The sequence below is a fragment of the Desmodus rotundus genome, chromosome 3, assembly GCF_022682495.2.
Source record: "Desmodus rotundus isolate HL8 chromosome 3, HLdesRot8A.1, whole genome shotgun sequence".
Taxonomy (NCBI): domain Eukaryota; kingdom Metazoa; phylum Chordata; class Mammalia; order Chiroptera; family Phyllostomidae; genus Desmodus; species Desmodus rotundus.
In genome coordinates, this window is record NC_071389.1 from 70,162,562 (window position 1) to 70,450,919 (window position 288,358).

Here is a 288,358-nt window from a genome sequence, read left to right on the forward strand (position 1 = left end):
CCCACTTCACTACCACCTTGTGACCTCAGGCAATCCATTTATTCTCTCTGAGCCTCAATTTCCTCCATCATAAAATGGGGCTAAGAATCCATAGTGCACAAAGTTGGAAGAATGAATGAGATGTGGCATGTAAAGCTGCTATGACTTAATTAGCACTCACAACATACCCATTGCTGATATTGATGAAGTCAAGAAATCATAAGGTCATTGTGTCTTGTAGTCCAATGAGGTAAGCTGTGTGTTTAAGGATTGTTGTCCATTATGGAGTCATTAGAACTTTTGAAGAGAAAGCAAATAAATTAAAAAAATAATGACTCTAGATAATAATTATCGGTGCCAATTCAGACAATTTGAAATAAATGAAGCTAAAAAAGACAGTTGTTTGTACACATACCCTCAGGCACACATACATCGTGCCCATTCACACTGTAGCCATTCCTACAAACATTGCATGTTTAATGTGTTCCAGACAGATGATCCCCGTTTTGTAACCTCCTCTGATTTATAGTCACGCCGTCAATAATGAGGTATCCTGGCTGGGTGAACCCGACATTCACGAATGTAATCAAGGCTGCTTTTTAAGTAAAATACCAAAACACCAAGCCTCCTTTTAGATTCCACCCTCCTATCTTCCAGTATTCACAACGTAGCAGAGAAATTCAGCAGAGCCTCACTGTGGTAAAAATTCACTGAATATTCAGTACCCAGGGGAAGTCAGAGAGAGCGCTACAGTTTAAACAGGCACCTCTGATTGAGGTAAACAATACACAGAACATCTCACAGAAAGGCTCATTTCCGGCTAATGCCAAGTTCTTTGGGATGGTTTAATAGGGAGTGGTGAGACAAATCCAAGATTCCAGCTCGAGCATTTTTTAAAACTCGGAAAGACTGATCTGCAAGTTTATGAATACAAATGGACCAGACAGTCATCTCACAAGCTGTGCAGATGGCCTTGGCTGCCACTAAGTGGGTGGGAAGGGAATGGGAGAGAGAGAGAGGGGGCCGCTTTGCTTGTGTGGTACACAGTATTAGACCCAGGAAAAATGCTGGCAAGGTGCCATATTTGGAGAGACTTGCAAGAATCTCCTGCCTGTGTTTTATCTTTGGGTGTTGCCATGGCTACTGATGGAAAGAAATGAGACTCAAAAGGTGGAGGGAGGCAGACAGATTAGGGGGTGGAAGAAATGGGGAAAACAATCTCAACAGCCAAGCATCTGGGAAGATTTATTGTTGAAGATTTTGATTGCCTATCCCACTGCGTATACTGTATATTCAAACATCCACTCTGAAGCCAATTACCTTTTGGAATAAAGCTCCATAAAGGACCGCACTGGAGATCAATCTACCTGCCCTTGGGCAATTTTCCTTATATTTCTATCAGGGAGGGTACAAAAATTAGGGAGCTTACCTCTGAATCTCAGCTTTGCACTTTCCAGGTATTTGTCTTTGACCAAGTTATTTACATTCTTGTTGTTCCAGTTTATCCATCTCTAAAGTGGGATAATCCACTACTTTGGGCTGGAGAGGAAGCGCATGTGTGAAAGTACTTAGCACGATATTATGAATAGTAATGCACGTGTTGGTCAGTTTTTATTCTTTTCCTTATAAAGTAAGAAATGAGTTGGCTGTGACAAGACAATCCATGTGTCGGCTTTCCCAGTCTTCCTTCAGAGCTATGCACATATGGAGTTGTTTTCATTAAAGTGATGTATTATGGCTAGTGATAGCTGGTGAGCCAACACGCCCTGCCCTTGACTTATTCATAGGCAAGTCTTCCCCTCTGGTCAGGCCTCACTGAGGAACAAAGCACACTCCATAACTGCTGGCTGCCCTACCCCTACCTTATCCTGGTACTTTTAAAAAGTTGGGTATAAATAAAAATTTTAGAAATGGAGGCATTTTTCCTTGGAACATCTTTTCTGTTACAATGCTCTTATCTTCATTTCTGATCAAAAGGAAATTGGCAGTGGTATTTAACCTAGTGTCCCTTTAGCTGGTTCTGTCAAGTGGTTAATTTTATTAGCAACTTAAATGTAGTAAGATAATTATTTATATTTAAAAAATCCTTTCATAGAGTGAGGGTTGCCTTTGAAATGTGAATGCTTATCTTCCCTGATTTCAGTTTATTAGGTTGTAAATAAGGGTTTTCATGTGGAGTACTAAGCTTTCGTAATGTACACAGGTGAACGGTGTCCAGTACTGTGAGCATCTTATTAAATGAGACACACAGAACGTACTACCTTTCTCTTACCCAAGGTAAGTCCATTATTTTAACGTTTGCTGTTATAGGTATCTTAGACTTCAAAGAAGTCACCTAAAATATTCTGGAGAGGCCCTGGCTGGTGTGGCTCAGTGGATTGAATCCCAGCCTGCGAACCAAAGGGTCGCCCGTTTGATTCCCAGTCAGGGCACATGCCTGGGTTGCAGGCCAGGTCCCAGTAGGGGGTGCATAAGAGCCAACCACACATTGATGTTTCTCTCCCTCTCTTTCTCCCTCCCTTCCCCTCTGTCTAAAATTAAATAAAGAAAATCTTTTAAAAAATAAAAATAAAAAATAAAATATTCTGAGGAGTAAGAATGATGCATTGTTTCCACATATGTTTTCCCTTTACGTCTGATAAAATGTTTTCCCCCTTTCTCTACTGTTAACATAACTGCTCAATCTTATTGCTTAGGACAGTGTTTTCCATACTCTGGGATACAACCTGTTTGTGAGCCGTGAAATCAATGTGGCAGTTGCAATGAGTTTTTTGGAAAAGTGAAATGGACTAGAATAGAAAATATCAGCGTCCATTATACATGGAAGGTTAAGTAGTGCTTCTTGACATTGTGCTTCAGTCACACATATACTCTCTCACATATGTAGGTTAAGAAAAAATTTTTTGATAGTCTTGACTTCAGGGATGTAGTCCAAGGCAAATAGAGCTAAATAATGGAGTCAGGCAAGGTTAGGATTTTACAACAAAGTGTTCATCTCCCTCACGGAGTGAGAATTTGTGATACCTATTAAGTAAGGACTTCTTTTAGTACTGGAATATTTCTTAGAACTTTCCACATTCTTGTTGGACATGCTATCATTCGGCCAGTTACTAAGGTTCAAAACACCAGGGTTTCTTTGTCTCCTTTTTCTCTCTTTCTTATTCTTGCCTCAAATCTGCTGCTGGGTAATGCTGACTCTACCCTACCTGCCCCGTCACAGCTCCCCCATCTCTCTCCTCATCGCCCCACCTGGCATCTGGTTTTTTCCTTAGTCCTGGGCTATGATCGTAGCTTTCTTACAACCTCCAAATTTTCTGCCACCCAATAAATTATCCTGAAATACAGTTCCAAATTATCACTCCTATGCTTAGGAACTGATATCTAGTCAATTTCAAACTTTTCCCTGCTATTTAAAGACCTCATGGTCCAACGCTAGCTTACCTTTCCAGTCTTGCCCGTTGTGCTCGTGGCCTGCACTCCAGTCATCTGGGACTTATACTCTGCTTTGTATGTCCTGCTTCACCTGCGTAACTCCTTTTCCACAGGGTTCCTTTTTCCTGGACACATTTTCTTCTGTCCTCTCCCTCTTTTACTGACTGTGGTCTAGTCCATGACTTTATCTCTTGTTCAAGTTGATGACCAAATACCACTTTTTTCCTTGACTTGTTTCCTTGACAGGTAGAAGCATCCTTCCCACCTTTAAATTCTCATTACATCTTACCTACAACACTCTGAGGAAACATTTAGGCTATTTTGATTGTAGTTCTTCATGTAATGACTTGTCCGCCTTTAGATCTAGTCATTCCCCCTCATCTGCTTATCACAGAGTCTTGCAATGAGTAGCACTGGTTATATATTTGCTGAGTAAAGTGTAAAATGACCTTTTCCAAATAGTATGTTTGTGGTCTAAAAATGTTAACTATTCCAGTATTACCTTGGATAGTTCCAGAAATTGTTTATCATATTGTAAGGATGAGAATCATACAAATCTGGGGAGAACTATTGATCTTTTTACCTATTTTCAGAAACCTCAAACCTGCTGCCTGACAGATTGGTCTTTCCCAGCCTATTCACACATATAATTAGCCTTCAGTCATTATGCAGCATCCTCTGCATCATGCTAACGTGCCACCTACCAGGGCCAGTAGCAGTGCCTCCTGCAAGATTGAAGTGCTGTCTCTGGCTTGAACCTTTGGTGTTTTGAGTAATGGTTTTCAAAGTGCTGTCCCTGGGTTAGCAGCATCAACATTACTGGGGCATTTATTGGAAATGCAAATTCTCTGTCCCCAGTCTCAGACAAATTGATTGGACGGCATGGCACATGTCCTTCCACATTCCGATGCATGCTGAACTTTGAGAACTTCTGATTTAGGCCTCCTTCTCTCTCTCCTCTCCACTCTCTCTATCCCAGTGCATGAGTTCTTCTTTTTATTATTTAAGATTTTATTTATGTATTTTTAGAGAGAGGGGAAAAGCAGGAGAAAGAGAGGGCGAGAAATATCAACATCAATGTGTTGTTACCTCTCATGCGCCCCCTACTGGGGACCTGGCCTGCAACCCAGGCCTGTGCCCCGACCAGGAACTGAACCTGTGACCCTTTGGTTCATAGGCCGGCACTCAATCCACTGAGCCACACCAGCCAGGGTAGTGCATGAGTTCTTAACACCATTGCAGCCTGGACAAGGCCCCAGGTCAACCATCTCTACTTATAGATGATCATGCATGAGAAATAAAAAACACTACTGCAAATGTACTTACAACAAGGACAGCCAAAGTTTGTGAAGCAAAATTAGATATAACTAATCAACCCATTCCATCATCCACTGAAATTTTAAAATTTGCCAGAAATCTTCTTCAAAATCCTCTTTCCAAACCCTCCTTCTTTAACCTGGCCTTCTTTATGCAACGCCACTCAAGATAAATTACTTCTCACCAAATATTTTTTCCCACTTACTCCCTAGTTGTGTGACCAAATTCTGCTATCCATCGCTAATTTGTATACTATTAGAAACACTATGAGTTGGGCAGGCTTTTATAGACTTGCTTAGGGCTATAATTTATAATTGATATCATAGTTACTACAGAGAAATGTAGTCTCAGTTCCAAAAATCCAACCCACAAAGCACAAAGCATTGAGGTGGCAAATTGGTGCGTTGGGAACTTGCTTTGCTGGCAAAAGATGTGATGCCCTATCAAGTTCTTCATTTTCTACTTTATATATGAAAAATTGACATCAAAGTGTATCTTTCACTGAGAGTACGGAGGAGGCATGGGTCGAGCAAGGTGGGCAATAGCCTATGTCAAAATTTTTTTTAGGTGCAGAAAAATGCTGACTACCTCTTCCTTTGGAGCTTTCCTCATTACGTTTAATCCTTTCATCCTGGTAAATTATAAGAATCTCTGAGGGAGTGACATTTTCAAATCCTTTTAGTTGCTTTCACCTGATGTTTTTTTGTTTTGTTTTGTTTTGTTTTAGGATATTTCCATTTAAAATAATTGTTGCTAGGTATGCACTGAGAGCCATTTGTTAATTGTTTTTTGGTTGCTTTTGTACTTATTCTTTATTCCTTTCTTCTTCTCATGCTTTCTTTCCGTGTGGTTTGCTGGTTTTCTTTAGTGTTTTGTTTTCATTTCCTCTGAGGTTTTTAAAGGAGGGAGTAAATGTGAAGGAACTGGGCATCTGAAGCAGAGGACACCTTGCCTCAGGGTCTTTTCCCCTGTTGCTCCCTCTGCTGGGACCATTTCCCTTTAAGTCTTTACTTGGTTGGGTCCTATTTCATCATTTTAGACTCATATTAAAGATCTTGAGAAAGATCTTCCCTAACTACTTTATTTCAATTAGCTCTCACTTCCCATTTTGTTTTCTTCATAACATTTATCTCTATCAAAATAATTGTATTTGTTTACTTGATTATCTTTCTTCTCTGCTATCATTTAAGTTTTATGAGCACAAGAACTTGGCTGGTTACATTTTCCGCAGCTTTCCCAATGCTTTAGGATATGCCAAACTCACTGGAGATGATCAATAAGTATTTTTTTAAATTAATGAATTAAAAAGTTGAGAAGAAAGGGGAGGTTATATCCTGGAAGAGGCACTTTCTGACCTCACAGGCCTTAGACAGGCATCACAGAGAAGTGACTTTGAGAACTGACTCCAATTCTGCCTTGACTTTGCTTTGAACTTTTGAACCTTAGTTTTCTTATCTGCGGATGATGATAAAATACTTCGCCTGGTTGTTTTCAGGCTAGAGAAAGCATATATAAAATGCTTAGTACGGTGCTAATATCAGATATTGCTATAAATGTTTATTCCTTATTTCTTCTAGGACACGAACTAGTGGGACTAAGATGTCATTGTCTGTGAATTTTTATGTCCAGGGTTGTAGGTAACTGATTTATTTGTTATTTTGATATTTTTTTTAAAAAAGAAATACGTCTAGAAGTTGATGATAGGATGTCAAGATATTTCTTGCCCTCTTCCCTTTACTATAGTCACACCGGGTTGGCTGTTCCAGAAGACTTGCAGAAGTTTTTTTTTTTTTTCTTCCTTATTCAAAAGCTATATTTGGGCAGATACAAATCTCATGACAGGACACATCTTCTCTGAATGCATGTACTATACACGGACAAAAGAAATGTTCCCCCATAGAACTCATAGTAGTCATGCTCTAGAATTTCAGTTATTTTTATTTTTATTTATTTATTAGAATTTTTTTATTGTTCAATTACAGTTGTCCCCATTTTGTCCCATTACTCTCTCCTGCCCCACTCACCTCCTGCATATTCAGTCCCCGCTTCCCCATTGTCTTTGTCCATGGGTCCTTTATACATGTTCCTTCACGTGACCCTTCTAGAGTTTCATTTTGAAGAGGGTTTTTAAACAATAATATGGTTGAAATTGAGGGCTAGAGGACTTTTTTGAAGTTACATTTGCATAAGAAGCACATCATCTTTGTACTAAGGTCTTCTCTTAGTACAAGTGGATAACTGAGGGGACAAGTGGAGACCTGATCAATATCACGAGGGTAGACTGACGTTACTGGCCAAGCAACCCTTTGTCTCCACTCCTGGGAATTGTTAGATCAACTTACGGGTTGCCTGTAAGAGAGCACATGTTCTAACTATACAAACAGAGTAAGATATACAAGATTCTAAGTTCTCTGTAATACAGCTTAAATGCTAAAGGCAGCAAGCACATAAAATGCTCTTAACAAAAGAATAAACGGAACGTTGGAATGCAGAACCATTGAGAGTTACCTTCTTACATAGGCAGTTTTTACAATCTAGCCTGAAGAATAAGGGGTACCCCCAAAGGTCTAATCTTTCTTTGTATTGACTTTAAAGATATCATTCAAGTGATCATATAATTCAGCTTAGAATAATGCTAAACTTGGAAAAACAAAACTTTTAATTTAAGAGTATAAATCATATGTGTATGTAAATAACTTTTTAATTTTAAGTTGTTTTAATCAGTGAAGGTTAATAATGTTAGCTGGCATAGACCAGGTAAATCAGAACAATGCTTTTATTGACAACAATTAGGAAGTCTGAGTAATATGTAAAAACTTATCTCCTAAATTGGCACTAGGGGATTACCAGTGAGATAAAAAGATTTCAAGGCAATATCTTGGTGAAGACAGAAATTCAGAGAAGTAAGTCTAACATCTGGCATTCTTTTGAGTTCTGGGATATTGGTTATTTTGAAAACTCAACTGAAAGTCAAACACTTTTTTAAAGTTACAACGGGTTAAGAGAATGTAAATGATAGTCACAGGCTTACGGAGATCACTCTGGTAAACTGCCTGTGGTTTGGAGGGGAAGCCTGATGGATCCGCCCTTAGAACTGACAGGAAATCAGAAGTCAAGCAGCCTTTGCAAGTGGTGTAATCCAACTCAGAGTCATCTAGGCGCTCCAAGAAAAATCAAAGTCTTTAAAAACGGGATAAAGGTGATTCCAGCTTGCTAACACCCCCCAGGAATCTGGTAAGAGGAAATTAAAAACTTTGGGAGGAACTTTATATTATCCTAATTAGCCAAGAAAGAGTTATTTCTACTTTTAAATTTAAAATCACATTGACCAGCACTCAGTAAAAAATAAGTAGCCACACAAGGAAAAGATGACTTAATACAACAGAAACAATGGACTATAGACACAGACCCAGAGGTGTTGCAGATATCCGCATTATCAGACTCAATTTGAAGAAAACTAAATATCAAACTTGTGAGATGGATATATTTAGCATAAATTCACACAGTAAAGAAGAGAAGAGGCTTAAAATTAGTGAGCTAAGCATCTCTTCCCAAAAGTTAGAAAATAAAGAAAAATAAGCCGAATTAAAGTTGAGGGAAGGGAATAAGATTGTAATGGTAAAAATTAATGAAAATAAGGACAATATCATACAGGAGGTCAACAAAGTCAAAATCTGGTTCTTTGGTGGGATTAATAAAATTGATAAACTCCTGGTGAGGCTGAGTTTAAAAAGGAGAGAAAGCACAAACTAGAATTAAGGAAACATTACAGAAATCATACAGAAATTATAATGTAAAGATATTATGAACATCACATTATTTGTGCCAATAAATTAAAAAAAAAGATTACATCATATGTGCAAAAACCTGGGTAATTTCAGCTTTATAAAGTATACAAGAAGATATAGAAAATATAAATCATCTTCTAACTATTAAAATATTGAGTCTGTAATCAAAAATGGTCCTACAAGGACTATTCTAGGTACCCATGGCTGTGAAGGCGAATTTTATCAAAGGTTAACAGAAAATAGTTCAGAAAATAAGAATAAGAGAAGTGCTGTCCACCCCATTTAGTGAAACCAACATAACTTTAATACTGAAACCTAATCAGGGGATTACAAGACAGGAAGAATTACTGGAGAAATCTTCAAATATGGATGAAAATATCTTGAAGAAACATGGAGAACACATATTCAGAAATAAAAATATAAATATAATAATATACCAAATAATATAAAAATGATAATATATTTGGTTGTTTTATTGTAAGAATACACATTTTATTCAATATTAGTAGCTCAAGCAATGGAACTCACCATACAAATAGAATAAAAGGAAAATATATGGTCTATTAAATAGATACTGAGTACTTTATGATTAAATCCAATATCTAGTCATGATTAATCTGAATAAAGGAGAATCCTCTTAATCTGATGAAGCATGCCTAAAAACACCTGCAGCGAACATCATAATGGCAAGCTGTCGAAACATTCCTTTGGATATTGAGCCTAAGAAACATGCCAGCCATCACCACTTCCATTCAATATTTCACTAGAAATCCTAGTGCAATAAATCAAGAAAATGAACTAAATGTTGTACAGATTATAAAGAAATAAATAAAACTGTATTTGTGAATGATACAACTGTGAATAGACAATGCTCAACGCTGTACAGATAAATTGAGTTAATAATTAGCAAATTTTTGGATATACAATAAAAATCAACTGCACGCCTATATTGCAAGGATATCAAACAGCATAGTCCAATGAGGTCTGGGAGTAAGAGAGGTTGGGATCTCTTCTTTACAAATGGCTTTGGGTTGCAGGCATCTTCCACCATAGGGTTCTACCACCTATAAGGCTTGTCTTCCTCTGCTTGCAGATGGGAAAGAGACAGAAAGATTATGGGTGGGAGGTTTCTACGGCCAGCCTTGGAATTGACCACATTCCATTAATTATAAGATCATGACATCTTACCATAAGAGAGGCGGTAAATTTTGCCTAGTTGTTTGGCCAGGAGGGAAAGGAATTGGGTTTTTGATCTACACATAACAGTTTTTATTGTAACTACTATTTACAACTTCTTTATTAGATAGATTACCTGTGGATATCAGGGAGAAAAAAAATACACTGTTCCTATAAGCTTAGAAGAAATAGAAACTTTACGCTAGATGACTAATTTCTAAATCAAGTCTTCCGTAAGACTCTGGTGCCAGTTCTAATAGTTTTCACGAAGACGTGACTGAATTTGTGGACTAAGTTGTCTATTTAAGAAAGAAGTGAAAGCTACTTCTGTGTGGCAGTTACTGTGCATAGATTTTGTTTGTTGGACATTTATTCCACAGTGGCAAAAACATCAGTGGATGTGTTACTGTGTGTTTTTTGTTTGTTTGTTTGTTTTTAATGGATTGAGAACACATTTGCAGAATAAAGCCATATGCTAGCTATTCTTTGCCTCCACCACTGAATGAATTAGCTTGTGAGAGTGTTTCCTGAGCTAATGAGGCAAACATTTTCTGGGACTCAGCTGGAGAAGAAATCCTTATTATTATCCCTTCAAGAATGGGGAAAGCAGTGAGAATCACATTATCAAAAATTGCTAAAGCAACCACCATAGTTATGGAGATAAATTTCTCAACAATTACCAGGAGAACAGTGAGAATGTAAAATTGTCACTTTGTGATAGTAACTAGAAAAATTCATGAGCAATTAGAAAACCTCATTAAAATAAGAATGAGATAAGAAAGGTTAGATGTAGCACAATGAAAGAGAGTCCAAATAAAGTTTGGAAGTAGGAGATTATTTGTTTAATAAGATATTAGAGATTTTAGACCCATTATTTACTTTCTGGGTGTAGTTTATTTTTCTCAATTGAAATAAAGGTGTTAGAATGGGAAAAATCTATACAATCCTTTCTAATTTTATCATTGCATGATTCTAGGTCAACGTTCCAGTGAATAAAGTGACTGGCAGAACAAAAATGACGTAGAATGTCGGTATGACTTAAGAATACTCTGGTTTATTAAGGCTGGAGGATTCGGGGGATGGTAACTCACTACACCTGCAAACCCTCTATTTGGAAATGAATTAGAATGTAACAGTTTTGAGAGGTCAGAGTTCAGGGCCACAGAACTGTTGGACAATATACTATAGAGTGGGGGAAAAATCTCACCAAGGAGGGAACTATGCAGAAGGAGCCCCAAAATCTGTGTACAACTTCCCCTTAAGTTCTGAACCAACTTCTAAGCTGCACATGTACAGGGAGAGTCTCAAAGAAACCCAGCAGAAAATAGCTGCTGGGAATCAAAAGAGCTGACTAGAGATTTCAGCAATAATTAGGTACAGGGAAGCAATAGATTCAAGTTTATGTCTCCCCAGACAAACACCTTGGTAAATCCCTCAGACCTAATATTAGGACCACAGAGGCTCTAGGAGTAATGGCCACACACAGCAAAAGTAAAGCATATGCTTTAGGAGTGAGTGTTACATTCCCACCAGCCCTAATAAAACCTAAAACACAAAGGCGTGGAAGGATCAAATAATCTGCTGTTAGGCTACCTGCCTGTGAAACAAAATGAAATATCAACTAAAAGGAAGCAACAACAAACAGATGAATAAACAAAAAAACACCACACAAAAATATTAACCCTTTTGGGGGGAGTGTGCAACATTATCCAGATCCTGAATAATATTTTACTATAATGTCAAGCAGCTGATGCAAATTTATGAGTCATGCTAGAGGAACATGGGAAAAAAACAAGTAAAAAACAGGTAACAGAAAAAAACCATCATGGTACAATTATTGTAGGTATCAGATATAGTTAAAGTAACTATGAGTAATATGTTTAAGAATATAGAGAAAAATGTGGACAAATAGATTAAAAATGGAACATTTCAACAGAGATTTGGAATCCACAAAACAGAATCAAATGAAAAAACAAACTAAATAGAAATAGACTCATAGATACAGACAAAAGACTGACAGCTGTCAGGGGGAGGGGAGTTGGGGGGCTGGGTGAAAAAGGTGAAGGGATTAAGAGAAAACCCCTCATATACACGGACAACAGTATGGTGATCACCAGAAGGAAAGAGGGGTGGAGGGAGGCGTAAAAAAGGGTAAAGGGGGGATAGTGGTAAAGGAAGGAGACTTGACTTTGGGTGATGAACACACAATACAATATACAGATGATGTGTGATAGACTCATATGCCTGAAACTTACATAATTTTATTAACCAATGTCACCCCAGTAAATTCAATTAAAAAAGAGGTGAGAGATGAGTCGATGAAGGAATCATTAAGCAAAAAGGGACTCGAACTTCAATAGTTGGAAAATTCTCAGCCTATCCGTAGTGCAAAAAATGATGAAGGTGTCCTGAAGGAATACTAATGATGTGGCTGAACAACCCTTTGATAGGGAGATTAATATGCGTGTAAACGTAGATCTAATCAGCCATCTCATCAGAAGACGGAAACAGAGATGGGATTTCACTCTGAGAAATACTGCCTGCTTAAAAAAAAAAAGGAATGAAATGAAGGGAGGCTGCTAACATGGGTTATCCTTCAAGAAAAGGGCAAAATGTGATTCTGAGATCTAGAGCTGCCACTCCTACCACAGGTCCAGGGGGAAAGGTTGTTCCTTCTTGGCTTCAGAGGGCAGGGTCTTTGAACGGAGTCGGGGTGGGGGCCCTCAGCAGAGAGCTGAAGGGGTGGGGCGACCCACAGTGGCCCTGCAAGCAAGTGCATCCAAACAAAGAAGACGGTTCTTAAGCCCTACGATCTAACGAAACTCCTTGCAGGTTTTTGACCTGCTTGGCCCTGTCACCCTGTCCTTTCTCCTTGTTTCTTCCTTTTGGAATGACAATGTTCTATTCCTTCCCACCATTGTATTTTGGAAGCACACGACTTGTCTGGTTTCACAGGCTTCCAGCAGCAGAGGCGTTGTGCCTTACCCAGAGTCTCACCTGTATCTGATGTAGATGATACTTAGATGAGACTTTGGACTGTAGACTTTCGTTTGATGTCACAATGAGTTAAGACTTTTGGGACTGTTGGGGTGGAGTACATGTATTTGTATGTGATAAGGACATGGATTTTAGGGGGCTAGGGGTGAAGTGTTATGGACTGAATATGTGTGTCCCCTGCCCGAAATTTATATGTTGAAGCCTTAACTCCCTGTGTGACTATAACTTGAGACAAGGCCTGTGAGGAGATGACAACAGTTAAATGAGGTCATAAGAGTGAGGCCCTAATCCACAGGTGGCAAACACAAGGCCCGTGGACTGAAGCCAGCCCTCCACCTTGTTTCTACCGGGAGGCAGTGCCGAGCTCCTTGCCGCTAGTTAAGGAGTAGTTACACTTATACAGTCCTAACTTACATTCAGCCCTTTGAAGGCAACTGGGAGGCTGATGTGGCCCCCGGTGAAAATGAGTTTGACACCCTTCCCTAATCTAATAGGGCCGGTGGCCTTGTAAGACAGGGAAAGACGTGAGCTCTGTCTGCCTCACGTGAGAACAAAGAGAGAAGGCAGCCAGCCATCAGTGAGCCTAGAGCTCTCACCAGAAACCAGATTGACCAGAACCGTGATCTTGGGCTTCCCAGCTTCCAGAACTATGACAAAATAAATTTCTTTTGTTTAATAAAAAAGGATCAGATTATCTTTTTCCTAGAAGTGAAAAATATGGTATTTACAATCAGGAATTCATCTGATGGGTATAACAACCGACTGAGAAGATCAGGAGACCAGGTCAGTGGACCCAACCTAAGTGCACTCATTTGTCCCCTTGTCCCCACACCAGCCTGTTTTCATAATACTCTTCACTGTGACCAAAAAAATTTGGTCTAAACCCAAGTAGAATTTTTTTTTGTAGAAATTCACAAGCTAGTTCTAAAATATTTATGGGAATGGAAAAGACCACAGATAGGACAATCTTGGAAGTCACTTCTGCTAGACACTATAACTTATTATTGCAGGCTACAGTGGTTGTTATCATATGGTGTTGGCACAAAGAGGTCCACATACCTAGTAAACACTTGATTTATTACAAAAGCAACACTTGAGAGGAGCGGCTAGAGGATGAGCTCTCCATGGATGATCCTAGGCCAATTTGAAACTCATGTGGAAAACAATAAAACTTGATCCTCACTGTTGTCATAGCAAATTTGATGCTACGTGGGAGGCATATCTTAATGTGAAATATAAAATACAAAATTATTTAGAAGAAACTGTAGGAAATTATCAGTTTGGGGTAGACAAACATCCTTAAATAAGACACAGATTCACTAAAGAGAAAGACATTAAAATTAAGAACTGTTCACCAAAAGACCATTAAATGAATGAAAGGCAAGCTACAGACTGAGAAAAGATATTTATGATATAAGCAGGTGCAAAGGGCTTAATCAGAATTCATGAAGAACTCCTACAATCCATAAGGGAAGGTAACCTAAGGGAGAAAATTGTTTAGACGTGAACCAACACTTTTCTTTATTTTCAGTCCTTACCTGAGGACATTTTTTCATTGCTTTTATGGAGAGAGGGAGGGTGGGGGAGAGAGAGAGAAACAGCCCAGTGACCTAGGCATGTGCTCTGACTAGGTATGAGGGATCGAACCCTCAACCTTTCGGTTTATGGGACAATACTCCAACCAACTGAGCCACACTGGCCAGGGAGAACCAACAGTCTTCAAAGAGGCCATCGAAAGGGCTAGCAAGCATTTATGCTCAACCACATTTTTTTCTTTTAAGTAGGGAAATGTGAATTAAAGCCATGGCACAATACCATTATGTATCCACCAGAATGGTTAAAAGTTAAGACCAAAACTTCCAAATATTGACAATAATGTATAGCAAATGGAAGGTTCAGCACTGCAGGTGGAAGAATAAATTGATAAATTCACATTGTATGAGTTTTCGGTTTTATACATATCAAACAAAATATGATCTATGATCTAGGCATTTCTCTCCTAGGCTCGCTAAGGATAATGGCAGTGTAGCACTATATAAGCACCAAGATATAAGATTGGGAAGAAGACCACAGTATGAGGATAAATCGATCACTGTCAGCGACATTTGAAACCCCCTCACTGTGCATTCAGATCTTGAGTTGCTGTATGCCTAACCAAGAGAGTAAGCCTCTAGGTTCAGTTTGCTCAACCAAAGTGCCTGCTCAGTTGATGAGTTAATTATTCCATTATTTCTAAGGTGTCTCTCCAGGGCTCAGTTTTCCAAACTCCACCTTACTTGGTGACTACATAGTCAAAGGCAATTTTATTGTCTAGAAATATTCTACCTCATGAATCTGTGTTGATTCTTTGTTTTTTTGCCTCTAAATTTGAACTGTTTTGTTATTTGGGACATAGTCAGAGATTTAGTGCAGATAATCTATTTTAATGTGTGGTGGAAATCCTTATAGGAACAGATGTAATTTGATGTCTTGAATCCTTCATGGTGATTGTTTTGAATACTCAGGCCAGTAACCACATCAAAGTCTAGGCCACATGCTGATGTGTGTAAGCGTGGGAAGGCCCTCTGATCACATTAGAATAATCTTAAGGATGCACATTAAGCAGATACTAAGGTTGTTAGGAATTGCTATTAAATTTTAATGGGTTTCACCTTGGGGGTAATTAAACAACTAATGTAATGGTTTTTGTGTATATAAATTTATAAGAAAATAATTGGACAATTTGTATTGGTAGGCCTGTGTCCCTTTTTATACCTGACATTTTCTGAGTTTTTTAAAGACTTTGAAAAATACATAGAAGCAGCTAAATTGTTGAGACTTAAGTCCAGTTAAGTCATGTTGATGTATTTAGGTTAATTTTAATATTAAGATCTAGGGTCAGCCGACAAACTCAAGAGTTGGAAAAATGGTCCAACATTACAATTGTTTGGTAATGGCAAATTAAGGACTTTAAAAAGCTTAAAGAAAGGAAGTCTGTGTAGAGAAGGGCAAAAATGATTGGCCATTTTAATAGTCTAGTACTCAAATCCAGCAGAAAGAACAGGGCAATCACTCAGAAAAGGAGACAAGTAATAAAATGTAAATTTAGGGGGCCAGTTTGCTTTCCTATCATGGATCTTAATCTAAAAGTCTTAGAAGGAAGTAATGTACACACCATATCATCTTTATCATTTCTAAGGTTTTGGGTTAAATGTTTACTTCCAGAGGTCATTTTCTTTGCTGGCCTTTTAGTGAGCTCCAGTGTTAGTCCTTAAGTCCACTTGTATTTCTGGTTGCAGGGTTCCTGAGAAACTTAAACAGAAAAACATGATTCCATGGGTGTATACCCTGGAATTCAGGAGCAGTATTTACATTTATAAATGCTCAGTATGGTTCTTTCCCAAATGATTTTAAGTCTGTCCTTTATTGGTGTCTTTTCCAATAAATTCAGTCTCCTGGATATATACCATGCAAGTATATATCTAGTGGTATCTTTTTTTGAAACGTAACTTGTACTTTCCAAACATATGTCAGTATATACAATATTAATTTTAGTAATACTTGATATATTCATAATGTGAGAATGTAGAGTCTGTCAGTGAAGGACACATCCAAGACTCATACATTTTCTTTTTTAAATTTTAATATATTTATTGATTATGCTATTACAGTTGTCCCATTTTTTTCTCCCCTTTATTCCCCTCTGCCCTATACCCACCCTCCCACAATTATTCCCCCACCTTAGTTCATGTCCATGGGTCATACATATAAGTTCTTTGGCTTCTCCATTTCCCATACTATTCTCAATCTCCCCCTGTCTATTTTGTACCTACCATTTAGCTTCTTTTTCCCTGTACCTCTTCATCCATTCTCTCCTCCTTCCCCCTCCCCACTGATAACCCTCCATGTGATCTCTATTTCTGTGATTCTGTTCCTGTTCTAGTTGTCTGCTTAGTTCTTTTTTTTTGGGGGGGGGGGGTTGGTTGCTGATAGTTGTGAGTTTGTTGTCATTTTACTGTTCGTATTTTGATCTTTTTCTTAGGTAAGTCCCTTTAACATTTCACATAATAAGGGCTTGGTGATGTTGAATTCCTTTAACTTGAACTTATCTGGGAAGCACTTTATCTGCCCTTCCATTCTAAATGATAGCTTTGCTGGATAGAGTAATCTTGGATGTAGGTCCTTGCCTTTCATGACTTTGAATATGTCTTTCCAGCCCCTTCTTGCCTGCAAGGTTTCTTTTGAGAAATCAGCAGATAGTGTTATGGGAACTCCTTTGTAGGTAACTGTCTCCTTTTCTCTTGCTGCTTTTAAGATTCTCTCCTTATATTTAATCTTGGGTAATGTCATTATGATGTGCCTTGGTATGTGCTTCCTTGGGTCCAAATTTTTTTGAACACTCTGAGCTTCCTGGACTTCCTGGAAGTGTATTTCCTTTGCCAAATTAGGGAAGTTCTCCTTCATTATGTTTTCAAATAAGTTTTCAATTTCTTGCTCTTCCTTTTCTCCTTCTGGCACCCCTATGATTTGGATGTTGGAACATCTAAAGTTGCCCCAGAGGTTCCTGAACTTCTCCTCATTTTTTTGAATTCTTGTTTCTTCGTTCTATTCTGGTTGAATGTTTATTTCTTCCTTCTGGTCCAAACTGTTTATTTGAGTCCCAGTTTCCTTCCCTTCATTGTTAGTTGTTGGTACATTTTCCTTTATTTTACTTTTCGTAGCCTTCACTTTTTCCTCTCTTTTGTGACCATACTCAACCATTTCTATGAGCAGCATGATTACCAGGGTTTTGAACTCTGCATCTGATAGGCTGGCTATCTCTTTATAGCTTAGTTCTATTTTTGGGGCTTTGATCTGTTCTTTCAATTGGGCCATATCTTTTTTTGTCTTGGCACACCTGTTATGTAGTAAGGGGCAGAGCCTTAAGTATTCACCAGGGTGGGGCAACCCTTGTCGCAGTGTTGTGGTGCTGTATGTGGGGGAGGGGTCCGAGAGAGAACAGTGCTGCTTGTTCAGCTCTCCACAGGCTTTCAGTCACTTCCTTTGCTACCCAGAAGCAAATCGGGCCCCTTTGGTGCTAATTCCTGGGTGGGTGGGTTTGTGTATGTTCTAGGACCCTGTGGGTCTCTCCGACAAACTTTCCTGTGAGGCTGAGAGTTTCTCCCACTGCCGCTTCAACCCCCACAGGTGTTTTTAGTTAGAGGCTTTGAGCCTTTATTTCCTGGTGCTGGATCCCTGAGCTGTGCGGTCTGTCTTGCTCCCCAGTTGTTCCTCACAGTTTATCTGCATGCGAATGTGGTACCGCCCAGTCCATCAGCCGCCGCCTCACCACCCTGGTCCTCTAGGTGTCACCTTGCTGTGAGTCCTCGCCACCTCAGTTGCCCTTCTCTGCCCCTCCTATACCGGTCTGGATGAATGTTTCTTCTTTATCTCCTTGGTTGTCGGATTTCCATACAGTTTTATTTTCTGTCAGTTCTAGTTATCTTTTGTTTTTAAATTTGTTGTTGTCCTTCTTTTGGTTGTATGAGGAGGCAAAGTGTATCAACCTATGCCTCCATCTTGGCCGGAAGTCCCAGACTTATACGTTTTCTTGCAACAAATTTATGAGAAATCATACAAAAATTTATGAGAATTTTAAAATGTAGGTTGCATATTATTAGGACTATGGGTAGAATTTAGGCCAAGTAGATTAAACTTATCTGTAAATTTGGATTGTTTTGATTTAAAATATTATTATTCTTTCCTTTCAGAGCTTTGGGGCTGTTATTCTGTTCAAACTGCTTAAATATTTTACTTGTAAAGTAGATTTCTCTGTCAGTAGGGGGTTTTCCCAGGTGATGAAAACAGAATTCATAATCTTTTTGTCACAGAATATTAGCCGATCTTATCAGGCTTTTTAAAGCTATTACCAAACAGATTTAAAGTTTTGTGATTTTGGCAAGTGAATGAAATCTATTTGTGAATGTTCACGTAGCCCTAGCGGTCACATAGTCCTAGAGGTCAGGGCTCTGACTCTTGTCCTATCTTCATAGTTTTTCTTGGGTTATATTACTAGTGAGTAAGGCTTCTCTCCAGCCAGTGTTCAGTTGGTTATTCAGGATGATTTCTCTACAATTTAGCTGTAATTCCAGATTGGTCCTGGGAGGAGATTAATGTAGCTTCTACTTACTCCTCCGCCACCTTGGATCACTTATTAGCTTTTTAAATCAGGAATTTGATTCACTTATTTTCATTCTTCATTTGTTACAAAAGTATTCTTTAGAAATCCTATACCTTTAATTTTCATTTCCACTTTTAATCAAGAGTCATTCAATGAAAAAGAATCCAGGCGACAGGTGTTTAAAAATTTTTGTTAATAATTTCTAATTTTATTTCATTGTAGTCCAGTTGCAGCCTTCTCATAATACTTATACTTTATAAACTTAGTGGTGCTTTATTTTAATGTAATATATGACAATTTTTATGAATGTCCTATGTACACTTGAGGTAAAGTTGTATTCTTTGTTATCATAGTATGAAGTTCAAATATATAAATGAGATTGGTTACATTTAGGTTTTCTACACACCTATTTATTTGTTTTTGTGTGTTTGACTTATCTTGTACTGAAAATAATGTGATAGTCTTCTGTTATTTTTGTTTCTTTACGCATCTACTGACATCTCTTACAGCTCCTGTTTTACAAAAGTGGTTGCTTTAAAAGGTGTAAATATATAAACTTATCACTATTCCTAAATGTATTATCTCCAAGATGACTTGCAGCTTTTAGCATTAAAAAGTGTCCTTCTAGATCATAGTAATGCTTTTTCATAGAATTCTACTTTATCTGATATAAGGATTGCAGCTTGTGCTTTCTCATTGTTTCTACTTGCCTGGTGTACCTTTGTCCATTCCTTCAAGTTTTTCCGTATTGAATTTGCCTGGATGTGTCTTTTGTAACCAATATGCATATATAGTTGGGGTTTTCTTTATAAGCCAAGTGGAAAATTGTTTTTTTAATAGGTGAGTTGAAATCATTAAATTTTACTGTCTCATTTTTTGTTCATTTTCTAAAATTTCTTTTGTAAGTTAGAAAATCTTATATATCTAGTTATTTTTGTACTTTTTTAAATTAAAAGAAATCCCCCTGATTCCTTATTTCATTTAACCTTTAATGTGTGGTTTGTCAGTTTTAAATGGTATTCTTTGACTCCTGCTTATTGATATAATCAATGACTTTATTCACTTTTCTTCCTATACTTTTATACTTCCAGTACTTCCTATCTCCCTATACTTTTACTTCATAAAAGTATTAACTGCAAAATTAAGCTGTGTAAAGACATATTTATATTATTCTGCAACCCTTGTTTCTTTCTTTATTATTGGATCTACTATTAAATCTATATGGTCCCTTTAACCAATGTAATCATTTATATCCATTGTTTAACTCTTATTTGTAGAAGTATTTTAAGCTGTGAATTTAGCTCTGATCATTGCTTTAAATGCAATCAGAATCTGATATTCAGTATATTCATTTTTCTTATTCTTTAGACACTTGGAGTGTTTGGGCTAAATTTCTTTGGTCATTTTTCGGTTGTATAAAACCCATCTTTAAGTAGGGCTCATGGATATAGCATTCTCTGAGTTCTTGTGACTGTAGCCTTGACACTGAAAAAATAATAACGTGGTTGAATAAAATATTATCAGTGCACACTTCCTTTTCATGATATTTGTACAAGTGCCACTTCATTTTTGCCTGCTTTGCATACCGATTTTGATACACGTGCTGCCAGTTTAATTCTCTTGCCCTTGTAAACTATATTTTCTGGAGCTCTGACAATTATTTTTTTAATTCCTAAATTTGAATAGTTTTTGTAGAATAAATTTTAGAATTGATCTTCCTAGATCAATTTTCCTAGTACTTAGTTGGCTCTCATGTAGATTTGAGTCTTCTTTTATTTTTGCAAAGTGTTTTGAATGATAGTCTAAAATAATAGTCCTGTTTCACTGCATTGTTTTTCTTCCTTAGAATCTCCACTTATACATATGTTGACTTTTCATTGCCTATTTTTCATTTCGACCCATTTCTCTTGGACTTCTTTTCAAAAAAAAAAGTTTTTATTTTATTTTGTCTTTTCCTGTTTTCCTTCAACGCTCCTCATTAAATTTTCATTCGAATCTATTTTGAATATTATACGGGACATATAATTGAGCTTATTTTATGTTAGGGTATTACCTTCTTCTACTTATTTCCTGAAATCAACCAACTCTTGTTTCATTTCTTTTTGTTTTAGCCCCCATTTTGGTTCTTAGATTTTAAAGTTTTAATTTTATGTCTTTTTGTATTGGCAATAATTTAAGCATAATAATTAAGCTTTGTTGTGTTAGTTTACTTCAAATTTATTATTCTTTATTTGAGAAAAGTTTCTCAGATGAAAATTTTAATTTAATTTTTTATGGTAGCTTTGTATAGAAGAAGACTGCGTATAACTATACATTCATCTGATTGGCTTGGCAGGTTGGAGTGGTTTCCCAGATTTCTTGGCCAAGGTTGCCATCTTCTGTCGGAGTAGAAGACTGCAGTTCCTTCAGTAGGAGGCAAGGGGCGTGGCAGGGAGGGGCCGGCAGAAGGAAGGTTGTGTGTGCTTTTCACATTTTCCTTCAAAAATGTTGTCTGGGAGGACCTTAACATAACTTTTATTTTTTCTTCCACCAGTCTTTTTCTTTTCTTTTTATTCTCTCTTTCCTCAAAAACATTTCAAGACTGTTTCCTCCTTAAGCACTGCCTCCGGTTCCAAGTGCCTCCGCTGGAGTCAGCACTCCGATCCTTCTATCAGCACTGAGGCCCTGAGCCTGCCAGTAGCCTCAGTAATCCCTCTTTCCCTCTTCCGAGTGCATGGTGTGAGAACTCTTCCTTCTCCCTTTCTACTTCCCCCCAGCCTGCTCTCTGAAAAGGCTATGGTGGGGGTTTCAGAGAAAGCTTTGCAGGTCATTGGTATTTATTTCTCTAAATACAGATACTTTGAAATTGTGTGGTTTTTATCATCTGTGTATGATGAAAGTATACCATTTGTGTGGATTTATTTGTATTTGTTGATCTGTACAGTTTTTTTGGAGGATGTGTGTAGTGAGATTCAGATGTAGGTAGCTGCAATTATCTTGGATTGCCAGAATCAGCCCTCTTAAGCATACAGCCCCCATTCATGTTGTTCCTTTAGATTTTGCCTGCAGTTTCTCTTTTGATAGGCTCTGGCATAATTTCTGTGAGCTCTGCTTATGAAAATGGAGAAATTATTCATTTTGCATATGCTCTTCCTATTGGATATGCACAAACTTGCTTTCTTTATAAGCTTCGGATAAAACACTGCACCAAAATATACATCAAAACAGAGCTAAACAGACAAGGGGATCCCTTCAGTTCCAAAGCCATATGCACACCTCACCCACCCAGGTACTGCTGTGTGACCATTTAGGCTAAGGCTGGGCCAGAGGTGTGGAGTCATGTGCCTCCTCCTGACTGTGGGGCAGGCTCTGCTAGAATGTGTGTGTATGTGGGGAATGGGGGTCAGAGAAAGTCTCAAAGAAAAGATGACATTTGACTTCAAATTTAAAGGGCAAGCTGGATTTTTTCAAAGTGAACAGGAAAGGGACAGGAAAGGCTCTTTAAAGCAGAGGTTTTACGGGATCAAAATCATGAAGGTATTAAATGCTTGAGCTGTTTGCACAGCTAATCTTAAGTGGCTTTAACACTGTGGGTGAGAGTGGGGTGGCAATGTGGGAGGCCGGGGCAGGGTGCAGGGGAAGTGATGGGAACTGATGCTGGAACAGTGCGAGAGGTATCTCTAGCTTGCACCTCACTCACAAAGAATGATGTGATCCAGGATTGCCTTTCTAACTAAGAAAAATGAAGAAAATGAAACTGCTGCTGATAAAGCTGATAGGTTGTTAGGATGACAAATTTGTAACCTCTAACACAAACTGTTTTCCAGGGGAAAACCAAAAATGTATCACATGAGTTTATTTTCAGAACTAAGTGAACAATTTTTTTTTTAAGCAAGAGGATATCAGTTCTTCATTTTCAAAAGCTGGTTGATAAAGTTTAATAGTCTATTTTAAACATCAGTTTGGGGGTATCAGAATGGCCTGGCATTTGAATAGAGGATCTCCCTCACTTAAACAAAAGTTCCCCAGTGAGTGATTCCATGAGTCCTGTAGTGTTGACCGTCCCCTTTAACCTTGTATCTTCAATGCCCAGTATGGCATACACGCTAAAAGAATAATAGATATGAGTTGTAAAAAAGAGAAAGAAAAGAAGGAAGGCCTTTTCTTTTCCTGGGAGACTAAGGTAAGTTAATTGTTCAGCCGTGGCTCTCAGATTTTGGCTCAAGAGCTCGTCAGTGCTTTTGAACACTTGAGGACATACTTTGGGTGGTTTATGTGGGTGAGGCAACAATGTTCCTCCGCCTCCAACTAAAGTATAAACTCTTGTGAGAGCTGTGAAACCTTATCAACCAATGTAATTTAGAGATAATTTATACAGAGATAGTAACAAACAAGGAAAGGGAGAGGTGCCAAAGGCCAAATCCCATTTCCTACCTTAAGATGGGACATTTGATTCCATAGGGCGCAGATGAGGGGCCATAAGAAACCAAGGAAAAACATCTCCTCTGTGTTTTGCTTAACATTTGTCCATACTGGGCACAGATAGAATAATGTCCCATTGTTTAAGTTCTAATATGATCTGAAAAACAATTTAAAAAATATGAAAGTCATGTGATCTTCCAAGAAACACTCTGGGGAAAGTTAGAAATAAAGGAGAGTTTGTTAATTTTTTCAGGATACATAGAGTTAAATGATGATCTTATTCAAAGAGGGAAATAAATAATTTTTGGTGCTTACTGGGTACCATGGATATAAAACTTGGGGTTTATATTTGAAATAGAGCAAGTCAGACTCTACCAAGGAGATGGAAATAGTTAACTTTGTACTTGAGATGGTTTCTCAGATGTAGTCCATATAAATCACCTGTTTCAATTTTATTAGAGTTAAAAATGCAAAATTCAATTTTTCTAAAATAGGATAATATCTGATTTTTAAATAACTGGACCATATGGGATTTTGTCCAGTTAACTGTGTGTGTCTGAGGCCTTCCAGAGTCCTTCTGCTCTGAAGGGATTTTACCCAGACATGGTAGACAAAGAAGTAACTCAAACTGCGGCATGACCGTCAGAACACATGTGAGTACGTTGTGGAGGTCACTGGTAGTGGTGGTCCTCCACTGCCAGCAATTTTTCCAGAATTGCAGAAGTACTACTGCCAGGCCACCAGTTGAGGAGAACCCCCAATATGTCCTCTCATTTAGTTGTTGATTGGGAGAGCCCACAACTCATCTCTACCTCACTTCCCCACCATCACTTCAGGTCCCCCTTCCTAAGGTCGGGAAGTGTGATGTAGCCTGGTGATGTTCCGTCCGGATTCACTGTATTGTTTACTAGGTATGCGAAGATAGTGAGTAGGAACTGTCCCTTTAATTCTTGACTACAGCAAATAGATTTAGGGACTGAAGGAAACCCCGGGCACTAAAAGGATACGGGATAGTGTTTGTCACCTTCCAAATTGCTATTTCATTGTCGATAATGAGTGCTAAAAACAATGTTTTAAATGGATTTTTTACATAATTTTGAATATTGTGAAGCAATCAAAATAATAACCAAATAACTCTGGATGTTGGCTCTAGATGTAGCACCATTTCTTGTGTGTGTGTGTGTGTGTGAGAGAGAGAGAGAGCGGGGGAGAGAGAGAGAGAGAGAGAGAGAGAGAGAAGGAGAGAGCGGGAGAGAGAGAGAGATACATCTGTGCTATAACAATAAGGCTTGCTGTTCAGAAAATGCAGGACGGGCTTACATTGTCTGCATTGCAGAAGTTGGCACTTACTGTTCCAACACTCTTTGGCTGTTTGTAGCTGTACATCCACTTCAGAGATAAAATTCTATCAGGTTCAATACCTATTTACCTCTTTGACCACTGTGGAGGAGCTTTTTAGCTTCTTCCTAGGCTGTATTATTGCTTGGATAGTCTCTTTAATGGGATATAACCCAGTTTTGTGACATTACTTTTGTTCAGTTTACTCAGAAAATCATGGTATGATTTGTTCTCTCTCTTCTTCTTCTTTTTTTTAACTTCCCCCAAATACAGGGAAAAGAAGAAAAAATCATGAAATTACAGAATTAATGGGCACTGAAAAAAAGAGTCTGAGGACATGAGTTACTAAACCAATTTTCCTGCCTAGGGGGTATAATTCAGTGATATTTTTATAAATGTGATTCAAGCTGTGGCTTTTGTAAAAGATTAGGAGCCGCATTTTTAAAAATGGAAGGGAGGCTCGTAACTCCTCACCAGCAAGATAGCCCGGGTCTCATTGGTCAGATTGACGTAATTTCAGTGACTTGTGCTTGATACTCATTTATAAACTACTTACCTAGAAAATGAAACTCAAGACGAAACCAGGACAATAGAACAAATGGGAGCATTTATCTGCCTCTGTCTTTGAAAGCCAAGAGCGATAGGAAATCTCTGTACCACCTGTGTGAGGTCTGAGCGGAATACTGGGCTTTGTCTTAGAAGTCCTGATTTGCTTGTGGGAACTTTAACGTGTGGTTTATCATCTTTTGACTTTAAATTGACCTTACGTTAATCTGGTCAACAGTTAACCATGTTAGGGTAGAAAAACCCAACTTCTAAAATGATAAATGACAAATTTATATTATATTTTTGAAGCAAGGTAAGCATTGGTTGTTTGACCGCGCAAGGTGGTCTTATAACTTGGCGGGGGGTGAGGAGGGAGGGGAGTCTTGCTAACATCCCAGACCAGAATATATCCATGTTACTAATGACCTAAGATTAAATACGGACTTTGTAATTTTTAATGAACCACCCAATTTCTTTGAATCTCTGTACTGTTACCTGTAAAAAGATGCTCCCCCCCCCCCCCCCCGTGACCATGCAATTAAAATTGTGAGAGGTAGAAGCCTTACCTGAAATTGTGCCTCCCCGCAAGCCCTGCAAATAGCTCAGTTACTTAAGGACATCAGCCCAAGTAAGTCTTTAATATTGCTACTCCAATGAACAAATTTAACCAACAGTAATATATAGTTGGCTCAAGTTCAAAACTGGAGAAGACAAGCACATTATATGCTCTGACACATCTTTTTTACCCACTTACCCCTGGAACATGTAAAGGTACCTTGGCTAATTCTCCGGTGATGCTGGAGTACTTATAACTCTGTGGGGGTGCTGCACAACAGTTCTGTGCTCAAACTCTGGACTCAGATTTACCTGGATTCTACTTCTGGCTCTACCGCCTATAAACCATGGAAACTTCAAACCACTTCTCCAAGCCTCTGCATTCTGATTTGTCAACCATTTATAATAATGGAATATACCTCACAGAGTTTTTAAGAAGATGATAATGCATGTAAACATTTAAGGAAGAAATTGGCACCCAATAAGCATCCAATAAGCACTGGCTTTGCTACCACTTCTATTGATGTCATTGGTACCCTCCCTCCCTAGGCTGCGTGCTGCTTTGCATGTATCAGCAGTTCTGTCTCTGTCCATGCAGAGGCTTCCCCTCTTATTTCTTTGTTTCTCTAGCTTTGGTGAAATATAATTAACTATTGAAAATTGTAATATTTATGTTATAATTGTATATATTTAAAGGATTTGGTATCCATGTACAGTGTGAAATAATCATCAAATTAAGGAAATTACGATACCCATCATCATCAATAGCTTCTTTCTCTCTCTCTCTTTCCCTCTCTGTGTGAGAATACTAATGACTCACCCTCTTAGCAAATCTAACTGTAGAATGCAGTATTATTGTAGTCACATTGTTGTACATTGGATCTTCAGAACTTTTTTCATATTGCAAAACCGAAGCTCTATGACCATTACACAAAAACTCCCCGTTTCTCCTTCCCTCAGCCCCACTGTTTTACTGTCTGCTTCTCTGAGTTTGACCATTTTAGTTTCTATATACTGGAGAGAGTGGACAGTGGTTGTCTTTCAGCATCTTATTCTTTGAAATGTATCCTTTATCTGCATCTTTGTTGAAGTCTTGGTGTTTTCTCCATTCCTGAGCTGTTTTACACTGTTAATGTCTCAGGGAAAATTGTCACTTTCTTAATTTGAAAAATGGGAATAACAATAATATTTGTTAATTTGTACAAAGTAAGCACCCAACAACAAATGTTAGCAAATAAAAGTATAAAGTATAAGCCAATATACATTTGTGCTTGTATTTCTAACAAATATTGTCAACTTTCTTTCAAAAGGTGTATCACATGATACTCACACCAAATGTTACAAAACATTTTAATTGCTGACAGTATAATGATGGAAAATGGTATAGCAGAACTTTTTATTTGCATTTCCATTAATGTGGCTCATATTCAGTGTCGCTCCACATGATCAGGACATTTGTTTTTCTTTTGCATGAATGTTGGCTCAAATCCTTTGCATAAAGATTTTTTAGGAGATCTTTATATATTAAGGAAATTGGTCCTCTGCGCTGTATTTGTTTGAAATTAAAAAATTTGGGCTTCCCCTTTCTTTCTTGCTCCTCCCCCACCCCATCTTATTTCTTTTGATTTCAATTATAATACTTACGTTTTAGTAAAAAAATGTGTATTTTTATGAAATCAAATTTATTCTTCCTTTATGACTTTGGGATTGTATAATACTCAGAAACATCTTTGTCATTCTTCTATGCTTGTGTAGTTTTATTTCTTACCAAATCTTTGATTCATCACAAAAATTCCCAATAAATATAAAACAAGAGGAATAAGCTCTTTCAAAATTTTTCAAATCAGACCAATAAGGTTTTATTGTACTTTTTGTCCACAATAATGGCAAGTTTTTATAAGATCCATACCGTACAGTAGTGTGGGGATGTGGGCAGATTACTGTAGTCCTCCCATGCACAGTTTTGCTTTCTGTGGTTTCAGTTACACGTGGTCAACTATGGTCCAAAAATATGAAATGGAAAAAAATCTTTGAGCCATTACAAAATTTTTAAAAGATTTTTATTTATTTAGTTTCAGAGAGAGAGGAAGTGAGAGAGAAGAAGAGGGAGAGAAACATTGATTGCACGCCCCTAGCTGGGGACCTGGCCTGTAACCCAGGCATGTGCCCTGACTGGGAATCAAACCGGTGACCTTTCAGTTCACAGGCTGGCGCTCAATCCACTGAGCCACACCAGCCAGGGCTGTTACAATTTTTTGTATGTGTAGGGTAGAGAATTTGCCACATTTTCCAAGCGTTTACCCATTTGTCAAGATACCATTTACAGAATAATTAATCTTTACCCAATAATATTTCATATGTTATATACTACTTTCCTATTTGTACCTACCTATGACCTCTGGGTTCTGTTCCCTTCTCTCCATGTATGTAGCAGTACTTCCAAAAGAGTGTGCATATATTCAGGTAAAATACCATAGTTTTAATTTCTATAGTTTAAAAATATATTTTAATATTCAATTATTCTTATCTTCTACATTTTTCTCAAAAAATATCCTTGATAGGCTTATACTTTTTTCGAAATTGAACTTAAGAATCAACTTAGTAGTGGTGACAGTGAAATCCTTGCTTTGCTCTTGGTGGCGTTGATGGTGGCGGCATTGGTGGTGGTGGTGGTGGCGGGTGTGTGAGTGTGTGTGTCCTTTTCAGCATCAATGGAGATAACTGTGTGACTCCTCTTCAAACTTGTTATGTAAAATTTTTATTAATACGTTTTCTAATAGTGAATCATTTCCACATCTCCTATATGAACTCTCTTATCATAGTGAGTTCATATTTGTAATGTGCTGTTTCATTCTATTCTCTAATATTTTCTTAAGTATTTTTGCATCAACATTAATAATTGATAATTGCCTATAATTTTCATTACTTTTGATATCTCTTGTTATAGCAATGCTATGCTAGATTCATAAAAGAAATTTTGAAGATTTCATTTTTCTGTTTTCTAGAAAAGTTTTAAAGTTGGAACTACCATTTCTTGAGAGTTTGGTGGAAGTCCCCTGTGAAACAGGCTATGTCTGCTGGAGTTTATGGGAACAGTTTCTTGATAATTTTCTCTTTTGGTTTCCCTGGTAATTGATATGTTTGGATTTCTAACTCACTAAAAGGGATATTTGATAAGTAATATTCTTTTAGGAAATTCTCCATTCCATCTAAATTTTAAGGCCATGTCTTAGATGTTTGTGGTTTGTTTTTTTGTTTGTACATCTAGATTTGTTTTAGTTATCTTGATCTTTATTTAATATGCTCATTCCATCTGAGGATTCATACCCTTCTTAAATTTTGGAAAGTTATATCACTTTATCCTCAAATATTGCCTCTAAGTGTAAAAGATTATTTGAGTTTTTTCTTGTTTCTTGAGATAAGCCTGTGCTGCTATAGTCAAGTCTCTGTGTCCGTTTACAAACTTCTTCTATGTTTGCCTTATATCTTTCCCTGATTTTATACCTTTGAACATTTTAAACATGCTTCTTGAAATTCTCTATGAGAATATCCTATGCTTTTTAGTTTTTGAGGTGTAGTTTGTTGTGCTGGTTGAGTCTCCTCATGATTGTCACATGTGATGTGGACAGATCTGCAGCGGTGACTGCTTGCAGTAGGAATTCAAATTCTCTGGGAGGATTCCTATAGCAACGGCAGCACATTTGCCTTCCGTAGGAAGACTTCAAGGAATTTACAGGAACCTGATTAGTTTTCATGTTAAATTCTGAAGTTGGAAGCATACCAGAAACATGGTACATATTTGAAACTCACAGAAATATATGGTAAAGGTTATTGCTGAAAATATTTATGCAATTGACTATGTTCTTAGCTTCAAGCTATAGGAAATGTCCCTGCCTGATGTTGGACCCTGTTCCAGAGACTGTGATTACTGCTGGTATTTAGTCACAAGTTGCCAGAGTTCCAGAATTTGCAACCGAGATATCCAGGCCCTCCTGGGGGGACATTAGGCTTTGTACCTCACTTGATGCTCCTGAGAGTCGTCTGTGCATTAGTTCCCCATTTATACTTTGAATTGCATTCCTTCCTCATTTTTGGAGCTCGAGGATTTCATGTTTCTCATTTTGAGTTTTAAAGTATATCATAAGGTTTTTTATTTTTAAATAATTTTTTCGGTATTCTGGAATTCTGGGAGTAAGAAGGTGGTTTCTTCCTTATCAACTCCAAAATACATATTGACCAGAATTAGATTTGCAATTGGACGATTGGACTCGGCATAAAATGTGTTTCTGGTTTTGAACATATCTCTATATGTTTATATATTTAAGTCTCAGTGTCCTTAGGTGCAAAATGAAGTATTAGGTGTTTGGTGCTGAAGGCCACTTTAGCATAAACATGTGTGCTATTAGACCTCTTGTGCATATTTTTATAGCCCTTTTTTCAGTGAGCTCTTTTTAGTGAGCCTTTCCTTCTGATGAATGCTTCCAGTGCCAGAGCAGGCATCTGTAAGAAAAAAAGCAGGCCACACACTCTGTTATTATTCACACTTCAGGGAATGCTGAGAAGAGCTCAATGAAAGAAATGGCAGCCTAAAATTAACGATCCATTTGGTGTGCATGGTGTTTTTAACATGTTTCTTCCTCCGGCTACCAGTAAACTCAGTGACTAATATGTTATCCAATGTTACAAATATAGAAAGAAGAATTGGAATCAGTATAAGACAAGATGGTAAAAACCATTCATAAATCCAGGGATCCAATAAATGATGAAGACGCTGTTAACAGTTGGTGAAGCAGTTCACTCTGATGTTTCCAGCTACCATCTTCAGTGCTACCATTGGGCTTACTGATGCTCTATACCACTGTCAGAATCGTCCCCTATAGCTCTTCAGACTCGGATTTTAGCTTCTTGATTCATCTTGTTATGTGAGTCGTCAGGGTTTGAGTTGAATGAACAAACAATGAAGGAAGATCCTGAACAGCTATATTTACAGTTTACTAGCACTTATAAATGTCAGTCTTTCTGTATGACACAGTAACAGATTTATTTTTCTTTTCATGGACGACAAAATAGAAATATGGGATAAGTTGGATGACTTGTTTAAGATTCTATTAAAAAAATAAGAATAGTGCTATAATAATAGTAGTACTAACAATACATTAACTGTTAATATACACATTAACTGTTAACGTACACATTAACAATACATTAAGTGTCTGTGCGTCAGACATTTTTTTTAAGTGCCGAATTCTCACGGCACTTCCTCCTGCCGACGATCCGGAGCAGCGTTTATCGGAACGAGTGGGTGGGAACTTGGGCTCTCCGAGGCACGGTGTGCACACTCCTGCTGCACAACTGGGCAGGTGCTGAGAATAAAAGTAGTGCCGAAAGGGTAGGGCGGAGAGATGAGAAGCAGGGCCGGATCCGGGAAGGCCTCATGCGTTTGCCGAGGAGTTTGAATTTGGCCTTCTAAAACAGGCACAGACAAACATTTTCTTTAAAGAGCCGGACAGTATATATTTTAGGTTTTGTGGGCCATGTAGCCTTGGTTACAGCTACTAAGCTCTGCTGCTGCAGCATAAAAGTAGTCAAGACAGTACATAAACAGTGGGCATGGCTGTGTTCTAATAAAGCTTTATTTAAAAAGAATAGGTTGGAAGTGAACAGAATTAGACCAATGACCTATTATTTGCCGACCCTTATTCTGGAAAACAGTGACCACTAAACTTCAAAAGGGAATAAAGCATGAGGCATGCATTGCTCCTTCAAAGAGATGGTGTTTCTCACCTGATGTTAAATACAACAGTTAAATTGAGGTGAATATAAATTACTTTTTCCTGCCTGTCAAGGGTGAAGGACTCCATAGGAGTAATGGTTAGGGTCTTTCTGTAGGTAGAGTGACCATAGAGGTCCATGGTTTGCCTGGCACTCAGGATCATAACTTGTAGCACTTTCTTTACCTCCAAAGTTTCCCTGTTGGGAGGAGTTATATATGGTCACTTTATTTTAAATCTAATGGGGTTTATTTTAGATCTTCCACATAGGGATAGGCATTGGACCTCAACTTTTGTAGCTGGTGTGATGGGTAAGAACACTAGTCAAGAAACACATTATTTGGAGCATAGTCCTGGTCTATTCTGCTCCTTTTTAGCTGTGTGGTCTTGGGCTAATTGCTACTGTCTATATGAGACTCCAGATTGAAAGATATATGGAGACTGAAAATAAAGGGATGGAAAAGATATTTCATGAAAATGGCAATGAAAACAAAAAAAGAGAAGCTTGGATGGCAATACTTATGTCAGGAAAAAAAAGACTTTAAAACAAAGACTGTATAACAAGAGGCAAAGAGGACCCAGCAATTCCACTTCTGGGAGCTTATCAGAAGAAAATGAACCAATTCAAAAAGATATATGCACCTCTATGTTTACTGCAGCATTATTTACAACAGCCAAGTTATCAGAGCAACCTAGGTGTCCCTCACTAGTTGAATGGGTAAAGAAGAAGTGGATGTGCACATGCGAGCACACACACACACACACACACACACACACACTGGAATATTACTCAGTCACGAAAAAGAAATAGATCTTGCCTTTTGTTACAACATGGATAGACCTAGAGCACAGGTGGCAAACACAAGGCCCGCGGGCCGAATCCAGCCCTCCACCTTGCTTTATCCAGCCTGATACCTTGTTTCTACCTGGCGACGGTGCAGAGCTCTCACTTAACTGTTATGGAGTAGTTACATTTATACAGTCCTAAAATTACATCTGGCCCTTTGAAAGCGACTGCGAGGCTGATATGGCCCCCGATGAAAATGAGTTTGACACCCCTGACCTAGATGATATTATGCTAAGTGAAACTGAGTCAGAGAAAGACAAATGCAGTATCATTTCACTGAGTTGTGGAATCTAAAAAACTAAAGAAATGAACAAAACAAACTAACCCATAGATACAGTAAAACTGATAATTACCAGAGGGTTGGGCAGTGGCAGAATGGGTAAAAGGTTAAGGAGATTAAGAGGGACAAACTTCTAAATAAGTCACGAGGATATAAAGGACAACGTAGGGATTATTAATAATATCACAATAACTTTGGACAGTGACAGATGGATAGTGGACTTTTTGTGGTGATCACTTTGTGAGGGATATAAATGTGAAATCTCACTCTGTTCTACACCTGAGACTAATATAATATTCTATGTCAACTGTACTTTAACTCCAAAGAGATTTACATTTCAGAATAAAAATTGGACATTAAAGAAAAAAAAGAAAACTGGGAGCAATATGTCCTTCCTATATTATAGGGCTATGTGACTATAATAGAAAGATGTTTGTGAAAGTTCACAGGGGAAATTATTAATAAAGTGCAATCCAAGTGGAAGAGAGGTAGAATCGTAGTGTGGGAAAGGCTTTGGGCCCAGACTGGGAGGGCTTAACCCAGTCTCTACCACTTACAATCCGTGAGAGCTTGGAGAAATCATGGCCTCTCTCTCAGCCACAGAGCCTCACTGGGGCTAAAAGTCCCACTGCTCAGAACCATTGGAATCGTTACAGATAATGTGTGTGCACTGTCAAGCACGGGGGCTGGCACATAGTTAGCACTTAGTCAAATGCAGTTAGTATTTTTCAAACAATTACATGCCATATTCCATGAAGCTACTATTTATCTTTATTTTGACTCGTACCTCAAATTGTTTACCCCCATTCACCTCCTGTAATATCAAAAAACTTTTTATTAACTGTTCTTTAAACCACATCCACTCATTACGGTGCCACAATTATGATGATGATGATGGTGATGATGGTAATAGTTACTTAGGGAGCAATTTTAGGTCACAGGCATTTCTAGATGGAGCATATACTGTGTGTGGTCAAATGTGACTATTGCGTACTTCAGCTGACTTTTGAGGCTTTGATAAGCACTTTGGAACCCTTGATTTCTGGGCCATTCTTGGGTGATGATGGAGCTCCCTGTGGTTTTCCTTCAGTAGGGAAGGCCGGATGGGATCACAGACGGCGGAAGCACGGCTGCGAACACCATGCTATTTCTCTCCTAATGCTTTGCTTGTGCCTTTCTATCATGTTTGCTTGAAGACCTGAAAATAATTGGTTGAAACTGTTACTCACTTTTAGCCTTTTATTCAGGTTTGACAAGAATGTGGCTCCAAATAACATGCACTATAAATGGTTTGAACCTAATAAGTAGTCTTGTTGGACATGCAATCTGCTGTCCTTCCTTCCTTGAGAGGGAAATTGCAATCTTCCGAGATCCTCCTTCTATTTCTATAGAATGTGGGTGCTAATTTGAAAGCAGTCTCATAAAATGGAAGCAAATAGGCTAATTAGAAATATTTATGGACCTGTTAGTGAATACATGTCTAATGGAAATAACAAGACTGTCCCAGAAGGGAAAAACTTTACTTTGGTTGCAGGAATAATTAGCTTGTGCTGTTACATTGAAATAGGATAAAACCCTTCTTATCCAGATCAAATCCGTTTTTCCTTGATCAGGCCAAAGTTTCTTCAGAAAGACTCATTAGTATTTTTATTATTTATTTTTTATTACTTTATCAAAGCTAGACTTACACATTCCTTATTCCTCTGAGATACTCATTTCTAAATTTTTCCAGTTGATTATTTGGATACTTACTTCCATGTCTCTAAGTAATGAGTTTATATTACCCTTTTTTAAACATAAATTCATATTTTAATCAAAGTTACGTACTTGCATATAGTTAAAAGAGTCAAATGTTTATACATTGAATAAAACCAGCACATCTATGCTGCAACCGTCCCTCTCCCACTTTCTTGGGGGAAACCCTGTTTTGTTTCACTTCCATAATTCTATTTGACATATTATTGCTACTTCCTGACTTTTTAAACATTGCCTATTGACTTTGCACTCTGGAAGATGAGAATGTACTTTTCTTTTATACGTATGTCAGTAATCCCGTCCTGTAAACACACCTTTTCTGTTTCCCCTGCCTATAGTTTTATCCTAATATTGGATAGATTAATATTCTGTAGTTACATAATCAGGATTATGCTAAAACTATTCATAGCTGAATGTAATGTAATATATTTTGATTATTTTGGCACCCCTGCCCATTTGTTTTTTCCTTTTAAAGATTTTATTTATTCATTTATTTTCAGAGAGAGGGGAAGGGAGGGAGAAAGAGAGGGAGAGAAACATCAATGAGTGAGAGAAACGCTGATTGGTTGCCTCTTGCATGACCCCAGGTGGGGACCTGGCCCGCAGCCCTGGCATGTGTCTTTACCAGGAACTGAACCATCGAACTGGGAACCTTTTGGTTCTCAGGCCAGTGCTCAGTCCACTGAGCCACACAAGCCAGGGCAACTTTTGCTTTTTTAAAAGATAGCTTTAGATTATTTTAAATGTACATTTGCTTAATTTTCTTTGGATTTAGCACTAATCCCATTCCAGGCTCTTTCATAGCAATAAGTAAATCTGTGCTAGATGTGTTGTTTCACACCTGGTAATCCTTCAGTTTGTCTTCTGGAAGAAACATTTTTCCAGAGCCCACTAACACATCCTCACCTGGATTAATTTCTCTCTGTTTCTGGTGTCACCCAGAGATTTTACTTCACCTCCCTCATTTTCACCTGTGCCCTTCTCATGTATCAAACCCTGTTTCCTGGATCCACGGTCTTCCTCTGTGTTGACTTACCACCTCATTTTGACTGAGTATATCCTCCAGTAGCTTCCTGGAAAAGGTAGAAAACTGTATAAAAATGGGTTGTTTGATATTTTGCATGCTTGAAAATGTATTTATTTTATTGTTGTACTAATTCAAATATTGGCCAGGTCAGAATTCTCAGTTAGAAAAGAATTTCTTCAGAATTTTATAATATATTTTATTATGAAATATCTGAATATATAAAAAGCAGATTTCATAGAAATTCTTCTATATGCTCATTAAAATCTACCAGCTTCAACAACTATTAACATTTTGCCTCTGGTTTCATTTATCCCTACCTTTTTGTTTGTTTTGCTGGAGTATTTTAAAACAAATCCTAGATATCATCTCATTTCACCTCTAATTGATTCAGGATGAATCTTCAAAATAAAATAAAATGTATTGTCTTGTATAAGCACAATGTCATTGTCACACTTAACAAAATTAACATTAATTCCTTTATATCACCCACAAACCAGTCTCTACTTAATCTTCTCCGATTGTGTGGGAGTCAAAAAATACTTTTCCTCTCAACTTTCTAAGTTCTTCTGGCTGGGCTAATAATCAAATTAACATGAGCGAGATTAACAGAAGAAAATGTCAAAAATTCATTATGGACATGGATGCTGGGCTGAGGACACATCAGAGAGTTGAGGCTTGTGAGTCACTCTGGAGTGAAGGAGAAAGGGGAGGGACTTCAAAGGGCAGGGAGGCAAGTCCTGTGGCGATGAAAACAAATTTGGTGAGTAAATATTTGCCGGCCCATCCTGACCAATGGGACTGCCAGAGAACGAACCAATGGGCCTTACTAGGCTTCTTTCTGTCCGTCACACACTAGTTTACACTGACCTACGGTGATCTGTGCCGGCATCTCCTCTCCCAGAGCAAGTCCTCTATCTAAGTTTCTCTTAGGTAGTTAGGGGAAATGTCAAAGATTCTTCCTAAATCTTCTGTTTCTCCAAAATAACCAGCTTAAAAGAGTCAGTATCCTAAGGAGGCATATTTTGGGGTGGCAAGCTGCTCCCCTTCAATAAATGTCTATAAATGTCTTTTATAGATGCTTTATTTGAATCCAAATCTCCCCAAATTTCTACTCATTATATTTGGATGTTATATTTTCAAAGTCTTTTAATCTCCAAAGCCTCCTCTTCTCCCATATTCTTAACCCCCCACCCCCGAACAACTGGCAGAGTCAGACAAATTGCGTTTCTCACATTTATGTTCGGAAGGCATGGAATCCCAAGCACCAGCTGACAAGCGCTGCCCTCAGTCCTGCCACACAGCTGCAAGTCAGAGCGGACTTCTGCCAAACTGGGTCCTTCCACTTACACCTTCTGCCCCCTTGTGACTTTTTTCCTGCTAATATTGCTAGCTCCAAGCTTTCGTATACCTGAATCTTATCCTGTTCTTATATATTTTTTAATCTTGTTTTTATATTTTAAGCTCTCTGATTACAGCCACTGCAGCTGCTTGGTGAGGTTAGGCAGATTTCATTGCGTCTGGATTGGTTTTCGAATGAGGTTGGATAAATTAAATTATGGTAATCTGCAAAGGAGCGGATGAGAAATAACAATCTGAATGCATGTCATAATGTCGCAGCAGCACAGCGCCTTCTGGACTTTTTTCTTTCATACTCTCTCTTTTTTTCCCAGATGAAAGAACTCTTTCTCTTCTCACCCAAGCCAATCAAGCCAATGTCCAGGATATTACAGGAAAGGGTTACTTTTATAAACCAGGGCGTGCTGTAAAAGGCATCCGAGGGGCTCATCTAGATGGTTTTTCAATTTATTTATTTTTTTGACAGCTTTAAAGGGCCTTTTAAAATTGCCAGGAGAGTAGATTCATATTTTTATCATTCCACCTGCATAGCATTTTAGACACATTTATATTCCTGAAAGCATAATAATACATAACATTTAGCATTTAATTTATGACTCCTGCCACATCTGGTATAAAACTCCTTCTGAAGCAATAAATCAACTTCTTCATGTCAAATTGCCATTCATTCTTTGACCTCCTCCATAATTTATGGTTTGTGAGTGCAAAATGGGAGAAGCAGCTTAAATCAAGTGGATTTTAATTAACAATCTTAAAAAATTCAGAAGAATATCTGCAATTTATTCACAGGGGGAAAGAACTTTGTTGCTAGAAAGAAGGGGGGAAAAGCAGCTCATTTCCATGGGTATAAATTGACATCTATTCTGGGTGCTTCAAAGCCACAACATGATTTTTCTCTACTTTGCGTTAGAAAGACAAAGCGATTCTGATAGGAAAACTGTCCAAGCTCCTAGGACAGAATCCATTTCCTAGGAGAGATTTTGAGGGAAAAGAGTAGGGGAGGCATGTAACCACCCTGCTTAGAGCAGTCTTGCTCAGAGTTGCCTGGCTGCTGACATGGTGCCTTTCATGTCAAACAATTTTATTTCTAAGCTTTTCACAGTTTGTCCTAAGTAGCTTCTATTAGCATTGTCCTGTCTGTTTCCTTGGCAACAGAGCTGGTCAATTTAGACACCATTTAAGAGCTGTGGAAAAAGCCACAGCTAGCAGTGTGATGGGCAAAATTACAGAGAACAAGCTGAATACAATCCTCGCCTGAGGAGATGCATTTTCTTCCAGGGCTCATTTTATTTTAATTAAAATCGAAAAGCTCTTTTAAACAAGACCCTAGATTAAGCACAGGCCAGAGTAATCTATTGTACAACCATTGCAGTTACATTCCTTAATGTTATCTCTTTAACCTAATGGATTGCTTGCACTTTTTCAAATAAACAAGGAGAGAAAACCTAGGAGCAACATGGTGGTGTCTTGTTATCCATCTGTAAAGTAAATATATAGAAAGGAGAGAGACAACTCTCTTCATGCCTCGAGCCGTATTTAAATGGAGCACCAGAGAACCTACAGCTATACATACAATGATTACAGTTTATCTTGCATGAGAAAATGAACTCTTATTTCAAAAATTATAGGTGGTCTCCTTTACCATTTTCCTCATTTCATTGGTTGTGACTTTGTGAGGTGACTTTGTGTAGCTATTTTCCCCCCTCAGTGAGTGGATATGGATCATTTTGAACATGGAACCAACTAGAACTCTGAAATTTTCAGGACTGGGTTTTATGTCGGTAGTTAGCTTTGCACCTGCCATTGCGTTCTCAGCTTTTTGTGGGTAGGACAAGATAGAACATAATCTAGGGTAGGGGACACTTTTCTCCCAGTAGGGAATATGTTAAAAATTCCTTGCCCTCTGGGATGAAAAACACTTATTTTAATATATATATATGTATATATATATATTTGCAAATACAACAAGAAGAATTATTACTTCTTTTGGGGCTTGAAGGTAGCTTCAATATCATTTTCACTTTGAGAAATTTGGACAAGGGAGTTTGTATTTATGGGTAGGGAGGTTTTGCTAATACTGTCTATGCTATGTCTATGCCCAGCGATATATCAGGGCTTGTATCTTTTATGCTTTTAAATTAGCCTCATCTAAATGGAACCCTGTAAAGCAGTGGGTACTTCTTCATTGAAAGTATTAAAACAGAGATGTAAATCTTGTTATTGGAGATATATTAAGTAGGATTCACACCCTAGTAGAATGCTAAATTTGATGACTTCTACACTCCACTCTGACACTGACATTTCATAATCCCGTCCCTGAGGTTGGACAAATTCATGTTCCCCAAAGTAGCCCAGGAATTAGGGAAGGAAATGACCCCTGTGCTTCATCTTCCACAGTTATTAGGGATTACCCTTTACCTCTTTCTACAGGGTTCCTTTGTTTTTCTAGGAAAAATACAGAAATGTTCATCCCTAAGCTTTTTGGATTCTTCTCTTACCTTATAACAAGTAAAATCAATGACTCTGTGTTTATGAAAGTTCTTGATCAAATGTAACTAGGATCATAGAATTTTGTGATTTGTCTGCATTTTTCTTTTCATTCAGTAAGAATCAGCCCAAATCACGTTTTCTGTTGAAAGGGTTACTGGGGCCTTAAAACCATTCCAATGAGGATCTCCATGGCTAGATAACAAAGAGGCCAATTAATGTTGGTTGTAAAGGGAACAGTAGGGCTCACCAGTCATTTTCCCATATGGTACACTAGAACAATTAGAAACATAGGCTGACATTTCGTCTGTGGTATTTTCATAATATACACTATGGTGATTGACAGGAAGGAGATACATAGATGTGACAGACTGACAAAGGATAAGGGCAGATGTTGTCCATCTTTTTCATTATGATGACTATTTTAACGAACAGACCAGCTCATGTCTGCAGTCCATTAAATCATTTGACAGTCTAAACATCTGGAGAGTAGCCCTGGGAATTAAGTTTGTCAGGTGAGGACTCCTTGGCTGACAGGGAGGAGGTGTGGGGCTCTTCTGGGGCAGCTGACTCTGGGGAGAACCACAAGCTGCCCATCACAGGAGACCCTGCTTTTCTTGACACCAAGGGCTCAGATGTGGAAAAGATTTCTGCCGCCAAGATGGTATCCAGCTGAGAGCAGTTGTCTGTTCTTTTACATTTTTTCAGAATTCTTCTCTCCAGTGTCTGGCCTGTCGTGGTTTTCTCAGCTCTGAACCACATTCACTGAATAACCTTGAGCAAATGACAACCTTCCTAGCCTCCTGTTTTCTCATCTGTGAAATGAGGATCCCTCCAACTCCCAGTTCCCTCTCCAGTGGAATAACTCTTTCTGAAAAGCATTTTCATCTCCATAGGGAAAGGTGATATATAGCAACACAGAATTATATTTGATTCTGTGCCACCCACAAGTTTAATTTGTTGGTCCCAGCTTCCCCCAGAAACAATCCAAGTGTTTCTCGGCGTGTGCAAGCAGTAACACCTGAAAGAGAAAACTTTAAATTTCAAAGTTAGGAGCATTCAGTGCCCTTTTTCTCATGCTCTAGTCCCTCTATAATGGAGTTTCTCAGCTTTGGCATTGTTAACCTTTGGGGATGGATAATTCCTTGTTTTGAGGAGCTGTCCTGTGCATTATGGACTGTTTGTTAGCTGTCAGCATCACTCTTCCCTTCTTTCCCAAGTTGTGACAAGCGCAAACATGTCCAGACATTGCCACATGTCCCATGGGGGGCAAAATTCTCCCAGTTGAGGAACTGCTTCAAAATGCACTTGGGTAGTCATCCCAGCAACTTGGGATGGGGCTTGTGTTTGAATGTGACCTAGGCTGGTGCTCATATAAACTAGCTGGTAAGAAGAAGAAGAAGAAGAACAACAACAACAACAACAAAAACTAAACCCTAGCTGGTAGTCTCCAAGGTTTGAAACAAACCCAAGAAAGCAAAGCAAACAAACAAACAAAAACTCATTTCTATATTTCAGTACAGCTAGTTATATGATCATATCCTGGCATTTTTCCCCCATTAGATTGCTGCTTTCTTTCATAATGATGAGGACAAGCAAGGGATGCTGCCCTTTGCACCATGAGCTTCTCTTACAAGAGACTAAAGGAACTGTTAGGTCTACTTGAAATCTATGGATTGAAAAGCAGACATCAGTCTAGCTGTATGAAATCAGTCTCCTGCACTGATGTTGGTATACATTTTCTTGGAAAGGCTTTCTGCTTCACAGTTGCAGCCCATTATCTGGCTTTGTTTCCAACAAGCATACCCATCGATTCTTCTCATATTCAGGGTGTGATAGAAAAGCTTGCACTGTGCTGGGCCTGCAGAGTCTATAAACATGATGCGATCTTTGTAATTAAGTCATAAAACAATCAGGAAGGACCCTGGTGAAATAAGTAAGAGACGAAATATTGCATCTACCACGGGAGGCCAAAGAACTGAAAGGTATTTGAAGATTTGGTTAATGATTCTGTCTACTAATCGAAAATGCTGGGCATAGGTTTGGAAAGCAAAATTAAATGTTATTGGAAGAGGATCCCTTTTATGAAAGGAGCCATATGTTTAAGAATTTAACATCCTTTTTTTTTTCCCCTCAAAGAAAGTGCCACTGTCACAAATCCATATTCACGGGAAGTTACTTTCTGTAATATAACCTATCAGACACCTTACCTAACTGAGATTTAACTGACAGCTTCACCTTTCCAGGAAAGATGCTACATCAGAAGTTTAAAAAAAATTCTCTTGACAATCAGAAGAGATTCCAAAAAACCTATGCACTAAGGTTTGTGTGCTAATCAACCAATTAAATATTTAATTCCAACACATCCATTCGATGACTATCAGCTCCCAGGGAGGCGGAGATGCAGGTCTAGGAAGCAGGCGCCATGTTGTCTAGGCAGACTCTAGTCTCAGTACCGGGAACAGGATCTAGAGGGGCAGTGTGGGCTCCAGGTCGGCATATTCTCTTGACCTGTTGGATTCCGTAGCCCACTGGGAGAAGCATAGCTGGAAGAAGAACAAACTAAGGCCCTTTAAAGGCTGGAGCCCAGAAAAAGGATCCTTTTACCTATTTTTCTTGACAATCAACCCATCACCTGAATCTGACTGAAATAAAGCAGATGTACAGTAAACCTTCTGCAGCTTTAAGAAAAATGACACATAATGAAACCAATTTTACCATAAGCCAATTGATATAAACAAGTCAAGTTTCTACAGCATCTCATCTACGTGAAAAGACATTGAATGAAACAAACAACTTTGTTTGAGGACCTGATGTAGTTGGGTTGAGTTAAATGAGTTACTTACTATACACTAATGATGAACAAGAGTAGCTGGCACATGTAGGCATTCGTAGGTATTAAATATATTCTGTTACTAGGGTTGAGAAAATCAACCCAGGTTTTGGCTCACGGTATATTTTGGATACACTTCAAAAGACAAAACAAAACAAAACAAAAACCCAACCCAGAAACAAAACAAAACAAAGCAGAGATTGCTTGAAAAATAAAAAAGTTTTCTTTAAAAAATTTTTCAGCACTGTTATCTTCAGATGGTTGTTCCATTGTCATAATATAGCATGTAAATAGTTCTGTGAACTTTGAGGGGTGGGCTTACAGCTTTGATGGCATACAAGTAAACCCTGAGGCTGGCACCCACCCCTTCGGTCTGTCATACCATAGTCCCGAACCAGTGCTTATTTCCCTCTGTTCATGATGACCAACACCCTACATGGGGCGTTGTTACACCATCTTAGAAATATGTAGCTCGGTCAGATGAAGACACTGGTGACCATGTGGACACACGAGTCTTTATCCAACAGCACTGCTGGAAAAGCTACTCAAAGTATATGTGTTAAGTGGTTGATCAGTTGTTTACCTTTCAAAGATTGTCTAAGACTTTGGTCTTATCACTCAGTTGTTTGGTCAGGTGTTTATTGTTCTGTTATTCAGACTTTACTTCCAAAGGAGGTGTTAGTTTGCTTGATAATGAGGATGATGATGATGATGATGATTATTATAATTTTTATCTTCACCCAAGGGTATGTTTATTAATTTTACAGAGAGAGGAATGGAGAGAGAGAGAGAGAGAGAAATATCTATGTGAGAAAGAAACATCGATCAGTTGTCTCCCATATGGGATCAGACCAGGGATCCAACCTGTGACCTGAGTCTGTGTCCTGACCAGGAATCGAACCCACAATCCTATGGGATGGATGGCACTCCAACCAACCCTGCCACCTGGCCAGGGCTGATTATTATTATTCTTTTTAATATTTTAAAAATAAAAAAATTTTCTGCCCATGTGAGTTACTGATTCTATCATTTTTAGTAATATGCTTTGGGTATCCTTTAAGAGTAATGCTGGGCTATGTCAAAAAGCAGATGATAAATTGGCTTCCAAATTTAAAAGTGTTGTGACAACATTTTCTCTCTTAATCACCTTTGCACCATTAAACTCCATATGCACCCAGTGTGGGACTGACTGTGAATCTCTCTGTGTTAACAAATCAAGGTGTCAAGTCCGGCTCCTTTACTGCTTTCGAATGCCAGCAGTGCTGTCCAAATGCCCTAAAATAACGAGGCCTTCCAGGATGAATCATCTCCATTTATTTTAGGCTTTTGGTTTCCACTGAGTAATTTTTATAATTCACTTCATCTAGTGGAGGAGAAGTTTAGCCAGGATGGCTGTGACGAATCAGGGTCAGAAACTTGATAATGAAAAGAAGGACTTGGTAAAAGCAAACTTTTTAATTTTAGAAACAAGGTCAGCCTTCATTGTTTGGCCAGACTTGTCGCCATTCATGCGGTGAGAGGCTGAAAGCTTGTCCAAGAGCGAGTGATCCATAGTCCAAAGCTGCTGGATTTATTTTATGCCGTGTCGATCCATTTAATGTTATCAGAATTAGTTCTCCAGAAAGGTACTTGTAGAGCAGCACAAAATGCGTTCAAAACATGAACCTATTTTTCTTTTAGAATAATAAGGTCATTCGGTAGGGAAACACTTGTTCCCCCGCCCCCCCCTCCTTGACTCATTCCTCTTTAAACTGGTACTGCTTTTCTCCTTCCTCATTAATAAATCTCTTTGTTTCCTACGGAGGAGAATAAATAAACCCTTCCTTTCTCCTAATGGAAAAGTCTACTATTTATATGTATGTTTTCTACTGACTCTCATTTGTGAGGATTACAAAGAACCCCCCATTGCCCTGTTCAGTCAATCAGCTGACAGGAAGCTAGGTGTTCACTCATGCAAGCATGGGAAAACATGGTTGCATATTTTAATATCTCCATTTTGTAGGAATATTGATAAAATGATCACTCACAGTTGTTCCTCTGGAAAATAATTACCATATTTTTTGGACTATAAGATGCACTTTTCCCCCCCACATTTGGGAGGAAAATGGGGGTGTGCCTTATAGTCCGAATGTAGCTTACCTGCCTTGCAGGGGAGGGGATGGGGGAGCGGCAGTGGAGAGGGTTTTTTTCCTATTTTCCTCCTCTAAAACCTAGGTGCGTCTTATGGTCCGATGTGTCTTATAGTCTGAAAAATACAGTACTTTAAAAACCTCACATAACAGAGTGGTCTCTTGAGACTAGAATTTAAATTGACACTCTTGACTCAGAAAAAAAATTGTGAAGTGAAGAGAGTTTTTCTTGGGGGAGATGCTCTCCTTGTGTGGCACGTGGTAGTGTCTCCTTTGCTTGTGCTCACCAGGATCCTTACATCCCAGGCCCCCGGGTTTTCCCTTTTCCCTCCCGCCCCACTGGAGCACACAGCCACCTTATTACCCGTTCCCTCAGCCCTGCTCTTTGCTTTACAAAGTGCCTTCCGTCTAAACTGAGAAACACACTGTGCTGATAGAACTTAGATCTGGGAAGACCGATGAGGAATTCTTCATCCACCCCTCCATTTTATAGAAAAGAGAATCTTTAACAAAAGAAGTTAAAGACTGTGCACAAGACTTCGTGACTCCTAGAGAAAATCCTGACACTGGAGCCTGGCTGTAGGTCTGTCCCCCTTCACGACCACTTCAGCATTTCTGACGTGCCTGTGGCTGTTAGTCCCCTTCCCAGACATTTATGCCTCATAAGGGTGAATTCCAGAGGACACATTCATAGAAGGTGAAGAAACGACTCCAATGGCAAGAACCTGAGAGACAGTGGCAGGCTGATTTGGGTGCTCTATTAGCACAGACAGATGTTTTGGAGAACAGGATTTTGGAGGCCTTCACACCCACACTGCGTGGCAACTGTAAGATCTGCCTGCCACCAAGTTTGGGACAAGGTGATTCTTGCTCCTTGCTGTGTTTCTGTAATAAGCTTTGTGGAAACTGTCCATGAAGATTTCCTCTGTTAAATCATTACTATCTTTTACCTTAATTTCCAGGTAATCAAAATTGCATAAGGCAACACTCTTCCTTAAATTTCCTTTGTTCCTCAAAGTATTTATTAATTAAAAACACCATTCTTTGTAGAAAATACAGAAGAATGGAAAGAAAATAAAAGGCATCACTCGCTTTCCTGTTGAAGCCAATAACTGCTAACACTTTGGTATTTTTTCTTTCTGTTTTATTTCTATTTCTTTTCAAGTTAAAAACTAATGGCAATATTTTTCTCTTTCTTTTCTTTTTCTGAGTTTTTCTCTGGGTATAAAAGTAATACATGCCTGTTAAAGAAAAATTGGACAATATAGATAAGCATAAAGAAGAAAATACATCATTAATAAGCTTTATACCTAGAGCTATCCTGAATGACATGTTTCTTTCTAGCCTCTTGACAAAAAAAAATCCCTATTTCCCCATTTCAGTTCTTAACCATAAATTAACCAGTAGAAAGCTAAACACAGTTACTGATTTTTTCTACTTCATTAAGATGAAGACCTTTCAGTTCGTCGCTAAAATTTGTTTCAGTTTGTGGCAAAGTTGGATATAGGTGAGCTCTCATTTCAAAAGAAGAATTCAGTCTAGATTTTATACTAGTTCACATTTTAGAGCCTATGATGAAACATTTTGAACAAGCAGAAGTGCATTATAAAATGTCAAGAATAATTGTAGCTTCTTTCAGCAAGTTTTTTTTTCCTTTTCAGAATGCTTAGAGATGGGGGCAACAGAGTCTGTGGTTACAGGTGGGACTCACCATAACGCACAACATGGAGGGGTCGCTTATAGACGTGCCGCTCAGAGCACGAGTGCACTCGAGAGACTCAGCCCACGATGCTAGCTGTCTGAGTGAGCACACTCTGCTGTCAGTCTCAGAACACCGATGCCTCATGTGTCCCCTCACTTCTCCTCTCACGTCTCTCTTCCTTCCTACTAAGGGCACAAAGTACGTTCAAACACTGCCTCTCAAATGGGGCCAGGCTCTTTTCTAAATGTACCTCTTGTTCAGCTTGCACTCTCATACTGGGGTGCACTTATCTATGTAATGGGATCTTATCAGCATTGAAGACAATGCAAAACATTTCCTGCTTATGCACTTAACAGGGCAGCTCTCTGATTTCCAGGGCAAATTCTATATCTATTACTTCTTTGGCACTGATTTTTACTGTGGAAAATAAAGTTTAGGACACACGTGGGCATTGTGCCTATACCTGTCCCTTCTCCATAGAAAATCATAGATCCTATACATACTTACCCCACTTCCCTCAATTCCCAAAGAGTGTGTTGTAGTGGAGAAGAAACCGTACCGTGCTCTCTCCCTTCTCAATGCCACGGGAGTACTGCAAAATTTAACCCAACCCAATGACAATCAAAACTTCCATTCTCCTTCTTCTACAGATGGTTTTGTAGTTGCATCTTTGGCCAAATGAAGGATGCTTTTCCAGATATCAGTGAGACTCCTGGGGTGGGAATAGCCTGGATGGGGTATCATGGACTTTCAACTTGTTTCCAAGTTAGTGGGAAGAGTGAGTCGTCTCTAACTCTTGCTAGGATAATAATAACCTGTCCCAAGTGTTCTGAATAGGGAATATATGGACTCAATGGGGGCAATCCATCATTCTAAAAATGTGTCTCTTTCCCCATCATTCCCCTGACAGCCCCATCTCCTTGACTAAGCTGACTTTCTCTTTCCTCTGGTGAAGAAAGAAAAACACTCTGGTCAAGTGTCAGTGACAGGTAAAGTGAAGGGCAACATTTTCTGACATTTGCTGTTAGGATCACCAGCCAGCTGACTTAGTCTAAGTCAACAGTGAGTATTTCCTTATTGCTAAGAAAAGATTGATGGGTCTCCGTTTATTTGACATGTACTATCTTTGACACATATCTCTTCTTCACAAGAGTCAGTGACATGAGCAGCCTGGCTTTGGAGGCTGACTTTCAACTGATCTTGCATTTCACCCTTAATATGCTTTTTTTCAAGAATCTATCTATCTATCTATCTATCAATCATCTATCTGTCATCTATCCAATTTCATCATCATCATCATCTCTCTTCCTAGCTATTTATATGTGTCATCTATCTCTTCATTTATTTTTAAAATCACCTTTGTATTTATATAAATTCAGTAAAAAAATTAAAGAATCAAACAGATGATGCCTGAAGAATTTGTCCAGAGGAATGAAATGGACTCCTGTGAGTTATTCCCTGTTACCTGTGGCTTAGGTTGGATGGTAGACCAGCTCTGTTCATAGTGCTTTATTTAATTCTGTTTTATATTTTCTAGACACAATTATTGGTCATAAGTGAAAGATCAGTTATTTTCAGTCCCTTAGGTTTATTTCAGTTGTGTGTTGAATTGTGAATATTTGTTTTTATAAATGCAATGAGATGGCCAGAGGAGCATCCATACAACACACAGTGGGATGTGTGGTTAATATATTGCCAAGTGTCTATAGACAGACTGATATTTAAGATCACAGAAAGCTAGAGAGACAGGACCAGCTTCTCAGCAGTTCTGATCAATCCAAAATGGACAATTTGATCAAGTGGATAATCTGCTTAAAGCAGATGCTGAGTAGCTCTTCCACCAGTAGCAGCAGATCCATAGCTCTTTTCAATAAATTAAAAAAGGTGTTTTCCCTGATGATTTAGATAATTATTTCCACTGTTCACTTTTCTTGGGACGGTGCATGTCCCAACATGTTCACCTCCTCCTTAAAAAATAAATTTTAAATGTTAGAATTGTGGTTTCTGTGATTAATCTTGATGACCACAGACTTTGAATAAAGACCCAAGTTATTTGGGTCTACTGCCTTCCTGGTCTACCTGACACTTTTGGAAAAGTATGATGTCATATTCAACAGTGCAATTAAATGACTATAGATGATAAGTAACCAACATACCAATGCTGATAGTTTATGAGAACAAATTCAATCTATTATTCTTAGCTGCATTCACTTTTATCTGTGTCCTTCCAAGAACCTGCTGACACAATGAATAGATAGAACTTTCTAGAAGGGAATAAAGGCTCTCTAACCAGAGCCATACCTAACCACAGCTAAACCTAAAATTAGATCTGTGGTGACAAGCCAATTAAAAGGCAAATCATAGAAACAAATTCTGACTGTAAAGCCAGGTGATCACAAAAGGGGCTTTCTTTGAGATTATTACAGATATAGAACTCTAATTTAAATAAGAACCCAAGATATTAGGACCAGTTCTTTATTTAAACCAAAATTTTATTGTTGTTCAATTACATTTGTCCCCATTTTTCCCCATTGCTCTCCCCTGCCCTGCCCACCTCCACCTCCCACATTCAAACCTCCCCCCACCCCTGGTTGTCCTTGTCCATGGGTTCTTTATACATGTTCCTTGGCTTGACCCTTCCCCTTCTTACATTAGCATTGGAGAAGTAATTGATAGGAATATATGCACACTGAGCAAGTTATCTTGTATGTAGTGATTTGCAGGACCATTTAATTCATGGTGAGCCAGAGTTCATGGAACCAGAGAAGGCTAAATTGTATTGCTTGGTATAAAATCTAATTGGGCAGTTTTAAGTTTTATGACCTCTGGCACGATATACTTCTAGGAAATGAAAATGGAGTGTTCTGTTACTCAGAGATCATTTTTATAGGATACCCAGTATATCCGTCATATATTAATAGTGACTTTTTTTCCCTGTGTTATCCTTCTTTTCCCTCAATACAGAATACAGAGAGAATAAATGGATTTTTGAGCTCTATACTGAACAGGTTTAGTATAGAATAAGAAGTATAAAATGAACAAATCACACTTTTGGTAGGAAATATCAAAGTGTCAATTGTATTTATTTTGGAGAAAGGACTTACACAATGAATGGTATTTTTTCATAATGATATTATACCAAAGACTTTTGATATTAATTAAGATATGCAGATTTTGTTTATTGTCTTCCAGTTAATAGTCTACATTCAAGAAAAGTGACATAATTGAAATCTTGAACTGAAGAGGGATGCTGATGGAGCGTTTGGTTTTAGTATATGCTTTAGTTTGTGATACGTCAGTAACCTTTGCAAAAAATCCTCCTGTCAGTAACAACATTAAATCTCAAGCAGCACGCGATGCAGTTTGTGTCACTGCCTCACCTAGATGCTGTGCTAAGACAACACTGCCCTAAGTGCTTTGAGCAATCATCCTTAACTGCAAAGGCTATGCTAACCACACTGTAAAATGAGTTGGTTCAAAGTGAGCAGGCTGGAATAAGAGATGATTTAACTCCACGATCCACTTGCAACTGTGGTATATTCCAAATCAGCTATGGACTGCCGGATGCTATTAGAAGCATGCGGCTCACTAGCTTAAACTTAAAGTCATATTTTTACAAATAAGCCTGCTGGGAGTGGGCTGCCATTCATGGCTCAGTGATGCTACAAATGGCTTTTCACTGGGAGTCACTTCCTGTGCTGTTTCCAAAATACTGTGAAAAGGTATAAAGAGCATGAATAGGGGCGACTTTTATCTCTTTCAAAAGGTATTACCATGTGAGACAGAGTTTTGGGAGTTTGCTTTGAAGTATCTCCAGTCTGAGGCCTCCTGAGAGGACAGGGGCTACCTTTCTCCTCTCATCAAAACTGCAAGTACAGCCTTCCAGAATTCACTAGTGACTGAACACACATTTGGTTCCTGTTCTTTTTAAAAAGACTTATAAGTCTGACTCCCCCATGTATTTTTGAGTGTTCTTTCTTTACCTATATTATATTACATGCTAATGGAGTGGGGAGAGAAATTTTAAAAAATAAAAGCCATGGTCGTTGTCTTCAGGAGGCTTATGAGGCAGTTCTCTTGGTCAAAAAACAATGAGGTCCGACATCTCCAAACTATACCAGGTCTTTTCTCACTTGGCGTACAGTTGTTTACTCAACTATAGTCTGTGGAGAGAGAAGGCAGACTGGGAGTGCAGCGTTTGCCATCAAGGTGGGATAAAGGGCAGAACCTGCCTCCTCGCTTTATGGCGCCTGCTGCCATAAGTTCTGGTTGGTTCCATGAAAATAATGATTATTGTCGCAGTGCCTACAAAGTGACATGTGAACAAATTAATCAGTACACCTTTAAAGTTGTGAAGATTGACCTTTTTTTGTGTGTAATCAGTAAACAAGATTTGTCAAAGTTTTCAAGGTTTCTACCAAATATTTGGTGGTGAGGGGAGCATAAGTATGTAGCTTGGATGCCAGTTAGAGATTTACCCTTTTTACTAAAATTGATGAAATATATCTTCCCTTTAACTTGTTTACTCATGCATGTTTATTGTGCAGCTTATTAGCTGTTGGGTTGCCTGATGAACTAAAATGATGAAATAGTCTCTTATCTTGGAGCTTATGGTCTGCAAATGAGAATGCAATCGATGACAAAGAACAAGGACATACAATTAGAGGGAAACCACTTCTAGCTGAAAGTACAATGGCAGGTAGCCTACTTTGCAGAGCATGTGGGAAAGGATCATCTCTATACACATGAATCGATGTATTTTTGGTACATAAGAGGAAGGCTGTCTCATCAAAAATTCATGTCATACATTATAAAAAGTTAAAATCTCAACCAACAAAGAGATCATCAATGCTGTACTCTGGTGGGCAAACATGGTGGCTTCTTTACATATGGTCTACTCCTCCAGTGGTTTACTCCTCGAGATAACACCATGGCACCTTTGTAGATCCATACCACGCATTAGATATACGATATAGCCACTTGTAGATGTGTGCTGTCAGAAGTCCTTTCAAGTAGTCTTTATGGATTGTTCCTAGGACCACACAATCTCATTACTCAGGCTGACCTCAAAGCAACTTTTAGAGGGGCTTGGGTTATACTTATATATGTAGGAAAGCTTGCAATGTTGATATTGTCAAGGGACCAGGATATAGTGGCCCCCAGCCTCTGGCTAGTAAGCCCTCGGCTCCTTCCTACCCACGATGCAGTTCTTATGCATGGAAAAGCCTTATTTTAAAATCCCAGGTCTGTGGTGAATCTGTTTTCCCAAAGTGAGCTCTAAGCTATTGCATTAAAAAATAGGACAAGTTGTCAACCAAGGAAGGGCCAGATACAGGGACAGAAACGTGAGGTAAGCCTGATGTAGGATATCGAAGAGGTCCTGGAAGAAAGAGAATGAAAAAATGGGCCAGATCAGAGGCCATTTCTTTAAGGAAATGGGTTGTGGGCATCCACTGAATTCAACCATAAGGATAGCAGTCTATACTTCTGCTTGAGGCATTTCTATAGTAAAATGCATATAAAAGAGTTTTTTTCTTAATGCACACTTTATCTTATTCATGAAATCTCTAGTGAAGAATGTATCCATGTATGGTAGATACTCTGACTTATGGTCAGTGTATCTAGTCTGGTCCCATAGTGGGTCCAGCACGTGAACCACATCAGTTATGGAACTATATTAGTCTGGGTTCTCCAGAGAAATAGAACCAATAGAATAGAGTAGAATGAAATAGAATAAATATTTATTATGAGGAATTGGCTCGTGAATTGTGGAGACTGAGGAGTCCTACAATCTGCTATCTGTAAACTGGAGGCTTGGGAAAGCCGGTAGTATAGTTCCAGACCAAACCTGACAGACTGAGACCCAGGGGAACTAATGGTGTAAGTCCCAGTCTGAGTCAGAAGGCCCAAGAATCAGGACCCTGATCTCTGAGGGCAGGGGACCCAAATGAGCCACAGACAACTCAGGGCCTGCCTCCCTACTGGCACACACAGCTGACACAAATGTCTTAGAAATTACATGGACTCTTACATTACATAATTCACTCACACATTTTTAATTTTATTCTTTTCAAATTTAAAATGCTAGTTGGTGACACACTGGATTGATTTTACCATCTACTAAAAAGTGGTGATCTGCAGCATGAAAAATACTGCACATAGCCACGAATGAGACAGATTCTGCTCTGCGTGATAGTTTGGATGGACTGCAGGGACCTCCAACCAGAAGGGACATTTACCAAAATAATGGTTGCAAAAGCTATTATGGTTAATTTTTATTCTTTTTCTTTGTGCCTTCCAGTATTTTCTACACCTTCTAACAGACATTATGTCATTTCAATAAGTGTAAATTTTATTCCTGATTCTTTTCTCTTGAAAATTTGTCAAATGTTGGCTCATTCTTAGAAAATTATTTTTTCTCATTAAATACTTGAATATCTATTTGCTATTTCTTTCATTCCAATATGAAAACATAATTTACAGGGGAAATTACCTTTCGGCAACAAAATTGGACTTAACTGACCAGAGGCCAAATGTAGCTGGTGGTCATGATACCCATTCTCCTGGAGGGTGTTCCAGTGAAAGGCAGAATGGAAGAAATTAAATCCACATTCCATTAAAAGTAGAAAGCTATTGTTTTTATGGACTAAACAAAGGATCCATTTGGAGACGATTATCATAAGTCTGCAGAGAATCGTGCCCAGTATGCTGTCCTCACGGAGAGTGCTTGCTACATAGGACCTCGTAATTAATGAAGTGTGTGTGCCATTCCTCAACATTGAAAAAAAGAAGGTACTCCACGTCAGGTTGACCACTTTTTCCCTTTTGCTTTCTCATTTTGGAAATGCTATATTTAAATTTCTGTGGGCAATAATCATAATATCTTTTGAAACAAGATAATGATGACACAAAAGATCTATGAGATAATTGCAATTTTGAAAAAACTTCTAATAGAAAAATGACCAGGAGGTCACTTACCAAAATAATGCCTGCATAGGAGTTATGGGTAATTCTTACCCTTTTTCTTTGGGCTTTTCAGTATTTTCCACACCTTCTACCATAAGATTTAGTTATTTGTTTATCAGAAGACTAAGAGTAATTTGTCCTCTTGCTGAGCTTTTGACAATAATTTACTTATTCTTTTGACAAAATCTAATAAAATCACTACAAAATATAAGATAAAACCTTATAAATGATTCTAGAAATGTTTAAAAACACTTTATTTCTTTACCTGTAAGCTGGATTTAATAAAATACTTTGAGACCAAAGATGTGTGCTTATATCTAATAGTTTCCAACGGTGTAAACTAATACCACAGATTTATCTCTTCATAGTAATTGGGCCAATACTGTTAAACATAAAGTAAGGATTTTATTAACTTCTACTTTTTCCAAATCATGAATTCTTTAGTTGACCAATAAATATGAAGTTTAGATTGAAAGAAGCTTGATTAATTTTTAAACATACTTACCACAATATATGCATCGGCGAGAGCTTTATACTCTAAGTAATTATTTGTAGTGTTATTGTTCAAATCTGTAAATTCTTAGATGCTCCCCAAGAGCAAGTTTATGACTGATACTTAAACTTAGATATCTTAATCAAGATTTTATCTATGATATTATCTATCAGACTTAGCTTTGAAAGATCTCTGACAAGTTCTAAAACAAGTAAAATCATCTTTTCTCAAAGGATGAAAATTAGCTTCAGCCACTTGCCTCTTCTCAAGTACACCGCACGTACTTGAGAATACACCTCCTTCCCAGATTTGTGCCTTTGGGTAGGCTGTTGTCGTGTCGGAAAGGCCTCTCCCATTCTCTCTCTGTAAAGTCCTCCTGGTCCTTGGCCTAGAACCTCCTGGTGAAAACAGACTGTGATCTTCTTTGTGCTGCAATAGCAAGAGATGTGCTGAGTAAGAAGAGACTTAGTCATGCATAGTTTCATTCTTCATACAGTTTATACGTTTTTTGATGTTTGGTGACTTATTCTATTTGGGGTCTTCAGTGTCTATCAAAACTTTTTGTTCATGGTAACTTATGACAATTATTTTTTTGAGTAAATTAAAATAATATGAGAATAATATACAGTTATTATGCATGTATTGAATAATAGAGATATATTTGAATAAGTATGTAACATTCAAGTTTACCAACTTGAAGGGATATGATATTCATAAGAGTGTTTACATTTTAAAATGATAGTTAAAAATATGTTTTTTTGTTTACATTTCATGAATGCCTGCTCTGGGCAAATCACTGTCCTGGGTATCATGGAAAAAAAATTTAGTTTCTATTCCCAATATAGTTTAAGAAATTAATAATTATTCATATGAAAATAATATTGTATATGTTAAGTACCAATGAGCATAGATAATAAATACTGTAATTTGTTTAGAGAATAGAAAGTCCAACTTAGAGATACGTAAGTCAGAGAAACTTTGTCCGAACAGAGAGACACAATTTGATTCCTAAAGCTTAAAGAATGGGTAAGATTCAGGGTGTGTGTGTGTGTGTGTGTGTGTGTAAGAAGATGAGTCTTTCTTTTAGGCATAGAGAGGGTGAGATATTTGTCCAGGCCACAGTTCTGGTGGCTGTCCTATTGTCGTTCATGCCTCACAAGGAGTGAGGAGGTGAGGGCCTTTGCTGACACATGCATGTTCTTCCTAGTAGTTCTGGCTAAAGCATTATAAGCCCTAGTGGTTAAAAGGGGAATTCCTAGTAAGTTATGAGAGAAATGTAGAGATTTACCATCTTCCGTAGTGAAAGCCTCATTTTCTGAAGGTGCATTGTGAAAAGAAAGTCAGATACACAAGACATACAAACTTGAAATGCTGTGCAGAGCAGTTCTCTTTGAGATAGACTTGTGACTAAGAACAAGGCCATGTCAGGAGAAAAAATACTCAGGGTAGTACAGTCTTCCCCTCCTGCCTCCCTAGAGTAGTGATCCTCAAAAAGATTCCATGCTCTGAAGACATACCTACTTCAAAGGAAGTTGGGCTTCAGAGGAGCTAAGGGAGTGTGAATGACAAAGAAAGGCAACTAGTAGAAGGTAGCTCTTTATTCTGCCTTTAAAATGAACAGTGTGAATGTTTTAAGACACAGATGGAGGGTGAGGGATGAGATGCAGAAGAGCAACCCTTGCTCTTTGCAGAGTGACTCTGAGTGAGCAGGGATGATGTTCATTGTGGAAAGCTGAGAGATTGTACGACCCACTGATACCATTTGTAGATCTCAGGTATGTTTGGTGCTACCTTAGTTTGTTAGTGATTTTGTAAATAATTCCATTCTAAGTGTTTACAAGAAGGCTTATAGTATAAGGAGTCAAATGACCTGCGTTCCTGTCTGTCTATACTAGGTAATGATGGCAGGTCACTTAATCTTTCTGAGCCTCAGTTTCTCCTCACGTAAAAAGTAGAGATTACATTTACCTCCTCGGGTTGTTGTGACAGTTAGAGAAAATGTATGCAAAATGCCTCCTGTTGTTGTTGGCACTTAGAGGAACACAATAAATGGTAGAGAAAATGACAGTGAAGATGACAATAATAATAATGCTATCAAGTAATTTCAGGCTGTCCATGATGGTCCAGTTTTCTAGGGCTGCAGACTTTGCGTTAGTGAAATGTGATCTCCCACAGGGAATTGGGGGTCCTGGGAGTCAGTGTCAGAGTCCTGTCACACCCTCTTCCTTCTGGGGCACGTGGCATGCCTGTGGCCTCTGAATGGCAGGACTGTGGTGGGCGTTCAGGGGTGGCTCAGTGGTACTCCCCTGCCTGCTTCTCTGCTTTGGCTCTGGGTCAGCTGTTTGGCTGAGAGCATCTGCCCGTGTCTGGAGGAAATATGAGGATGTCCTCTCACTGGTCAAACTTCCACGAGTCGTTTCCCACATAAAGGAAGAAATGAAAGAGTCATCTATGGCTGCTCTGCAGGTGGCTGCCTCCCACAGACAGAGTTCAGGGCTGAAGGCGGAGGTTCTGCCCCACCTTTCACTGAAGTGGAGTCATTTATTTGCACATGCAAATTCGGAGCTTCTTCAGGCTTTGCCAATTATTTCCCTTCCCTTCAAGATCAATTTGAATTTCAGATATATTAAAAGTTCAGCTCTTAACTAAGACAATGCTTTACTGTTGACAGAAGAACTCATTCCTTCACCAGTTCATGCTCTTTGCAAACGTTGAAGGCATCTGGGAAGGCAATGAGTTGAAATACTTCTTAAAAAATACCGAAGCCAAAGTAAAAATGGAGTAGGCTGTGTAGGTATGACATACATATAGATGAAAGGTTCGATGAAATTGCTGACATTTGTGGACTAAGGAAATTATGCGATTTGTGTATTTGTAAAAATTGAGCTGTCAGATACACACCAGGCAATGCTTGGGGAGAGGACTGAGCAGCTGGGAAGTGCGGGTGTGACACCTCCAGCTACTTTGGAACCTCAGCCGGCCGGAGTAGAGGTCTTTTTAGATAGTCACTACCCCTTTGTTTATTTGTTTTTCAGCTACATTTATATTTTGAACAAGGAAAACAGTCATAAAGTTTAATATTCAAACCTTATAAGAGTTTTACGGTGGACATATTTTACAACCCCTTTTCTCAGCCTCCCATGGTTCTTTTCTTGTGTATTTTTCAGCTATGCTTTATGTGTGCACCTGTGTAAGAAAATGTGGTTGCTTGTGTGTGTAAAATTCTCAGACAGTGCCAAAGTGCTCTCCATAGAGGCTGCGCCAATTTATAATATCCCCAGCATGAAAGTTCTATTTCTCTACATCCTTGCAAAATTTATATGACTCCTCAGCGGACCAGCATAGAATTCTGCCTTTGTCATTCCTGCGCTAATAGGTTCCCACTTAACCCTACAAAGTTTATGCTGGTCTTCCCTCTGGAAGTCCTGTCTTTCCCGATATTTTCATCCCTTGAGGATATTTTTATGTAATAGAAAAGGAGTGGTTTTTGAAATCAGAGTTATTTAAATATTCAAAAACGGTACAGCACATTTAAGAGCCTGGGCTCTGAGGGCAGGTTGTGTGGATTTGAATCCAAGTGCCAGTATGTACTAGCTGTGTGGGCTTAGAACAGTTATTTTGCCTCTTTGAACCACAGTCCCTCAGTAAAATGGGACAAATAACTTTCCTTACTGACATGTGTTAGGAATGAATGAGATAATGCATATGAAGTGTCTGGAACTTGGGAGATGCATGAAAGATGGTTGGTGGTATAAGAGCTGTTATTGATAAAATCTGCACCATGTGTCATTCAGTAAAGTATATGCTATATATACATAGACTTCAGTTAAATGTTAATGGTAACCAATGAGGCTTACATTTTCAAGAGAAACTTTTATCCTTGAGTATAAGGACCATATGATGAAGAATCAAGGTAGTAGAGAAAACAAACACTGACTTTGGGGTCACTCTGTGCTTGTTGACTATGGAAAAGCCACCAGAAAAACCTGTTGAAGCAAAGCTAAATTTAATAGATTTACTGCAATAAAGGGGGGATGTTATGTAAAACTTTATTAGTAATGTTTCAGTAGCTCTCAAGTTAGGGAAGGACATTTATAGGGATTTGGGGGCCCGGCTGGGGACTTTCACCAGTGGGATTGGACTGAATTTATGACATAGACTTTGGATTTGTGAGCACAGTGAGGTAAGGATCTTGAAGTAAACGTTATAACGTGTGGGCTGCTAGTTTTGGTAAGTTAGCTATTTTATCAATTTTTATTGTTTCTTTTAAATATTTTGTTGTTTATGCTATTACAGTTGTCCTAATTTTCCCTCCTTTGCACCCCTCCACCCATACCACCCCCCTATTCCCAGAGTTAGTCCCCACACCATGGTCCGTGTCCATGCGTCATGCACAGGTATTCTTTGACTAATCCTTTCACCTCCTTTCATCCAGTCCCCGCCTCCTCTTCCCCTCTGACAGCTGTCAGTCTGTTCTCAGTTTCTGTGCCTCTGATTCTGTTTTGTTCATTAGTTTATTGTTCATTAGATTCCACTTATAAGTGAGATCATATGGTACTTGTCTTTCATTGACTAGCTTATTTCACGTAACATAATAGTCTCCAGTTTCATCTATGCTGTCACAAAAGGCAAGAATTATTTCTTTTCTAAGGCTGTGTAGTATTCCATTGTGTAAATGTACCAGAGCTTTTTGAACCCACTCATGTACTGATGGGCACTTAGGCTGTATCCAAATCTTCGCTATTGTAAATAAGTATTTTAGTTGGTCTATAGCCTTACTACCCAGGAGTAAGTATTTGCTAGAACAAACAGCTATTATTTTTGCCTGTTCACAGTTACTGTTTAGAAAATTGGCCATGGAAATTAAGAGATTAAGACATTTTGGAAAATGAAAAAAAATTTTGGTCCATGAACTATTTTACACGGGGACAAGAAAGTATGCATTGTCTCAAAACTGGTTAGCACAGAAAACTATGTTGGTTTCAATTCTCAATCCCAACTTTGTTACAAATAAGACATGCAACTTTGGACAAGATACTCAATATGCCACACACTGTGTCCTCTTCAATGTCTGAAAGGCCTAGCAGAAGCTCTGTCTTTAGAGGAAGATGATGTGGGGGTAGCTGGTCAAATGCAGAGCATTCTGAGCCCTAGAGGAAATGAGAAGTGTAAAGAAGGCCCCATAATTTGAGTGGAGTTCCAGAAATAGTGCTGCTCAATTAAACTGAAATTTTGAAGAGGATAAAAATGAAGAAGTCAGGAGCTTGTTGTCAAGCAAAGTGTGGAAAATAGGGTGGAATCATGTGAGAGAAACTGTTGGGGAGAGTAGTCCAGAGCCAAAGACTGAAGGCAGAGTTTGTGCTGGGCCAAATTTTCATGCTACTGTTACGATATTTTGGAGGTTGGTTTGGTAGTGAAAGGAGCCATTCAGCTTGGGTGCACCCTCACCTCAAGTCTCATTTCATTCATCTGAACAATGGGTACAGTACAACTTGACCTACCTAACTAGCAATGGGTGAAGAGATCACATAAGAAATGGAACGCACTTTATATGTTATAACATTCTTTAACCTAAGATGTGGATACTAACATTTTAATTTTGCGTCCCCAATATAAAGGAGAGGCTTCAGAATTAGAGAATTTTTGTATACCCTGGGCAATATCACATAGGCAGCTTGCTCTCCTAATCATGTGTAAGACCGAGCTGTGTTGTAGGATAGAGTACAAAAATGGGGAAAGATAAAAGTCTTTGGTGCACCTCAAACAGTGCATGGCTGAGAGAACCAGGCAGCTGGCTAAAATTTTTCCTGAAATAGATACTACTTAAAAACCTATATCAGGGATAATGGCACATTTAAAAAAATTGTGATTTAAATAATGCTTATTAAAAATCTACTGAACATGATACAGCACTGCACTCTTTAAATCCATTATCTCATTACATTTTTAACACCTGTATGTGAGGTGGGCCTGATTGTCGTTTTTCTGAAACAGCATCTTGAAGTGTTTGCTTGGACAGGGAGATGTCAATTGTTAAGATTCACTGCCAGGAACTGTACGTGATGTTTTATTCTGTCTCAAAACATTTTCTCATGTTATGTAGTCACAGGCTGAAAATGTCGTGCCCTGGACTTGGTTCACAGAGCAGCAAATGGCAGAGCTGAACAGAGACCGCTGTGGAGCATTTGACAATTTACTTTAAAATGATGATCTCAGACTCTAAAGGGAAATGGCCTCAGAGATAAACAATTTTGCTTGGTGAAGCCAAGGACAAGATTATGTTTATTCAGTTACTTTCAGTCCTGTGGAGTATAAAGACAGACGATCAAGAGAAAGAAAAGAGACATTTGGACAGGTCAGCATTCCCTAGATCCTGGACGGAGAGTGGTTTTTCCTTTGTTCTCCTATCTCCAGCAGCACTAAGTGAATAAAAGTCTATTTAGTTAGTATTCTAAATCAATTCGATAAAAAAAGGATAGTCATGCGGAGAGGGCCGAATGCAGGAATTCGGTTGTATTAATGGGTACTCAAATATGGCTGGTGTTGGGGATGGCTTCATACTATCGCCAGCGGTAGTTTGAATGATGTTATATTCTGGCACTCCACCCCAAAGACAGACAGAGAGAGAGAGAGAGAGAGAGAGAGAGAGAGAGAGATAGGGAGAGAGAAGCTTGTATGATTCTTTTCTTACACGGACAGGGCATTAGCCACACTATTTTTGGAGAGCAGCATTTTGTGTGTGCAAACAAGACTTTTAACTTTGTATTTTTTTTATGAGATTCCTGCTAATTTGGCTGCTATTAATGGCTAGTGCTTTGCAATTTGGTTATGTACTATGTATGAACTGTGAAGCTATCTGTAAGTTATCACCTCAGTTTGTAGTTTCTATGTTCTCTGCTAAAATTCCACTCTTATTAAACGCTATCACAGCAGTGTTTCCCAGAGCATAGTCCTTGACCCAAAATAGAAGCTGCATGGAAAAATGGTGTCTGCGATTAAATACTATTGCAAAATTGGGTTAAATAAAGTTTACCAGATTTTCTTACTGCAAAATTACTCAAAGTGTACTTTATGTTTATTTGCATTTGGACCAAGACAAGAGAATTATGTGCAGTCTTTTATTTTTTTAAAATACTTATGACCCAAGAACTATGTCCTCTGTTCCTCTAACACATTTTGTTCTTTTTTTAGGAATTATTATAAACCACCTCTTCAGGAAATGTTGTTGTAAAACAGAAGTTAGCTGAGTAATTCCAATTTTGGGTGCTCTGTTTAATTTTGTAGTAAAACGTGGCTTGTTTATGTAGCATTTACAAAAGATATTGGTGGCTTTCATATGCACTGTGCTATAGGCTTAGGTTTTAGATATTTCATCCCAAAGGCTGTTGTTCCCTGTGTTCCGGAGTTATCACAAGCTTCCTCCTGATGGAGATGGTGCCTTGATTATTTTTTCATGACTGATGTTATTGGGAGATATAAGAAAGTGCCATGTTTTTACCTAATGGTTATTTTTCCTATGATTATATTGGAAGAATTATATTGGAAGAATTTCCTATATAATTATAGGAAAAAATGCTTGATCAAAATATGTTTCCTCTTTCATTTTTAAAGATTTTGTTTATTTATTTTTAGATAGGAAGGGAGAGAGGAAGAGAGGGAGAAAAACATTAATCTGTGGTTGCCTCTCACGAACCCCCTACTGGGGACCTGGCCTGCAACCCAGGCATGTGCCCTGACTGGGAATCGAACTAGAGACCCTTTGGTTTGCAGGCTAGTGCTCAATCCACTGAGCCACACCAGCCAGGGCAAGATATGTTTCCTCTTAAAAGTTTAGAATAATGTAAGTATTATGCAAACAAATAATAGATAGGAATATAGCTAATGACTAATAACTATAAAAGATAATTTTTTTTAAATTAAAAACTTAAACTAACTCTGATTTTGATTCCTGGTCTTAGGGGTTTGTATTTGCCCTTCCACATCAATTCATATTTGATGAATTTATGATTGACTGTAGGGGAATGCTGACTTCATAATAAAATATAGCCCACATATGTCTCTCCTGGTTGAAAAGAGAACAATTAGATTAGAAATGATAATATACAAGTCATAAAAGTATATTATGAATACATAATTTACGAATAATTGTGAAAACTTGGATGAATAGGCATTTATAAGTCATATATTTACCAAAAGAAATGAGAAGAAATAGAAAAATATGAATAGAACAATACATGGCAAAAATTAATTTATTAGTTAAAAATCTCTCTCATAAAATTGTTCTGGTTGTGGAAGGTTTTTTTTTTACTTTTTTTATTTCTCAGTTAAAGTTGACATGTAATATTTTATATTAGTTTCAAGTGTACAGCATAGTGGTTAGACATTTATATAATTTATTAAGTGACCCTCTCAATAAGTCTAGCACCACACATAGTTTTTACAATATTACTGACTGTATTCCCTATGCTGTACTTTACTTCACAATGACTGTTCTGTAACTACTAATTTGAGCTTCCTCATCCCTTCAACTTTTTCACCCAGCCCCTCAAAGCCCTCCCATCTGGCAACCATCAGTTTATTCTCTGAATCGATGAGTCTGTTTCTGTTTTTTCTTGTTATTGTTGTTCATTTACTTTGTTCTTTAGATTCCACATATAAGTGAAATCATATGGTATTTGCTTTTCTCTTTCTGATTTATTTTGTTCATCATAAAAACTTCTAGGTCCATCCATGTTGTTACAGATTTTAAGATTTCATCCTTTTTTATGTCTGAATAATACTCCATTGAAGGTATATACCACTTCTTTATCCATCATCTGTTGGGCACTTAGGTTACTTTCAGGTCTTGGCTATTGTAAATAATGCTGCAGTGAACACAGGGGTGCATATCTCTTTTGGAATTAGCATTTTATGTTCCCTTGGATAAAATCCTAGAAGTGGAGTTTCTGGGTCACGTGGTAGTTCTATTTTTAATTTTTTGAGGAAACTCCATACTGTTTTCCACAGTGGCTGCACTGACTTGCAATCCCACCAACAGTGCATGAGGGTTCCTTTTTCTCCACATCCTGGCCAACACTTGTTCGCTGATTTACTAATGATAGCCATTCTGACAGGTGTCAGGTGATATCTCATTTTGGTTTTATTTGAATTTCGCTGATGATTAGTGGTTAGCATCTTTTCATACATCTGTTGGCCATCTGTATGTCCTCTTTGGAGAAATGTCTATTCAGGGTCTCTGCTTATGTTTTAATCAGATTTTGTTTTTGGTGTTAACTTCTATGAATTTCTCTTTATATTTGGATATTAACTCATTATCAGATATATCATTGATAAGTATCTTCTCCCATTCAGTAGTTTTTTTCCCTTGTTGATGGTTTCTATTGTTGTGCAGAAACTATTTAGCTTTATGTTGTCCCATTTGTTTATTATTATTTTTTGTTTCCCTTGCCTGAAGAGATATATCAGAAAAAATATTACTAAGAGCAATGTCAGAGAGTTTACTGTCTGTTTTCTTCTAAGAGTTTTATGGTTTCAAGTTTTACACTTAAGTCTTTAATCTATTTTGAGTTTATTTTTGCCTATGGTGTAAAAAGGTGGTTTAGTTTCACTTTTACATAAATATGTCCAGTTTTCCCAAAAATATTAATTGAAAAGACTATCTTTATCCATTGTATATTCTTTGACTCCTTTGTCATAGATTAATTGACCATACAGGTATGAGTTTACTGCTAGGCTCCCTACTCTGTCCCATTGGTCAACGTGTCTGTTTTTATGCCAGTGCCGTCCTGTTTTATACCAGGACCAGCCTTGTAGTATAGTTTGGTATCATGTAGTGGGATCCCTCCAACTTTATTCTTCCTTCTCAGGATTGCTGCGGCTATTCCTTTGTGGTTTGACACAGATTTTAGGATTGTTTGTTCCAGATCTGTGAAAACTGCCACTGGTATTTTGATAGAAATTGCATTGAATCTATAGATTGCTTAGGGTGGCATGGCCATTTTAAGCATGTTAATGCTTCCTATCCATGAGCATGATATATGCTTTCATTTATTTGTATCCTGAATTTCTTTTTGCAATGTCTTATAAATTTCTGAGTACATGCCTTTCACCTCCTTGGTTAAATTTACTTCTAGGTATTTTCTTTTTTGATCAAATTGTAAATGGGTTTTCTTAATTTCTCTTCCTGGTAGTTTGTTATTGATGTGTAAAAATTCAACTGATCTCTGAATATTAGTTTGGTACCCTGGTACTTTACTTGAATTACCTTAGCAGTTTCAATTGTTTGGGGGTGAATTTTTTAGTTCTATATATAGTATCATGCCATCCACAAATAATGAGTTTTACTTCTTTCCAATATGGATGCATTTTATTTCCTTTTCTTATATGATTGCTGCGGCTAGGACTCTTGATACTACACTGAACAAGAGTGGTGAAAGTGAACATCCTTGTCATGTTCCTGACCTTATGGAAAACACTTTAAAATTTCCCCATTGAATATGATGTTACCTGTGGGTTTGTCATATATGGCCTTTATTATGTCAAGGTATGTTTCCTCTATTCCAACTTTGCTGAGAGTTTTTACTGTAAATGAATGCTGGATTTTGTCAAATGCTTTTTCTGCATCTATTGGTATGACCATGTGATTTAATCCTTCACTTGGTTTATGTGATGTATCACATTAATTTAGTTGTGCATATTGAATTAATCTTGGATCCCAGGAATAAATCCCACTTGTCACGGTGTATGATGTTTTTAATGTATTTCTAAATTTGGTTTGCTAATATTTTGTTGAAGATTTTTGCATCTATGCTTATTAGGAGTATTGGTCTATAATTTCCTTTCTTCTTAATGTCTTTGTATGGTTTTGTAATTAGTATATTCTAAATGTGATTGGGAGTCTTTCTCCTCTTGAATTTTTTGGATAGTTTGACAAAGGTAGATATAAATTATTTTTTGAACTTCTGGAAAAATTTACCTCTGAAGCCATTTGGTCCAGGATTTTTGCTTCTTGGGAGTATTTTGATTACTGCTTTGATTACATTGGTAGTAATAGTACTATTCAGATTTTCCTGTTTTTTTTCCCTTGATTCCATCTCAGAAAATTCTGTTTCTAGGAGTTTATCACTTTTTTCCAGATTGTTCAATTTAATAACTTTAATTGTCCATTGTACTTTCTTATTTTTCAATTATATTTTATTGATTATGCTATTACAGTTGTCCTGATTTTTCCCCTTTGTCCCTTCCCACTCAGCAACCCACACTCCCTCGTGTAATCCCCACCCCATTGTTCATGTCTATGGGTCAGACATATAAGTTCTTTGGCTACTCCATTTCCTATGCGATACTTTACATCCCCATGGCTGTTTTGTGACTTATTTGTATTTCTTAATCCTCTCACCTCTTCACCCATTCCCCCACAACCCTCTCCCATCTGGCAAACATCAAATTGCTCTCTGTATGCATGATTCTGTCTCTCTTCTTCTTGTTTAGTTTGTTTTTTTAGATTCAATTGTTGATAGGTATTTTTTGCCATTTTATTGTTCATAGTTTCAATCTTCTTTTTCTTAAATAAGTCCCTTTAACATTTCATAAAATAATGGTTTGGTAAGGATGAACTCCTTTAGTTTTTTCTTGTCTGGTAAGCACTGTATCTGCCCTTCAATTCTAGATGATAGCTTTGCTGGGTAGAGCAATTTTGGCTGTAGATCCTGCTTTTCCTGACCTCAAATATTTCTTGCCAATCCCTTCTAGCCTGCAAAATTTCTTTTGAGAAATCAGCTGGCAGTCTTAGGGGAACTCCCCTGTAGGTAACTAACCTCTTTTCTCTTGTGGCTTTTAGGATTCTCTCTTTATCTTTAATCTTTGGCATTTTAATTATGATGTGTCTTGGAGTGGGCCTCTTTGTGTCCATCTTGTTTGGGATCCTCTGTGCTTCCTGGACTTGCATGTATATTTCTTTCACCAAATTAGGGAAGTTATCTTTCATTATTTTGTCAGATTTCTAATTTCTTGCTCTTTCTTTTCTTCTGGCACCCCTAGGATGTGAATGTTGGACCTCTTGAAGTTGTCTCAGAGGCTACTTATATGATCCTCATTTTTTGGCCTCTTTATTCTTTTTGTTATTCTGATTGGTTATTTTTTGCTTACTTATGTTTCAAATTATTGGTTTGATTCTCAGCTTCATCCACTCTACTGTTGTTTCCCTGTAAATTGTTCTTTATTTCAATAGTGTATCCATCATTTCTGACTGGATATTTTTTTTGCTGTTGAGGTCCTCACTAAGTTCCTTGAGCATCCTTATAACCAGTTTTTCGAACTCTGCATCAGATTGATTGCTTATCTCTATTTTATTTAGATTTATTTCTGGAGTTTTGATCTGTTATTTCATTTGTGCCATGTTTCTTTATCTCCTCATTTTGACAGCTTCCCTGTGTTTGTTTCTATGTATTTAGTGGAGCTGCTATGACTCCCTGTTCTTGGTAGTGTGGCCTAATGTAGTAAGTATCCTGTAGATTCCAATGGCACAGCATCCCCTATCACCCAAGGTGGGTACTTCAGGTGTGCTCTTCATGTGCACTGAGAACACCACCCTGTTGTAGTTGAGTCTTGGTTGCTGTTGGTAGGTCAATGGGAGGGATTTGCTCAGGCCAATCAGCTGCAAGGAATGGCTGTGGCCACTGACCACCAACCTCTACCCTTCGTGGAAGATCAGCTATGCAGGGGCAGGTGATGGCGCTCTAACATGGTCTGTAGCTGTCTACTGGGTATGCAGGCTCTGGCGTTTCCCAGGTGGTACAGGCCAAATTCAGCCCCCACCTGCATTTTGCCCAGCACCACTCTTCATGAGCTATAAAGCAGTCTGAGATGGCTGCTATTTGTGCTGGTCTTGGAGATTCCCAGGGGAAGCCAAGCTGTGAATCTAGTCTTACTGCTGCTAGTGATGGGCCTGGGGCCACTTAGCCAGAAGTACAGAGGCTGGGGGCTTACTAAGGCCTGCTATTGCTTGTTTGATAAGATTTAGGAAGTTGTGAATCATGAGCCAAACCAGTCATTCATATAGAAAAGTCACTGTTAACAGCTGCAAACTGGGTGGAATAGAGCCTCAGGGGATCTCCAGAGCAGGGCAAACAGTGTTAGTCACATTAATGGAGTGTTAGATTTGGCACTGACCTGCCAGCTCTGTGGTTCTGTGGGGGGAAGGTTCAGGAATGGCCCATGGCCTCTGTTTCCTTTTGTGTCTGGGATAAAGTTGTCCACCAGTTCGCTCTTTGATTCCGGACACTTCAGTTCCTCCCTGTATTCCATTGGTGTCTTTCAAGCTGTTACACTTATTCTGGAGCTCAGAGGGAGTGACAGTGAGTAAGTTCGTGTGTGGGTTCTTTAAGAGGAATTGCTTAGGACTCCAGAAGTTTCTTTCACTGACTCAATCTGTCCTGGTTTTTGCAGCCAGAAGTCATGGGGACTTATATTCCTGGCACTGGAACCCTGGGACAGGGGGCCTGGTGTGTGGCTGGAACTCCTCTCTCCTGAGATATCCCTCCTGAATTTTTATCCACCATACGTAGATGTGGGACCAGCCTGTTCTGTGTGTCTGACCATTCTACCAGTCTGGATGGTTATGGTTTCTTTATTTCCATAGTTGTTAGACTTCAATTCAACTTGATTTTTGATGGTTCTGGGTGATGGTGGTTCTATATTGTAGTTGTAATGTTGATGTGGTTGTGGTTGTGGTTGAGCTGTGTTTACCTGTGGTGACATCTTGAATGGAAGTTCAGTATCTTATAATCATTTGTACTTATGTGGTGTCAGTTGTTACTTCTTTTTCATTTCTGGTTTTACCTGGGTCTTCTCTTTTTTTTTCTTGCTCAGCCTATTAAAGATTTATTGTTTGTTTATCTTTTCAAAAAATCAGCTCTTGGTTTCATTGATCTTTTGTGTTGTTTTTTATGACTATTATGTTTATTTTTGCTCTTATCTTTATTATTTTCTTTCTTCTACTTATTTTGGGCTTGGTTGTTCTTTTTCTAGGTCCTTTGAGTGTATGTTAGGTTGTTTTTTTTAGATTTTCTTGTTTTATGAGGTAGGCCTGTACTTCTTGAATTTTTGGTGTTTCCCATAAATTTTGGGTTATTGTGTTTTTGTTTTCTTTTGTCTGTTTAGACTTCTTCCTTGATGTTATTGTTAACGCATTTATTGTAGTCTCTATGTGGTTGTGTGTTTTTCAGTTGTTTTCTTATAATTGATTTCTAGTTTTATACCATTGTGTTTGGAGAAGATGCTTGATATGATTTCAATGTTCTTAAATTTATTGAGACTTGTTTTCTGTTTTTAACATGTGGTCTACCCTGAAATATGTTTTACTTGCACTTGAAAAGAATGTATATTCTGTTGCTTTGGGGTGAAATGCTCTAAAAATGTCAATTATATTTATCTGATCTAATGGGTCTGTCATTTAAGGTTTCTGTTTCCTTGTTGATATTCTGTCTGGATGATCTATCCACTGATTTCAATGGGTATGAAAGTCCTCTACTATGATTGTGTTACTATCAATTTCTCCCTTTATGTCCATACACATTTGCTTTATATATTTAGGTGCTCCAATGTTGGGTGCATGAAAGTTCATAAGGATTATATCCCCTTCTCCTGTTGAATCCCTTTATTATTATGTAATGTCCTTTGTCTCTTATATCCTTTTTTGTAAAGTCTTCTTTGTTTAATGTCAGTATTGTTATCCCAGCTGTTTCTGTTTTCCATTTCATGAAATATCTTTTTCCATCCCTTCACTCTCAGTCTCTGTGTGTCTTTCAATCTGACATGGATCTCTTGTAGACAGCATATACATGGGTCTTGTTTTCTTATCCATCCATCTATCCTATGTCTTTTGATTAGACCACTTAATTCATTTACATTTGAAATGATTATTTGATAAGTATGTAGTTATTGCCATTTTATTATATGTATTTATGTTTCTTTCCTTTTTCTTCTGAAAAAAGTCCTCTTAACATTTTTTATAATACTGGTTTGGTGGTGATAAACTATTTTAGCTATTTCTTGTCTGAGAAGCTTTTTATCTCTCCTTTAATTGTAAATGATAGCTTTGCTGAGTAGAGTAGTCTTGATTGTAGGTCCTTGCTTTTTACCACTTCAAATGTTTTGTTCCAATCACTTCTGGCATGCACAGTTGCTGTTGAGAAATTAGCTGACAGGCTTATGGGAGTTGCCCTGTTGGTAACTTTCTCTTGCTGCTTTTGAAATTTTCTCTTTGTCTTGAAATTTTGCTTTTAATTGTGATATTTCTTGGTATGGGCCTTTTTGGGTTCATCTTGTTTGGGACTCTCTGAGCTTCCTGGACTTGTATGTCTATTTCCTTCACCAGGTAAGTGAAGATTTCACTCATTATTTCTTCAAATCGGTTTTCAATTTCTGGCTCTTTCTCTTCCCTTTCTGCTACCCAGATGGTGTAAATATTGTTATGCTTTGTGTTGTTTCAGAGGTGCCTTAAACTATCCTCATTTTAAATATCTTTTTGTTTGTTTTTGCATTCTGATTGTGTTTTCTGCTACCTGTCTTCCAAATCGCTGATTTTATCCTCTGCTTCATCTAATCTACTATTGATTTCTTTTAGTGTATTCTTCTTTACAGTTATTGTATTCTTCATTTCTGACTTTTAAAAAGTGATTTCTATGCCTTTTTTTATTCTTACTAAATCTTTGTCAAAGTTTTCACTAAGTTTCTTGAGCATCATTATAATCAGTGTTTTGAACTTTGTATCTGGCGGCTTGCTTCACTCCATTTCATTTAGTTCTGTGTCTGGAATTTCCTTCTCTTCTTCCATTTGGGACATGTTTCTCTCCCCATTTGGCTACCTTTCTGTGCCTGTTTATATATATTAAGTAGATATTTTATGTCTCTGTCTTGTCAAGTAGTCTTATGTAGTAGGTGTCCTGGGGGTTTCAGTGGCAGTCTTTCTGATCATCTGAACCAGATGCTCCAGGGATGTCCCTTATGTGGGTTCTGTGTGCCCTCCAGTAGTAGTTGAGCCTTGATTGCTGTTGGAAAATCAATTGGTGGCATTAACCCTCAGGCTGACTGGCTGTGAGTATAGGCCGTTACCACAGAGTGTGAATTGTTGTGTGAGGCCTGACCTCACAGAGCAGAATTCTCCCCAGCAGGCTCTGGTGCCTGACAAGATTACCCTTTGGTTGTTCCACTTGCGGAGCTAATCAGATGGTATTCTGATGTGTTCTGAAGCAGGCTACCAGGTTTGTTGGTTCTGGGACTTCTTGGGATGGGCGCCAGTGCAGACCAAAGGCAGCTGCTGCCTGTGACCAGCCCAGTGCTGTCTGGTAAGAGCTAAAAAGTGATTCATGTTTAGTAGTGTGCTAGGGCTGGAGGGCTGTGTAAGAGGCCATGCTGTGAACTGGGGCTTGCTGCCACCCATACTGCTCTTGAGGCCACTCAGCAAGAGGCTCAGGGTACCCTGAGGCCTGCTACTGCCTGCCATCTGCCAGGCTTAGCCACTGAAAAAGCTTTTGGTGGTATGCAAGTTGAGTGAGGTGGGGTCTTAGGGAGTCACCAGGGTTGAGTGGGTGGTATTCAGCAGGTTAATGCAGATATGATTTGGTTGTGTGTGGGGGGAGAGCTCAACATAAGAACAATAATGGTTTTCCCTCTAGGTCTCATCCTGATGCCCCATGACTCAGTTTCTTCCTGTACGTCTCTGGTGCCCATGAGCTGCTGTCTCTCTGCTGGAGCCTGGGGAGAGTCTTTGTGAGAAAGTGAATCTATTCATGAGCCCTTTAAAGGACACCTGTTTCCAGCAGGCTTCTCTCTCACCTGGATGGACAAAGTCCCTGTTGATTTTTATAGCCAGATATTGTTGGGGCTCCTTTTCCTGGCACTAGTGCTGCAGCCTGGGGAGCCTGGGTGGGGCTGTGATGCCTTGCTCCAGAGGGGGTACTTCGGAGATATCCACCCAGTTCTAAACCACCACACATGGGTGTGGGGCCAGAGTGTTTTGCATCTTTGCCCCTCCTACCAATTTCCATGTGGCTTCCTTACAGCCTTAGTTATAGGACATCTGTTCAGCTTTTCTTTAGATGGTTCTCCAGGTTGATTCTTCTGTAATTTAGTTGTAATTTTGATGTGCTCATGGGAGGAAGTAAGCAGTGTTTACCTACTTTGCCTTCTTGACAAGAACTCCTGGTTTGGGAAACTTTATAGGTGAATTTTGCTAGAGTTTTAAGAAGTAGATAATTCCTGTCCTTGGAAAATAAAAAACAATAGGTAAAGAGATGTCTAGCTTATTTTATTAGGTTAGGATAAATTTGATAACAAAATTGATTAGGGACAATACATGAAAATAAAATTATAGTACAATATTATTTATAAACATAGATTCAGAATCTTTAATAAAATTTTAACAACAAAATATAGAAGTTTAAAAGAAGTGGACAAAAAGAAAAATAAGATTTATATAAGGAATGGAAGGTTAGTTCACATTCACAAAAATTTATTAATCTAATCCACACAATTTAAAGATTAAAGAAAAAATTATACAGTAATTTTCTGCAGTTACAAAGTAAGCAGCAGTCAATAAAACAGCATGTATTTATGTTAAAAATAGGTTGTAAATTAAGACAAGAAGGGGATGTTCAGAACAGAACTGTGGCATAGTACTTAGTGGTAAGACTACAGCATTCCTATTAAATACAGGAACACAATAAGTAATTTTGCCCTAATATTGTGTTAGAGAAAGATTATTAATAAATCTATATTAACATTTTAGTTTTATAATAGATAAAACAAAGCAAAATAGAAGGATCAGAGTAGAATAGGTAAAGCAAAGTGAAGGACTGAGATTTAATTTAAACCCAATCAAAACAACAAATTAGGATCTACAGAACATTTGGGGAATGGGAATTCTCACACAATGCCAGTGATAGTGTTAATTGTAGAGCACCGTGGCATTATCTATTATGGTTGAAAACTCATGTACACTGATTCAAGTATCCTATTTCTGGATATATGTCCTAGAAAATTCTAGGTTACATAACTGTACAAATGACAACATTATTTGTAAAAGGAACAGACTCCCCTCAAATTCTCATCATTAGAGAAATGGATAAATAAATTGTTCATTCAGGATACAATATAGCAAAGTAAATGAAACATATAAATGTATATGGATGGATTTCAAAATACCTCAAGTGGAGTCAAAACAAAAGCAAATGTAAAAAGTTACATAGAATAAAATAACATTTGTGTAAATCTAAAAAACACTATGTACCAGAGGCATTGTAACAAGGAAAAGTCTGGCAGCGACCAGAGTGGAGATTGGAGAGGGATAAGGAGGGAAAGAAGGGGAAGGGGCTAGTCAAGGAACTAGTCCCTTGTACATGGACAACAGGATGGGGACTGACTGTGGGAGCTGTGGTGGAGGGGGCAAAGGGGAAAAAATTGGGACAGCTATAATAGAACAATGGTAAAATATTTTTAAAAATACTATGTATGTATTTATTGTCTTCAAATATATATTAGTTAAAAATACATAAAAATATGGATTGCATACTTAACACATATTGGCTAGTGATCAATGCTGTGGATAGAGGGGACAGCATAGGACTGGGAAGGGGTTCAGAGAAGAGTTCACTTTTGTCTGTAGTATTTTTGATCTTTTACAAAAACAGATCTGAATCAAATATGATAGAATGTTAATATTAACTCTGAGTGGTGGGTACACATATATTTGTTGTGTTAGCTTTGGTAATATTTTGGAAACTTTTTGCAAAGAATTACAAAGAATTACACTTGGTCAAGCCCTTAAAAAATATATCATTTTCTACTAGTCTACTTCCCATCAGTTTCAGTACACGTTAGCATCTGGGTCTTTAAAAGCCAGAACTGCAGCTCTAAGTCATTTAGAAACAATGATTAGATTTACACATTTAACATTCTTGTACTGGTTTCCCCAAACCAGTACCCTGTTATCTTCACTGGAATATGGCTCCAGTTATCTTCTAAATGCCGTCTCTTTCCTAGCCTGCCTGCATGTACCTCAGCATGCTTTTTCCAATAATCCTATAATCCAGGATTATCAGAACAAAGTTGTTTCTTTATAGAAGTACATATCAAAGAAACTGTAAAAAGCTTACTCTGAGTGACTCAAAACAAAGTTAGAAAATATCACTTGGGTGTTGTGAAAAGGAAAATAATTTTTATTGATTGCTCAGTGCAGTTGTTCAAATTTCCTTGGAGGCCAAAGAATGACATATCATAACACTAAGAAATTTAGCACGGATGAGGTGGCTTGAAAGTATGCAGCAGCTTTGAAGTGAAATAGATCAGTGTTGTCTTATTTTATATAATTTTTTCTTGGCTATAATTTATAAAATTCCAGAGTCTGAACAATTCTTCCTTTCCGTTCTAAAGATAGCCCTGTGTGACAGAGTTTCATAAGAGAAAGGGCCATTCCTGCACCAAGAGCTAGAACTCTCCCAATGCAGAAGAAAGGATGGGACTTCTTTTTGTCAATTTTATTTCAATATGTGATCAGTTACTTTCTGAAGGGTGGTTTCAATCTCTGTCTTATTTTATTTCAACTAATTTTTTATGGCTTGTTTAGAATGTGCAAAGCACTGCACGTTAGTATAGAGGTTAAAACCTCTTTATCTGCATTTCAGATATAAAAATTATTACTGCATATTGGGCTAACGCAGGTTTACAGTTGTGAGTACATTAAATACAGAGTGTATTCTTGTGTTAATAATTATTTATTAATTGTTATATTATTTATTACAAACAACTGTAATCCTACTTTCACCCACCCCGTATTTTGTAAAGAATTAGTTTTGGGGATTTTGGTAATAAAGAGAAAGTAGGAAAGCAACAGAACTTCAAAGTCCTGACTCTTCAATAGTGAATACACTCTTTAATCCACCTTAATGAAATGGTTCAAAAAAATGTACCAAATAAAGTTAACATTTACTTTTTTCATATCTACTTTATTGGAATCTTTCCCAAATTTCCTTGTGCTTAAAACCATAGCATTAGATGGGAAGAAGGTTTGCAGAGTCCCATCAGATTCCTAAATGCAATCTGGGCACTTTTAGTATCATTTATCATTTCATTCTCCCATAAAGCTTTATAAAGGAAGCTTCCATCCCGTTGTAAGGAACAAAGGGAATAATGGAGCATCAGGGATTGTTGCGTGAGAAAGGCAGAATTTGACCTTGTTTTTTTTAAGCTAACACTTAACCTTCACTGATATTTTATAACAGTAAAGCCCTAAGTTTTATGTTAGGAAAAGACCTTCGGGTCTGTGCCACCTGGGGCTCCATCTGTTCACTTCCCATTATGATGAGACACCATGGCCCTTCTTCCTGTGCTAAGCTAAACAAAAAGTATTTCTCTAATCACCAACTATAGAAAAAACTGAGTCACATTAAAAAAGAAAAGTCCACCTAACTGAAAGCTGCAATAAGTGTTTATGATTTCCACTATTGTAAGCCAACGGTTATGTCCATTCACATGCAGTCCATTGGTGCTGGGCCTCTTTTTCTGGAAGGCCAGAAGCCTTGTGAATGGTGAGGGCACAAACCCCGGGCTGTATTCTTGTTTTGGAACCTTTGTGGATTTCATTCAACCTGATAGTGCTTTTGGAAATTTCTTTATGGTTTAAGTTTCCTGAGGTTTTGATAAAGATAACTATATGAAGAGCTATATTCATGCAGGAGATTTTCTTTCGAAGAAGCATTTCAAAGCCATTATCCAGGAGAAGGAAAGAGAAATGTCTGCATAGACTCAGTTAACCATACAGGAGAATGTGTTACACTATCATTCTAGACCCAAACACATCACTCTCTGATGCCTCTTGGAGCCTAGAGAAACTTTGCCCTTGTAAAGCATGGAGCAAGAATGGCATCCTCAGTGGGCTGAATTGTGTTCTCCCGAAATTCATGACTACACAGAAACTCAGAATGTGACCATTTTTGGAAATATATCTTTGGCAGATATAGTTAGTTAAGGATATTGAGATGAAATTATTCTTATTTTTCTTTATCCTTATGGTATGTTTCCATTACCATTCAACCCACTTATACCCTCACCCAGCAATCACCACACTGTTGTCCATGTCTATGAGTCTTTTTTAATTTTTACTTGACTTCTCCACTCCCTACTCTTCCCTGCCCCTACTAGCTGTCATCCTGCTCTCTATCTATAAGTCTGTCTCTATTTCGATTGTCATTTCAGTTGTTTTATTAGATTCCACATATGAGAAATCATATGATACACGTCTTTCTCTGACTGGCTAATTTCAATTAGCATAATGTTCTCCAGGTCCATCCATGCTATTGCAAAAGGTAAAATTTCCTTCTTCTTTTATGGCTGAGTAGAATTTCATTGTGAAAATGTCCCATAGTTGTTTTATCCACTCGTCCACTGATGGGCACTTGGGCTGCTTCCATATGTTGGCCATTGTAAATAACACTTCAATGAACATGGGGTGCTCATGTTCTTTTGAATTAGTGTTTTGGGTTTCTTTGGATATGTTCCCAGAAGTGGGATCACTGGGTCAAAATGCACATCTATTTTTAATTTTTTGAGATATAGCCATACTGCTTTCCACAGTGGTTGCACCAGTCTGCATTCCCACGAAAGGGGAATGCAGTCTGCAGAAGGGCTCCCCTTTCTCCACATCCTCAGCAGCACTTGCTGCTTGTTGATTTATTGATGACAGCCATTCTGACTGGTGTGACGTGATATCTCATTGTGGTTTTAATTTGCATTTCTCTGATGGTTAGTGATGCTGAGCATCTTTTCACATGTTTATTGACATCTGTATCTCCTCTTTGGAAAAGTGTCTATTCAGGTTCTTCGCCCATTTTTTAGTTGGGTTGTCCCATTGACAATTTCTTCAAAAAGAATATAGTACCCAGGAATAAATATAACCCAGGATGTAAAGGACCTATAGTCAGAAAATTATAAGACATTGAAGAAAGGAATTGAAGAAGATGCAAATAAATAGAAGCATATACCATGTTCATGGACAGGGAGAATTAACATAATTAAAATGTCCATGCTACCCAAAGTAATCTATAGACTCAATGCAATTACCATCAAGATTCCAATGACATATTTCATAGAACTAGAACAAATATTTCAAAAATGTATATGGAACCACAAAAGGCCCTGACAGTAACAGCAATCCTGAGAAAGTACTAAGGACAAAATGCTGCCTAATATCAGACTATACTGTAAGGCCATAATAGTCCAACAGCATGATGCTGGCACGGAAGCATATGCATAGATCAATGGGAACAGAATAGAGAGCCCAGAAATAAACCAACTCCTTTATAGTCAATTAGTATTTGACAGAGGAAGCAAGCACATACAATGGGTTAAAGAGAGGTTATTCAACAAATGGTGTTGGGAAAATTGGACAGTTATGTGAAGAAAAATGAAACTAGACCACATTTTTATACCACACACAAGAATAAATTCAAAATAGATTAAAGACTAAAATGTTAGAACCAAAACTATAAAAATCATAGAAGAAAACATAGGTAGCAATATCTTGGACATTGCTCATAGGAATATTTTATCAGATATATCTCCCTAGGCAAGGGAAACAAAGGAAAAAATAAACAAATAGGAATATATCAAACTAAAAAGTTTCTGCACAGTACAGGAAAACATCAACAAAATAAAAGACAACCCACAGAGTAGGAGAACATATTTGCTGATATGGAGTTAATATCCAAAATGTATTAAAGAACTTACATAACTCAACACCAAAAAAATGACCCATTAAAAAAAGAAATTATTCTGAATTCGAAAGAAGGCACGGTGAGACACAGAGAAGACCATAGGAAGATGGAGGCAGAGATTGCAGCGATGCTTCCACAAGCCGAGGAACACCAAGGACTGGTGCAACCATCTGAAACTGAGAGTAAGAGGCATGGGACAGTTTCTCCCCCAGAGACTCCACAAGGAAACAGCCTCTTGATTTTGGACTTCTGGCCTCCTGAAATGAGAAAGAAAAAAAAATTTCTTTTTTAAAGCCACCGAATCTGTGGCAATGTATTGTGGTAGCCCCAGGGGGAAAAATAACAGCTCACAGATCTGGTCTTCTGAGGAAACATCCCAACTCCACCATCCCTTTTTGGGGGATATAGTATTTCTCTGTTATGTGATGTATTAGGTTAGCATATAACAGTACAGAAAACCTTTACTTAATCTTAATTCTTTAAAGATACAGTTACAAAATGTAAAGGGTAGTGGGAAGATGCTATTTGGGCCCTTTTTTTCATTGATACATCAACCATTTAGTGCCACAGGATCGAGAAAGCTCTTTCCAGTGCTGCCCATCAGTAAAATTGGGCAATGGTTGTACTGCTCTCTCTCTCTCACACACACACAGGGTAAAATAGAGAGTGATCATAAAGAACTACATGGAGTATAGACCACACTCAATAAAATAACTTATTATTGGTGTTGGTGTTGCTATTGTCCATTAGCCATTCAATCACCTAATAAATATTGAATATCTACTCTGTGCCAGTTGTTGCAGACAGAATAGTGCTCTTGATGAACTGACTTTCTAGAGAGGAAATATAACAGCCAGAATAGTGGTCCCCCAAACATATGCATGCCCTAATCCCTCTCACCTGTGCCTGTATTAGATTGCATGACAAAGGGGAATTAACGTTGCTGATGGAATTAAGATTGCCAGTTAGCTGACCTTCAGCAAGGGAGATTATCCTGGACTATTCAATTGGCCCAATGTATTCCTTAAAAGTGAAGGAGGGACCAATCAATGAAAGATAAATACCATATAAACAAACTTGTAAGTGGAATCTGATGAACAAAACAAACTAATGAGCAAAATAGAATCAGAGGCATGGAAAAATGAAATAGACTGAGAACTGTAGGAGGGGAGTTGGGGAATGGGGACTGGTTGAAAGAAAGTGAAGGGATTAGTCAAAGAACATATGTGCATTACCCATGGATGTGAACAATGGTGTGGGGATTGACTATGGGAATGGGGAGTGGACTAGGGGGCGGGGGCAAAGGGAGAAAAATTGGGACAGCTGTAATAGCATAACCAATAAAAAAATGAAAACAAAAAGTGGAGGAGGGAAGCAAAGGAGGTGAATCAGTGAGAAAAACCTTTGGTTTCTGGTTCTGGATGACACAGGTATTCTTTGATTCCCATTTCACCAGGGAATTATAGAAGTAAACAAATGAGTTCACTTTTCTCCACATGCTTGCCAGCACTCGTTGCTTGTTGGTTTATTGATGACAGCCATTCTGACAGGTGTGAGGTGATATCTCATTGTGGTTTTAATTTGCATTTCTCTGATGGTTAGTAACGTTGAGCATCTTCTCATATGTCTATTGGCCAACTGTATGTCCTCTTTGGAGAAGGGCGAAGTTCTTTGCCCATTTTTTAATTGGGTTGCTGGTTTTACCCAGTGTTGAGTTTTAAGTACTTTATAAATTTTGGATATTAATCCCTCATCAGATATATTGGCAAACATGTTCTCCCATCCTGTGGATTTTCTTTTTATTTTGTTGATGGTCTCCTTTGTTGTGCAAAAACTTTTTTGTTTGATGCAGTCCCATTTGTTTTTTCCCTTGTTGGAGGAGATATATTTGATAAAATATTCCTATAAGCAATGTTCAATATTTTGCTGCCTATGTTTTCTGGTTTGGTTTTTTTTATGGTTTTGGGTCTAACATTTTAGTCTTTAATCCATTTTGAATTTATTCTTGTGTGTAGTGTAAGAAGGTGGTCTACTATCTTTTTTCTGCATGTATCTGTCCAATTTTCCCAGCACTATTTATCGAATAACCTCTCTTTAGCCCATTATATATACTTACTTCCCCTGTCGAATACTAATTGACTATAAAGGTGTGGATTTATTTCTGGGCTCTCTATTCTGTTCCATTAATCCATCTGTTTTTATGCCAGTACCAGGCTGTTTAGATTACCATGGCCTTAGAGTATAGTTTGATATTAGGTAGCATGATTCCTCCAACTTTGTACTTGTTTCTCAGGATTGCTGCTGCTATCTATGCACAGCCTTTTGTGGCTCCATATACATTTTTGAAATATTTGTTCTAGTTCTATGAAATATGTCATTGGAATCTTGGTAAGAATTGCATTGAATCTATAGCTTGCACTGTTGGTGGGAAGGCAGACTGCTGCAGCCACTGTGGCAAACAATATGGAGATACCTCACAAAATTAGAAATGGAACTGCTTTTTAACCTGGCCATCCCACCTCTGGAAATATGTCCAAAGGAACCAAAGACACTAATTCAAAAGAACAGAAGCACCCCTACATTCATTGCAGTGTTATTTATAAGCACCAAGATATGAAAGCAGCCCAAGTGTCCATCAATAGATGAGTGGATGAAATAACTATGGGACAGTTACACAATGGAATACTACTCAGCCATAAAAAAGAAGAAAGTTTTATCCTTTGTGACAATAATGATGGGCGTGGAGGACATTATACTAAGTGAAATAAGCCAGAGAAAGATAAATACTATATGATTTCACTCATGTGGAATCTAATGAACAAACTGCACTGAAAAACAAAATAGAGACAGACTCATAGACAGAGAGCAGATGACAGCTAAGGGGTGGGGAAGTGTTGAGGGTGGAGAAATTTTGCAAAAAGGGAAAAGGACTCATGGACAACAGTGTGGTGATTGTGGGTGGGAGGGGGAATAAGAGAATTAAATGGTAATGGAAAAAAACACCAAAAAAAAAAAAAGATAGCACCCAATGGAAAAATCAAGTAAAATGTTTCAATTTGATTATCCTTTAAAAAAAAGTGAATCCACTCTCTGCAGGATTTCAGTCACTCCCTCTGCTACCCACAATCAAATTGGGCCCCTCCAGTGCTGATTCCCAAGTGGGTGGGCTTGTGCACACTCTAGGACCCTGTAGGTCTCTCCAATGACCTCTCCTGTGAGGCTGGGGGTTTCTCCTGCTGCTGCCCCAACCCCCACAGGTGTTTTCACTCAGAGGTTTGAGGCTTTATTTCGTCACGCTGGAGACCTACATCCAAGATTGCTCTATCCAGCAAAGCTATCATTTGGAATGGAAGGGAAGATAAAGTGCTTCTCAGATAAGGTCAAGTTAAAGGAGTTCATCATCACCAATCCCTTATTATATGAAATGTTAAAGGGACTTATCTAAGAAAAAGAAGATAAAAAATAGGAACAGTAAAAATGACAGCAAACTCACAGTTATTAACAACCACACCTAAAACAAAAACAAAAGCAAACTAAGCAAACAACTAGAACAGGAACAGAACCACAGAAATGGAGCTCACATGGAGGGTTATCAACAGGGGAGTGGCGGGGGGGGGGAAAGTACAGAGAATAAGTAGCATAAATGATAGATGGAAAATAGACAGGGGGAGGGTAAGAATAGTGTAGGAAATGTAGAAGCCAAAGAACTTATAAGTATGACCTATGGACATGAACTATAGGGGGGGAATGTGGGAGGGAGGGGGTGAGCAGGATGGAGTGGAGTGAGGGGGGGAATGGGACAACCGTAATAGCATAATCAATAAATATATTAAAAAATGCTGAAATGGGAAAAAAAAGTGAAACCCTTGAAGTTCAGGTAATTTATTAAATAGGTACTATGATATTCTTCAGAAGACCATCTTTTATTTACCCTGTCTGTGTCTGGGTGAGGGAGGTGACTGTAGACAATAATGAGTGAGGTAGTTTGCATTTTAATTTAGAATTTACTGTTTCTCTTCTTCTTAGTGTACTCTCCTCACTCCTTTCTATTTACCAAAAACATATCTAATCTCCTTCTTAGCTTCTTCACCTGTGGGGTTTGGTCAACAACAGGCATTATCACACAGGATTGCTATAAAGATTAATAAAGTAATGTAACAGGATTGCTAGAAAGACTGATAAAGTGTGAAAGTGCTGAGGACAGCGCCTGGGGTGGGTCATGATTGTCGCCATGACCCTGCAAGGTCCAGCTCAGACCCCTTTCACTCCTGCCTGCTGTCTGAGCATCCCTGTGGGCAGTGACGTTTCTCCACCTCCGCTACTGTGGTATGTGTTATTCATGCTTGTTTGGGATGGGGTTGTCAGTTATTTTTGTCATGTGCACAGTATGTCAATCAACATGTATTAATTGAGCACCCACCATGAGCTGAACACTGTGCCAATCCTAGTGAACAAAGCAGGTGCTCCCTGCTTTCCTGGAGTTTACAGCTTAGTGGCTTAATTTACTTCTGGACAAAATGTGCTAATAGTAATCTTACCTGTAAGCAATAGCCTACTGTTGCTTATGCAAATAGGAAGCAAATGAAGACTTTCTGGGTGCAGTCTAGGTGACAGAAGGGGGACAGGTCAGAAAATGGTAGATTTTTGTTTGTGGTCCCAATAGTTAGGTGGCCTTTTATAATTATATCATGTGGTGACAGTTGTTTATCTCCTTTCATGTTGGGGTACCTCACTTGTCTGTGGTGAGGAAAGCATGAACTTCCTGATGTTTTTTGGGTGAAGGACTGTAGAAGCAAACATTCAGCGACTTGTGCATTTCATCTCCATCTCCGTCTCCTGCCCCAGGGTTTTCCACTTCGGGACGTCACTCTTGTTCTGACGCTATGTAGCCATGCATGTAGTAGTTCAGTATCTTGAGCACTTTGCTGGCCGTTCCCTGATCTAGACAACTGAACACAACTGAACACACCTCTGACCCGGGCTCACCATAAATATTTATTTCTGCTGTAAGCAGGCTTTGCTATCATTAGAGCTGTTTTGGTGGGGCACGGAGAGGATTTGTTTGATTGTAAAAGGACCTTCGCTCCTCCATGTAATTTTCTGTGAAGTCTCCTATTGCAAAGGCCATGTCTGTAGACTTAATAACCACTTTTTTTCTCGGAAAGTTCTGTAAGTCTTGGCTCAACATTACTTCAGATGCTCTTTGCATCTTACCACTCTTCCTCTTTCAGCAGGATCACTTGCTTTCTTTTTGTGCTAGTACTTACCTGATTGTACTAAGCTTTCACTCTTTCAGTTGGCTCAGAGTTAAAAAAATATATTTCCTTGACCATGGATGGGGACCTATTGGATCTATTGTCTAATTTTCCCCATGCTTATGTCTTAGTTCTCTCCCCACTGCTCACTGAGTTCCAGTCCTGCTGCCTTCTCTGACAGTTTCACCAGCGGAAGCTCTTCCAGCCTTCAGGTCTTTTCCACTGGTCTTCGCCTGTGCCCCCAATACATTTTCTGCATCTGCTCTCATCCCTGATGCATCAGCTTCCCTGACTCTATTATATCAACAGCCTTTTCAGTTACAAAACCTTGATTATCTCTCTGATAGCATTTATTGTGATCTTTATTTGATGAATGTGCCTCTCCAATACTATCAGGTAGTTCCATAAGGATAGGGACTTACTGTTTTCTGATATATTCCCAACACAGTACGTGGCACATAGAAAGCAATCAAGAACATGCGACGCTGTTGACAGAAAATATGAAGGTGGATCAAATATTTCTACTAATACATGGTTATCAGCTGTGCTACATGCTATAATGGAAAAATCTTAGAGCTCTGAGGACATGTAACAGGGAGTTAGGGATGGCTTCCCTGATAAAACAATGTTTATTCTGACATCTGAAGAATGAGTAATATGTACCATGGTAAAAGCAGAGAGCATTTTCCAAGCGGGAGGAAAGTGCACCAACTAAGGTTCTGGGATAGGGGAGAGCATGATGCATTTAAGGACCTTACAGAAGCCCAGTGTGCTGAAGTTCAGGGTGTCAGCCGAAGACAGACAACAAAGAAGAAAAACAGACTGTGCAAATAACTTCCCCCCTAGAAGATTACAGACCTTCTAGATGGGGGCTGAATTGTGGGAGGTGAGGATGGGGTGGGCAATGTCTGTTTGCTTGTATCTCCAGTACAGTGGCTCACAGTCAGAAGGAGCTCAATTAATGACATTAACAATAAGGGACTTGGAGTTCAATAATTGCACAGCATGGAGAATGGCTGTGTCTGTAAGGGAGTCTGACTTCCATAATTGTTGGTAAACTGAGTCATCAGTTGTAACTAGAATTCCTTACGCTATCAGCAAACCTTCATCATCACATTTTTATCCTTATCATCTCAACAGTCTCAACTTTTAGAAAATGTTCTTATGTAAAAGGCCAAAAGGGATAATCTGGCTAATCAATGAATGTAATGAAAATTAGGTTTTGTTTTACAGTGTAGAAGAATATCTATTGTTCAGTTTTTAGAGGCAAAATGAAACTCTGATTTGTGCTTCAGTTAAAGAAAAATATTCCAACTACTACCAACAACAACCTTTCTCTCAAAATCTCATTTATTTCTGTTTTTTAAAAGTATCTCAAATAATCAAATAAAGTTGTTTAAAATGAAGCACAATGGAAATGAAGTGTTTTCCTCTTAAGTCATACTTTGCATTTTATTTGTGAGATTGCAGCTCTTTGAATGTGTTCTTGGTTAGTTACATATTTAAGAAGAATGGAGAAATCCAAATGACTTATGTACCAAGAGTTAGTAGGAACATGCAATTGATTTATTATTTGAGTAACAGTAAAACTAAAGCATTTTGTAAGAACTTTTGCTCTAAAAGCCACTCTTTAGTGATTTGAAAGCAGAAGGTATTAAAATTCACCAAGTAAAAGATTATTACACATTTATTTTAAAACTTGTTTCACTTGGTCATTGCTATGAAGGTCAAATTAACTATAGTCAAGAGATGCATTCTAACAAGACAAAATGAAATTGCACACTCCTATTGCCATGTTTAATTTGTACTTTACACCTTCACATTTGATATGATGAAATGTTATTAAACTGTGAAGGTGGCATCAATGAGGTCACCAGGTTCATACAAGGCTTTTGTGTGGCATTTATTGACTTGACTAACTCCAAAAATTATATTCTGAGTAATATTTAAAATGACAGTGGATAGAAATGTCCTCATTTTTCATCTTGAACATGGCGTTTCAAGGGTTTAAAGAGCCCTTTATCCTATTTCCATTTCAAACAAACTTTCTTTTTTCTTTAATAACATTCCACCAAGTGCTCATAAAAATTTTTAAATAGAGATTTAAACGTACAGCTTATTTTGTGGTGTTATTTTATTATAGAGTTTGTAGTTTTTAAAGTTCTGTTAATGATCAGAGAGCAGTTAATATAAATTACAAAATTCTCATTCAAATTTTACTAATAACTAATGACAATTACTGATATCTAAATTTAGATTAATGCCACATAGAGAAGGTTGAAAAATAATGCTTTTATTATAAACTTGATTTCCTGACCTTTTAATTATTTCCCTCCCCCATGTTCCTTTTTCCTTTCGATATGACAGATCCTTTGGCACATAAATCTTGGTAGGGTAGAGTATATTATTCAACCTCCAAAACATGCTAAAGTACAAAAAATATATATCTGTTTATTAAGTATATGATGGACCAAGATTGATTCAAATCATATGTATGTAAGTCCTAATAATTTTCTTGCTCAGGAGACTATCTTTAAAAAAAATTACTTAATAGAGAGAGGGGAAAGGAGGGAGAAAGAGAGGGAGCGAAACATCAATGTGTGGTTGCCTCTCGTGCACCCCGTCCTGGGGACCTGACCTGCAACTCAGGCATGTGCCTAGAATGGGAATCAAACTAGAGACCCTTTTACAGGCTGGCACTCAGTCCACCAGCCAAGGCTCAGGAGGCTATCTTAATACTCGCTGAACTCTAAGACTGAACGGCAATATTTATGACTTAGAAAAATAGCTTTTATAACTGGAGAGCAAGATCAATGGTCTTCAATGAACTAAGTATCACAGGTGTACGGAGTGGCTGACACAGCATGACTGCCCAGTAGTTAATTAGCTTTCTCATTTTGCTAGAGCAGTGTTCCTCAACAGTTCGTCCCTAGATTAGTAGCATTAGCATTATCTGAGAACTCGTTAGAAATGCAGATTCTCAGGCCCCGCCCCACATGCACTGAATCACATTCTCTGGGGCTGAGTTCTAGCAATCAGAGTTTTAACATGCCCTTCAGATTATTCTGACATATACACTAAAGTGTGAGAATCTCTGCTCTGGAAGTCTAAATGTATCAAACTTTAACTAATTTCCCCTTAGGAATATCCCTTAGGAAAAGTGAACCTTAATTCTGCTCATTGTCTCACTTTCTTAACAGAGCTTACATTTGTTGAGTTCTTCACATTGAGCTAATCTTCAGATTATCTCATTTCATCATTATTACAGTATACTATTATTTTGGACAGTTTAGAGTTGGAAAACTGGGACTTGAAGTTAAATAAGTTGCTGAAGGTCACATAGCTAATAAAGAGAGCTTGGTTTCAAATCGAAGTGATCTGGTATCAGTTCTTCATCATTGTGCTATAAAGCTCTCCGTTGTTGAATGATTGTGACTTCCTGAAGCTAATAATAAAACTGGTGCTGACAAATCTACTGCATCCCCCCTTGCACTCTGATCTTTCCAACCATAATCTAAAATGAACAACTGCATTGTGGTACTGCATTAGTTTTTTTATTATATTAAAAAAATTTTTCAGTTACAGTTGACATACAATAGTACATTAGTTCCAGGTGTACAATATAGAGATTAGATGTTTATATAACTTACAAATAAGTTAATTCCAGTAAGTCTAGTACCCATCTGACACCACGCATAGTTATTCAAATATTATTGATTATACTCCCTACACTGTACTTTACATCCTTGTGACTGGTTTTATAACTAGCAATTTGTACATCTTAATTCTTTCACCTTTTTCACCCATCCCCAACCTCCCTGCCTCTGGGAACCATTGAAATGTTTTCTGTTATCTAAGAGTTTGTGTTTTATTTGTGCATTTATTTTGTGTTTTAGATTCCTTAGTTTCCATTTGTACTAGCCATTATAGTTCAAATGGACATGCCTCCAAAGGTCGGAGCTGGTAATAACCTTAAAAATGTACGTGCCAACAGAGTTTCACTTTGGCTCCGTGCTCAGAACAAATGTACATAGAATACAGATATTCTATTTCTTGGAAAACAGCAGCACATGCTGACTCAGAAGGTCAGTGGAAGACAAAGCAGAGAGGAGAAAACAGCAATTCAGGGAAACTGGGGAGCTTGGAAATAGGGACAGATGATAGAATGAACAATGCTGACACATGCTCCAGGGAGCAAGATACCAAGCACGGTGCCCTTGTTAGATGGGGAGAATTCACGACTAGAGTGTCTTGTTGCAAAGTCCCAGTGAGCCATGGCGACAAGCATTCTGACCACCAGACCCTGATTTTTATTTAACGGCTCCAGTGTGAGACAACTACGGAATGAGAGGCTTCGGCTGATAAAGAAGAGTGCCCTCAGGAAAACAGAACAGGTGATTGCAAGGTTAGTGCAGCCAGAGGAACAGGCTCTGCTGCTCATGTCTCTTTCCTTTATATCCCTCACCCTTTGTGTTTTAGAAACAACTCTCCTCAACTTATTTATGTGTCCTTGGAATTTCTGTGTAATGCTGAATTTGTCCTCTGTTTGTCCCTTGTCAATGACTGGCAATGATGTTGGGATTCAGACGGGGAAAACTATCCAATTATGTTTGGGGCACTTCAGGTCTGTAATAAGCAGTGGAGTCGGACTATTATCAGACTGTAATAAAGCTATCCTCTGCCATCAGCTCCTTGGCTTGTGGAACCTCAGCAGAGATCCCTAGTAGGTCAACTCTTCAATTGCACGTTTCAAGCACAGGACCTACAGGGCACACAAAAAGGCTTTGAACAATTGACTGTAATCTTCTTTTTAATGTTATGTTTTCCCCAGGATAACACCTAATTGCTTTGTAAATGGTCCTGGTTTTTGCCTTTAACAATCTTCCATGAAAGGTAATTACAGATTTTTTTTTTAAATGTGTCTAATACTTTCACAGGTCTATTTCTTTCAACTTTTTTACTTATGCTGCCCAGTTATAAAACCCGCATAGCTTGCAGCTATTATTCCTTGTCATCTTCCAAGGTACGTCCCTCATTCTTTAAGATTTTCATGTTCTCTGATGAGGAGGTGACTACTGGGTGACCACATCGGCGGTACTGATGCAGCTCGTTACCAAGGTGGACCAGGACTTGCTCACTTTCGGTATAATTGATGTGACTCTCGATGCTCAGATCTCTGTTTCTAAGATTGAATTGTAGCCTTGGGTAGAGAACTGGGAAGCCGTGAGGATAGGCTCCTCTTGTGAAGACAAGCAAGATGCCAAAATGACCTTCCTAGAAGCTATTAATTCTTAATTGCTGCTCAAATTTTAGAACAGGAGGTGTTCCTTAAAAGCAAGGTGCGCCTTTTCTCTCGGCGGCAGCGCAGCTGTCTGCGGTGGGGAGCGCGCTCTGCAGAGCAGACCTACAGGCGGATTGTTTCATTCTTTGCGGAATGAAGCCATCAGGTCTCAACCCTTTTCCTCTCCCTTTCAGGGCGCTGTCCCTATTTTTTTCATAATTACTCTGTTAGTCCTCCCTGCAAGAAGCTGCACTTCCTTCCTACCTCTTTGTAGTTCCGATCTTAATTGTTCTGCCCACATTGGCTTGTCTGTGGGCCTAGGAGCCTATGTTTTATTTGAAGAATTCATGAAAAGGAGATTTGGAGTTTTGGCCTTTGTAATTAAAAAAAAATCTCTGAGACTGTCCAAGTCATATTACTCTGCCCTTTAGAAAATTATAATTGTTATATAAAACAATATTTGTCTTCTTCCCATTACTATTTCTTGGTGATGGAATAGCACCGTGGATATTTGTGAGCATCAAAAATAAGAACGTGATTGTTATCTGTGCAAAAATTGCACTCGAAGGGATTTGGGTTTTTTGGTTAATTTTTTGTTTTGAATATTGTTTCATTTGAGCAAAAACAATGAAGCAACTTTGATGATTTGTGAGGCAACTATTTTGGAATTTTGGATTTAAAGACCTCGTTTTTGGAAAGTATGCTGGAACCTATGTATTTTCCCCCATTAGTATATACAATGACATATTAACATCTAACATATAGTGACAATAGGCAAGTTTGGTTTCATACATCAATATATTTCCACTTAGACATTAGGATGCTTGGGGAAACCCAGGGACCGGCAAGTCACAAGACTCGGACTTTGATGAGGCTGTGCCTGGAACTAGCTACTAGATCTTGCCAGTCGCATAACTTCTCCAGGCCCGTATTGTTGTAATTATAAACCGAAGAAGTCCTATAATGTGTTTTTAAAGCTCTGTTTCAGTTTTTAAGCCTGTATTTCTTGTTTTTATATATCCAGTGATAACAGAAATACAAGCTAATGAAGAACCTCCATGAGTGAGATGTTCTTGTTATACTGAGCTCTTTGCAGAGTTCACTAAGCACACACTTCTCTTCCCAATGCCCGTTCTAGGTCTTCTCATTCTTATTATTGAAGTGTGAGGCAAATGAACTTGAGGTAATATACAGTATTTCCATTAGCTAGGTGACTGGATGACTTACCGGAGGCTCATCTTTTTCTGGTAAGGCCACTGAAAGAGTAAATCAATATTCATCAATATAGCCTCAATACTTTTTCTACAAGGGGAATGAATATTGCAAATACTTTGGAGTTATCTTTCTAATCTTTTCATTCAACCTTTACATAGTTTATAAACAAAATTATATTGGATGTAGTTATGTATCTTGCTCTGTTCTTTCATCTTTGAATTATGTATTAAAATTCTACAAAATATTTCTCTTTTGCACTGCATTTTGCATATGTTAAATGTGTAAGTCAGGCCTGTCTTAATTTATTTTTCGGGTGTGTTCTTCATACTTCATGGCTTGGGTTCACTGAATACTTTCTATATGCCAATTACTTCAAATGTATGATCTCATTTCATATTTACAATAATGTTATCAAGTAGGTATTATGATTATTGCCATTTTATAGACTTGGAAACTAGATATTAGAACACTTAAGTAACTTCCCTAGAGCCACCCAACCAGTAGGTGGGGAAGCCGGGACCTACACACAGAGGGTCTGAATCTAGTTCATAGGTCCTCAGCGACTATTCTAAGGAATGAATCTGTCGTGTTCAGGCTACTGTCCACATGCAGTTGTGTTGGAGACTCCTTACTCTTACTGTTTTTATCTGAAATATTTGCCTAATTACGAAAGGGTCATTTGCCTTATGTGGAAGCCATTTTACTTCTCTGAGTCGTCGTTTTTCTCATCTGTAAAATGGTTGGCGTGTTAACAATTCCTAACTGAAAGACCGTTGTAAAGATTGAAATAATGTGTGAAGGCCTTAGAGACCGACAGCAAAGCATCTTGCTTTCCATCTGGGGATTCTCAACAACAGGCTTTTAAACAATTTTGAACTCAGGCATTTTTGGCAATAAACACCTTGGCAATTAAATCAGATTTTCTCTCTACAATAAATCAGACATTTTCTTGAGTTTTATATTTCAATTTGAAAATATATACAGATGCTTCTTGAATTACAGTGGGGTTATGTCCCAATATACCCATCGTAACTTGAAAATATTCTGAGTTGAAAATACACGGAATACGAAGCTGTAGCACATCCATTATTTACCCTCGTGAGAGCGTGGCTGCTCGGGAGCTGTGGAAATCTGGGCTCGTTGCCCTGCCCAGCGCCATGACGGAGAAGCTACCGTGCATCCTAGCCCCGGAAACAATCCAAATTCAAAGTACTATTTCTACTAAGTGTGTATTGGTTTTTGCACTAAAGTAGAAAAATCATAAGTCAAACCTTTGTATCATGGGGCCTAAAGGGGCCATAAAGACCCTTTTTAAAAAAGGAATTTCAATAAGGAATGAATTGAATCATGAAATTCAGTATGTCACAAAGAATTTGAGCACTCATTGAACATTTAACAAGTGTTTTCTCCATGTGTTAAATTCCAAGATGCCCAGGCACTGACATGACCTGGGGCCACCCCCACAGAGTCTCTGTGACCATTTGTCATCAAGGCTAGCTAAGAGGTCCTTTAATAAATGTGAGAGACATCACTGAGTTTAGGTTATCATTTCATAGATGAGAAAATTGAAGCTCAGAGATATGAGGAGAATTGACCAAAATTGACTAGCTGGCCAGTGAGAGAGTTGGAATTAAGTAAAAACAGCCTCCTAATCCCACGGTCCTTTTTCATTCTGGCTAAATGATACCTGCAGATCCATGGTGAATTAGAGGGAGAAGCCAGTGCCTTTATTCTTGGAAGGTATTGGGTGGATGTTTGTGTACACGGTGCAGTAGATTTTTCCATTCTAACTTGCACAGAAACATACCTGGCTTTCCCGGAAGCTTGTCTTGTGTGTAACGAGGCTGTGTTTGCTCCCTGTACTCCTCCCACCCCCTACTCCGATCCTTACGTTGTCGGCACCATTCCCCTTCTCTTAAATTCACTTTCTATTTTTCTTGTCTACTAGGCACATTATTTAACATTTATTCACGTGTATCTGCATTTTCCATCTTCTAAGACCACATGTAACCCAAACCAATACAAACCCTTGTCTGCCACTTGGCATCTGTGTACCTTATTATTTACTCTGCTGTGCTTCCCCCACTGTTTAATGTAATCTGCAAATCTTGTTCTCAGTACCAAGTCATTTGTATACATAATTAAAATATGCAGTCCGTTCCAACACTGATCCTTGTCATACGTCTTACTAGTAATTTCCTTCCCAGATGGTGACTATTATGCTGTATTTATTTCACTCCTTGGAAGGAGATGAGGTGGAGCAGGGTCTATACTGTTCCAGAAGCCTAACCCTGTTCTTCAAAGTGCTAAAGAATCACAATGTCTTTAGTACTTACTCATTTGCTGAGTGATTTCTGACATGTTTCTTTTTAACAAAAAACCTCTGACCAGTAATTGCACTAAACATATATGAATGGCAAAGTTATGATGGGGAACCATTTCTCCCATTTAGAGGCTGTAGAGTTGGAGATAAGATTTGAGTTCATTATCGTCATGTGCCAGGGTGCTCATCGTTCTTCTCTCTAATGTCATGCAGGGACCATTTCTGGATAATGAATATTGCACCAGACAACTAATACTGAGATTTTAATGGCTCTGAAGTTGTTAACGAGGGGCCTGATTGCATAGGGACCTAGAGTGAGTTAACTCTCATAGACATCTGGCAAATTGCTTCCCAAACAGCTACTGCATGGCTGGAGAATTCTCTGATGTTTGAAACTTCCTGCTAGTTGAATAAGGAGTACTTAACAGTGTGAATCAACAAGGCTGTCCTCATTTTAAAGCAAAACTGCCCACGCGGAGTTGTCTGTGCGCATCCCCCAACTTGAAGAAGTTCGTATTCCCAAAACTTTAAACTTCTCTCAACAGCTTAGATGTTTAACGGGTGTCATATATCTGCCATTTCTCATTAGATAAGTCATTAGTATGCATGTGCCTTTGGGATAAGTAATAGATTTATTTAAATGAACACTGATGTGTATAAGAACGGATTTCAAAAGTGGAGGAAGGCTGTCGGGAAAGGGTGGGAAGAAAAGGGTGCTGCGCAGGAAAGAAAGCCAGTGGGAGAGTCGGAGAGGGAGCGAGATGAAAGTAGCATGGTTGGTGATCGCGTTTCCTAGATGCGGTTTTCTTGACTGCACCGCTGTAAGCCACTGCGTTGATTTCACCGAGCTACTTCAGAATCAATCCTCTACATTTGCAACGTTACCCTCTCACTCAAGGTTATTAGGTCAGCCTACTGAGAGCAAATTTCTCCAGAGGTTTTAGTCTGTGAGGGGCAAGTGTAAAAGGCAGGGACTGAATATTAAAATAATTTCTCCTCAGCAGCTCCCATTTTCCCTCTCTGAAAAGTAAAAAGCCATGCAGTCTGTTTCTGGGTGTCTGGGGACACGAGATGTTTATTTTTGAGACAACACAGGCTCTGTGAACCCTTTAGAAATTGTAACCTTGGTTTTCTAACGATGCCATTGTCTTTATGTAGGGGGTTACCACCACATGGGATGTTGCTGGGGTCCTCCTTTGTCTTTCTCTGGAGACAGACTCAGTTCATTTCCAGAATTTCTCCTGGAAATGCCACAGCTCCAAAGACACAAGAGAAGCCAGCAAAGGCAACAAGCACTTCCCCAAATTGATAAAAGCCTTGAAAGCATGGTTTATTTGGCTATTTGCATTTTTTTCCTCATGGATATTTGTCTTATTTAGAGTTGTTATTCAGCAAGTACATATCCATATGGCTGTGCCAGGAGTTAAAAATATTGTTGACTCACATAATCTTTTCCTCTTTAATTTTTTAAATTATAAAAGTTCACTCATTTTGATGTCTGTGAGTTTGTGAATTTTGACAAATACATACAGTTGTAACCACCACTATAATCAAGATGAATAGTTCCATTGCCCTAAAAACCTCCGTCACGTTGCCTTTTTGTAATTATGCTCTCTTCTGCTCCTTAAACCCTTGATACAATTCTTTCTTCAGATGTGTAATTTGCAAACATTTCCTCCCAAGCTGTGGCTTAAAAACAATCCCCTGAGCAATATCTTTCACAGGCAAAGTTTTGAATTTTGATAAAGTCCATTTGTCATTTTTTGTTTACAAGTCATGTTTTTGGTGCCAAATATAAGATTTTTTGACTAACCCAAGGTCACAAATATTTTTTTTCCATTATTTCTTCTAAAAGATTTATGATTTTAAGACTTTACAATTAGGACTGTAATCAATTTTTAAATTAATTTTTGTAAAATACGTGAACAGGGGTTGCAACTCTTGCTTTGAAGAGAAGTCCAACTGTTCTAGCAGCATTTGTTGAAAACGCGACCCCATCTCCATTTAATTTCCTTTGCGCCTGGGTCAAAAAATCAGTTGACTATAATATTGGTCTCTCTAGATTCTATTCTATCCCATGGATTTATTTGTCTCTTCTTTCACCAAAACCGTACTACTTTGATTACTGTAGCTTTATAGTAAGTCTTGAAATAGGATATTATGAACTAATTTGTTCATCTTTTCAAAATTGTTTTTGACCTTTGAGTTCCTTAGACTTCAACATAAATTCTAAAGTCTGTTTGTTAGTATCTACAAACATTTTGCTGATTTCGGTTGAAATTGCATTGGATCTCTACCCCAAATGGAGACCATTAACATCTTAATAATATTGAGTTTTCACGTCTCTGAACATGAGCTTTCCTTTTAAGATCTCCTTCATGATTTCTTTTCTTAGTGTTTGGTAGTTTTCAGCATAAAGATCCTACACATATTTTCTCAGATTTATACCTACGCTTTATTTTATTTGGAGTGCTGTTTTAGATGTTGGTTTTTAAAAAAATCAACTTTCAATTGTTCATTATTGACATACAGCAATATGGTAAACTTTTGTGTATTAACCTGGTATCCTCAATCTTGTTAAACTCACTTATTTGTTTAAGGAACTATTTTGTAGAGTATTTTGTATTTTTTACATGGATAATCATGTGTTCTTTAAATGTAATTTTTGATTGAATTTATTGTGGTGACGTTGGTTAATAAAATTATATAGGTTTCAAGCATACAGTTCAATAATACATCATCCGTATATTGTATTGTGTGTTCACCACCCAAGTCAAATTTCCTTTCATCACCATTTATCCCCCTTTTCACCTCTCGTACTGCCCCCCACCCTCTATCCCTCTGGTAATCACCATTTCATAGTCTGTGTCTATGAGTTTCTTTTTCTTAATCCTTTACCTTTTTCACTAGCTGCCTAACTCCCCTCCCTTCTGACAGCTGTCAGTCTGTTCTCTGTATCTATGAGTCTGTTTCTATTTTGTTTGTTAGTTTATTTTGTTCATTAGATTCCACATGTAAGTGAGATCACTTAATCTTTCTCCGACTCATTTCACTTAGCATTAATACTCTCCACTTCCATCCATGCTGTTGCAAAAAGTAGAATTCCCTTCTTTTTTATGGCTGAGTAATATTCCATTCCATGTGTAAATGTATGACAGCTTTGTAATCTATTCATCTACTGATGGGCACTTGAGCTGCTTCCAAATCTTGCTGTATTGTGTATAATGCTGCAATGAACATAGGGGTGCATATATTCTTTCAAATTAGCATTTCAGGTTTCTTTGGATACATTACAGAAATGGGATTGCTGGGTCATATGGCAGTTCCACTTTTAATATTTGAGGGAACTCCCTATTGCTTTCCATAGTGGCTGCACCAATCTGCATTCCCACCAACAGTGCAGGAAGGTTCCCTTTTCTCCCCATCTTTGCCAACATTTGTTTGTTAATTTATTAGTGATTACCCATTCTGACAGATATGAGGTGATATCTCATTGTAGTTTTAATTCTAATTTCTCTAACGATTAGTGATATTGAGCATTTTTTCATATGTCTATTGGCCATCTGTATGCCCTCTTTGGGGAAGTGTCTATTCAGGTTCTCTTTTTTTTTCCCCCCCAATATGTATGTCTTTAACTTCTTTTTATTATCGTACTATATTTGCTAGGACTTACAATATGATGTTGAATAGCAGCGGTGAGAGAGGATATCCCTGCTTTTTCCCAAATTTTAGGTGGAAAGTGTTCAGTCTCTTGCCATTAAATGTGGTGCTAGCTGTATTTGATTTTTTTTGTAAATGCACTTTATTTTCTTCTTTTAGTTTGCTATTTTTTTCATAAGGGGATGTTGAATTTTGTCAAATGTTTTTTTTGCATGTATTGAAATGTTAACAGTTTCTCTTAGTAGATTACATTGACTGACTTTTAAATGCTGAACCAGCTTTGCTTTCCTTAGACTAATCCCACTTAGTTATGATGTGATCTATGTGTATATATATATATACATATATATAAATTTTATATATGCATATATGTATGATTATGGATTTTCTCATATTTTGTTGAGGATTATGTGTCTATATTCATGAGGGATATTGCTCTAGGGTGTTCTTGCATTTGCCTGCCTTTGGTTTTAGAGTAGTGCAAATCTCATGAATATATGGAAATCTTATAATTACATGTGTTCCAACTTTAGCTTTACTTGCTTAAAAGGAAATCATTACATTTGATTTTATTCTCTTTTTAGCTCTTGTGAGCTAGAGCATGAACACACCCAGAGTGTGCAGAAACGCACAGCAGTCTGGAATAGAACGGCAATATGCAGAAAGGGCTCTATATCTTGGAATGACCTTCTGGTTCAGAGCCACCCTGCTCTCTAGGACTCCTTATCTTTGTCTGAGTAAGAAAAAACGTATTTTTAAAGCCACTACATTTTTGGGTCTTTTTGTTAAAGTGCCTTAGTCCGTACTCTAATAGTGCTGACAGAAAAGAGGGTCTTTTTGTCTAAACTTTGTTGAGATTCACCTGCAAGAAGTCTAATGGGATTAACTGCTGGAGGAGGCTGTGAATAGAGTCAGTTTCTGGGAATAGCCTTGGGAAAGGCTAGGAAATGGGGTGACGGCACACCCTTATTTTCTTGGAGCAGCCAACTCTGTTTCACACACATGGAAATCTCTTGTAGCATCTTCCTCTCTTGGGCAAATTTAGTTATCTGGATTGCTTGGACTACATTTTTCTAACCACTGACAGTGAGCAGAAAGGAACATATTTTGGGGAATATTTGGTAGGGAATAAGAAGACAATAAAAACTTTTTGGTAGGTCTCTTTTACAGTGTCCTAAAATTTTTATTTTGTTATAATTAAAGAAAGTAAAGATGAGCAAACACAGATAAGACAGTCTTTCCTGATTCTAGACAGATTCCAAAACCTAATGACTGCATAATGCTTCGAGTAGGTGGAAATATCAAAGGATTAGAGGATATCTGTGTCTTTGGCCTAAATTGTTTGACTCTCAAGAGACCATAATTAGTAAATAAATTCAGTAAACTCCAACAGACTTGAATTCCTCAGTGATGGGAGTTGTCCAGCTACAGGAGAAACTGCTATCTAATAATAATCGTGAGCACTTAAAAAATCCACAGAAACAAAATCACATAGAAAAAGATTTTTAAAACCATAGCGTTTCATTACCAGAAATACAAATGAATAGCTCCACTGCTCTCCTTCTCCTCTGTGTCCCCTTTCTCCCTCTAAATCAATATGGCATTGGTAGTACCCCTTCATAAAGCAGGAAGCCTCAGGACATTTTATAACACCAATGAGACATTCTCCGGCTATTTCACAAATAACTAGGCGTATGCACGTGTACATACACATGGCCAGTGATCTTGATAGTGTCATTGTTGCAATTGCCCCAAATTGAGAACAACCCAAATGCTCATCAACAGTAAGATGGGTGAAAACTTATGTTTTATACACACAGAAATATATTTTAAAACAATGAAAATAAATAAATCTCAGGTATATACAGTTTCTTGGTTTTATCTTGCAAATATAATGTGGACCTAAAGAAATAAGATTTAAGAGGATAAAATAGTAATATTGCAGTCATCTGAAGTTCTAAAACTCAGCTGAACCACGTCACTTAGGGATGTATCCATGAATGGATAGTAAGACTATGCAGATAGGCAAGAAAGTGATTGTAAGTACAAATAGTTATCTCTGGTGGGGACAGTGGGTTGGTAACGGGAAGGGACAAAGGGGAGGCTTCGGGGGTGCTGCCAATGTTCTATTTCTGGACTTGCTTGTGTTTACTAGGTGTATTTATTGTCTGTTGCTGCATAATAAATTATTCCAAAACTTAGTGACTTAAAACAACACACTTTATTGCATCACAGTGCGTATGGGCTAGAAATCCAGACACAGCTTGACTAGGTCCTCAGTGTCGGGCGCTCTCATAGTCCAAAAGCCAGGTGTGGAGTGGGACTGCAGTCATCTCAGGGTTCGGCTGGGGCCGTCTTCTCTTCCAAGTTCATTTACTGATTGTTGAGAGGATTCAGTTCCTTGGTGGCTATTGCCAGATGCCACTCTCAGATGGCTCTGTCCATCAAAACGAGTATGCGGAAAGAGCCAGAGAAAGAATACTGGTAAGATAGAAGTCATAGTCATTTACAGCTTAATTTCCTAATTGACATCCTATCACTCTGCTATAATACATTCATTGGAAGCAAATTCCTATGTGCAAAGTACACTCAAGGACATCCACAAGAATGCGACCATCAGGGGATCACTGGGAACCACTGAAAATGTTTCAATGCTGAACGCTGGCTTTATATTTATTTGTGAAAAGGTTACATTCATGTTTTATGTACTTTTCCATTGGAATGTTTTATTTCTTAGTAATGATGTTAAAGGAAATCTCAGGGACAAGCAGGTACAGAAACTCAAATTGTCCCTTTCTTGTAGATGTATCCTTCCCAACCCTCAACTAGCACAAACAGTTTCCATTACATACAAGACATGAAAAGTTACTGGCTGAATAAAAGAATGAGCTAAATTATACACCTATGATCAGACAGGGTCCAGCAGAAGTAATGACAGCTTGAGTGTGGCTGGTGGGGTAATAATATGGGTGTAATAACTTATAGTCTTAATTTGAACATTTTACCTAATGTGTCATATGGTGTGCTTCAGTGTGATATTGTTATGTTACAAAATTACATGCTTATGATTTTGTCATAAAAGATTTTGTAGTTAAAAATGGGCATTATTTGTGCTGGACCCTGTATGTAACAATTTTCATTAAACCAGTCACAAAACAGTTCTAATGATTATAAAATTTAAAAGATAAGGACATGAAAAATATATTTGGCAGTGGTAAAAATTCTCTACAAAAGGGGAGGAAATGTGTGTTAAATATTAAGAGAAAAAGTTTAAGAATATGAGAAAAGGGGGGGAAAGATGGGGGAAATTTTAGGATAGCAAGAATTGGGATACCACTTTGGGGACGTACCTTACAGTGTGATTTTAAGTAATTCCTGCGAAGGTATCTCACATTATCCTTGGGTTATTAATTCAGGATCTAGTTTACTTTATCCCTATAGGTTTAGTTTTGGGAATATGTTCTGGCTCAGACATTTGCAGGCCTCAGAAAGTTGGCTTCAAGCTATTTTTTTAAATTACTTTATTGTTGTTCAATTACAGTTGTCTGCATTTCCTCCCCACCACTCCCCCCCACCCAGCCAAACCCACCTCCCTCCCCTGCTTCCACCCTCCTCCTTGGTTTTGTCCATGTGTCCTTTATAGTAGTTCCTGAAAGCCCTTCTCCCCACTGTCCCCTCCCCCCTCCCCTCTGGCTATTGTTAGATTGTTCTTAATTTCAATGTCTCTGGTTATATTTTGTTTGCTTTTTTCTTTTGTTGATTATGTTCCTATTTGATTACATCAACACAGACATGGAGTATGTGAGGTGGTCATCTGTGTGTTTTCAGAATGCCTTTTTCAGTAGAATGTTAAACTAGACTGAACAATCCAAGTTCACTCTATTAAGGCAATGAAATGAGGAGCTCGGAGGATGGGCTGACTTGGGATGACTTAGCAAGGCCAGGTGACAAAAAGAGAGTGAGAGCGTCCATGGGACACCTACAAAATGGGGTACTTGTTATTGACCTGGCTTCAACCACAACAACCAAAAGAATGATGTTTCGGGCCCACTGTGCTTTGCTTCTCAGAGATGTGAGCCTTTGTGAAGAAGCAGAACAGGAAAAGTCATGTATACATGTTCAACATCAAAGAATTTAGGCCCTGTCATGGGTTTTAGAGATCATCAACTGTCATCCCTCCGTTTATAGAAACGGAGTTCAAGTCCCAGGAGACTTGTGAGTCAGCTGAAGCAAATGGCCAATTAGCTTTGTTCTTTGTTAAATTGTGGTGGGTCACATGGGTTTAATACTTCATTTCACTTAAGCAATGTTATTTGACATAGATATTAAGTTTGATACAGATATTGTTTAACTATCTACCTTATGCCCTGAAATAGACTTTATTAAAGCAATTTGATAGGGGTAATAGATTTGGAGAAAATGCTTAGTTGTTTTAATTACACACAGATTTAGTGAAAGTGTGAGAGGATATCCTTCTAAAATGGGACTGAAATGGATAATGTCACCATCTTTCATGACAGATACTGGTCATTTTAGTCCTACATCTTGACCTTTATCAGCTTCCTTTCTTCTCTTGTGGGATCTGTCTCAAATTCTTTAATTCTGAAAGAAATTCAAGATGCTGGCAAAACACATCTCATTTCCTGCTACTTTTCTCTCCCTTGCAAATCCTGTGTTGAGAATCCAAATTCTCTACAGAAAGAGCCTGCCGATGGCTTTTGCAACTCGCATGCTCTGATCTCTAGCTCCTTCCTGAAATTCCTGTGTTTACTCTCCTGCCCACAAAACAGTGTAGTTTAGCTTTTTCACACAGTTCAAAACACTGAGTAGAGAAATTGATCCCAAGTGCATAGCTGCAGGAACTGGGCTTCTAACAAGAAGCCTCACTCAGAGACACTGTCCTTTTCCAGTTTTTCAGGGTCCCTAGGATCACTAACAGCGCAATTAAAAAAAGACCAAAAAAATAGCCAATGGCATAATCCATATTTCACTGCCAATGTGAGTAATATTACCATTCTTCTATGACCTGCTATTCCTTTGCAGGCTCTGGCCCCACTGCCACATGCAGGCTCAAAGCTAGCCCCTTCAGCTGTTGGCCTGTGTGCTCATGGCCAAACCCCCATCACCAGCCCCCATTGCCAAGCATGAGCCTGTTTGTGGGCCCAGATAAGGCCCTATCTTCTGTCACCAGCTTGGACCACTGTGCTTACTGCAGCTAGCCACTCCAGCTGTACACCTGCATGCCCCTGGCCTGAGCCCATAACTGACCTCTTCTGCCATGTACCTGAGGTGAAACCCAGCAGCTGTGATAGTACTGACAGCCAGGGCTCCTGTCACTACCAGTGGGCATTTAGTTGTCCCTGGCACTTACCACTTGCCCTGGCTCCCACCACTATATGTGTGTTTGCCAGTGGCCCCTGCCACTACAAGACACCTGCAGCTGGCCTCCCCCGCCAAGAGCGTGCATTCACAGGCTCCAGCCATTACTACTGCTTGCTGTGGTCCCTCGTGGCTGGACGTCGTTGTGCTGCTGAGAACCCCAGCAGGCCTTGCAGCCTCTGCACACCCCTTGCATGCTCACCAAGAACCACACAGATGTCGATAGAAAATTCACAAATATGTGGAAATTAAACAACACACTTGGGAAAAACCAGTGCATCAAAGATGAAGTCATAAAAGCAATTAAAAAAAAAACTGTACCAAAACAAACAAAAATGGGAACACAACACACCAAAGCTTATTCAAGAGGGTTGTTTATAGCAATAAATGCCTACATTAAGAAGAAAGATCTCAAATAAACAATGTAACATTATATATTGAGGATCTAGAAAAAGAAGAACTGAGCCCAAAGTAAACAGAAAGAGAAGATAACAAATCAAAGCAGCAATAAATGAAATAGAGAAGAGCAGTTGAAAAGATCAATGAAATTATAAGACTTTTTTGAAAAGATAACAAAGTTGACAATAGTTTAACAGGACTTACCAAAAAAGGAGGACTCAAATAGGTAAAATTGTAAAAGAAAGAGGAGCCATTACAAGTGATATCATAGAAATACAAAAGACTGTGAGAGACTACTATGACCATTATATGCCAACAAATTGAACCACCTGGAAGAAATGGATAGAGTTTTGGAAACACAACCTGCCAAGTCTGAAATATGAAGAAATAGAAAATCAGAACACACTAATAAGAAGAAGATTGAATCAATTATCAAAAACATCCCCCCAAAATGAAAGCCCAGCATCAAATGGCTTCACTGGTGAATTCTATCAAACATTTAAAGAAGAAATAGTGTCAATTCTTTAAAAAATTTGAAGAGGAGGAAACAGTCAGAAACCCATTTCATGAAGCCAGCATTCTTTTGATACCAAAGCCAGAAAAGACACCACAAGAAAAGAAAACTCTCCCTGACGAATATAAATGCAGATATCCTCAACGAAATACTAGCAAGCCAAATGAACAGCACATTGAAAGGGTCATATACAATGACCAGGTGGGATTTTTTTCCCAGGGTGCGAGAATTGTTCGACATAAGCAAATCGATAAATGTGGTACATCACATTAATACATTAAGTGGAAAAAATTATGTGATAACTTTAATAGAGGCAAAAAAAATCATTCAGCAAAATTCAACATCCTAGGATGATAAAAACTATAACAAATCGGGTATGTAAATAACCACAACATAATAAAGGCCATATAGGACAAGCCCATAGGTAACATCATACTCAACAGTGAAAAGCTAATAGATTTCCAAGATTAGGAATAAGACAAAGGTACCCACTCTCACCAATCCTATTCAACATAGTACTGGAATTCCTAGCCAGAGCAATTAAGCAACGAAAGTAAATTAAAGTCATCCACATCAGAAACAAGAAGTAAAATTGTCTCTGTTTGATGATGACATGATCTTATATATAGAAAATTCTGAAGATAGTACCCAAAACTGTTAGATCTAAAAACCAAATTCAATAAAGTTTCGGGATACAAAATCAGCAACAAATAATCAACTACAGAAAAGAAGGAAATCTTGCCATTTGCGACGACAGGAATTGATCCTTAGGGCATTATGCTAAGTGAAATAAATCAGACGGAGAAAGACAAACACAATATGAGCTCACTTACAAGTGGAATCTAAAAACATCGAACTCATAGAAGCAGGAGGGGATAATTTGTGCGGGGCCAATGACTGGGGGAGATGTTGGTCAGGCACGAAATGGACAGGTTCTAGGAATCTGTCGTCCAGCACAGGAAGTACAGTTCACAATACTGGCCTGTGTACCTGAAAATTGCTACAAGGGTAGAGATGTTATGTTCTCACCGTAACAACAGCCACAATGGTGATTATGTGAGTTGTTAAAGGATGTGTTAATTAACCTAACTATGGTAAGCATTTTACAATGTATGTATGCATTAAATCATTACATGGTGCCTTAAATTTACACAGTGTTATACATCAATTATATCTATAAAGTTGAAAAAATTTAAATTTGGAACAGATGTGTTATTGAATAAATATCACCAGGAATATTTACTATTTAGAAGAAAAATTTGAATCACGTCTGGTACCAGATGCCAATATTGACTTTAAACAGATGGTTAAAATCAAATCAAATCTACACAAGAATAAAGAAAATTTAAGTGACTATTTACCTAATCTCTGGATATAAAGAGCTTTTCTAAGAACAGCACCAATAAAAGTATCATAGAAAAAAAGAAGGAATGTGTTTGACTACATTAAAATTTTAAAACTTGTATAAATAAAGAGTAAAATTAATAGACAATAAACTGATAAAATATACTTTAAACCTAAGAAACAACATATTAACATTCTAAATATATGAAGAATTCCTATAAACAGGTAGTAAATGCACTAAGACTTCAATAGAAAAATGGACAAAAATATGAAGAATTTAAAACATAGGAGGTTAAAATGATAAATAAGCAGTTAATCCTCATTATTTGTAAATTGCATATATCCAAATTTGCCTACTTGCTGAAATTTATTTGTATTCCCCAAAATCAGTACTCGTGGTGCTTTCATGGAAAAGTGCTGAAAAATTTGAGTGACCAGGGGAGGTCCAACAAGGTGATGCTCTTCCTTGTTCAATTGTCATACTGTAAACAAGTGTCCTTTTTGACGGCTATTTAGTGCTACGTTTAAAAATGTTGTGATTTTTGTTGGCCTACAATGGCCCCCACGTGTAGCGCTGAAGTGCTAAGTTCTGTTCCCAAGTGCAAGAAGGCTATGTGGCGCCTCACAGGAAAATGCATATTATAGATAAGCCTCGTGGAGGCCTGAGTCATAGAGCTGTTGGCTGTGAGTTCAATGTACATGAATCAGCAATATATATTAAATAACATGTCTTTTAAATAGAGACATACAGAAGACAAATTTGTTTATTCTTTCCTTTATTTCCCTTGCCCTAAAGGATGTATTGGTGAAAATACTTCTAGGTGGGATATCTGAAATTTTACTGCCTATGGTTTCCCCTAGGACTTTTATAGAGTTGTGGATTATATGTAAGTTTTTTAACCATTTTGAGTTTATTCTGGTGTAAGTTGGCAGTCTAGTTTCTTTTTTGTGTGTGTACTATTCCAGATCTCCCAGAACATACTTAGTTTTATATATTTCGCATATTACATAGTTATATACATATTATATACATACACTTAACTAAACATACACATGTGTTTACTAAAAGAAATGGACTGAGTGTTCATGGCAGCACTATTTATAATAGCCCCAAGCTGGAAGCTGTCCAGTGTCCTTCTGGATGAGTACATTGTGGCAAATTTACACCAAGAGATGTATGCCTACAACAATAAAAATAAATGGTCTGCAGTCACGCCACAATATGAATGCATCATTAATAAAATGGTGATCTTGAGAAGCCAGATACAAAAGACATGCTATGTGATTTCATTTATACGAAGTATGGAAGAGGTGATCTATGCTGTTAGGGGCCAAAGTATTGTTTACCATGGTGAGTGGTAGCTTCTGGAAAAAAGCACAGAAAGAACTTCTGGGGTTCTGGTAATAGGGTTCTGCTTCACAATCTAAGTGCTAGTGATATGGGACATGCATAGCACATGGTGGAAAAAGAATTTATTTAATGAGTGAAAAAGCTGGACCAGATCACCAGGCTCTTTCTAGCTGTAATTTTCTGGAGCTCTAAGACTGAAGAGGTGATTTTGCAGGTCCAGAAGGTAATCCTGGGTTAACAAATTTTGATTGTAGAGTCAGAATAAAGGTAAAGGATAAAATGGTGATTCTCAAAGCAGGGTCCGGGAATACCTGGGGTTTCCGACCACTCTCTCAGAGGCCCATGAGGTCAAAACTATTATTATAAGAATGTTAAGACATTATTTGTAATTATGACTCTCACCATCTAGTGAGTATACAGTGGAGTTCTCTAGAGGCTACTTGACATAATACAGTAGTAGACAATGTAGAAAAATAGTAGAATCCTTCTGTCTTCTATTATGTTAGATAGTAAAGAGATTATCATAAATGTAAACCAATGTCACACTTCTGTTTTTTTTTCTTAGGAGATAGTTTTTTTTATACAAATACATTTTTATTTAGTATCATTATTTTTAAATAAATAATGCATAAAATATTATAAATCCTAAAACTAAATGTAAATTGATATTACTAACATAAACCAAAGCTCTATGTAAAACTTCAACAATATTTAGGAGTGTAAAGGTAGCTGGAGGCAGAAAGTTCAAGGGTAGCTGATGTGTGAAGCTGTCCGCCTGCAAGGACAGGAAAGGCCGGCCGGCCGGGATAGGTGGACAAGCTCAGGGTACTGCCTGACTTACACTCTGCTCCTCTGTGCCGAGAACCTGCTCCACAGTCTGCCCTGCTCATGATGCCTCCAACCCAATTCTGTTTTCTAGAGATTTCTATCACTGCCGTTCCCTTCTTTTCTTTGTCAGTTGCTGAAACAGTAACAGTAAATAGGAAATTATTCAATTTCTATCTAGCAAAATCCACAGAACATATGTATCAAATGTCATTGTTTATTTGGCCAGGAGAGTTTCTCTGGCCTGGATTTTATAATGGTCTCCACTTTCCTGGGCTGGGGATTATTATTTTCTCTGGAGGGTTGACTCCAACTGTTTAGTTGCTTTTTATCTGCTGCAGTTCAGCACATTTCAGATGTGCCAGGGCAGCATGCTTTACCTGTCCTCACTGTTACCCTAAGCAGGGGCCCCAGGAAAGGATAAACAGTTGGCCGAACAGCTGCTCCCGATGATCCTGGCTGGACACGCATGCCTGCTGTCCACTTCAGAGCCACAGTCCCCGAGGAGGTGCTGGCTCTGTTTGGATGTGAGTGAGGTTGGAGGAGGACCAAGATGTTAAAAAAGAAAGCCATTCCCCAATACTCCTGCTTCTTTCCCCACTATTTGTATTTGCCATGTGTATCGATTTTCTCTATGAAAAGGCACATACATTTTAAGAATTTAAAAATGATAACGGGATGCTAAAATGAAAGCAATTTTGCGATCCTGGATTTAGGAGTAATGCTGCAAAATGAATGGATGTCCCCACAGGATCTCGGCCTCATTGGGTGAGGCCAGTTTTAGGCCAAGTCTGTGTTGCATATTTGATGACAGGTTCACCTTTGTACAATCTGTTCAGTCATAAAGTTTTATTTGATTTTCAAGAAAACCCTATGAAGTCATTTAACAATCAGACTTTTTTCCGCCTCAGTGCTGTGGACTGATGCCGTAGAAACAGTATGGGGTCTAGAGGTTATTAGAAACCTTGACTTAAGGCCCATTATTTGCTAACAATATGACAATGGAGAAATCGCTTAAACTTTTTGACTAATTTTTTTTTTCTCAGCAGACTTGTGATAACATCTATTTCATACAATGATTATAAACTGTATTAAATATATTCTAAATAATTTCTCAACTATAAAGTATTCATGGGCTTAAATTTTTTAAAGTCATGTACTGTTATTTTTTTGAGTTTTGATTTAGTCATTGTATTACTATAACCCTACATGATAAATGTTATTTTTATTCTGAGGACCACTGCTCTCAACTCCTTTAGATCTGCCTGCTCACGGTGTCAAATGAGCAGACTTCGTCATTTCTCCCTCAGGCTCACGTGGACTCAGACACTCTAAAATGAAGTTTATAATTTAAAAAAAGTCTCCTAAGATGTTGAGCCATAGAGAAAGCTGACTTTTTCTGGCATTTCACCGCTTACTGAGGGGAGACACAAAAGAGTGGAGTGGAGGAATCAGCCTGAGTCATTTGTTTCCCCTTTCCAATCGGCCCCATACCCTGGGGCAAGTGGGCTTCTGGGTCTCCCACACAGCTTCTGTGATTGCGTTCACTTAGAAACACTAGAGAGCAACAGTGCGCTGCAAAGTGTGATGTACCCGAATTTGAGTTCAAGTTTGGCCGTTTATTAGCTATATGATCTTGGACATGTGTAACATACACATTGTTTAGGTTTGTATTGCTGTTGTAACAAATACCACAAATTTAGTGGCTTAAAACAACACCCATTTATTATCTCACAGTTATGTAAGTAGGAACTGGTTTCTCTGCTCCATATCTGAGGAGGCTAAAATTGAAGTGTAGTCTGGCTGGACTCTTCCTGGCCAACTGCCTGCCCATTCAGGTTGTGGGCAGAATCCTGTTTCTTGTGGCAACAGGACTGAGGTCCCATTTCCTTGCTGGCTGTCAGCAGGGGGTACCCTTAACTCCCAGAGGCCTCTCTCTGGCCCTTGTACATGGCCCCCTGTACCTCTCAGTCCAGCAGTCATCCATCAAATCCTTCTGGTGCTTGTCCTCCCTTTGACTTCCTCGTCTGCTACAACTTACCTGCTTCCAACTGGAGAAAGTTATCTGCTGTTAAGGACTCAGATGGTTAGCCTGGGCCCACCTAGATAACCCGGGATAGTCTCTCTATTTTATGGTCTATAATCTTAATTACACTTGCAAAGTAAAAGTAATCACAAGGTACATTACTATATAACATAATAATCACAAATTCCAGAAATTAGCACGTGGACAACTTTGGGTGCCTGAAATTCCATCTGCCACACTAAGCCTTTTATATTCTATATCTATATCTATATCTATCTATCTATATATATATCTTGATATTTATGACTTCCCCACAGGGCTGTAGTAAATGAAGATTTCTAAAGTACCATGTGCTAATATGTGCTAATAACCTGGTTGGCTCTTTAATATTAATAGCCACCGTATCACATTAAAATTTCTGCCTTGATCATGACATCTCTTGTTACCTAACACTGTAGTGCTGATCTTAACCTGTTTTCTTCTTCTAATGTGCCACACTAATCTCTTCTGACCCTGTACAGCAGGTCTCCTCCTAGCATCTTGTGATTTTCTCTTTTCAGCTTCACTCATGTTTCACCTGTGTGGAAGGCCCTTTTCTTTTCTACCTTTATATCCTAAAGTTTGGGTCAAACCCAGCCTGTAGTTTTTGGAGTCCACCACAATTATTCATGATCACGCTGCTCTGTCGGTGCCATGTATCCGAGGCGCTTCTGGTCTGGAGCACAGCGCTCTATTTCCTCTCTCTTCTGAATTCCGGGTGTGTCTGGCTTGCTCGAGTGCTCATCATGATGCCGTGTTTCCTGCCTGTCACTGATGCTTAGAGTGACGGCTTCAGGCAGTGCAAGGAAACAACATTCGACAACCAAAATTCGCATAGTGAGAAGGTGACTCCCTTTTCCGCTCTCTTTCAGTCTTTCTGAGTGTGCGTCTTAATTTGCGCTTGTCTTTAGAGCCTCCGAGGCTTGTTTCCTCTCTTAGACAAGGTAAAAATAGAGCTGTCTGGAGGAAACAATGGTTAGTTAAATGTGATCACATAAATAGTTTGTTAACATCATATATCTATATAGTTAATATACTTAATATTAATTAACAATTGCACATATAATCATAATTAAATAATATATAACACATATGCAACATATATTTTATATACAGTTACATATACATACATATATATCTGTATAGACCTATCTATGTATGTAGATAAATTCATGCACTGTACAGTTGATGTAAGGGAATGATTGATCAGGTTGGGTGTACTGACTCTTATAGGAAGTTGGACCTGAGTTCTGTCATCTATGTTTGCATCCTTAGGCCAGTGATGGGATTTCTCTGAGCTTTGGTTTTCTCATCTGTCAAATGAGACTATTACTACCTGTGTCATAAGGTACTTGTAAAGGTGGAATGAAATAAGTGATGTAAGGCACTGGGCACAGTGGCCAGCACATCGTGACTTCTCAGTAGCACAAACTGTTCTGCCTCTTACTAACTGGCGCTCTTCCAGAGGCCAGTCTTTGCCCACCATTCATTCTAAGTCATACTGTCCTTGAAAGGAGGGTATTCAAGTATATCTCCAATTTCCCAAGCATCTATTTTTCTGTGTGTCCTTTTCTTCTCATCCAGTAATTAAAAATAAGGAAGATATTGCTGTAAATTGCCTGGTAAGACTCCTTTGTTTTTTATAGATTCTCCTCCATGTTCTCAGCATTGGATATAGCATTTTTTACTGAGACTGTGCAGGACTGTATTAAAGTATTTGCATAATAACTCTCTGCTGGGATCTGAGAATTCCTTCTCAGATGCTTCCTTGATAAGAATGAAACGTGACATGAAAGCCTTTGTAGCAGAAGGGTTACAAGGTTGGGCCCTATCTGGTCCCATGCTAGGGCCTGTCCGATGACTCAGGTGCTGTAATTACTAAGAGCCCAGGTGAGTGTGCGATGGCCCTCGGAGCAGGGAAGCGAGCGTGCCTGTGCAGCGCCTGCTCTGGGGTCCCCACGTCTGATTAACACCTCACTTATATAGATGTCTTGCTCACGAATGCTATCATTTAACTTTGGAGAGTGACATTTTGAGGAAAATAATTTATCTTCCACAATTCAAAGAGGAGACAGAAATTGTTGCCTTTTAAATTGCATTCTAATATCCAGTCTTTGGGGTTCAGGAAAGACTAATCTCTGACCAAAGGTAGTGACCCAACTTTGCGGAATATATTTGCTGTTTAAGGTCCTTCTTCTATATACACACACAAAGCAAAACAGTGTCTTTAAACAATCTTTGAATTTCTATTTTAAAATCAAAGAATATTTAGTAAAACCATTGTTCCCTGTTAAAATATAGTAGAAGTAGCTCATATTTTGGAGTCAGACTTACCTGGATTAAAATCCCAGCACTATCATTGGATCTTTTTTCTAAAACTTAGTCTTTATTTTAATTTTTTCCATTACCATTTAGCCCCCTTGTACCCCCTCCCCTCAGCAATCACCACACTGTTGTCTGTGTCCATAAGTTCTTTTTCCTTTTTGCTCAATCCCTCCACCTATCTCTAAGTCTGTCTCTATTTTGACTGTCATTTCAATTTGTATATTAGATTCCACATATGAGAAATCATGTGGTACATATCTTTCTCTGACTGGCTTATTTCACTTAGCATAATGTTCTCCAGGTCCATCTATACTGTCACAAAGGGAAGACTTTCTTCTTCTTCTTTTTTTAAGTTCAAGTAGTATTCCACTGTGTGAATGTCCCATAGTTGTTTTATCCACTCATCTGTTGATGGACACTTGAGCTGCTTCCATATCTTGGTGATTGTAAATAATGCTGCAATGAACATAGGGGTGCTTCTGTTCTTTCGAACTAGTGTTTTGGATGCCATCAAATATATCATCAGATCTTGAGTAGTCATTTACCTACCCTGAGGCTCAGCCTCTTCAATTGTAAAAAGAGTTAATAGTGCCTGCATTGTAGTACCTACCTTGTTATTTTAAAACATTAAATGAATTTCTAGGAGCAGAGTACCTAGCTCAATGTACCTAGTGACTATGAGGTCCTCAATAATTAAGGGTTATCATTACTGCTCTTTTGGAGGGGATTGGCTCAGTTATCATTAAATTTTGTTTACTAATATGTTAGATTTTTCCATAGTAATGGCTAAGGAGAGTTTGCTATAGACATAGAAATGCAAGTTTTTTCAGAGAATGAAAGAAGAATCTCCAAGCCAAAGGGTACTCCTTAAGGAAAAGCTTAAAGATGAACTATAAAGGTCACTGGCAGAGAACCTAAGATACACTTTTGTCTCCCTCCAAATGTGATTTGATTTAGCTTCAGGCTGGGTCAAAGAGAAAGCCCCAGGGCAGGGAACTTTTAGCCACTAGAATTACCTGCTTCTGAAGAAAAATGTGAAGAGGAGGAGGCAGAAATTTGAACAGGAGGATCAAAAATGCTCATTTTTCTTGCTGATGTTTCATTTTTGTAAACCAAGTCAATAGTTCTTTTTCTCTTAGACTTAAAGTGTCAATATATTAATGCTGTTGGCATAGGGCAGATTAAATCAATGTTGGCAGAAGTGTAAGTCTAAACAGAGGCATTCAGTTGTATATGCTCTGTCCAGGTAAAGGAAAAGAAGATGTTTGAACTCTCAATAGTTTTTTTCATTTTTAAGGTTATAGCTAAACATTCAGGCAAGAATTGTTTTTATGCTACTTATGATTTTTAACACTAAAATAATTTGTATTGAAATGTTCATAATTTTTATTGAAGAATGGCTACTTATGAATTGAATATATTTAATGTTAAATATATACATACATAAAACATATGTACATATATTCCTGAGTAATATAATATATAATGTTATATAAATATATATAATGTACATATATATAAAATTCTGAAGCAGATATGCAATTTATGAACAAGTGAAATCTTACATATAAATCTTATATAAGAAGATATATGGCAACTTGTGTGATAAATTTTTCTCTGGTTTTGATGAAAGTATATTTCCCAAAGGAACAGAGTGGTCTTTGGAGATCAGAATAAATCTCCAATATTTTTTACTTGCTATTGCCTTTTCTCTGAATGCGTTTAGTGTCATGGGCTTCCCAGAATGTGCTTAATTGAATTTTCCACATCATTCTTAACTATGATGTGGTCTCTCACCACAAGTTGTTTCTAACAAAGAAGACTCTGCAACACAGCTTCCAAATTTCAATGGACTAAACTATACAGTTTTGATGTATACTTGATATGCCCACCAGTATTGATTTTAAGGCGAGATATCTGTTCAAAGACTGATAGCTGTCAGAGGGGAGGGTGGTGGGGAGGGTTGGGTGATGAAGGTAAAGGGATTCAGCAGAAAAAAACCCTCGTAGACACAGATAGTACTATGGTGATTAGCATATGGAAAGGGGGGTGGGGGAAGTAGAAGAGGGTAAAGTGGGGATAAATAGTGATGGAATAAGACTTGACTTGGGGTGGTGAATGCAAAATACAATATGCAGATGATGTATTATAGAATTGTATACCTGGAACCTATATAATTTAATAATCAATGTCACCCCAATAAATTTAAGAAATTAAAAAAAATATTATCCACTCTTGTTTTGGAGGGTAACACCTGGAGCCTGAGAGCACACATGGAGCATGCCTCAGTCATAGCTCTTACCATTCTGTACAGAAACTTTGAGGAGTCTGGAGGTGCAGGCTCCTTATCTTTTATCCTGTTAGTTTAAATGCATAGCACAGAAAAGCCAAGTAGTCAAGTGTTGGGAACCACCCTGCCTGATTTCAGAGGCTGTAATCCCTCATGGCTAAGGCTAAGTAAAAAGACCTTGGGATCATAAGCCACCAAGGAGACAAAGCTTCTCTTCCCAGCAGGGGAGCTTCCTCTGTTCCCTTTACTTCACCCTGCTTGGCCCTGGGCGGATGACTGGTTAGCCAATGACAGGTAAGATTCTTCAAGGAAGGGACAACCTAAGACAGGAAAGGTCATGATAGCACCCTCAGGGAAGGACTTGGGGTACTATAGAAAAAGGGGGTGACAGACCCTCACCCCTCAGCTTTGAAATGGCCTGAGTCCTCATTCTATCTGCAAGAAGTCTCCTAATCTCTTGGCTGGTCGCATCCCCAACCTGACTTAAGCCTAAAACAATGCCAGAGGTGGGTGCAGCCCTGTGCTGGAAAGGCTGGTCCCCCAGGGCGATCAGGCCTAAGAAAGAATGCATAAAGGCCTGTGAAACCTGCTTTGTTAATACACTCAATTTAAATGATAAGGGTCCAAACATAAAATGAGTTTGTTTCCCAAAGTTTTATTGCCTTTAAGCTATCTGACCCTGACTCAGAATAAGCCCTCATAGTTCTTTGAATGTTATCTATTGTTTGATCATTACTGCCTGACAATGACTGATGAGCTTTACGTATATGCCCTGTATTCCTGTGCAAATTAAACCCAATAAAAGCCCATTGAGGAACAGGCTCAAGGCCCTTCTCCTTTGAGAGATTGGCCACCTTTCTTCCCCAAGCGGATCATGTGTTGGTAGAATTATTCTCATCCATGATGGGCAGGGGGGCTCTGCTGGACAAAGCTCCACCACAATCAAGGCCCCATGAATGCTTGGGACCTGTTGAGTGTGAAGTTCCTGTGGGACATTCAAGAAGAGCATCCAGTAGGCAGTAGGATAAGTGGATTGGAGCCCAAAAGAAGGATTTAGATGAGAAGGACTGATTTTAAAATTTTGTATTTGAAGATGTAAGTGTACCTGAAGTTATCAACTGAGAATTACTAGGGTAGAAAAAGTCCAAGGGAAAATGGAATCCTGAGGGGAAGCATGAAAGTATAAGGGATGGCCAGAATAAGCTAGTTCCCAAAGCCGATTGGGTATGTTACAGAAGAGGACGGGGGGGGGGGGGGTGGCAGGGGGCTGGTGGTGAATGATATACTATTACCAAATGGACCCACCCTTGTACTCCAGGGGGTCCCCCTCCCACCCTGTACTAGGTTCACCTTGCCTGCTGCCAGGGAAAGACATCTCTCAATGCCAGAGATTGGTGAAAAGGAAAGGGATTATTTATTTAAAAAGTTAATACAGACTTAGGGTAATGACTTAATGTCTTCATTAAAAATACTAAAGTTCTTTAGAATACCCACAAATGCACAGTCCTCCCTTCTCCCCTTTGCCCAGTCTGGGGTACTGTACCACAGGAAAAGAAGTAGAAGTCCGTGGTTCAAGCAGCCCCTTGGTTCCAGCACCATCTGCAGTGTCGCCACTGCGATCTCCAGTTAATCCAAACCATGTGGCACCTTTTCATGGCCCACCAGCAAGAATCTTTTCACCCCTTTTCTTCCAGGCAAAGTCTCTCCTGCTTCCTAAGCCACGTGGCAAAAAGGACCCACCCCAAAGCTGCATGGTCCTAACTTTTACCAAAGCTGCATGGTCCCAAAAAGCCCCCTCATGGCTGCCACGCCTGGGTTTAAATCCCAGTGCCAATCTTTTTCTGCAGCACCATTTCTGACTCCTCCCACAATTGGCTACACCTGCCAGCATTCCTGTATTTTTCCAGCTTTTCTGGAATGCCATAGTAAGTCCAGGCAGGCGTGGCCCCATGGCGTGGAGCCAATCATCGCCAAGCTCTCATGCAGGTGCTGTAACCAGGGGGAGTTGCCTCCCAGTTGCATCATGGGTTGAAGTCACTCCCATCCCCCTGGCTCAAAGCAGGGCCACAGCTATTTAACATATCTATGAAACCAGTTAAAGGTTATAGATATGTTAAATGACCATTCTAGATGTTATCTGCAAAACTGTTGCTATTCAAAACAACTCTCAGTGACCCTGCTCCATGCATCCTATCCCCCAGCTCAGACTTGTAGGGGTGAGTACATCGTATATTTATATATATTATATATATAATATTTCTTTATATATTATTATTACATTATATATTTATATAATATATTATATAATTATTATTATATTATGATATTATACACTATATATTATATACAGTACATAATATATTAATATGTATCATATACATCATATAATATATAATATATATATTTCTAATATTTCCTGTACACCCTGAGTTCTGGACCCCATTACAAATCCCCATTTGGGCCCCCCCCCCCACCTTGGCTGCACCCTATTACAAGTAGAGAAGCCAAAGAGGAAGGGAGGACATGGAGTGTCCTCAAAATCATGGGAAGGAACTTTTTAAGGAAAGAAGGAATACTCATAAGTATCAAATGTTACAGGTAAATAAACAAAGAACCACACATCGTCTACTATATTTATCAACAAGAAGGTGTGTGTGTGCGTGTGTGTGTGTGTGTGTGTGTGTGTGTGAGTATCTAGGCCAAAGCAGCTACAGTGGGATGGTGTGGTAAAAGCCATATTATGCTAGATTGAAAAACTACTGCTAAGTGAGGAATGAAGATGATTATTTGTAGAACCTTAATTTTGAAATAAGAGATGAGATTAGGGTAGTTACTAGAGAAGGGGATGAGATAGAGGGAGATACCTGACCACAACTAAATGCTATGATAAGAAAGCACTTAGAAATGGAGAGGTAAGTGGTACAGAAAATAAAAGTAGGTGATTGATGGACTTAAGTGCATGAAAATCTAAAAAGGAATGAGAAGCAGAGGATAGATGGAGATGTCATTATCCTTCCACAGATAAGATGTGAGTGGGGACAGCACACTATTTTCATAGTCACAGGAGGTGGGGAGGAATGGATGAGTTTATATGAAGGTCTGGTGTCAGAATTTGTGGAATTTCTATCTAATTATTTTTATTTCCTTTATGAAATTGGAGGTCAGGTCATCTGCTGAGAGTCTGCGACAGGAACTATGGAATTAGAGGTTTGGTGAAAACATGGAAGGTATAGACATAGCTTCTGGGGGAGAGTAGTAGAGGGAGTTGACCAAGGGAATCTCAGATTGTCAAGAAGCACTGATGCCCAGCTGGAGTTGGAAATGGATTCGTAGAAGCTATGAACAGCTTGGCTCTCCACGTCTTTTTCTGTAGCAGCACTCAGCAGTTTTGGGAAGCAGAAAGAATAAGCAGTTGGACTGATCCAGGTATGGAACCTGCTGAAAAGTGAGATAGGAAAATAAGGAAATGATACAGTTAAAGGTAGTGTCAATAGAGTAATTAAAAATATACCTATATTTTTCAGTACTTCTATGTCTGGGGCATCATCATTCAGTGCAGTTTAGAATTTATAAAATGTTTTCCACATTTATCATTTTACTTTTATGGACAAGCAACCCATTCCAATACTGCCCCTTTTTGACTTGGAGGAAAGGGCTTAAAGGAGTTAAGTATTTTGTTCAATATCACATCTGTGTCTGGTAACATTGGGACTGGGGTTCAGGTCTTCTGATACCCAAATCCATTTTCTTTCTACCACATTTCACTTTCTCTATGAGATAAAGAAGAAATTAAAAATAAATTCCAGAATTCTAATAGAATTCAATTTAATTGCAGTTCATTTCTCTCTAGCTCATCATGGATGATTAAGAGAGTGGGCTCGGGGACCAGATTGCTTGGATTCCAATGCCTCTTGCTACCTGTGTAGCTTTGGTCAAGTTACTCTACCTCTCTGTTTCGCAATTCTATTGGTTAGATGTGGATAATCATAGTACTTTTGCTCTAAAGAGTGAATGAGTTAGTATAGGCAAAACAGAACAATAGATGATACGCTGCAAGCTTTCAATGAATGTTAGCTATTATGATTGTTAAATTCATGGCAACCTTTGGGAATTCAGCCTTTCCATAAGTTTGCCTCAGCTAGATGGCTATTTGTTTCTTGAAGCTCAGTTTAGTTTCTTCATTTTTCCAATTTCCTTATTTTATTGTAGTCAGTTAGGTGATTCACCAACATTCTTTTTACTCATCCCCATTTCCCAGCTATCTCGCAGTTAGTTGGGGCTGTAGGCTGGATTTGTCTTGTGTGTAAGAACTTGATGAGCTGTCGTTAATTCCTGGGCCAAAAGATAAAACAACTGCTACGCAACCCTCCAGTCCTCTACTTTCCGAAGAAGCTGTGTATTCCACTCTCTGAGTTACTGCACCGAGGACTTGTGTCCTGTAGAATCATCAGCACTATAGTAGAGCTCGTGTGCATGGGAAATAAATCCTTGTTACATGTAAGCTACTGATATTTCAGGGTTGTTGGTTACTGCAGCGCAATTTAATTTAATAGGATTAGTATACTTATGTTCTGCCCTGATTCAAATTGAAAAAAAAAAAAAGTTCACGGTTGATGCCAGTTGACGGGTGAATTATCTATTTATAAATATAACAATGTAGCAATATATTTAATAAGCCATTTCTTGAGTGGTCCCCAATAATAAATAATGCTAAGGTATGATATATATAATCCTTTCTAGAGGCAAAAGTCAGTCCTCTAGTCTTTTATATGAAGTTTTTCAAATGTAAAAGTTAAAGAGTTTTTAAAATTTACTTTGAGGATCTTCAACTACCCACTCAGGTTATTGGCAAAAGTGCATTTTAATAGTTGTTTATAGAAAGGGTAGAAACATGAACTTGACTTTCAATAAGAAAATTGAAGAACAATTGACTCTTAGTGCAGGAGGAGGCTTTACCGGTGTATCCACCTAACCATGTTTTTTCTCTTTATAAAGGGTCATCCACCCTTAGATACTTTGCCTGGTGGCTCACTGCAAGTGGCACTATTTTAAAGAGAGTTGTGAAGAGAGGGACCATTAAACAAGTTTTTCTTGGGGTTTATCTGACTTTGTCTAATTATCTGGTAGATCTGGCTCTGTGATTCTTTGACTTAATCTACATCTATCTTTTAGGTTTCTACTCTCAGGCTCCCGTTTAACTGCAGAGACTAGCTGACCGTGGAAGGCCTGGCTTCATGTGGCTGCTTGATATTTGCTTAAGGTACGCCAAAAATTCCCACAAGGATGGGGTAGTCATGCATATTCATCCTTTTACGGTGCTCATCGTTTCCGTGTAAAGGAGCAGAAAGACCTCTGGGGTGTGGGTGAGAAAAAACCACCCAGAAGAGAAACAAAGATAGGGCTACTGGGGAGAACTTGCCGAAAGCCCCTTTTGGTCTCCGAGCTCAGCTGGATTCAGGAATTGCAGCAACTCAGCCAGGGGATTTGTTCTTACAGCATCACAGGGACTGACCCGAAATCCTTGGGGCTCCGCTGAGGACCAGCGGTCAAGGGTGAAGGAGGAATGATTTATGTGCAGAGTGAGGGCATATGATTAAAATTTTTATTGCTCCATAAAAATGTATTAATGGTTATGAGGTATTTCTGTGGGGAAAAAAGAAACACGTTTCTCTAAAAAACGAAGTTCTAAAGCAATACAGTTTCTGTGTGCTGGCTCCTTTTCATCAGCTTGTGAAATGTGGTATCATTGGTTCTGGTATCCAGGATGATTTGTGGTGCTTTGCTCATTAGTGTGCTCTTATTATTACTAGGTGACGTGCTAGTAAAACCGTAAATGCTTTTCTGAAATCTGAATAAAAATAAATTTTAAATTCCTAAATTCAGACCAATTCTCTTAGGTAAATTACAAATGCATAGATTTGAGTGAATCTTTATTCTTGTACTTAATAACTGAAGTTGGGAGAACTACTTCTTTTAATGATTTTCTCTTGCAAAATCTGAGAATGCTTATTAGTAACTCAAATGCGATTGCTCCCTTTATTCTTTTCTTATTGAGCTATCAAACAGTTTTGCCAAAGGCTTCTCTATTTCCCTTGCTGCTATTTTCTTCCTTATGAATTATAGTGTAATTCAACTGGGTCCAGGGTTTGTCAAATTGAATAGTTTTAATTGCCTTATTAGCAATGGGAAAATCTTTTAATATTTCACTTTGCCCCTCAAGAAATTATATTTCCAGACACATGACATTTCTCTCTCCTTCATTTATGAATAACAAGATGAAGCTCCATGCTTAGGCCCTCAATTACAGACTTTACCATTCTTCCCTTTGCATGCCCCCCATCTCTTCCTCTTGTGATTGAGAAAAGGGATAGAGATTTAACTCAATGAGTTCACTTTATGTTACCTCTTTTGATAGATTATCTTCTGCGCTTAGAAAAGAAGTGACTGGTAGTTTCTTTTTATGTATGGTCTCAGAAACCTGCTAAACCAATCTAGCCTTTCACCCTTTTCTGCTCACTACCAAAGCCCACATCTCCCTCCGGGCGTCCGCCCAGAGGCCATCCTTTGCTTGCTTTTTCTCTGGCAGATAAGCCAGCGTGAGGAGAAGGTCCTTGAGACCTGCCGTAGTGGGAAGGCACCTGCGCCAGGCTCTGGGGACCAGGGGCATGGGCGGGTGAAGAATTTGCTTTGTTCCCATTGTCCATGTTCCGTTTATTTCACTGAGCATTGTTTTTGCCTCCTGACACACTACCCTCATACAGCCTGTTGTACTTCTTGTCTCTGTAACTGGTTTCAGGTAAAACTTGCTCTGTGAAGTGTGCTTTTAAATCTTCATCTTCAACCCTTATTTTATTGAAATCATTAATGTTCCCCACCCAAAGTCTTGCTTATGTTCAACACGACTGAATGGAAAAAAAATCTTCTTTGTACAATTATGCCAAAAGCATTCTCTTTTATACTTAATGTTGTGCATTTGTTTAAAAGAATCTCTTTAAACTTCTAAAAATGGGCTTATCTATAGTCAAAACCTATATTATTAGCAGTCTCTTACCAGTACCACGAAAGTGTACCCACCCCTTTCCCTTTATCAGTCAGTTTTATGACTATACTTCTTGTCTCAAAATTCTCTAAAAGTTCTAATTTTTGTGTTTCTCCCTTTAAAACTGGTTCTTTCTCTATGCACCCACTCATCCTAATTACATGTCTTCACTTGAAATCTTTCTTGAGTAGATCTCATTGAGGCAGAGTTTCTGTGACAAAAACTTTATTCTCACACAGATAACATTCCTACCTATTTAAGTCTTCCCTTACAGTTTTTGAGATAGCTCTTTTAAACTTAGTGTCATATTTATTTATTTTTTTAATAATTATTTTATTTTATTTTTTTATTTTGAGAGAGAGGGGAAGGGAAGGAGAAAGAGAGGGAGAGAAACATCAGTGTGCGGTTTCCTCTCGCACATCCCCTGCTGGGGCCTGACTGTGCCCTGACAGGGAATCCAGCTGGAGAACCTGTGGTTTGCAGGCCAGCGCTCAATCCACTGAGCCACACCACCCAGGGCCTTAGTCTAGTATTTAAAATGAAGCAAAATAAAACCATGCCATGTGTGTTAGTTTCCTAAGCCCACCATTAAAAATGAACACAAATTTGGTGGCTTAAAACAACAGAAATGTATTTTCTCACCCTTAGGTCTGTCAGAAGTCTGAACTCAAAGCTCCAGCAAGGCCACACACCCTCTGAAAGTTCTGGAGCGATTCCTTCCCGCTTCTGGTGACTCCAAGTGCTGTTTGTTGTGTGATATAACTCCAGTCTTTGCCTCCATAAGGCCTGGTCTCTGTATCTCAAATATCCCTCTTCTTTTGTCTTAAAAGACATTTGTCATTGGATTTCAGGTCCACCCCAAATCCTGACCAATCATGTTTCCACATCCTTAATTTAATGCTTTTTGCCAAACTCTTTTTGTAAATGAGGTCACATACACAGGCTCAAGGGATCACAGTAGGGACATAGCTTTTGAGGGACAGTTCAATCCACTATGCCATGACAACACAATATCCCTTTAACTTTCAATTTTTACCATTTGTTTTTTAGTTTATTAGTTAAAAGTCTTAAAATTTAGGATATTACCATCTTATAGAATACAACTACTTATGTATGTGTGTATATGTATATAGTATGTATATATATGAATGGATGTATATATGAAATGACAAGTTATATATTATCTTTTAAAGTCTCAATCAATATATTTTATATATACCAAATGTTCAACTATTAGTGACAAGGGGCAGATGATGCTATTAAGATGAAGATTAATAATTTCTTATTTTATATATGACATCAAAATTATATGATATCTAATTATTTCAATCAAGTATCAAAATTATTGAACAACTATATATTTTACTCATGTAAACTTTTATAATTTCACAAATTACTTTCAGATTCATTATCTTCTATTTTCCTATGCTGTTACAATAATTTTATGTAGTAGATTATTATCCTTATTTCGCAGATGTGGAAACTGAGACTTTAAGGAGTTAGGGCTGAGCTCCACTGAGCCTTCACTCACTACAATGGGGGTGGGCCAGTGTTTGCCAGCTCCTGCTCATCTCCCAGTAGGTGTTTGAGTTCTGCGACTGACCAAGCATTCTATAAGCATATAAAAAAGAAAACATTAGATCTGCTATTGGCACTTGTTTTTATGTAAAATAAGAAAATAAAGTTTTGTAAATACATAATTCATAAATTAATGTAAAAATTAGGGAGTGCATGTCCAGTAAAATACAGGTGTCAGCAGGGCCATGTTGCCTCTGATACCTGTGGTAGAGAATCCATCCTTGCATCTTCCCATTTCTGGCGACACCTGTCAATCTTGATGTTCCTTGGCTTGCAGGTGCATCACTTCACTCTGCCCAGTGTGTCTGTGTCTTCACATGGCATTTTCCTCTTCTAATAAGGGCTCCAGTTGTGTTGGATTAGGGTTCACCTTAATGATCTCACCTGAACTCAATTCCATCTTTAAATACCCTGTTTTCAAAAAAGGTCATAATCATAGGTACAGGGGTTAAAATTTCAACATATCTTTTAGGGGACACAGTTCAACCCATTTTACTAACAATGTGGTAGAGAGGTAGACCTCTCTAAGGATAAGAAGACAAGGAGGGATGATTTCTCAGGAATGGGATAGGGAGGTAGGGTTTCTGCTACAGGGTGAACACATGGAGATTTGGGGAGCATGGTGTGCTTGGAGAAGGCACAGAAGTTCGCAGCCCTTTCTCCTTACCTTGTCCTGTGCATATTTCCATCTGGCAGTTTCTGAGCTATATCCTATTATAATGAACCAGTAATCTAGTAACTAAAATGTTTTTTTGAATTCTGTGAGCTGCTCTAGAAAATTAATCAAAGCTAAGAAAGGGGTTGTTGGCACATCCAGTCTGTAGCTGGTGGGTCAGAAACAGGTGATGACCTGGATGTGTGATTGGCCTCTGAAGTGGGAAGGAGGAGGGGACAGTGTTGTAGGGCTAAATCCTTAACCTATGGGATCTGATGCTGTCTCCAGGTAGATAGTGTCAGAATTGAATTGACTTGTAGGTCCTCTCTTGTTGTTGGAGAATTGCTTGCTAGTTTGCAGAAGAGAATTCCCACATTTTAATTGGAGTCAGAACATGAGTCTGTATATATCCAGATATAAAGATGTTTATTATAGCAGTACTTGTGGTGGCAGGGAATTAGAGATACCCTGAGTATCCTTTGCTAGAACTCTTCTTGTTTTTCATGAAATCAATGACATTATTTATTACTTTCCTTGCTTTTGTTAGAATTTGTAGTGCTTTAAAGTTGGGGTGGGGATGTTATATATAGCATGTGGTTAATCCACTATTTTGGCCTAAAACCTGCCAAAGTATCTAACTAATATGCAAATATAATGACATAACTTGGTGTTAAATAATTTCAATTAATCTTTAATGCAAGGTTAAGTACCCAGTGTCACTTCCTGCTCATTTTCCTTCCCTTCCAGCCATATTTAACTGCCAGCATCTCTGCAACCTACCATGGTATCTCAAACTACATAAATCATACCATTTTGTCTTCCAAGGATTCAGTCAGCTGTGGGTTCTCTCTTCCCTTAATTCATAAATCAATATAAACACCAATTTCATTGACAGACCCATTTATTTATAGTTCTAAAGCTAATTCGCTACTGTAAAAACTATATAAGTTATTTAGAAAAAGAAAAGTATAAGAATAAATGAATACAGCAGTGGTTAATTGAGTTGTAAAAAGGTGCAAGCTGAAACCTACTGGAGAAGCCAACATAGATGGTGTATAATGCACTGCATTTAGAGACAGTATATTTGGAAGAATTCTTACAGTAATGTTACCTGTTGATCTAGTTTTCTATTGCTATGTAGCTGCCCAAATGTTAGTGTCTTCCCTGGCACGACAGTCTCAGGGTACTGTGACTTCTTAAGTGGTGGCTCAGAGTTTCCACAAAGTGTGTTCCAATCTGACCTCAAAAGTCATGCAGCATCACTTCTCCTTCATTCTATTGGTCACACAAGCCCAGTCCCAGCTTAATATGGGAAAGACTCACAAGAGCATGAATGCCAGAGGTGTCAATCTTTGGGGGACCCAATTAATCCTGTCCCATCATGCCTCACGTAAAGGTATTTATGTGAGGAATTCATGAAGTGAATGGCAAAACAGAGAATGTCTTCCAGCACCTAACATTTGTTTTTTAGTCTACCTTCCTTTCTCTTAGGCCCTAATCATAGACAATTTGCAGATTTCTAGGAAAATATTGCCAAGCTGCTATGATTTTTTCTTATAGAATGAAAATTTTCTTTTAAGAGCTTACACTTTATTTGTAAACTTTTTTCATTACAGTAATATAACAACCCTTACCTGGTCTATTATAAGGAATAGAAGAACTTCTGGTTACTGAATGTATTTGTTTTTATTCCAATAACATAGACACTTTTGACCTCTATGTATCAATTTGAAATATAGATGTTAAGGATAAATAGTAAAAGTGGGAGCTATGGATTGGGGATAAAAAGATGATTATGATTACAGAACACTTACAGAAGACAAGGGCAGGAACTTCTCCATGGCCCTTGTAATGTCTACAGAAAGCATGACTATAATAAAGGTGGCTGAGCAAATTGGTCTATGCCTTAGAAGACAACATCAGCTCTGAGTGGTAAGGAAAGGAGATGTGTTATGAAAGGGTGAGGAACGTTGGTGAGGGCTTTCTGTTTCTGTCTTATCACTTCCTGTGTAAACTGATCCCAGGGCCTGCTCCAACGAAAGCCAAGCTTGTGAGACAGGTGCTGGGAAGAAGGAAAGAGGTTTATTCAGATGCCAGCAATCTGAGAAGACTGAGGACTCTTGTCCCAAAGCCCATCTTCACATCTCTGTGCAGGAAGAGGTTTTATAAGGAGGGAGAGGGAAAGCAGAACAAAGACATGAAGGGGAGTGGGTTGAAAAGTTCTCTACATACAAACGAGCACAGTCCATTCTGATAAAGACTTTGAAACTGGTCAAGTGATGGCCAGGTATGTGTCACCTTGGTTTTTATCATCCTGGTTTGACAGCTGAGGTCAGCAAATCTGGAAGATCTGGGTTGACTGAAGGTCAGAGACTATATCTTTGGAAGTTAGTTCCTAGGATTCTTACACAAACATGCTGTTTATCTACAAGCTGCATATTAGTCAGAGTTAGCGCTTAGAAACAATGTCAAAAGAATGTAACAGTTTCCCACTGTTACACGTACATCACTGTTATTATCCGTGTTAAGGATGCCTTGAAATATCACCTCCCAGGTAAGCATTTCCCAGTTTCATATAACTCATTAGATTAGTTACATATAAATAATTAGAATTCTGATAAATACAAAATTTTTACAGTTTGTTACACAAGCTTGTGATTATGGAAAGTGGAGATTCCAAATTTTTTTTTATAAGCAACAAAGGAAAATGGATGTTAATAAGACTGTGCTATTACTAATTTAGTATACTGGATATCACTTTTACTTAGTATGCTTTTATTTTTTATTTTAATAAATTAATTATTTTTATAATTTTTGGGGACTATGGTCCTAAAACTAGGACCGTAGCTTTTTTTTAAAGATGTAATCAATTTCTCAGCTTTAAATCTGCTATAATGAGGCTTTTCATTAGTCCAATGCCTTAGGGTTGCTGATGACAAACTCTAACATTGGAAACAAGGGAAAAAATGTCATGGCAGGTAACTGAATAGGGAAAGATAACAAAGGACAAAGATTAGAAAGAAGGAAAGAGCAATACAAAGAAAAGGAGGAGGTACAGAAGTTAGCTTTCATAATTTTTACTAGTGTTGATGTAAGAAACATCTAAACCTGTAGAGAATTTTCTTAAGACTTTATTTGAGCCAAACCAATGACATATGTCAGGGAGTGAGAACTTAAATGCTCCTGAGAATAACAGTTTTGCAACTTATTTTATGCATTTGAGATTAAGGAGGGAATGTAAGGAAGATTACAAGGAGGTGGAAAAAATTAAGACAGGGACTGAATTATAGAATAGTTAACACAAATGATCATGTGCTCCCCTGAGATTTTATTTCAAAGATGTGTTAACCTCAATGCACAGCAACAATGGCCATTGCTTGCTTGAGACAAAGATAAACCTTTTAGTAAAAAGTTATTTGCCCGGGGAGTGACTATGCACCATCACCTGTCCAGTAAGGAGTTTACAGTCATATCACACTATGAGGTTACTTTTCATAGTACCCTTTTTCAACCACAACAGTATGCAAGTTTCTTACACACTGGTGTTTGCCACTTTTTCTATAAAAGCTCAGAATGAGAGATAAACCTCCTTTATATTACAATGTTATAGGGAAAATAAGATATACCTTCAAATATATAAAAAAAAGTTTCCAGGTAATTCTTGTCTTTCCTAAGATCATAGTCCATTGAGTCTGGCGGAAAGAGTAAATCTAGCTGAAAACAGAGATGACATTGTTTTACTTCCCTAAATGCTTACCTTCCAGTATATGTGCTTGAAATACATTTGAAATAAAATGGTTTGGAAGCCATGACCTCCATGAGCACATTGTGTAAAATCCAGGCTTTCATGAGAGGAAAGAGGTGTGGGGTCCAGGGAGTGAAGCTGGAGGTTCAGAGCTGAGATTTTATGAAAAAGAAATCACCCCAAGGAAAGAATAAGTGTAAGAGAGACTAGGTTTTGGATTTTTTTGTTTGTTTGTTTTGTTTTTGTGTTTTTTTTTCCCCTCCAAGAACAGAGATGATAGAAGGCCATATCGGGCCAGGAAAAGAATGGGAGATAAAGACAAGAAAGCGAGAATGCTGAGGTTTGTTCTTATCAAAACCTTGGAGCTGGGAAAACACTAAAGAAGGTCCACGTGCCCCATTTACCTGGAATTCTGGGAGGAGTTGGCTGCCAGTGTTGATTGGAGTGTTCAGGCAGAGCAAAAGTCTGAATTACGAGGAGGACCCCACAAAACAGAATTATCTTCTGGGGGACAGGCCCCTTGTAGTAGAGGTTTCCCTGCTAGGTGAGTATTCTAGGAACCCACTTGTCTCAGTGAACCAGTTGGCGTTGTTGTGAGAGGCTGTGTTCACCTTCCAGTGAAGGTTTTTTAAAGATTCAACGCATTTGTCTATGTCATCATGGTGCCTTATGTGCGCACCTGCCCACACTGTACTGAGTGCTCAGCAGTTTTTCACCAAAAACAGCGTGACCTCTGGCCCTACCCTCCCTATTCACCCGATCTCACCCTGAGTGACTTCTTTCCTGTTTCCCTGGATGAAGAAAATCATCAAAAGGAAACATTTTGCCTGTGTGGAGCAGGTGAAACAAAAAACGGCAGAAGCACTGAAAGGCATCAAAGTCAACCAGTTCAAAAACCGTTCTGAGCCATGGAAAAAATGTCTCCGTAGGTGGATTGCATCAGATGGGAGTACTTTGAAGGTGACTGAAGTTTAAACATGTAAGAATAAATATACAAGTTTTTGTAAATAAATTCTATTTTGGGGGGTCCCCCCTCATATTACTACTGTTTTCCAACAGCATATGCTTACAGGGAAGCAGATGGAAAAATTCTATGTATGTCCCAGGAGGATAAACATAACACTGGTCCAGCTGAGAGGCCACAAGAGTTCTGGAGTCAGGACAAAGAGTGAACATCAGATCTTTTCCAGTAAGGCCCTTGACATGCTGTTACACCCTTTGATGGGACCATTTGTACAGCAGTGAACTGAGCTGAGTCCACTGAGGTCTCAGAGAGCAGATTTGGACTTCCTTGAATCCATGGTATGAGATGAGATTTTTCCTTCATCCTGTACAACCTTGGTAGGAGAGAAAAGGGAAGGTGCTTGAGACTTGAAAATGACCTTGTTAAGGTGACTGAATTTTGAATTGACTGAGTTCAAATCTTAGACTGAATAATTTTTCAAAAAGGTTGTTTTCTACTGCAAGATGCTAAGTTAAGTTGAAGTGACAAGGTTAAGTGTTTTCAGCTATTGAGAGGGAATCTAGGTTTGGGAGCAATTGGAGGTCAGTGAAAAACTGACCTCCAATTTCTGCACATCTGAGTGTGAGACATTTAAGAGCAGAGAGAGACACAGTGTTGCATTTGTTTGTTACATTTTGAATCTTCTGTTGTCTGTTGTATTTTAAATCCCTATGCAACTATGGGTTATATAATACTGATATTTACACAGAATTAGGAAAGTTGTAGGGATAGAAGAAATCTGAAAGAAATATGCCACTAGTTTTTAATGTGTAATTAAAAAAATTAAATTATGACATTCATAACATATAGAATAAACTTGTGGCAAAGATTTTTTTAATTCATCATCGAGGAAACCAGTATAATCATAAGTCAGGGTCAAAAATAATTAGAAGAAAGTAGCTGGTGAATTCCTCAGGAAATACATACTGAGACAGGCTGCGAAAGACAAATACCACATGATCTCACCTACAAGTGGAACCTAATCAACAAAATGAACAAATGAGCAAAATAGAACCAGAGACTTTGAAATAAGGAACAAACTGACAGTGACCAGAGGGGCATGGGGGGAGGGGGATAACAGGGGAAAGAAGGGAGGGGACAAGCCAAGGAACATGAATAGAGGACTCATGGGCACGGACAATGGGGGGCGTTGACTGTGGGAGTTGGGGGGGATGGGGCAGGGGAGAGTGGGACAACTGTAACTGAACGACAACAAAAAATGTGTGTGTGTGCGTGCATATGTGTGTATGAAGTTAGAGCCCAAACTAATTGCTGTCCTACAGGGCAATAAAACCTTTGGGATGATCTTTTCCTACTGGAGATAAATTATTTATATTTTTACCAGATAAAAATCTATAACTTAATATGTAACTTCATGGAATGTTGGTTCTAATAATAAATGACAAACCAAACACTTCTATGTCACTGGACATAATTAGAGAATCAGTGGGTAGATCTGTTAGTTCTTGCTGTAGTGTAACATTAGAGGAACATGAACGCTTCCTTTTGTCTTCTTTTTCAAAATTTGGACTTGAAGAGAAAACCAGACACTTTACTAGAATCTTTAAAGCTAGGGCCTTATTTGTCTCATTGTTGAACTGTGTTGGAGTTCAGAACAGAAATAAAAACATGGCATTAGATTTTGTACAATTTAGGAGCCATGAGAGATAAGACATTAAGGGTAGCAGGACATGCCATCCCCAAATCTGCCTCTTTGGCATAAAGATTATTTTGAGCCAAAGGTATTTGAGGAAAAGCAGGTATAAGAAAAGCTCTCTGCCATACCCCTGTTTGTCTAGAAGCAGTACACAAATTTGTAAAGGTGTCCTGTCGGGGGGCTTTAACGCAGCCCTCCGGTCCCCCACGGATGAAGAATGACTACGAAGACATGATCTGCTTGGGGAGGAAAGGTGGCCGCTTCTCTCAAAGGAGAAGGGCCCAGAGCCTCTCTCTCCAGGGGCTTTTATTAGGTTCATTTGCATAGGAATAGGATAAAGCTCATCAATCATTGTCAGCCAGTAAGGGTTAAACAATACAAGATTTACAGAGAACTTTGAGGGCTTATTCTGAGTTACAGCCAATTAGCTAGAGGGCCATAAAACTTTAGGCGCCAGACTCATCTCAGGTCTGGACCCTTATCTCTTAAACTGAGGGTACAAATTAAGTAGGTTTCACAGGAATGTATGTATTTTTATTAGGCCTGATTCCCCAGGGAATCCGCCCCTCCCAGCACAGGACTGCACTGCCCTCTGTTATTGCTTCAGGTTTAAGTCAGGCAAGGGAAGTAAGGCAGCCAAGAGATTAGGAGACTTCTTGCGGACAGAATGAGGACTCAGGCTATTTCAAAGCTGAGGGGCGAGGGTCCATCACCCCCTTTTTCCACAGCCCCCCAAGTCCTTCCCTGCGGGCCTCTTCCGTGACCATGCTTGTCTTAGGTTGATCCTCCCTTGAGGATTCTTACCCGTCATTGGCTAACTGGCCAAGCTCAGGGCCAAGCAGGGTGAAGTGGGCAGAGGTGGCACCCCTGCCAGGGAGATAAGCTTTGTCTCCTTAGTGGCTTATGGTCCCAACTCTGACTCAGCCTTAACCATGGGGGGTTACAGCCTCTGAAACCAGACAGGGCGGTTCCCAACAGTGTCCCCCAACCCCTCTCTACCAGGAAGGAGAGACATTAATTAGAGAAATGATCCTAGACTCTTATCAGCCCATACACAGCATCAGAAGAGTTCACACAACAAACTAGCCTTTATCTACCATTAGTTTCTCCATATACTTGCCTTCCCACAGTTTGCCACCCCTAGAAACTCAAAGTCCTTTTCCTTGGTCTTGTTGCTTCTCTAAAAAATGTATTGTTCCTTTGTTACGCTTCCTAAGTTCTAACCACCGCTTTGAGTTACTCAACATTGAGTACTGCCACGTATGTGCCTGATGCACATGTTCATAAATTTCTCTTTTTTTCTGCTAAGCTGCATTTCACCAGGCTAATTTACAGGACCCTACCTGGAAAATCTGGGAGGATGGAGGGAAAAATGATTTTTTCCTGGCCTACAAACACTCGGAGAGACTTAATCAAATTAAAACTTACCTTTTGGTAATTCAAGTAATCAATTTTAGGGCTGAACCTTTCTGAAAGAGCAGTCTTCCCTAATCAGTATTTTACCAAAGGTGTTCTGTTGAATTTTGTACTTCTCTCTTTTCTGTGAACTTCAGTTACAACTTCAGATTTAGAAGCACTAATTTGATCACAGAACTCAGGGCAGAAAAAAACTCCTTAATCATTAAAGTTCAGGGGCCTATCTTGTCCTATTAATGTAGCTACTAATTTATTGGGTCCCGTATCTCAGTGTTTTTTCAAACCTTGTTGCACAATAGCATCACCATGGAAATTCTAAACATGCTAATGCCCAGGTCTAACCCCAGACCAGGTAAGTCAGAACAATTAGAAATCCGGGCATTGGGACTTAAAAAACCATCGGAAAAACACCTCTCCAGATGATTCCAGTGTTTTGCCAAGTTTGAGAACCACTTCAACATTTTAATGTTTTCTTGTGCTTATACTTTTTTTGTATAGCCATTAGAGAGAGGTACCTGGAAAATATTAGAAAAAAACCCCATTTTTATGGTGTCCCCAACCTTGCTCCTCCATTGCTCTTTCCTAAATTTACCGAAGGTTCTAGACAACCCCGGGTGGCACTCCCTGCTGTAGGCCAGGGTGCTGTCCTGGCAGCAGGGGCGTTATCTGCTGAATCTCTAGGGCTCTGCCTGAGAGAGACAGTCCTGTTCTTGCTGGGCAGCTAGCAATCCTAGGAGACATTAAATAGTTCAACACTAGCGCAAATTCTAGGGTAGGGCTGCCTATTCCCGAAAAGTCTTTTCTCGTCCTGCTGTGTGTGAAATGATATTCATGTGTTCACCACGCCTTGCTTTCCCATTCCAGCCGCACAATGAAATGTAGTTTTCAAGGCATCACTATAGATAATCCTAAATCTGTTTTTATTTACTTTTTAAAAAAGGATTCCTCAAAATATCAGACTTTAATATTAGTAGTAGGTTATATGCAACAAAACTTACGGGCAACTTTGGTCATGTCGGTGTCCTTGAGATCAGCTGAGCCACCGCACACAGACCCTTGGCCGTCTGCGGCCTCTCTCAGACCTGTTAGAAGATTGTTCACGGAAGCGTGTCCTGGACCCCAAGAAAACCTCTTCCCCTCCCCCAACACCATGCTCACAGTGAAAATCCTGAAATAAACCCAAACTTTTACTCTTTTTTAATGACTTTATTTATTTATTTATTTATTTATTTATTTATTTAGAGGGGAAGGGAAGGAGAAAGAGAGGGAAACATCAGTGTACGGTTGCCCCTCACACACCCCCTACTGGCGACCTGGCCCACAACCCAGGCAAGTGCCCTGACTGGGAATTGAACTGGCAACCCTTTGGTTCACAGGCCTGCCCTCAATCTATTGAGCTACACCAGCCAGGGCCAAATTTTTACTCTTTTCAAGAATTTATTAAGCATTCACAACTCAAAGGATACTTCATTTCTAGAATGGATATATGAGTTACAATATATCGATATGATGGAAGTTTGTGCTACCATTAAAACAATACTTGAAATGCAGTCTTGTAGAGTAGTGTCTGAAAATAAATATGGGGGAAAATACATATAAAAATAGCTTGTATAACTACTTAATACTTGTGTGGCTATATATATGAATTAGGGAAAAGTATGTAAAAGTGAAAATTATTATTATTTTTTTATCTTGAAACCAAATATAGTATTTAAAATACATGTATGTCAATCAACTCCACCCAAGGCATTTGTTTTAGAGATGTCAATTTTCTAAATTTATTTTTATTTCTTAAATATATTTATTTTCAAAATTTATTTCTAATTTTCTAAATTTTGTTTAGAAGTGTCATTTTTTCAGGGCTGGTTTAGTTTATGGAGAAATATTTTTTCCCTTGGGTTTTAAGATCTGAAAACTCTCATTTTTGTCTTGTGTCCCTTTATATCCAATTTATGATTCTCACAATTATTAGAAAAATTTAGGTATCCTTACCTCTGCCTTGAACTATTTTGTGGTATTATATATCTCCTATCTCGTATTTCTAATGACCCCTTTTCTTTCTCATGAAATTGTCCATTTACTATGCCACGCTTCTAAGAGAAAGAGTGAAAATTTCCATGTTCTCGTTCTATTCCTTTGTTGTATAATGCCCAGTAATGCAAGAGAGCTCAAAATAGCCAGTTAATGGCAGGCAGGGTACAGCATTATCCTAGTTAAGTTGTCAACATCAAAAAATATGTCAGCATTTTACACTCCAGAGAGATTATCACAAAACAAAACAAAACAACTCATTGCCGCTCACCTTAGTAACCATGACCATTAATGAATATGGTTCCCCTTAAAAGTTCATTGAGATGGGCTGCTCATTTCATCACATCCTCAGCCTTGGCTTTCAGCTTCGGCCAGTTTTAATAAGGGCAAGAGACAACTCATTTTACCTTTACTTATGTGGTCACCTTGGCAGAATCTGACTGCAAATTTCTCTTCCATCCTCTAAAGATTTAAGTTCTGTTTTTTTGTTTTTGTTTTTTTCTTTCCTTTTAGGTGGACTTCAGCAATGTGTCTTGCGCGCCACCTTCCGAAGCCCCATTTTCCAGTTGTTTTTCTTAATGTTGTTATTCTCAGGGCCAGTAAAGCTGGATCGATGCATAAATTATAGTTCACCGGGTCAGAAATTAGGAAGCTAATGGGCACATGGAGCAGAGATGAATTTTGACTCTTTCCATTTCAAAGATGACTCAGTCTGCATATTTCTGTGTAATCTCTCAGACTGGTTATTTGTGTTTGGGTGTGAGGCCAGGTTATTCTCTGCCCATGACCTCCTAACTGCCCAAGAAATTTGCTAGTGGTTTCTCTTGATCTGAGCTGTCCTGGTTGTGTTTTTTATACCTCAAAGTGTTCACATTCTATATCCTTTCCTTCTCTCTAAACTCTTTTTCCTTCCTTTAAAAGTCTGGAATCCAAGGGTCTTTTGTTTTGTTTTGTTTTCATGTTTCTCACAAACCAGAACCACCTGGCCACTTTTAGGTGTACAGAGATTTGTTAAGAGACCAATGATTAACCCTTTTATTGGGGGTTGGTTTGTGGGAAAGAGAAGGGCCATGTAAGTAAGGCAAGAAACTCAGTTTGCAAAAACAATAGAGATCTCCACTCATAAGAAGACAAGAAAGAACCATTGATAACAAAGAAAAACTGTTCTTAAAAGCTTAAATGTACTGCAGGAGTTACTTAGTGGGTTATACTATAGTTATACTATTCTATGTCCAAGGAGCAAGGGGACGGCCTTGAGAGGCATGGGGCTCCTGGAACCATGACATAGAGCTGTTATGGCACGGATTTCCTGTTGAGCAGTGCTATTATGCTCTTTAAGCAAGTACGGACTCTAGACTGTTACAGTAATGAGAGTAGGACTGGGAAAGGTTGCTGTATAAGTAGAGAAGGCTTTGGCATATATGGACCTGTAGATTCCCTGAGAAAATGTGCAGTCTAATGCTTTAATACATACAGACCCCTATTTCGGAACACTGAGGGTGAATTACAGAGCTAAATACCGTTACTTGGATGCATATTTAAAATGTCTTGAATTTCTTTGTTATCAGGGAACCCAAAGGGGGCTGTATAACCTGGAAAGTGATTGCTAAGTCATTGTTATATCAGAAGACTTTCTATGCCTTATATATAATCGGGAATGGATAACAGGAGGGTGAAGCACAAATTTGGCTTGCATTGATTCTATAGTGGGCCTTGTCTACAACCAGAAGTCTCCCTACGACGCTTAACCACATTGAGTCCCAGTGTCCTGGGTGTTTAGGTATATAAGGGAGGGAGACCTATGCTGTTGGGAGAATAAGGCCCTTCTGTGCCCTGAGATACGCTCGGATTGTCTGTAGGCAGGCTAAGGTCAAGACTGATTTTGTTTCTAACCAGAAGAATCAGCATACTTTAGTGAAACTGTTTGGCCTACAAGTTAGGAGGCATAGATTCTAGGCTTGTTTTTCCTTACATCCTTGGGCAAATTACTTCTGTCCTTATGCCTCAAGTTTTTGGAACATAAAGTGAATGACAGGTAAATCGGAAGGTCCTTTCCACTCTGGCATTCTGAAATTGTCATTTAAGAACCAGGTTTGGGGGATGTTGCCTTTCTGTTGGCTTTAGGTTTTGGTTGTTGTTGTTTGTTTAAATTCTAGGTCTATCCCTTGCCAGACATTTCTTAAAGTGATATTCTTGTTAACAAGTGGAGACCTCATTGTTTTTGATTAATTTGAATGACCATTTGCAAACTACAACCTCTGTCTCTAGGAATGTGGTAGCTCATGGGGTTAGGCTGAAAATAATATAATTTTATTCTTCAACCATAATGTTATCTTCATGGTCTTCATCTCGATGAACCTGAGTAGACAGTTGTAGAGCTTTTTTCACAGATCACTTGGAGGTCTCTAGTCACTCAGGTCCATCTCCCTAGTTACCTCATCTCAAGGGTGTCTGCTGTCCCCAGGTGCCCCAAAAGTACAGCCTCGCTCTGGTTTCTTTCCCTCCTCAGCTGATAGAGAGTGTCACCTGGGATTACAACACATTGCTTAGAAAAACCACTGGTTACAACTTGTTCTGCTAATGCGATACAGTGGAGACTGCCTTGGCAACATGATGCTTAAGCTCCTGAAAAGGCAAATGTTAATGAACGTTTTACATGCAGCCATTACTACTGCTAGTCTGAATAAAATGCAAGTGTCCATTCATATGAAAGTAGACTTTAACAACTTTATTTTTAAAATGCTGCTTGTTCATAACATCCTCATGACACTTCTAAAATTTTCATTCAGAAGGCTTCAAAAAATGAAAAAAGAACAAAATATAAAAAGAAAATCTTGGAGAAAGAATAAAAGATAGGAAATATCTCAACAGAAATAAAGGAAGATTAGTGTAGTCATTCACTAGTAGCTGATCTGGACCCAGGAGCCAGCCACTGGTACTGTTTCTATTGGTATTTTTATTGATATTGATATTATCATATAGTAAATCTCCAATGACTATTTTAAAAAATAGGCAATAGGGCCATGGCTAGTGGGGCCCTGGTTGGTGTGGCTCAGTGAATTGAGAGCCAGCCTGCAAACCAAAAGGTTGCTGGTTCGGTTCCCAGTCAGGGAACATGCCTGGGTTGCCAGCCCAGTTCCCAGTAGGTGGCACTCAAGAGGCAACCACACCTCCATGCTTCTCTCCCTCTCTTTCTCCCTCCCTTTCCCTGTCTCTAAAAATAAACAAATAAAGTCTTTAAAAAATAAGCAACAGGTAGTCTAACTTATTATGAGTGATGGTTTGAAAGAGTCACTGGGTACACTTAAACATAACACGGTAAATCTTGTGTCCAATTCTGCATCTCATCCTGGGTGTTAGCTTGTCCATATCTGTGTTAATTTAGCCCGGGACCTCTTCCAAAGCCTAATTTTGTGACATTTTCCAGCGCTGTTGTTAGCTGTCAGGTTCAGATGAAATAGTGAGATCTGGTAGTACCTATGGGCGGGGGGAGTGTGTGTGTGTAGATGATAGAGGAGGGAGGAAGAGAGAGAGGTAGAGGAGCGAGCTCAACAACACAGCAGTCTCGGTGTGATAAACTGCTGCTAACAAGCATAAATGTGTCCTATCATTTCCATATAAATGTGAAATTTGACATTTTCCTGGGGTCAGTGATGAAACCAATTCATTAAAATTCCAGGGGAACCGCAATCTTTATCTCAGAACCTCTTGGTTGGAAAGGTTCTCCTTTTATTCAGTTTTTAATCTTTAGTTTATCCCTTTGTCATTTGTAAGCTGATTCTTTTGTACTCAGTGTCCCTAAAAGCCACCTCCCCAAGCCTTGCACTGTATTGAGAGAGGAACAGGGCTTAAGTGCAGTGTGTACTGTTCTCTGCAGAAGGGCACACTGTTGTTGTGAATATAAAAGGCAAAAAGGAACAGGCACAACCTGTAATTTGGCTCATGAATTATTTCTTGTCTTCTGAGTGAAAGAGGCTACAAGGTGTGTTAGAACATTTTCCTGCAAATCCCAGCCATAGAACAAGCCTACCGAGCTCACTTCTCTGCTTTGACATGGGAATGAGAACCATCTCACCTCACAGATGCTGTCCTCACATGACATATTCTAGACTAAACTCTGGCTGCTGTGGGCACATATAAAATGTCCTACTTATTTAGAGAAATGCCCTAGACCAGAGTACCGTATCTCATAGTCTGCTGTGGGAATGGGGACATGCAATTTATTCTTTGAAACCACAATAATCTACTTCTTAAAGTTTGTTTGGCAGATAACTACCTGAAGTCAGTTGTTTATGAGCTGGAGGCATTGTTACAAAACAAGAAACAGTTTGTCCACTTGGTTCTAGCAGAGCCAAATACTAGACACTGAGAACTGCAGTGCAAAAAGATTGGCTATTTTATTATGAATGGTGCTACCCAGAAGAACGGGAAGCTAATGCTCAAAAGCCTGAACTCCCTGATAAATAGGGTTCAGGGTGGGTTTTTAACAGTATAGAGAGAAGAGGTATGAGGAAGCACTAGCTGGGCAAGTTTTAATTGGAGGACCTTGGCCATTTATGGTAAGGGCTGCCAACATAGGATCTTCCTGGACAATGGACCCTTTGCTTCTGACAGGGTCTCGTGTTCAAATTCTGATTATGTTCTGGTGCTTTGGTTCAGGGGCTGGGGCAGGCTTTGTTTCTGGGTGCAGTTAAAGGTCAAAGTTCTCTTCTGCATGTGCTTTGTGCTTTGGCTGCGTGAAAAACAACTCAGCATCTTATTAAACAGGATAGGGCCATTTTGAGCTGGTTCTGCAGTTACTTCTTGAAAACTTAGGTGAATAGAGGTTGATTTTAGTGATGAAGATCTCTTAAGGGTTAATGGGAATTAAAAAATTTTGAGCTGCAAACACTCAGATATATTAAACAAACAAAAAAAAAGAGTGGATTTGTACCGCTGAGGCAGGTAGAACAAGTATAAGGAAGAGCCAGGGCCATTAAAGTAAGATCAAACCCTTGTTTCAAGGAGGAGTTATGCTCTAATCAAGGATAGCACCTTGAAAGAATATTGGGGGCAGGCACCTCAGTTAGGAGCAGTAAACGTGTTCTTGTGAAGAAGAAAAGTGAAGTCAAGGTTAGTGGACTTGGGGGTGGGGAAACCACACAAGATTGTGGGTGTGGGTCAGAGATGATGCATTTCAGGACAGTTGACATTTAAAATGTCTGAAAATAAAGCAATAGGGAGGAAGGAAAATCTAAGCTCACCCTATGTGTTACATGTAGTTATGAGTCAGAATAGATTAAGCCTGCTTAAAGAAGGGCAATTAAATATAAACACTGATAGGAAATAAAGGATGTTTCAAATATTTGTGACAGGATGTCTAGTGGCAGATAATAGAACTTATATCTTAAAAAATATATTTACAGTGTTCCTCAAAAAATCATGCGGCTGCCATTACTATTTACTTTCTGACATGTTTTGCAAAGCAGACAAGTTAATTTTTCTTCCTTTTCAATATTCTGATTTAAGTTTGTGGTTTATACAATGTAGTAGGTATTTATTGTGAATATTGGTGAAAGAAATCTAAGAAATTAAGAAGAGTTAACCAAACAGTGTCAAAATTTTCATTTAAGAAATATACACATGAGTGGGCAAATTAGGTTTACAGTTGTGAGTATGCAAAACCCAGTTTATTGTTGTATTGTTATTTATTAAGTATCGTATTTTCCATATGAACAATCCTAAACTTACTTTTGCGCACTCCCGTATGCAATTTGAGGTCACACTATTGATATTGTGAAAGTTCACAAGAAGTCATTTCCGTTTCTGGTCTGGGTGAGAAACAAAGCAGCTTTAGCAACTTACCTGCGGTGTTGCTCAAGTGTTTCTTTTATGTGAACTGACTTTCATCGACAAGCAGCACTTAACTTGTTGCTGTACAAAAGAATTTGTTCACGGCAGAAGGGTGCCCTATGGAGGACTAGGGAGAACCACATACCATAATTTTTTTGTAGTTTAGTTACATCAGGCCCTCTATTTTCACTTACTTGGACAAAATTCTAACTTTTCTTTTTAACTAAAAATGTGAAGCAGAAGTTATGTTTTGATGCATCCTCATATTGACCTACACATTTGTGAATTAAATGATGGTTTTGCTTGTGAACCAACAGTGCAATCACTAAGGATGCTGTGTTTTAAAACGATTGAATTAATTCTGGCCCACATCATTCCTTACTTGTATTACTGCCAGGAAAGAATGATGGCTCTTTATGGATTTTTATAGCCCTCGTTATTTTAGTCTGCCGCATGCCTGCAACCTAATAATTTATGTTCTACATTTTCTCGAGTGATTTTTTTCCCCTAAAATGTATACATTATGATATGACTCCTGCTTAAAAATCTTTTAGTGACTCCCTATATGTTCAGGAAGAAGTTGAAGAACTTTAACGATCACAATATACATAACCGAACCTACTTCTCCTATAACTACCCCATGAGAACACTTTCCTCAAGACTTTTGAAGTGATTGGTACATATACTTCTGATCAGCTAATTATTCTTCATGAAGTTGTAAGTATATATTAGATTTAAGTTCTACTGATGTGACTTCCTAGCCACATGGTGGCAGAAATAATATTGAAGTTGTTCCTGAGCCTGTGACTTCGTCTATGATATAGTGACATAGTATTCATTTTTAATTAAAACCTTGTTCAAATAAACTATTTAAAATGTTTTGGAAGATGCTATTTCATGTTTGGACATTACTTTTACATGCAATGTATGCTGCCAGGTGTAAAGATGTGTTAGCTATTTTCTCCCTTTCCAAAGAGCTAAAGGAGCTTTAAGGTTTTTGGCAAATATTGCCAAATTGCATCACAGAAAATTTGTATGAAGTTATTCTGTTACTAGTAGCATGCATGTTGCTCCAAACTAGGTCATGTCTATTGCAATGTCTTTTTACATATATTGAATTGCTAATTTTCTAGGTAAAAATGGTATGTCTTTATGTTAATTTGCATTTATTTGATTACTAGTGAGATTAAATTTTTTTCTTAATGCTTTATCTTTTGTGAATTCTTTATTGTTATTGTTTAAGGTAGGTGTAACCTATACATGTGTATATTTTATATGATATGATACATATGAGAGCACATTCATATATATTTTATATGCATATTTCTGGTTCATAATTTACCTTTTAATTCTGTTTATGGCTTTTTAGATAAACATTTTTATTTTTATATAGATAAATCTATGAATCTTTGTCTTTGGATATATAGTTAGGAAGTGATTTTTACTTTCCTACTTATGATTTTTTTACTTACACTGAAAGTAATAATTCATCTGGAATTGATGCAGTACAAGAAATGAGGTAGAAATATAATTATATTTGGTTTCAAATGTGTACTCATTAATGTCAATGCCATTTTGGGTATACTCTCACATTTCCCTTTCATTAAAAGTGCCACTTCCACCCCCATTTCTTTCCTGAGTTTAATTAGCTCTCATTTCATTTTTTCCAGTTTATTGTTTGTTTTATTCTTAGTTTTCATGTTTTTGACTCAAAATGTTTTTCTTGAATCATAGAACACTTGTTTGGGATACAGGATCAAATTGGAGTATTATGTTTCAGATTTCTTCGTGGCTCGTTTCTTGGTGGGGACTTTCACCAGGTGCAGTGATTTGATTCTAATTTTATTTGTTTGCTTTTCTCTTTTGGCGCCATTGTGTAGTGAATTATGCTCACTTACATCTCCGCCTCTTGTGGATGGACTTGGTCTTCTCTCAGTTGAGCAAATTTCTGTGTTTTCAGTGTACTATTCTTTTTGGGAGTGGAGGAGAGAATTGTTGATCCTATTTTATGTTTCTATCTTTTTTCTTTTTTTTTTTCTGCTTTGTACATTTCCCCCTCTTCTTCCCTTTCTTCTTTTTCCCTTAACAACCCGGAATCCTAAAGGCACTTCCTTTTTTATCCTTTTTCATCCTAGAAGTGGTCCTCTCTAAGGCTGCCTTCTGGAGTCCTGCAAACTTTCAAGTTCCTTCCTTCAGATCAGTGCTCTGATGTACCAGGACATTTTCAGTAGTTTCGGATTTAGGATGAGCCTAGGATGAGGGTCATTTTAGGTTCATCTTATGTCCTTGTTCTCCTCATCACTCTTCATAACTTGTTCAGGTTCCTTCCATTAATAGAAGGAGTATTTTTGGAGCGTGTGTGGTGAAGGTCAGGTTTAGGTAGCCACAATTAAACTGGCTTGTTTGCAGTTTATAATGAAATTTTATACCTCTAGTTTTACAATACATTTTAATTATTCTTTTCTTTAAAAATATAGTTTCTTTCTCCTATTTACCATTCCGTAAGAACTATGAACTTGTCATGTTAAAATTTTATATTAAGAGATAACCATATTATAGTTTAACATGTAAAAAATACATTCTCACAATATTACATCTTTGTATCTAAAACATTAATGCCTCACATTAATTAATTTTCACTTATTCCACTGTAAAAATATATATTATTAATAGTGATCACATCTGTGAAATATCCCATTGTGATATGTGACAGTAACTTACAGTAAGTATTGATATTGCACATATTTGCCTGATTTTCAAAATGCCAGTGAGCCATTCATTCATTTTTTTCCTACGAATGCATTGCACCATAGGTGGGGGAGGTATTATTATCATCCTGCTTGCAGCAAAATAGCACCAGGTGTTAGACCTCAGTTCAGCAACCTCGGTTCCTGAGTTCTGCTTAAGAAAAAATTCAGAGTCAAGACTCAAATGATAAGAGAGAGTTTATTTAGAAAGTCACAGAGGTAGAAGAAGTGAGCTGCAGAAAAAATGGGCTCAGAAAAAATGAGATACAGAGGCAAAAGAAGGGCCATTGGAGCTTAAGAGAAAGAGAGAGAGATGCACCTTGAGAGATGAAAGAGGGAAGAAAGAAGTGGGTGTGCTTTGGAAAGCAAGAGAGAGAGAGAATGGGAGAGGGAGGGAGGAAGGGAGAGAGAGGAGGGGAGAAGCGGGGGAAGTGTGAGAGAGAGAGAGAGAGAGGGGTTGGGGGGACACATTCACTGGGTTCTTTGTCCTGAGGGCTTTTATCAGGGGAGAATCTCCACAGAATATTCCTCAGTTTTCCAGGTGTGACCCCTCAGGGTCCTGGGCCCCATTGATTAGTCAGGACCAGGGCAGAGGGTCCTTAGTCATGGTAGCTGGTCCTGGTGTCAGTCATAGCTTCACTCCCTCTGATTTTGCTGCATTTCTGAGCCTGCAGCTGAAACACAGCTGAGACCTAGATGTCTTCTCCAGGGGATAATGCTTAAGGTAGTGTGAATGCAAGGGTTTGTGGTTTTGCCTGTTGCTAGTCAACCAGGACCTTCTTCCCTGGTGACCCTCTGCACCAGGCCCATTGTTCCTACTCTGGTTGTACTTATCTAACTACCCACTGTAATCCCATTTTATAATGATAAATTAAGTGCCAGAAAAGTTAAGTGACTTCCTTGAATTTATGTAGTTATTAGACATTACATTAGAGTTCATGTTCTCTATTAACTGACATTTTGTTCAATTCTTTCTCTTTACCATAGGACTATAATTTAAAATTTCTATGTGCTAAATAACTACAGTGATACATTTGCCAGTGATGTTCTATGGACACATTATTTCTACATATTACTTAGAATTTTCCCAATGGACAGCTTGTATATACATATATATTTATCTCTCTGTGTTTCCATACCAAAATGCTTACCTGAATGCATTACCTAATATTTGTTGTATAAGCAGATGATGTTAATATTCATTTAGTTTCAGAACTTGGTGACTAATGTATAAAAAAGAACTTAGCTATACTAATGTCGAATAATGTTTTCATTTTTGTCTAAAAAATCATCTAAATTTTTAAATAAGTATTCTTTTTTATTTTTTTAAAGATTTTATTTATTTATTTTTAGACAGAGGGGTAGGGAGAGAGAAAGAGAGGGAGAGAAACATCAATGTGTAATTGCCTCTTGCACATCCCCCAACTAGGGACCTGGTCTGCACCCAAGCATGTGCCCTGAGCAAGAATCGAACCAGTGACACTTTGGTTCACAGGCTGATAGTCAATCCACTGAGCCACACCAGCCAGGGCTAATTTTTTTTTTCTACGTAACAATCTAGCTTTTGTCTTTCTCTGCTCAATTTCTTCTACCAGTTCCTCTCTTTCTCTTCTTTCTCCTTCTTCCTCTCCTTGCCTCTCATCTTCTCTCCTCTTGTGCCCCTCCTTCTGCATTTTACTTCCAAACAGAAATAGCCTTTGTGATTAAAATAAATAAATCTTGAAGTTTTAGATGAGCTCTGGGCTCAGTAGTAATTATCAGCCATCTCAGATTATTTCATGTGTATGTAGTAAAAATTGTATTTGAAATTTTTAGTTGAGGATTGATTACAATATATAATAGTTACTTGGAAAAATGATGTAATTTCACTCTTCTAAAATGCAAGAACAGGTTATACATATTGAACAACAGCCAACACTCAAGTATGGTTTATATTAATAAAGAATAATTTTTAAAAAATTCTTCTATTTACTGAATGCCTGCTCTGCATTAGGTAAGGGATCAGTCAATTTCCCATTATCACATTCACTCTTTGCAATAATTCCCTGTTTTGCATGTGAAAAAGCTTAGGTCAGGAGAGATTGATCACCTTGCCCGGGGTGACCTGGGAGGTCAGCAAAGGATTCAGGGATTGAGAGGTGTCTCTTATACTAAACCTCTATTTTTTTCCATCAAAATGTGTGGGAAAGGATAACTACTCTGATAAGATCTCTAATTATGGTGTTTGTCTGGGAAAAAAAAGAGGTCATCTGTCTATATGCATGTGTCTGTGTATATTAGAAGAATTTTCAAAGATAATTTTAGATAATATTTCATATAATCCTTCCTCCTAGTGAAAGGGGAAGCAGTCCTCTGAGTGCATCTTTATTGAAGTATTTCTTATCTCGTCTGTTGCAGGCTATGGCATCTAAGCCCCCGAAAGTCTCTGATAGATTTTAGGTCCAAATGAATGATGTTTGTCTTCTGCGTTATTACTTTTAGAAAGCAGTTTGTGGTGCAAATGTGACTGGGGACTGTGGATAACAAGAAGTCCTACGTTGAGGGAGCAGTATTGCCTGTTACTTGATTTGTTTTCTTAAAGCCCAATTTCCAATAAGGAGAACACTTCTTTGCTTTCGATGTTTGTCTTTATATATCTTTCTGAGAAATTACTTATTATTGAGTGCATCACTGCTGAGGAAATTTCCCACGTTTAAAACGCATACACTACGTATAGTTAAATGGACTAGAAGTTACCATTTATAGGGAAGGACACATCGTATTGGCAGAAAGGCAGTCATGTCATGGAGATAATGAACATAGCGAGCAATGTTTCATAGGTAAGGAGCTTTATATTTAGGTCTGTTTTTATCAATGGTGTTCAAGCTTCAATAAGATATATTGTCTGTTCATTTAACATCGTTTCTTGTAGTAAAATGGAACTAATTAAACCATTATATTGAATAATTAATATAAATTAGATATTAGATATATATGCATATAAATGAATGTAAATGAGTGATAATGTGTATGAAAGCAAATATTTGTGAATAAAGAGATTGTTTCTGAGAAGCGTATAACTCTTTGAGGTAATTACTAGAATTCGTTAGTGCTAAAATAGTGTTAAAACACAGTTGATCCAGAGACTCACTTAGAAAACTTCTATTAAATGAATATCTTAGGTTGTATCCAAGGTACTGTTTCAGTAAATATGTGTGGAGTGGGAAGAAAGTTTTCAAAGGTCCGTGGTGATTCTGATTACTAAGCAGATTAGGGAATAATTGTGACAACTTGAATTTATTGAGCTTTATTGAGTGTGTACTATGGGCTAGACATTATAAAAACGGTTTACAATACCAACTCAATTAACCCCCAATAGTAAGCAAATACTATTGACAAAGCCCATTTTACAGAAGTGGAAACTGAGGTGCAGAGAGGTTAAGTAACATGCCTAAAGTCATAAAGCCAGGTGAAGGCACTGATGAGATTTGATACCAGGAAATTTAACTCCAGACCCTAAGCTGCTAAGCATCATATTCCAATGCTCTGGCGCAGACCGCATCGCTGTGAAAACCTCCCTTCACTTGGAGTCCATCATGTCGGCATTCTGTGACCCTGGGCCAGTCACTGGCTACCACTGGGATTTTCCTTTGCTTTGTTGGAAAGCCTAGAGAAATTGTAATAGAGTCTAAGGTTTTTCAAATGAACAAGTGGTTGTTTTAATCATGTAAACAGACAAATCCAGCCTAATAATTAAGCTCAACTTCATGATTTTTCATATTTTTCACAGATATGAGTGTTGCTATTGATTATTCAGTATAAATTCCTATTGCATCAGCTGTCATGCTGACCTTTCTCCTCTAGGGGAGACATCAGATATTCAGTGAGTGACAGAGTCACTGTTAAAAAGATAGCTTTGAATTTGCTCTAATTAAGGAGAAGAGTAAGTCACATATGCTCTTTTTTATTTTAATTCTTGTAACAAATATCTTGTCATTTCCTCATAACTGAAGGTGACTGATGACATACCCTTATGTCTCCTCGCCAGGGCCCAGAAGTCCTGTTTTACCAGCAGTAGTCACACAGATCTGACTTGGCTATGACTTAATTCAACTGCTTTCCTCATTGAACTGACCGGGTAATACTGTCAAAATGGTTAAGTCAGCCCCAAACACTCCAGACTGCCCCTTGCTTTCATGTGTACTGGGATGGCAACAAACCAGCCCATCCTTCCTAAAGGAATGAGGGGAGAATATGAGGGAATATATTTGGAGGCACTATGAATTTTTATAAGGAAGTCCAAGATAAAATATTTTCATAATGGGTTCATCTTATTTGACATATTAAAAATAATTATGACAGTAAGAGGGCAAAACTGCCTCATTACTGGATATTTAATATAAGCCTTTAACAGCCTATGGGTAAAAGAGCATATTAACTCAATGTGACGCCAGTGGGGAATTGTTTAATTATAATAGAACATAGCACAAAAGATATGATTATTGCCAGGGAACAGTTTGAGATTCAATTCATTTTATAGTTTTCTAAAGCTGCTTTTAGTGGCTCTACTCACAGAGGCACTTACTGTGAAATGACTAGTGAGGGTGTTAGCTTATCTGACATCATTAACTGAAGAGAAAATGCAGCCCCGGGGGGATGCTCACTGCAAAGTTCCTGGTCTGTCCTAGTGGCCTGTCTGGATGCTCACTTTGCTGCTCAGTGCTGCACTGAGCCTTACATCCCTCCTGTTTCCCCTTGGAATTGTTTCCTACGCAGGTGATTTGTACCAGATCTTCTTCCTCTGATAAGAACTTTGGACATCATCTCCTCTGGGCTCGAATGCAGTTCAGCAATGACCACTAAGAGATCCGAGCTCTCCACTGATGTTCTCTGCTTTATTTGAGATGATAATTATGATGTATTCATTTATTGTACTTGAGCTTAAAAGAAGAAAGTGGGCATGCAGTACAAAATTCAGGATTAAGCCAGAGGAGAAGTGGGCACTCCAGTTCCTGATCGCTGTGTTATGTAGGAGGGGAGCTGTTGCCAGCTCTCTCACGAGCATTTCCCCTGCAACATTCATTGATGAACTAGAGCTCCTAGCTTACCAAATAATGCTCTTAATTGGGTTTTGTTTATGATATATACAAAAGTATACTAAAAGACTACTTTCATTATCTCAGCACAATGAAATTAAATTTTAAAACAAAGGGAAAGAATAAATGCTTCTCATACCAGGTAATGATGGGGAAAGTAATAAGGAAACTGGCTATTTAGTTTTAGTACCCCTTCAGACGAGGTCATTTCTTATTTTATAAATATATATTACAGTTCCTCCACAATTTATGCAGATTTGGGGTCGACTTTATTTGTATTAAACATACCACTGCGTTTGCTTTCTCATTAAGAGATAGTACTCATTATTTCCTAGCCGGTAGATTATTTTCATTATGTGGTTTCTTTTAAGGCTGTTTAAAAACTACAGTTCGTCTTAGACTAATGAACTTCCAGTGACCAGAACAGCATCCTTTGTAAAGGTGCTTTGGAATTTGATTAATTGGGAGGCCAGCCCTGGTCGTTTCTGCAGGCATCATTCATAAATCATTCCCTATGGTCTGCAGCAAAATCATCTACGCTCTATTACCAGCAAAGGCTCTGTAGCACCTTCATAACCTATTGTAAATGAATGCTATTCCCACATATTAAATTGTTTCTTCATAACTGTGCCCACCCAGAATTAGACAAAACACAGGGCAGCCGAATGCTTTTACTTGATGTATAATGGAGATTGTTTCATCTGGTAAATAATTGGTTGGTGTGGAGAGGATAATAGGAAGATATGATAATGACTAACCCATGTGGTTAGCCACGCTGAACAAGAAGCATTGACTTGGGCAATCGAAATATCCTTTGAAATCTTGCCTGCTGCTTTCCCCCCCTCTAGAATGCTTGCAGTTTTGTTTTGTGTTTTTGTTTTCAGTGAAATCAGTAGGCTCACAAGCAACTCCACATTGTTTTCATCATTGTTAGGCATCGACATTTCCAGAGGGGCTGCCATACTGATGACAGGCCAAGGGGTGCATTTTCTGAGGCTGTCTATATCTGATGCTGTGTATCTCTTCACGAAAGTCATTCTTGATCAATATCTCCACCCACCCTGCTTATGATTTACTGGCCTCTAACCTAGTCCTAATCTGTAATCGACATAGCAGTTTCCTCTGCAGGGATGGAATGGAGCAATTATAACAGAAGATTTCGCACACCACTTCTGAGAGATCACCCTTACTCCAGTTAAGCAGAGAGGTCAAGTTCATTTTTCAGGACAAGATAGCAAGTCAGTGGCCCAACCAGGTATAAAATTTAGAGGCCTGACTTAGAGTCCACAATTAAAAACACTGGATTTAAAAAGCAAAGGAATGAATGAGCAATAACTCTGTGACATTCTGAGCACCTGGCAAATACAATCCCCAAAGGGTTCCTTATTAGCTGGACCTAGGAAATCTAGGTGTTCCCCATGTAGGGCTCTAAAGAGATAGTCAGAGTTTGACCACTGAGTTTTCCATGATTCAAGGAGGCAGGTGTGACTGGAGCCGTCTCCTCCTCTAAATTGAGCTCCATCCTGCCGGGAAGCCATGTTGAGGGCACCCCATGTTGTGTCTGCTGTCTTCACCACAGCCCAATTAATCAAGTGGACAAGATATTGACCTCTTCGAGCCTCAGTTCCTCAACTGCAAAATTAGTTCATATCACCTGCTCTTTCTGACTCAGAAGATTGCTGGAAAGATCCTGTGAGGCCAAGGATGCCACATTGCTTTCTAAAACATTAAACACTTTTCATGCCTGATATACTATTTTTTAGGCCATTTAAAGTAACGTCAGATTGAAAATCTGCATTTTAAAAAGAAGATTTGGATTATTTTTTAAAGCTTGCTAATACAAAGATCTGAGCAAATTATAACAGTGGAATTAGAGAGCATTTGGGGGTGATTCTCAATCATACATGCTAGAAAAAAAGCAGCTGGAAAATGATGTTACATTTCAAAATTAATTGTTGCAGAGGAGCTAAAAAATTCCTAAAAATATTTTCTTTTAACAAACTTGACTTGGAAATCTATGTAGGACTTTATAGCATGAGAAACAAGTCCGAAAGCAAAGACATTAGATCGTGAATGATAATTTGAAAATGATCATTCCCAGAGGGAAAGGTGGGTGAGGGATGGGTGGAGGCAAGTGGGAGGGGAAAATGGGGACTTCTGTAATAGTGTCAACAATAAAAATAAGTAAATAAAAGAAAAAACAAAAATTAATATTTTCTACTCTATGTTTATAATAATAAACATGAATATGTCATGTGGTAGCAACAAATTACTTTGCTGTAGATTTTTTGTAGGAACTCATAGTAGAAAATAGCACTGGTACATTAGTCTCCAAATTTTCTTTAAAAAATCTATCAGAATATATCTCAACATTAAAAGGCAAATCTAAATCCAAAGAAAAAGGAAAGCAACAATAAACACACCCTTGGCAAAGCCACAAGTCCCCAAGTACACTTAATGTTTGGTTCCCTGAAAGTTGCCACTTTTATACATGTATTTTAATCCACAGCAATTCCCCATTTATGCACCACATTTAAAATGTTTTATTTAAAGGCAGTATGAGGCTCTGAATTATGTCAAATGCATTCTTGACACCTGCATAAATGATTTAGGAGAGAATTACGAAATGGCCACGTCATTCATTTCCTATTGAAGAAATGAATGGATCGTAGAAAACGCCCAAGTTGCCATGTGTAGTTTCGATACAGGGCCCTTAATGTTTTCCACAAGGTGTTTGCTTTGCTTATTTACCCGATTTTGTTGATTCATACTTTATGTTTACTAGTGAAAACTTACTTAGAGTCATTCTCAAGATTAAAAAAGAAAAGCTTGACATGAGATAATAAGGTGACATTATTTTTTTTCTTAAATATCACCATTGAGAGTATTCTGGAATCACACTACTTAATTGAATACCTGACTCAGGGACTGATTTATTGCTTCTTTTAATCTAAAATGTTAGAACTATGAAGGAAAATAGTAAATACTGGTTTGAACTACTTTTATATCTCCTGAAAATGGAAGCACTATTTTAATATTGATGTGAATCTTGACAGATCAATTCCTAAAACATTCTTTTGTCACTCTCATTTGGTTTATCTTTGTCTCTAGTAGTGTCGAGGGGATCTGAACTCGATTATGTCACAATTGGTAAGTATAACTTTCTTTGGTCTGCTTATAACATAATTCTACCCCTCAGCCTCTACCATTCCACATCTCCTTGTACAACTCTTTATTTATTTATTGTAGCTTTCATGTTTCTGCTATGATTGCATCTCTATATCTCACATCATTTTTGTAGAGCCTGACTTCTGGGGTTTCTGTATCAGGAAGAACACAGCTCAATGACTATGCGTGATGCTTTCAAGGCAGGGGAATTTCTTCTGCTATAAGCAGATTTTTCGTCTTTCTGAAATAAGGCTAACCTGTGGCATTTGGTTAACATAAGGGCATATCTAAGGGGACAAAAAATATGTAGGACAGAAGGGTATGGTAATTTTTAAAGGCCACAATCTGAAAAGTGTTAACTGTTTTTGACTATCTATCAGGTTAGTGTTAGACTTTTAACCTTGACTTCAGTCTCAGCACAGAGTCAGGAACATGGCTCCAGATCCTTCATGTACAAGAGTGTTGGCGTGTCTCCCTGGATCCGTTCTCCACTGTCTGTGCTGAAACGTATTTCTAAAGAGCTTGGCTTCTAAAGACTCTATCATCTCACTTCTTTTTCTGAATGGTTTTCAGTTGGGTCTGCAATGGAAAGCACTGGCAGAAAGGGGAAAAGGAAGGAGAGACATCAGGGTATTTTGACTCTGCTTTCCTTGAGCTTGTGCCTTGACCTTACACAGCTACAGCTCCTCTGTCTTTTCTACTTTCATCAGCTCCAGTAACACTGTTTTCCTCCCATCTCCCTTTGGCCTTGGTTCCCCCCACCCCGTCCCCCTCTCCCCCGTTGCTAGTTGCTGTGAGCATCAGCCTCCTCTCTGTCACGCATTAACCCTGCCAACCATCTGTGAACAATCTCTTCATTCAAGTCTCTTTGGGCTGAATACTACTTCCTGCTGCTAACTCCATCTGACACAAGTTGTGTGATATCAAGATTGAAGAATTTTCTCTGTACCCCTCCTCTGTGACTCCAGAATTATCTCTTATTGAGTAGTCCCTACCTAAAACATATATACATATATGCACATATATATTTTGTAGAAATATATATATATAGAAAAAAGAGAGTTTAGGGTTTAAGAGCCAATGAAAGGGAATAAGAGAGACTTGGCTTTGATTTTGTCCAAGTAACTTAACCACTAAAACCCCCCACTTTCCTCTTCAGTAAAATGAGGATTGTAATTGTATTAAGAGGACTGGTGGTTTTGCAGACTAACTGAGACAATACATATAGAACTCTTAGCACAGTACACAGTACCAGGTACACAGTGAATGGTAGTCTAGTACATGTAAACCTCTCAATACATTTTAGCTATTATTGTGATGATTATGTGTTTCTGAGCTACAAATACAGTGGTACTTAGAGGGAATGTGGATAATCAGTGCATCTGTAGAATAGAGAATTTTCCCTTCATCACATATAACGTGGGGTTTGTTCGCAGAAAGTGTGGACGAAGGAGAACTGGATGTGCAGTGTTAGGAATGGATGCTGTTCTGCTCATCCTTGTGAAACATCTTAGCCTCTCTCCTGTAGCAGCTAGTTCCCCAGTGTTTACGATGACCTGGAGGACATGCAGCATGCTGTTTTGTCTCTCTGTTATGAGGCTACCATCTGCTGTGTGATCATCAAGATTATTGGTGTTACCAGTTGTTCTTTTATTTCTTTTACGACCAACCTTGTTCAAGGCATGCTTCCCAAACGTGAAGAGCCAGCGTGCTGGAAGCCACATACTTGCATGTAGCAAAGCTGAAAAAAATTTGTTTAATTGATAACTATCAAATATGTTCTTTTTAAAAATTAAAAAAATTTCAATTACAGTTGATATTCAATATTACATTAATTTTAGGTGTATAGCACAATGATTAGACATTTATATAACTTACAAAGTGATTCCTTCAATAAGCCTTGCATCCACTTGTATAGTTATTACAATATTATTGCTCATATTCCCTATGTTGTACTTGATATTTCCATGACTGTTTTGTAACTGCCAATCTGTACTTCTTAATTCCTTCACCTTTCCACCCAGCCTCCCAACCTCCCCCCATCTGGCAATGATCAGTTTGTTCTCTGTATCTATGAGTCCATGTCTGTTTTCTTTGTTCATTTTGTTTTTTAGATTCCACATATAAGTGACATCATATGGTATTTGTATTTCGCTGTCTATTATTTAAGTCAGTAAAGCACCCTCTAGTTCTATCCATGTTGTCACAAGTGGTAAGACTTCATTTTTTATGGCCAAGTGATATTCCATTGTATGTATGTACCACTTCTTCTTCATTCATCTTTTGATTGGAACATCTAAGCCATTTACATTTAAAATAATTATTGATAGGTCTCTATGTATTGCCATTTTAGTAATTGTTTTATAATTGCTTTTGTAGTTCTCTGTTCCTTTCTTATTCTGTTGCTCTCTTATATGTTGATGACTTTATGTAGTGTTGTGTTTGGATTACTTTTTCTTTATTTCTTGTATATCTCTCATAGATTTTTGGTTTGTGGTTGCTGTGCCCTTCAAGTATACCAAGTATACTATGTCTATGGCAGTCTGTTTTAAGATGATGGCCACTTAAGTTTTGACATAATGCTTCATTTCTTAGGTGGATGTGTGCCCAGTGTGCCTATTGACTTACTAAAGCAATCTCAAAGCCCTTCATTAATATTTTTCCTTATACCACTGTTTCTTTAATACTTGAAATTTCTATCTTTCTTCAGTGCTTTGTATCTCATTCTCTTTTCTTCTGTCACATGAAGTCTGTCCAGAAGGTATCCAGCTGTGTAATATGAAATATAGAGACATTTATTGAAGAAGATACAAGATATAAGAAACATTGTACATAGAGCAGTGATGCCTCAGTCCCCTTCAAAGTAGACACCTTGGGACCTCACACACTTTATCCAATTGCCATCAGCTATCTCATATTTTTCTGAATCTCACTGATGGTCTGAAATATCTTTCCCTTCGAAGGCAATTTTAGTTTTGGGAAAAGCCAGAAGTTGCAGGATGCCAAATGTGGGCTGTAGGGAGGCTGAGTCACCTGGGTGATTTGATGTTTTGTCAAAAAGCTTTGCATGAGATGTTGATGCATGAGCTTCATCATAATGAAGCTGCCAATCACCAGTTGCCCATGGCTGTGGCCTTCTGAATCATCCAATCATCCGAATAGTTTCCATGGAGGAATGTTCAAGACAAATGCAAAATTTGATGCAGATTCGTTGCTCTATTTGCTCAGTCATTTTGAATGTGACAGCCACACAGTACACATGCTCACTCAGTGGTGACTACCGACCCTACCCACTACTACAGTGAAGTTGTCATTGTTCACGCATGCACATTCCAGTCCACTCTCCTTGGCTGCCAGGTGACATTGATGTCATGCAAACTGTTCTCATTATGTTAACAATGGCTGGGATTTTTCCAGGCAGATCTCATATAAAATGTGATTTTTTTCAGTTTTTCCATGGAGATAGGACCGATACTAAAAATAGAATAGTCTAATACTGAACACCGCAGTCTAGTCATGTAGGCTGGTAGAACTGAACTCTGGCGTTCCTTTCCATGCCAGTCATTGCATTTGGAAGGGTAGCAGTAAGTACTAAATTATGGGAAAAAATAGCCTTTAGAACATAAAGATTTCATGATTTTCTGAAAGTAATCTCCCGAATGACAAGACTTACTATAAATACACAGTAATTTCTGATTTTGTAATGAAAACAATTATTTGATCTAATTACTTTTTAATTAGTAAAAAAAATATGAGAGTGACTGAAAGAGAAGTGATGTGCTCTTTAGAAAGGACCTGATAAACTCATTCGAATGGGGTCATAGGTGACCAGTTAATATTAATATATTACCTATCTGAAAGGGTCTTTCTTTTTTGGAGAAGGGGAGTGTTATGTAGGACAAAACCCTAAAACTGTAGTTGTGGGATATCACACATTAATGTTAACATACATACCAGTGGTGGTGATGAGTTTTCTAGTAGTGTGACTCAGAAAACGTCTGTGCATGTTAGAATCACAAATAACTCGAATTGGTCATAGCCTTGGAGCTTACCTAGTTAAACTTCTCTTTTTGTAGGAAATAAAATTCCCTCCTTATAGGCACATGAAATTGTGTGGCTTGCCAAAGTATCATAAAGAATCAGCATTGAAAATCAGGTCCTGTGACCTAAACCCAGTTCCCTTTCCAGCACAACAGGAATGGAAAGGCATTTCCCCTCTGCGAGTCCGGACCATTGGCAGTGGTTGCCTGGCTATACTTTCTTCGGTTGTTTAGTAATGTCTCTTAGGAGTTAACATACTGATCTACAAAAGACTGTGACCCTGAACAACATATTTTTAACAGTTGCATGCAGATATCTCTAGAATAAAAAGTCAGATATATCATATGTAGGGGGGAAATGCTAACTTGGTATGTGTGTGTGTGTGTGTGTGTGTGTGGATGGTAAGCTAGCTTTGTCCCATGGAGACCTTTTTTTTAAAAAAATAAATAAATAAAACCCTCTTTAAACCTAGGTAGAGCCACCTGCAAAAAAAAAAATTAAAAATGAAGTCTCCATTCCCATGTAAGAAGAGATTTTGGAATTTTAAAGAGATGAGGCCAGTGTTTGCTTTACTTTGTTCTTTCTAATAACTGCAGGCCTACAGATGCCTCATTTGTGAATTATAAAATTAAAATCCGTTGCCTTCACCTTTGATATTCTCACTACAAAAGCATACCTTTTGTCTCTTCTTACAGCCTCTGTTCATAGAATATTCTCGGAAAAAGAAAACCACACACCTCTCCCTTCTGTACCTCCCCAGCTGACTGCAAATCTGTCGCTGGCTTTTCATGATGCTTTGTACTTGGAGATTTACTATTCTGAAAGACCTCAAAGGGCTTCATGAAATGGAATTTGTTATTTGATACGATTCCTTGTTGAGTTTGGAAAACATTAAGCAACAGGGCCGCCTTTGTTTTGTACGTGGGGGAATGTTAACAGAGAAGGTGAGTTAACAACCACAACTCACACAGCAAGCAAGCATTGTAACCTTCAGGGTTGACTATTATGCCTGTATGGTTTCTCTCTTGATCCTTTTGCCCTATTCCTGGAAGATCAAGGACTCCAGTCACAGGGTGCCTTTCAGTTTTTACCGAAGCTTTGGGCTAGTGTCTTCAGAGGACCCACACAGGCAGGAAGAAATGAGGCGTACGTTACCTCCACGAGTCTGTTCTTTCACAGAAGCTCATTTAAGGCTTCATTTCTGGAAAATGAATCTTTGGGAAATAAATCACTCTACTCTGAAAAATCAGTTTAAAGATTTGTGAGGTTTGTTGGTTGCAGGAAAGAATTGTGTGGCTCATGTTTCCTCAGATGCTGCAGATCAGTGGTCTATCTACAAAATTGACAGCTAGCAAAATAAAATGATGTCTAGGGCACCGAAAAAACTCTTGACTGTCTTTAAGTGATAAAATGTTTTAAAAAATGCAAGGATTTGTTTCTTTATGAGTGACACCACGACCTGTAAAGTCGTTATTTTTTGTTGTGGTAAACTTACTAAAGAATTCTGTTTGTAAGTTGCTTAGCCTGTAGAGAAAAATGAGAGATTTTCTTTCTGTTTTGACTTTCTCTCTCTCGTTTAAACAGTCAATCAGTGTGATAATGAAGCTGTCAATGAAAGAAGTTGACTGCTCTGCTGCTTTGCTGCTTTTTAGCAACAAATTCTTCTGTGTTGAGTCTTTGGCAGCTTTTCTCCAAGACCTCTCTTTCCAGGGTATGGAGTGTAGGTAGTTGCTGATGGCTCAAGGAGAAAGAAAAATTCCATTCAGAGGGGTGATGGTTCTTCAAACCTCTCTACATCCAACTTTTAAGTATTAAACGTTCAGTACTCTAAAAAATATGCTTTCCGATTAATAGCATCTGGAAAATCCACAGGCATGATGCTTTATATCAGTGATTTTCAATCTTTTTCATCTTATGGCACACATAAACTAATTACTAAAATTCTGTAGCACACCAAAAATACATATTTTTTGCCAATCTGACAAAAATAGGTATAATTTTGATTCATTTATACTGGACAGCTATTGGCTATTGTCATTTTTTAAATTTGACAATCTAAGGGAAAAGAGGTCAATGCCTCTGACTAGGTTGTCAGGTAGAACATCCTTCAGAAATTCTTCCGGCTCCCCGGCGTGCCTATCACGGCGCACCTGTTGAGAATCACTGCACTACATGATGTACACACCACTCCTTATTACCATTTATTTCTTCACATGGTTATCATCAAAAGTCAATGACAAATCTTTCCTAAATTTTACTTATTTTTACAATTTAGTAACCTTTATGACTCTTCCCTCAACAGGATAGGAGCATGGGAGAGTATCTTCATTTCACCGTTTGAGAACTCCAGATATCTAATGGAAACCTTTCTTATCCAAAATCAGCACTCAGGGGTCTTTGTAACATCCTCTCTGTGCTCTGAATATACCAACCTCTATTCCAAAATGTCCCTAAGAATAAACAAGGTGAAAGAGAAAAATCAGTATGAGTTAGGGAGAATTGGTTTTACATAGAATTTATAAAGTTTTTCTCAGACTTTTCCATGCAGGCTTGAAAGTGATTTTTTCCCCTGTAATAAGAAAATGTCAGTATGACCTGGATATAATGAATATCTCATTTTTTGAAGGTCATTAGTAGTCACAATGCCATGGTAGGGCAAGCTTTCAGAGTCTATGAAATGTGCATTCATTTACGAGAGCTCACATTTCTCTATGACTGTGTCCAATTTCTGAAAGCATGCTATCTGGAGACAATCTTCCTCTGTCTGATAAGCCAGGATTGAGGACTCTGGTACCATGCATTTCAGTGATTTGGGGCAGAAATAAGGCATAACTTAGGTTACGTCTGCACAAAGCTCTTGGAATTACCTTTTTCAATGATGGATGAGTGAATATATGGTTGGATGGATTAGTTCAGTCTAACATTCTGCTAATTCAATACATTTATTCAATATATAGTCATTAGAAAATACAGCAGGAGAAAAAAAGAAAATTTACTCATAAACTTGTTATCCAGTGATAACCACTATAGCATTTAATATATCTTATTTCAATCTTTTTAATGTGTACATTTTAATATTTAAAATTATTCACAAAATATTATATTCTATTTCTTCCTTAATGTTACATTGATAATATTTCCCTATGCAATTAAATATTCTTTGATTGGCTGTCCCTTTCTGTTTTATCATAATTTACTCATACATTCCTATACAGCTGCCTATTTGGGTTATTTTCAATTTTTAATATTATTAGTGAGAGTGAAATAACATATCCACATATGTTAGATATATTATTTTCTACATATATGTTTGTCTTCTCACTGGCCATATTTTTAGTTAGAGAGGAAGAAGAATTCAGGAGAATGGAGAAATCAACTAGTATGAACATTTTAATTAGGCATTACCAAATTGTCTTCCAATGAGATCATACCAATTTATACTCCCACTATCAGTGCATGAAGGTACTTGTCTCCCCATAACTTCACTAATTATGAATTCTATAGAGAAGTGACCCAAATGTTCTTTGCATGTGGTTGGCAGACAGGCAAATGATCAAGGAAATCTTCACTAGTGAAGGTGACATTTGAGCTGACTCTTGAAGGCAAAAAAGGAATGTCCAGGCACATAAGGGGTGAGGAGCTGAAGCTAAGGAACCAACCAGCATGAGCAAAAATGTAGGGTCAGGAGAAAGCATGGAATTTGTGGGCGATATAATGAGTGTGTGGATTCTTGGTTGAATGGAGAGCTGGGAGAATGGCCTGAAATAGATACCTGTGCTAGAGAATAAAGGGCCATTGTTTCATCATAAGGTTTTTAGTGTTTTTCTGGAAGATCAGAATTTCTTGGTTTCCCCTCATTCACCAGGCATTGAAATTATCCAGGGCTTTGGAAAAACTGCTCCTTGGCCTATTCTTCACTTTTTCCTTTACCTTCCTACATCACTTAATTTATACCTCTTTTTGAAGCATTTGCTTTCATGTATGTATGTGCTTTTCATCTGTGTCATCTCCTTTTGACTACATATCATTTTTCTTTGAGTTAGTTATCAAAACCTTATGAACAAGCTCACTCGTAATGGTCACGGAGGCTGTTTCTGGAGACTACAGCAGTGCCGGAGGGTGGACTCCTGCATAAGGGGCTGCAGCACAGGGAGATCCTGCGCAGAGGGAGGGAGCCTCGTGGAGACAGAAGTCCTGTATGTGGCTGGGGATGGCTAGGGTGGAACACCAGTGTCAAACTCATTGTAGTTTCCGCATCTAGGAGTAGAGAACATTGTAGTCTTCAGTAACTATTGAATCATTAAATACACTAAGGAATGGAAGGATCTTAATAAAGAGATAATATGACATGTTTTCAGTTTAGAAGATTGAAGGGTAATAAGGATAGTAAGTTAGTGAAGGACAACTTTGGAGGTGAGAAGAACAGTGAGGAGGATATTTTACTGGAAAGAGGAGAACACAATCTGAGCTAAGACAGTGGGAACAGGAAATGGAGAGAAAACAGAAAAGAAGTCTCTAAAACATTTGCGACCTTCTGGGTGTGTGTGTCAGGGATGGTGGTTAGAAGAAATCATTTCTAGATTCTGGGTTCAGGGGGTGGGCGAGGTTCCATAAATGAATAAAGGAATCACACAAAAGAAGCAGGTTTAATGGAAAAGATCATGGCTGTAGTTGTGTGGATCTGAGGTGCTTCTGAGTTTCCGGTGTAAGAGATTCTGGTGAAGCGCACCACCTGTGTGTTTTTTTCTGTTAAATACTTCTCATTACTTGTCTTAATATTAAGATGTGAAATTTATACTACTCAGAGATGGATGAGAAATTTATTTAACAAGATGTGTTTTAGGTATTAATAATATTTTTATTTTTTTCTGATTTATATTGCAGCAATGTTATAATAGTATACAATATAATTGTTTTGATGATTTATTAAATAAATTTACATGAATAACAAATGGATTAAAATTATTGTAAAATTTATTATTTCCTCATAAATAGGTTATTTGTTGACACTTAGGATTTTTTCTCATGTTAAAATGGGACAACTATCATAAAGATAAAAGAGATTTAAATTCTTTTTATTTTTATTTTAACAACTACATCACAAATATAGGCATTTAAAATGTCTACCGGTATAAAATACAGAATTCAAAAATTAATTTTTTCATTTTAGACAAATTGATGTGACAATTCAGTATATTGGATAGAAATTAGAAAGTAAAACAAGCTTTATTGATTCATACTGTCTCAAATACTGTATAATTAGAAACTATAAGTTGTTTTTAAAAAATATATTGTTTTAATGAATTGCATTATTATTAAAATTGTTAGAGTAAAATAACAGAAGACAGATATCATTTAGATTTAAATTTTTATTTTAATAGTAAAATGCATTGAAATTTACTAGAAACATGACTTTGGATGTGGAAGAATATAGATTAAGCTTATTAAACAGCAAACATTATGACATTTAAAAAAAAAAAGGAGAGACAACATAACTATCATTTAGAGTGAGCTAGTCAAAGGTGAGAGTAAAGCCTGTTAATTCTGAGGCTGTTTAAAAACTCCAATAAACAGTTTAATGAGAGGTGAGTTAATTTGCATTAAGATTTAATGCATCTAGCATAGTCTCTTAATTTATTTAGAACAAAAGCATTTTAGAAAATGTAAACAGTCTCTCTGCTATGGAATCTAATGCATTCAGGACCCAGGAGTTAATTAGTTACCATGGTAACTCTTGGGCCTACTAAGTCCAAATGTGGTGGAGATGCTTGACTGACAAAAGACAGCTCCATAATGTGCTTTAAGCTTTCATGAAAAATAATAAGCTAATAGCTTTGCATGGAAGATGGTGTTCCGGGATTCAAGATATGATGCCGAATTTACTTAGATTGTTGTTTTTTGTTTTGTTTTGCTTTTTAAGTCTTTCTTTTCTTCAAATCTCCATGTGAGTAAGCAAATAGCCCAGATAAATGCTTCTTTGCACTGAAGTGTTAAAAAGGAAGAAAACAACAGATAATGAACAAAATGAGAGAGGTGTTTTGGGATAGTTACATAACAGCATAGTGTTCTGTTGCTTTGAGAAATCTTTTTTATCCTTGCATAAAGCATTATAAAATAGGACTATCTTTATAAACAATAATTTAAGTAATACATTTATAGGTGTTTTTAAAATTTCACTTCACAAAGTTGGGCAAAAGAAGAAAGCCTCTTTTTAAGGTCTTTTTAATCAACTGGCTGTTCTAGGGAAGACTGCATATATTTCTCAGGAGAAGCAAAACACTATACAATTGCCCAACTTATGCATCAGGAAAAGCCCTTTGTTTATAAGTAGTGTTCAAAGGCTTTAAAATCACACAGCTCGTTAATTCTTTTCCCTCGCAAACCACTGAAACCTTTGCTGCCTTTCTGCAGCAAGTGAACATTTTCTCTAGGTTGGTACTTTGGTTATTAAGCATTTGCATTATTTGAGGAAGGCTTATATGAACTGAACTCTAGCTGAAGCCACGAGTTTTATATATTTAGTGTACAGAAAAATTATCTTTTGAATAGAAGCTATTTTGTTTTAGGTATATAGATTTTGGTTTTTAATTGAATTTTTTGAGATAACTATAGCTTCATATGTGATTGTAAGAAATAACACAAATAGATTAATTTACCCAGTCTCCCCTAATAGGACACATCCCACAAAACAATATCACAATATCACAACCAGGGTATTGACATTATTACAGTCAAGACGCAGAACATTCCCATCACCACGAGAGTGTTGCATGCTGTCCTTTCAGAGCCACACCTACTTCCTTCCCAACTGGGACCTCTCCTCAACCATTGGCAACCACTAATCTGGTCTCCATTTCTGTAGTAATTTTTATTTCAAGGAAGTGTCTACATATTATATGTGGTTCAAGAATCATATAGTATGTAACACTCTGGAGTGGGTTTTTTATTTTTATTAAAATCCTCTGAAGATTAATCCAGGCTATTACGTGTAGTAATAGTTTTTCCTTTTTATTGTTGAGTATTATTTCGTGGTATAGATGTACCATAGTTTGTTTAACAGTTCCTCCATGGAAGTACATCTGGGTTGTTTCCAGGTTTTGGTATTATGAATAACAGCTACAAACATTTACCTACAGGCTTTTGTGTGAACATTAAGTCTTCATTTCTCTGGGATAAATACCCAGGAGTGTAACTGCTGGGTTGTATGGCAGTTACACACTTAGTATATTTAATAAAAACTGCCATGACATTTCCAGAGTGGCCTCACCATTTTACATTCCCACCAGCAACGTACAAGTTTCTTTATATACTTGCCAACATTTGATGTTGCTATTCTTTTAAAAAGTAGCAATTCAGATCATTGTAATAGTATTAAGTTATAGTTTTAATTTGCATTTCCCTGATAACTAATGGTGTTGAAATCTTTTCTTGTGCTTACTTACTATCTGCATATGTCCCTCAGTGAAATGTCACTTTATGTCTTTTGCTGCCCATGTTTTAATTGGATCGCGTGGATTTTGCTTTGTTTTGCTATGGAATTTTGAAATTTCTTTGTACACTCTAGATACTAGTCCTTTGTTGGATGCGTGGTTTGCAAATCTTTTCCCTTGGTTTGTAGTTTGTGTTTTTATCTGCTTAACAGGGTTTCTCAGAGAAAAAAAGTTCATGTTCATAAAATTCAATTTATCAATTTTCCTTTTAGGGGATCATGCCTTTGCTGTCAAAAGAATCTAAGAATTCATTCGTTAGCCCTTTATCCCAAGGATTTGATTCTGCATTTTCCCTCAATGTTTTAGAGGTTTCTGTGCATGTACGCACAGCCCACATGTGTGGTAAGGCAGGAGGAGGGGCAGGGGCCGAGGGGAGAGAACAGGGGACAGCTGCAATAGTTTCAGATATAAAAAAAGTTTTAGAGTTTTACACTTTATATTTAAGCTTGTAATCCATTTGGAGTTAATTTTTGAATGAGGTGTCTGAGATTGAGGGTTTTTTGTGTGTTGTTTAGTTTTCTGTTTTTTTTTTTGTTTGTTTGCAGATATCTAATTGCTACAAAATCACTTGTTTCTGAAAAGGCTATCTTTACTCACTGGAGTTGTTGTTGTATCTTTGTCAAAAATAAATTGTACACAAAAATATTTGTGTAGATGTGTTTCTGGGTTCTCCATTCCGTTCAGTGATCAAAGTGACTGTCCCTTTGCCCCGAACACACAGTGTTTTAATTATTATAGCTATATAGTAAATCTTAAATTGTGTGGACTGAAATTTTTGAAAAATTTCTTTTTCAAAATTGTATTAGCCATTTTACCTTTATCATTTCGTATTTTTTTTCTACAGCTACAAAAATCTTACTGTTATTTTGATAGGAATTACATTGAACCTGTATATCAAGTTGGGGAAAATTAGCGTCTTTTCTCTGTTGAATCTTCTAATTCATGAACACGGTATGTCTCTTGATTTCTTTAGATCTTGATATCTTTCATCAATGTTGTGTAATTATTAAGTGTGGGACATGTTTTATTAGATTTACACCTAATTATTTATTTTTTTAAATCATTGGAAATGGCAGTGTAATTTGAATTTCTGTGTCTGCATGTTCATTGCTACTGTATGGAAACAACCGATTTTTGTCTGTGTGTCTTGTACCCCGTGACCTTGATGAACTCACTTAAGAATTCTGGCAGGTTGTTTTGTATACTGCTTGAGATCTTCCATGCAGGCAATAATGCCACCTATAAATTGGCCTAGTTTGATTTTTTCTGTTCCAATTTATACAGTTCTTATTTTCTTGTCTTGCCATATTACACTGGCTCAAGCTTCCAGCATGTTGAATAAGACTAGTGGGAGTGGGCAAGCTTGTCTTATTCCCAATTTAGGGGGTGGGGAGAACATTCATTCTTTCCCTGCTAACAATAGTGCTGCCATTAGTTTTTTTGAAAATGATCTTTATTAACTTGGGGAAATTTCTTTCTATTTCAGCTTCGTTTTCTGAGAATTCTTAAACATGAACAGAACTCAGTTTTGTCACATACTTTTTCTGTATTGAATAATGATATGACTTTTTCCCTTTATCTTATTAAATATGTGGATGAAATTGATTGATTTCCAAGTTAAACTCACTTTGCCTCCCTGGAATAAATCTCGCTTAGTTATGGTGTACATTTTTCTATACAGATTGCCGAATTCTATTTGCTATTATTTGTATTAAGATTTTGCATCTAAGTTCATGAAAGATATTCATCTATAGTTTTCTCTTTTTTTTTGTATTTTTTGTCTGATTTTGGTATAGGGTAATGCCAGGTTCATAAAATGATTTGAAAAGTATTTTTTCCTCTTGTATTATTTAAAAGAGATTATATAGAATTGGTGGTATCTATTTTTTTTACAAAGAATTCTTCATTGAAACAATCTGGACCAGATTTCATTTGGGGGGTTTAAAATTATAAATTCAATCTAAAAAATAATTATAAGCCTATTCCAATGAACTATTTCAGATTGGAAGAGTTGTGGTATTTGTGTTTATGAGGAATTGGTGCATTTTGCCTGAGATGTCAACTTTATGTGGTACAGTGGTTACTAGAATCACCTCACTATACCTTTGGTGCCTCTATGGTCTATAGTGATATATCCTGGTTGACTCCTGATATTGGTAATTTGTGTCTTCTCTTTTTTTCTTTCTCAGTTTTGCCAGAGGTTTGTTAATTTTATTCATTATTTTTTCCCTTGGGTCCTGAATTCTCTAGCCAATCAGCCTTCTTCTTTCCATCTTCCAGAATTTCTTATATCATATATTTGTTTTGCATATAATGCCCAGGTTTGTAGTTACACCTAGTTTAGGAATAGGAAAAGTATATCCACTTGGTACCCCCCCAATTGAAATAGCAAAGTTGATTTTATGATGCACTTATGACTCTTATAAGTAGTATAGGATCATGATGATTTTCCCTTTGTCACTTAAGCCAGGATAAAAACTTTGTTTTTATGGTTTAATAAAGAAAAGCCATGGGAAAAAATGCTTGTTTTCAATCTTTGCATTATTTCTCTAGCAGTTGTAAGGCTCTGATCAACTTGTAAACAGGCACATTAGGGAATATTTAAAAATGAAGCAAATGATTGAGAGGAGAAAACAGGGTAAAGTGGAAGTTTTTGAGGGAGATTTGGAACAGAGGTAAGAAGATTAAGAGGAACCCTGACAAAAAGTATGAAAGGAAGAAGGAACTCCTACCCTTTGTGACAGCATGGATGGAACTGGAGAACTTTAATCTAAGTGAAATAAGCCACACAGTGAAAGACAAATACCATATGATCTGACCAGTAAGTGGAACCTCATCAACAAAACAAACAAGCAAGCAAAATATAACCACAGACATTGAAATACAGAACAAACTGACAGTAACCAGAGGGGAGGTGGGAGGGGATAATGAGGGGAAAAGGGGGAAGAGTTTTCAGGAATGTCTATAAAGGACACAAGACCAAGAAGGGGTAGGATCAAGGATGGGAAGTGGGGATGGCTGGGGTGCAGGGGGGAGTGGTGGGGGACTAATGGAGACAACTGTACTTGAACAACAATAAAAAAAAGTTTACAAAAAGGATGAATAAATAACTGGAAGGCTCACGGGGAGTGCAAGTGAGAGGAGCAGGAAGCTCCTACTTAAGGCAGGACAGAATGTGGGTGGTGACAAGTGGGGGAAATGAGGGACACCAACCCACAGAGAGAGAGGTGCTTAATGAGTAGAGTGCAGACGTCTTAGTGGGACAGAAATAAAGATTATGTCAGGGTTTCTAAAAAGAAATGACAGAAATGACGTTAATTTAGCAAATGCGCAGGATATCTTAGCTCCTTTTATTTTTTTTCTTTATACCAATTAAATACTCCATAAAAGAAAAAAAAATTGTTCTACTACTGACATCTGTCTCTCCCCCTTGACTCACACAACACACACTGCATCTCCCTTGAATTTTGTGCTCTTCATTGCTGTATCCTCCACTCTTAGCTTTGCATTGACTTGGTATCAAAAAATTAATTGAATGAATAAATAGCAAAATAAAGAGATGTTTTTATTTCAGTAAGCAATGAAAAAACACTAAAAATCTTCTAACGAGGAAAACAAAAAGTTGAAAAATAGTTTAAAATGAACAAATACAGGCACCTCTGAGTGACAGACATCAGATTACAAATGCAGACCCTTTTGGTTCCAACTTACCCCTTTCCAGTCCCCCTGGAGGCTTGTTCCTCACCCCCAGCCCAACTTACTGTGCCCTCCCATTGATCCCCAGCCCCCATTCCTGATTACCTAGTTTATTTAGTGTTTCTCACTAGCTTCTGGTATTTTTTGCTGTGATTAAAATATTAACAGATAGTTTCCTACAATAAGGGCTTAAGGTCCTTAAGCAAAATTATTTCTTTTTGGATAAAAAATGACAACATACAGATAAACATTAATTAAAATAGAGTAAATAATGCATAAACCCATGAAAGAAAATATAGAAGCACCAAAAAGAAATTGAAGAACAACTGTATTTTTAAGAAATTATAAGAAATTACCTCTATTAAACTTAAAGCTTGCTTAATATTCATCAATAAATGTCTCACAAAAGAAATGAGAAGAATCCATTTCATTTTCTTATATCTTAGGGAAAAAAGCTCAGAGATAAAAATATATGAATGACTATTTAAAAAAATAGAAAAACAAGCCATATAAATGCTCCCATTTTTTTAGAGGGAAACAGAATACTGTACACCAAAGATGTGTTCTCCCTGCTGATACAAACAAGAGTTAGATTTTCGCTTAGCCTGGCACCACCAGCTACTTCCACTCTCCTTTCTGGTACTTTGTTGCCTGGCTTCTAGTCGGCAGATCAACCTCTGAACTTTTCCATTACCTTAAAAGTTTTTGACCTCCTTTGGAATCCACTGCTGAAGCTGCAGTTTCCTAGGGTTACACAGCCAAGCCAGTTCCCCATTGATGAGAGCATCTCACTCTCATTATGGCGCATGGGGACTCCAGGAGGTACCATACAACAGAAGAGGCTCCTGAGGGAGTGTTTGTTTTTCACCCCCTTATCCACTGAGTGTCTTATGTAAGAGTAAAGTAAGGAACAAGCTTTCTTTTTCCTTTCACCTCTTCAAGATCCATACCTTTTAGTTTTACTCTGATAGTTTCTAAGTGAGGACATTACAGAGATCTTGGGAGAAATGAATTGCTCTCTGATTAGCAAGGGAGCAGAAACTATGGCTTTAAATTTCTTTGAAGATTTCTGCTCTCAAATTGGTAAGTATTCATGCAGCTTCTGTCTCTGGAGGGCAACCCAAGACATCAATCCTCAGCATCTCTGCAACATTTGCAGTAAGCAAGTGGTGTCAGAGTGTTAGGGGCTGGAAAGCTGTTACTATGGTTACCACCTATAAAAAGGTCACCTTCAGGAAATTCTTTCTGTGTGCAGGATAATACAGGAATAATGAAACTTCCTTTGGAGAGGATAAATAAACAGTGTTTGTTAGCAGTCCTATAATTACCTAGGTGGTTTTTGGAAATCTGTATATTATAAGCAGTGCTCTGTAATTCAACGAGAAGAGCTCCATCAGTCAGTCAATCAGATGTTATCTAAGGTAAGATTCCGTAGTAATACCAGCAGCACTGTTCCGATGGGGAGAAAGCTGTGATGAATGGAGGACCGTAGTTGGTTTCTTCGACGCTCAGTTTTTCTTTACTGCAAACTGATTGATTATTTGAAGTCATCTAATAAGCATCCAAGGGAAAAAAGAAAAAACTCTAGAGAAGGATCATTAGACTTCTTGTAGCTACTAACAGAGTGATCGGCTGATTCTGCAATGTGTTCTCAGTCAGCTGTGACTGAGAACACATCACACACAGTCTGCATGGTCTCTTATCTGTCTGTCATTAGAGATTTAATCTGGTATTTCCCACCTTATTATACCGGTCAGAGAGCTTTGTCATCACTTGTAACTTCTTCCTAGCATCACCATCGGGTTTGCAGGTGGGCACACTTAAAAGCTATGATTCAGTTCGGTGTCTATGATTTTGTGAACCAAAACAGAAGCTTGCATCCGTGGTGCATGAACACAGAACAGCTCTGCTGATTTTGGTCTCTGTGCTCTGTGTAACCTGTCTCCATAAAATACACTCTCTGGAAAAACTGCTCTCACTCAGCAGCTCCACATGGCATCATGGGGAGCGGCCTGCGAAGCGCAGGCAGGTGAATGTGTCTGCGGGAATGAGTGATAAACAAGTGTCTTTTCCTTTGGCAGCTACAGTGGAATGAACATAAAAGTCACTTTTTGAGGGTGACTATTCCTTGTGTAATATTTTTAAAAGAAATCTTAGGTTGTCAAATATGAAAGATTCCATGTTCATAGGCAAATTACTTTTGTTGAGTTTGAGGTAAATCTCTTCTTGCCTAGAAAGCAATATAGACCTTGACAATTCTTTAAAATAGGAGACTGATAACTGGATGCAAAACTATGCACCCCGATCATTGGGCAGTGTTTCATTTGCTGTGTAAACCTCCGAAGTCCATAAAGCATGCATATGATTTTACTGTTTCCTGACTCTCGAATTTAAAGAAGGGCATTTCTTTCCAGCATCAGTTCAAAGATTAGTTTTTTAAATTTCGCATTTCCATACCTCCAGAGGTCCTACCAAAGAATATCCTTGCAATCTGAAGACAGGCTAAATCCTAGGGGCCTAGATGTAATGTATGGGAACAAACACATTTGCAAAGTTCTGCCACCAGCGGTCGTTTTCTTATGAGCTCAGATAACAGTGGGATGATAGGATGAGAGGAAAGGGTCTCAAAGGAAGGACTTTAAACCACACATCCTTGGACGTAGAATCTAAAGTTTGGACCAGCCATTTCTCCCTTGAATGTTTATACAACAGCTGAGTAATGCAGCTGAAGAGACTGGTCTTTTTATGTGCTCCATGCTTGACTGGAAAGGTTTTGCATTTCCTAATACAAACATGACAATTTTTTACTTTCTTCTCTTTCCTCATCATCACAGTTTTATTCTAATCCAGTAGTGTTTTATTTATTTAGAATACTTTAGTAATTCCGGTCATTTACAAACACTGGGAACATAACTGAGAATCTAGAAATAAGTTTAAAAACATGTATGGAAACAATGGATATTGTAAATCCTACGCAGTAAAACAAGGCTTTCCAGATCTTGCTCAGGCTCCGTTCTATGTTTAAGTTTTCTGAAAACCCAGGGGCCCCAGTCACTTTAGATCAGAGGCAGACAGGGTAGAGGCTTGCCATGAGAGCTGCTGGAGACAAAGATGAGGAGAGTGATAGCCAGTAAGAATGGATATTTGTTAGTGAGGAAACAAAGATTACAAAAAATAAATACAATGAGTTACAAACTGGGGTTATTTGAGGCCATTTAGTGCAGGGACAAATGACTGGAAACAGCCGTACTGCTTGAGGACATTAATTTTTATTGCACAGTAGAATAAATGAGATGTATTATGATGATTTCATAATGATACTTTTGAATGAAGAAAAATAATATTTCTTCTGTGTAAAACATATCATGTTATATTTACTAGGTTCTCCTGAAGAACTGAAGCAAAAAAATATATAAAGTCGTTGCCCATTTTCCATGGGAAATACGTTCCGGGATCCCCAGTGGTTGTCTGAAACCACAAGTAGTACTGAACCCTGTATATACTACGCTTTTTCCTATACATTCATACCTGTAATAAAGTTTAATTTATAAATTAGACACAGTAAGAGATTAACAACAATAACAAATAATAAAATAGGACAAGTGTAACACTATACTGTAGTAAGTTTTTACCGTGGCTTTATCAAGTAGCATAAGGGTCGCAGGAATGCAGGTGTATGGCACTGGGAGAGCTGCTTTCAGAATCAAGGACAGTCAGGTGGGGAGTGTACGCAGCGAGGGGACGCCAGACGGAGGGGTGGCTCCTGACTCAGGTGGGGCGGAGCAGGGTGGCAAGAGGTTGAATCACACTGTTCAGAAGGGCATGCAATTTAAAACTTATGGAGTGTTTATTTCTAGAATTTTCTATTTAGTATTTTTAGATCCTGGCTGGCGATGGGTAACTGAAACTACAAAAATGTATTTTAAAATATTATCTGAAAACATTTGTTTATGTGGATTATTTACCCATTTTTGTCGGGTACATAACTTTCCTACTCCCCAAATTAGTGCATATTAGTGAAGAACTAATTATTAAGAAGTGTGGCACTGTCAGCTCTTCCTCCCCCTCCAGTCCTTAAATAATAAAACCTGTTTTGCCGTATTTTATAAGCTTTCAGATTCATTGTAATCAAGACCCCATGTTAGCGTTTGGGAAAGAGCAAACAGTGTGGGTAAAATAGGGCCAAGCACGCAGATTCTGTGTCTCGTCTCACATTTGCCTCCTGGTCTCTCTCACGCACTCATGACACTGTTTTTGCCGTGAGAATCTAGTAGAAATTAGTGAAGACTTTTTTTTATCTCACCAAGTTCAGTCTGTGAGTGGTGTAGCTGAATACTTGGGACCCAGAACAAATGGCAGAGCTGCCAACAACTCGATGGGACACTCACCCCGCCCCTACATTTCAGCATTCTGCATGGCAGACTCAGAAATGGCCTGAGCCTTGCAAAGGTTCCCAGGCTGATGGCTCTTAGATTTGTGCCTGACTCTGCAATGGTTGCCGTGCTCCTCAGTGCTGATACCAACCTGGGCTGCTTTGCTCTTTTATCTTTTGTGACACCCTAACAGTATTTAGACATTCAATGGTTCTCGGTCATGTTAGGTCATACTCGTCCCAATACCCATCTTATATAACTGGTGTTGTCTTTTGACATGAGATAGGAAAGAAGATAGATGATTATTCATAGCATTCTGAGGGTACTTTTATCATGATAAGAATAGCAATAATAGAAACCATAAAATAAATATGAAAAATTTTCCTAATAAAAGAGAAACAAACAAACGTCCAGACTTTTGGTGTCACAAATACATTGTGACATGTAATCACAAAAAATATCTCATAATGTTTTAAGTAAATTTATGATTTTGTGTTGGGCCACATACATAGCCTTCCTGGGGTGCATGCAACCTGTGGGCCACAGGTTGGAAACCCCTCCAAACATCCTAAACACTACAGAGGTCCCACTGTTCTGTTAGTATTTTATATCCATGATCTCATTTAATATTCCTATATCCTTACTCATTATTATTATTGTTATCATCATTCTCCTAAATGACCCAGAAGCATTTCAAAGAGAGGCGAAGTAGCTGCCCAAACAGTAGCAGAGTCAGGAATGCAGCCTACGTCTGCCTAACTCCAAAATTCATGCTTGCTGTGTAATGCCCTATGGCCCCTCCCCTTCCGGGTACTCTGTAGAGTATATGGGCTCTTTATTTGTGTGCTTATTTTCCCCTGTAATACACCATAAGTTTTTCTGAAGGTAGGAATTATATAATTTATTTTCTTATATCCTGTTTATACTTTGCTAGGTAAATTATTGAGAAGAAAATCTAATTACACTTAGCTATTTTAATATTTGAGAGAAGACAGTACTTAAACAAATGTTCTTTGAAATCATATAGAACAGGATTTGAATGAAGCTTATTTAATAAACCTATGTCCTCTGGGAAGATATTTAACCTGAGAAAGAGCTTTCTCTACCTGATGGAGGAGATGATAATGCCCACCTTGTAGACTGGAAAGCTACATGCGTGATGCATTTGCATGTTACTTTCCAGTATTAGCACTACTTTGGCACAAAGGAACTTTCAGTTAGTGGTAGTTATAATTGTGTTAACAATGCTTCCAAGTGTTGGAAGTTCTGTTCTTTCCAAGAACAGAAAGAACAAAGAAGAAAGGGACTCATAAATTTATTCTCACTTACATGAAAATGAGTGTTTGGATAGCACACCAAGTTGTCCTGCACAGATTACAGATGTTTCTAGAATATATGTAAGTGACTGAAGCACTTTTTCTAACAATTTACCATCACCTCCTCCTAGGCAGAATCCATGAGAACTGTGTTTTGGTCCTGTTCTTGCCTCTACTACCGACTACTTAGGAAACCAGGGGCAAATCTCACATTTTCTTTTTTCTTGTTTTAGTAAAAGTAGGGATAATTGAGATAGTCTTGCCAATCCATTCTCATTCTAAAATTCTACAGCTAAAACAGAAGATAATTTTACATATTTCCTTAAAAAACTCATATAGTTGACACAAATAGAGTAGCACCAAAAGTATTGTAACAGTTCACTTCAAGACGCCATAGTTTTGAAAAAACTTTCTAAATGTTCTGACTAGTAGATGTCAGTGTAGGAGGGAAGAGGCAAGGCCAGGACTGTTCCTGAGATGACAGCGTTTGGGATCGGACAAACCTAGGATTTTCTGTCCTGACTCAGTCCCAGTGCTTTGATAGCTGCGTGACTTTGGGTAATTAAATTTTTCTAAGTTTTAGTAAAAATAAAGATTGTGCATTTCTCTTAGTGTAGCAAGGGATAAGACACACCCATTAGACATTAAACCTAGTGACAATTCTTTTAGTAATCTCAATGAGCATTAACTAAAGAGCTTAAAATGCTACCTTCAATTATCTAGATTAAAATTATTTTGTTACTTACTATTTTCAAGCAGGTATGACTGAACAATAAAAATGCTGGCAAGCATTCTTCCTTTAGATTCCTTTCAAAACATGCTTGTGCATGTCACATCGACAGGTATCAAGTGTGGGTTACAAGTAGGATGTTGTCAGAGTAATTGTTATTGATGGATGGGACATGTGGTTGTGATTCATGTAACAAGGACTATTGTCTCCATTATATTGTAGCCAAGCCCAAGTCCAAGTACAATTGGTTGAGTGACAACTTTCAGAATTGCTTTCTGCCTTTAAAACAGAACAAAATAGTGTTTTCAAAAGACCAGTCAAGCAAACAATATTTGTCTCACTAGAAAATATTAAGTTGACACCTATAAAGGAAGCGATCGTAGCTTTATCTCCAGGACAACTAAGGTTTGGTAGGAATAAGCATCAATATTGATTTACTATTATAATATGCTTTACACTTGAATGACAAATGGTCTAAATTAAATGACTAAAGGTCTGAAAGTTTTTTACTTTTCTTAAAACTTTCTATTTCTTCTTTCGTTTCTTTCTTTTGTACTATTTTACAAAGGTCAGTAATTCTGTGGACTGTTTTAAACAACCATTTGATTCTATGAGAAGCCTTTTAACATCTGCCTCATCACTTCCATTTTTAGAATGCCCAGTATGGCCAAGAGGCCCTAAATGGATGAGTTCCACTTCTCATGGACCTTTTAAATTCCCCCCTTAAGTTTTTTTTATTAATCCTCACCTGAGGATATTTTAGAGGGAAAGGAAGGGAGGTGGGAGGGGGTGGAAAGAGAGAGAGAGAGAGGTTGTATGTGAGAGAGGGAGAGAAAGAGAGAGAGAGACATCAATCAGATGCTCCCATCCATGCCCCAATGGGGATTGAACCTACAACCCAGTCATGTGACCTGACAGGGACCTGAACTAGAAACCTTTGGAAACCTTTTGGCCTACAGGACAATGCTCCAACCAGTTGAGCCACCCAGCTATGGCTTAAATTTCACTTTTAAATTCCAAACTGTATATATGCAAAAATATTAATCTTGATATAACACTTTTTTTGCATTGATATTTCTAGTATCTTAACTTCTTATTTTAATTCCCATCCAGATATCTTCAGAGGAGTCAAACTGGTATTAAATAATTGAAACAATATATGTAAACATATGTGAAATCTGGTATTGAAAAAGCTATGCCCGATGCCTCCGCTGAATCTAGACCCAGTCAAGGACTCCACTAGTGAATTTCCTGGTTCTGAAGCAAAAATGGAAAAAAACCATATTTTTTTACTTACAAATTTTCCAGATTAAATTTTGATTTTAATTTTCATCTTTTAGTCCATTTATATTTATTGTTACCTTCTATATAAATTTATATTTATTTCTGTATCTCTCTGGTCTTATGTCAATTCATTTTGTTGTTATTTTGTAGTATTTTCTCAATCTTTGATTTTTTTATAAACCATGCTTTCTTATTGTTTCCCAATATTTTGAAATGTCTACATATTATGCTTAAAAGTCTACTTTCACCTGCAGTTTTCTCATTGTCAGTCAAGATTAGTCCGTATTTTTCAGACTATAAGATGCACTTTTCCCCCCTAAATTTGGGAGGAAAGGGGGGGGTGCATCTTACAGTCCGAATGTAGCTTACATTTACATTGGTGAAATGTTATGTTATTTATGTTATTAGATATTTTACCACATTTTTTGCTTCAAAATTTTTTTCCCCCATTTTCCTCTAAAACCTAGGTGCATCTTATGGTCCGAAAAACACGGTACTTTGGGTAGGTTTCTTTCTATCCAGCTCCATTTGTTTTGGGAATATCTTGCTCTTTCATTTATTTATTAATATTAATAAAGGAAATTAACTACTAAAATATTACAAATCTTGATATACAGTATATTACAAACGCTCTTATTTTTATTGCTTTTATAAGCATTTCAATGGGCTGATGGGCAGATGTGATTTTCTAAAAAGAACAAGTCTACAGATAATGAATATGAGTGACTTGTAAGGAGAAAGGCAATCAGGATTAAACAAATGAAAACTGTTGCATTTTCTTATCTCAAGAAGTCACCTTTCAAATCAAAAGTCTAATATTCATCAAAGTTTAGAATAAGTTTAGCATAAGTGATATACTGAGTCAGATAAATAGCAGAAAGAATGCAGTTGTGAAATTAGTTTACTCCTCTGCCATCTATGTACCCTGAATATAAACACACAGGAGACCCTTTCTCTACTCACCACTGCCTGTGTCGATGTAGATTCTCACATTCCCATCAATGCACAGTAATACTTAAAGGTGGGATATTTCTACCAGGGACTGGTAAACATTTAAGAATCATTAAAAAGTTAAAAAGAATTGTATTTCCTAGAAATCTAAAAATAGAAAACATCATTTCATGTTCGATTATAAAATTTCTTCAAAAATCAACAACTTTCAAAACAGAAACAACCATTTTTTTTCTAGCTAGAAAATAAGTAGATGAATAGTCATATTATCAATTAGGGAGCTATTTCTTTAAAAATACACTAATGCCAAGAATAATAAAAGAAATTGGTAAAAAGAATTTACCTCACATGAAGGAAAACCTGTACCCTTCCTCCTGGGTTAGTTTCTGCTCTTAGAATGTGGCCTTCCTAAGATTTTTAGCCGAATGCCCAGGGCTTTATAAACATCCCTCCTGGCTGGCCGAGTCTGAACTCTAACTTTCCACAAGCACTTTGTGACGTATGAAACTGAGACAGGATAGTAAGCCAGGACACAGTGGAATAGGGAAACTGAGACACAGTTTAACAGCCAAGTAGTTTACAGCCATCTAGTGCTTCACAAAATCCTGTCTTCCCTAACCAAGGACACATAAGAGTAAATGGTTTACACTTCTCCTCCCCAACCAGAGGGTAGTACATAGCTTAAGTCACCCTACTCAGGGAAATAGGTAAGAGAGATCCAGTTAGTGCCATTTGTGCCAAACACACCCAAGGTGGGTTGAAGTTAAGGGAATACATCTCATTTTGGTGTATCAGCATAAAGCTAATGAATATTCTATTGAGATCTTCCCCTAAAGCCCTGGCATTTAAAACCCTCAAGATCAAGGACCCAGGGCATTTCCATTCCTTTCTTCCCCCAGAGCCAAGCATCTTCTAAACTGTAAGAGTCCCCACAAGACTTGCAACAAAGGGAGCAGCGAGCAGCAACAGTTCATCCAGAGCTGACTCCCTGAACCTGTCTCCAAGGCCCCCTTTTCTCAGACTTTCCAGTGAACTGACTGTAGCCCATACGCCCTCCACCACCTCCCCTCCCCGCAAGCCTTTCCTCTTGCTTCTTCTATCCCAGGCCCTTCCTTGTTTCATTGTCCTCAGCTTTAATAAACATACTCTCAAAGTCACCTAGACTCATGTCATCAGATCTTTCCTGCATGAAATCAAGAATCCACACACTGCCAGCTGGCCCAAGGCAGACCTGCTCCGAGCCCAGTCCATTTCTCATAACAACATCTCTGCTCAGCTCCCAGTGGCTGTTCTTTATTGGTCTGTGAGAGTCTTGTCCTGCTCCTATTCAGCTTTCATGGTAGTCTAGGACTGCAAGGGAGTTTTAGTGGTGGTATGAATGGGTCCTTTCCTGCTGTTCTTACCTCAAATCTCAGCAGCATGACAATTCCTACACTGATCTATGTTTCTTCCTCTGAATGAGAATACCTGCCTTTGCCCTCAGGGAGAAACCTGGGTGAAGGAGATTTAGGAATTACCACTTGTGTCCCTTCCTTTGAGGACCATAGTCCAGCCCAATTCCTGCAAACTATTGTTTTATATATATATTGTTTTATATATATATATTCCAGTGTTTATGATTGTGTATGGCAGTAGGTAAGTTCTATATGGGCTCTTTCTGAATTCATTTGAGCATGGATTCATAATAATACCGTAATGCTGCCCACCACTTTTCATCATTCCATTATTATATTATTCTGGTTTATTGTCTTCATGACCCACACCACTATCAGAAATTATCTCAATTATTTACTTGTTTCTTTGCCTCTTTCATTATCTGTCTGCCCCCCTGCAATATAAACTCCATGAACTCCATCTACATGGATTTTGAATCTTATCGGGCCTGTTAGATACTATAGCTCCAGTAGCTAACAGAGACCTGGCACAAAGAATATACAAAAGAAATGTTTGTTGAAAAAGTTATTGTTCATTGTTATATTTTGACTGCTAAAGTACTGTTCAAAGTTGCATAGGGTAAATTTGAGAAAGTTGGATAGAATTGCATAAGTGGCAAAATTCAAAATTTGTCATATTCATGAATTAAAAACAAAGAAAAAATGTGTTTTTATCTCTTTCCCAATCCATATTAATGCATAACATTTTATGTGAGGGATTAAATCTTGAAATACATACTTATATTTTTTTTTTTAATTGATTTAAGGCCATCTTCTTGCAGAGCTAGTTTGTATCTCTTTTACAATATGAAGTATCTCTTTAACTTCAGAACTAATACTTGGTATTTTAGTTTTTCTTACTCCCCTGGGACTTTTAAGGGACGTGAAAGTCGGTTTGTGAGGACTGTTTGGAAATCCACTATCAAGATTCCCCTGCACTGCGTTTGTTGTTTCTCTGCACATGCTGATAATATTTGTAGATGAATCAACCTGTAGATAATTTGGCTAAAAACATAAACCTCATGGGCAGGCCAAGGGAAATAATCAATCAATGCTATTACAATCTTCTTGCAATGTATTTCTTGTGTTGGAAAGATAAGAGCCAGGCCCTTTCTATTGGGAGAATGCTCCTAGACCAGTGTTCAGCTAGAGAAGTTAATGGGGAACATACATCTTTTGGTAAAGGCCCTTGTTTATTAAAAAACAAACAAGCCCCCCAAACAGATAGCACAGGTTGGTTTGTTCTGTTATTATTCTGTAAGAAAAAGTTCCTGGAACAGAGTCCATAAAAAGAGGCTACATAGAATTACTAAGGAAAGCTGGACATGACAAATGCGAATGAATGAGACTGAATACAAACCTCTGTTTTAGAGGAGCAATTCATTACCCGTGAGGGGGGCCATGGATACTGAATGGGGGACAAGATATTTGGGTATCATGTAGTGATTATAAATTATAGATTATGATATGAAATGTACAATTTTTAATGGTACTAAACACCTAAGAGAGAAAAAAAATAGCCTAAGATCTTGAACTTCCAACTCAGAACAAAGTTAGAGGGCAGAAAGCCTTACGGTGATCACAAAGGGAAGAGCAGACGGTGATGACTGAGACCAGAAGGCCTGGCTTTATTTTTCCTTTTAACCATCTGTTAAGTTAAGGCATTGGTTGGGAAGAATGGTACCTCGAAGGTTATGTTGGAGATACATGAAAATGAGTATAAAATTAGGCACTTTAGCATTTTACTCTGTGTGAAACTATTTGCTAATGGAAGCAGCAATTCTTTACTCTTGCGGGAGCCAACCATTCTTTATAGAAAACACTGGGATGGTTGACTTGCAAGCAGAGGGACACCTCTTCTACTGAGGATCTCAGCTGCAATGTTATTTCCCCTAAAATGTGAGTTTAGGCAGCTCCTTGAGCATGGTGTTGAGCCGTGGTGTTGGGCGTAACAAAATCATTTAGTGGTCATTTCTCTACAGCTTCCAAAAGGCCAAAAACACAACCATGAAGAGAGTAATCTTTTGATTACGAGAAAGTTAGATTTTTCTTCTTTCAGAAAATATTTTGGCACTTGTCAAAAATAGGAAATTATTTTTTTACAAAGGAAAATTATATAGTAGTGGACATAATCTGAACTCTGACTCCAGAAAGATATCCTATGTTCTTTTGAACTCAATGCATTCATTTTAGTTTAGAATTCAATTTCTTTGAATGGTTGTGTATAATCTAACCTGAGGCAAATTTCCAAAAGGAGCAGAGAGAAGCAGTCACTGGCTGCTTCTTGAAATATCACTTAATGGTCTGCAGTTTGGGGGTTCCTTTGGCTTATTTTATGGACTGTTTCAACCACACACTGTAGGAACACAGAATAGAATTTTCTTGCTTACGAGATATTTGCATGTTGTAAATAAATAAATTGAAGAGGCCAAATTCATAAGATGATAAATTATAGTAGATGCTTTTGTACAAGGCACTTTTATGTTGATTAAATTTATTCTTAAGACCTGGCTGGTGTGGCTCAATGGGTTGGAGCATCATCCTGCAATCGAAAGTTTGCAGGTTTGACACACAGTCTGGGCGCATACGATCCTGGTCCAGGCGTGTGCAATTCCCAGTCCAGGCGCCTACAGGAGACAACCAATTGATGCTTCTCTCTCTCCCTTCCTCTCTCTCCCTCCCTCTCTCTCTCTTACTCTCTCTCTAAAAGCAATGAAAAAAATGTCCTCAGGTGAGGATAAAAAATCATTTTTGAAATACCTAGGTATAATGTCAGTTCTTAGCTTATTATTTTTTTCTGATGTGTAAAGAAATAAAATTTTGTTATCCATGTGTAAGCAAGAAAGATACGGTAAAATTAATAAATGTACACTGCCTTAAGAGGCTTTTGAAAAGCCTCTATAGAGCTCATAAAATATGCACTTATTAATTTATATTTTTTCACTTAACAAAACACTTATTGAGCCCTTTCAATATGTTTTGGGGATATTTAAAAATGAATAACACATAGGCTCAACCCTCAAGGATTTCCATGCTGGTGAAGAAGACAAGATGTGTGTGCACAAGTATAAAATGGGTAGAAGTTCTAGGCGCTATGAAAGAAGTACAAACACTACTTACCGTATTTTCAAACTCGCATTAACTCTCTCACCCGTTGTTGAAGGAGCCAGGCTACTACATACTACTCCTTGGATGAGAAGAAAGTGAATTTCAAGAGGAAGATAGATATACAGATTTAACTATGTAAAATAAAATTTTTATAAATCAAATATCAAAGAAACAGAAGGCAAATAAAACACTTAGGAACTATTTACATGAATCTTAAAATAAAAGGGTTTACGAGAGTAAATGTAAAGATCTTTCATCATTGCTAAGCAAACACTTAAAACCACTAAAAGTTCAACAAACATGTGAACAAAAATTCACTGATAAATTTCAGTCTATAAAATTAAACTTATTAATGAATTAATACAGCACTGGCATATAAGTTTTGCTTGTGAAATCAATATACATATATTTCATAAAAGGTTGCACTCACTGTTGACCAAGAAGTGATGAGGTGAGTATAAATTCTTATAATATTAAAAAAATACTTTCAATATCTACTGAGAGTAATACATTTTTCATATCCAGCAATTAAGCTTTTTTCCCACATATTCTAGGGAATTAATCATGAAAATGGTCAGATTTATACACAAATGTGCATCATGCAGACATGTTTATAATAAGGGCTGGTTAGAGAAAACGTGTTCAACAACAGATGAAGTAGTTCATTCACTCACTGAAAGGATGAAACAGTCATTCATAACATGTGTGTATGTGTGTATGTGTATACACACACAGATAACATGGAGTAAATCATACATAGTTGATGTAGCTTCATTTCTGTATCAAATCATAAGGCCCTAGAATATGCTTACAGACTCTTCTTCTACTACCCATTTTATGTTTATAACCACTATTATGACCACTATCATATAATTTTCCTTTGTAAAAAAACTCAGACAAGGACCTCAGATAATTAGAATTCTTAGTTGAGTGACCCAGATTTTATTTCTGAAGGATCCGAATCTTTATGGAGCATGCCTACTATGGGGGGGAAAAAGGTATGGTAATTTTCCATTAACTTTTATTCTTGAACATGGAAGTACTAAGAGGTACTCCAGAGAAGACCCTGGCTGTGATACATAGTTCTCTTACCAAGTTCTTGGTTATTAGGGTCAATCATTCTAGCCAGTGATGTTTCCCTCTGCTTGTCTATAGTTGTATGTGGAGCTCAAATGAGCAGGTAGCAGCCATAACTTCCAGTCGATGGACACCTGCTTGCTATCATGGAGGGAAAGATCAGACCTCAAAGCGTAGTAGTTCAAAATCCCAATAAGAGAAATTGAAACTTTGTGAATAGGTTTTTAGGTTTAAGGGTGAGAGGAGCCACTCCTATCCCTTGATTCTTGGACCCATAGATTCCAACAACGGAAGAGACAGCATTCTTCTAATAATGGGTGTCTGTAAAAAAGAACTCCATCTGTTTGGAATATGTGGGCACATCTCTGCTCACAACACACGTGCCACCTGAAGCCTCTCTGTGTGGAGAGGTGGCCATCTCCATGTGCAGAGGAAATGGAAGGGTTTGATAGGAAAGAGGAAATGTGTGTTGTCAGGAATACACAACTAAGGAGAAAGCCTTCATTTTCATTGAAGTGATTTCCTGATTCCCTTCTCAGTACAGATATAGAGACCTTCATCTAGGTTAAACCATGTCCACTTCCTTTGCTAAGCTCAAGAAGTAATTGCTTGCACCTGTCCTAAATTCCCCTTCTCTCTTCCAAATATTAAATACTCTATTTTTCTAATATGCAGACTCCCATTCAAGTTGCTGGAATCGAGTCTAATGTCAATAGACCAGGTAACTTTGGTGTTGGAGATGAGCATAGTACCTGGGGCAGAGTACTACCTTTCCCTCTGAACTCTTTCTTCGTGCTTGTTAAAATGATATTATACCTAAGATAAAAGTCCTGCTTCTATTTCTACTGTACGGTAAAATGTACTTGATCTGGTAACTCAATTTCTCTCTTGTGGGTGAACTTAATTCTGAACCTAGTTATGATGTAGCATAGCAATTGTCAGCCTTTGTCCAAATTTGTGGGTGCGATGCTCCATCTCCCTCCAGCTGGAGTACTGCCCTAAATGAAAAGATCTTTCTTCCAAATATCTGTTCGTGACCCACTGCGCTTCCAGCAGTGATTGTAACCTAGAGTTTCCCTCTGGTGTCTGTATTAGCTAAATATATCTCTCTGGCATCAGTGTTTGCTTTAACTGTACTTGAACTTTGCTCATTAACAAGACTCTTTACATGAGAAATGTACCTTCTGCAACACACCTTGCTTCACTGGCCTTAGATTTCTCCCCAAATAAAAGCAAACCACAATAAACCAAACGAATACCCAATGCACAACTTGTTCTTCACCCAGTCCTGCTTGTTAAATAGTCCTTCTTGTTTCAAAATCGAAGAATCCTATTTCCTGTCATATGCCTTCCCAAGTCTTAAGTTCTAGCCTTAAATTTGCTCAACTATTTTAGGTTCTCCTTTGCCCGAGTGTAGTTATGCTGTATGACTTCACATGGTCTCTCTTCACACCACAACCTATGAAATTATATTTTCTGGCTGGTGTTTTCCTATCACTTGTGAGATATAATATGGAGCTGCTAAATCTAATTATCTGTTAGATGATGTCTTACTGCCTACCTGAAAAGTGCATAAAGATTAGCATGTTTAAATTAAACTAGACCTACTCATAGAAGATTAATTGTTTAGCTTGCCAACAAGAAGTCATCACATTATTAATGTAATGAACAAAGAAAATTGCTTCTGTAAGAATGACAATGAATGATACTTTGCCAAAACATCAGAATATAGTAGAGGCGAGTGATGACAATACTCATAGATGTTATCCAGATGTAATTTTTTAGAAGAGTTGGTCTCAATTATTATTCCATTATTCAGCTATTATTTTTAATAATTCTGGAAAGAGCTCATATTCAGATATCACTGATATATGTAAATGATATCGGGAGACTAAGTCTACATTGAGAGTACTCCAGACACTTGTCATCACTGTCACGAGGGTACAGTGCAGGCTGTCAGTTGTCATGACCTAAAAGGTAAGGTGCCTATAACCTTTCCAAGAGCTTGAATATTCATCATGAGTTCGTCCTTGCAGTTGTACTCAGAGAGATGAAAAGATACAACATGCATCATAATCAATCTCTCCAAAGAAAACGTGACAATTTGAAAGCCATGCAAACAAATACGTTAGGAACACAGACGAGAGCAAAGGGAAAAAAGAGCATCACAAGTGCATTGGAGAAAGGGATAGTGCAATAGATAATTGCTTCTCCATCAAACACATGTGTAAAATTAACAAAGTCATATTAAAAGCCAGGCCAGTCTCCTCTCCTGCCTTTCTCTAAAGACATTTTTGGAGCTGCTTGGGACCTTGTCCTGCCCTCCCAAGAAAGTCTCAGCATGTGAGGAACAAACTGTTTCATACCCCCTTGGTATATGTATGGTATAACTAGTCTCAACACCGGAACACAAATTTGGGTTTGTCTGTGTGTGGGGGAGGGGCATCCAGTTTCTAAGGGATGATCATAACAGAGACACTTTGTATTAGGGTATTTTAACTTTCCTCTCCCAGCCTGAACATGAAACAAATAAGTATATAGAGGGCCTAAATTAAGCAGTATAAGTAGGTATATCTAAATTAAATGTATATACATCTATTTGATTATATATTTCCATTTTTACAGATTTAGCCATAAATAGATATAAACATTATATACATATCCAACAAATTGATATGTAATGTATATATCTGTATACATTTATATGTGTGTGTATGTATAAGTGTGTCAACACACACACATCTATCTATACAATATTGAACCTTATAGAGAGTATACCTTCTTTCAAGCACCCAAGGAGCACTATAAAATGACTGTACAGTAGGTCACACCCACAAAACAAAAAACATTTCAGTGATAGAAAAATAGACCCCGTTATTTGACTAATAAAAACAGAAATTGATAAAAATATAGAAACTGGAAACCACAAACCACTGGGAAATTGACTTAATTTATTTTTCTCTTCTCCTTATTATTTTCTACAAGAATTGGACTGTGATTAAATTTGAGGAGGAGTAATTCTAGGCCCAAGAACTATTGAGATTTTGCGCCTCTTTGTTTTGGAGAGAATGTGAAATGTTTCAGCATATGTATAACCTTTTTTGTTGTTGTTATTGTTGAGTAAACCACAGTTTGTAGAAGGGCAAGTATTAATCTTGAATAATCAAATGGTTGAGCTGTGCTGTTTATTGAAATTCGGTCTCTCGGATCCAAACCCACTCTTCTGTATTCTGTTTTTTGATTCTTTGGCTGATGTCTCCAAACCACAGTTCTTCTTTGCCAGTTGGTTCTACCATAGGCTCTGCCAATAGGGGTCACTAAGGTGCAACCACATGATTGGAGAAGAAAGGGGACTTGTTACTTCCTGTGCATGTCAGTATCATCACATTACTGATTCTTTACCTTGGCAATGGTGGTTCATTACAATAGCAGCTGTTGATTTCAGGTTGCCGTTTTCATCACCTGTCAGAACCAGCCTTACTACGCCCCCTGTGAGATGCAGCACCAGTTGGCTGAAGCTCCTTCCTTATATGTCTGTGTCTCAGCTCCGTGGGATCCATCTCCTGAGGTGCCAGTTAATTACAAGCAGCATCTCTGCCTCAGGGGTACAGTCCTCTTTCCTCAGCACACCTCTCTTCATTTTCTTAGCCGTGGGGGTTGTAGCTTCATCCTATAGTAACTACTTCTGTGATTCCACAGCATCTTTAATTACTACTGTTAGTAATATAGTACATCGTTTGCTCTCTGATACCTGGTCAAGAATTTTTAATAATAAATTCTCTTTGTTAAAATAATTCAAGTTTCTGTCTCTGGACAAGACCTTGATAAAGAAATCCTTCCTTGCTCTTATGGATACTTAATCCCCCAAATATAAAAAGCCAGTTTCCTAAGTCTGTATTAAGCAACCACCTCTCCTAGTTGCTTAGATGTTGCATGCAAATCACTCCAAAAGCTATAATCATGGAGTCTCCAATCACTTTCCCCAGAGAGGTGTCCCATTTAATCATGCCATGGTCTCCTATTGTAAACGTCAGTGCTCATATGCCATGTCCCATGTAGTTGGATAATTTCTCAACACCAAAATAAATTTGATCAACCAAATGCCCTTTCACTGATTACAGTAGATGACAAAGAGCTGTAATACGTTCCTGACATACTTCCATTGAAAGTAATGCCCAATCCTGTGGTTTATTTTGGTCTAAATAGCTATAATAGTAGATAAAAAGGTGTCTTTGTGGTTAAGGATCATTAATATTTTTTTATCATTTTGTGTGCACCTGAAGGCTATCATAGGTTTTGAAAAACCTCAGAAAAATATTTAGTGTTTGTATTTTGAAAGGCAAGATTCTTTTACTGCTCTTGATAATATTAAAACAAAATGCAGACAAGTGTAACTGAACATTTTAGCATGTTAACATTGGCTTCCATTTGATCCTTCAATTCCACTGCTGGGATTATAACCTAACAATCCTGAGATACTAATTCAAAAGAACCTGTGCACCCCAATGTTCATAGCAGCACAATTTACAATAGCCAAGTGTTAGAAACAGCCTAAGTGCCCATCAGTAAATGAGTGGATCAAAAACTATGGTACATTGACACGATGGAATACTACTCAGCAGAAAGAAAGAAGGAACTCCTGTCCTTTATGACTGTATGGATGGAACCAGAGAGCATTATGCTAAGTGAAATAAGCCAGGCAGTAAAAAACAAATACCATATAATCTCACGTATAAGTGGAACCTAATCAACAAAACAAACAAGCAAGCAAAATAGAACCAGAGACATGGAAATAAAGAATAAACTGACAGTAACCAGAGGGGAGGGGGATAAGGGGAAAGAAGGGGAAGGGTCATCAAGGAACATGTATAAAGGACCCATGGACAAAGACAACCAGGGCAGGAAGAAGATTAAATGTGGGAGGTGGGGGTAGGTAGGGCAGGGGGAGAGTAATTGGAGGAAAATGGGTACAACTGTAATTGAACAACAATAAATTTTTTTTTAATTGGCTTTCATTTACTTCTATGAATTGTCATCTTGCAGTGCCAATTTTGAAATGAAAAATAGTTTAGTAAGTGGATGTTGAATAGTTTCGTGTTGTTTTGAAGATATCTGTGTTTTACATATAATAATTTGGCCAAAGTTTGAGGATCAGAGTTTAAGATCCTCAGAATTTGATTTTGTAGTGGTATCATATAACAGAGGTGGAAAATTCCCTGAACTTTTTATCATTGACACAAATTGTAGAGAATTAATCCTAGACATTTTTCAAAGAAAAGAGTAGATACAACTCAGGCTCCAGTTTGTTTTCAACCGATTCTTTGCAAAGTGGGACCATTTTATTCTAATTTCATATATACAGCCCGATGTCAGTACACGTAGATTTTATTAGAGGTGGAACTTGATGTACTCCTCCTGGGAGTGAGACCAGCATAGACTTCAGTGGTCAATCTTTTAATCCTCCCAGTCTTTCTTGTGGAAAAGGCCCTGAGGAACGGCACTCTGTAGCTTGCCAGGAACAAGATCAACATCTCTGGATTTTTAAAAATACCAGTGAGGTCACTATGTGTTCCATTTTTCCTGAAACAGGAAATACTACTTGTTGGAGTTGAAGCACTTACAAAATATAAAAAATATAAAAGCATTCCTATATAATGTGAACTCTTTGAGAGAAAGTACATGGAATTTAACTTTATGTATGATGATCTTAAATAGATAAAATAGTCATAAAATGAAAATATATGTTTACAGTATATATTAAATGTTCTTATAAAAGCAGAAGAAATTTGACTTTTTAAAAAACCTTATTTTTCAATATGGAGGGAATCATGTCTATAAAAATCTAAAATGTGTATTTTGAATTACTGTGCAGTGATTAAACAGAATTTGTTTTCCCCCTTTATTTATCTAGTAATTTATATTCCAAAATATAACACTAATTTGAGTCATTTATATTTGCTTGCATTATAAAAGTTACTCAAATTATGATATGATATTGTCTGTTTGTGTCTTGTATATATGTATATGGTATATAACTCTCTACAGGAAAATGTTTTTGCCTGATATTCCAGCATATACAAGGTTAGCCTTTCCCCCCCAAAACTGAATCTACTTATTAAAAAATTGCATATTTATTCATATACGTTTAAACCTCAGTCACCTTCAAAGTACTTTCCATTTGATGCAATCCACCTATTGAGATGTTTTTTCCACTGCTCAAAACAGTTTTTGAACTCTTTGATTTTGGTGCCTTTTACTGTTTCTGCTGTTTTTTGCTTCACCTCTTTCATGCCAGCAAAACACTTCCCTTTGAAGACTGTTTCATTTAGTGCAACCAAAAAAAAGTCACTTGGGACAAGATCAGGTGCATAGGGAGGGTTGTGCACAGGGGGTCATGCCATTTTTGGTCAGAAACTGAACACTCAGCATGGTGTGGGCAGGTATGCTTGTAAATCACCCATTATGAAATGGGCAAATGCACTGAAAGAGTCTTCAAAAAAAATATTCAGTGAAGCCGAACACAGTCTCTCACAACACTACCAGCTGGTACACTGATCCAGATGGGTTCCTAGAACACTCACCTAGCAGGGGAAGCCTGTGCTGTAACAGGCCCACCCGCCAGAAAATAATTCTTTTTTTTGAGGGTCCCCCCTTGTAGATATAACATAATTCATTTCATCTCTATTTATGGAGTTTTTAAAGTCTTTTTCCTATTAAAGTACTATAATTTAATTTTTTTGTGCTACTCATAAGATTATCTCTGAAGAGGAATCTCATAATTGCAATTGCTAGGTCATTATTTTAAATTGTGTGGACTGCAACAGCATTCTATAAAATTATATGCTAATGTCTTTATCTATGCAAATTCCATGAAAGTCTCTTAGTTTACTGAATGGTTTTCATGTGCAAAGCATTGGAATTTAAAGATATTAGGAAACGTCGTCCAAGAAACTCATTCACTTTTTAACTTTGTTAATGATGTTTTTCACCATAAATTTTTGATTTTATTATTTCATGGCTTTCAAACACCATTTTAATTAAAATTTTTTAGTTTTAAATATCCCCCAGGATTTTTTCTGGAACTTCAATTATTTTTATTTTAACAAGTAGAAGATGATGCATTTGAAATTGGTTTTGTATAAAACATAAACACAGAAGCCCAGTCTCACTTTTCTTTTAAATGACTGGATGGTCAATCCCCAAAAGTGCATTTAAACAATATGTTTTCCCACTGACTCATTTCCCACTGAAATTGCATCTTTATTATAGAATAGATTCCATCTATCTTTGAGTCTAGATTTTTTCTTTTGTTTTATTGATCTCCTTATTTATTTCTCTGCCAGTATTATACTGTTTGAATTAGACTGTTTTGCAATATAGGTTTACAAAAGTAAGTATTTCGATGTTTTTCAAGGCTTATCCTTCCTTGTTATTCTTCATTTTAGAATTTTCCTGTCAATACTTACATGCTTATTTTTCCATAAAATATCCTTTTCCCCCTCTGATGTTAGGTAATTTAACATCAGAAATACATGATATTTGGCCCTGGCTGGTGTGGTTCAGTGGATTGAGCGCTGGCCTGCATACCAAAGGATCACCAGTTCGATTCCCAGTCAGGGCACGTCCCTGGGTTGCGGGTCAGGTTCCCTGTAGGGGGCACATGAGAGGCAACCACACATTGATGTTTCTCTCCTCTTTCTCTCTCCCTTCCCCTCTCTCTGAAAATAAATAAATAAAATCTTAAAAAAAAGAAATACATGATATTTGAAAGCTGAAAATTATTAGCTTTGAATTCATCAAGCCTGGTGCTATTCTTGGGAGAAACTCTTTAAAATAACTTGTTTTAAAGTAAATTGGTAATTTATAACTTTCTTAGAAATACCCAATTCATCCAGATTTTCAAAGAGAAGTACAGGCTGTTGAGGCAAATATCCTTATAATTTTTTCATATTATTTGTTTAAGTTATTAACTTATTTTAAATTTATTTTTATTACTTTTGATATTTGACTTTATTTTCTCTTTCTTGATTTTACTAACCCCTTTATAGTGAGGGCATTTCCAAGACTTGATTTTTAGTTTAGTTATCAAACCAATTATTTTCTAAACATTATACAAGATATTTTTTTCTACTCAATGTTTTCATGCTATTATTCTTTTTCTAATTTCTTGAGTTCCATGCATAATTCTTTTTCTTTTTAATTTTAGAAAATTTAAATCAATATTCCATGTTCACTTGAAAAACTCTGTAATTGCTATTGTAGTGGGTGTGGTATTTCAGGTAAATTTGGTTGAAAGTATTAGTATTTGGGTCTTTATTTTCTTACTGATTTTCTGCCTACTTTTTCTAACAATTACTCCAATTGTAATTGTGAGTTTGTTTATTTTTTCAGTCAATTCTATCAGTTTATATGTGTGGGAATTTTTTAATGGTGGAATAGGGATTTTATTTATTTGGATTACTGGAATTTGATGTATGTTATGGGTTGAATTGTGGGTTTCCTCCTCCAAATTCTTATGTTGAAGTTCTAACCCCCAATACCTCAGAATGTGACCTTCATTGGAAATAAGATGAGGCTGGAGTAGTGTGGATCCCTAATTCAATATGACTCCCATCTTTATAAAAGGGAACATTTTGGTACAGGCGCACATGCAGGAAGAACATTGTGAGAACATGAAGACAGCCGTCTACCAGTGTAGGAGGTTGTGCTGGAACGGATCCTTCCCTCACAGCTCTTAGAAGGAGCCAAAGCTCCTGGCATCCCAAACTCGGACTTACTGATTCAAGAACCATGAGACAATATATTTTGGTTGCCCACACCACCCGCATTAGTTTGTAGTATTTTGTTATTGCAGCCCTAGTAAATCAATGCAATGGATTCTATTAAAGATCATTTGACCTTGTTCTCGAAGTCAGTTGTTAGTCGAGGATCTGTTTGATCATTTTCAGGAATGTTTTTAATCTTTGTTAGGGCAGGTTTGGAACAACTTTACTCTAGGGCTAGCTGAGTCCTATTACCAAGGCACAACTTCTGAGTTGATTCCACTGATGTTCTGTGTATTGAAGGTTATTCTTCATTCTGGCTTGTTAGAACTCAGATGTATTTTGGATCTGCCTGGCTCTGGGAACTGTTTGTTTCACGGCTCACCAGTCATTTGTGTGGCTGTATGGAGTTTGCTCTGTGTCCGTGTGCAGCTTAGTATTCAGCAAGAGACTCGTGGGAAACTCTATTCAGCTTCTTAAAGTTCTTTCAGCATGCAGCTTTGATGCTGGTATTACATATTTCAAATTCTATCTGCCTCAGTCTTTCTAGAACCCGTAAATTTGTTTTATCACTCTGCGAGAGGTTTTAAAGTATCAGAGACACTTGGTACTTGTGTATACACGAGTATATAAGCTGACCATGAACTAACATTAATCTTTATTGTCTTATTGGTTAAGAACAAACATAATCCTAGGCCATATTATTAGATGTAAAATCTATAGATATAGGTAGTTTAATGTCCCATGGTACTCTTGAAGGTTTATATCTTTTCTGATGTATATTTTTTCCTGTTGTTTGTTAACCATGTTAATTAAGTGGTATAACAAAATAGAATGACTGCATCATCAGTTGCTTCATTGGAAAGCATGAAATAATGTAAGTAGATGGAGCACTACATACAAAAAGAAATTATTTTTTCAATACAAAGCTGTGTTGTTAAAGGCACGGATCTGGACGTTACTCAGTTTAGCTGTGCTGACTTCTCCCGGCCAACTGTATTAACTCCTACTCTTTCATCTGAGTGCGAGTTAATGGGAACATGAAAAAGTTTTAATTACTTTTAAAGGATCAATGTTTTTAATTCTCAACTATTTGGTTTTTTGCTGTTTATTTTATTTAATGTTTGAAATTCATCTTGAATTCTTGTGAATTTGTGGCAGTAAGTAGTGTGAGACTGTGCTATCTCAAGAGGCCTTGTAATTTCCTTTTCTGATAGTTTCATGAACTTAGTAGAGCTGCTCTTGATGGTTCACATACTTTATCTTTATTTCTTCCTCCACTTAAACATTTTTCATTATACTTTACCCGACATAAGGTTTTTGGGTTGTTTAGTTTTTAGGTCAGTGTTCTCAGTTGCAAACAACAGAAACAGCTCGGGTTAATATAAGCAGAGCCATTTCATATTGGAATATATTAAATAGCTCCCACAGTCATTGGTAATAGGTTAGGGGTGCTGGAGAAATTGTTTTATGGTTGACCATCTGGGAAAATGCCCCAAACTGAGGAATACCAGCCACTATTGCTGCTGGCCCCAATAAAATACAAATGGCAGGAATTCACTTTAATTGCAATTGCTTCTGCCAAGCATCCGGGACTCAGCCTTGCAACTATGGTTGTTCTCAGAAGGTAAATATCTCTTTGCCATCTATGCAAGCAAAATTAAAATTAAATTACACCCAGCCTATTTCAACACATTATTCATTTCCAAGTCCAAGTCTCTTGTGAGGAATTTTGATTGGTGGAGTTCCCCTGTCACAATTAAAAAAAAAAAAAAAGCAGAGTATTTGAATTCTGAATTCTAATTTGAAGAGGCAGAATACAAAGTGTGGCATTTTAGCAATATAGAAACACTAATTTAAAAATTATTGGCAGCCATAAATGTGACAAATGAACTCTGTGCCAGCTGTCTTTTAGGACTGACTTAGTTGCACATCTGTCAGCTTACACTGAAAAGAGGGGATCGGTGACTTTCCGAATGTGCCTGTGAATATTTTCATAATTACCTAGGAGTCTCTGTTTCACAATATTTTTTGAAATGCTAAATGATTAGTTCAAAGATCCATGATGGATTTAAATTTATTTTAGATGATTTTTTTTTTTTTAGTTTCATGTTTCATGTTCAAGAGACAAAGTTAAATCATTGTTCCTACTCAGTTCTGTGGAAGCAGTTTCAAGTAGGGATAGTTTGATCCAAGTTTCATTTCCTGGAGTTTTCAGTTTTTCTCTATTCAATCTCATGAGAATACAACTCAACTTTTGCAGATGTATTTGAGGTTTGGCATCCAAGCTTAAGGAGTTGATGAATGGGAGCAACCTGGCAGAGAGCACAGAGAGTGATTAAGAGACTGACTTATTGGAAGGGCTGTCCAAGCCAAATCTACAGTGCCATTCCCAAACTGACAGTGACTGGGAGCAGATGAGGTAGAGCGTGCTCATGTGTGTAAAGACCTAGGAATCTGAGGTGCTCCATAGAGCTATGAAAGGGAGTAAAACAAAACAAAACAAAACCTGGTTGAAACTAAGAAGATGTGAATTTGGATAGAAAATCTCCAGGGGCCATGCAGAAATGTTTTCAGCTGAAGGTTTTTTAGTAAAACAGGTTCACACATGAATGCGTGAAGCAAGAACAAATCAATGTGGGTTATTACTTAATGTGTCCCTGCTTCTACTGATAGGTTGGTGAGACCTTAAAGTATTGGGTGGCATACTTCAGGATCACTAATTATTTTGTTACTAACTAGGAGGGATCTGATGTGATGTCTTGTGCACGAACAAAGAGATCTCCCGACTTCCTTTCATGTTTGGACTCTGATAGCCATACCCCAGACCCTTCAAGCCTACCAATCAATCTGCTTTGCTCTGTTTGGAGAGAATCTTCTTAAACTTGTGCTTGAGTAATTGCTAATTCCCATTTTAGGATTATAAGATTATTTTTTAATGAATCTGTAGATGTAGATGGTCACTATAAAAATTCACATTTATTATAACTTTGTTAACTGGCTAATTTAGGAATTGTACTTTGAGGATTACTTCTCTAATACCTAGGGCTTAGTTTTGTTTCCTTCATATTCATATATACACATTTACCATAGAGATATTAGAATTATAGGATGAAGACCATAGAGATCACCTACTTAAATCTTATTCCATGATATAACAAATTTAAAAAATATAAGAAAGCAGAGGCCTACTGGTGACAACGACGTAACTAGCATTGGGCAGGACCGGGGTTACCCCAATTCAACTGACTTCCAGTTATTTTGAATACACTCTGCTACCAGGGTATATATTTTTAATAGCCAAAAATATCATGGATTTTGATTGCACATAATTCGGTATTGATATTCAAATGCAACACTATCACTATATTTGCTGACGTGTGACAGATTTCTTCATACTGCAAGTTAGAGGGGATATGTAATAACTGTCTGCTGCTGATACTGCCTGATGGACTTCTGAGTGTGCTATTTATCGTCTTAGGTTCTGTCAGAATCATTTCTTCAACTGGGAAAAAAATAACCCCTTTTCTGATAGGTGCATTGGTTGTATCAAAGCTTCAAAAGGCAGTCACGTCTTGAAGTTTTTCCTTAAGACCTACAGGGGAGCAACACAGCCCTCCTCACACTACCCTCCCGTGTCAGCCTGTCTTGGACTAGGCATTACTTAAGTAATAATGCTCTTATTTATTCCTTAAACTTCTCCACTTTCGATGAACTGTTTTTATTCAAAGCATTACTTTGGGTGTGCAGAATGATTGGTTTTCATTGCTACCTTTCAGAAATCTTGTCTCATCGCTTATGCTGTATGATTTTCAGTTTTGCTGATGTAATTGCTGGAAACTTGGATGCAGAATGTTGAGGCAGAGCCAATACAAACCCAGAGTTTGGTTCCAGACTTTTAGTGAAACATCTTTGATTTGGGGGAGGACTTTGAAAGTCAGCAAAGTTGTCTAGGCTCTTATGTTTCAGTGTGAAGTTTGTACAATATTCTTTTATCACTTTGGTGATTGTTTTGGCCCGTTTTCTCCAAACCAGATGCTGATTTCATAAAATCCAACATGGAAAAGCAAATGTAACTACAAAACACATAGGTTAGGGAGGAATTATTTGCATGGCAAACTCATTCTTAACCTCTCATTGTGAAGCCTATCTATGACACAGGGGTTCTTTTATGGAAATATTAACATTAGCATTTAGTACCTATTTACAGACTATGAATTATTTGATAGGCTGATTATTTGGTTATTTGGAAGATGATTGCATATTTGGGAAAATCTTCGAGTAAAACTTTCATACTAAATTAATGGAAGAATAATTAGAAACAAAAAAAATGATTCTCTGAAGTTTTAACACCAGTAGAAAAAGAATATGGTTACTGGAAATTATTTAATAGATCAGAATGTGTTCAGTGATTATGATTAAAACAGGGCCCCCCCAAATCCACAACCCGTGGTAAGCTACTGGAGAATGAGACAGTGGGGTCAGGGGGAGGCACATGTAACTACCCCAGGGAATTGAATTGAGGTTAAAAAGAAGAAAAATTAGAAACAGCATCCTTCATTCGGTGAGTACTTCACTAATAGTCAGGTGAATGAAGATTGAGGGGCTGGGTTACGTTCGCTGTTGTTTGGGGAGTGGAGGGTTCTGCAGATCTTCCGAGTGTCCGTTTTTTTTTTTTTTTTAAATTTATTTATTGTTATTTAATTACAGTTGTATGCCTTTTCCCCCATCCCTTCACCCCACCCCAGGTGAACCCACTTCCCTCCCCCCTCTCCACCCTCCCCCTTGGATTTGTTCATGTGTCCTTTATAGTAGTTCCTGTAATCCCCTCTACCCACTGTCCCCGCCCCCACCCCCCACCCCCGCCCTTGCTATTGTTACATTGTTCTTAACTTCAATGTCTCTGGTTATATTTTGTTTGCTTTTTCCTTCTATTGCTTATGTTCCAGTTAAAGGTGAGATCATATGGTATTTGTCCCTCACTTCCTGGCTTATTTCACTTAGCATAATGCTCTCCAGTTTCATCCATGCTGTTGCAAAGGGTATAAGCTCCTTCTTTCTCTCTGCTGCGTAGAATTCCATTGTGTAAATATACCATAGTTTTTGGATCCACTCGTTTGCTGATGGGCACTTCGGTTGCTTCCAGTATTTGGCTATTGTAAATTGTGCTGCTATGAACATTGGGGTGCACAGATTCTTTTGGATTGGTGTTTCAGTGTTCTTAGGGTATAATCCCAGCAGCGGAATTACTGGGTTAAAGGGCAGTTCCATTTTTAGTTTTCTGAGGAAATTCCATATTGTTTTCCACAGTGGCCTCACCAGTCTGCATTCCCACCAACAGTGCATGAGGGTTCCCTTTTCTCCGCATCCTCTCCAACATTTGTTTGTAGATTTGTTTATGTTGGCCATTCTGACTGGTGTGAGATGATACCTCATTGTGGTTTTAATTTGCATCTCTCTGATGGCTAGTGATGCTGAGCATCTTTTCATATGTCTCTGGGCCTTCTGTATGTCTTCCTTGGAGAAGTGTCTGTTCAAGTCCTTTGCCCATTTTTTAATTGGGTTGTTTGTCTTCCTGGAGTGGAGTCGTGTGAGTTCTTTATATATTTTGGAGATCAGGCCCTTGTCTGAGGTATCATTGGCAAATATGCTTTCCCATATTGTTGGTTCTCTTTGTAATTTGGTGCTGTTTTCTTTAGCCATGCAGAAGCTTTTTATTTTGATGAGGTCCCATTTGTTTATTCTTTCCTTTATGTCCCTTGCTTTAGGGGATGTGTCTGTGAGGATGTTGCTGCGTGGAATGTCTGAGATTTTCCTGCCAATGTTTTCCTCAAGGACTTTTATGGTGTTACGGCTTATATTTAAGTCTTTTATCCATCTTGAGTTTATTTTCGTGTATGGCGTAAGTTGGTGATCGAGTTTCATTTTTTTGCACGTAGCTGTCCAGATCTCCCAACACCATCTGTTGAAGAGACTGTTTTTGCTCCATTTTATGCTCCTGCCTCCTTTGTCAAATATTAATTGATCGTACAGATTTGAGTTTATTTCTGGGCTCTGTATTCTGTTCCATTGGTCTATGAGCCTGTTTTTATGCCAGTACCAGGCTGTTTTGATTACCGTGGCCTTGTAATACAGTTTGATATCAGGTATTGTGATACCTCCTGCTTTGTCCTTCTTTCTCAAAATTGCTGCTGCTATTCGAGGTCGTTTATGGTTCCATATGAATTTCTGCAATGTTTGTTCTATATCTGTGAAATATGTCATGGGTACTCTAATAGGGATTGCATTGAATCTATAAATTGCTTTGGGTAGTATGGCCATTTTGATGATGTTAATTCTTCCAATCCATGAACATGGTACATGCTTCCATTTGTTTGTATCTTCCTTAATTTCTTTCTTCAGTGTTGTGTAGTTTTCTGAGTACAGGTCTTTTACCTCCTTGGTTAGGTTTATTCCTAGGTACTTTATTTTTCTTGTTGCTATATCGAATGGGATTTTTTTCCTGATTTGTGTTTCTGCAGTTTCGTTGTTGGTGTACAGGAATGCCTTTGATTTCTGGGTATTGACTCTGTATCCAGCTATTTTGCCAAATTCATTTATTAGGTCGAGTAGTTTTTGAGTGGAGTCCATAGGGTTTTCCATGTACACTATCATGTCGTCTGCAAACAGTGACAGTTTCATTTCCTCCTTTCCAATTTGGATGCCTTTTATTGCTTTTTCTTGTCTGATTGCTGTGGCTAGGACTTCCAATACTATGTTGAATAGGAGTGGTGAGAGAGGGCATCCTTGTCTTGTTCCTGATCTTAGTGGGAAAGCTCTAAGTTTTTGTCCATTGAATGTGATGTTGGCTGTAGGTCTCTCATATATGGCCTTAATTATGTTGAGGACTGCTCCCTTTATTCCCACTTTGCTGAGTGTTTTTATCAGAAATGGGTGCTGTATCTTATCGAATGCTTTTTCCGCATCTATTGATATGATCACGTGATTTTTGTCTTTGCTGTTGTTGATGTGATGTATTATGTTTATTGATTTGCGAATATTGTACCATCCTTGCATCCCTGGGATGAATCCCACTTGGTCATGGTGGATGATCTTTTTAATATATTGCTGGATGCGGTTTGCTAATATTTTGTTGAGAATTTTAGCGTCTATGTTCATCAGCGATATTGGCCTGAAGTTTTCTTTCTTCGTTGTGTCTTTATCTGGTTTTGGGATTAGGATGATGTTGGCTTCATAAAAAGAGTTTGGGAGTCTTCCATCAGTTTGGATTTTTTCGAATAGTCTGTGAAGGATAGGGGTTAGTTCTTCCTTAAATGCTTTGTAGAAATCTCCTGTGAAACCATCTGGTCCAGGGCTTTTGTGTGATGGGAGTTTCTTGATGACTGCTTCAATTTCCTTTGCTGATATTGGTCTGTTCAGGTTTTCTGCTTCTTCTTCAGTCAGTTTTGGAAGATTATATTTTTCTAGAAATGTGTCCATTTCATCTAGGTTTTCAAATTTCTTAGCATACAGGTCTTCATAGTAATTTCTTACGATCCTTTGTATTTCTGTGGTATCAGTTGTAATCTCTCCACTTTCATTTCTAATTCTGTTTATTTGGATCCTCTCTCTTTTCTTCTTGATAAGCCTACTTAAAGGCTTGTCGATTTTGTTTATCTTTTCAAAGAACCAGCTTCTGGATTCATTGATCCTTACAATTGTGTTTTTAGTCTCTATGTCATTTAGTTCTGCTCTGATCTTGGTTATTTCCTTCCTTCTGCTTGCTCTGGGCTGTCTTTGTTGTTGTTCCTCCAGTTCTTGTAGGCGTAGGGTTAGGTTGTTTGTGTGAACTGTTTCTAACTTCTTAAGGTAGGCCTGTATTGCTATGAACTTCCCTCTCAGGACTGCCTTTGCTGTGTCCCATAGGTTTTGGGTTGTTGTGAGTTCGTTTTCATTTGTTTCCAGGAAGTTTTTGATTTCTTCCCTAATCTCGTTCTTGACCCATTCATTGTTTAATAGCATGCTATTCAGTCTCCATGTTTTTGAGTGTTTTGGGTTTTTACCCTTGGGGTTGGTTTCTAGTTTCAGACCCTTGTGGTCAGAGAAGATGCTTGATATGATTTCAATTTTCTTGAATTTGTTGAGGCTTGCTTTGTGTCCTATCATGTGGTCTATCTTTGAAAAAGTTCCATGGACACTTGAAAAGAATGTGTATTTTGCTTCTTTGGGATGAAAAGCTCTGTATATATCAGTTAAGTCCATTTCCTCTAGGGTATTGTTAAGTGACACAATATCTTTGTTGATCTTTTGTTTGGAAGACCTGTCCATTTTTGATAGTGGGGTGTTAAAATCCCCTACTATAATTGTGTTGCTGTCAATATCTTTCTTGAAATCCTCCAAGATTTTCTTTATGTATTTGGGTGTTCCTATGTTGGGTGCATATATATTTATAATGTTTATGTCTTCTTGGTGGATTCTTCCTTTGAGTATTATGAAGTGACCTTCTGGGTCTCTCTTTATGGCCCTTCTTTGGAAGTCTATTTTGTCTGATATGAGTATTGCTACCCCTGCTTTTTTTTCCTGTCCGTTTGCTTGGAAAATTTGTTTCCAGCCCTTCACTTTCAGTCTGTGTAAGTCTTTTGTCCTGAGATGGGTTTCTTGTAGGCAGCATATGTGTGGGTCATGTTTTCTTATCCATTCAGCTGTTCTGTCTTTTGATTGGAGCATTTAATCCATTTACGTTTAAGGTTATTATCGATAGGTAGTTATTCATTGCCATTATTTCCTACCTGTGTTCCTCTGTCTTTCTCTTTTCCTTCCTTTCCTTAAAGCAGTCCCTTTAGCATCTCTTGCAGAGCTGGTTTGGTGGAGCTGTATTCTTTTAGACTTCTTTTGTCTGGGAAACTCTTTATTTGGTCTTCTATCTTGATTGAGAGCCTTGCTGGGTAAAGTAGTCTTGGTTGCAGGCCTCTGGTTCTCAGTACTTGGAATATTTTTTGCCATTCTCTTCTGTCTTGGAGCGTTTCCATTGAGAAGTCAGTTGCTAATCTTATTGGGGCTCCCTTGTATGTTACTTCCTTTTTCTCCCTTGCTGCCTTTAAGACCCTCTCTGTCTTGGAAATTTGCCATTTTAATTATGATGTGTCTTGCAGTGGGTCTCTTTGGGTTCCTCTTGTTTGGGACTCTCTGTGATTCCTGGATTTGGGTGACTTTTTCTCTCCTCAGATTAGGGAAATTTTCCATCATTACTTTTTCAAACAGGTTTTCTATCCCTTGCTCTTCTTCTTCTCCTTCTGGTATTCCTATTATACGGATATTGTTACGTTTCATGTTGTCCTGCATTTCCCTTATTGCCTCTTCATTCTTTCTGAGCCTCTTTTCCTTTTCTTGCTCCTTCTGGGTGTTTTTTTCTACTTTATCCTCCAGCTCGCTGATCCGATCCTCTGCTTCATCAAGTCTGCTTTTAATTCCTTCTACTGTGTTCTTCAATTCAGAAATTGTATTCTTCATTTCCTCTTGGCTCTTGTTGATATTTTCTATTTCCTTTTTCATGTTGATATAGTTTGCAGTGAGTTCATTGTAGTTTCCTTGTAGTTTCTGGTAGTTCTCTTTGAGCTCAGAGAGCTCAGTGAGCTTCCTGATGACCATTGCTTTGAACTCAGTATCTGATAGTTGACTTGCCTCTTTTTCGGTTAGTATTCTTTCTGAGACTTCCTCCTTTCCTTTCATTTGGGAATTGTTTCTTTGTCTTTTCATTGTTTGTGAGGCTCTTCTTGTTGGCCTCTGCTTCTTAAATTGCTTTGTTCTGAATCCCTGGGTTTATGATATGAACTTCTATGGTAGAATGCCAATGGGATTCGGTGGTGCTGTCTCCTTACTCTCCTGTGCTCACTGGTCTTGAGCTGACGTTTATGTGTTTAACACGGTCTAACTCTAGTCTTTTCAGCACTCCAGGTTTTGTTGTCGCACCTGTGGGAAAAATAGAAAGGGGGGGAGAAAGAAAAGGAAAAAACAAACAAACAAACAAACAAACAAACAAAAAACCAAAGATGGGAAGGAGGGAAAAAGGAAATAGGAAAGGAGGAAAGGAAGGAAGGAGGGAAGAAGGATTAAAGAAAGATCGGAGGCAAGATAAGAAGGAATTTTAACAAAAATTAAAACATAGAAATAGATAAAAGAAGGCAGGAAGAAGACATAAAAATGGTAAAGGATGGGAGGAAGAAGGAATGAAAGAAAAAAAAGAGAGAGAGAGGAAGAAGGAGTTCAGGGGGAAAGGAAAAGGGAAAAAAAAGAAAAAAAAAAGGGGAAAAAAAAAAATCTTCTGTTGGCTTTAAACCGTTCAGGTTATTTCTGCTGTTGTCCTGTCTGTGAAACGGGAGGGGGTGGTTGGAAGGATTGGTTTCACTTTTCTTCCTTCCTGGGTCACACTCTTCACTGTTTTGTAGGTGTGGTCCCTGGCAGGCAATCAGGCCGTTGATCAGCCAATCCAGCAGCTTTGTTCTTGGGACTCTCGAGTGGCCCCTCCAGCCGCTTTGGCTCTGGACGCGTGCGCGCGCAGCAGGGGAATCCAGCCGCTTGGGGTTTGTGACGTTATTTGGGCTCTGAGCGCGCAGCCGGCAGACCAATCGAGCCGCCCAGGCTAGGGAGGCTGGCGCGCTGCAAGCTGCTGGTTCAGCCGCCTTGGTGTTACAACTCTCGCCAGCCCCTTTGTGCTTGGGAAGTGTGCATCCAGCCGGCCCTACGCTTGGTGAGTGTGCAGCCCGCTGCCGAGCCAGAGGCTCTACGCTTGGGGGCCCGATCCAGCCGCCCGGGGCTTGAGACTCTCGGGTGGGCGGGGCCGCCCTGGGACCGAATCACGCGGTACTCGGTTCCGAGGTTTTGGGTCTGTGGGTGGAGCAGCTAGTTTCTGCTCCAAAAGATCTCGGAGGTTTCAGGTGTGGGCGCCCCTCCGGGGTTTCATGTATGGGCCCCGTTCGCTAACCTACGTGCGCAACCGGACCTCAGATGAGCACCGGTGCTGCTTATCCCGCGTTCCGCGTTCGCAGTCCAGGGGCGGAGGGGGGAGGGGCGCCAGGGGCCTCGGCCACCACCGAGAGTTCTCTAACTAGCCCCTGAGTGTCTCTATTTTCTTTTTCTTTTTGAGAAATTCCTCCTTTTCAAGCCCCCCTGGTCCAATCAAGCACCTGGCTGCTCACAGCGCAGCCTGGCCCTCTCCCAGGACTCCTGCAGCAGCCCCTGCGCCAGGGCTGGCGCCTCTGCCGCCCTTGTACCGCGCGGTCCCGGGACCGGGGACCTTATTGTCCTTGAGCACTCTTCTTACCGTCAGATCTTTCAATGTCCTCTATCTTTGGTCTCTAATCTTCGTATATGCTGGAGTACTGTTGGCTGTTCGCTCTGCTCCTCAGATCAGCTAGGTATTTCCCTGGCGCTGAGGGGAAGTGGATTCCGCTCCCACCTATGTTGCCGCCATCTTCCCCGAGTCCCGAGTGTCCGTTTTAATGGTGATCTGCCTTAGACTCGGGTGTCTTCCTAAATCTCCAGGGCTGTGGCTTTATTTCCATACTGGTACCCAGGAAATAATATTCTCTCTATATGCTTGTCTCTTCAATTTAACAAAAAATGAATAAATTAGCTTTGAATATGGACAGAAAATACCAATTTATATATACTGAATTGTTCCATATCTATACAGTCATACATAACAATAGGATAATAAATGCTCACTTTATCAGGAAAAACTCATATTTAATTAGGTAAATTTTGAAAGTGGATAATTTCTTAAAATGAATTTATTCTGTTTGTCTACACTTAACTAGACAATTGGTTCTCTTAGACTGGAGGCCTCTTTAGGGCAGTACAAAGAACAAAGGTTGGTTCACATTAAAAATGTGGATGTCAGCTTTTTTTTAAACTTATTTTGCTTATCTGTAAGAAGAAGGCAATATTATTTGTTTTGCACATGTTCCAAGTTTTTTTAATAGTGCGTTAAGATACTTACCACATTAAATAATTTATAATTGGCCCTTGATGGAGACTGGTTACATTATTATAATATGCTGGTTCTAGTAGTTGTTACTGTCCGAACAGTAGTTCTCAACCTTGTCATCTCCAAGAGGCCACTGAATAACTTTGTCCTTCTGGACTCTAAGATTTAGGATTTTGTCAATAAAAACTACTTTTATGAAGTAATACTTGATTAGCTTTTAATATTTATAAGTCAATGCTATTCACAACTGTTATTCAGAGATTCCAATAAGCAGTACTTAATCAAGTTATCAGAGTGAGTTAATATAATCTTAGTTCGATCAAAGAAATTCAGTGCTGTGTGGAGCCTCTACAGCTTTATCTTTTCTAAAAGTACCATTTCCCTAAGTCTTTTGAATTTTGGAATTAAAATCCTAAAAGTCCTTTTGGTACCTGGAAGAATTTCTCCTGGCCCAGAGACCCCACACTGGGAAGCAGTGGATAAAGTAAGATGCCTTTGGGTTCCTGTAAGGGTTTTCGAGAGGATATAATAGTTCAGGAAACTCATCAGCATGTATTAAAACTACACAGAGAAAACTGTCAGGCTTCTAGAAGCCAACACCATATCAAAGAGACAAACTATCTGCTGCTAGGGTTCCGGCTGACATGAATAAATTTCAGGCTGTGGGAAATGTGACCAGACCTAACAGTAAGAAGCGTGCTCAGCACACACCGCGTGACTGATCACAGTGGCCGATGGCAGGAGGTCCCAGCACATCAACATATGTAATGAATCTGATTTCTGCACAGAGCATAAAATGCCTGGTCTCATTCTTAGACTAAAAAGAGTAAATCTTTAAACATCATTTGCATTCAAGTGAAAACCTGAAGGATCTGTCGAAGGTGTTTTAGAGAATGGCAAAAAGCAGTAGACATTGTTTTGTGCTACCAGTATCAGAGACAAGAAGGGAAAATGCTCCAGCAGAAAAGAGAGATGAGCCCTGCTTAGAGAGGAGATAAAACTAAAATTTACAATAGTGGAGAAGGAGAACGTACTGTGGAAACCCATAACAGCAGTCCATGAGCTTGGTCTAAATCCAATTTAGTTTAAGTCCTTCTTTTACCGACTTACACAGACAGTGTCAGTACTATCTGTGTGGACCTGGGCAATTTACTTGCCCTCTCTGAACCTTGGTTTGCTCAGCACAGACTTAGTATTATAATACACTTGGAGAGTTGCCGTGGGTGTTAAATTCAGTGATTGTTGTAACAGAGGCAAGATGGGTGCTTATCACATGACAGCGAAGATTATGAAGCTTATTTGCATATAATCAAAGCAGCAGGTTGTGACCAGTCTCTTGCTACCCTTTGGGACAATTATACATTTGACTTTTTATTTCTTTTGCTGAAATATGTTATCTCCTTCATTCCCAGTGTATCTATATCTTGTTCAATAGAAAATCTTGAAAGAAACTACCTATTTTTCGGTATTTTTATTAGTCTGAGAGATGAATGATCTATTTCCAGCATTGAGAGCAGACAAGAAAAGTAAGCAGTTTCAAATTCTGGTCCCAGTGATATATTATCAATGCATGCATGACTTGCTTATTTTTCATTATGCATTTTTCAAAATTGCAGATACTCTTAAGTGTCATTTATGTGCTGGGATTTATCTGGTATTTAATATTATCCGCAGCTTTGTTCCTTTCCATTAGTGCAAATGATTAGGAAATTACTGTATACCACATAAGAAATGAAATCTCCAAATTATACATCTTATTAAAAATCTTTGCAAAATTGCAACATTTCACCGATGACAGCTGATGTAAATTTCAAGTTATAGCAATATACCAGGAAAAAACCCGCAGCAATACATTCTTAGCAAATGGAAGAAAAAGAACTTTCACATAATATAAATAGCTCTAGTACTTTTATTATAAAAATGGTTATTATATTTTCAAGAAAAGAAAAATCATGGTTGGCATTGGTAACGAGGAGCTACGTAAGTCAGCACAATAAGCGATGAGCCTGTGCTTCTCTGCATTACAAAGACTGTAGACTGCAAATCAGCGTGAACAAAGAAACCAGAGATTGTGGCGTGTTGAAGAAAAGCGTATTCGACCCCGTGGACCTAAAAGATTGTCTGTAGGAACATGCTGCGTAAAAGCTTCCATGGTTGACTGTCTTGGAGAAGACAGATTGTAAGGAGAAGTATCCAATAGGGTTTTCACAAGAATTCTCGAAGATTTATAGCTCAAGAAACGTTTAAAGGGGAAATGCTAGGAAAAGAAGAAAAATTAACTATTAATAAGTACATCGTGTGATATTGGTAAACTCAGGAAATGTAAAAGTGAAAATTAGAATAATATAAAGGTAATGATAAAACATTTATATAAATGTTTTCAGTTTATAATTTAGAAAGCTTTTTTTTGGATCTTCAAGAATGGATGTTATTTCCATCAATATACTGAAAGGAAAATGTGTTGTGGAGAAAATGGGCTTATGGTTAAATAAATTGTTATATAAAACCTGCCAGACTTTTAAAAAGCATGAAAAGAGTCTTTATCAGAATTATCAAGGGTGGGGTGGGGGGCGTGGTTGGGTGAAAATGGAGACAATTGTAATTGAACAACAATAAAAAAAATAAAGAATTATCAAAAGAAAGAAAAATAAAAAACACACAAGCTATAATTGTTATAAAATTTAGAGAAGCTAAATACCCAGGCAATATGTCTTTATAGCTGTGTGACTGCCAACAGGCACCCGCAATGGTCGTTCGGTAGTTTGAGGGAAGAATAGTATGGCCTAAGCGAAATATTAACAGTTTCCCATTTTGTTTGAAAAGAAAAGGCAATAACGCTGGGGACAAAAAGTGAAAAAGTGTTTATTATGGCCACAATGCTATTATTGCTAAGCCTGTTTTTCAATACCATCAGCTCAGTGGAAACGAATTATTTGTGGGTAAACAGAAAATTTTCCCAAATGCCTTTCAGTTTAACCTGAAAAGTTGGTTGTGATTAACCTCACTAACCATTTAAATAATTGCATACGCCACTCAGAAAGTACGATCGTTTTGACTAGGGTTTAGTATAAATGCCCACGCTATTTAATGGGCCGCCATTGAGTTTATCAGATTTTCTCACTAACCAGTTTATGTCCTTGGCAAGGATATTTATTTCTTAGCTTTCAGTCAAAGTCCTTTAAATCTAAAGTTTAGTGATTATGTTTTAGTGCCTATTACATGCAAAGTAAGTTAATTGCTCAGTGCATTTTCAGTCACTTTTAGGGAAAAATGCCTGCATATGTGTTTATGCCAGGCAAAGCCTTACATATTAGTTAAAATATATTTCTCTTTTTTTTTCACCAGGAGATATATAGATGGTAACATCAGTGAAAAATATTTCCTATTTAACATCAGTTCGTACTAGTTGTGGCTAGGTAGCTGGTCTGGTCTTTAGTCTGTGATCTTCGTACAGCCATCCAGCAGTAATTATATCTATGACACAGTGAGTATGTGCTTTTATTCGCAATGACAAAATGTGGAATCTGCAAATCATTTTAATGGAGAAACAAGACATCTGGAAATGTATCGAGTACATTAGACCAAGATGGGTGCCTAAGAGTGCCAACCCCCACACAATGTATCCAAATGGAAAAAGGAGAGCATCTAATGATCACTGAACAGAGCAGCAACAGTAATTTGAGATTGTTGCTGACTTATAAAATGTGTCTAGTGACTCCATTAGACACTGCATTGGCCTCTAAGGAAATGTTAATGTGACACAAACTGCGTATGAAACTTTCTTTTCTGTAAAATAACTTTCTGGGTACATTAAAAGGAAAGGCATCTCCCCCATCAAATGAAATAGCCGATTTAGTAAAAGGAAAAAAGTAAAGGACAGGAAAGCTCTCAGAAGCCGCCAAACATTTCTAGAACAGTTTTTTCAAGTCACACTGAGATGGGGATGGCAGAGCGGAGGAAAAGAGAAATCCTAACACAATATGGCAATGGCCAAGAGCCAGGAAAACACTTTTGCCACCCTTCCTCATTATTGCTTTCCTGACGCACCAGATGGGAAGGCTTCATCAATGTCAAACCTGCTGTTACCATCAGAGAATTTCCTTATCAGTGGGTTTGGAACTGACACCTCAGCCCCCTCTGAGTCATAGACAAACAGATTTATCCATTTCAAGTTCCGCTAGCATCACCCATTAGAAAGGAGTGCTCCAATTAGGGCCCAGGCCAGAAGGTCAGAGGGTTTGCATGCATTGGGGTAGGGGGCTCTCTCTTCATCTGTGGGTCCACTACGCTCTTTGTGAACATTTGCTACATGAAAGCTTTTATCTGCATACATGTTTCATCTAAAGAGTATCTGCACATACATGTCATCATGCATAGAAGTGTAGTAGATTTATTTTGGGGGGCATGGGAAAAGGGGTGTGGTATTTGGGGACTGTAAGAAGCATACCCAGATTTATATTCTATCTAGAGTAGAATTAAGTCATTAAATATATGTGCATTTTTAGGTTAAGTTTTTGTAAAAATATTGAAGGATCACTATTGCACCTTTGTACCATATATTGGTTCATTCAGATGTGTTCATGTACTCATTAAATATATTTAAAATGCATAAGTATATTTAATGAGTATATATTCATGAAGCAGTGACAGGACTGCTTTAGTGGCTGAGGACACAGGGTGACAAGACAGCACAGGTCCCTGTCCTCACGGTCGAGAGCATGCAAGCACAGAATACTTTGGAACTGCCCACGGGGAAGCCTGCCATGCTCAAGAAACTTCCTAGGGAAGTGAATTTCCATTTGGTACCCTGCAACATGAAGCTATTCTGGAGAAAGCATTCCAGATGCCCCTCTCCCCCAAACCCCCAGGAAGTTTGAGGGTCTCAAAGTAACAAGAATGTTGTAACTTGTGAAATAGAACAAAGGACCCGTATGTTTGGAGTGTGGAATGGTAGGGAGTCATGCTGTCTGGGCCCGCTGTGTAGGGAGGGGCCAATTACACCGGCTTTGGGGTTGAGTTTAAGGTTTTGAGATGTTACTCCAAAGTAATGTTAAGAAACTGAAGGGTTTCAAATGGGAGAGATACAATTCTTGTCTTCCAGAGAAGCTCTTTTGCTTGACATTTGAAAGCTACTAATAGACTGAGCAGAGTAGGAGTGTAGAGAGAGGGCGGGAGGGACTATTACGATGGGCGAGGTTAGAAACGGTGGTGATAGTGTGACTGGAAAGAAGTGACAGATTCTGGAGATACTTAGATGGCAGAATTGAAACCCCAGAATGTGCCGTTAAGTCATTTGTAACCTAATGGGACAGGGAGCTGTATGAACAATTAACTTAAAAATATGTGACGTTTACAGTTTAGGCTAGTACAGTCGTAGATACGTGTGTTGTTAATCTGCATCATATCTCTAGTGCCTCTTGACGATGAACGGAAGAAAGCTCAAAGTGAATTGCAACCGCAGGAAATTTGGGCTTAGTCTCTGCTAAAGCGGGAAAAGAAGAATGCATTGTTGAGGTCCTATTGCATCACAGTCATTACATGGCTTTGGCCAGATCCTGGGCCTTAAGTGATGAAGAAAGTTCACACTCAGCGTGGGTTTCAGAAACACGATGGGCACTGACAGATGCAAAAACTGGAGTTTTCCTCTTCGATTTTATCTTAAAACACTCAGAGTAATTTATCAAATTACCTGAGGCTGTTCTTCAAGGTAAGGGCTGGGGAGTTGGCAGTGATGGTCCCCTGGGATGAATTCTGGGCACCTCACAGCTGCCAGGAGGAACACCTGGCCCCCAGGATGTACACTGAGCAGCCTGTTTGGGCTGCTGCTGCTGTGGGGCTTGGCTGAGGACAGACCGCCATCTCCCCCCTGCCCCTCAACTTGAGTCACTGGCCCAGGGTCTTGGCTTCCAGGAAGGCTGTAGATATGCTCCCACATATGTACAATTTACCCCCTCATTCTGGCCCGGGGAGGGCCACCCCACACAGCCTTCGGGCTGGAGCTTGCTCCCTGGCACCTGGCCAAGGCCCTGGGGGAGATGCTGCAGTACAATGACTCTGAGTGGGAAGAGGGCTGGGGTTTGCTTAATAGATGCTATGAGACAGACTTCTTACAGTTGAGCCTGGAATGGCTCTGGCAGCCAGTGTACCAGGTCTTTCTTGTTCCAGGACTCCCCTTTGGGTGGTAGAGCTCCTGGAGCAGATCCCTCCAGGACTGGGCTTCCTCTGAAATGAGTGGTCACAGAAGCAGAGCCTCAGTCCTGAATCCTGATTCTGCCATTTGGTGGACTGCCCCTGATGCTGAGCACGTCTCAGCCCAATATCTCCCAGCATATATAACATCTCTCCCTGAAATGTGTGTGTGTGTGCGTGTGTGTATATATATCTATATCTATATCTATATATCTCACTTGATATATTAGCTAGATCCTGTGGGGATTGCATCCAGCAATGGTTTTCATGAGCCTGAGGACCACAGAGCCCTACCATACATTCTCTAAGACGATCTGGAATCTTTATGCCTATTTGCATGAGATGTCAAATAATATATGTTGCTAATAAAATATCTGAAGGAGAACACTGGAAATTAACCAATATTTTCAGTAAGGTGGTAGAAAATTGAATCAAATGCCACTGAAGAAATATGGAACCAGAATCTCCTATTGTATTGTTTGTAAGCAAAGAATAATCTAACTTTGAGAGAAACACCCTTAGGCTTTCCGCAGATTTCAGAAAGCTGCTTGGTAAGTTGCCAGTTTCATGTAGTAATTTGCACCAGAGTTAGCTCAAAGAGTTAATTGAATATTTGTGCATGTTAATCTCAGGACTCATTCAGAAAGTATAGCTACACTACAAAGTAAATTGGTTTTTTGTTGTTTTTAACAATCAGCCTGCCTACCACTCTTCTTAGCCCAAGATCTATTTATTCAGTGTCGCCTATCTTGAGAATGGTTTTTTAGAAATAGAGAAGTAAAATATGACCAAAGACAAATAGAATGTTAACTGCAAGAGTAATTTAGGTCAGAATAACAGGAAGAATTTATTGCTAAGTCAAATAATAGGTAATATCCTGAAAGACATTTATCTCAAGTGCCCAATAGTCCAGCTGATCTTAACACTGACATAAATCCCCATAAATTCAGGTGCAGTTGTTAGATTATTCATTTCTTAGCACCTGCTCCCATTACCTTTTCTCTCTAGTGGCTATAAATCCTTAAAACAAGATTCATCGATCGATTCATTCATACATTAATTCATTCAACAACACATTGAATGCATATCATTATAATTTTATATGTTTTTAATGCAGTAAAACTTAAATAAATGTGCACAATTATAAAATATGGCTCAGGGAATTATCATAAAGTAAATATACTCATGGATCTACCCTGACCCAGGTCAGGAAGCAGAAAGGTTTGAGCATCCCCAAATCTCCTTTGTGTACACTTCCAGTCACTAAATGTCTCCCTAAAAATGTTCTGTCCTGACTTCTAACATGTTTTAGACCTTGAATACAAGGAATCATCCTGGATATGTTTTTTTCTGTGTGTGGGTTATCAGTCAGTGTTATCTTTGGAGATTTATGCAACTTGTGTAAAATAGTATGTCATGGGTTTGTATTCCTACATTATTCCATTGTCTGGACAGTCCACAGTGTGTTCGATTATTTTATAGTGGCTGTTTCCACTCTGGGGATGTTAAGAATAATGCTACTTTGAACATTCTTATATGTGTGTTTGGTATGTACGCACTTTAATTTATACTTATAAAGGAAACTGTAAAGTAGACATATCTTAAGCAATAGCCCACTGATTTTTTATCTATCGCTACATTAATATAATTACCACCAAGCTCAAGATCACTCCCAGAAAATTCCTCTATGACCTTTCCATATGCTAAAACCCTTTTTAATATTTTCTAGTTGTCTACTATATTGCTCCTTCTCATAATTCTTTTAACATGTCATTCATTTTTATTTTAATGCCCTTGTCTGATAACTCTATTCACTAAGAGTCTAAACCCATTGGCCTCTTTACTCTTCTATAAATTCTTATATTCTCATATATCTGGTTATTTTGTATTGAGAGCTAAGCATTGTAAATGGAAATGCATAGAAATAATTTGAGGCTATCTTCCTGCAGAAATTATTAACTTTTGCTTCAGAGAGGCACCTCTGCTATGGATACATTACTATAACTCAATCAGAAAGAGATGATTTGTAACTGGGCTTCAGACCTTATGATAGCTATTTATTTTCAGTTCGCTCTTAGTCCTAGGATATAGTCCTGTTGCTTTCCGACCCGAAGCTGGAGAGGTCTACCGGTCCTCCTTGTCCTTGGGGGGCCAAGGATTCAAATCTCAGTCCCTAGTCTTTTCATACCTGGTGACAGCTTTGATGGATTCCATGCTGGGCCCACAGCTCTGAACTCCCTACTCTTCTTAATTCTAGACTACGAAAATTCTCATTGGTTTAGTACTCCAGTGCCTTCTAATATGGAAATAATTTGGATATACCTTTTATACTTGTTCTCTGAGGAACATTTGGTCTGAGGCAAATTAGCAAGCAGATTAGCCAGCCTTTGCCAGAAGCCCAATTCCTTGAGTGCTTTTTTTATCATTTAAAACATTTTCTGATGGCTGACACTATTACAGGTGTCTGCCATTGCAGGCTCTACATAAGGGGTTACAGACATAAAATTGTACAAGAAAGATACCCTTGCCCCCCAGCCACTCTCAGGGCTCCAGAAGAGAGACAGGCAGGGAAAACTGGGTGCTCCGGTCCCTACGCTGCGGCTGCCGTGGGGTTAGTGCTGTAGGAGAGGGAAGTGTTGGGGTCAGCAGTGGCACGAAGAAGCAATAATTAAGTCTGTGTTATGTTCAGAAAGCTCTTTGCAGTCTAGGAAATGTTGGGGGTTAGAAATTAAAAACAGGAAAAGGTGTGGAATAAATAGACGATATTGGAAAGAGCACTTTATAAATCAACCAGAAAGTGAATTGAGTGCAAAGGAATCTCCCTGGGGATCAGGAGAGGCGTGAGCGTAGGACACTGCGGGCCGAGGGGAAATGCACAAAAAGTCAAGGCTGATTTCCAGGTCTCTTTCTCTTCCTCTCTCCTACCTCCCAGGTGACCATTTGCTTCTATTGTACTTTACTTTTTTAACTTTCCGGCACTGTTTATTTTCCATCAGCCTTATTTCCATTTCGTTTAAGAGTTTGTGGAAAAACAGCTTAAGACCACTCAGCGACGGTTGCTACCCATGCCGCTGCCTGAGCCGTGGAGGCTGCAGACTGGCCTTCAGTAGTGGGCTGGGTTGAGCACGGTGCGCACTGCTTTCTGATTGTGGGGGTGCTGGGGGCGGGGCTGGCCACGGGGCTCTCTCCTCTGCCTGACGAAATGTTGCCAAATATTTAATTTTCTCTAGGTCACTTAGAAGCTTTAGGTTCCTGAACTGAAGCCAAGAAGATATTCGAAGAATCAAAGTATGCCTATTTCTAACAAACCTAGCATCTTTGTCCTCTTCTCCAAAGACTGTATTCACAAACACAAGTGGTTTAGCTTTTAAAATGAATGCCAATTCAACAACAGCAATAAAACACACAAACAAACTATATATATATACACATATATATACATACATACACACACACACACACACGACATATATATATCTCTTAGATCTGGGGATATAAACAGAAAGCCCAGAGTGTACAAGGGTAGGACTGTGGCCATCTGTTTCATATAAAGTGATTTCTAAATCACGCTGCATGATTGGGTCAGATCTATATAAACATCTGGTTCAGCCTTTACAATAGTCGGTTTTCTCTTTCGGCTTGACTTATTTACACTGAACTTGGCCTTCATAATCGGCTCGTCAGTTGCAGACATAGCCTGTGTGGCTTATTTTTTTTTCAAACATGGCATAGTTCAGGAGCTAGTTTATGAGAAGCAGACTGACAACCCAGGGCACGCCGGGACAAGGCTTGCTTCTGCTTACACCTATGCATTTTTATTTTTTTCAGCGGCCTTTCTGGAATCATACTCAAGACAATAGATGGAGGATTTCCAAGAAGTTGTTATGTCTTGCTGTTATTGTGGGAGCGAGGGTTTCATTAAAACAGATTAGTCAAAGAAAATACACAGATGATGATTCCAGGCAAAACGATTTGTTACTTTAGCAGTCTATTCGTATCAGAAATCTTGTGTAAACTAGGGTAGAAATCTGGTTCTTATGCGCTCATTTTTTCCTTCTCACATTAGCCCTATTCTGCTTTTTGGTTCCTTCTCCAGGGAAGATCCATTTTCAATCATATTAACTAATGTCTGGGGCTCTGAACAAGCCATAGATTTTAGTTATATCTTCAGAGTGCTTTTTACTACAGTCGGTCTTAGTGAAATTCATTCGAACCCCAGACAGAAGCCACTATCGTCTTCTTTTCCTCGGCCTGTATCTGTAGCCGAAGGGTTGCGGAGGCTCCTCCCACCTCCCCCGTAGTGGTATGGCCTCTGGGAGAAGGCAGGAGAGTGAGGTTAGGGCTTCAGAGGAGGGGTTGACGCAGGGAGTAGATGGCTGTTTTGCAATTTTTGCAAGCTTATCCTCCCGTAGGATGACATTCTCTTTTGATGCATTATTTTCCAAGTGTGAAGAATATTTTTCTTTTCCATTTTTAGTATGATAACTCAGGGAATTATTATACTCCTACACAATTCTCAAGGAAATCATATCTAAACTTCTTTCCTGGCTGAAAAATTTGCTCTCTCTTCCACAAGATAAGTCCAGTGATGTTTACTCATAGATTGTCAGCCAAAGAAACGTATCACAAATAATGTAGCATATCTAAATATAGAGAGAAGGGACTATGTCTTATTTACCGTTTACACTCAGCATCTGGGTTGAACTTAAGGTACAGCAAATAAGAAGAGAACCAATGTTTATTAGGGGCCAACTCCATGCTATGTGCTTTGTGTAAAGTATATTATTTAATACTGATAATCACCCTTGTGAAGACAGTATTCTTGAGAGTTTAAAGCTGAGAACAGAGTCTGGCTTGTGACATGTAAGCAACAAACCTTTGTTTTTAAGAGTTGCTTGAAAAGAACTTCATGACCTGAAGTTTTTCTTTAATTGTCTAAGGTAAGTCACTAAGCATTTTTATATCTTGGAGGCATTATTTTTCTTGGGACTTGGTAGAATATTCTAGGATGAAAAAATGAATAAGAAACATGACTCCTCAACTATATTGATTATCTTCAAAGAAAGAAGGGACTTGCTTCTTTAATCCCCAAACTGAATATCTACTTTAGGAATGAGAACCATTGAAAGTTCATGTGCATGTGACTGAATGTATCTTAAAAATCTCATTTAACATTTTGGCTATTTGAAATCTTGAAGGTGTTTCAGTGGCAAATAAGTATATGTGTCCTACAATATGAATGTAATGAACTGAAATTAAACTTCTTTCTTTCAATTTTATTAGTTTATCACTTCACTCTCTCAGAACACTTGCTTATATATTTTACTCTTGGGGAGTTAAGGCTTTAAGATGGGCGCTATACTTTCATCTGAACTTCGGGTTCCTGTAATTTTTGAGGCAAGACCAATCACTATTCATCAATGTGACTGACTTTATTTCGTGCCCATTCCCAGGCACTTAGGTCATTGATTCCCTCTGGATTATCTTTGCCTACGACGGCTCTTTAGAAGAGGAATTCACAGGCCTGTTAAAAGAAAGGGAAAGGAGCAATGTTTCTTAGGTATCTCTTTGCACCAGGAAGAGGACTGTCAGATTTATTTAGCAAATGAAAACTTGGCAAATCTAGTTAAATTTAAACTTCAGATAAACAAATGTATTGTATGGGGCAAATGTATTAAAAAGTATTCATTTTTTAAAATTTGGCAACCTTAGGCACTATGCTACATTTTAAAATTTTACCTATTTTTGACCAAATATCACTCCTTTGTAGACAAGAGAACAGAGGCTCGGGCAGTGTGTGTGCAGATTCCCGCGGGCAACACTGCAGCTGGGGTCTCGAAGGCCAGTCTTCTTTGATTCCAGCGTCAGCTCACTTTCTCCCTCCTCGAGTTGACTCCAAGGGTGTGTCCATTCATTTTGAAAGGGCAAGCAAAATGCTGAAGTAAATAACAAAAATGGCAACAAGAAATCGACTCCCCAGAAAATGCCAATTTTGTTTCATTCTTTTAATTAGATCTTACCACTCTGAATTCCTAAAAGAAGAAATTGATGTATTACAAATTCAGAACATAATAAGTCATCACAACTCTTACCTCAAATGCTGCTTGAAAGCCTGACCCTTAAAGTCTTTATCATCTATTGGGACAAAAGCAATCTCCATACAGAGCCCCGGCTGGATATCTTCCACTAGCGAATGTTTAGATGCTTTGAGTCTCGGAGTTTGGTGCTTAGGCTTGATCTTTCCATTTTTATTGAGGATTTGCACTTTTCATTTTAAGGGGGAATTAAAAAAATACATTAAATGGAAGATAACCCCTTTCAGAAAAATTGAATACCTAATGTTCATTCTTAGCTCCATTTATCTTTAATTCTTTTCTTCAAAAGTGAGAGGTACTAACCATGTTATAGGATTAGAAAGCAAATACAAAAATGGTTATTCAAAATTCAAGTTCTCAGTAAACACATAATATTCTGTTATTCCCTACGGGGTTGTACGTGTGGAAGAATACTTTAGTGAGTAATAGGGTGTTATATTGTTTGAGATAAAGTAAGGGCTCCATCAGCCCTTGATCATTCCAGCATATCCAAGACATTAATTTAATGTCTGCATGGATGCAGCAGACCTACGAAGGAAATTCCAGTATAACGTCGGCTTTGGCTTCTTGGTGACCCAGGGTATGAAGTTTTTTTTTTTTCCCTAGCCACTTATTTTAAATAATGGCTATTCTTTCACCAAAAGCACTGTGCTTTGACATCTGTTTTCAATATGCTTCTGTTTGTTCTAATGTCTGGTATATACTCTGCAGAGTGTCCGCCTGACCTGGGATGACACTTTCCACCCATTTCAAGTTCCTGCCACAGAAGTAAATTTTGAAGTCTCTTTCTTTCATCCTTACAAGATTTCTCTAAATCTTCCTTCATAATTCACTTGTTTTATGTGAATCTCTTTTCTTTGTCTTAGAAGTAATTACATTTATTATTTTAAAATCTGTGTTGAATGGGATAAACATCCTGATCATGCTTTTAGCCACTGGGCCATATCTTCTAAAATATTTTCTTGAACTGAATCAGGATTGTTTTCACTGGAGCAACATCTGACATTTTACTTGTTTTTTGTTCCCTTTCTTGTTTTACTTTCAGACATATAAAAATTGGTTCACTTTGGGGAGGTATTTTTAATAATTTATTTCCAGAAATGTTTGAACATTTGTTACGCATGTTTGTACAATTTTATTTATAATTAAAAAAACCATTGTAATTAGAAGTAATTTCATACTCTCAGGAGAGTTGCTGAGATAATCATACAGAGGTTTACTGAAGATCACTCACTCGGATTCATCAATTCTTACTCTTCCCTCTCTCGTGTTTGTGTGCGTGCGTTTTTATCACCTATCTATGTAAATTTTATGATGTGTGCATTTGGGAGGGTGGTCCACAGTAACAGCCAGTGTTCCCATACCAGCCAAGAGTCTCTCAGGTGCTCATGCAAGCTAAGAGATAGGCATGAGCAGAGCAGAAATGATAGGCTAGGTGCAGAGGGTCACCAGGGCAGAGAACATTGGGAGCCTAGCAATAGGCAAAACTATAAGCCCTTGTACTACCACTTCCTTAAGCATTAACCCCTGGACATGACATCTAGGCTTCAGCTGTGTTTCAGCTCTAGGCCTGGAAAAGTAGCAAAATCATGTGGAGTGAAGCCAGGGCTGCCATAAGGACCTGCTGCAATGACTGAGGATGCCCTGGCATTAACCAACCAGTGGGGATCATGACCCTGAGGTAACACACCTGGGAAGCTCATGAATATTCTTTGGAGATCCTCCCCTGGGACCTCAAATAAAAACCCTCAAGTGGAAGACCCCAGGGCAATTCTCTGTCTCTGCCTCTGTCCCTCTGTCTCTCTCTTTCTCCGGTAAGCTCCAAAGGCCCTTCTTTTACCTAAGTTGTTTCCTAAGCCCATTTCTCCTACAGCTCACTTCTACCTCTGTGACTTTCTGAATACAATTTCTCATAATTGGAGTCTTGACTCTGGATTCTTCACTTAGCCAGAACTCAAGAAATGAGGTTGCTGAACTGAGAGTAACACTTGGTGCCATTTTCCTGCTGCTAAACTACAATTCATCTTAATTGTGACACCACTTATATAAAGATTGTGTCAGACCCACAGGTTAAGGGTTCAGCCCCATAGATGCCCAAAAACTACGAGACTGCAGACAGCAGTCACAAGTCTAGGTTGTACCTTGTGTTTTTGAAATGGCTGTAAGATTGGAGGCTCCAATGGGCCCTCTCCTTTCACTGAGTTGGATTAATTTTCTAGAGTGACTCACCAAACTCACAGAAACATTTTACTTACTAGATTACCAGCTTATTATAAAAATAGATATTTATATAACTCAGGAACATATACGTAGGGAAAAGTATAGGGAAAGGACCTTGAGCTTCTATACTCTTTGAGGGCACCACTACTCCCAAAGCTCCTTGTGTTCATCAACATGGAAGCTCATCAAAGCTCCTCCTTTCTGGGTCTTTATGGAGGCTTCATTACACAGTCGTGATTGATTAAATCTTGGTCCCACTTTCCTTCTGAGGAGATTGGGGGTGTAGTTTGTGGGAGGACTGAAAATTCCTACCCTGCAATGAATGAAGTGGTTGGCTCCTTGGCAGGCAGCCTTCTTCTCTTGGGGCTTTCCCTGTAAACTCTTTAACATAACAAAAGGCACCTCCAGATCCCATCACTTAGGAAATTCTAAGCGTTTTAGAAGCTCTGTGCCAAAAATGGGGATGAAGACTAATTCACAGTTCTTATTAAAATCACAATACCATGTAAAGTACCTATCTTAACCATCATCTAACTATTTTTAGCATTTTACTGAGAAGAGAAAGTTTTTTCAAATAAATAATTTGCAATGTTATACTTTCTTCTATTTTTTCCACAATTCCATTTTTTCCTTCAGTTTTTCTTATGTAAATTTAGTTTTATTATTATTTCCTTCAGTTTTTCATTGACCACGTGTCATTATTATAGCTGAATGCAAGTCTAGCTGCCTGCTGCGAGGAAAGCCAATCTCATGAGACAGGTGCTGGTGAGAAGGAAAATAATTTATTCAAGTACCAGTCACCTGAGAAGATGGAGAGCTCTTGTCTCAAAGCTCATCTTAATATCTCAGTGCAGGCAGAGTTTTTTATGAGGGAGAAGGAGAGCAGACCAAAGAGATGGAAGAGAGAAGGTTAAAAACTTCTCTACATGAAGACCAGCCCAATCCATTCTAATAAGAATTTCCAGACTGGTCCAGCGATGTTCTGGTAGGCATCATTCTGTTTCTTGTCATCCTGTTTTTACTGTTGAAGGTCAGCAAATCTCCCAGAGCTGGGATGACTGTATCTTTTGAAGTTAGTTCTTAGGATTTTTATACAAATGTGCTGTTTATCTACAAGCTACACATCAGTCAGAGCCAGCATTTATAGAAACAATGTAAAAAAGAATGGTGGATGGGTTACAATTCCTTACCGTTACATTATTACTCATTTTTAATCCACTTAAACGTGTTTGAGAGAATAGCTTCCTAAACTCGGTGTGTGGCAGTAAATAGAGTATGTAGTTATGTTTTGTTCCACTTCGTGGTGGTCAAATCTGTACAATAGATTAAACTGTAAAGCTTCATCTAATCCTTAGCTCCCAGAACTTTCACCAGGTGAAGTTCTCTAAATTTTAAGTTGGATTATTTCATTCCACTGTTGGAACTTCTGACATTACTGCAATAAAGGACTTGTAATGCCATAATTCTTAGTGTGCAATGCTACTACAACTTTTTCTCCTCTGCTCCCCTGACAGCACTTTATCTTGGGAGATGACACTTCTCAGCTGAAATACACCACAGTTGACCTCCAAATTTCTTCCCTAATTGTTTTTCTGAGCATTGATGTTTTGCAAATCAATAAAGAAACGGATTGATGATGCAGGAACTCTACTCTGGCTGCCACAAAAAGTAATGGAATTTCCTCAGAAAACTAAAAATGGAACTGGCTTTTGACCCGGCAATTCTACTGCAGGGATTATACCCTAATATCCTGAAACACCAATTCAAAAGAACCTATGCACCCCAATGTTCATAGAAGCACAATTTACAATAGCCAAGTGTTAGAACCAACCTAAGTGCCCATCAGTAAATGAGTGGGTCAAAAAATCATGGTACATTTATACAATGGGATACTACACAGCAGAAAGAAAGAAGGAACTCCTACCATTCGCAACAGGAGCTCCTACCATTCACAACAGCATGGATGGAGCTGGAGAGCATCATGCTAAGTGAAATAAGCCAGGCAGTGAAAGACAAGTACCATATGATTTCACCTATAAGTGAAACCTAATCAACAAAACAAATAAGCAAGCAAAATATAACCAGACATTGAAATTAAGAACAAACTGACAGTAACCATAGGGGAGAGGGGAGGGGATAGTGGGGAGAAAGGGGAGAAGAGTTATCAAGGAAAATGTATAAACGACACATGGACAAAGCCAAAGGGGATAGGATTGAAGATGGGAGGTGGGGATGGGTGGGGCACGGGGGTTGGTAGAGGGAAAATGGAGACAACTATACTTGAACAATAATAAAAAAAGAAAAGAAAAGGTAATGGTCATGTGTTTTAGGGATGGAGTTTAACGTTTTGGTGGGTACCTTCCTGAGAATGTGCTGAAGAGATTTTTTCTACCTACTTTCAGATGCCCTGTCCGCCCCCCCCCCCCAGCCCCGGCTTTGGGGTGACATATAGCATGGATGCTGCATTTATTGATCTTTCAATAAATTTCAAAACTTTGAATTTAGTGACAATAAGTCCACAATTCTTAGGTAGTTGATTCTCAGTTTTACTTCACAACAGGAGAACAAAAACAGCACTGCTCTTTCTGGGTGAAACCATTAATGGCTCATAATATTTTAAATGTTTTTAATTGTTAATGAGGCAATGATTATTAATTTAATAGTTACATTCAAGGCAGAATTTATTTGTCCTGTTTCTAATCTAAAATTTATTTAGATCGTATAAAGTATAAGACATTTAGTAGAATTAATATGTGACAGATATTACCCATTCATTCTTTCATTCATTCATTTTGAAGGTCTGAGGAACAGAGAATTTAAGTGTAAACTCTGTGTTATAAACATAAGTTAGGTTCAATTCCTCAGTTTAATTTTGATAGTTTTATGACTATCAATAGGTTTTTAACTTTCCTAAATCCAATTTGCTACCTCTAAATTAAGAGTACTACAAATTTCAAAAGTAGCTGCTGCAAGGGTTAAAAAGACATGGAATTTAAATTCCATGGCCTTGTGTGTGACTCACAACAGGTGTTCCACTCACGACAGTTGTGGTTGGCGTCACGTTATCCATGCTTTGTCCCTGGGAGAAGCCCGCCCTCTGCCTGCGCAGCAGAGCTCCTCGGCCGTTCACTGACGGCAGCGGCCCGCAGCGTGCACACCTAAGCCATGAGGGCCCATCATAAAGTCTGTGCGCCTTATATTTCATAGTAAGTTACTTTTGCAGTTTACTGTATAAATCTAAGTGAAAAATGTGATACATATTCCAGGCCTAAATCATACATATTAATGAGTAACATAGTACCTTGCTGTATTTATCCTGGTTCCCTGTACTCGCATGATTACAAGGCCACTTAGCTTTGAATTGTCCCAGTCTGTGGGTTAATTCCAATTTCATATGACAACAATTTTAACAACTTTATTAACCTCCACTGTAGGATGTAACATAAAGACATCTTTTATAGCTGCTATAGTTCCAACTTGGGTTCCAGGCTCACTCTGTACCCTCCATCGCATAACTGGGCTTTTATTATTCAAACTCTGCCTCTGTGCTTCTCTTGGTAAAGCTAGAAAATTCAGTTCCAAGAGGAAGTCAGTGCCAAGGGCATGTGTGCTGGCATTTGTTTGATCGCTCCTGTGTTCCTTCGCTTTGATGCTTCTCCATGTGCATGCCTACTGCGTGGGTCACTACCAACTACCTGAGTTGATGTGAGATTCCTGATGCTCACCACTCTCCACAGTCTCTGGGGAACATATCTCTTCCTGCCAGGTGAGCTCTCGGTATCTGTAGAGAGATTTTCTCCTTATAATCTGTCCCTCTCCAGGGCACTGGGCCAGTCCTCCTGCTGGCCTTTTTTCAGTCCATCTCCTGCTGTGACACCTGACTGGGCTATACTCAGCCAAATTCTAAGCTATGACTAATCCATTTTTAGTATTCAGACAATGGAAAATTATTCTAAGTTGATTGTAGATTATACTGGGGATAAAATATTTTTTCTTATTCAGTTGGTTTATTTGAGAGAAGTGCAATGCTTATTTTTCTTAAATACTGTTCCTTATAAGATTTTATTTTCTTAGGGGAGTAAGAAAATCATTTCATTATTTTCAGTTGTTGTTCATATTCACAAGGGAAAGCCAGACTAAATTCTATAATAGAAATAAATAAAAAACTATGTTTAATGGTTTGTCAGCTTGAAAGACATGGCAAATGTAAAATTAAATTTAATACATTTTTGAAACATGAGGAAAGGCTAACCATACAAAAAGTTATATCATGAGCCCAGAAAGCATTAACAATTTTATAAGAATATTAATAATTTACCATTAGGAAAGGGTAAAATGAAAAACCATTATAAATACTTTGAAGCAAACATTAAAAAAAATAAGTGATTGGTAAGCTGGCTGTCAAATAGGTCTGGTAATTTTATTTGAAAATACATTCTTTTTTTAGAGGCAGTTAATTTCTACAAGATATTTTTAAAAGATGAAACAATTTGGTAAAAGTAAGTAACTTTATATCTGTGGCAATAAATGACATTAAAAAACCCCTAAAGGCCTGTACATTCCTCATTTCTCCTCCCAGTCTTCACCCCAGTAAGAATGGAATGTGGCCACTGATGAGTTTATTTTCCCAGACAGGGCTTGTGGCACAACAAGAAGGACACTCAAATGCTTTATAAACACAGGAACACAATGTTCGCTTTGTTATGTGAAATGCAGCTATGGCATTTGTCTGTGAACGCTCAGATTCCCGCTCTCGCCAGGGGTGGATGTGGGGGGATTTCTGTGCCGTACAGGTTTTCTGCAAACCTTGACCGTGGACATGCTTTTAGACAGTTACCACATAAGCCTAATAATTACTTTGCAAGAGGAATTCTAAATTATGTGCCTTCAGGGTGAAATGAATTTTGTTCTTGGAACTTAATACTGATTAATGAAGTCCCTGTTTTCTGTGATACCAGATGGAGACCATATTTCAAGGGTAAACTCTTCAGAAAACTTCAAAATCATTATATTACTTTCTTTAATTTGAATAGACAGATATATTAACAAGGTTTTTCCAGTTTTAATTTTTTAGGAGACTGACTCATTGGCTGTGGTTATGAAGTTATTAATTTATCTTTCTTTTAAAAAGATGTTTCATGCTTTTTTGGATTCCCCAAACCCTTATATTTTTCTTGCACAAAAAAATAGCTATCTGTGTCAGTCACTTCCAGCCAGGTTGGAGTAACTAGTATTCCTGATACTTGTCTTCCTGTCACAAACAGCTAGAAAACTGAGCAAAATATATGAACTAGTTCTGTCAGATACAGGACATCAGGCTGTTTCGTTTGAGAAGGTTGAATTTGGGAAGAATATGGAAGAGGAGGGAACTATGAAGAGAAAATGTTCCAGATTACCACACTGCACATTTGTACATTGAAACCCCACAAAGCCATGTAAAAACAACTACTAGGAAAGAATAATTGAAACGTTCCTAGGACTTACATAAGGTTGAAGATGCTCGACTTCCAACCAGCCAGAGCAGAGACAGCTCACTGAACACTTGGGACTTTCTGTGGAGACGATGGAAGGTCACACCTTGGTCATAGCACCCATCACCCACAGTGTAAAGGCTTCTCTTACCCTATTCTAGCGAATCTTAAAAACTGACTACCGTTTGGATTTTTTTGAATAGTCTGTGAAGGATAGGGGTTAGCTCTTCCTTAAATGCTTTGTAGAATTCTCCTGTGAAACCATCTGGTCCAGGGCTTTTGTGTGTTGGGAGATTTTTGATGACTGTTTCAATTTTGTCTGCTGTTATTGGTCTGTTCAGGTTTTCTGCTTCTTCTTCGTTCAGTTTTGGAAGATTATATTTTTCTAGAAATGTGTCCATTTCACCTAGGTTTTCCAATTTCTTGGCATACAGTTCTTTGTAGTAATTTCTTATAATCCCAGACGGTGAGGGACAAATACCATATGATCTCACCTTTAATTGGAACATAATAAATAGGAAAAAAAAAAGGAAACAAAATATAACCAGAGACATTGAAGTTAAGAACAATCTAACAACGGACAGGGGGGAGTGGGGAGGGGACAGTGAGGAGAGGGGATTACAGGAACTACTATAAAGGACACATGGACAAAATCAAGGGGGAGGGTGGAGGTGGGGAAGGGAGGGGGGTTTAGATGGGGTGGGGTGGAGGGATGGGGAGAAAAGGCACACAACTGTAATTGAATAACAATAAAAAAAAAAAACTGACTACCATGACAAAGTACTCTTTCAAAGAGGAAAACAAAATCCAAACACTTCACAAAATAGTGTTCACAATTTCTAGTATCCAAGGAAGATTCATAAACATGTAAAGAATCAGGAAACGGTGTCCATAAACCAAGAGAAAAATCAGCCAATAGAAACGGGCCTGGTAATCACAGAGAAAATGGAATTATTATTAAAGCAGTTATTATAAGCATTATAAATACATAAAGCCAAATATAAACACAATGAAGAGTGAAGTTAAAAATACTAAAAATGCAAATGAAATTTATAGACATGAAAAATGAAATAGTCAAAATAAATAATTCACTGGGTGGTCTTCCACATTCCCTGAGAACATGAAAAATGAAGCACAGGGAGAGCAGCAGGGTGAAAAAACATGGGCCCCAGTGCCATACGGGGACATATGACAGAAGCCCAAATGCTACCATCGGAATTGAAGAAGGAGAAGAGAGTCTAAAAAATTTTAAATAAAGGCTAATTTTTCTCAAAACAACAGAACTAAAGTGATGGAAAATAGGTCAGTGGTTTCTAGGAATTAGAGGTTAAAGTATGTGTGTATTAGTCAAGATTCTCCAGACAAGTAGGACAATTAGGAGACAGATGTAGGAAGGCAGTAGCTCACATGATTATGGGCACTGTCAAGGTGTAGGACAGGGGTGTCAAACTCATTTTCTAGGACAGGGGCCACATCAGCCTCTTGGTTGCCTTCAAAGGGTCAATGTAATTTTAGGACTGTATAAATGTAACTACTCCTTAACAGTTAAGCGAGAGCTTGGTGCCGGGTAGAAACAAGGTGCCGGGAGGGATAAAACAAGGTGGAGGGCCGGATTTGGCCCACGGCCTTGCATTTGCCACCTGTGCTCTAGGATCTGCAGGGTCAGCTGGCCAGCTGGAGACTCAGGAAAGCAGGTGGTAGAGTTCCAGCCGGAACCCTGCAGCAGGCTTGAGACCCCAGCGGAGCTGGTGTTTCAGTTTCAGTCAAACATCAGGCAAAAGCTGATGTCCCAGTTCAAAGGCCATCACACAGGAGAAAATTCTCTCTTATTGAAAGAAGGTCAGACTTTTGTCCTATTCAAGCTTTTAATTGATAGGATGAGGCCCACCCACATTAGGGAGGGCAATTAGCTTTACTCACTCTATTAACTTAAATGTTAATTTCCTCCAAAAATACCCTCACAGAAACAGGTAGAATAGTTTTGACTAAATATTTGGGCACCTCATGCCCAGTCAAGTGTACACATAAAATTAACCATCACAGAGTATGTACGAATTGGTAGCCCAGCGAGTTTTGGGGGCAGTTTGGAACATTACCATATTCTGACTATGGTAGTATTTTACACAAATACATATGTCTGTTAAAAGCCACAGAACTCTACACAAAATTAAAGCGGAGTCCATTAGACTATATGATAATTTAAAAAGTAAAAGTAGAAAAATACTGACTAAAATAAAAATAATATGCTACGGAGTTTGTAGCATATGTTGAAGTAAAACATATCACAAGAAAAGCACAAAATCTGGAAGAGGATACATCCAAGTGTGTTTTTACATTATACATGAAGTGCTGTGACTTATGGATACCCCTCTAAACTCCAGAGCAACCGGCGAAAATAAAAATAAACAAAGGATACTAATATATCGAAAGAATAGATTAAAGTACTCATTTCAGCCAAGTGACTGCAGGAGGAGAGGGTGGGGAGGGGAAGGCAGCAAAGAACAGATGGATGGGACGAAACTTTAAACAGTGGTGTGCTACATCCATGCGCAGCCACACCAGTGATCACACTGGATGTCAATGAACTCACCCCTCCGATGAAACACAGAAATTGTCAGAATAAGTTTTTTAAAAAACCTCAAATGTATTCTGTCTACAAAAACTGTCATTTAAACATAAGAACACAAATAGGTTAAAAACAAGAGGATGGAAAATTATGTATCTCCAAATACAATCATAATAAAATTTGATAACTTATATAACAGGACAAAAATGTTATCAAGGATAAAGGTTAAAGTATAAAAGTGATAAAAAGGAAGAATTCATTTAGAAAACATAATAATCCTAAAAAAGCAAGCACCCATAACAGGGCTTCTAAACATATGAAACAAGTACTGAAAAACACTGAAAAGGAAAATAGATGGGACCACAATTATAAATGGAGATTTAAACAGTCCTCAATAACTGGGGTTCCGAGTCTACATAAAAATCAGTTAGCATGAAGAAAACTTAAACACCACTACCAGTATGGCTTAACTGATATTTATAGAGCAGTCCAGTGAGCAGAAAACATTCTTTTCAAGTGACATCAAACATTAAAAAAACTAGCTTCTTTTCAGGGCAGTAAAAACATCAATAAATTTACAAGAACTTAAATTACAGAGAGTATATATTCTGTCCTCAAGAAAATTAAATTAGCAACAAAAAAACACAGAAAGCTTTCTGGAAAAACCACAAAATATTTGGAAATTAAAGAAACACTCTTCTACATAACTGGTGAGCAGAAGAGGACAATTTAGAAAATATTTTAAACCGAGTGGAATTAAATCACAACACAATAAAATAATTAGGGTAAAGTTAAATCATTGTTTTGAAGAAATTTATAGCACGGTTATATACATGGTCAAATCCCATTGACCTATATGTTGAAAATAAGTGGATTTTATTTTATGTAAATTATGCCTCAGTTAGTTAAGAACTAAAGCTTTTAAATCATTGGGGAAAACATCCATTGCACCAATTTAAAGGTCCAAGAACATTTCCATGAATATCATAGTTTTGTTGACTATATTTAAGATTGTTCATTATGTATTAAGGGGTAATTACGGCATTGTTGAGTGCCTACTGTCTTATAAACACTGGGCCAATTGTCAAGAAAGCCAATGTGATTAAGATCGGTCCCTGTTGTCCTCCTGCTTGACGGCCACCGTGCGGGGCTAAAGCTGCGCGTGGCTATACATGCCAGATGGAGCCAAAGCGCGAACTGTGCATTGCTTGAAAGCAATGCCATTTATACACAAAACTGCAAAAATGGTTAGGTGAGCACCTGTCATCACAACGACCAAAAGAAGTCTGCAAATATACATTCACCTGTGCTTTTCTTCCATTTTTATTCATTCTAAGCTTCTTTGAGGATCCTGAGAATAGCATGTGTTGTTCGGTCATCCCATGAGGAGAATTTGAATCTTCCTCAGTGATTTAAAGTGATCTTTGTCTCTCAGCAAAGAACTCGGGGCTCACAAACCTATGCCCCAAATTGATTTTAATCTGGGTTTGTGTGTTACGGCCAGGACGATCAACTCTGCTGCAAACAATATCGGCCAAATGTGAGGGGTTACCCAGACGGCTGTGAATGCCTCTTTCCCCAGTTAAACAATGATCAATTAAAAAACAAGAACCAGAAATGTATCTTTATTCATGCATGGTAAACGTCAGAGACTAGTCAGGGAAAATCTCATGTATTTCTCAATGCCAGTATTGGTTAACCTGAGTTTTTATATTTAGTCCATGAAATCACTATAGTTATATTTAAATACTTACCTAAAGCCAAATTTCTTTTTGCAAAGAAGTCTCTGTAGAGAGACTTCTACATACTTTAATAAAATTTTATCAGCTATACAGTGACTAATAAAATGAATACGGATCAAGATGAGAGTTGGAGATAAATATGGAAGTTTGGTGAGATTATTCTTTTTATATGAATCAAAAAAAGAAAACAACACCTAGATAAGACAGGTGAAAAACACTTACATTAAAATCAACATTCATGTTTTCAAACACTAATCTGTGGCTAAAATGGTCTTGGTTTGGTACAAAAAAAGGAATGAGTTTAAAGGAAATGATGTCAATCATTTACGAACCTATTAAAGACATTTCTTTTAAAAATTTTTTTATTTGTTGATTTTTTGAGAGAGAGAAGGAAGGAGAAGGGGGGAGAGAGAGAGATCAATTTGTTGTTCCACATATTTATGCATTCATTGGTTAATTCATATATGTGCCCTGACTGGGGATTGAACCTGCAACCTTGATGCATCAGGACGATGCTCAAGGACGATGTATTTAATTTTAAATTTTCCAATAGTCATCCATTTCAACAAGAAATCAATATAAAATTATTAATGAGTAATTAAAATGATTTTATGCTGTGTCTTTGAAATTTGGTGTGTATTTGACACAATACATCTCAGTTAGGACTGGTCAGTAGTCACACCTGGCTATCACACCTATTAGACAGAACGGCCTTGGAGGGTCAGCTATTGTTTTTCAAGAGTTTCCTTTTCAGGTGTATTTCTGAGATAACAAAGTTGATTTAGAAGTGCCAAAGAGGGACAGGAAAATAGAGTCAGCCCTCCCAAGTTTCTACTCAACCTGTACTCCTCAAACTACCCTCCCTTAGGAAGAGGACCTTATTTTTCCCTGCATATTTCTTTTCATTTTTACATATCATTTTATTGAAACTTTATTAAGATATATACCACAAAATTCACTCTTTGAAATGTACAATCCAGTGGTTTTAGTATATTTGAAGAATTGTACAAATATCACTTCTTTTTAACATAATCCAATCTATTACAGTAGCCGTTGGAATCATATATAGCAATATATATATAAAATATATTTTGTTTCAAATCACACCTATTGTTATTCTATGAAAAATATCCTGGTTTGTTCTTTCTAGCTTTTTACAGACATTCCTATTGGCCTTTTTATGGTATTAAAATAATTAATGAGTTTTTCATTGATGGATTTTATGTGTCTGTTTTACTTCCGTATATTATTAGCCAGTCATATAACAGAGTTGCAGTGTCTGCAGCTTCATTATTAAGGTTGTAGACTGTTGAGATTAAGCACTGTGTCATTTCCTTGTTTTCTACCACTGAGGCACCCAGTTCTTCTGACCCATGCGAAGTTGCTTTCTGGGATCTCACAAATCATTTCTGTGCCTATCCTCTGCATCAACAGTGACTCCATGGTCTTCCATGACCTTGGGGCACACACTTCAAGTCCACACCGCTCCTATCAGTTCCTCTTTGACTTAAGGAGTTCTCTATATTCAGAGAAATCCCTTTATAGATCCTTGTATCTTTTGTAACAACCTTTATTGGACTGGTTACCCACCTGCCTGCTATTAAAAGTCTCAGGGATCACACTTGCAAAAACATCCTACAAATTTGGCACAAAGGTGAGTTCCAGAAAAAAAAAAATCTTGTACATGCCCCTACCAGGGAGTGAAACCGCATCCCAAGTATGTGCCCTGACAGGAATCGAACCCTCAACATTTCAGTTACAGGACCTCACTCCGACCAACTGAGCCATACCAGACAGGGCAACCCTCCTAATTTTTAAGTAAAGCATTGGGGTAAGAATTGGTACTTAGAGAGAGAAGATAATCCAAAATATTTGTTTTCTTTTTTTATCTTTATTGTGTTTTTTCCATTACCATTTAGTCCCCTTATATCCACTTCCCCCCAGCAATCACCACAGTATTGTCTGTGTCCATAAGTCCTTTTTCCAATCTCTCCACCCCTAACCTCCTCCCTCCCCTCTACCTGTCATCCTGCTCTCCATCTATGAGTCTGTCCTCATTTTTCTTTTTAATTCAGTTTGTTCATTAGATTCCACATATGAGTGAAACCATATGGTATTCCTCTTTCTCTGACTGGCTTATTTCACTTAACATAATATTCTCCAGGTCCATCCATATTGTTGCAAAGGGTAAAATTTTCTTCTTTTTTATGATCAGGTAGTATTCCATTATTTAAATGTCCCATAGTTGTTTTTATCCAAGTTGATGGACACTTGGGCTGCTTCCATATCTTGGAGATTGTAAATAATGTTGCAATGAACATAGGGGTGCTTATGTTCTTTCAGATTAGTGTTTTGGGTTTCTTTGGATATATTTCCAGAAATGGGATCACTGGGTCAAAAGGCAGATACATTTTAAATTTTTTTCAGGTATCTCCTTACTGCTTTCTACAGTGGCTGCACCAATCTGCATTCCCACCAACAATGCAGAAGCATTCCCCTTTCTCCATTTCCTCACCAGCAATTGTTTATTGATTTATTTATGGTAGCCATTCTGACAGGTGTGAGGTAGTATCTCATTGTGATTTTCATTTGCCTTTCTCTGATGATTAGTGATGTTGAGCATCTTTCCATATGTCTATTGGCCATCTGTATGTCCTTTTTGGAAAAGTGTCTATTCAGGTCCTGTGACCATTTTTTAATTGGGTTGTTTATTTTTTAGGTGTTGAGTTTTGTAAATTCTTTATAAATTTTTGATATTAACCCCTTGTCAGATGTATCAGCAAGTATGTTTTCCCATTCTGTGGGTTGTTTTTTTTATTTTGTTAATGACTTCCTTTGCTGTGCAAAAACTTTTTAGTTTAATATAGTCTTATTTTTTAAATTTTTTCTTTTGTTTCTCTTGCCTGGGGAGATATATCTGATAAAATATTCATATGACTAATGTCTGAGATTTTGTTGCCTATGTTTTCTTCTACGATATTTATGGTTTCATGCCTAACATTTAAGTCTTTGATCCATTTTGAATTTATTCTTGTGTGTGGTATAAGAATGTGGTCTGTTTTAATTTCTCTGCATGTATCTGTCCAATTTTCCCAGGATCATTTACTGAATAAACTACCTTGAGACCAGTGTATGTGCTTGCTTCCTCTGCCAAATATTAATTGAGTATAAGGTGTTGGTTTGTTTCTGGGCTCTTTATTCTGTTCCATTGATCTGTGTGTCTGTTTTTATGCCAGTATCATACTGTTTTGATTACTATGTCTTTATGGTATAGTTTGATACTAGCTAGCATGTTTCCTTCAACTCTGTTTTTCTTTCTCAGGATTGCTATTAGTATGTGGGTCCTTTTGTGCTTCCATATAAATTTTTGAAATATTTGTTCAAAAATGTGAATATGCCATTAGAATTGATAGGAATTGCATTGAATCTATTGATTGATTTGAGTAGTATGGACATTCTAATGATGTTAATTCTTCCTACCCATGTATACCATATGTGTTTCCACTTATTTGTATCTTCGATTTCTGATACAATTTATAATTATAATTTTCTGAGCACAGATCTTTTACATCCTTGGTTAGGTTTGTTCCTAGGTGTTTTATTCTTTTTGTAACAGTTGTGAATGGCATTGTTTTCTTAATTTCCCTTTGTATTAGTTTGTTATTGGCATATAAAAATGCAACTGATTTCTGGATATTAATTTTGTATCCTGCTACTTTGCTGAATTCATTTATCTGTTCTAGTAGTTTATTGGTGGAATCTTTAGGGTTCTCTATATACTAGATCATGTCATCTGCAGATAAAAACAATGTTACTACTTCCTTTCCAATTCGGATGTCTTTTATTTATTCTTCTTGTCTGATTTCTGTGTCTGACTTCTAGTACTATGTTGAATAAGAGAGATGAAAGCAGACATCCCTGTCTTGTTCCCAATCTTAAGATAAACATTTGTAGTTTTGTCATATATGGCCCTTATTATGTTTAGGTATGATCCCTCTAATCCCACTGTGCTGAGAGTTTTTATCATAAATGGGTGCTGGACTTTACCAAATGCCTTTTCTGTGTCTATTGATACGATCATGTGGTTTTTATCCTTTATTTTGTTTATGTGGAGAACCACATTTATTGATTTGCAAATGTTGTACCATCCTTGCATTCCTGGAGTAAACCCCACTTGATCATGGTGCATGATCTTTATGATGCATTGCTGTACTCAGTTTGCTAATATTTTGTTGAGGATTTTAGCATCTGTGTTCATCATGGATATTGGCCTATAGTTTTCTTTCATTATTTTCATAATGTTTTCCTCCCATTTTTGGTTCTAATATTAAAATTACATGTAGATAGAAAATTTAGTCAGATTAACTTTATTTAAAAACTAGTCCATGTAGGATTTATGCATGATTCATATTTTGGTAAAATATAATTAATGATGGGAAAAGACAATAATGGAAGAAAAAGAAATGGAAGTAATGGAAGAAAAAGAAAATCATTCTGTCAGCTTATGATAAATTTTTTCAGATATGTGGGTAGTACATACAGTTTAGGTAACAAGGAATATCAATTTAGAAATTTAATTCCACCAATCTATTATGTTCTAGACCTAAAATGTGATTTGTTCAAATATATTGTTTCATTATTTTAATTAAATTCTATTTTATGATAGTCAATTTGTCATGACCTTCATAAGCATAAGGCAAAAAAGATAGTGGTTTTAATTTAGTACTTATAAAATCAACAGGGCTGAGAAGGGTCTCCTATCATTTATTACATTGAATATTTAATTAGAACTTGAAGAAGTATGTTTGAGCAAACTTTAATGCATGTATTAGCTAAGATTATGTAATCTTGAAAGGATTTATAAATGTCTTAAAAGATAAGCATTTAAAAATTGCAATTCAAATGTTTATAAAACGCTAATGAGGCGTCTTTTGTGCAACTCCAGGCCTTTGTTTTCAGTGTTCCAAACAAAACTGTGTTTGCCTTTCACTATTTGTGACACAGAAGTGTTTTTTTAAGTATTGTGCTGCTTTGTTTAGAATTATTTCTTTACTAACTGAACCCAGTTTTTAGAATTCCTATTCTGGTGCCTTGAGAAAGTTGAACCAGAACTCAGACTCAAAATGGCCCATTAACATGCATCTGAATAATGTAGTATAACAACATAATACATTATATCATATACAACTGTGTATGTGAAATGTACATGTACAAATATTAATATGTGTGTATATGCGTATACGTATATACACTTCAACCCACTCCCAGAGAGACTGAAAACCTTTACACAACTCAAGTTGGGGGACAAATTGAGGAGCCGAAGATGGCTGACCAAAATAAAACAAAACAGAAAGAACAAGTGTTAAGGTGAAGGCTGAGACGGTGAGAAGATGAAGCTCATAGGTGTCTCGCTTAAGGAGACAAGACGTCTTGTAGCTCTGTGACTGGAAGCAGTCGACCACGTATGCAGGGTGATCTCAAGGGTCTGTGAAGGCTGCGTCCCGCCAGATAACTTACTGTTCCACTGCTTGTATTTAAAGTTTGAGCATTTGCTGGGTGCAAGACACTCTGCCGGTGTGGGTGGGTGGAATAGTTTTTTAAAAAAGGAAGACAAGGAAACTATTCCTTAATTTTTTTCCAATTACTGCTTACATTTAATATCATTTTGTATTAATTTCAGGTGTACAACATGGTGGTTAGACAATCATATACTTTACAAAGTATCCCCCCTGATATTTCTAGTAACCAGCTGACACCAGGAAATTGTTTTTAAAGTGATTAAAATTTAAGGAATTAATAACATAACAGCATTTTCAAAAAGTTAACTTTCCGTAAGCATTTTCCTTTTTCTTTTGGAAGAAACCACCCTTATGTAAGAAAATACCTGAGTAAAACTTTGGGAAAGGAGCTGAGACCCTGAACAAATTTTCATGAATAAGCTCACCAAAATTTTAACGGTTGTATCTTAGAAATACAGGAGAATTTGTGCATAAAGAGAGCACCAAGACAGCAGAACATCATAGTTTTTGGCTCAAGAATTTTAACCTGAAATTTCATTGAAATGATCTACATTTTGGGAATGAAGAAACCTCATTGTCACACCAAGTATTCAAAGTTGTTATCCATTCCAGTTTTTTGCAAGCTTTATACATATGCATATGGCAAGTAAATTTAAAAAATGAAGCTTTTCTGTGATGCACAAAAAGTTATAAACTGAATTAATTTAGTAGAGGGAGGACTTGGAACAAGCAGGAAATCATGAGTGTATAAGCCTATTAGGAATTCATAGAAAACTTGAAGAGATATTTACTCCTGAAGTATCTAGAAATGTGATTTTATTTAGCTCTTAGTTGTCAGATAGACTGCAGTTTATATTGGACTTGTAATAATATATAGTTACTAAGATACATAAGTACTATATTCTTTACTGGGCACTATATATGGTGTTACTTTTAATATCCACAGTAACCTTATAAAACAGATATTATTTCCAGTTGTTAGACATGGTTCAAAAAAGTTAAGATATTTGTTCAAAATCACACAGCTATGGATTATCAAAACCCAGATTTAAACCCAGTTCTGATTTCCAAGTTGTTCTTTTCTCTATGTTACATATATGCATTTATTTAGAGATAAATAAATGTGTATTTGAATTTACAAATTATACATAGCAGTAGATTAAAAAAAACTTTCAATAAAAAGTGTATTGCCAGGTTAAATAGGAAAGTGTGACCTCACAGATGCATTGGCATGGAATGAGTCTTAGAAATGGGGGAGCTTGCCTGGCACCTGCTGAAAAGGGCCCACGTGAGACCATGGCGGTGCACGAGGACACCAGGAGTGATGGGGGTGAAAGGGTAAGAACCACAGGCACTAAAATGTCAGGGAGAAGGGCACTGAAATTCAACTTCATGATTTTCCCTAGGATACAACCCTGCCTGGGACTTGCAGTTCTTGGTTTAATTCCTTCTCTGGTCAAAGGATTGATGGACTGGGTGACCTTCTCTTCTCAGGAGGCCTTCAGTTGAATTCATAATTGGAGATGTAAGCCACAAAGCACAGAGAACATTATTTTAAATCTTATTTTTTTTCCCTCAAATTGACAAAAGGACTAAGGTACAAAGGTCAACCTTTATTATCCAGTAAAAATGCCCTATTTATTTTCAATCAGTTGGCTGGGGGCCTGCTGGTGGTGATGAATGATTGCCTTTGTGGAGAAGAGCCTGTTGGACTCCAGCTGTCCAGCCAGAGCTATTTAGATGGACGTGCCTTAGAGGTGATATCTATAGGCTGAGGTCATGACCACTCACAGACCCTTTAACAACTTTGAAATGATGGGTGGTTTCAATGGACAAAGAGAGGGAAACATGCCTTGCAATTTTTCAGCCCATAGTCTATTTCCAGGGTACTATCTTAGAAAAAGAAATAAAAGACATAGAAAGAGGATGCAAGCGTAAAATCATAGAAAAATGTTCAAAATTAATTTGAAGGGCTAACTCCATGGATGAGTTGTTAGACATGAATCAAAATCAAAATTTTTCTTTCCCTTTTTCTCTAAACCTCCTCAAATATTCTCCTCCAGTTTTGACTCACCTTGGCCATTGCAGCTCATGCAGTTGAATGTAAGTGAGTTAATATTGCACTTCCTTAGGCAGCCTGCTGTGGGCTGAGCAGCAAGCAGCATAGAACTACGAAGTCATAATGAAGGCACATTGGGAGGCTATGCATTCACTCTTACTCAAACCATCTGAACACTGATTATAGGTTCTTTTTAAATTCAGCCAAATCTTATCAGATGGTGACTTTAGTTTGCAGTAAAACAAGTGCCTTATTGTGTCACCTAGGAATATATTCAATGTGTTTATATCATTAGCTTCATACCTGCTATTCATCTGCCCATGCACTTGTTATAAATTTCCACTAGCGAAGGCCCTGTAAGGCATGGTTTATGGCTGCTAATTTCCTCTTCACAACACATAACGAAGCATTTTTTTTAATGTAAGCACTTCCCTACGGAGTGATAATGCGGGAAATAATTACTCCAGCAGTTTGTTTAGTTGTTGTCACAACAGTGTTATGTAACAAACTATCCCAAATTCAGAGACTTGAAGAACAACCACCATTTATTCTCACTCTTCTATCTGCAGTGCAGATGAAGGCTGGCTGGGTAAGCCTGGGCTTGGATAGCTCGGCCCTCTAAGCTGCAGGCTGGAATCAGGTTTGCTCCATGTGGCCCCCCATCTTCTTTAGACCAGAAGGCAAACCAGGCCAGGCTCTTCTCATAGTGATGGAAATTACAAATCTCTTTTTGTGAGCATACCTCTCCTTCATGTGAATAAATACGTAAGAGTGGAATAATTGGTAAGTTTGAGTTCTGATTAAAAAAAAACCTCACAAATTCTTTTAAATTCTTCTCTTCAAAAGTAAGAGCCAGCCCCTGACTGCTGTAGCTCAGTTGGCTGGGTGTCATCCTGCAAAGCAAAGCGTTGATTCCCACTCAGGGCACATTCCTGGCTTGCCGTTTTGGCCCCTGGTTAGGGCGCATGTGAGAGGAAATGGATCAGTGTTTCTCTCTGACTTCAGTGTTTCTCCCTTTTTTTCCCCTCTCTTAGCCTCCCTCTAAAAATAAATAAATTAAAAAATAAAATAATAATAATTACAAAACAAAAGTAAGAGCTTCATTTCACTCCCCTTCAGTGTGGACAGGACTGCTACTCTTGCTCCTAATGAACAGAAAATGGAAGAAATAATGGTGCATGTCTTCAGAAACTAAGTCATACAAGTAAATGACATCCAAATGGACATTCTCTTCTCTCTCCCTCTCTTGGATTACTCATTCTAGGTAAAGCCAGCTGACGTATTAGAAGGTCCTTGAAGCAGCCCTATAAAGAGAATCACGCAGTGAGGATGAAAGTTTTCTTTCTAACAGCTGCAAATAACTGAGCGTGCATGTGAGCCATCATGGAAGTGGGCACCACAGACCCAATCAGCCTGCCAGGTGACAGAAGCCTCTGTCTGCACCAGATCAAAACCCTAGTCCAACTAGTTAGGTCACCTGGAGTTTCTGACTCACAGAAACTTGGTGATGTAATACACAATTATTCACTTAGTTTTGAACCATTAAGTTTTGGATAGTTCTCTATGCTTCAATAAATAAATAATACAGATTTTGTTACTTATGGGTTCCAGTTGTCTTTATCCTCCATTCTACATTTATCTTTCTTTTGTGTCTGCCTTATAGACTTACGTTTGAAGACAAAAGCATTATAGAGATTGTTTAACCAACTCACAGATTTATATAGTCAAATTGTTCTAGTTGTTTGATTCTTTTATTATATTCTGACTGATACCTAATTTATTAATAAGAGTAGTTCCATATGAGCAGAATCTTAAGCATGAATTCTACGAATTGTTTCTGGGTTATTTGGAATTGATGCTCTGATCAGATTACACTTAGACATTAATGAGTCTATTTACACATCGGTAAAGGGGACACTGCTAGCTCCTGGCATTCAATGGCGATGTAGTTATGAAAATTATTACTTGTGGACACTATAATCAAGTGCCTATTGAAGACAAGTTTTGGATTGGACAGATGTTTTGTGTGTGCATAAAAATAAGGAGTATGATAGGGTAAGTGGTTGATTCTAGGTGTGCTGGAAACTTAGAGGAAAAGAATGAGTTTAGTGCTTTTTAATTCCTAGCTCAAAGTCCCCATAAAAGACCTTAAAGCATCTATGATTGCCCTAAAACAACCCTTTGTGAGATAAAAGAATGTCAGAGGTATCGTACATACCAAAAGAATTGCATGATTCTATCAGTTTATATCAACAAATCCTGGGAGATAAGTGTGTGAATGGATCTTAAGAAAATGAGAATAATTTTTAAATGTTTTGTTGCTAAAATATTTTGATACCATTAATTTTTGCATATCATCCTTTTACCTTGCAACCTTAACAAATTCACTTATTAATTCTAATTGTTCAAGCCAGTTTCACAGACAGAATTTCTCAAACAAAGGGGAGGCCAGGTCCCATTGAGGAAGGACTTCACTTCCAAAAATTTTACTGTTTATCTTACTCCTAGTCTTCCACCAAGGGACCTGTGGTTACTTCCTAGGGTAAAAGGAAAACAATCCTTTTTAGTAACTACTAAAACTTACTCTTACCCCATTACAGTAGCGACTTCATGGAGGTCAAGTGGTCCACAGAGTTTGGGCTGAGGTCTCATAGTGGGTCCAGTGCCTCCTCTGATCTGCCCTGAGGTTATTTCTCCAGTTACAAAATGTATAATTGAAATAGTCATACTCAGCAACTTTCAAAAGCACCACATCAATTCCCTGATACATGGAATATGGGTCGTTTTTGTAGGAAAGACCTAATAGAAGCAACCAGAGTGGCCTCTTCCTTTGAAAAGACTAAACCCCAAATAAAACCACAGTCCTGCAGGATTGTAGAGGCTGTGCCATCATCAACAAGTAGTACTAGTGATCCCTATCATGTCCCATCCAATCCATCCTTTGGCCTGTGAAAAAGACAGATTGATCTTAGAGAGCAATAGTGGACTGTTGTAACTTACTCAGGTGGTGACTCCAATTACAGCTGCTCCCGCAGATGTGATTTCGTTGTTGGATCAAAGCAACATATGCCCTTACATCTGGTATGCTGTCATCCATCTGGTGAGTGGCCTCCTCTATGTATGTGTTAGCAAAGATAATAGGGAGGGGATTGCTTTCTGCTGACAGGGCCAGTCGCTATCCGATCACCAGGCTTTATCAACTCTCCAGCCCTATATTACAATACTGTTCATTGGCTCATAGTCATTTTTCTCTTTCACAGGACATCAAGCTGACCCATTATATCCCCAAACTTCTCAGCATCAGGGGCCAGTTTTTCCCCAATGATGGGGGTGTGGATGGCAGGTAGTCAGTCAGGAGGTGGAGCTCAGGTGACCTTCACTTGCTCTCTGCTTCTCACCTCCTGCTGTGGACCAGGTGCGGGCAGTTCCCAACAGGCCACTGACTGGTACAGGGCCACGGCCTGTGGGTTGGGGACTCTTGCATTATATTATATAGTTGATGTTATGCTATTTGGACCCAGTAAGCAGCAAGTGGTAATTACTAAGGTATTTATAGGAAATAAATACCACACACAAAAAACTCTAGAGTCTACAAATTTGGTGAAATTTCTAAGTTCCCATTATCTTGAGGACATCATGGTGTTCCTTCCAAGCTGAAGAACAAGTTGCTGCATGTAGCTTCTCCCATCACCTAGAGGGGCCATGATTCTTTGTAGACCTCTTTGGATTTTGGAGGCAATAAGCACCTCCTTTGGGAATGTCACTCAGCCTTATTTTTACAAATAATTCCCAAAGGTGCCAATTTTGAATGGGGCCCAGAACAAATAAACAAACAAAAAAAGGCCCTGTAACAGGTCTAGGCTACTGTGCAAGTTACTATGTCATTAACACAATATGACCCAACGTATCTCATGTCTCCTGTCCTGACGTGGAAGAGGCTGACTCTGTACGGAGCTTTAAGGGGTCCCTATATGTAAATCACAGCCAAGAACCTTTGGATTTTGGAGCAAAACCATGCATCCTTGGTGAATAATGATTCTCCTTTTGAGATACAGCTTCTGGCTTATTCCAGAGCTTTATCAGATGCTGGACACTTAATTATGGGCAGCCAAGGCAACCTTAGCTGCACATCATAAACTGGACACTATCTGATCCACCAAAACAGAAAGTTGGGCATGCAGACAGCACTCCATCCACAAATGGAAGTGGTGTATGTGAAGTTAGGCTCAAGCAGGGGGCAGGACAATGAAGGGGCAGGACGGTGCAAGTACATTGAATGAACAAGTGACCCAGATGCTAGTGATGCTATTCCTGCTTCATTTCCTTCTTTTGATGCATACCTATGTTCTCATGTAGAGTGTCCTGTGAGTAACTGACTATGAATAGAAGAGCTCCCACTTCATTTTCAGGTGATTTTGCATGATATACAGGCATTACTTGAAAGTGGACAAATGCAGCATATGTTCCCACTATGGAACAGACTTGAAGGGCATCATAAAAGATATACTCCCAATGGGAAGAACTTCAAACAGTGCATCTGGTTGTTAATTTTGTGCGAAAGGAGAAATCACCAGGAATATAGATTGACACTAATTCATAGGCTGTGGCTAATGATTTGGCAAGATGGTCAGGGATTTGGAAGGAACATGATTAAAAAATTGGTGACAGGGATGTTTGGGAAAGGGGTAAGTGGTAAGGAGTAATCAACCTCCTCAAATGAGCACAGAATGTGAAGGTATGTGTGTCTTATGTGGATGTTCACCAAATAGTTGAAACATTAGATGTGGGTTTTAATAGTCAGGTAGATAGGGTGGCCCATCTATTCCTGTCATTTCCCAATGAACAAACTTGCCCTGAGACAGGGATAGAAATTATGCACGAGTTCAGTGGTGTGAACTTATATTAACCAAGTTTTACTGCTGAATCATCAATCTGCAAAGCACAGTGACTATCACTGAGCTTCAATATGGCATCATTTTCAAGGATTTTTCAGCCAGTTGTCTGGTGGCAGGTTGATTACATTCTACTGTGTGCATCATGGAAGAGCCAATGTTTTTTCACTGAAATAGTCACTCCAGATATGGAATTTAGTTCCTGGGATTCTGCCAAAACATCATTTGTAAACCTAATGAAGTTTCTTATCCACCATTGTTGTATTATGGCATTGCACCTGATGGAGAAACTCATTTCAAAGCAGATGAGGTCAGGGAATGAGATCCTACTTATAGAATTTACGTCTCTTAACCACGGTTTTCATCATCTTGAATCAGTTGGCTTGACAAGTGGTGGACGGTCTTTTGCACTTTCAGTTTTAGAACCAGTTAGATAGCGAGACCTTCTAGGGAGCGGGGATCCTTCTGGTTATTGTACAGGCTCTAAATCAGAAAAGAAGGGTTATTTCTTTCACAGCTAGGATTCATGGGTCCAGGAGTCCATGGAAGGAAATTGGAATGTCCTCTCACTATTTTCCCTGGGGAACCACCATAAATGTTTTTGCTTCTCATGCCCATCCCTTTAGACTCTGCTGCTCTGGAGGTCTTAGTGAGTTCCAAAGGGAGGAATATTTCCACTAAGGCAAATAATAATGATTCCATTAAAGTGGAAGTTGAGACTGCCACCCATCTCGATTTCCTCATGCCAGTGAATCATCAGAGAAAAATGTGATTTACTGTACAGGCTGGTGTAATTGTTCTTGACTCTCAAGGGGAAATTAGGTTGTTACTACATAATGGGAGAGTATTAGTTTCTTGGAGCTGCTGGATGGCTTAAACCAATAACAATTTATTTTCATACTACCTGTGGCTGGAAATTTGAAACCAAGTTGTTAGCAGGGCCCAGCTCTCTCTGAGGGCTCTAAAAAGGTCCAGTCCATTCATGAGTGAAAGGGCTACTCTACCAGGAAAAGTACAACAACCCACTGAAGTACTTTCTGAAAGTAAAAAGATTATGGAATGATTATTTAAAAAGATATTTATAAACATCACCTACATGCCTATGTGCAGAAATGAGGACTATCACACTTACAAATATTTCTTTATTATTTTGAAAGCTTGATTATATATGTTAACCAAATATTTCTGTTTTCTTACCCTTTCTAATTTATTTATTTATTTTTTTATTGTCCTGCATATGATGTGCTCATAGTGTATATGTTTTCATCTCAGTATTTTAGTTCCACGAAATCAAAATCAGAATGTGGTTCAACTAGAAGAAAAATGGGCATCATCCTAAGACAAAAAGGGACTTCGCATTTTCTTTCGGGGAACATATTAGCATGAGTTTTTATAGTATACCACACAGTTTTATAATGCTGGGCACAACCACGACTGTATGTGGGAAATAAGTGACGTTTAAAGATGTGTGTGTGGGTGACAACGGGGACTGTCGTGGCTTTGTAATGTGACAGTTTTATACCCATTTTATCTCTTTTGTCCTCCTGGGAATACAGTAACTCATCAATTCCTTTGGTATTTTTGAGTTTTTAAAAGGCATTTTACAATGTATATAAATGTTTTTTCTTAGTTCTTCATACTCTATAATTTTAATTGTTATATTTTTAAAGTCTCTTCTCTGTCATCTATTCTTGTTAAACCCAACCAGAGATTCTTTTATTTCAAATCTAAAATTTCTATAGTTCCTATTTCTTTGCAAAAATTTCCTGTTTGTAAAGGAAAATGAACATATTTTCCTTTACTATAGTTAAAATAGTTTTAAAATCCTTTTCTTTTAATTTTTCTATTCGTGCCATCTTAGGTTAAGTCAATATGATTGCCATATATCTTAAATATGGGTCACTCTTTAAAATTTGTTTCTTTGAAGGTCTAGTAATTTTTGGTTGTAACCTGGATTTTGTGAATGATACATTGTAGAAGCTGAATATTTTTATGTTCATAATGGTTGAACTCAAATGTAAAAAACTGTCTTTTCTGACATAAGCATAGTTAAAAATCTCCCCTTAACTCTTTTGCCCTTAGTTTGGCTGTTTGGAGTCTCCCCTGCATACATGATTCAGGGGCCAGAAAGTCTGGCAGTTTATACGCAGAATCAGGGCTTTACCTCCGGGAACTTCCCTTTCTTGGGTTTACTCTTTTCCTTTTTAGCTGCTATGTTTACCCGAACTTTGTCCTCTGTTTAAACCCATAAAACTACAGATTTTCTAACTGAAATTTAGCCAAACTGCAGCCTGTACTTGGGTCCTCTCCTGGAGGCAGGGTGGGGGAGGGAAACATAAAAAGGAAATGTTCAGTCAATTCTTTTGCATTTTTTTGAAGTATAGATTTGTTTTAAGTTTTCTTTTTCTTTTCTTCTCCCCCCCTCCGCTTTTGGTTGATTTCCAGCAGCCCCAGAGTGCTTTTTAAAAATAATATTTTGTCCACTGTTTTATTTTTCTATGAAAGGATTGATTCACTAGGAAATATTTTTCATGACTGGAATCTAGAATTCAAATGTGCTTTATTTGAAGTTTCTACTAGCATAATTAACACTCTTTGGTCAATGCAACTTCACATGTCCAAGCCCAAAAGTTAAAGAACAAGCAAGTTCAGTTTACCATCCAGGACACCACGACAAGGGTCCCACTTTAGAATTCTATTAGGTGGAGTAAACAATTGCTATTAACGTTGAATTTACTACCATGGTTAGGCAACAAATATTTACAGAGACTTCACATACACTGTGATTTTTATGCCTTTCTTGTCTTAAATATTAATTTAATTTTGTATTCATCAACAATTAATTTTATGATATTAACATTTATCATATTAAGTATATTAATTCAGTAATTATCAAGTATTTATCATAGGCCAGAATGTTTGTCAGATACTGGGGATGAAAATAAGAAGTTTATAGTCTATTGAATGAAGCAAACATTAAAAATACTGAAATGTTTTGGAATGAAATTTGAGATAATAACCAATTATTAGCAGAGATATTACCAATACTTAGATGCAGCTAGGTGTCTACAATAAACCCATGTATCCCAGTTCTCTCTGGGTGCATCCCCAGCTTTGAAAGTAAAGATAATCTGCATACGAATTGGTGACAATCCCAGAGCAAAAGTGACCTTTTGCTCAGGGTGAAGGCTGAGAAGAATGTAATCTTCAAAGAAAGTTACTTTCATTTTTGTGGCAATATGGTAGTGTAAAAACTATGGCACTGGACTGATATGTTGAGGCACCTTCCTACACACACGTACACACACTGTAATGACACTAGCGGTATTTGTAATTTTCTATACTACTGACAAACAGTTGTTTCTAGGGAGCAGAATTCCCCAGATGGTTAGCCATAGAGTCCAAGATAGAACTCAGAATAGTTTGCAAGAACATGCAAAACTGTGGCAAATACAGAGGCACTACGGTTTCTCAAGAAAGAGCCAATGGAGTAAATTACTTCACAAAAAGAGGAAACAGATATAACCTACCATCAACACCTGAATGTGAGATAAGCCCCTTTGGAGTTAGATCATAGGCTCAGTAGGGAATGAATGGAGGGTAACAAGCCTGGGTATTAATTTAAAGAGATGGAGAAATAACTTTGGATAGTACTAGACTAAGTGTTCTGTGATGAATAAAAGTGGAGCTCAAGAGTTAAGTTCAGTTCAATTATTGAAACATTTAAAAAGTTTCAAGTTTGATTTAGTTTTTTAAGTATTGTGAAAATATGCTCGGTGAGTGTAAAACAGGATGTGTGAGAGAAGATTTCTCCACAGCAAAGAAGACACTAATAATGAGGACATTTTGAATGAACCAAAAGGCTGCGTGGGCATGGTCCAGGCAGAGAGGAAAGCATGTGCAAAGGCACTGATTTTGGAAACAGTGTTCCTCATGGGTCATCCCGAAGAAGGTCAGCAAGACTCAGGGTTTGTTAGTGGAGGGCACATTAAGGAAATCAGTGTTTGTTTTGCTTTTCTTGGATAATAGATATTGACTGTCTTAGTCTACTTGAGCTGCTATAACAGAGTACTACAGAGTGGATGTCTTATCAACAAGTAAAATTTATCTCTCAGAGTTCCGGGGATCACAAGTTCGAGTTCAAGGTGCTTGCTGACTTGGTGTCTGATGAAGGCTTGCTTCCAGGTTCATCAATGGCCATCTTCTCATTGTATTCTCCCATGGAAGAAGGGGCGAGAGAAGTCTCTAGGGTCTCTTTTATAAGGAAGCTAATCCCATTCATGAGGAGTCCACCCTTTATGATCTAATCATTTCACAAAAGACCCACCTCCACAAACTTTTGTGACAAGTGTGGAACGAGGTTCAAATGGTGTGTAGGCTGGAAGCTCCCGCGGGAATATAAAAAAGAAAAGAAAATCCCCAAACCTCCACAGCTATGGCTTGGGGAGGGGAACAGGGCGCTTGGAAGTTACTTTGCATATCAATAATGGCTGGCCAGTGTTATAGTTATGTTAAATAACGGTCCTGCCAGGGAGATGGGTGTAACTTTGACTTCTGAGGGGCTGGAGGGGCTTGCTGCAACTGCTTCCCAGAGAGCTTGGGTAGGGTTTGCTCAGCATCAGGGGCCATGCCTGTCCGGACTAACCATGGTAACCAGAGAAAGGCAGAAGATACCAGGGGACTGGCAGATGCAGCCCTTTGTGGGAGGAGTCAGAAAAAGGGGTTAAGGAGGAGGTGCCAGGATTTAGATGTGGCAGCCATTCTCTCTCTTGGCCATGTGGGGAGTAGTAGTGAGGGAAGACACATGCTGTCTGTAGGAAGGGATTTTTGCCATGCATTTTGAAAAAGGGTAGGACAAGGGAGAAGGAAGCAAGCAGCTATGTAGTTTATAGTAAGGAAGCAGGCCTGGACTATTAAGAAAGGAGATGCTGCTGCTGTGATTGTGCCTGCTCTAGCTGACTCTGGAGCTGCAAAGGTCTTCCTTGCAAGATCCTGGCCTGCTATACCTGGGTTTATCTGGACTATTAAGACCTGTGCCTTTCCTCCATGTTTCACCATGGAGGAAAGGTTCACCATGATCCAGAGTGACACAGCACATGCTTTTCTTGGGTATTGCACAGGGGCTGATGGCAATGTATTCCAGACCCTGCACAGATGAGGACATGGGAAACTTTTGGGGTTCCTTTTGGCTCATAGCCAGGTGGGGAGCATGGGAAGCGCTGGGCCTCAAGGGAAAGGAGGGCTCAGAGCTGAGGGGCTCTAGGCTCTCCCAAAGTTGGAATGTTATAAATAAAGTCGTGCTCCTTCCAGCATTAATTGTTGGGTCTCTCACCAAGGCATGACATGGACGGCCCGTGGTCTGCTCTGTAATACATGACATTGGTGGTTAGGCTTCAACATATGAATTGGGGGGATGACACAAAATTCAGTCTGTAGCATTCACTGATTGTCTTCAAGTGGATCAGAGGTACGAATGGACTTAAATTTTAAGGAGCTAATGCTGGCTGTTTTTTGAAGAATGGACTGAAGGTTTGGGGATGGGAATAAGAGAGTTCTTTGCTTCAAAAAAATGGACTAAAGAGAGGGAATAACAATTATAGAAGGACCAACTAGCTGGTTATTTTGGTGGTCTAGAGTACAGGTGACGGTATTTACTTATTTCTGGGTTAAAGATAAGAAAAGCCCAATGCCATAGTAATTTTTAGAAATGAAGGTTAAATGTCTTTGCTTCTGGTAGAGAGAACTTTAGCAACTTTCAGGTATTTGATCAGCTAGGTCTAATAGAGTTCCCACTCTTTCCTTCACCCTAGAACTCTTCAAAATTGTGTGACGTCATTCATGCATCCTCAAGTGATAAGAGAGATATGTTAGAACATGCAATTTTCTCATTTCAATTACATAAGGAGTTATATCTTTCTGTAATGATGTATATGAAGTTAATGCAGTAATAAAGAAAATTTTACATATATCTGCTATAAAGTATTAGAGAAGTATTTCGCTGAAATGTTATGATGGAGGATTTTTTTTTTTAACCAGGAAAGACTTTTTTAGGGATACTTTGGCATTAGAATTTTGAACTGAATTTGAACTCAGTGGTGTATGAATTAGTTTCCTCTTGGTTATATGCAACTACATTTTTTTTCCCAAGAAAAACAATTTGAAAGCCTTGGAAGAAAGCTCAAAAATCCTCTTAATATATCAAATAACTCTTACAAAACAATTCTTTGATGTTAAGTGTGAAAGTATCAGAAACAGAAAGATTAAATTTCCTATGGGACTTTTTACATGAATGGAAAATATGTTTAGTAAAACACCTTTTGGGTTTTGCCTAATCCCGAAAGTATTTTAAAAGGAAAACATGGATTTAACAAATCCAAGAGCAGCTAAATTTTTTATATCCTTTACACAAACATATTATGATACTTAACTTCTTTTCTAGTTCCTTTAGTTTCTTTTAATGGATATTTTTGATTTTCTAAATTGTGTCAAGCTTTTAGTTTTTGATGAATATTTTCAAGTGAAACCAAGAGAATTTCCAGGAGTAATTACCAACAATGATGCTACTTTAAAGAATTTCTGAACTTAAGGTACAATATTCCTTCCTCTTTACAACCACACCTTCCTTACTAAACATGACTCTCACTCAGTGGCATCAAAGCTCGCCATGAGAAAATTGGGGTAAAGTCAAAATTTGTTGGCTATGAGTAAAATTGATATTGCATAAAACACAGCATGGAAACACCACACCTTTCTTAAAGGATCAATGTTATTTTCCTGGATTGCACTATTATTTAATGATTTTTTTTCCCTGAATTTTTTGTATTGGTTTCTATGACTCACTTTCCTTTCAAAGAAAATAAGTGTTCATGAGGAAGGAAACTAACACTTTTGGAATATTGACTTTGAACAATGAACTGAGCTAAGCACTTTACATATATTACATTAATATTCTCTTTGAGCTGGTGAAACAAGAATTAGTTTTTCTTGTTTACAGGTGAACCAACAGTCAAAGGGTGAAAGTTCATACTCAGGAAATAGTGGAACTGAGCTTTAAGTTTTGACTCTTCTTTCTACTCTTAAAGTTACTGCTTTTTGTAAATTTCTGGCTCACTTTTTTTCTCCTGTCATTTAAAGATGGATTTTCCTAATGATCTGTACTTAGCTTTCTTGCAGCTATGGTTCCCCTTCTGCAATAACATCCAATCCTAAGTTTTCACCTAATACTTCTACATATATGATTCCTATGCATCTGTGCCTTTTCCATCATCACCGATGTCAGGTTCTAATTGAATTTAAACTCAACTTTATGAAAAAAAATTACTTAAGTATATGGATAACGTTTGTCTGGCATACAATTAATAAATAGTAGATATAAATATTGTTATAGCAGATGTACTACCGTTTTGATTTCACATTTTATATGAGTGCATTTTTTTTAGAGTCCAATACAGAAAAATGCCCTGAGATGAAAGTGTTCTGAGCTTATGCTTCCATTTTAACATTTGCTCCCCTCATACACCTGCATGTTTATAAGAAAGCATATTTTGACCTCTTTCATTGAAACAGAATCCTACAGAGCATCTTTTCCATGACATATGAGATTCTTTGGCAAGAGTACAACTGGATTTTCTCAGCTGGTTTTATCTCCAGTGAGACCAGCAGGAGAGAAAATGGGCCAGCGATTCATGGTCCCAGTTCTCATGCCTCCCTTTCACTATTTCAAATGTGTGGTCCCTTGTAAAATCTATCCTGACTTTTATTATATTCAGTTCCTCTGCTGTATAAGATTTTTGCACATAAAAGGCTCAATTATAAAAAAAATATGTTTCCATTAGAGATGGTAATAAAATATTACATTATGGTTATATGAGCACTCAAATCTCAACTAGTGATAATAGAAACCATTACACACCATGTGGTAAGCATCACACATAACCATCCATGAAGCTAATCCTAAACCTTTCGGTAATTTGGCCAAATTTCTCTACTGTTGTCATTGTTAAATGTATTTTTAATGTAATAGTTTCTTAAATAGAATTTAATACAACAATAAATACTTATTTTAAACCCATCATGAACACTTTTGAGGAGTCCTGGGTATACAGACAACTCAAAATTATTTTACTTTTAGTGGTCTGAATATTTAAATTATTTTTAAGTAGCAGTTTATTGAAGGCTGTTGTCTTTTTAAAAGATATAGTTTTAATTTTAAAATCATTTCTAATTTACATAAAAATTGCAACGACAGCCCAGAGGATTCTCCACATTCAGTTTCCTCTATTACTGATATCCTACAAACGTGGCACATTCGTCAAAATTAATGAAACTGTATTAATATGTTCTTATTAAGTAAATCCTAAAATCCTACAGCTTTTTGTTGTTTTTGCTGTTGTTTTTTACCGCTTTCTTACTTTCTGGCACTGAAGATGTTTTAGGCTAATCTTTCATATTTCTCACCCCAACTCTAGAATGAGCCATTTATCAAAGGAGCCCAAGTTCTATTTAATGGAGAATAGACTTGGACACCACGAATTGAGTGCTATCTGTTCTCAGTGACACTGGGGCCCCTTAGCTGAAAGGCAGGGAAAAGGCAGCATAAACATCTACCTATAAATATTTCTATCTGTAATCATCTACATTAAGCTAAACATGAATGCATTCCAAAGTTTCCAACTCATTGCCACATGCCTAATTTTAGCCTTTGTACTTAGCTTACCTGTAACCTCCCTCTCTAACAGTGCAAATCCCGGCTTGCATCAACTGCCATTATTTGCTAAATGTTTTAACTTAGTATGTGTGTGCTGTGGTTTCAGAACTGTTCACCTGTTGTTGGGAAATGCTATCGGCTATAGCAGTGCTTAGTTTGTGTACAGTTCCTTTTGTATTCAGTGTTAAGAGATTCCACTCATTTCCCAAAGTTATCTGAATTGGCACCATTTACCCCGTCTCCTCCAATGAACTCATTTCATGGGCTGCAGTAGAGTTACAGTGTCACATTCTGCAAACCATCTTGGGATCCCCACCTTCCTAAATAATTATTTTTTAAAATCCGTACCCATTAAGATTTACCGTATGTGTCATACATGTCTGTGGGTTTTGATAAATACATGACATCTTACATCCACACAGAACAGTACCCTGCAGATAGTTTCACTTTCCTGCGGTGTTCACTGTGCTTCATGTATTAACAACTGGCTGCCACCAACCAGAAGTCCTGGCAGTCGCTGATCATTTTGCCATTATCTATGCTTTTATTTTTTCCTGACTGTGATGTAAATGAACTCATACAGTGTGTAACTTAGACTGGCTTTTTTTCTTAGAGAAATGTGTATTTAAGACACATCTATGTGGTTGCCTAGTTTTACAGTTCAATCTTGGATCGCTGAGTGTTTCGCTACATGAGTATGTCATACTTGTTTATCCACTCACTTGTTGAAGGACATTTACTTGTTTCCTGTTTTTGATAATTATGAATAAAGTGGCCATACACTTTTACATCTATATTTCAATCAGTCTAGAAGTGTGATTGCTGGGTCATATTGTAAGACTGTGTAGCTTTATAAGCAATTGCCAACCTATCTTCTAAAAAGGCTGCAGCATTTTGCATTTCTACCAGCAATAAACGAAAGTTTATGTTGCTCTGCATCCTTTTCAGTGATCGATGTTGCCGTATTTTTGGATTTTGGCCATTTTAAAAGATGTGTTGTGGTATCTCATTGTTACAATTTGTATTTGCCTCATGACAAATAATGTTCAGCATATATTAATATGCTTACTTGCCATTGGTATACCTTCTTTGATATGATCTCTGTTCAATCTTTTACCCATTTTTAAATTGGTTGTTTTCTGTAGTTGAATTTTAATATTTAAAATTTTAAACTAAACAAGCTTTGTGTCATTGCAGATTATATTGAGATAATTTTTCATATTTCTTTGTTCTCCAAATATAGTTTAGATATTCTTCATTTATCTCAAGTGTACTTTGTGGTAGAAACCTTAATTTCAACTGGTTGGAATTGTACAGATACTTGTAAGCCTCCTTTAGGGCTGGGTGGAGTCATGTTACTGCCCAATGGAAGGTAACTAGCAGTGTTGCGTGACTCTTAGAAAGCACCCTCCAGTCGCTTCCCACTGGCCCAGAGGTACTTCTGTTTGCAGTGACCTGAGAGGCCACTTTGGCCCTTGAGACAGCGCCAAGGATGGCATAGTAGCAAGATAAGAGAGCCTGACTCCCCATGGATTCACAGAGCATTGCGGAGCAACTGCCTACCTTCAGATATTTATATGAGGAAATACATTTCTATCTTGTTTACAGCACTATTCTTTTAGGTCTCTGTTATATGTGGCAAACCTCATTCTAACTGAAACAGAGACTATAGGTTTGGTTTATTGCCTTTTATATGTCATCTTAGCACACTCTACTTTCCCTATACGGTGTTTTCCATGTTTTATGGCAACTTCTCATTTCACTGTTTTGCTCCCTCACCGGGATATAAGTTCTAGGAAGACAGAAATTTTATTTGTCATTTTTTATTCTCAGATCCCATAATGCTTAGCAAATGGTTAGGTTAATATTTTCTAAATTTTTATTGGATGAAATAAATGACTATCATATAATTAGAACTTTTAGGTGAACATCTACAATTATTTTTCTTATCTGTCTTATCTTCTTAGTTATTTAAAGAGTCTCAAGGGAAGAGACCATTATTTTTGGTGCAAATATCAGTATAGATTTGCAATAAATACTTGATGATAGTGCCACACGACTAAACCAAATCAATTAAAATATATAAAAAGTAGTGTGCAATGTAGTCTTAAGAGGGAAAAATGTAAGTACAAATACACATTGTTTCTTTTCTTTTCTTTTCTTTTGCCAGTAATAATAGCCTTATTGGAAATAATGAACATTTCCTCCAGAAAAAGATTTCATAAAAGGTGAAAAGAAGAACATTATACTATGTGCTCCATATGACTAACATTGGTCTTATCTCTAAACAATGGCTTAGAAATGGAAGTATTAAGTCTGTACCTCTCACTTCTTAAAAAAAAATATGGAAATCTCTACCCTTGTGCAGGGGCCATAGTGATCTCTAGCCTTCCAATGTTAGCCCATGTGCTGCAAAAGCAAGCACCATATTTTATTTCTTTATTGCAGTTGTGGACACAAAGCAAATAAGGTCCTTGACCTCAGAGAGATAGCATTTGGTAGAAGAATTCAGCAAAATCAGTGTGACCCTGACTGCGTGCTGCAGGGGGAGAGGAGGGGAGCGCCAGCGTAGTGCATCTGGAAAATGCTGCACTGATTACAGGCAGTCTTCAGCCCACCAAGGCCAGGGACCTTTTGGGAAGTGGAGAAAGCTTAGAAAGGCAAGTCTGGGAGAAACTGGGTTGCTTATGGTTAATTCGTTATCTCTACCACCGCTGTTGTCCTATTTAACATTTGTTTCAAATATCTCATTTACAACTTGCTACAAAACTTTATGTACTACAAGAGCTCCTCGATTCATGGTATTTCTATTGCTCTTTCCTCAAACTTGAAAATGACTCATAGCATTTAAGACTGTATTTATACTTTTTTTTGCTGTATTATATAGCCTTTGAATACATTAAACATATGTTTCTATTAGGCAAACCTCTTGCTTCTCTCGTTTTCCTAATCTATTAACAAGATAATCAATAACTGAGCATCAATAACTTGTGCAAATACAGTCTTAAGGATCTTAAGGTAATTGGATGCCAGTAAATTTAACGTCTTTTTAACCCTACAGCCCCAGACATGCTCTGCGCTCCCCAGCTGCGGGGTTTCAGAGTGCTCTCTCCCACGTGAAGAGTGCTAGTACTGCTGCTATCGCCTCTGTCTCCCCCGGGAACGCTGGCGGCATTGTGACTCCTGGCCGTATGAAGTTCCAAATGCTTTAGAGTCGACACACTGAGTTACAACAATCCCAGGAGTTAGGTATCATTATTATTTCCATTTTAGACAGGGGAAAACTGAGGCATAGAAAAGGTAAATTAGTTGTTGGTTATATTCAACTAGTGATTGCTAGAATAAGAATTCTAATCAAGGTAGTCTGCATCTGAGACAGTCTGAATCTTAACCATGGCCTTTTGGGTGTTTTTGGAAATGAATGATGCTATTTTGTATATCTATCTAGAGATGCTAGTTATTTTCTGAAATTATTCTTGGAGATAGATTCTGTTAATAGATTATTGGAAATTTTCCTGGGGAAAAATTCATGCTTTGATCACCCCGTCCTATGTAGCTGTTTCCCAAATCCCTGAAGGTGGAGCTTCAGCTAGAACTGTAGTTTGCACACCAAGGAGTATTAAGAACCGAAGAAATTTCACTATGGGATTTTCATTCCAAAGTTTGACTCAAGGAGCTTGATGAGACTGCTATCATAATTACAATGGTAACGATTTCAGTGGTAACGATGAATACAGTCACGAGAGCAACATCCAGTTGCAGTGTGGTAAGCAGTGAGGGAGGTCAGAGGATGGCAGGGCTAAGATGAATATTTATGAATGAATTGATTGATAGGACTTAGAGAGGGAAAGAATAGAAAGATAAAAATAAGAACATCTCTTATGTTAGCAAGGGTGAGTTGTTCAACAGGAACTAGAGACCTAAATAAAGGCAACGGGGAAGGAAATTCCAGGCCAGTGGGCGAGCAGGATAGAGTACGTGGACTAGAGAGTCTAGAAGAGTATTGATTTGCAAGTGGTTTGGTGATGTTCTATGAAAAGTTTAAGGGAGAATGGGTCAAAAGTTTAGATTCACTATTTGCTTTCAGCAGGTAAATGGTGAGTTGCAAACACATTTCTAAGACTTGTTAAAGCACAAATATATTCAATCATAGTGCAAAAAAAAATCAAGATTCTTACAGAGGATCTTCTAGCAATGAGAGATAGAAGGGCATACAGTTAAAAGCTGCTGAGACTCCATTAAGGACAAATTCTTCATCTAGTGTTTCAAATAATCTGGCAATCCACCACTCTCAATCTATAGATTTGTCTTGGATTCTTTAAAACTGAGGTGTTTGTGACAATCCAGTTCCAAAGACATCCCCCTACCCAAGGGTTGTCTGTTGAAGAGTTGAGTAACTCATATGTCTATCTTATTCCACTGTAGAATTATGGAAAATAAAGTATCTTAGAAGTACTGATAATGTTGCTGGATACCTCAAGTGGCATCTGTTTTCTATATAAAACATTGCATACCAGCTGTATGAACTCAGTAAGGATGCACAGTCATTCACTTCCTTCTTCTTTATTGTACCCTTATCTAATTTTAAGCTCTACCTCGTGTCCAAGTTATGTTATGCTTAAATTATCTCAATACATTTTTTCATAATTTGTTTTAATTTTGTATAAACATTTATGTCATATTATTCCCTGAAATTAAACTCAGGATATTTTTTTCCTGACTTAAGTCCAAAATGTTGTCAGCAATTAAAATCTTCTCCCACATGGTTTCATTTCTCTCACCTTTATGTGTAGTATTTACTTTAATTAGGTGTCCTTTTCTACCTGGGCACTCCTGTTCACTTACCTGGAATCTTGTCACACTCTGCCTTGTCCAATCTGGTCACTGAGCTGAATCTGTTTTTTAAGGCTTAGTCTAAGGTCCGTGTGTTTCATACAGCCTTTCTTGTCTATGCTAGGTTGGAAAATAAAATTATGAGCAGTAACACTGCTTATAAAATGTATGATTATATTCAAATAGTATTCTGCAAGTAGATGGACCCGCTTCTAAAAATTCATGGGGAAAAACATGTGTGTGCTGTCACGTTCACACACATGCACACATAAAAGTGAAAAAAAATTAGAAAGGCATTTTAAACCAGCCATTAGGTAAAAAAAAATAAATATCAGACTTTTAAAATCTTGGCATAATTTTGACATTATTACAGTTTGTTCACATTTAGAAGGAAGTCAATTAGTATTTTATTGTCATCAAAGTAGTACTGTAGAGATACTGAAAAAAATAGCCCCTACTATCAAACCTCTTTTCTGTGAAAAAGAAAAGCTGGGAATGCGATACACTAAAAGTTCCCAAGATCAAAATCAGTCCTGGGTGGTAACCAGGGTGGAGCCAGGAAGGGAACAAAAGAATAATGAAGAGTCCTAAAGAGAAAAAAATCTTTCTCTCTCTGCCTCTCTGTCTCTCTCTCTCTCTCCACCCTGCATATTTAAGAACCTCTGGAGAACAGCAGCCCTGTAGCTTCTCTCATTCCTATTGACAGGTCTATATAGTCAATAAATCACGTAGTTGCATATCTGCATGGCCTAATTTATTCCCCAGACATTGCTGCAAGCAGAAAGCAATACACTGACAAAAGATGGAAGCTCATAGTGCTTGCTCTCTGAGTTGTCCTGGAAATAGAGAAATCAAGGTAGCCGATGGCTTAGTTTGGTCTCCTTGCCCTTGTCAAGACTGCCCATAGTGGCGTGTAGAACAGGAATTCAACACCAGACCTCATTGATCTTACTTGCCTCTGATCCCCTATAGTAATTAATGTGCTCTCACCCAAATTAACAGCTAATTATAGTCTCTCTTTAATTTTTTTTTTTTTTTTTTGCTCTTTCAACTGTATTGGAGATCCTCGAGGGCAGAGACTATTCTACAGAACTATTTCTGTTATCTCAGTGTTTAACACGGTGCTGAACACAAAGAAATTGTACCATACGTTAACAATGCCACACTGGAGAAGTCCATTGTGTTTAAGAATGTATTTTACTAAGACATAATATTAATAGTTCCATAATCAGTAATTCAGTTTTTGAGTCAGTTAAGTTTTCACTAGATAAAAATAACATTATTTGTGCACTTATTCTGTGTATAGTGTTTTCACATCTGTTACTGACTTAATTGTCACAACCAGTGCCAGGTTAAGCAGCAGACCATCTGTGCCATTGCCCAGACCACCATTCTGGTAGGAACTAAAAATCCAGGAGCACTGAAACATCACTGGAAAACAAAGCATTTTTTATTTATTAGGAGTCTTCTAAGGTCTAATTCTCAAATGGTTTAAGAGCCAGCAACGAAAGCATCAGCTGGCAGTTTGTCCGAAATGCAGATCTCCTGAACTAGAATTTATTTGCATGTTCACGAGATACCAAGGACCACAGTGAGGTTTGGAACCAATTTCAGGGTTAGTGTGTGGTTAGAGTGACCACTTTTATAAACTACTTAAGGGGCGTTATATCCCATGAGGCATGCTCACTATACTGACTCTTTGGGCTGGTGAGTCTAGCAAATTTCTGGGCTTTAACTTAGCCAAGCAAAGTATGGGTGTTTAAGGCTAGAACTAAATTGCTCATAGTATAGCAGAGGCTTAGTATTGTCAGTAATACTAGCAACTTGACTTTCAAAAAATCAGAATGAGCACAGACACTGTTCTACATAGAATCCAAAACAAACATTTAAAAATGTTGGTATTAAAGGGCACGTTTGCTCACTATGCATTAGGCATATGGGTCTTGTCAGAGTTCTTCAAACTCACCCAGTATGCCCGGGGACCTTTGCACTCGCTGCTCCCTCTTCATGGAACACACTGCTTTCAGGTCCATGGTTGGCTGGCTCTGTCTTGTTATTTAAGTCACCTTTTTGGAGAGGTTTTTCTTAAGTACTGTCATTAAAACAGCCGTGTAATCTCAATTTTTTTTTTACCCTACTAATAGCATTTATCACTTTACAGATTTCTCCTTCCTCCCTTCCTTTCTTCCTTCCTTCCTTCCTTCCTTCCTCCCTCCCTTCCTTCCTTCCTTCCCTCTCTCTCCCTCCCTCTCTTTCTTTCTTTCTTTCCTTACTTACTTGTCTTTGCCCCCAGATTATTAGCTCCTCGAGAGGAGGAATTTTGTCGCTGCTGTTTGCCATCATATTCCCTGCTCTGGTTCATGGTAGTTGCTCAAAAATAGTTGCTGAATAAATGAATCAACAGAGAGTACAATGAAAATGATTACTAAGATCAATATGCTAACATGTACTATAATAATATATAATAATCTTTCCAATAATCATCCCTAACTTCAAGTTCAGCCCAGGTATGCATTAGGTTTTTAAGGGTTCCCTTTGAGAGACAAGATTTTTTTATAAATGGAGGGCATAGATGAAAAGGGTTAGAAACCTTTTTGTATTTTCAGCAACTATTGGTTGAGTGCTTTCTGCACACAGTGACGAGTCTGATCTAAGCACCGAGTTCTGCCACATGTTGTTGCACGACTTTGCTCAAGTTCCTAAGCTATTTAGGACTTCAACTTCCTTATGTGTAAAATGGCATGAAATAATAATACCTCCACAACTTCATGGGTTGTTGAGATTACAAATTGAGATAACGCCTTAAAAATATTTATCTTAGAGTCTGACATATACTACTAAGCATTCAATATATTAATATTAGTTTCAGAAAATTTACATAGCTGATGCTTGGGAGGATAAAAAATCCATTCATGGATTCTGATGAGTATATGTAATAGTATCAGATGATATTTGTCACTTGCTTTTTATCAGTGGCTAATGGTGAGAATACATTCTTATACTTACTGAATGACACTATATTCTCTTAGATGAAGTGCCTATTCAAATCCTTTGCCTTTTTGTTGATTTTGGGAGTTTTACATACTTTGAATATAAATGTTAGCTGAGTAAATGTGTTGAAAATAACTTCTTCTATTCTATGTCCTGTATTTTACTTATAAGTAGCATATAGTGATGGACAGAAGTCTTCCTTTTAATGTGGTCCAATTCATAAATCCTTTATGTGAAAGCAACCTGGATGAGATTAAATACTATAAACCAAGGAATTCTATATACCCAGGGCAGGAAAACACAGGAAAACTACAACAGATTATACTGAAATAAACTTATTGAAAATAAATGATACATTAAAAATCATAAAAGCAGAGAAAAAGAAAAACACATTACAAGAACAATTAGAAACACAATAATTATTAATGATTTTTTCAGAAATAATTCAAGTTAGAGGAAAGTGGAATATCTTTAAAGTGCTGTGAACAAAACTATGTAAAATTGTGTGTCTAGCAAAGCTGTTTTTAAATTAAGAGAATATAAAGACATTTTCAAGTGAAAACAACAACAAATACAAGCAAGAATATTCATAACTAGCAGAACTGCATAATGTGAAATGCTGGAGAAACTTCTTCAGACTGCCAAGGCAAATTATAACAAAGAGAAACTTAGGACTGACGAATGAATGAAGAGCTCTGGAAATATTAAGCATATGTGAAAATATATTTATAATGTGTTTTCTATATTTTCTAGCAATATTATTAAGTTTTAATTAAAAATAAAACCAAATTATTATGGTATTAATCATATTTGCAGAAGCATGTTTTGTGATAATATACCACAAAACAGAGATGAAAGGAAATAAAAGTATAAATTTGTAAGTTTCTTATGTTAGCCATGAAGTGGTATAAAATTATTTGTAGGCAGGTGGATTTAATGATGCATATTGTAAACCCTAAAACAATATCTAAAAAACAGAAAATCACTCTGAAGCCAAGGAAGGAGATAAAGGACAGGACTAAAGGTACTCAAGTACACCAACAAAGGCAGGAAAAAAAAAGAGAATTGATAGAACGAATGAAAAACCAATAGCAATATAACACATTGGAAACTGATTATGTTGATATATATATTAATTATATATGTTCTAAAGCATCTGATTAAAGTCTAGAGAATTTCCAATTGGATAAAATTTCAAGGCCCAGCTCTGTATTGTCTGCAAGAATAGCGTTTATATATAAAGACTTGGATAATTTAAACGTAAGATAATGAAGAGTAGTATCATGCAAACATGAATTATAAGAAAGCTGAAAGTTATATATTAATTTCAAACATAATGAACTTCAGAGGAAAGAATATTACCAGATGAAAGGGAGGACATTTCATACCTACTACAAATGATTCACTAAATTGACATATCAGTGGTATATGTGTACGTACTGCTAACAGAGCGGCTACATGCATGAAGAAATTGATGAAATGAAAGAAAAAATAGAGAAACTGCAATCCTAGTTGGAAATGTCAGCATTCCTCTTTCAGTAACTGAGGGTCAAGTCAAGGAACATGTGTATAAAGGACCCATGGACATAGACAAAGAGGGTGTTGAATGTGGGAGGGGAGTGTGGGCAGGGTCAGGGAGAGCTATGGGAGAGAAATGGGGACAACTGCAATTGAACAACAATAAAAAAATTAAAAAAGAAGAAAAAAGAACAAAGATAACATTAAAAAATCTGTATTAATTGGGGACATTATTTGTCACTTTGATCTAGTTGGTATATATAGAACACTGCAGCAGACAGAAGCAAGATAACCTTCAGATGCACAAGAGATATTTTTTTAAAAGATTGAATTCATGAAAATTATTTTATTTGACCACAATGAATGACTAGAAAAATATTAACAAAAATATGGAAAGTTCACTCACATTTGAAAAATAACCAATCCTTTTTAAATAACCTATCAAAAAAAGAAATTATAAGGTCAAAAAAGAAATTATAAGGGCAACTAAAATATATGTTGAACTGAACAAAAATTAATAAGTTCAAATTTGTAGGATGCATCTAAAGCAGTATTTAGAGGTATTCTTATAGTTTAAATTCTTATATCAAAAAAGCAAAGCAAAGCTCTGTATTTCAGCGATCTATGTTTCTTCATAGGGAAGAGAAAATTAAATCCAATGTTAATAAATACAGAAAATGCTAAGAAGTAAAGCTTAATGGAAGTTCAACAAAATTGATAAATTTTGAAGTATACTAGTAAATTCGAAATAAATAGAAGACATACCAATGAAAGTGACATCACTTTACTAAAGCATTTTTGAAGTTATTTTATGTGTATAGCATTACCTTGATTTAAAACTAAATAAAAACTTTACATGGAAACTATAGGCTAATAGCACTCATAAACACAGATATAAAAATCCCTAAGAAAACTTTGGCAAATCAAATAGAGCAAAATATAAATATGACATTGCATCATGAAAAATTATGTTTATTATAAGAATGCAAAGTTGGCATAACATTTATAAATCAATTGATATTATTCATTATGATAAGAAAAAAGAGAAAAAATCTTATAGTAATCTTATTAAAGCATAAAAGGTATTTGACAAAATTCATACTTATTTATAGTAAAAATTTACAAGAATTAGAATTGGGAGGGAACTTGACTAATTTCGTAAAATGTGTCTTTGAGGAAACTGCAACTAATATTCAATGGTGACAAATTAAAATTTTTCTACCTAAGATTGGAAATAATGCAAAGATGCCTGCATTCTTCAATTTCATCCAATATTATTCTGAAAGATGTTATAATTCAGAAAAATAAAACACATACTGACAATAAAAACTAAATAAAACTCTAAGTTCACAGAAGCCATGACTGTGTGTATATAAAATTTTATTGAATGTACAAGAAATTATTAAACTTATACATACGTTTTGACAGTCTCAGGGTAAAAGAAAATATCAAAAATAAATTATATATTTGTATATTAACAATAAAAACTGGAAACTAACACATTCCTTAGTATTTACATTTATAATACCTTCTAAAATACATTAAATATATAGGGGCACATTTAAGAATCTGTTTAATAACTAACTCTTCAGTAAAAATGTACAGAAAATGATGAGAGAAATTACAAACTCTAAATAAGTAAAGAATATATCATGATCATGGATTGTATGATTCAGTATTGTTCTCAGTTCTCAAGTTAATCTGTAGGTTCTACACTATCCCAATAAATTTTTTTAAAGGTTTTTGAAAATAAAAATTGACATTCTGATTCTAAAGTTTATGTGGAAATGTAAAGGATCTAGACTAGCCGAAATAATTTTGTAAAAATAAAAAGAAACAAGGTTGAAAGACATAAGCTATGTGTTTTCATGACTTGAAGACCGTCATTTGATCAAGACAGTGTGGAGCAGTGCACGGGGACTGATGTGTGGGTTGGTGGGGCCGAACAGTGAGTCTAGGAGCTGGTCCGCACATACGTGGTGAAGTCAGCAGTGATGAAGAAACAAGTGTATCTTCTCATGGAAAGGATCTAAATGCTTAACGCACATCATACACAAAATTAAGTTGAAAGGGATTATAGACCTTAACTAAAAGCTAAAATATAAAACATTTTCAAGAAAATATAGGAGAAAAATTTTGACTGTGTTATAGGCAAAGATTTCTTAGACAGAAACCATAAACACTAGTTCCAAAAATATTGATAAATTAAACTGTATTAAAATGACAAACTCCTGCTTTCTGGAAAACATTAAGAAAATGAAAAAATATAATCGATATATTGGGCAAGACAGTCCCAATGCATATAGTGGAGAAGGAACTATCAGGGCTCAGTAATAAGGAGCCAAACAATCCAATAAAAATAGGAAAGGAAGCTCTTCAGAAAAGAAGTTCTGCAAATGGCCGGTAAGTCTCTGACAAAATGTTCAGTATCATTAGTCACTGGGGAAATGCGAAGACCACAATGAGACATCGGTCCACTCACTGCAGTTACTGAAATAAAATACAAAAAAGATTGAAACACTAAGTTTTGGCAAGAATGTGGAACAGCTGGATCTATCATCTGTTGTTATTTGGTTGAACAAACTGTTCTGGAAAACATTTTACTGCTTTCTTCTATAGTTAAACATATTCTTACCACATGACAGTAATTCCACTTCCAGGTATTTACCCAAGAGAAATAAAAACAATATATACCCATGAGAGACTTGTATTCAAATATCCACAGCAGCTTTACTTATAATATCTCTAAAATGGAGAGAGCCAGAATGTCCAGTAGCCACTGACTGGAGAAACAACTTTTGAGATACTCAGATGATGCATACTATTCAGCAATGAAACAGAAAGCAACAACAAAGCAGAGAAAACAGTGCATACCCCATTATTCTATGTGTATGAAATTCTAGAAGAGGTCAAACTATCTGTAGAGGCAGGGAATATTTCAGTGGCTGCTTAGAAGTGAAAGTGGGTGGCATTTTCTGCAAAGCATCCAAAAAAACTTTATGATAAAATCAGAATGTTCTATTTTATGATTTTCAAGATGTCTATACAAAAGCATGCATTTATAAAAACTCATCAAATGGCATAATTTATACCATATATTTTATATAAATTAAACTTCAATTAGAAACTTACAGTTTAATTTAATATAATCATTTAATTATCAATGATTGGATATTAAAATGAAAATTGTTGTTGGTGGTTGTGGATCATGTTGTCCTTCAAGAGGTACCATGTTCTTTTCACCGTTTCTGCTGGTACTCGACGTGTAGTGCAAGATCACCTTAATCCAGCCAGGGCTGAGTTTGGGGACCTGCTTGACTGTTTTTCCTAGTCTTAAAGCATAGCCCTTAATTCTATCTACTTTATTGTCCTTTTGGGATGTTTTCATTTGTATCTCTAAGTGTTTACCTTTCACCTTGATTGGCCCAGAATTCCAGCCTCTATCTCTGCCAAGTTTGCTGTCCGGCCTCTATTTTCCCTGGGGTGCTTTCTGCTTGCTTACCTACAATTCCTTCCTGTAGGCACAGGTAGAGAATCTCAAAATGCCAAGATTGGAGATAGTAGGCAGAATGTTAGCCTCCCTTTTCTGCAGTTCTTTCTTCTCCAGCATCAAATTCTTTTAAGTTTGGAATTTTTTGGTTGCTTTCAGTCACTTTAAAAAAAACATTGTTTGAGTATCTACTATGTTTTCGGTACTTTGGCAGCTCCTACAGGATTTAATAAAATTGTATCTGTTGCTTGGATCTTTGGGATAAAGTTAGTAGACAAGTACAAGGGTGATATGACTTAAAGGTGGTAAACAATTTAGGAGAATGATTTAAAGTAGTTTGCAATAAAATGCTGAATGTAACACTATCAAAACCTGGGATGTGCAGGAAGGGAAAACCAATCAGGGCTGGCTGAGATTATAATGCTTTTTGGAGACTTTTTGGAGATGGTGCTGCCTGAGCTGGATCTGGAGTGAGGCTCTATAATTGGGATTAAGGCTGGACAAAGATGGGTGTTAAAGGCATCTGAGAACATGGGCCTGCTTTCAATAGAAAGCTTGTTTGTGGTGAGAATTAGCCAATCAGGGTAGTCATGGAAAGACAGGCAAAGTATTTTTATCCACTTTACCTATGAGACAGACTAAGTAGACATCTTGCCATAGGCCACATGGGTGGCAGATACAGTTTTCTAATTCTGCTAAGCAAACTTTTCTGATTCTTCTCTAGTGTTTGTTCCTTGTAGATACACTTTTTTTTTTCTGGTGCTAAGGAAGAGCCATAAAAAACTATGAACAAGATATAAGAACAAACAAAACTGAAACAGACTTACAGATACAGAGAACAAGCTGATGGAGGCCAGAGGGAAGGGCTGTCGGGGACAGGGTGAAATAAAACGATGGGATTAAGAAGTACTAATTGGTAGTTACAAAGTAGGCATGGGGGTGCAAGGTACAGCATAGGGAATATAGTTAACAATATTGTAATAAGTATTTGTGGTGACAGGTAAGCACTCAAATTATTGAAGGAAATACTTTGTAACCTATATGAACATCTATACACTGTACTATATACTTGAATCTAATACAAAATAATGTTGAATGCAAACTAGAATTTTTTAAAAAAGAGTTCTGAGATATCTTACCTGAAAAATTGACAAGAAATATTGCCTGGACTCTAAATCAATGGATTCATCTGGGAAATACAAAAAGCTGAGCCAAGGCTCATTTTTTGGAGGGGGAATGGTGTGAGACATAAACAGATGATTACGGCCCGTCCGCAAGAGTGCTGACAACTGAGTAAGAATGACACACTCGGGATGGAATCACACGGAACTGGAAGATACATCGCCACTCGGATGCTATTAGAGTGATTTGTTCATGAAACACATATGTGTTTTGGTTGCACATAATTCCTGCCTCCTGAGTTGTGGAGTGGCAAAATTATCCAGAGGTTCTTGAGAGTATGCTGTGCACATTTTTTATTCACCATTGGCTTTCCAGGGTCTAACAAGACAGTTGGCAAATAGTTGATTTTGAATAAAGTTTTGATTAACCAAATGAAGTTTATTTTCATCTATTGGGTTATGGAAGAAAATCATACCCATGAACAAAACATTTGCTATTTTCATATATTTATGTTCGTGATGTAAATTGGTTCAATACTTTTATAAATAAAGGTATTTGGCAATAGACATAAAGGATGTAAGATTGCATATGCTGTTTCAGGTTATTAAATCCAACTCACAGTTGTCTATCTGAAGAAATTAATAAAAAAGAAGAAAAGAGTTCTCTTTATGAAACTTTTTACAAAAGCTGTTGAAAATTTTTTAAATCTGCAATAAATAGAAGTAGCTATAATTCCTAATGATCGAGAAATATGAAATAAAATGTGCTAGCTTCAATATTATGGAGAGATTAAAGAGGTAACTATGAATACTATATAAAACATGGAAAATGTATATTATATATTAAATAGAAAAAATACAATAGCTATATGCTATGAAATTTCAACTCTATGAAATACATAATTGTATTAGAAGGCCAAACAAAAGGTAATAGCTGTGCAGGGTGGAAGGTTTATAAATTCACATGGATGCTGAGCAGGTGACTATGCAACATGAGCTTCATGTGGAGTCACAGGGAGTTGTGTGGTTTGGAAGGCGAGAGGTGTTGGTGACGGCTTGGAGACTAAGCTCCAGCTTTGGAACTCAGAGTTCAGTAACCAGAGGTAAATCTCAATGCCTTTTTGGGTAAGATATGTAATATAACTTATTTAACTTATAATGTTCTTGTGAAAGCATAAAAATGGAGGGAAGAAAATCTCAAAAGTGTAAAGGTTGATGCAAATATTGAAGGTTATCATCATTCTCACCGGCAGGTACATCAATAATGATGATGTCATTGAATCTTGAAGATTCTTAATGTTGAGTCCCCTATCAACAAGTACATGACTGCTAACAGGGAGTAGAATTTAAATGCTCTTGGACGGGCAATTAATATCAGTACCCAGAGTGGTGGAAAGAAAAGCCAGGCTGACTGTTCCAGAGCTGTGGAACAGGGGAGAAAGAGAAGGCACTGTGATTCTCTGTTGCTACAGTCATCCTTCTCTATGCCAAGGGTTTGCCCTAAACATGTGAGTACAACCTTTAGACACAACACAAGTCTCTAGTTAGTCTTTGCTAATCATTTACATTCTTTCCTGAAAAACGATGTTTCAAGTAATCAGTCTACAAATAAATGCGTTTATACTATCTGCTACTACATAGCATTTTCATTTTGCTTTTCCTGCATTATTTGTGCTTTTGGCGATACATCCCTTAAAACAAGTGCTATTCCTTGTTTTGGCCCAGCGGGTCCTGCTTGTGCACACTGGTTGCAGAAGTCGAGAAAACTAAATGCTAGAAATAGCAATGCAGGAAAGAAATAACCCAGCACCTCCAGGGAGAAGATGAACTTGGTAATGTATATTGAAGGATATGAAATTAGATTGTAGCTAAGGAGGGCTAAACTACATTTCTTGTTTAATCCTTGACTTTCTGTACAGCCTTGGAAAAAATAACCTGTATTCCATGCAGCAGTTCCACACTGGTTCAGATCTTTGGTTATTCAACCCAGGCTTCTGTTGCTACTCGTGACAGTCACTTTATGATTCCATCATTAGTAATTTGCTCCCACCCTTTTTAATGTAGTAATATGGACTGCCGATTCCACTTCTTGCTATAATATGTTCCAAAGTTTATTTTTATATATTTTTTTACTCATCCTAAATATTTCATTCAAGTTCTAAGAGTATTTTCTCATTCATTTGGGCAAATAACTATTTAATAGAAACTCATGTACAAAGTATTTAATAAATCATTGCTTGCAGAAGCTTTGAAGCACTTGTATTTACTCACATTCTTACCTCATTAGTATAACGTAGGGGAAATAGCCTATCAAAGAGTCTGTAATATCAATTCACTAAATGCTAGTTTCTACACTTTGCTTCTTTATCTGATTTTTAGAATTCACTTGAGCCGCAGGTAGGCCATTAGTTATCTTTACTTTACAAATTTAAGAAAATAAAAGTTCAGAGTCTTATACAATACTGCATCAAAGCAAGAAATACATTTCATCTGATTTTTCCCTCCATGAATTTGCAACAGTTTGCAAATTTAACAAGGTCATAGTTAACAGAGGTTATATGATATGGGAGGGACAAAGGGCATACATAATGAGCGTTAAAAAAATAACATGGACTTTGGTATTGGAGTCAAAATTGAATATTGGCTCTTCTATTTATTGATTGTATGCATCAAGAAAGTCATTTTAATTTTCTAAGTCTCAGTTGTCCCACTTGGTAAATTGGAGATAATCCCACCTTCATAAAATTGTTGGAATCAGAGAAATGCATGGAAAGCCTGGGACATGGCCTGAGGTCCAGAAGTATTCCACCTGCGTCAGCTCTTTCCCTTCCGTGATGGCGGCTGCCGTGCCTGGATGCTGCCGTTCCACTAAGCCAACTGTTTGAGACTGCAGCACCTCAGCACAGTGCCCACCACGAAGTTTTGGATCTGTGTTCATCCTAGTCACCACCAGCAGTGCCAGGCTTCCAGGCCCTTGGTGTCCCCTGCACTCGCTCCCTCCTACCGCTGTGTGTGACGGAATGTGGTGCAGTTCCTGGCTGGCCCCCTGCACTCCCTCACCTTTCCTCCCAGGCCCCTCGCTGGATCATCAGTGACCAGCAGAGTCCCCTTTATGATCATTTGCTTCTCGAAACAATCCCATTCTCTTTGCCGTCCTCTCAGTCCTCTTAAAGAGTGATCGTTTTTCCATATCCCATATCCATCAGGACCAGGAAGTGGGTTTGGATTCTGTTTCAAAATCTATTGCTACCAGGAAATCATTCCCATGCTTGTACGGGAGTTGCTGAATAAGAGAGAAAAACCCAATAAGACTCAAGTGGATAGGTTTTTTCTTTTTTCCCTCTAGTGTACAGCATACTTTACTGTAACAAATCATTTACACAAAACTTCTATCTGAAGAAAATATTCAATAAATATGATTTGTAGGCTGTTCTTAAAAATGCAAACACCTACCTGCAAAAAGCTACTGTAGAACTCAATTTAATTTTAATCCTTTGCCTATTTCTCAACTCCTCTTTATAGCAAACTTACCAGAATGGCTGTGCATTCACCTCTTCACTGAATTACCACACTCATGTTTTTTTTTTTTTATACACGGGAAGATGGTTTCTTTATTTCTCAGTCTTATTCACGCCCCCCAACAGCCACTGAGTAGGGTGATGGGGTTAAAATGGTTTAATAAATTGTACTACAATCACTTCGGATTTCCCTCAGTCCCTTTGTGTAATTGCTGGAACATGGAGCTCCTCCCCTCATCCTGCTCCTAAGGTAGCATACGGTTGTACAAAGGACGTAAGAAGTCTACGTGACTTGTAACAGAAATGCTGTACAATCTCACTTCTGCGTGAAATCTAAAACAATTAAGTCTCAGAAACAAAGTAGATGACGGTTGCTAGGGGCGGAATTGGGTGGAGAGAATATAGGGAACATACATGGTCAAGGGAACAAACTCTGCGTTATAAAACAAGTCGGTTTTGGAGATGTAATATACAGCATAGTGACCACAGTCACGGTACTGCGCAGCATATTGGAGAGTTGCTAAGAGAGTGGACCTTAAAAGCTTTCAACAGACACAAACACAAAATTGCAGTTCTATGATTTGATGAATGTGGTAACTCACCTAATTGTAGTAATCATTTCGATATATATGTAATTACGCTGTATGCCTTAAACTCAGGCAGTGTTATGTGTCGATTCTATCTCAATAAAGCTGGAAAGAATAAATAAAAATTAATTTTTATGCAGTGGAATCACTGTAAAAAACTGGAAGATGTAGAAATAAATCTTATCCCTTAGAACAAACAAACAAACAAGTCTGCGTGGCGCTGCGGGCGGCCCCAACCTCTGTGCCACTGCTGATGAATTCAAGGCACGTCGGTTCTGCTATAATGTTATTCTGAAAACGGAATGGATACATTAGGGAACAGTTCGAGCATAAATCCTCATTCCACTTGCTTAGGCTCAGTTCTCGGGCAAGAACACTAAGGGAATGCTGAAAACTGCACCCGCAGAAAGAGCCCTGGTAGGAGCACGCAAATCCGCCTACGCCACACATCAAGCACCTCCCAGCGCCTCGGGTTATACCAGGTGTTACGGGCCACTCCTGTCTCACCTTCTGTTGCACCTTTCTACCCTTCCCTGACCTCCCAATAACTCCTAAGCTGCAGCCCTTCCGATGCCCACTTCCGCCTGCAAATTTCAGGTCTTTTTCGAGGTACACTGCCATATTTATTGTAGTATTTATGTTGTTCTTAACTAAGCAACGTGGTTAAACTGTGGTTCTATTTTTATTAAGTTCCAGTATTTTGTTAATGTGACAGTCAAAAACTTTCAAGTATCATTTGCAAACCTCATTTTTCCAGTGAACCCTGAGGTTTTTACTACCGTTTTGCCCGGCAATGGTGATGCGTAGGAACCCGCAGGCCTCTTACAGCAGAGCTGACTGTACAAGCCGTTTAGACTGGACCAGCAGACTCCCTTCTGACTTCCTTCCTTTTAGTGCTCATTGGGACTACAGGTCACCTGTAGCTTCTGCCTCACCTTTTATCTGCATCTTGTTCTAGACCTGTGACCCCACAGGGCCGTTCACTCTTCTCTTTTCCCTTCCAACCTCACCCGCCTTGCGGCAGGTCTGCAGGCCCTAAACTCAGTCTGTACAACACCACAGGGCAGAAAAAGTCCCAGGAGGCGAACTAGACCCTCTCTGCGTCACAACCCCATTACCACACCCAGGTGGTTGGTGCAGCGTCACCTGTCACAGTAACCTCCCAAAACCGAGACAGGGCCAAATGAACGTCCCTCCACCCGGAGTCTTCCTTTATACTTGCTCCATGGGCATTCTCTCTCCTGGCCTTTCACCACACAGGGTGAGGATATGAGCCTTCATGTGCCTTCCTTTGACGTTTCACTTTCTTCCCTCCCCCACTCCCTGCTCAATATGTGTCCATCTATTTTTTTGCTCCAACATTAACCCAAACTTCTCTTGCCAATGTCTCCAAGATCTTCTCTTTGTCACAGGCAGCGAACATTTCTCTGTCTCTAATTCATAAGATCTGTTAAAAGGAGTATAAGGGACCCATGGACAAGGCCAAAGGGTGGTAGGATCGAGGGTGGGTGGTGGGAGTGAGTGGGATAAGGGCAAGTGGTGGCGGGAAAATGGAGACAACTGTACTTGAACAACAATCGAAATAAATAAGTAAATGGGAAAAAAAAAAAGAATTTAAAGTGGTTATTTCTCCTAACTTTAAAGTGGCCTGATTCACCTTCCTGCTGGCTCTTCCAAAGTTTGCTGGACAGACTCCAGACTGACTTTTAAATTTGGAGTTCCTCAAGGTGCAGGCCTGAGATTGCCCTTCCTTCTCTCTGTTCTCTCTCAGTTAGTGACACCCTCCCCTGCTGTAGCTTTAGATAACATCTATGTGACGGCTTCCTCACACCTAGCCCCCAGGTTTCCTCTGACCTGTACACACCTGCCCAACCGTCTACTGATGATCTCCACTTAGATATGAGGAAGGCATCTTAAAATTAACATGTCCAAAGCCACATTCTGGTTTCACTAGATTTTATTCCCATCACTCCCTATCAAAATTATACAGAACTCTTCCCATTCCCGCCAGAAAGAATTCTTTACACCAGCTAGACTTTCTCAGTGCAGGTCTGGCTTTAGTGGCATTTGGTTTGCAGACATTGTTACATGAAGGTTTTCCACATATGAAGATGCAGATAACCAAAAAGAAAACAATCAATACTGATGGTTGATGGGAATGTGGAAAGAAGTTTATTTTCATATGTTGCTAATAACAATGCAAGTTTTAATAGATTTTTTAAAAACAATATGGAGCTATTTACGCATCAGTTCCATTCTTGAGAATCTGTAACATGGAAGTGAAGACAGCAACTTAAAATAAAGATATTTAAAACAACATTGTTTATAGTGGCAAAAAAACCAACTGGCAATAAAGTTGAAACCCATTCGTGGGGAAGGAATGAATCATCTGCAACACAATCATATACAACTATCACACATCCAGTTAAAAGCCGGTGAAACTTACACAGTGGAACTCGGAGGCGTTCCCTGGATGAACAGAGCGGGTGGAAGAAGGTGTGTCTGATATTATCTTGTGTGTACTCATGAATGTGTGACTACAGGGAAAGGTATGTGGTTCAGGCTGCTAGAATTTGGGGTACATTTATACTTACTCTCTCATCGTAAGTGCACCCAAATGAATTAACCACATAAATTCAAAACCAAGAGAAACCTCTCTCCTCTTCTCCCCGGCTCCCACCTGTCCCCCCACTCTCCTCCACCTCCGTCACTCCCACTCATCCAGGCCAGCACTATTTCTGTCCATGCCACTGCTACGGTGTGCTGTCTCTTCCAGTCAATTGTCAACCCAGCAGCTGGAATAAATGTAACAACATAGATCACTCCTTCCCACTGGCCTAACCAGTCTGCCCCTGCACTCAGAACAAAGCCCAGCACCCGACCAAGCCCTGGATGGTGGCCCCGTGCGGGACTCGTCTCAGGCTGCTCTTTCCCTCTGCTCACCATTCCAGCCACAGTGACTAATGGGGGTTTTGAAAATGCCAAGCTCTTTTCTGTCTTTCCTGCAATGCTCTTTTTTGCTGGTTCATGTCAGTACAGTTCTCTCTCTAAACATTGTGTTCTTTATATACCAGGGAACAATATGTGGGAAAACTGTATTAAGAAGTAAGCAATCTGAAATGAGCGAACTTAGCTGAACTAGCCTCCTGCACACATGCGCTCTACTACCGTTTTCCCTTCACGGGACATGTGGACTGTTTTACTGGTCCGTCTACACATTGCCTGTCCCTCCCCTGGACTACAAACCCTGGAGTTCAGGGCGGTACTTCCTTTACTCATTACCGAGTGCCTAATAAAATTCTTGACACATAGTAGGTGAAATTCAAATCAATATTGGTTGGAAAAATAAACAAATTAGTGAGTGAAAAAATAAATATTTTCTTATTAACAGAGAATAGGAATATTTTAAAAGAACTGAGAATCCTGAAACTATGCGTTTGTAACATGCGCCCACACACACACATATTCTATGTTATGTTTTACGTGTATGGAGTTAATTCCAATAAACTTAATTTAAAGATGTGTTCCATTCAGATGAATTTTTCACAAAATGTGGATTATGTTTGAAAGATGAATGATATAAGACGAGGTTTATCTATGAGGTGAGACAGTAGGTTGCAGAAATCTCAGATCAAATTTTAACACACGTCATTGCCACTCTCAGGGGTCAAAGGAAAGATGCATTCTTTAAAATTTGGACTACTCCTTTTTGCCCATAGTATTACATTTCCTAAATAACAATAATTAAAAAAAATCAAGAGTTAAGATTAAAGTAAGTGAAATGCCAGATATTGGCCAAAACCTCTAGGAAATTGATGAAATATTTCTGTTTGAAGACTGGAACCAGACACAATCTCATCCATATCAGCAGAATTACTAATAAAACAACAAGGTTCTTCCTGACCTCCAGAAGAGGGTAACAGTGTTTAATCAATAAATGTTGAGCTGATGAAAGGTTTTTGCTAAGAATGTCTATAGGAAGTAATGTAAAATGTGGCAGTTTTTAGTACCCTATCAACAATGCTAACATTTTAAAGATATGTTTATATTAATACATCCCTTTCAAAATAAAAACACAGATAAATATATCCTCTGTTAATATTTTATTATTTCAGTAACTAGAGCAAATACAATAAACCCTAGAATTATAATCAAGACATTAAGTAAAGCATTCCTTTAGGAAAATAACTCAACTCGCAATACAGGATGCAACTTGGAAGAACCAGGGTTAAGATATCCATTAGATCTGGTTTGAACTGCTAGGCTACGCTCGAGCTATCTAAACTTAAAGAAGTTATATGACTTATCTGAACCTGGTTATCTGTAAAACTGAGAAAGTAACATTTGTTTATTTTTATGGTATGACAACTAAAATATAAAACATAGACAAAATACCCTGTACAATATCTGCATATAATAGGCACATGGCAGAATATTGTAGGCAATGTTTAGCTTTTTTAGAGTTTATCTGGTTTAGTGTAATTTAGTATAATTTCAGGATTACTAAGGATACAGACCTAGCTACAATCCTTTTGGTTTTGTTTGTTTGTTTTGTAAGCTCAAAGAATCCGGTTATGTTAAACAGAAGGGGTTCACTTGGAAGGACAGAAAGTAGCCTAGAGAACGGATAAGAATGCTGGAGAAACAGGTTGGAGAGGACAGAAGTCAGACACAATAGGAGCCAACTTTGCTCAAGATTTCTGGCCTTAAGAACTTGAGACTTACGTGGTTCCAACTCCGAGATAAATGCACTTTATACCATTCTTTTTCCTATCTTCTGAGACTCAGCTCATAGGATAGGAAAATTTGGAGATTCAAGAGAACAAGCCTGGTTGGTTTAGCGTGAGTCACCTACCACCTTTGCTCTGGGGGAGGCAGTACCGCAGCTTCGGGCCCTGTCAGTATTGCTTGCAAGAGAAAAAAGTAATTCCTCATTCCGAAGGTCAAGCTGTTAAGAGAGGCAAAAATTGAATTAGTCAATTAAAATGACAATTAAATGTTAATATAAAATTTAATTATTTAAAATTAAAATGTCACTATGAATTTCCAAGTGACCACCTTGACTCTTGAACAAATTGGGAAATCATTGAATAAAATTATTTAGGGGTCAAATAAAGTTTTAGTATCAAGATAGAGAATGAGAGGTGGTGTTAACGTCACAAATATGACCTCAGGGAGTCATTCACCAATGACTGACAGAGCCCTGAGATCCCTCTGATGTACCCCAACAGTGGCCAAGGCAGGTAGGGGGGTTTAGCTTCTGGACTTCCCTTCCTATTTCAATTGGTTCACTCTGTTTTATTTTTTTATATAAAGATATTCCACATAAACTTCACTTAACAAAAACAGTTCTCATGCTAAAACAAATGCATAAGAACGCTAAATGCATACGAACTTGCTCAAAACTACAGAACAAAGGAATAACATCCTAGCCCAGGAGTCTGCATATTCTACCACATCCCTGGTACTGTGGAAGAAATGAGGTGTTAGCTTTCGGCTTCACTGTAGAACAGTGTTTGTTAAATAGGTGACAAATGCTACATTTATGCTGGTCTAGTATTTCCCACTTTTGCAAAGACCTGTAATGAGCATCAACTCATTTGATCTTCCGGAGGGCAAGGAACCTGATGTTCGCTCCATACACCACTGCTGACAAACTGAAGTGCGGAAAGATGAAATCCCCATGACAATATGGGAACTTGGTTGTTCTGACTCTTAATGGAGTACTTATTATCCTAAACAATATATTCAATTTAAAAATCAATTGAAATCCTTTTCCATAGATAAAAATTAAGTGGGCTCTCATTTAATAACACAAAGAGTAGAGCTGCGGTGGTTGGATTGGGGTGAAGGGCCTGGGCTCCCCTCAGCCCTCCCCGTTGCCCTTCCCCTGGAATGCGAGCAGGACCCCGTGGTCCCTGGAAAAAGTGGCGCTCTGCATTTCACAGCACTAACACCAGTGCAGCTTTATCTTCCCGGGATTTGCTCCACGTCGGGTAATTTTGCTCTGTGCAGCCTGGATCCCAGAGGTCAGCTCTAAGTTCAGGAAGTGGAGCAGGTGGCGCTGTTAAGAAAATAGGCCAGGGACAAGGAGGCAAGAGGCTTCTTTGGTTTTCTTTTCCTAAAGTCGACATTGATTTACGGCGCTGCCTGAAGCAAGGCAAGGGACTCATGTGCCGCCATTTCTGTGTTATGAAAAGACACCAGGGGGCCTTTTGTAGAGTGTTTCTGTGTTAACCTGAGAACATCTCCCAGGATTGAAAGTGCTCTCCTTCCAGTCATAATTACAACATTTGAAAGGATGTCCATGGCCTCAACCAAAGTTGTTCTCACTTTGCACCAGTCCTGCGAGATTTATTCTCCTGTAAGAATAGCCCCTGATGGAATTAAATGTTTTCATATTTGCTTTATCTGAACAAGTCATGTTTTAATCCTCCTTCCTCTCCCACTCATAGTATGAAATTCAAGTTCACTCTGCAGGTACCACATCACATATGCAGATACGTATTCATATGCATTTTCCTATGTCCACACTACTATGTCAATCAAACCAAACACAGGCCCAAAAGTGCCTTCAGTTTTATAAAACCGGTGCCATCTTTGGTGGGGGACGCAGAGCCTGGGATCAAATGTTGCTGGACTGCCGGTACTATACAGAGAAGGGGCACACGGAGGAGTGGGAGGGAACCAAGCGGACGGAATGGCTCGTCAGATATGAAGAGTGAGGAGGCAAAGATGACTCGGGTTATGAAGGAGGAAGGATGATGAAGAGTCCTTATGATAAGGGGGGAAGTTTCACAGTCAGGTGGTATTGGGAGTTTAAAGGGAGGTGCAGCTGTGGGTAACAGACAGGTTGGAGGAGAGAAATGAAAAGAAACTGAAAGAAATTTGTATAGCAGTTTGACTGGGCATCACTTTGCCTCTCATACGTAAGATTAGTAATATGATTATAAATCAAATCGATCAGATATTCAGGTATTTTTGTTACATAAATGCGTGTGTATGTTTGTGCTTATGATAACTTTTGTTACCTGTCACTTACCATCCTGAGCCATAGGTAGATCTTGCTGACCATGTGTTGGAAGAAAAGAAAATGGAGGTTTTGAGGAGAACAATGCATTTGGAGTGGTATATAAGTTGGGTTTTTCTAGAGGAACAGTACAAATGGAATGCATCTATGTATAGACAGAGATTTTTTATAAGAAATCATATCGTGCAATTATGGAGGTGGGCAAATACAAAATCTGCAATGTGGGATGTTTGGCTCAGATCCAGCAGATCCCATGGAGCAGTTCCTGTTGGAAGACCAGACACCTGGAGACCCAGGAGAGCCAATGGTGCAGAAAAAATCTGAAGGCATTCTCCAGGAGAACTTCCCCTTGCTCAGGGATGCTGGTTTTCTTGTTCTATTCAAGCCTTCAACTGATTAGATACCACCCCCCACCCCCCATCATGGAGGGCAGTCTGCTCTACTCAGAGTTGCCAATTCAACGTAAATCTCATCCAAAACCACCTTCCAAGGAAGTTGACACATTAAATTAACCACCACAGGCAGAAGGAATAAAGAGGTAGAAATTGAGGTTATTTTAGGTTCCAGGAAGGATGATGAATATTTTGGGAACAGAAACATGTCCTTTGGATACCCTATACTTTACTTTGAGTTCCATGTCTTTACTTTCATTTTTCCAATACTAATCATAATATCTTGCTTATCTTTCTTTCCACGAGGCCTAGAAGATTAGTGGCACAAGGTAGGTGCTCAATAAATGCATGGTTAAATTTTGAGTATATTATAATTTACACATTTCGTAGCTTGCTGACAATTCTTTCTTAAAAGGGAGACTCATTCACTTGATCATACATTTTATAAAGTATGTTTAGGGAGGAGAGAACTAATTTGTACAAAGTGATGCCTTTGACTCAGGTTTTCTGATTGTACTTTTCCATCCACAAAACTTTGTATAGTAAGGGATATCGGAGCTATAGGGGAGAAAAGAAGAGATTTCAACGATCTCTACTTTTTTTTCTTGCATCTCCCCATATTTCATTCCCCTCAACCCAATGCCTTTAGAATTCTCTAATCATTTGGAATTTAAGTGATAAGAGAATTCAATATTCAATATATAAATCTATATTAGTATGTTTGGAGATATGTATATGTGTGTGTATATACAATGTATCTATCGATCGTAATACCATCATGGCAAATATAAGCTATCTTGCACTATTTAAATTAGTACTAGTCAACAGTCGAACCAAATGCTCCTGGAAACTACTTAATTAATTTTTGAATTTTGTTCATGTTAATGTGCTTATTTTCAGTTTGTCCAAGTCAAAAAACTTTGCCCTTAATACTCAAGTGCATCCTGTGGTTCTGCATTCTTTCGTATTCCTACTCTCCTCCCCATCTGCGATGGCACTGCCGCCAGCCTCCTCTTGGGCCTATGGCAGCCACACCCCCCTTCCAACTCACTCCTCTCCACTCAACACACTTCCCTGCTTCCAGCTCAGGAAATTTTCCAACCATGAAACTGCCTTTATTTCCTGCTCCAAATTCTGTTGTGACTCTTCATCATCTACAGGGAAAAATCCAAACCCTGGCCCTTGTCTCTGCTGTTAGCCTCATCTTTCCAGAATCAAGTTTCATCTTGCTGCAACTACAGATCTACTCATTTATTCATGTACATGTCCTCCATCGGACCACAGTGCTTTCCCTTTGCTCTGTCCAGCAAACTCTTACTCTGTTTCAAATGTCAGTTCAAGTGCTCAATATATTTAACTTTTATACTTGAAGTTACTCACAGCTGCAGCTAGATTTACGTTCTCTTCTACTTTGCTGTGGCCCTGATGAAAGTGTACATAAGGCCAGGCCACTATAAATATATCGCATGGTTTTGAAGTCATTTTTATGCATGTTTATGTATCATTCAGAACTATAAGCCCTTTGGGAGCTTGCATATTCTTTATCTTCAAATTGCTTGCATTTAGCAGATTCCTCAGGGCATACCAGGAGCTGAATAAATATTTGCTAAATAAATGAATGAGTAGACTCTGCTGTACCTCTTGTTACAACGACAACTCTCAATTGAAAACTGTCATATATTTATGGGCTGTGCTTCATCTTCGGCTCAGGAAAGTCGTTGTTTCTGAAAAACAATAGTTCACAGTGGTTAATGATAGAAAGGGCAAATTGCATCCTCTTCTCCCCAACCCTGTCCAGCGACTCCCTTCCAGCTTGGGAAGGAACGCCAATATTGACGTGAAAAGATGTACAGAAGACAGCCTGATAGTAACACCAGATTCTGTGCTTTCTTTTTCTCTTAGGTATCACTTTGCTCACATTTTTATTTTCTCATTTTTGTTTCATGTATGTTAAGTTCGCAGCAGAACTAAGTCATTGGAGCACGTATGAGAGTAACTTCCTCCCTACTTTGTTAAAAATATATTCACGTGTATTTGCACACACCTAAATAATTGTTCTAGATTGGAGGTAGTTAAAGAATCAAACGTACAGAAAGGTGATCAAGTTTTAAGTTTTCTCTTTTGGGGGTAGTGAGTAGGGAAGGGTTGAAAGTACAGCTGAACAAATCACACTACCTTTGTCTGAGTCACACATTTGCTCGTGGGGGTGTGCCTGGGGGCAAGATGGATGTACACTCCCCCGGCTGACCAAATTCCTTGGAATATGTAGAACAGAGACTTACCAGTTATCTTATAATTAACACAGTAACCTGGCTCCTGGCTCATTGCCGTCTGAGTGAGCTAACCTGTGCTCAAATGCTGCACACTCTCCTACAAATGATATTATTATGCATGTCTGTATATTAGCTCAGCCTGGTCTCCATTTCCGAGTCAATATTTCTTGGTGCCTTCTGGGTTAAATTAAGCCTGTTTGTCTACTACTCCCGAGGTAAGTTAACTTTATGGGTCATGAGTTTCTTCCCAGGCACCCTGCCAGAGGTGTCATGTATAAGGGATGCAGACTGGAAATGAAGACGGGTGTGTGGGTGGGAAGGAGTGAATCTTGAAGTTTCTGGCTGGTGCCAAGTCCAGGATTTTTAAGGACATGAGTAATTCTGTCTTTTAAAGGGCAACCTATAAACATGCAGGTTTCTGGCTAACAGATACAACTAGAATTCAAGGATGCAACTCACAAACAGCAAACCATAATTTGTTGCTTTTGTACATTAAGGTCAGCATGACTTCATTATGGCCCTGAGCTAATGTATTTCATAAAAATCATCTAGTATGTTTTAAGATTTGAAGGAAGATAATTATTAGAGGTCACAGCCAGAATTTCAGGGAATTGATGTGCTAGGACTTGGGCAGCCAAATACATATACTTTCTTAATTCTCAGAGCCATTTTTTAATGTTACTATTATTGTTCTCATTTTACATGTGAGAATATTGAAGTTCACATAGGCAAAGAGACTTGTCTCTAGTAAATAAGTGATAGGACTAGAATTCAATTTTCATTCTGTTTGACCTCAACGCCAGACTCTTTATACCACACTGTTAATCGTCATTTGGCTAAAAAAGATTTGTCCCTCAAGTCACTTACTCTGGTTTCAATGGTAATCTCTGTGCCTGGGGGAAACATGTCATTTACCACAAAGTCTACAAATGATTAATCACACTGGTTTCCTATGTACTGGCTTCACCACTGTGCCCTCCTTTGATGGGGTAGGCTCCAATTCATGCTATGGGTGAGCTTGAAGAGGTTGGCTTTTAGGTGGTTTGAAACATGGGCAATTCTTGGTTACCTCTTTCTCCCCAAACTACAAGTTCATGGCCTCAAATCAGTGTTTCAACTCTGGCTGAACATTAAAATAACCTGTAAAGCAAAACAAAAAAAATACCCAGTGTTCCCATCCCCCACCCTGTCCAAACACACACCAAAACAACTTCTAATTCATGTATTCTGATATTTATCATGTTTTTTTAAAGTTTTCCTTGTGATTCTAAAAATGCATCCACAGTTGAAAACCACGGCAGTTAGTGCCCTGTCTTATTCCAAAGCAACTACATTGACAAAAGATTGTATTTGATTTTTAATTCAAGAGAAATTTTGATAATTAATGACATCTTATTTAGTTGCTTCCCCCCACACATAAATAAAGCAAGACTGTGGAAATTTGCTTTAATTCAATAAAAATTTGTAGGTGCCACAGAGGATACAAAAAACATGTAACTCTCTTTCTTTAAGGAACTTAAAACCCAACAGAGCAGATAAAATGTGCCTGTAAATAACTGCACATCTGTCTAAACTTTGTGAAGTAAATCAAGAATCATTCCATGTTAATAAGTTTTCCATGTTTAATAAGTTAAGTTGGACAATTACATTGTTTCAAGCAAGAGGAATGGAATGTGGAAAGTTTTAGTTGTATTAGAAAGCACCATGAACTTGGAAAGAGCAGGTAGTTCAGTGTGGCTAGAGTGCAGAGAACAAGCCAGAGAATGGTGGGCAGTGAGACTGGAGAGGGGCAACACCCAGCAAATCAAGTATTGTCTTACCTTCTGGCTCTTATTTGTTTACAAAACACACATTTCTTTTGCTTTCTTTCATTTGGTTTCATATTTTCCCACTTCCATCTGCTCTCTGTCTTTCATTTGATTGATTATAATACATTATTCATAATGAAAATAATAATAATAGTAGTATTAATAGCTTTTATTTTTTCTAAATGTCACTCATTATTGTCTCATTATGTGTATTTTTACAATCCTACAAATTACGTAGTATTATTCTTCTCATTTCATATATGAGGAATGAGAAACCCAAGGGCACTGAGCTAATAAGTAGAATTGAAGTAGCAGAAAGTGGTCCGAGTGTCAGGGGACTTCAGCAACTGGGTGTGGAGTCTCAGAAAACTGCAAGGTGGCCTAGGCAAATGGGGACTTTGGGAGGGTGGGGGGAGTGGCAGCAGAACAGTCTTGCCATTGGGGTATGAAAGTGTTCTCCTCCCTTCCATGCTGCCCCTTCCACCTCACTCCCAGTGGAAATCAAAACATGGGGCTGGGATGAACTCTAGCTTTCATAAATCATGAGTCAGTTTTGTAACTGACATTTGATTTCAGAGTATATCACTTTGGATTGTGTCTTTGTATTGCATTAAAAAGGAAGAACAAATTTTACTTTTTATGAGTAGGAATCAACAGAAAAGAATAATTTGGATGTATGTTGAGATAAGTTACATGTGACTGAATGGTTGAGAAATTATTTTGTTTTATTTTTGAAGAGGAGAGAATTTAGGGGAGGCTACCAGTCACCTTTCCCCTACAGTGAGGGAGGGTACAGCCTGCCAAACCAAACCACATACCCTCAGGCTACATCCCAGTTCCAAGAGTTACTAGCTATTCAACTGTGGACCAACAACTTAAACTCACTAAACCTTGTTTTCACCTGTAAAATGGGGATGAAATGGATTAAATTGACTATGTTCTAGTCATTGTGTCATAAAGCCACCATGTCTACCTCTTATCAAGGAATTGGGACACCTATTATTTCAGATCAGAAGATCAAAGAGATTGCACCACTGAGCCCCAAAGAACTCCTACCACTGGTGTCCACGTCACAAAGACAGACAGTCAAAGAAAAGCATCCTGAGATGCAGAAACCAACAAAAAGAGTCACCTAAAATGAGATGACAAAGAAACAACCCCCAATTGAAAGGAAAAGAGGAATACCCAGAAAAAGAGCTAAATGAAATTGAGGCAAGCGAGCTATCACGCACAGAGTTCAAAATAAGGGTTATAAGGATGCTCAAGGAACTCAGTGAGAAATACAGGGAACTTTATGGGAGCTACAAGGAAATTTGTGGGAACTACAGCAGCATGGAAAAGATGTAGAAACTATGAATAAGAACCAGGAGGAAATGAAGGATACAATATCTGAAATGAAGAATACATTGGAAGGAGTTAAAAGCAAGATGGTGAAGCAGAGGACTGAATCAGTAACCTGGAAGACAAGGTAGAAAAAAACACCCAGTAAAAGCAACAAAACGAGAAAAAAAAAAAGACTTAAAAAGAACAAGGATATTTTAAGAGTTTCAGGACAACATAAAATGTAACAACATTTGTATCATAGGAACACCAGAAGGAGAAGAAAAGGAGCAAGGGACAGAAAACCTGTTTGAAAAAATAATGGCAGAAAACTTCCTTAACTTGATGAGGGAAAAAGTCATGCAAGTCCAGGAAGCCCAGAGGGTCCCAATCAAGATAAACTCAAAGAGGCCCACTCTCAGACACATCATAATTAAAATGGCAAAATTTGAAGGCAAAAAGGAAATTTTAAAGGAAGCAAGGGAGAAACAGCTAGTAGCACACAAGGGAGCTTCGATAAGGGTATTAACTGATTTCTCAAAAGAAACCCTACAAGCCAGAAGGGGTTGGCAGGAAATATTCCAAGTAATGGCAAACAAAAGCCTGCAACCAAGATTACTATATCCAACAAGGATCTCATTTAAAATGGAAGGTGAAATAAAGAGCTTCCCAGACAAAAGAAGGCTAAAAGAATACATCTCCACCCAGCCAGCACTGCAAGAGATGCTAAAGGGCCTGCTTGAAGAAGAAGAAGAAGAAGAAGAAGAAGAAGAAGAAGAAGAAGAAGGAGGAGGAGGAGGAGGAGGAGGAGGAGGAGGAGGAGGAGGAGGAGGAGGAGGAGAAATAATATAGAAAGAGAAAGAGAGAAAAACACAGGTACAAAGGGAAAAAATGGCAATGAACAAGTACCTATCAATAACAACCTTAAATGTAAATGGATTAAGTGCTCCAATCAAAAGGCATAGGTAGCTGAGTGAAGAAAAAACAATCCACATATATGCTGTCTACAAGAGACCCACCTCAGAATAGAAGATCTACACAGGCTGAAAGTGAAGGATTGGAAAAAGTCATTCCAAGCAAATATGGAAAGGAAAAAAAGAAAAGCTGGAGTAGCTATACTTATATCAGACAAAATAGAGTTCAAAGCAAAGTTCATAACAACAGACAAAGAAGGTCACTACATAATACTTAAAGGAGGGGTCGAAGAAGAGGATATAACCATTTGAAACATATATGCTCCCAACAGGGGAGCACCTAAACACATAAGGAAAACCAAGGAGGACTTTAAGAAGGAGATCAACAGCAATATAGTCATCATAGGGGATTTTAACACCCCACTATCAACAATGGATAGATCTTCCAAACAAAGAATCAACAAGGGTATTGTGGCATTAAACAGCACTCTAGATCAAATGCACTCAACTGATATTTAGAAAATATTTCACCCCAAAGAAGCAAAGTATACTTTCTTTTCAAATGCACATGGATCACTTTCAAAGATAGACCATGTGGTAGGACATAAAACAAGCCTTAAAAATTTCAAGAAAATTGAAATTATATCAAGGATCTTCTCAGATCAAAATGGCATGAAACTAGAAACAAACTTTAAGGAAAAATATTTAAAAAACATTCAAATACATGGAGACTGAATAACATGTTACTTAGTAGCAAATGGGTTAACAATGAGATCAAGAAGGAAATAAAAAAGTATCTGGAAACAAATGGCAATGAACACACAACACACCAAAATTTGTGGAACACAACAAAGGCAGTCCTGAGGGGAAGTTCATGGCAATACAGGGCTACCTAAAGAAGATAGAAAATTCTCAAATAAATAACCTAACCCTACAGCTACAAGAGCTAGAAGAATAATAACAAAGCCCAGAGTGAGTGGAAGGAAGGAAATAATCACGATCAGAGCAGAACTAAATGATAGAGAGAATAAAAAAAAAAAATCCAAAGAATCAATGAATCCAGGAGCTGTTTCTTTGAAAGGATAAACAAAATTGACAAACCTTTAACCAGACTTATCAAGATAAAAAGAGAGAGGAGCCAAATAAATAAAATCAGAAACGAAAGAAGAGAAGTAACAACCAATACTACAGAGATACAAAGGATTGCAAGAAATTACTATAAACAACTATATGCCAAGAAAGTGAACAACCAAGGGGTAATGGACAAATTTCTGGAAATATACATCTCCCAAAACTGAATCAAGAAAGCAGAGAGCCTGAACAGTCTGATAACAACTAGTGAAATTGAAGCAGTAATAAGAGAACTCCCAGCACACAAAAGCCCTGGACTGGATGACTTCACAGGTGAATTTTACCTAACATTCAAAGAACTAAGATCTATACTTTTCAAACTAGTCCAAAAAAATTCAAGAAGAGGGAAGCTTCTAAAACTCCTTTTATGAAGCAGTGTTATCCTAATTCCAAAGCCAGGTAAAGACAAAATAGAAAGAAAATTACAAGCCAACATATATGATGAACATAGACTCTAAAATCCTCAACAAAATATTGGCAATGCAGATCCAGCAATACATTAAACAGATCATAAACCATGGTCAAGTGGGATTTATCCCAGGGATGCAAGGATGGTATAGCATTTGCAAATCAATAAATGTAATATATCACATAAACAAAATGAAAAACAAAAATCACATAATCATGTCAAGAGGTACTGAAAAGACATTTGACAAAATCCAGCACCCATGAATGACATAAACACTCAGCAAAGTGGGAATAGAGGAAGCACACCTCAACATATGAGAAACCTGCTACCAGCGTAATATTCAATAGGCAAAAACTAAAGGCATTTCCCTTAAGATCAAGAATAGGACAAGGTTGTCTGCTTTCACCACTACCATTCAGCCTAGTACTGGAAGTTCTAGTCATAGCAATTAGAAAAGAAAAATAAATAAAATGTATCCACTGGAAAGGAGGAAGTAAAACTGTCATTATTTGCAGACAGCATGATAGGGTACATAGAACACACTATAGTCTCCACCAAAAAACTATTCAACCTAATAAGTGAATCTGGCAAAGTAGCAGGATACAAAGTCAATATTCAGAAATCAATGGCATTCTTGTACACTAACAATGAATTATCAGAAAGAGAAACTAAGAAAAAAATCCCATTTACTATAGCAACAAGAAAAATAAAGTACCCAGGGATAAATCTAACCAAGGAGATAAAAGACCTGTACTCAGAAAACTGCAGAACATGGAAGAAAGAAATTGAGAAAGGTACAAACAAATGGAAGCATATACCGTGTTCATGGAATGGAAGAATCGATATCGTTAAAATGTGCATACTACACAAAGCAATGTACAGATTCAAAACAATTCCTATTAAAACAGCAATGGCATACTTCACAGATTTAGAACATATATTCTAAAAATTTATATGTAACCCCAAAAGACCCTGAATAGCCTCAGCAATCATGAGAAAGAAGAACAAAGTTGAAAGGATCAAAATACCTGATATTAAACTTTACTAGGCCACTGTAATCAAGACAGTCTGGTACTGGCATAAGAACACACACATAGAACAATGGAACAGAATAGAAAGCCCAGAAATAAACCCATGTCTTTATGGTCAATTAATATTCAACACAGGGAACATGAGCATATAATGGAGTAAAAAGAGTCCTTTCAATAAATGGTGTGGAGAGAACTTGACTGGTACATGCAGAAAAAGAAATGAAACCAGACCACCAACTTACACTATACACCAGAATAAACTCAAAATGGATAAAGGACTTAAATACATTGTGATACCATAAAAGTCCTAATGGAAAAAAGAGGCAGTCAAATTTCAGACCTCCCTCATAATATTTTTGCCAATATACCTCGTAAAGAAAAAAAAAAATGAAGGAAAGATTAAACAAATGGGACTATACCAAATTAAAAAGTTTCTTCATGGCTAAAGGAATCATCATCAAAATGAAAAGGGAACCAATTGTATGGGAGAGCATGTTTGCCAATGATAATCAGATAAGGGTTTGACCTCCAAAACACATAAACAACTCATATGTCTCAACAGGAAGACAAACAACCAAATCAAAAAATGGGCAAAGGACCTGAATAGGCACTTCTCCAAGGAGGACATAAGGATGGCCCATAGACATATGGAAAGATGCTCAACGTCACTAGCCATCAGAAAGATACAAATTAAAACCACAATGAGATATCACCTTACACCTGTCAGAATAGCTGTCATTAATAAGTCAACAAACGACAAGTGCTGACAAGGATGTGGACAAAAGGGAACGCTAGTGTACTATTGGTGGGAATGCAGACTGGTGCAGCCACTGTGGAAAACAGTATGGGATTTCCTCAAAAAATTGAAAATTGAACTGCATTATTACCCATTGATTACACTGCTGGTAATATACCCTAAGAATCCTGAAAAATCAATTCAAAATAACTTACACACCCCTGTGTTCATGGCAGCTCTGTTTACAATAGCTAAGTGTTGGAAACAGCCCAAGTGACCATGAGTAGATGATTGTATTAAAAAAAATGTGGTACATTTACATAATAGAATACTATGCAGCAGAAAGAAAGAAGTCCACCTTTTGCAACAGCATGGATGGAGCTGGAAACTATTATGCCAAGTGAAATAGGCCAGGCAGTGAAAGACAAATACCATATGACCTCACTTATAATGGGAATCTAATGAACAAAATAAACTATCGAGCAAAATAGAACCAGAGACACAGAAACATGGAACAGACTGACAGCTGCAGGAGGGGAGAAGGGAGAGAGGGAATGGTGGGAGGAAGGGGAAAGGAGCAGTCAAAGAACATGTATGAATGACCCATGGACATGGACAACACAGGGGGATTGACTGTAGTCTAGAGGGGTGGGCTGGGTGAAGAGGGGCAAAAAAGATAAATAAATGGGATAACTGTAATATAATAAACAGTGAAAAACAGAAAATTAGGCAATGATGTAGTCCATGTAAATAAATGACAATGAACAGATTTGGAAAAAAAGACAGATTGAACACACCCATTTGAGTGACTTAGATTTGAAGTTTGATAAGAACCAGCTTGGTCACTAGTTTCTTTAAACCGTATTCAAGCTTCACAACTTTCCTACATTACTGCTTCTCACTTGAAGAATAGGATTGAATACATTTACCTTCCAATTTGTAAATATAATAAAATATCAATATATAGGTGACCATAACAAAATAAAATCAAGTCTCCATAAAAATAACCTTGTTGCCACTGGGAAATTTTGTCTTTAATACTCAAATCCACAAGTATTCAGCTCATGAAAAGAATAGCAAGTTTTTTTCTAATTTAACTTTCGGAAAATAGATTTTCTTTTATTTCCCCAAGTTCCAGGAACTCAAACAAAAAAGAATAATGGCACCTCAAACACATTCTCGAACACATTATTAAATTGCTTCATTTGGCAGACACACTAGTTCCCTTTTTAGCCTTTTCCTAAAGTTACGTTGTCTTTAAAATAATTATTCTTTCATCAGAAGATTAATGTTCACTGGAATTCGCAGCTTTGTAGGCTTGCAGAGCATGTGAAATACATTTTCATCAGGAAAATGTTAGTACAATAAAATATACTGTTGTGTTAAAATATGTCTTATTAATATGTAAAATTGCTTGTTTTATCTTTTGTTATCTAGATTTTTTAAATTTACAAATGTTTCTTTAAATTAAATAATTTCAAAAATTACCATGAGATATATTTCTTGAGTTGTGCCTCACAATGAAGTTTGAAATTTTACATTTTTATTCTTTATTTGGGTAAATATTCTTTATTTTGGTAAATAAAAGACATTAATAACACAACAACAGAATTCCCAAAACTTCTTGCTACTGAGAGTTGGCAATTGTTAATTAATTGTCAAAGGTGGGAGATCATACCATAAAAATGAAACCTGCTTTATAAATGCAAAAATTTTAGTTTTAACTAAAGAACTTCAATGTGAATTGCTGAGAGATGGATTGAAATAAAAAGGACAATGTATAGTGAATAATTTTGTGATAATTTTACTACTGTTGGAATCACTTAACAAAAGTGTTCCATAAAAATCCCACCACAGAATCAAGATGCTTAATGTTATACCTCATTTATTGCTAGTATATTCAGTGACATTTTGTAATGTACATCTGTCATCCAGAGATATAAATGAATGAGGTGAACCATAGAATTTACCCTCAGGAATTTCCATTAGAGCCCCCAAACTATAATATTTATGAGGTCAGAATCAATTAATCAGATAGCTGTATTTGCTTTTCAGCTCAGCAAGCTCCCTGTCTACCAAACTGTTGCATTTGAAAATCTTTCACATTTGGCAAAAGAGTGAATTTGTAAGTGCTACATAAGAGCTATTTTATAAATCAATTACTTTAGTAATACACAGGGTGTATTCGTCAGGAATTCATGGTCTAATGGGAGAGAATACGAAACATGTTCCTATCAGAAATGTTCATCTCAGCAGGAGACCTAAACATTCTCTATGGGCTATGGTGGTCTCACCCTACCCACAGCTTTCTGAAAGAAAGGCAGTTAGGGAAGAAATGCAGACTTGTGCTTGTTCTGCATGGTCATTCAAACTTGGGTGCAGTCCAGTCATAAGACATTGTTGCAGAGTAGAGCCCGTTGCTGTCAAAAACAATTCAGGCAGAAATGGACAAGGACTATAAGAACCTTACAGCAAAAAAAAAAAGACTCTTATGGTAGAAACGACTACTGTCCTGATAAAGAAGAGCCTCAGGCAGCGACCCGCAGAGAAGGTAATAAACGACAGACGCTGTGATGTTCCTGATGGGCCGCGGTGCTGTTCCCGGTGGGCCGCCAGCACCTCTGCCCAGAAAGCAGGTCTCAGAAGTTTTTGAAGTGGATGTGGTAGAGGAATTCTGACAGTAAAAATATAATATCTTTTTTTGTTCTTTTGCATTAGAGGAGAGATATCATGAGGATGGTATTCTATTAATAAAAATTCTGGTAATTATTTTTTTCTATGGTTTGGCAACTTGGGTAGACATTAGATATTATAGATAAAGTGTGTAGGTAATACAAAGATTCAATCAAGAGACAATATACTAATTTTATCAAGTCTAGAATTTACATTAAACTCCTATGATTTGCCAGACAGCTCCTAGGCATTGGGTGCGTGGATGTACAGGTGTGTGTATGTGAAGAGTTGGTGACGGAGTACAGAAAAATCAGTGATATGGATACCAATGTCAGCTCATAACCTAAAGGAAATATTCCTCCTATCATTTTGTGAAGTTACTCTGTCTGCTATTAGTACTCAGTGAAAATTATTTTATGTCACTCTTCAGCCCCCGTTTTTGAGCACTAATATCGTGTAGTAAGGCAACCAGAACTCCCAAAAGAATAACTAAACCATATCTTGAGGCAGAACAAATAAATAGGGACATGAGAGGCATTACTTCAGGAAAACAAAGATTTTTTTCCCCAAGATATCTGGGGTTGTGTTGAAAAGAGCAAAGTAACCATCATGAAGAGAAGACTGTTAGGGCCGAAGGTGTGAAAATTTGAGCATCGGAAAGAAAACTTATAACCAACGGGAACAGATGAACACGTTAGAGAAGCTACATTTCTATAATTACACCAACATAAGCAAACTAACACAGAATGCTAAAAAGTATTTGTAATACACTTGAGCTTCTAATGTCATAAGAGAGGCTATTTATTGTGTAATCAAATGGCATATATCCTACACTGTAGTTTTAGCCAGTCAAAAGTTTACAAAATACAGAGATCCATTTTTATTATTTTTTATTTTATTTTAAGCGCCTTTTTCCACTTTTTTATTTTTCATTTTTTCCATCACCATTTCTTCCTTCATATCCTCTTCCATCTCCACCCACCCCTCTCCCCTCTGCAATCACCACACTGTTGTCTATGGGGCAAAATAGAAAATGGAGATGCAGAAAAATATGTCAACTATGGAGAAATTTTGCATGCAGTGTTTATCACTCCCGTCTTTTCGGTAACGAAGTCATGGCTCCATTTGTGGACTAGTATGGTAACTTATACTTTGGTTACTCGGCCTGTGAAACTGTGGTAGTCCTCTCATGAGACAGTATTTAATAGTATTGTGAAATGCCATGTGGTTGTCTGGGAACGAAAGTTTATAGAGAGAACTGGGACAGAGATTGCGGTGTGGCAAAGCATAACAATCAGGGAAGGTGTAATTTCTGCCCCTTCTAAGCGGGAAGAGTAACTAACTGCCTTTAATACCGTGGGGAGTTGGAGTCCAGCCCCTGAATAACAATCTCTGCTCACTGCAACCTCAAGACTTCTTTTCAGGGCTTGTTGGGTTTATTATGTATGCCTTGTAGCTGAGGTTCTTTGGCAGCAGTTCATGTAGAAAATTACAGGATTTTTTTTTTTTTTTTTGGAGGGGGACGCGTTTGATGGGACAGGGAGGGAATGGTCATTCCTCATTCCTGATATTTTCTTCCTTATGGAAAGAGCAACCCTTGCTGGAACATTCCTGGCCTCGCTTTGCACTTCAGTCCTTTGCCTGGGGCAGTGGGGCAGGGACAGGCTAGATAGCTGAGATGTGAAGGAGAAATGGGTTTGTATAGCCCAGGCTCCTTCTCCTGCATTCTAGCCTTAGGAGAAGATTGCTGCTAAGGTGTGGGTGTTTTCTACTCCTTAATGCAGAAGTCTTACCTGGGCTGTAGCAACGCTCCTTCCCCAAGGGAGAGGACTCCAGGCCAGAGCTGTCAGTGACTGTGTGGGAGTCTGACTCTGCGATTTTATTATTAGTAAGGACACCTTCCCAAAGATAGAAGTCACATTCTGCAGCCTGTTCTTTATCAGGAATACAGGTGCTGGCACATTTCAACACCTGGGGTGTACTCCTCCTATTCATCATTTCTGAAACCACAGAATGCCTTAAAATCATGAGGAATTAGATTCTTTTGAAATATAGTATTTTGTTTATCTCATCTACCATTTCTTTGTCTTATTTCACAATTTGTTCAGATCTTGGATAGGCAAAAAAAGCTGCTATTTATTTGGAATTCTAAAGATTCTAATATGTATATAAAAACCAAGTGAAATGCTAATTGGAGATGACAAAGTGTTTAACCTGCAGGATATATTTATTCCTACCCATAGAATATCCCCAAATAGGAATTACATTTAAGCCACCAAATAGCAAGAAAGCTTGAATTTATTCTGGCACAGCAATGAAAAATACACTGGGAAATAGGGAAAGAAGCATGACATTTAGAGACAAGAAACAGAGCAGTAGTTCAGATCTATGGGGTTTAAAAAGTATTGCCTCCCAGTGAAATACATGGGGCTTGTGAAAAGTCTACTGCATTCTGGAAGGATGAGTTGGGGAGTTCATATTTTATATAGTTTAATAAAGGGATTAGAGTAATAGTGTGTATATATATATGTATATATATATATACACTTTATATTAGCATTGGACTAATATAACAAAATGTTGTTGTAAAGAAGTAGGAAGCAAAGACATGGAAATAAAAACCACAATACACTGTCTTTGTATGAAGAGACAATAAGGAAACAAAAGATAGTTTCTGAGATTGAGACATGCTGAATTGGGAGAATTGATCAGAAGTGAAAGTCAGAAGACCAATATATTTTGTAGGGGGAATGAAAGACATAAAGATTAGTTTGTGGAAATATAAAGGTTAAAAGGTCAATACTAAATTCAAGGGAACTATATAGTTAAGCCCCACCTCGAGAAAAAAGAGAGTAGAAAAGAACGAAATAATAATAACAACAACAAAAACACACAACCTTAAGAACAACAACAAAAACAACAAAACAAGGAAAGAAAGTAGGCACCAAGGGGGGAATATTTCTGTGCTTTTGATCGCAGCCTTTCATAAATCTAAAAACACAGATAAGTGGCAGTGACAAGTTCAGTGACGTGAAGTTTTCTGTAGTGACTGTACCGGGCAGAGTCCGTAGGACTGTCTCCAGAGCGACAGCACTGGTCCTTGTGCTGGTGTGGAAGTGCGGAAGGACCACACGCAAACATTAATTGGAGGTGAAGCACCAAATGGCTTCCTGAAGCCCACCCGAGCAGGGGTGCAAGCTGCTTTGGGGGAAAGATCTGTACCACAAGCAATGGGTGCGGTCGTGAGGGAAGGAGCCCTAGAGTGTGCGTGAGCCGAGTATGTACTCAGGATGAACCAAGCGCGTAGCTTGTGTCTGCCCAGATACCCGGCGTCCCTCACGAAACACGTCAAAATCACCATTTACCTGTGAAATCATATTGTTTTACCTCTTCTATTCACCCCAAAATTTGGACTGAGAAAACAAGATTTATGCTTGCTCATTTGATTCAGGACCGGAGATATAATAACAGCCTGTTTTTTGTCCATGGATACTGAGACTGCTAGAGAATTTTTTGAGCATAGATTAGAGATTACACAGAAACTACATCTTGCTTAACTTCAAAGCTCCCAGAATGGATAAGTCATGCGCATAATAGGGAGTTAATGGATGTGTCTTGATTTGAATTAGCTGACAGCAAGTAAGCAGTGCTCCGAAGGAATCAGGAACAGGGTTCACACATATAAGGGAAGACAAATGGAAGGAGGCTGGGACGACACTGTGTGGTTGGGTACACGGTGCCTCTGTAACCTTGGAGGTAGGAAAGATGTCACTAAGTGAGGTATCTGCAGAGTGTGCGTTTGGTTCTGCTTACCTCACTCTTCAGTCCGGACCCAGCTTACTCTGCTGGGTCAACTTATGTTTAAACCATCATTTCATTATTTTTAGAGAACAGTAGTATCAGTTGTCAACTGTATCTGTAAGCAAGATTGTAGGTGTTCTTGGTGGAACAAAATAGGCAAGGCCGTAGTGTAGAGGCTGGACTTTGTAGGCAAATCTTTCTAGCATTATGGTCGATCCTAGGGCTTCTGGGAAACATGAATTTTAGGTCAAGAGATCAAGTTTGTATCTGGGCAGAAAGAGTTACTAGAAAAAAGATGTTTCATTCTAACCTTCCAGGAAATATAAGTACACTACTGTGGGGAAGATGTGTTTTTTTTTTTTTTTTTTTTAATGTTTCTCTGTTTTGCAGTGGGCTCTGATAGGTCTTGGAAATTTCATCTCCCACACTTTGATGCCTCTCTGCCACCATGAAGGTTGATCAGTGGGGTTTAGAAAGCATATACTCTTTTCTCGAACAGGGATTAATGCCTCCACAAAGTGACTTGTGAAGATACTCAACTCTGAATTTGTTGGCATGCTGGAGAAACTGGAGCAACACTGATAGAAAGGGTGGAAAGCAGGAGTCAAATCAGAAGAAATAATGAGACGGAACTTGTACCTGCTAGCACATGGAACGGTGATGGCAAGGTAGCAGCCAGCGGTGGTCTGGAGAAACTTGAATCAAGAAACTTGATTCTCTATAAACCCGAGTTTATAGAGAATCACTGATGCCTTACCTTTGCTACACAGGCCACATGTTGACATTCATGCCACTCAGTTCATGTTCAAATAAACAAAACCAAAACAGATACCTTTTTGGCTAGTTAAGCATAAAAGAATTTATTAAGGAGCATTAGATTCACAGAATCTCCAACAAAGCCAGAGAACCGGGCTTGGGGTCTAGGCCAACAGGAGCGATGCCCAGGGTATTTACCCGGATTGCCGGGGTGGAGGCACCATGGCCACCACCACCTTCGTAAGATAACTCTTCAAGGCTTTTGTCTATTTCTCTATTGTATTCTTTTTCTTTGCAAAAATTATTTGCGTAAGTTCTTTAAATAATATGAATGTTAATTTTTCTTAAATTTATGTGTAACTAATATTTTCTCCCATATTATAGCTCTAGCTCTGTTTCATTTAAAAAATACTATCTATTTAAGCATCAGTTATGTTGAATCAAGTTAGGTGATTGTGTTTTCCAAATCTATATCCTCACTGAGTTTTTTCCCTGCTGTTTTACCAAGTGCGTTGAATTCTGTCACTTACTGTAATTGTGGATTTCTGTTTCTCCTTGGACTTCTGTCAGTTTTTCCCTGCGTACTTTTAAGCAATATTATTGAGTATAACTTATTTATAATTGTTCAATCTTTCTGGTGAATTGAACATTTTATTATTCAGTAAATATCTTTACTTATAGTAATGCTTATTTCTTTTTAATATACTTTTCCTTGTAACAACATACCACTTAAAGTTTTTCCGGCATATGTTTTTTTTCTCTTTTTATTTTCAAGCTTCTGTTTTCTTAAGTTTTAATTATGTCTCTCGTAACAGCATTTGGTTGGATTTTGAAATTTTAAACAATCTTAGTCTTTTAATTGAAGCATTTATTCAATTTTGTATTAGTTGACATAATTACTGGTTTATTTAGAGTCCCAGGTAAGGTTTTACTCTATATTCTATCATCTATACTTTTCTCTTTCTCCAAAGTATGCGCTGGCTCTTTTTTCTATCTTTTCTTTCACTATCTTTAGATGGATTATTCTCATTCCATTTCTCTCCTCTACTATTTTGGAGATTTCACACATTTCTCTTCATTTAGTGGTTATCCTAAAAGTACATCAATTTAACATATCAGAGTCTAAAGTTAATAACAAGGGTTTTATTACACATTGAATCAATTTATATCTTCCCATATTATATCCTTTTGCTTTCATGTGTTTCAAATATTTCTTGTTGCTTTCAAATTCACACTAGATTATTTTTTATTCAATGTTACTTTAGTTTTCTTAACTTTTTATTTTGCATCTTGCCATCTGCTTTATATGTATTTTTGAGAATTTTTTTAGTGAGAGTCTATTGGTGGTAAATTTTTTGTTTTTCCTTTTTGAAAATAATATTTGCTTATCTCTTGAAGTCATTATTTCTGAGTATAAAATTTTTAGTTGGCAGTTACTTTACCTTACATTTAAGATTAATGCACTGTCACTAAACTATAGTATGACTACTGGAAAGATAGTTGTATATTTGTCACTATTTTTTTTATGGTAATATGTTCACTTGGGAAATTTTCAGATTTTCTCAGTGGCTTTGGGTGTTCCTCATTTTCATGATAATAAGTCTTGATATGGATTTCTTTTAAAATATGCTGCTTGAGATTCATTGGTTTCTCTCAATCTGTGGGTAATGTCTCTTCTAAATTAGTATCAAATATTTCTTCAAATATTTACTCTGCTGTTTATTTCCAGCTAAACTTTAAGTAAATGTGTGCTACACCTTTATTCTTCAACCTTTGTGTCTTAACCTCTATTCTCTTTTTGATCTTTTTCTTTTCCTAATGGTGCTTATTGGATAACTTTTTGATAAACCCACCTTCCAGTTTATTAATTCTCTCATCAGCTGTATCTAATCAACTATAAATTTACCTATTTAGTTATAAATTTTAGTTGTACTTATTTCTAGAGTAATTATTTGGTTATATTTTAGTTTTTAAAATTCTCTACACATTATTTTAAGCTTGCTTGTTAGTCCTTTAAGGATCGTCAGGTAAAGTAACTTTGTATTTTATCCTTAGTTATTCCATTATTCAAATATCTTCAGGGCCTCCTTTTGTCTTTGTTTCTGTTGGTTGCCAGTCAAGGCAACTTTTCCTTTTTTGCTTCCTGATTTTTATTTAAGAGGCACTCATTTTTCTTGGAAAAAATATTATTGAGTCTTTATGACACCTAAAAATATTATTTTGCAGATAATATTGCTTGTTTCTGGCTGGTACTTTGGACTGCAAATATTCTAGAATCTTTTTTACTTAATTACTTGAGATAATCTTGAATGCCACAGGTCACATGCTTTGGAACCGTAAATCTTTCCGACGTCCAGCCTGTAGTCATAACCAGTGTACGGCAGGTTGTACACTGTCTCCCAGGCCACACACCATGTTCTCGCACCAAGATCATTTTCTCTGCTGCTTCCCAGAAATGGAACGCCATCTGGTTTAGTTCTGCCTTGTATTTACACTGAGGGTACAAGCCTTTGGGACCTCAGCTTATGTTAGAGGCTCTCCTGTGAGACCACCATTCAGAGAGCACAAAACTTTGTCTTCTCTCCCAAGTGCTGTGAAGAACTACGAGAACAAGAACTAAAATTATCTAGACTAGAAAAGCTTTTAGACTATACCTGACTTCAGAAATCTGCTTACTTCCCTGAATTTCCAGCTCATTGTACTATATTGTACCAGTAATTTCTTATTTTGGTAGCACTTTTAAGCTTTGTGTTTGTCTAATCTGGGATTTTTGTTGTCTTTAGCAGTCAATTTTAATATTAGATAAGTCTGAGAGGGTGGGGGAAGATAAAAATTGTCGTTCCACAAATTTAAAAATCTGCATTTCTAGGATTGTTGAGGATTTTCAGCCAGGCCTGCTGCTTTCTTAATCCTGCATTATCTTAGATAATTGAGTATTGATATTTTCATTTGCACAGAAGCAGCCCTAGACAAAATATGTCCTTCATCAATATTGGCCAGTAATATGGGAGACTTTTCCTAAATTCCTTAATCAAAACCTATTTCTTTCTCTTAAGCGTATATGTAGCCCAAGTTTACTTGTGTTTTTTCTCATGTTTGCCTTTGACTTTCTGTCAAATGAGATCATAAACTCTTTGGGAAGAGGCAAAAATTTCAGTCAACATAGTATATGATCACCAATTAAGGTAATTCTATTGCCATAATGTTTATTGCTTTAATGATTGTTAATATTTTGTGCCTGTGTTTTGTTTTTGGTACTTACTTCAATAAAAAGAGCCCTGCTATTTGTTTATTTCCTTTTGCAAAGATTTTGCCTAGAACCTCTGAGATCTCAGAAAGTTTTTCCTGGGTTTTAATGATTTTCTACAGAATTATTTATTTCAATTGTGATATGTATTTTCTGTAACAGGTATGTCTGTGACTTACATATTTAAAGGTCTCAACATTGTAGATATTTTTAATAAAATCTAACTGCTTACATCTTTGGCTCAACAGCCATTGCTTTTCTGTTTTTAATTTCTTTCTCCAAAGGAACAAACTGTGACGAGCTTTATTCGCTTCTCTGTTGTATTCATTATCACTCTCACATTCCCAGAAAACGCATTTTGGTGTCTTACTTTTGTTCAGTTTGAACACTTTTGACCTTTTTCACTTGTCTTCTCCCTGGTGCTAACATATTATAAGCTTCTTTAATTAAACGTCCTGTGTAAGTTTTCTATTGTTGCTGTAACAAACTTCCACAAACGTGGTTGCTTAAGACAACACACATTTATTTTCTTACAGTTCTGGAGGAAAGATGTCTGAATTCAGTTCCCTTGAGCTGAAATCAAGAAGCTGCCTTGGAGGTTTTAGGAAAGATCCTCTTTTCTGGACTTTTCTACCTTCTTGAGCTGCATTCTTTGCATTCCTTGGTCCTGCCCCTTTTGTCCTTCTTCAAAGCCAGAAGTGCCACTTTACCTCCCTTGTGTCCAACCTCCCTCTGTCCTCCTCTTAAAAAGACACTTGGTATTGCATTCGGGGACCACTTGGATCATCCAGGATAATCTCCCATCTGAAGACCCTTAGTTTATTCACATATGCAAAAT